The sequence below is a fragment of the Anoplopoma fimbria genome, chromosome 16 (assembly GCF_027596085.1).
Source record: "Anoplopoma fimbria isolate UVic2021 breed Golden Eagle Sablefish chromosome 16, Afim_UVic_2022, whole genome shotgun sequence".
Classification (NCBI taxonomy): Eukaryota; Metazoa; Chordata; class Actinopteri; order Perciformes; family Anoplopomatidae; genus Anoplopoma; species Anoplopoma fimbria.
Genome location: NC_072464.1, coordinates 10,553,587 through 10,808,132, shown reverse-complemented (window position 1 = coordinate 10,808,132; position 254,546 = coordinate 10,553,587). Strand labels below are relative to the sequence as shown.

The following is a 254,546-nucleotide window of genomic DNA, read 5'->3' as shown; positions in this document are numbered from 1 at the left end:
TGGCCAAAGTAGACACTGCTCTTTTGTGAGGGGTCACAAACCTAAGATGGGATCCACTGGTTGAATATTTAACATTTATTGTATTTTATAAACTTATCCATGCTTCTATGTGAAATCTTCCTGTGAAATGAAAAAGAAAAACTGTCAATAAACAAAGCGCAGTAAAAACTACAACATTTCTCTTCAATTCAGTGGACAAAAAAAAGATACAAAATGTTAATGATATAGTTCCTTTTTTTCTGTTCCTTTGGTTCTCCTCCAGCTCCTGAACTCTTTTCCTCTGTGGGTTTGTCGCCCTCTGTCTGTCCTTCCAGGCTCTTCTGCCTCTTCCTCTCACTCTGCTCTCCACTTTCTGTCTCCTTTCGTCGCCATGCCCAGTCTTCTGCAGCATTTGTTGCTAAAACGCCAGAGCTATCTGCCCTATTACCCTCTCTTTTTCATTTTTTTTATCAAAGGCCAATCCACTGCACTGACCGACAGTAGTTAAAATGTTAAAGGATCTCCTGAGTAAAATCTCTGGCTAACATATCGCTAGAATATACAAGTATCAATAAAATGTTATAAAACATAAATATGATTAGATATGGATAAAATATTCCCATTCTGACAGTCAATGTTGCAGCCTGTTTGTGTGCAGACTCATGTGCTAAGAGTTACGCACAGAGGAAGGCCACTTTTCATTTTTATAGTTCAACATTCTCTAAACGCTCACCCTGTTTGTTTAACGCTCAGTGTACCTGCAGCTCCAGCAACATGAAATAAATCTTGTAAAGGGTCTTTGTGGAAACAAGAATCTTTTCAAGTTATAACCAGAAACTGAATACATTTTTTTGTCATGGTGACACTAATCAACCCTTTTGACAGCATCCATTTTGACTTGTCAAAGCAGGAAAAGCACAGGGGGAAATAACAGCATGATTGATGGCTGCATTCCATTTAGGTAAGCCAGCTCCTGAGCTCTGCATATGTGTGTGTGTTAACTCACAAACATGACCTACTGGGCCACTTAAGGGAATAGAGCTATCCTTAATGTTAGTAACACCTTTCCATTTCCTGCTTTGACAAGTCAAAATGGCTGCTGTGAAAAAGTTTCTGCAACAATCCATCAAATTCATTCATAACCTTTTTATTAACTAGAAAGAAGATCATACAGTGTTAGACAAATTCAGTGAACGATACAGAAATGTCTAACGAGGTAACTGTCACACTTCAGTCACACGAACACCACAGATGGGGGAGGTGGAGGAAGTCATTGATTAAGACAGATTAAGAAATAGCTTCATCTGAACTGTTTCAAAATAAAGCCTAATACAGTCGATGAATAAAGAGCATACAAGAGGCTACTTTTGTAATGATAATTACTACTACTACAACTACTACAATTGCCACACACAGCACTAGATGAAAAGTATTACTTACCTGTAGAGACAGACAGCTGGAGTGATGCAAACATAGAAGAAATCCAATAACAGCTGGGAGTACGTATAGAAAGAACCACAATGGACTGAATTCTGAACAAAATCAAATGTGAATTAGTTTAGTTACAGTTTCAGCTTTGAAATGCACTGTGTCGGGTGTAGAAATGAAAAGCCCTGTTTTGTGCTCTACCTACCTTTGGGTTCCCCAGACACCGTTAAATTCCACTGAATAGCCCTTTCACCTTTAAGTCATTTAAATAACATCTGTAGGGTCCTGCATCGTCATGCTGAACGTTAAAAATGTTCATCGTTGAAGGTAAGTTCTTGTCTATTCTCAGTCTATGAGAGGTGAAATTTGAAAAAGTAAGATTCATTGAGATTGTAAACACAAAAACAAATCCTTCTTTGGTCCATCTGATTTGCGTTGCGTTTGTCTTGGATATGTTGCAGGTGAAGGTGACGGAGTCTCCTCTGGACACAAGTACATTCCTGTACTCAACTGGATCAATCTCTAACATTGGAGGAAACAAACAATCAATACAAATATAATATATAATTAAATGTACAGAATTAGCAATGCATCACAAACACAAATGTCCACTGTACCTGCAAAGACTCGGCACATAGTTAAAAGCTGAATGGAGAGAAGAGCTGCTTGGTCTCTGTTGAACATGATGACCCTCAGACAGAGAAAGACTGACTGAAGTTAAGCATCACCTCTGAAATGCTTTTGTGGAGGAGGCACTGACAAAGAAAAGGAAGTCGTTAGTTCCTGGTTAGTTAGCTGGTTTGGCCTCTCAAAACTTAGCTACGTGTTGTAGGTTTGAGGAGTAAAGACAAATTAAGTCAGATGGGAATAATACAAATGGAATATTAATAATTGAAACTCTAATAAATATACTGTATCATAAGTAATCACTTTTCCTTTCATTTTCCTCAGTCATGTCATAAACAGAAATATAAGATGCACAAATGTTCAATGTTCAACTGCAGGAAAACCACTTCTGCATTCTGCAGAAGACATCTTAGCCACATTTGTAAATCCTAAACTGTTGAGTGCATTTTTAAAAGTGATTGGTGGTAAAAGTAACCATAACAAGGCCTTGATTATGTGAATTTTATGGTGAACAATGTGATATAAAAGAACAAATATTGTACCACTGTATCATGGGTGTGAAAACCTCAGGTCTCAGGCATGAATAGACCTTCACACAGAGAATATCACAGAAGACATTTTGATATGCCACAGTATGATAAGTACAGCTGTAAATGAGAAAATGAATGTTGGCTGATTGAGTTTCAGGTTCATGTGTGTGTGTGTGTGTGTGTGTGTGTGTGTGTGTGTGTGTGTGTATATATATATATATACACACACACACAAACAAACACTATCTATATAGGAATCTATATTTTTGTACGATATATATTATACATACGTATATATATTTAAATATTTGCAGAAGAGGCACAGAGTAAAAGGAACTGGTTAGTTTGCTCTTTCTTTGATGATCTTAAGAGCAACATGAAATTAAGTCTTGTGAGAGTCCAATATACAATAACTTACTTCAAAATAGAATCTTGAGAATTGAAGCTAGCGACTTCTTGATAATAACACTTAAAAATGTATTTATTATCAAAATGCACATAATCCACATGTTCAAGTGCAGGAAAACCACCTCTGTATAATGCTGGACACCTTTCAGCCACATCAGGTGACCCTACTGCTGAGTGAACTTTCACTGCATGTTGAATACTTTTTGATACTTATAAGAAGAAGAATAACCATAATATATGAAAGTCAACAGCTTCTTCTTTAGAATACTTCATTGTTTTGATCACAGAACACTTTTACAAGAACCACATCTGTTACTTCACAATAACAGGATATCATATCTCTCTGCAGAGATCCTCAGCATGTATCCCCTTGTTGGCATATAGCACCTAACCCTAATAAAGACACTATGAAGAAATGCTAACGATCTCATTGTAAACTCTTTTGTGTGCCAGCATAATATGACTATGAGTCGTTTCAGCAACACACACTCAGAGATACCACTGAAATGATCAGAAATAAAATTGTCTGGACTGTAATTTCTGAATGTGTTTTATTTTTAATAAGAAGACCCTGTGTAATTCTCTCATAACACACTAGAGGGCACAGACCCCCATTTGGAGGCTGTAAATTTGACATTTTGCCATTACAGCCAATATTGTAAAGAGCTTTCCTGGGTGAACTCGTGGTGCACAACAAAAATGGAAACATGCAACACATCATACAAATGATAAAACCATAAGAAACACAAGAATATATTAGAACACAAAGAGAAGCATGAATAGTGAAGTGAAAACAAAGTCCTTAAAGTGACTGCACTGGTTTTAATGTAATGTAATAATGTACAAAGGCATTCTCTTGTTTAACATTCATTCAAACGTCTTGTCAGCTCAGTAGAGGCTATAGATTGAATTGAGCCTGTCTGTGTACTGACTGCTGCAATTGTCATTTGTCGCACTGTGTGTGACACCCTGTGGTGGAGGGAGGGTCACCTATAGAGACAGAAAGTGAAAATTAAAGTTCAACGCTGTAACAGGGAAAGACAAAGGAAAGAAGTTGAAAAAAGTTCTTCTGACCTCTCCTACTGAGTGGAGATGAAACTGGTCCTGGACTGGACTCTGGTCTGGTGTCCTGGCCCTGAGTTTTCGGAAAAGATAAAGTTCAAAAGTGAAACATTGTCTTGTAATGACACTTCATTTCCAAACAGTTGCGGAAGGACTAGTCAAATCCTTCACTTACAAATACAAATACAGAAATATTGAAATGCTCTGTAAAAGTACGTAAATACTTTCAGCAAAATGTTCTTAAAGCAAAACTTCAAAAGTAACAGTACTCATTCTTATAAATTAGCCCCTGTGAGTGATATATTATTATATTCAGCATGACATTGTTAGATTGCACAAAACACAAACAGGCTACTGTTACAGGTAACACTGTGTTTCATACCATACTGTGTTCCTTAGCAGAATTACACACTTTAACCAGACTATCAATGAAAATTCAAGCTAAGGCAAATTATTTCCTTTTTTAGTGGAGACAAACCGTGTAAATTACATTATCTTTTTTATATTATGTACTGTAGTGATTCAAATTATAGGGTTATATTTACCAACATTTTGTTATGTTTGATTGTGACAATAATGCTTTGGCTTAAACATTTTAAGTCATGCAAAAAATGTCTATAAAGCGTGCACATCCAGACAATAAATACTGGATGCTGGACAGAAGACTGTAAAACACAAGGCCTGGTCACCTACAATATATTTGATGAAGACCTATTGGCCAAACTTTCAGTTAAGCAACAGTTTGTTGAAACCCATTGCATCAACTGTCGAGCCTTTGTAGTTATTCTGTTTGCGTGACTTTTTAGGAACATCAAAGCGTTTACTTTCTCCGTGCATGCAGCTACACTAGCTATCTGAATCAACCCATGTGACTGCAGTGTGGTTTAAGCTCTGCAGCAGCCACAGTCAGGATTATATGTCTTGAGTTACTCTACCTCTTACAGTAGCCTCCTTGAAAAAAGCTCCTGAGCTCTGGTATATTGTGCTTGTTAGCTCACAAACTTGACGTACTGGGCCACTTGAGGGAATAGAGCTATCTTTAATGTTAGTTACACCTTTCCATTTCCTGCTTTGACAAGTCAAAATGGCTGCTGTGAAAAAGGTTTCTGCAACAATCCATCGAATTCATTTAAAATCTCCATGTGACAATGGAAAGTTTTTTTTTAACTAGAAAGAAGATTAACAATATCATACAGTGTGAAACAAATTCAGTGAACGTATACAGAAATGTCTAACGAGGTAACTGTCACACTTCAGTCCCACGAACACCACAGATGGGGGGAGGTGGAGGAAGTCATTGTCCGCAAAGATTAAAAAATAGCTTTACCTGAACTGTTTCAAAATAAAGCCTTATACAGTCTATGAATAAGTTACTTTTGTAATGATAATTACTACTACAACTACTACAATTTCCACACACAGCACTAGATGAAAAGTATTACTTACCTGTAGAGACAGACAGCTGGAGTGATGCAACATAGAAGAAATCCAATAACAGCTGGGAGTACGTATAGAAAGAACCACAATGGACTGAATTCTGAACAAAATCAGATGTGAATTAGTTTAGGTACAGTTTCAGCTTTGAAATGCACTGTGTCGGGTGTAGAAATGAAAAGCCCTGTTTTGTGCTCTACCTACCTTTGGGTTCCCCAGACACCGTTAAATTCCACTCAATAGCCCTTTCGCCGTATAAGTCATATAAACAACATCTGTAGGGTCCTGCATCGTCATGCTGAACGTTAAAAATGTTCACCTTTGAAGGTAAGTTCTTGTCTATTCTCAGTCTATGAGAGGTGAAATTTGAAAAAGTAAGATTCATTGAGATTGTAAACGCAAAAACAAATCCTTCTTTGGTCCATCTGATTTGCGTTACGTTTGTCTTGGATATGTTGCAGGTGAAGGTGACGGAGTCTCCTCTGGACACAAGTTTATTCCTGTACTCAACTGGAACAATCTCTAACATTGGAGGAAACAACCAATCAATACAATGTAATCTATAATTAAATAAACAGAATTAGCATGCATCACAAACACAAATATCCACTGTACCTGCAAAGATTTGGCACATAGTTAAAAGCTGAATGGAGAGAAGAGCTGCTTGGTCTCTGTTGAACATGATGACCCTCAGACAGAGAAAGACTGACTGAAGTTAAGCATGACCTCTGAAATGCTTTTGTGGAGGAGGCACTGACAAAAGGAAGTGGTTAGTTCATGGTTATTTAGCTGGTTAGTTAGCTGGTTTTGCTGGTTTTGCTTCTCAGAACTTATCTACGTGTTGTAGGTTTGAGGAGCAAAAAAACAATAATGAAGTCAGATGGGAATCTACAATTGGAATATTAATAATTAAAACTCTAATAAATATATAATTAGTAATCACTTTACTCATTTTATTTTACTCATGTCATAAACAGCAATATAAGAAGCACACATGTTCAATGTTCAACTGCAGGAAAGCCACTTCTGCCTTTCTCTGGGTTCTGCAGCTTCCTCCTACAGTACAAAGACATGCAGCTTAGGTTGATCAACTAATGAATCTGAATTGCCAATAGGTGTGAATTTGAGCATGAATGTTATCTGTCTCTATGTGTTAGCCTTGTGACAGCCTGATGATCTGTCCAGGGTGTACCGGCCTTCGCCCCATTTCAGCTGGGATTGGCTCCCCTGCAACCCTGAAAATGATAAGAGGTCACAGATAATGGATGGATGAATGGTTATACTTTAAAATACTGTAAGCTGTAAAAGTAAAAACATCTGTAGGGTGCTGCATCATCATGCTCAAAGTTAAAAATATTAATCTTGAAAGGTAAAATGTTTTCTGTTCTCATTTGATGAGAGGTGACATTTGAAACAACCAAGAGGAAACAACCAATCAGTACAAATATAATCTAAAATTAAATGTACAGAATTAGCATGCATCACAAACACATGTGTCCACTGTACCTGCAAAGACTTGGCAGACAGTTAAAAGTTAAATGGAGGGAAGAGCGGCTTGGTTCAGGCTGTACATGGTGAACATCAGATAAAGACATCAGTTTTTAAACATTTGCAGAAGAGGCACAAAGTAAAGGAACTTTGCTCTTTCTTTGTATCTTAAGAGCAACATGAAATTAAGTCTTGTGAGAGTCCAATATACAAGAGCTTACTTCAAAATAGAATCTTGAGAATTGAATTCCACCCAAAACCCCATAGACCCTATAAACCCTAAGTGTGGGGCGGCTGTGGCGTAGTGGAGAGCAAGGTAGTTCTCCAATCAGAAGGTCAGTGGTTCGACACCCGGCTTCAGCAGTCAATGTGTCCTTGGGCAAGACACTTAACCCCAAGTTGCTCCCGAAGGCTTGCCATCGGTGTGGACTGGATGTTGCATGAATGTTAGTTAGAGTCTGATGGTGCATGGTAGCCTGTCATCAGTGTGTGAATGGGTGAATGATATGTAATATACTACTGATTGTCAGTCGCTTTGGATAAAAGCATCTGCTAAATAACTGTAATGTAATGTAATGTATAGAGACTGTGTCTGCCCCCACGGCCACTTCAATTATTTAAAGTCAACAGAAGAGGATTTATACAAAACAACTTAATAAAAGTTAAGGCAACCAACGCAACAGTGCATCAAAACAGGACAATTAAATGTGGACTCTTAAATATTAGATCTCTGTCATCTAAGGGTGTACTTGTAAATGATTTAATATCAGATAATCATATTGATTTATTTTGTCTTACTGAAACCTGGCTGTGTCATGAAGAGTACGTTAGCCTTAATGAATCAACTCCTCCAAGTTATATTAATACTCATATTCCTCGAGGCACAGGCCGAGGAGGTGGAGTAGCAGCTATCTTTGACTCAAGCCTATTAATAAACCCTAAACCTAAATTAAATTACAACTCATTTGAAAGCTTTGTTCTTAGTCTTTCAAACCCGAGCGGGAAAGCATTAAAGTCAATTTTATTTGTTATAGTGTATCGTGCACCAGGTGCGTATTCTGAATTCCTATCTGAATTCTCAGAGTTTTTATCTAGTTTAGTCCTTAAGACAGATAAAGTTATTATTGTAGGGGATTTTAATATTCATGTGGATGTGTATAATGATAGCCTTAGTACTGTGTTTAGTTCATTATTAGATTCTATTGGCTTCTGTCAGTGTGTATATAAACCGACTCACTGTTTTAACCATACCCTCGACCTTGTTCTGGTATATGGTATTGAAATAGAAAATGTAATTGTCTCTCAACAGAACTCTCTTTTATCGGACCATTATCTAATAACCTTTGAATTTTTTCTACCAGAGTGTACGCCATTAGGCAAAAGTTTCTACACTAGATGTCTATCTGATAATGCTGTAGCTAAATTTAAAGAAGCGATTTCTACAGGGTTTTATTCAGTACCATTGCTCAATATAACAGAGGACTCCTACGCTAGCTTTAGTCCGTCTCAGATTGACCATCTTGTTGATAGTGCTGCATGCTCACTGCGAATGACACTGGACTCTATAGCTCCTCTAAAAAAGAAGCTAACAAAAGAAAGGAGGTTTGCTCCATGGTATAATCCTCAAACCCGCGATTTAAAGCAAATATCGCGAAAACTTGAAAGGATATGGCGTTCCACCAATGTGGATGAAGCGCGTTAGTCTGGCGAGACAGTCTTAAAATATATAAGAAGGCACTCCGTAATGCTAGAGCAGCCTATTACTCAGCATTAATAGAGAAAAATAAGAACAACCCTAGGGTTCTCTTCAGCACTGTAGCCAGGCTGACAGAGAGTCACAGCTCTGTTGAGCCGTGTATTCCTATAAACCTCAGTAGTAGTGACTTCATGAACTTCTTTAATGATAAGATTCTAACTATTAGAGAAAAAACTTATAATCTACTGCCCTCAACCAGTACCGATCGATCCATAGCTGTAGAACCTGAAATATATTTAGATGGCTTTTCTCCCATCGACCTTCAACAATTGACTTTAACTATTTCTAAGTCTAAACCTTCCACCTGTCTCTTAGACCCGATTCCGACTAGGCTGCTTAAGGAAGTTTTACCTTTAATTAGCAATTCTTTATTAGAAATTATCAATCTGTCTTTACTAACGGGCCATGTACCACAGGCCTTCAAACTAGCTGTAATTAAACCTCTTCTTAAGAAACCTACTCTTGATCCAGAGGTGTTGGCTAACTATAGACCTATATCTAACCTTCCGTTCCTCTCTAAGATCCTTGAGAAAGCAGTAGCAAATCAGCTCTGTGACTTTATGCATAACAATAGTTTATTTGAGGATTTTCAGTCAGGATTTAGAGTGAATCATAGCACAGAGACGGCACTGGTGAAAATTACCAATGACCTTCTAATAGCTTCAGACAAAGGACTTGTCTCTGTACTTGTATTGCTAGACCTTAGTGCTGCATTTGATACCATTGATCACCAAATCCTATTACAGAGATTGGAGCATCTTATAGGCATTAAAGGAACCGCACTTAGCTGGTTTAAGTCGTATTTATCAGACCGATCTCAGTTTGTATATGTAAACAATGAAAGCTCGATGAAAACCAGGGTTAGTCACGGAGTTCCACAGGGTCTGTTCTTGGACCTATTTTATTTACCTTATATATGCTTCCCTTGGGGAATATTATCAGAAAACACTCAGTAAACTTTCATTGTTATGCAGATGATACCCAGTTATATCTATCAATTAAGCCAGACGAAACTAACCAGTTCTCTAAACTTCAAGCATGTCTTACGGACATAAAAACCTGGATGACCTGTAACTTTTTAATGTTAAACTCTGAAAAAACAGAAGTTATCCTACTAGGCCCAGATCACCTTCGAATTCAATTATCTAACGATATAGTTTCTCTAGATGGCATTGCTCTAGCATCCAGCACTACCGTTAAGAACCTTGGAGTTATCTTTGACCAGGATCTGTCTTTTAACTCTTATATAAAACAGATCTCAAGGACAGCCTTTTTTCATTTACGTAACATTGCGAAAATCAGGCAAATCCTGTCTCAAAGCGATGCAGAAAAACTAGTTCATGCATTTGTTACCTCTAGACTAGATTACTGTAACTCCTTATTATCAGGCTGCTCTAATAGGTCTCTTAGATCTTTACAGTTGATCCAGAATGCTGCAGCACGTGTTCTAACAAAAACTAAGAAAAGAGATCATATTACTCCAGTATTAGCTTCTCTGCACTGGCTCCCTGTTAAATCAAGAATAGAATTTAAAATTATTTTACTTACCTACAAAGCTCTAACTGGCCAGGCACCGTCTTATCTTAAGGAACTTAGGGCTGGTTCATATTGCCTTGGTCCAGCCCCTAGATATGCTGCTCATATGCCTAGACAGCCTTTTTTAGCGCTTAGGGGACTACCTAGGATACAAAAGCTGAGGAGCCTCTCTTATCTTCTCTCCCTCCATCTTTATGTATTAATCTCCTATTTATGCACATTACTGATTTTGCTTCTTCCCGGAGTTCTTGTGCTTCTCGACCTTCGCAGGTTCCCAGGAATCAGGGTTATATTTGGACTGTCATCGTGCCACCTACTGAGGCCCTGCTGACACCCCTACTACTACCACTATCATTATTAGTCACATTACTATTATTATTGCCTGTACTATTACACTATTGACTTGCTTGTACCCTGGAGTCTTTGTGCTCCCTCCATCTTCAGGCTTCTATAAATCGTGGCTGTACCTGGACCATACGTGCATCCTGCTACGGCCCTGCTGACACCGACTGCTACCACCATTATTATTACTAGTCACATTACTATTACTATTACCTGTACCATTAAGCATTTTAGCTTTACTTCCACCCTGAAGCCCTTTTGCTTTCTCGTTCTGCAGGTTTCCATGAATCGTTGTGGTACCTGGACCGTAGTCGTGCCTCCTGCTGTGAGCCGACTGACACCCACTGCTACTTCAATTATTATTATTAATCACATTACTATCCCTATTTTCATAACTATAATTCTACTGTAATAATTGCTGCTGTTATTATAAGTAGTCTTATTATATGAATCATTTATGCCATATACATTGAATGTGTTGTATCTCTGTTATGCTGTTCATTCTGTACACATGACATCTATTGCATTCTGTCCATCCTGGGAGAAGGATCCCTCCTCTGTCGTTCTCCCATAGGTTTCTTCCTTTTTTCTCCCTGTTAAAGGGTTTTTTTTAGGGGAGTTTTTCCTGTGCCGATGTGAGGGAAGGACAGAGGATGTCGCATGTGCACAGATTGTAAAGCCCTCTGAGGCAAATTTGTAATTTGTGATTCTGGGCTATACAAAATAAACTGAATTGAATTGAATTGAAGCTAGCGAATTCTTGATAATAACACTTAAAAAATGATTTACTATCAAAATGCACATAATCCACATGTTCAAGTGCAGGAAAACCACCTCTGTATAATGCTGGACACCTTTCAGCCACATCAGGTGACCCTACTGCTGAGTGAACTTTCACTGCATGTTGAATACTTTGTGATGCTTACAAGAAGAAGAATAACCATAATATATGAAAGTCAACAGCTCCTACTTTAGAATACTTCATTTTTTTTAATCACAAAACAATTTTACAAGAATCACATCTGTTACCTCACAATAACAGGATATCATATCTCTCTGCAGAGATCCTCAGCATGTATCCCCTTGTTGGCATATAGCATCTTACCCTAATAAAGACACTATGAAGAAATGCTAACAATCTCATTGTATACTCTTTTGTGTGCCAGCATAATAAGACTATAAGTCGTTTCAGCAACACACACTCAGAGATGCCACGGAAATGATCAGAAATAAAACTGTACTTGACTGTAATTTCTGAACTTGAGACCCTGTGTAATTCTCTCATAAAACACTAGAGGGCACAGACTCCCATTTGGAGGCTGTAAATTTGACATTTTGCCATTACAGCCAATATTGTAAAGAGCTTTCCTGGGTGAACTTGTGGTGCACAGCAAACATGGAAACATGCAACACATCATACAAATGATAAAACCATAAGAAACACAAGAATATATTAGAACACAAAGAGAAGCATGAATAGTGAAGTGAAAACAAAGTCCTTAAAGTGACTGCACTGGTTTTAATGTAATGTAATAATGTACAAAGGCATTCTCTTGTTTAACATTCATTCAAATGTCTTGTCAGCTCAGTAGAGGCTATAGATTGAATTGAGCCTGTCTGTGTACTGACTGCTGCGATTGTTATTTGTCCCACTGTGTGTGCCACCCTGTGGTGGAGGGAGGGTCACCTATAGAGACAGAAAGTGAAAATTAAAGTTCAATGCTGTAACAGGGAAAGACAAAGGAAAGAAGTTGAAAAAAGTTCTTCTGACCTCTCCTACTGAGTGGAGATGAAACTGGTCCTGGACTGGACTCTGGTCTGGTGTCCTGGCCCTGAGTTTTCGGAAAAGATAAAGTTCAAAAGTTAAACATTGTCTTGTAATGACAATTCATTCCCAAACAGTTGCGGAAGGACTAGTCAAATCCTTCACTTACAAGTAGTAATACTGCAATCTTGAAATGCTCTGTAAAAGTACGTAAATACTTTCAGCAAAATGTTCTTAAAGCAAAACTTCAAAAGTAACAGTACTCATTCTTATAAATTAGCCCCTGTGAGTGATATATTATTATATACAGCATGACATTGTTAGATTGCACAAAACACAAACAGGCTACTGTTACAGGTAACACTGTGTTTCATACCATACTGTGTTCCTTAGCAGAATTACACACTTTAACCAGACTATCAATGAAAATTCAAGCTAAGTCAAATGATTTCCTTTTTTAGTGGAGACAAATCGGCAAGTCTTTATTTTGCAACAAAGACCCACAGAAGTATTGTCATGTGCCGTGTAAATTACATTATCTTTTTTTATATTATGTACTGTAGTGATTCAAATTATAGGGTTACATTCACCAAAATCTGGCCAATTTGATTGTGACAATAATGCTTTGGCTGGAATATTTTAAGTTATGCGAAACAATTCTATGAAAACATGCACATCCAGACAATGAATACTGGATGCTGGACAGAAGACTGCGTAAAACACAAGGCCAGGTCACCTGACAGGTCACCTGGTCCAAATCATTCATACAATATATTTGATGAAGACCTATTGGCCAAACTTTCAGTTAAGCAACAGTTTGTCGAAACCCATTGCATCAACTGTCGAGCCTTTGTAGTTATTCTGTTTGCGTGACTTTTAAGGAACATCAAAGCGTTTACTTTCTCCGTGCATGCAGCTACACTTTAGCTATCTGAATCAACCCATGTGACTGCAGTGTGGTTTAAGCTCTGCAGCAGCCACAGTCAGGATTATATGTCTTGAGTTACTCTACCTCTTACAGTAGCCTCCTTGTGCTTTGTGCAATCTGATAATGTTATAATGTATACTAAATCACTCACAGGGGGTCATTCTCAAAAATGAGTTCTGTTACTTTTTACATTTTGCTCATAATACTTCAGTACTATTGCTTTAGCTATTTAATGGCTTCTACTACTGCAATGGATTATTTCATCATTGTGGTATTGAGCATCCACCAAAGCAAAAACTAAGGTATTCAAATTGTCTTTAGTTTTCAGATTCTCTTTTTTCTTCTCTTTTGCTCATCTAAATTCATATTTTATGTTGATAATGTTGTCTGTACATTTTATTTTGCAACATTAATTTCTAAATATTTCAAAGTCTTCAACTCTACCAGCTATAAAGTTATTGTTCTTTGCTATTTCATATTTTGGGGGGCCAAAAAGTGTTTTTTAAGTATATTGAGTTCAAAGATACTTGAGTCGGCATGCAAAAATGCCCCCCAAAAAAGAAATGCTAACGACATGAGATCAGTGTCCCAAAATGAAGCTACGACCCTGAGCTCATATGTATTACTGTGTGCAGTTCCTCCTATCTGAATTGACAATCAATTTGTTCTTAATGACTTCATATAATTGTTCTCTGTTACTTGGTGCTTTTTAAAAATACTACATTAGTGGGGTCCTGGGCAACCCCATTCATTTCCTTCCCCTTTTCCACAACGCCCTACAGTAATATGCTGCCATAGCTACTGTGAAGTCACAGTATACTGATGCTACTTATTGCACTGGCTACCAATGCAATAAGTAGCCAGTAAATTACTGTGAATTTACAGTCAAATCATTTACAATGTACCTCTATCTACTGGTACCTATGTGAATATATCGTTAATCATAATGATGAAAAGTAGCAGATTAATCACACTACCTTGAGGCGTACCATTACCAATATGATTTGACAAGTCCCAATCCTTACTTAAGTTTTCTTCCAAACAGAAAATCCTTATGAACTCTCTCACCAATACTCTTCTTGTACTGCTTAATCTAACTCAGTCTTATCACTGAGACCATGGTATCCCTTCCTTTTCTAGCTCTTATGAAAACCTCCCTTTTTTTCATTCTTTGTGCACAATGTTTGATGACAGAGAATTTCTTTTTAAAAAACAAGACATTGCTTTATTTAGTTTTTTCCTCAAAAGGCTACCATTAAATGGGGGAAATTGCTAACAAAGGTATCATAAAATATATCACTTTAATACTTGCAATAATCCTTCAGAAAGCATGACTCAATAGTTTTGGCATGAATTTCAAATTATAGGTTTTGGTTTGCCAGAACAGTAACTCCAATACTTCTTACTTTTTAGATTTGTTAGTAACACCTACATGAATCCAAATTGTAATGAAAAGCTTTATTGATCATATACACATTGTTACATATATACAAAAATGTGCCTTCTGCATTTAACCCATCCCTGAGGAGCAGTGCCTTTGCCAAAACATAATTCTAACTGAAAACCTTTTTTAGTTATATGATGACACTGATGATATAAAAAATAGAAATTGAAATAGTAAAAAAAAAAAATATATACATATATCAAGCTCATTAACCACAACTTCCCTAACACCAGTGACTGGTGTTTAACAGAAAAGCATTAACCAAGTGCAAACTGTTTAAAATGTACAATGAGTGCATTTCCCCATAATTCTGCCTCCCCGGGACAGGTGGGACACCATAATCTGGGATACAAGAATGTCTTTTAATTGAAACATTTGCTGCCTAAATTTGAACACCTTTTCTATTGAGAAAAAGTAACAAAAAATGTAACTGTACACTGTAGATTTCAAACTTTGAATAAAAAATCGGAAGGTCTCCACTTTGAGGTTGAAAATGAAAGGGTGCGGCTGAGTATGAATTCTTCATTGTTCAGATTATGTGAACTACACATTGTCCGAGGGGGGGGGTGTGTCCTTGAAGGACAGTTTGTTTCTGCCTGACACTGAATGAGGGGAAACTGACTGACCTGCAATTTTAGGCTCATGTCTTTCCATTTTTTTTGCTTTATTTCTATCTTATTTGTTTTTTTAAGGTTTTAAGGTTTAATTATAAGTGGCAGTTAGGTATTTAAAGCCCTTTCTCATGTTTCTTTGATTCCACATGGTTAAACAATACAAAACAAATGACAAGGTTGGTGAAATGTTTCTCATAGGGATGAACTGAGGGAATTTGACTCATAACCTCTGAATTTCCAAACTGTATCATACAGTTGACATTTTGTGTGGATGAAATGTGTCTCGTTTTCCTACATTTCTTGTTTCCTATTCAGCTTTGCACTGAACTTCACGCTTAACAGGCCAGAGATTGAATTGAGCCTCTTGAAGTCCCGACTTTGTCCTGCTTGTGATTGGTCCTGTATTCTGCACAACTGTGGGGTTGGGGGGGAGCCACCTGTAGGGACAGAAAGTTGGAATAAACCGACTATAACTCCAAGAAACAAAAGAGCAGATGGGGAGAAAATAGGAGAGATTGCGTAGAAATGTTTTTTGAGACATTAGAACGTAATAGTTTGAGTAATGAAAGTACTTCTGACCTCTTTTCCCAACTGAACACGAAACTGGGCATAACTCAGGGTCTCGCTTTCCTGGTCCTGGTTTGGGTTCTCAGTCCAGCTTCTTTATGTCGAAAAAAAATTGAGACCAGTGATGAGAACCCACTGCAGCTTCCAGTTGTTTCAGACACATTATTATATGGGACAGAGTTGATACTAAGAATGGTTTTTTAGGATTGGAGATTAAAGGATCTTATTCATGAAAGTATAGCTACCAATACCACAGTATATGCTCCATGTCATGCATTTAAAAACCTACCTGAGTAAAAGTACATCAGCTCAATGCAGTACTTTAAATATGAAAAATAAAATAAATAGTAAAATAAAAAGTAAATAAAACTAAGACTAATGATTATTTTCATTATTGATTTATCTGACAATTATTTTGAACACTATTTTAATCTATAAAATCAGAAAATATGAAAAAAACTAAAAATGCAGAAAATCCCTACAATTGAAAAGTTGGTTACAATTACTTAATGGATGCGAAGGATTAATGGATTATTAATTTCTAGTAGTTGACTGCTTGTTTCATCCACTAACCATTTCAGCTCTGATTCATACTGATGCATCAATGTACATTTTACTGTTGTAGCTGGTGAAGGTGAAGATAATTGGACTACTTTAAAGTCGTAGTTTAGTCCAGTGGTTCCCAAGCTAGAACCTCAAGCCCCTCCTAAATCCAAGGTTTGGTGAGATGATTATTGGAGTATAGGACAAAACAAGAATACCTTCTGATGCAAAAATCTATTCAAAATCATCTTTTGGACTTTTTACATGTGACAAGTTGGCCAAAGTAGACACTGCTCTTTTGTGAGGGGTCACAAACCTAAGAGGTTGGGATCCACTGGTTGAATATTTAACATTTATTGTATTTTATAAACTTATCCATGCTTCTATGTGAAATCTTCCTGTGAAATGAAAAAGAAAAACTGTCACATAAACAAAGCGCAGTAAAAACTACAACATTTCTCTTCAATTCAGTGGACTAAAATTATATAGTAGCGGTAAGGGGAAAAACAAAAAAAAGATACATTTTAACAGTGCAAGTTAATGATAACCATCAGTTCCTTTTTTCTGTTCCTCTCTGATTTTGTCTCATCTCTCTCCTTCTATTCTTCATCCCTCACATTTGGTTCTTCTCCAGCTCCTGAACTCTTTTCCTCTGTGGGTTTGTCGCCCTCTGTCTGTCCTTCCAGGCTCTTCTGCCTCTTCCTCTCACTCTGCTCTCCACTTTCTGTCTCCTTCTCGTCGCCATGCCCAGTCTTCTGCAGCATTTGTTGCTAAAACGCCAGAGCTATCTGCCCTATTACCCTCTCTTTTTCATTTTTTTTTGACAGTAGTTAAAATGTTAAAGGATCTCCTGAGTAAAATCTCCGGCTAAAATATCGCTAAAATATATACAAGTATCAATAAAATGTTATAAAACATAAATATTATTAGATATGGATAAAATATTCCCATTCTGACAGTCAATGTTGCAGCCTGTTTGTGTGCAGACTCATGTGCTAAGAGTTACGCACAGAGGAAGGCCACTCTTTCATTTTTGTAGTTCAACATTCTCTAAACGCTCACCCTGTTTGTTTAACGCTCAGTGTACCTGCAGCTCCAGCAACATGAAATAAGTCTTGTAAAGGGTCTTTGTTGAAACGAGAATCTTTTCAAGTTATAACCAGAAACTGAATACATTTTTTTGTCATGGTGACACTAATCAACCCTTTTGACAGCATCCATTTTGACTTGTCAAAGCAGGAAAAGCACAGGGTGAAATAACAGCATGATTGATGGCTGCATTCCATTTAGGTAAGCCAGCTCCTGAGCTCTGGTATATTGTGTGTGTGTTAACTCACAAACATGACCTACTGGGCCACTTGAGGGAATAGAGCTATCTTTAATGTTAGTTACACCTTTCCATTTCTTGCTTTGACAAGTCAAAATGGCTGCTGTGAAAAAAGTTTCTCCAACAATCCATCAAATTCATTCATAACCTATTAACAATATCATACAGTGTTAGACAAATTCAGTGAACGTATACAGAAATGTCTAACGAGGTAACTGTCATACTTCAGTCACACGAACACCACAGATGGGGGGAGGTGGAGGAAGTCATTGATTAAGACAGATTAAGAAATAGCTTCATCTGAACTGTTTCAAAATAAAGCCTAATACAGTCGATGAATAAAGAGCATACAAGAGGCTACTTTTGTAATGATAATTACTACTACTACAACTACTACAATTGCCACACACAGCACTAGATGAAAAGTATTACTTACCTGTAGAGACAGACAGCTGGAGTGATGCAACATAGAAGAAATCCAATAACAGCTGGGAGTACGTATAGAAAGAACCACAATGGACTGAATTCTGAACAAAATCAGATGTGAATTAGTTTAGTTACAGTTTCAGCTTTGAAATGCACTGTGTCGGGTGTAGAAATGAAAAGCCCTGTTTTGTGCTCTACCTACCTTTGGGTTCCCCAGACACCGTTAAATTCCACTGAATAGCCCTTTCACCTTTTAAGTCATTTAAATAACATCTGTAGGGTCCTGCATCGTCATGCTGAATGTTAAAAATGTTCATCGTTGAAGGTAAGTTCTTGTCTATTCTCAGTCTATGAGAGGTGAAATTTGAAAAAGTAAGATTCATTGAGATTGTAAACACAAAAACAAATCCTTCTTTGGTCCATCTGATTTGCGTTGCGTTTGTCTTGGATATGTTGCAGGTGAAGGTGACGGAGTCTCCTCTGGACACAAGTACATTCCTGTACTCAACTGGATCAATCTCTAACATTGGAGGAAACAAACAATCAATACAAATATAATTTATAATTAAATGTACAGAATTAGCAATGCATCACAAACACAAATGTCCACTGTACCTGCAAAGACTTGGCACATAGTTAAAAGCTGAATGGAGAGAAGAGCTGCTTGGTCTCTGTTGAACATGATGACCCTCAGACAGAGAAAGACTGATAGTTCACCAACATCACCTCTGAAATGCTTTTGTGGAGGAGGCACTGAGAAAGAAAAGGAAGTCATTAGTTCCTGGTTAGTTAGCTGGTTTGGCCTTCAAAATTTAGCTACGTGTCATAGGTTTGAAGAGTAAATAATAATTAACTCACATGGGAATAATACAAATGGAATATTAATAATTGAAACTCCAATAAATATACTGTATCATTAGTAATCACTTTTCCTTTTATTTTCCTCAGTCATGTCATAAACAGAAATATAAGATGCACAAATGTTCAATGTTCAACTGCAGGAAAAACACTTATGCATTCTGCAGAAGACATCTTAGCCACATTTGTAAATCCTAAACTGTTGAGTGCATTTTTAAAAGTGATTGGTGGTAAAAGTAACCATAACAAGGTCTTGATTATGTGCATTTTATGGTGAACAATGTGATATAAAAGAACAAATATTGTACCACTGTATCATGGGTGTGAAAACCTCAGGTCTCAGGCATAAATAGACCTTCACACAGAGAATATCACAGAAGACATTTTGATATGCCACAGTATGATAAGTACAGCTGTAAATGAGAAAATGAATGTTGGCTGATTGAGTTTCAGGTGTGTGTATGTGTGTGTGTGTGTGTGTGTGTGTGTGTGTGTGTGTATATATATATATATATATACACACACACAAACACTATCTATATTGGAATCTATATTTTTGTACTATATATATTATACATACGTATATATATTTAAATATTTGCAGAAGAGGCACAGAGTAAAGGAACTGGTTAGTTGCTCTTTCTTTGTATCTTAAGAACAACATGAAATTAAGTCTTGTGAGAGTCCAATATACAATAACTTACTTCAAAATAGAATCTTGAGAATTGAAGCTAGCGACTTCTTGATAATAACACTTAAAAATGTATTTATTATCAAAATGCACATAATCCACATGTTCAAGTGCAGGAAAACCACCTCTGTATAATGCTGGACACCTTTCAGCCACATCAGGTGACCCTACTGCTGAGTGAACTTTCACTGCATGTTGAATACTTTGTGATGCTTACAAGAATAATAATAACCATAAAATATCATCTTTAAAGTCAACAGCTTCTACTTTAGAATACTTCATTGTTTTGATCACAGAACACTTTTACAAGAACCACATCTGTTACTTCACAATAACAGGATATCATACCTCTCTGCAGAGATCCTCACCTTGTTGGCATATAGCACCTAACCCTAATAAAGACACTATGAAGAAATGCTAACGATCTCATTGTAAACTCTTTTGTGTGCCAGCATAATATGACTATAAGTCGTTTCAGCAACACACACTCAGAGATACCACTGAAATGATCAGAAATAAAATTGTCTGGACTGTAATTTCTGAATGTGTTTTATTTTTAATAAGAAGACCCTGTGTAATTCTTGCATAACACACTAGAGGGCACAGACCCCATTTGGAGGCTGTAAATTTGACATTTTGACATTACAGCCAATATTGTAAAGAGCTTTCCTGGGTGAACTCGTGGTGCACAGCAAACATGGAAACATGCAACACATCATACAAATGATAAAACCATAAGAAACACAAGAATATATTAGAACACAAAGAGAAGCATGAATAGTGAAGTGAAAACAAAGTCCTTAAAGTGACTGCACTGGTTTTAATGTAATGTAATAATGTACAAAGGCATTCTCTTGTTTAACATTCATTCAAATGTCTTGTCAGCTCAGTAGAGGCTATAGATTGAATTGAGCCTGTCTGTGTACTGACTGCTGCGATTGTTATTTGTCCCACTGTGTGTGCCACCCTGTGGTGGAGGGAGGGTCACCTATAGAGACAGAAAGTGAAAATTAAAGTTCAACGCTGTAACAGGGAAAGACAAAGGAAAGAAGATTGAAAAAGTTCTTCTGACCTCTCCTACTGAGTGGAGATGAAACTGGTCCTGGACTGGACTCTGGTCTGGTGTCCTGGCCCTGAGTCTTTTGAAAAGATAAAGTTCAAAAGTTAATAGTCTTGTTATGACAATTAATTTGCAAACAGTTGCGGAAGGACTAGTCAAATCCTTCACTTACAAATACAAATACAGAAATATTGAAATACTCTGTAAAAGTACGTAAATACTTTCAGCAAAATGTTCTTAAAGCAAAACTTCAAAAGTAACAGTACTCATTCTTATAAATTAGCCCCTGTGAGTGATATATTATTATATTCAGCATGACATTTTTAGATTGCACAAAACACAAACAGGCTACTGTTACAGGTAACACTGTGTTTCATACCATACTGTGTTCCTTAGCAGAATTACACACTTTAACCAGACTATCAATGAAAATTCAAGCTAAGGCAAATTATTTCCTTTTTTAGTGGAGACAAACCGTGTAAATTACATTATCTTTTTTATATTATGTACTGTAGTGATTCAAATTATAGGGTTATATTTACCAACATTTTGTTATGTTTGATTGTGACAATAATGCTTTGGCTTAAACCTTTTCAAGTCATGCAAAAAATGTCTATAAAAGCGTGCACATCCAGACAATGAATACTGGATCACCTGACAGGTCACCTGACAGGTCACCTGGTCCAAATCATACGTACAATATATTTGATGAAGACCTATTGGCCAAACTTTCAGTTAAGCAACAGTTTGTTGAAACCCATTGCATCAACTGTCGAGCCTTTGTAGTTATTCTGTTTGCGTGACTTTTTAGGAACATCAAAGCGTTTACTTTCTCCGTGCATGCAGCTACACTTTAGCTATCTGAATCAACCCATGTGACTGCAGTGTGGTTTAAGCTCTGCAGCAGCCACAGTCAGGATTATATGTCTTGAGTTACTCTACCTCTTACAGTAGCCTCCTTGAAAAAAGCTCCTGAGCTCTGGTATATTATACTTGTTAGCTCACAAACTTGACGTACTGGGCCACTTGAGGGAATAGAGCTATCCTTAATGTTAGTTACACCTTTCCATTTCCTGCTTTGACAAGTGAAAATGGCTGCTGTGAAAAAGGTTTCTGCAACAATCCATCGAATTCATTTAAAATCTCCATGAAACAATGGAAACGTTTTTTTTTTAACTAGAAAGAAGATTAACAATATCATACAGTGTTAGACAAATTCAGTGAACGTATACAGAAATGTCTAACGAGGTAACTGTCACACTTCAGTCCCACGAAGACCACAGATGGGGGGGAGGTGGAGGAAGTCATTGTCCGCAAAGATTAAGAAATAGCTTTACCTGAACTGTTTCAAAATAAAGCCTTATACAGTCTATGAATAAAGAACATAAAAGATGTTACTTTTGTAATGATAATTACTACTACAACTACTACAATTTCCACACACAGCACTAGATGAAAAGTATTACTTACCTGTAGAGACAGACAGCTGGAGTGATGCAACATAGAAGAAATCCAATAACAGCTGGGAGTACGTATAGAAAGAACCACAATGGACTGAATTCTGAACAAAATCAGATGTGAATTAGTTTAGTTACAGTTTCAGCTTTGAAATGCACTGTGTCGGGTGTAGAAATGAAAAGCCCTGTTTTGTGCTCTACCTACCTTTGGGTTCCCCAGACACATTTAAGTTCCACTCAACAGCCCTTTCGCCGTATAAGTCATATAAACAACATCTGTAGGGTCCTGCATCGTCATGCTGAACGTTAAAAATGTTCACCTTTGAAGGTAAGTTCTTGTCTATTCTCAGTCTATGAGAGGTGAAATTTGAAAAAGTAAGATTCATTGAGATTGTAAACGCAAAAACAAATCCTTCTTTGGTCCATCTGATTTGCGTTACGTTTGTCTTGGATATGTTGCAGGTGAAGGTGACGGAGTCTCCTCTGGACACAAGTACATTCCTGTACTCAACTGGAACAATCTCTAACATTGTAGGAAACAACCAATCAATACAATGTAATCTATAATTAAATGAACAGAATTAGCATGCATCACAAACACAAATGTCCACTGTACCTGCAAAGATTTGGCACATAGTTAAAAGCTGAATGGAGAGAAGAGCTGCTTGGTCTCTGTTGAACATGATGACCCTCAGACAGAGAAAGACTGACTGAAGTTAAGCATGACCTCTGAAATGCTTTTGTGGAGGAGGCACTGACAAAAGGAAGTGGTTAGTTCATGGTTATTTAGCTGGTTAGTTAGCTGGTTTTGCTTCTCAGAACTTATCTACGTGTTGTAGGTTTGAGGAGCAAAAAAAACAATAATGAAGTCAGATGGGAATCTACAATTGGAATATTAATAATTAAAACTCTAATAAATATATCATTAGTAATCACTTATCTCGTTTTATTTGCCTTACTCATGTCATAAACAGAAATATAAGATGCACACATGTTCAATGTTCAACTGCAGGAAAACCACTTCTGCCTTTCTCTGGGTTCTGCAGCTTCCTCCTACAGTACAAAGACATGCAGCTTAGGTTGATCAACTAATGAATCTGAATTGCCAATAGGTGTGAATTTGAGCATGAATGTTATCTGTCTCTATGTGTTAGCCCTGTGACAGCCTGACGATCTGTCCAGGGTGTACCGGCCTTCGCCCCATTTCAGCTGGGATTGGCTCCCCTGCAACCCTGAAAATGATAAGAGGTCACAGATAATGGATGGATGAATGGTTATACTTTAAAATACTGTAAGCTGTAAAAGTAAAAACATCTGTAGGGTGCTGCATCATCATGCTCAAAGTTAAAAATATTAATCTTGAAAGGTAAAATGTTTTCTGTTCTCATTTGATGAGAGGTGACATTTGAAACAACCAAGAGGAAACAACCAATCAGTACAAATATAATCTAAAATTAAATGTACAGAATTAGCATGCATCACAAACACATGTGTCCACTGTACCTGCAAAGACTTGGCAGACAGTTAAAAGTTAAATGGAGAGAAGAGCGGCTTGGTTCAGGCTGTACATGGTAAACATCAGATAAAGACATCAGTTTTTAAACATTTGCAGAAGAGGCACAAAGTAAAGGAACTGGTTAGTTGCTCTTTCTTTGTATCTTAAGAGCAACATGAAATTAAGTCTTGTGAGAGTCCAATATACAAGAGCTTACTTCAAAATAGAATCTTGAGAATTGAATTCCACCCAAAACCCCATAGACCCTATAAACCCTAAGTGTGGGGCGGCTGTGGCGTAGTGGAGAGCAAGGTAGTTCTCCAATCAGAAGGTCAGTGGTTCGACACCCGGCTTCAGCAGTCAATGTGTCCTTGGGCAAGACACTTAACCCCAAGTTGCTCCCAAAGGCTTGCCATCAGTGTGGACTGGATGTTGCATGAATGTTAGTTAGTCTGATGGTCTGCATGGTAGCCTGTCATCAGTGTGTGAATGGGTGAATGATATGTAATATACTACTGACTGTAAGTCGATTTGGATAAAAGCGTCTGCTAAATGACTGTAATGTAATGTAATGTATAGAGACTGTGTCTGCCCCCACGGCCACTTCAATTATTTAAAGTCAACAGAAGAGGATTTATACAAAACAACTTAATAAAAGTTAAGGCAACCAACGCAACAGTGCATCAAAACAGGACAATTAAATGTGGACTCTTAAATATTAGATCTCTGTCATCTAAGGGTGTACTTGTAAATGATTTAATATCAGATAATCATATTGATTTATTTTGTCTTACTGAAACCTGGCTGTGTCATGAAGAGTACGTTAGCCTTAATGAATCAACTCCTCCAAGTTATATTAATACTCATATTCCTCGAGGCACAGGCCGAGGAGGTGGAGTAGCAGCTATCTTTGACTCAAGCCTATTAATAAACCCTAAACCTAAATTAAATTACAACTCATTTGAAAGCTTTGTTCTTAGTCTTTCAAACCCGAGCGGGAAAGCATTAAAGTCAATTTTATTTGTTATAGTGTATCGTGCACCAGGTGCGTATTCTGAATTCCTATCTGAATTCTCAGAGTTTTTATCTAGTTTAGTCCTTAAGACAGATAAAGTTATTATTGTAGGGGATTTTAATATTCATGTGGATGTGTATAATGATAGCCTTAGTACTGTGTTTAGTTCATTATTAGATTCTATTGGCTTCTGTCAGTGTGTATATAAACCGACTCACTGTTTTAACCATACCCTCGACCTTGTTCTGGTATATGGTATTGAAATAGAAAATGTAATTGTCTCTCAACAGAACTCTCTTTTATCGGACCATTATCTAATAACCTTTGAATTTTTTCTACCAGAGTGTACGCCATTAGGCAAAAGTTTCTACACTAGATGTCTATCTGATAATGCTGTAGCTAAATTTAAAGAAGCGATTTCTACAGGGTTTTATTCAGTACCATTGCTCAATATAACAGAGGACTCCTACGCTAGCTTTAGTCCGTCTCAGATTGACCATCTTGTTGATAGTGCTGCATGCTCACTGCGAATGACACTGGACTCTATAGCTCCTCTAAAAAAGAAGCTAACAAAAGAAAGGAGGTTTGCTCCATGGTATAATCCTCAAACCCGCGATTTAAAGCAAATATCGCGAAAACTTGAAAGGATATGGCGTTCCACCAATGTGGATGAAGCGCGTTAGTCTGGCGAGACAGTCTTAAAATATATAAGAAGGCACTCCGTAATGCTAGAGCAGCCTATTACTCAGCATTAATAGAGAAAAATAAGAACAACCCTAGGGTTTCTTCAGCACTGTAGCCAGGCTGACAGAGAGTCACAGCTCTGTTGAGCCGTGTATTCCTATAAACCTCAGTAGTAGTGACTTCATGAACTTCTTTAATGATAAGATTCTAACTATTAGAGAAAAAACTTATAATCTACTGCCCTCAACCAGTACCGATCGATCCATAGCTGTAGAACCTGAAATATATTTAGATGGCTTTTCTCCCATCGACCTTCAACAATTGACTTTAACTATTTCTAAGTCTAAACCTTCCACCTGTCTCTTAGACCCGATTCCGACTAGGCTGCTTAAGGAAGTTTTACCTTTAATTAGCAATTCTTTATTAGAAATTATCAATCTGTCTTTACTAACGGGCCATGTACCACAGGCCTTCAAACTAGCTGTAATTAAACCTCTTCTTAAGAAACCTACTCTTGATCCAGAGGTGTTGGCTAACTATAGACCTATATCTAACCTTCCGTTGCTCTCCAAGATCCTTGAGAAAGCAGTAGCAAATCAGCTCTGTGACTTTATGCATAACAATAGTTTATTTGAGGATTTTCAGTCAGGATTTAGTGCTGCATTTGATACCATTGATCACCAAATCCTATTACAGAGATTGGAGCATTTATAGGCATTAAAGGAACCGCACTTAGCTGGTTTAAGTCGTATTTATCAGACCGATCTCAGTTTGTATATGTAAACAATGAAAGCTCGATGAAAACCAGGGTTAGTCACGGAGTTCCACAGGGGTCTGTTCTTGGACCTATTTTATTTACCTTATATATGCTTCCCTTGGGGAATATTATCAGAAAACACTCAGTAAACTTTCATTGTTATGCAGATGATACCCAGTTATATCTATCAATTAAGCCAGACGAAACTAACCAGTTCTCTAAACTTCAAGCATGTCTTACGGACATAAAAACCTGGATGACCTGTAACTTTTTAATGTTAAACTCTGAAAAAACAGAAGTTATCCTACTAGGCCCAGATCACCTTCGAATTCAATTATCTAACGATATAGTTTCTCTAGATGGCATTGCTCTAGCATCCAGCACTACCGTTAAGAACCTTGGAGTTATCTTTGACCAGGATCTGTCTTTTAACTCTTATATAAAACAGATCTCAAGGACAGCCTTTTTTCATTTACGTAACATTGCGAAAATCAGGCAAATCCTGTCTCAAAGCGATGCAGAAAAACTAGTTCATGCATTTGTTACCTCTAGACTAGATTACTGTAACTCCTTATTATCAGGCTGCTCTAATAGGTCTCTTAGATCTTTACAGTTGATCCAGAATGCTGCAGCACGTGTTCTAACAAAAACTAAGAAAAGAGATCATATTACTCCAGTATTAGCTTCTCTGCACTGGCTCCCTGTTAAATCAAGAATAGAATTTAAAATTATTTTACTTACCTACAAAGCTCTAACTGGCCAGGCACCGTCTTATCTTAAGGAACTTAAGGGCTGGTTCAGGTTTGCCTTGGTCCAGCCCCTAGATATGCTGCTATATGCCTAGACAGCCGGGGGACTACCTAGGATACGCTGAGCTCCTCTCTCCTCTTCTCTCCCTCCATCTTTATGTATTAATCTCCTATTTATGCACATTACTGATTTTGCTTCTTCCCCGGAGTTCTTGTGCTTTCTCGCCTCGCAGGTTCCCAGGAATCAGGGTTATATTTGGACTGTCATCGTGCCACCTACTGAGGCCCTGCTGACACCCACTACTACTACCACTATCATTATTAGTCACATTACTATTATTATTGCCTGTACTATTACGCTTATTGACTTGCTTGTACCCTGGAGTCTTTGTGCTTTCTCGCTTCGCAGGCTTCTATAAATCGTGGCTGTACCTGGACCATGGTCGTGCATCCTGCTACGACCCTGCTGACACCGACTGCTACCACCATTAGTATTACTAGTCACATTACTATTACTATTACCTGTACCATTAAGCATTTTAGCTTTACTTCCACCCTGAAGCCCTTTTGCTTTCTCGTTCTGCAGGTTTCCATGAATTGTTGTGGTACCTGGACCGTAGTCGTGCCTCCTGCTGTGAGCCGACTGACACCCACTGCTACTTCAATTATTATTATTAATCACATTACTATCCCTATTTTCATAACTATAATTCTACTGTAATAATTGCTGCTGTTATTATAAGTAGTCTTATTATATGAATCATTTATGCCATATACATTGAATGTGTTGTATCTCTGTTATGCTGTTCATTCTGTACACATGACATCTATTGCATTCTGTCCATCCTGGGAGAAGGATCCCTCCTCTGTCGTTCTCCCATAGGTTTCTTCCTTTTTTCTCCCTGTTAAAGGGGTTTTTTAGGGGAGTTTTTCCTGTGCCGATGTGAGGGAAGGACAGAGGATGTCGCATGTGCACAGATTGTAAAGCCCTCTGAGGCAAATTTGTAATTTGTGATTCTGGGCTATACAAAATAAACTGAATTGAATTGAATTGAAGCTAGCGAATTCTTGATAATAACACTTAAAAAATGATTTACTATCAAAATGCACATAATCCACATGTTCAAGTGCAGGAAAACCACCTCTGTATAATGCTGGACACCTTTCAGCCACATCGGGTGACCCTACTGCTGAGTGAACTTTCACTGCATGTTGAATACTTTGTGATGCTTACAAGAAGAAGAATAACCATAATATATGAAAGTCAACAGCTCCTACTTTAGAATACTTCATTTTTTTTAAATCACAAAACAATTTTACAAGAATCACATCTGTTACCTCACAATAACAGGATATCATATCTCTCTGCAGAGATCCTCAGCATGTATCCCCTTGTTGGCATATAGCATCTTACCCTAATAAAGACACTATGAAGAAATGCTAACAATCTCATTGTATACTCTTTTGTGTGCCAGCATAATAAGACTATAAGTCGTTTCAGCAACACACACTCAGAGATGCCACGGAAATGATCAGAAATAAAACTGTACTTGACTGTAATTTCTGCACTTGAGACCCTGTGTAATTCTCTCATAAAACACTAGAGGGCACAGACTCCCATTTGAAGGCTGTAAATTTGACATTTTGCCATTACAGCCAATATTGTAAAGAGCTTTCCTGGGTGAACTCGTGGTGCACAGCAAACATGGAAACATGCAACACATCATACAAATGATAAAACCATAAGAAACACAAGAATATATTAGAACACAAAGAGAAGCATGAATAGTGAAGTGAAAACAAAGTCCTTAAAGTGACTGCACTGGTTTTAATGTAATGTAATAATGTACAAAGGCATTCTCTTGTTTAACATTCATTCAAATGTCTTGTCAGCTCAGTAGAGGCCATAGATTGAATTGAGCGTCTCTGTGTACTGACTGCTGCGATTGATATTTGTCCCACTGTGTGTGCCACCCTGTGATGGAGGGAGGGTCACCTATAGAGACAGAAAGTGAAAATTAAAGTTCAACGCTGTAACAGGGAAAGACAAAGGAAAGAAGTTGAAAAAAGTTCTTCTGACCTCTCCTACTGAGTGGAGATGAAACTGGTCCTGGACTGGACTCTGGTCTGGTGTCCTGGCCCTGAGTTTTCGGAAAAGATAAAGTTCAAAAGTTAAACATTGTCTTGTAATGACAATTCATTCCCAAACAGTTGCGGAAGGACTAGTCAAATCCTTCACTTACAAGTAGTAATACTGCAATCTTGAAATGCTCTGTAAAAGTACGTAAATACTTTCATCAAAATGTTCTTAAAACAAAACTTCAAAAGTAACAGTACTCATTCTTATAAATTAGCCCCTGTGAGTGATATATTATTATATACAGCATGACATTGTTAGATTGCACAAAACACAAACAGGCTACTGTTACAGGTAACACTGTGTTTCATACCATACTGTGTTCCTTAGCAGAATTACACACTTTAACCAGACTATCAATGAAAATTCAAGCTAAGTCAAATGATTTCCTTTTTTAGTGGAGACAAATCGGCAAGTCTTTATTTTGCAACAAAGACCCACAGAAGTATTGTCATGTGCCGTGTAAATTACATTATCTTTTTTTATATTATGTACTGTAGTGATTCAAATTATAGGGTTACATTCACCAAAATCTGGCCAATTTGATTGTGACAATAATGCTTTGGCTGGAATATTTTAAGTTATGCGAAACAATTCTATGAAAACATGCACATCCAGACAATGAATACTGGATGCTGGACAGAAGACGTAAAACACAAGGCCAGGTCACCTGACAGGTCACCTGGTCCAAATCATTCATACAATATATTTGATGAAGACCTATTGGCCAAACTTTCAGTTAAGCAACAGTTTGTTGAAACCCATTGCATCAACTGTCGAGCCTTTGTAGTTATTCTGTTTGCGTGACTTTTAAGGAACATCAAAGCGTTTACTTTCTCCGTGCATGCAGCTACACTTTAGCTATCTGAATCAACCCATGTGACTGCAGTGTGGTTTAAGCTCTGCAGCAGCCACAGTCAGGATTATATGTCTTGAGTTACTCTACCTCTTACAGTAGCCTCCTTGTGCTTTGTGCAATCTGATAATGTTATAATGTATACTAAATCACTCACAGGGGGTCATTCTCAAAAATGAGTTCTGTTACTTTTTACATTTTGCTCATAATACTTCAGTACTATTGCTTTATCTATTTAATGGCTTCTACTACTGCAATGGATTATTTCATCATTGTGGTATTGAGCATCCACCAAAGCAAAAACTAAGGTATTCAAATTGTCTTTAGTTTTCAGATTCTCTTTTTTCTTCTCTTTTGCTCATCTAAATTCATATTTTATGTTGATAATGTTGTCTGTACATTTTATTTTGCAACATTAATTTCTAAATATTTCAAAGTCTTCAACTCTACCAGCTATAAAGTTATTGTTCTTTGCTATTTCATATTTTGGGGGGGCTAAAAAGTGTTTTTTAAGTATATTGAGTTCAAAGATACTTGAGTCGGCATGCAAAAATGCCCCCCAAAAAAGAAATGCTCAGGACATGAGATCAGTGTCCCAAAATGAAGCTACGACCCTGAGCTCATATTTATTACTGTGTGCAGTTCCTCCTATCTGAATTGACAATCAATTTGTCCTTAATGACTTCATATAATTGTTCTCTGTTATTTGGTGCTTTTTAAAAATACTACATTAGTGGGGTCCTGGGCAACCCCATTCATTTCCTTCCCCTTTTCCACAACGCCCCACAGTAATATGCTGCCATCGCTACTGTGAAGTCACAGTATACTGATGCTACTTATTGCACTGGCTACCAATGCAATAAGTAGCCAGTAAATTACTGTGAATTTACAGTCAAATCATTTACAATGTACCTCTATCTACTGGTACCTATGTGAATATATCGTTAATCATAATGATGAAAAGTAGCGGATTAATCACACTACCTTGAGGCGTACCATTACCAATATGATTTGACAAGTCCCAATCCTTACTTAAGTTTTCTTCCAAACAGAAAATCCTTATGAACTCTCTCACCAATACTCTTCTTGTACTGCTTAATTCAGTCTCTAACCTTATCACTGAGACCATGGTATCCCTTCCTTTTCTAGCTCTTATGAAAACCTCCCTTTTTTTCATTCTTTGTGCACAATGTTTGATGACAGAGAATTTCTTTTTAAAAAACAAGACATTGCTTTATTTAGTTTTTTCCTCAAAAGGCTACCATTAAATGGGGGAAATTGCTAACAAAGGTATCATAAAATATATCACTTTATTACTTGCAATAATCCTTCAGAAAGCATGACTCAATAGTTTTGGCATGAATTTCAAATGATAGGTTTTGGTTTGACAGAACAGTAACTCCAATACTTCTTACTTTTTAGATTTGTTAGTAACACCTACATGAATCCAAATTGTAATGAAAAGCTTTATTGATCAAATACACATTGTTACATATATACACAAAATGTGCCTTCTGCATTTAACCCATCCCTGAGGAGCAGTGCCTGCTTTTTTAGTTATATGATGACACTGATGATATAAAAAATAGAAATTGAAATAGTAAAAAAAAATATATACATATATCAAGCTCATTAACCACAACTTCCCTAACACCAGTGACTGGTGTTTAACAGAAAAGCATTAACCAAGTGCAAACTGTTTAAAATGTACAATGAGTGCATTTCCCCATAATTCTGCCTCCCCGGGACAGGTGGGACACCATAATCTGGGATACAAGAATGTCTTTTAATTGAAACATTTGCTGCTTAAATTTGAACACCTTCTATTTACAATGTCACCTTTTCACAGATTTCCTTTGAGAAAAAGTAACAACAAATGTAACTGTACTGGGGAATGAGGGGAAACTGACTGACCTGCAATTTTAGGCTCATGTGTTTCCATTTTTTTGCTTTATTTCTATCTTATTTGTTTTTTTAAGGTTGTAAGGTTTAATTATAAGTGGCAGTTAGGTATTTAAAGCCCTTTCTCATGTTTCTTTGATTCCTCATGGTTAAACAATACAAAACAAATGACAAGGTTGGTGAAACGTTTCTCATAGGGATGAACTCATAACCTCTGAATTTCCAAACTGTATCATACAGTTGACATTTTGTGTGGATGAAATGTGTCTCGTTTTCCTACATTTCTTGATTCCTATTCAGCTTTGTACTGAACTTCACGCTTAACAGGCCAGATATTGAATTGAGCCTCTTGAAGTCCCGACTTTGTCCTGCTTGTGATTGGTCCTGTATTCTGCACAACTGTGGGGTTGGGGGGGGAGCCACCTGTAGGGACAGAAAGTTGGAATAAACCGACTATAACTCCAAGAAACAAATGAGCAGACGGGGAGAAAATAGGAGAGATTGCGTAGAAATGTTTTTTGAGACATTAGAACGTAATAGTTTGAGTAATGAAAGTACTTCTGACCTCTTTTCCCAACTGAACACGAAACTGGGCATAACTCAGGGTCTCGCTTTCCTGGTCCTGGTTTGGGTTCTCAGTCCAGCTTCTTTATGCCGAAAAAAAATTGAGACCAGTGATGAGAACCCACTGCAGCTTCCAGTTGTTTCAGACACATTATTATATGAGACAGAGTTGATACTAAGAATGGTTCCTTAGGATTGGAGATTAAAGGATCTTATTCATGAAAGTATAGCTACCAATACCACAGTATATGCTCCATGTCATGCATTTAAAAACCTACCTGAGTAAAAGTACATGAGCTCAATGCAGTACTTTAAATATGAAAAATAAAATTAAAAGTAAAATTAAAAGTAAATAAAACTAAGACTAATGATTATTTTCATTATTGATTAATCGGACAATTATTTTGAACACTATTTTAATCTATAAAATCAGAAAATATCAAAAAACCCACTAAAAATGCAGAAAATCCCTACAATTGAAAAGTTGGTTACAATTACTTAATGGATGCGAAGGATTAATGGATTATTAATTTCTAGTAGTTGACTGCTTGTTTCATCCACTAACCATTTCAGCTCTGATTCATACTGATGCATCAATGTACATTTTACTGTTGTAGCTGGTGAAGGTGAAGATAATTTGGACTACTTTAAAGTCGTAGTTTAGTCCAGTGGTTCCCAAGCTAGAACCTCAAGCCCCTCCTAAATCCAAGGTTTTGTGAGATGATTATTGGAGTATAGGACAAAACAAGAATACCTTCTGATGCAAAAATCTATTCAAAATCATCTTTTGGACTTTTTACATGTGACAAGTTGGCTAAAGTAGACACTGCTCTTTTGTGAGGGGTCACAAACCTAAGAGGTTGGGATCCACTGGTTGAATATTTAACTTTTCATTGTATTTTATAAACTTATCCATGCTTCTATGTGAAATCTTCCTGTGAAATGAAAAAGAAAAACTGTCACATAAACAAAGCGCAGTAAAAACTACAACATTTCTCTTCAATTCAGTGGACTAAAATTATATAGTAGCGGTAAGGGGAAAAACAAAAAAAAGATACATTTTAACAGTGCAAGTTAATGATAACCATCAGTTCCTTTTTTCTGTTCCTCTCTCTGATTTCGTCTCATCTTTCTCCTATTCTTCATCCTCACATTTGGTTCTTCTCCAGCTCCTGAACTCTTTTCCTCTGTGGGTTTGTCGCCCTCTGTCTGTCCTTCCAGGCTCTTCTGCCTCTTCCTCTCACTCTGCTCTCCACTTTCTGTCTCCTTCTCGTCGCCATGCCCAGTCTTCTGCAGCATTTGTTGCTAAAACGCCAGAGCTATCTGCCCTATTACCCTCTCTTTTTCATTTTTTTTTTATCAAAGGCCAATCCACTGCACTGACCGACAGTAGTTAAAATGTTAAAGGATCTCCTGAGTAAAATCTCCAGCTAAAATATCGCTAGAATATATACAAGTATCAATAAAATGTTATAAAACATAAATGTGATGAGATATGGATAAAATATTCCCATTCTGACAGTCAATGTTGCAGCCTGTTTGTGTGCAGACCCATGTGCTAAGAGTTACGCACAGAGGAAGGCCACTCTTTCATTTTTGTAGTTCAACATTCTCTAAACGCTCACCCTGTTTGTTTAACGCTCAGTGTACCTGCAGCTCCAGCAACATGAAATAAGTCTTGTAAAGGGTCTTTGTTGAAACGAGAATCTTTTCAAGTTATAACCAGAAACTGAATACATTTTTTTGTCATGGTGACACTAATCAACCCTTTTGACAGCATCCATTTTGACTTGTCAAAGCAGGAAAAGCACAGGGTGAAATAACAGCATGATTGATGGCTGCATTCCATTTAGGTAAACCAGCTCCTGAGCTCTGGTATATTGTGTGTGTGTTAACTCACAAACATGACCTACTGGGCCACTTGAGGGAATAGAGCTATCTTTAATGTTAGTTACACCTTTCCATTTCCTGCTTTGACAAGTCAAAATGGCTGCTGTGAAAAAAGTTTCTGCAACAATCCATCAAATTCATTTATAACCTATTAACAATATCATACAGTGTTAGACAAATTCAGTGAACGTATACAGAAATGTCTAACGAGGTAACTGTCATACTTCAGTCACACGAACACCACAGATGGGGGAGGTGGAGGAAGTCATTGATTAAGACAGATTAAGAAATAGCTTCATCTGAACTGTTTCAAAATAAAGCCTAATACAGTCGATGAATAAAGAGCATACAAGAGGCTACTTTTGTAATGATAATTACTACTACTACAACTACTACAATTGCCACACACAGCACTAGATGAAAAGTATTACTTACCTGTAGAGACAGACAGCTGGAGTGATGCAACATAGAAGAAATCCAATAACAGCTGGGAGTACGTATAGAAAGAACCACAATGGACTGAATTCTGAACAAAATCAGATGTGAATTAGTTTAGTTACAGTTTCAGCTTTGAAATGCACTGTGTCGGGTGTAGAAATGAAAAGCCCTGTTTTGTGCTCTACCTACCTTTGGGTTCCCCAGACACCGTTAAATTCCACTGAATAGCCCTTTCACCTTTTAAGTCATTTAAATAACATCTGTAGGGTCCTGCATCGTCATGCTGAACTTTAAAAATCGTCATCGTTGAAGGTAAGTTCTTGTCTATTCTCAGTCTCTCAGAGGTGAAATTTGAAAAAGTAAGATTCATTGAGATTGTAAACACAAAAACAAATCCTTCTTTGGTCCATCTGATTTGCGTTGCGTTTGTCTTGGATATGTTGCAGGTGAAGGTGACGGAGTCTCCTCTGGACACAAGTTTATTCCTGTGCTCAACTGGATCAATCTCTAACATTGGAGGAAACAAACAATCAATACAAATATAATATATAATTAAATGTACAGAATTAGCATGCATCACAAACACAAATGTCCACTGTACCTGCAAAGATTTGGCACATAGTTAAAAGCTGAATGGAGAGAAGAGCTGCTTGGTCTCTGTTGAACATGATGACCCTCAGACAGAGAAAGACTGATAGTTCACCAACATCACCTCTGAAATGCTTTTGTGGAGGAGGCACTGAGAAAGAAAAGGAAGTCATTAGTTCCTGGTTAGTTAGCTGGTTTGGCCTTTCAAAATTTAGCTACGTGTCATAGGTTTGAAGAGTAAATACAAATTAAGTCAGATGGGAATAATACAAATGGAATATTAATAATTGAAACTCTAATAAATACACTGTATCATTAGTAATCACTATCCTTTTATTTCCCTCAGTCATGTCATAAACAGAAATATAAGATGCACAAATGTTCAATGTTCAACTGCAGGAAAACCACTTCTTCATTCTGCGGAAGACATTTTAGCCACATTTGTAAACCCTAAACTGTTGAGTGCATTTTTAAAAGTGATTGGTGGTAAAAGTAACCATAACAAGGTCTTGATTATGTGACTTTTATGGTGAACAATGTGATATCAAAGAACAAATATTGTACCACTGTATCATGGGTGTGAAAACCTCAGGTCTCAGGCATAAATAGACCTTCACACAGAGAATATCACAGAAGACATTTTGATATGCCACAATATGATAAGTACAGCTGTAAATGAGAAAATGAATGTTGGCTGATTGAGTTTCAGGTTCAGGTGTGTGTGTGTGTGTGTGTGTGTGTGTGTATATATATATACACACACACACACTATCTATATAGGAATCTATATTTTTGTACGATATATATTATACATACGTATATATATTTAAATATTTGCAGAAGAGGCACAGAGTAAAGGAACTGGTTAGTTGCTGTTTCTTTGTATCTTAAGAGCAACATGAAATTAAGTCTTGTGAGAGTCCAATATACAATAACTTACTTCAAAATAGAATCTTGAGAATTGAAGCTAGCGACTTCTTGATAATAACACTTAAAAATGTATTTATTATCAAAATGCACATAATCCACATGTTCAAGTGCAGGAAAACCACCTCTGTATAATGCTGGACACCTTTCAGCCACATCAGGTGACCCTACTGCTGAGTGAACTTTCACTGCATGTTGAATACTTTGTGATGCTTACAAGAATAATAATAACCATAACATATGCGAGTCAACAGCTTCTACTTTAGAATACTTCATTGTTTTGATCACAGAACACTTTTACAAGAACCACATCTGTTACTTCACAATAACAGGATATCATATCTCTCTGCAGAGATCCTCATGTACCTTGTTGGCATATAGCACCTAACCCTAATAAAGACACTATGAAGAAATGCTAACGATCTCATTGTAAACTCTTTTGTGTGCCAGCATAATATGACTATAAGTCGTTTCAGCAACACACACTCAGAGATACCACTGAAATGATCAGAAATAAAATTGTCTGGACTGTAATTTCTGAATGTGTTTTATTTTTAATAAGAAGACCCTGTGTAATTCTTGCATAACACACTAGAGGGCACAGACCCCCATTTGAAGGCTGTAAATTTGACATTTTGCCATTACAGCCAATATTATAAAGAGCTTTCCTGGGTGAACTCGTGGTGCACAGCAAAAATGGAAACATGCAACACATCATACAAATGATAAAACCATAAGAAACACAAGAATATATTAGAACACAAAGAGAAGCATGAATAGTGAAGTGAAAACAAAGTCCTTAAAGTGACTGCACTGGTTTTAATGTAATAATGTACAAAAATGTAATAAGTTGTGTGACAAAGGTTTGCATTCTCTTGTTAAACATTCATTCAAACGTCTTGTCAGCTCAGTAGATGCCATAGATTGAATTGAGCGTCTCTGTGTACTGACTGCTGCGATTGTTATTTGTCCCACTGTGTGTGCCACCCTGTGGTGGAGGGAGGGTCACCTATAGAGACAGAAAGTGTAAATTAAAGTTCAATGCTGTAACAGGGAAAGACAAAGGAAAGAAGATTGAAAAAGTTCTTCTGACCTCTCCTGCTGAGTGGAGATGAAACTGGTCCTGGACTGGACTCTGGTCTGGTGTCCTGGCCCTGAGTTTTCGGAAAAGATAAAGTTCAAAAGTTAATAGTCTTGTTATGACACTTAATTTCTAAACAGTTGCGGAAGGACTAGTCAAATCCTTCACTTACAAATACAAATACAGAAATATTGAAATACTCTGTAAAAGTACGTAAATACTTTCAGCAAAATGTTCTTAAAGCAAAACTTCAAAAGTAACAGTACTCATTCTTATAAATTAGCCCCTGTGAGTGATATATTATTATATTCAGCATGACATTGTTAGATTGCACAAAACACAAACAGGCTACTGTTACAGGTAACACTGTGTTTCATACCATACTGTGTTCCTTAGTAGAATTTCACACTTTAACCAGACTATCAATGAAAATTCAAGCTAAGGCAAATTATTTCCTTTTTTAGTGGAGACAAACCGTGTAAATTACATTATCTTTTTTATATTATGTACTGTAGTGATTCAAATTATAGGGTTACATTTACCTAAATGTTGATATGTTTGATTGTGACAATAATGCTTTGGCTGGAAAATTTTAAGTTATGCAAAAAATGTCTATCAAAGCATGCACATCCAGACAATAAATACTGGATGCTGGACAGAAGACTGTAAAACACAAGGCCAGGTCACCTGACAGGTCACCTGACAGGTCACCTGGTCCAAATCATATGTACAATATATTTGATGAAGACCTATTGGCCAAACTTTCAGTTAAGCAGCAGTTTGTTGAAACCCATTGCATCAACTGTCGAGCCTTTGTAGTTATTCTGTTTGCGTGACTTTTAAGGAACATCAAAGCGTTTACTTTCTCCGTGCATGCAGCTACACTTTAGCTATCTGAATCAACCCATGTGACTGCAGTGTGGTTTAAGCTCTGCAGCAGCCGCAGTCAGGATTATATGTCTTGAGTTACTCTACCTCTTACAGTAGCCTCCTTGAAAAAAGCTCCTGAGCTCTGGTATATTGTGCTTGTTAGCTCACAAACTTGACCTACTGGGCCACTTGAGGGAATAGAGATATCTTTAATGTTAGTTACACCTTTCCATTTCTTGCTTTGACAAGTGAAAATGGCTGCTGTGAAAAAGGTTTCTGGAACAATCCATCAAATTCATTTAAAATTTCCATGAGTAAATGGAAACTTTTTTTAAAAAATAGAAAGAAGATTAACAATATCATACAGTGTGAAACAAATTCAGTGAACGTATACAGAAATGTCTAACGAGGTAACTGTCACACTTCAGTCACACGAACACCACAGATGGGGGGAGGTGGAGGAAGTCATTGTCCGCAAAGATTAAGAAATAGCTTCATCTGAACTGTTTCAAAATAAAGCCTTATACAGTCTATGAATAAAGAACATAAAATATGTTACTTTTGTAATGATAATTACTACTACTACAACTACTACAATTGCCACACACAGCACTAGATGAAAAGTATTACTTACCTGTAGAGACAGACAGCTGGAGTGATGCAACATAGAAGAAATCCAATAACAGCTGGGAGTACGTATAGAAAGAACCACAATGGACTGAATTCTGAACAAAATCAGATGTGAATTAGTTTAGTTACAGTTTCAGCTTTGAAATGCACTGTGTCGGGTGTAGAAATGAAAAGCCCTGTTTTGTGCTCTACCTACCTTTGGGTTCCCCAGACACATTTAAGTTCCACTCAACAGCCCTTTTGCCGTTTAAGTCATTTAAATAACATCTGTAGAGTCCTGCATCGTCATGCTGAACGTTAAAAATGTTCACCTTTGAAGGTAAGTTCTTGTCTATTCTCAGTCTATGAGAGGTGAAATTTGAAAAAGTAAGATTCATTGGGATTGTAAACACAAAAACAAATCCTTCTTTGGTCCATCTGATTTGCGTTACATTTGTCTTGGATATGTTGCAGGTGAAGGTGACGGAGTCTCCTCTGGACACAAGTACATTCCTGTACTCAACTGGATCATTCTCTAACATTGTAGGAAACAACCAATCAATACAATGTAATCTATAATTAAATGAACAGAATTAGCAATGCATCACAAACACAAATGTCCACTGTACCTGCAAAGACTTGGCACATAGTTAAAAGCTGAATGGAGAGAAGAGCTGCTTGGTCTCGGTTGAACATGATGACCCTCAGACAGAGAAAGACTGACTGAAGTTAAGCATGACCTCTGAAATGCTTTTGTGGAGGAGGCACTGAAAAAGGAAGTGGTTAGTTCCTGGTTATTTATCTGGTTAGTTCCTGGTTAGTTAGCTGGTTTGGCTTCTCAGAACTTAGCTACGTGTTGTAGGTTTGAGGAGCAAAAAAAATTAAGTCAGATGGTAATCTCCAACTGGAATATTAATGATTAAAACTCTAATAAATATATCATTAGTAATCACTTCTCTCCTTTTATTTGCGTTAGTCATGTCACAAATAGAAATATAAGATGCACACATGTTCAATGTTCACTTTCTCTGGGTTCTGCAGCTTCCTCCTACAGTACAAAGACATGCAGCTTAGGTTGATCAACTAATGAATCTGAATTGCCAATTGATGTGAATGTGAGTGTGAATGGTTATCTGTCTCTATGTGTTAGCCCTGTGACAGCCTGACGATCTGTCCAGGGTGTACCGGCCTTCGCCCCATTTCAGCTGGGATTGGCTCCCCTGCAACCCTGAAAATGATAAGAGGTCACAGATAATGGATGGATGAATGGTTATACTTTAGAATACTGTAAGCTGTAAAAGTAAAAACATCTGTAGGGTGCTGCATCATCATGCTCAAAGTTAAAAATATTCATCTTTAAAGGTACATTTTTTTCTATTCTCAGTCTATGCGAGGTGATATTTGAAACACAAATGAGGAAACAACCCATCAGGTCAAATATAATCTAAAATTAAATGTACAGAATTAGCATGCATCACGAACACATATGTCCACTGTACCTGCAAAGACTTGGCAGACAGTTAAAAGTTAAATGGAGAGAAGAGCTGCTTGGTTTAGGCTGTACATGGTGAACATCAGATAAAGACATCAGTTTTTAAATATTTGCAGAAGAGGCACAGAGTAAGGAAACTGGAAACATGAAATGAAGTCTTGTGAGAGTCCAATATAGAAGAACTTACGTCAAATTAGAATCTTGAGAATTGAAGTTAGCGACTTCTTGATAATCACACTTAAAAAAAATTTTACTATCAAAATGCACATAATCCACATGTTCAAGTGCTGGAAAACCACCACAACTTCCCTAACACCAGTGACTGGTGTTTAACAGAAAAGCAAGTGGAAACAGTTTTAAATGTACAATGAGTGCATTTCCCCATAATTCTGCCTCCCGGGACAGGTGGGACACCATAATCTGGGATACAAGAATGTCTTTTAATTGAAACATTTGCTGCCTAAATTTGAACACCTTCTATTTACAATGTCACCTTTTCACAGATTTCCTTTGAGAAAAAGTAACAAAAAATGTAACTGTACACTGTAGATTTCCAAACTTTGAATAAAAAAGGTCGGAAGGTCTCCACTTTGAGGTTGAAAATGAAGAGGGTGCAGCTGAGTATGAATTCTTCATTGTTCAGATTATGTGAACTACACATTGTCCGAGGGGAGGGGGGTGTGTCCTTGAAGGACAGTTTGTTTCTGCCTCACACTGAATGAGGGGAAACTGACTGACCTGCAATTTTAGGCTCATGTGTTTACATTTGTTTGCTTTATTTCTATCTTATTAGTTTTTTTAAGGTTTTAAGGTTTAATTATAAGTGGCAGTTAGGTATTTAAAGCCCTTTCTCATGTTTCTTTGATTCCACATGGTTAAACAATACAAAACAAATGACAAGGTTGGTGAAACGTTTCTCATAGGGATGAACTGAGGGAATTTGACTCATAACCTCTGAATTTCCAAACTGTATCATACAGTTGACATTTTGTGTGGATGAAAAGTGTCTCGTTTTCCTACATTTCTTGTTTCCTATTCAGCTTTGCACTGAACTTCACGCTTAACAGGGCAGATATTGAATTGAGCCTCTTAAAGTCCCAACTTTGTCCTGCTTGTGATTGGTCCTGTATTCTGCACAACTGTGGGGTTGGGGGGAGCCACCTGTAGGGACAGAAAGTTGGAATAAACCGACTATAACTCCAAGAAACAAATGAGCAGAAGGGGAAAAAATAGGAGAGATTGCGTATAATTTTTTTTGAGACATTAGAACGTAATAGTTTGACTAATGAAAGTACTTCTGACCTCTTTTCCCAACTGAACACGAAACTGGGCATAACTCAGGGTCTCGCTTTCCTGGTCCTGGTTTGGGTTCTCTTGGTGTAAATTACATTATCTTTTTTATATTATATACTGTAGTGATTCAAATTATAGGGTTACATTTACCAACATTTTGTTATGTATGATAGTGACAATAATGCTTTGGCTTAAACATTTTCAAGTTATGCAAAAAATGTCTATAAAAGCATGCACATCCAGACAATAAATACTGGATGCTGGACAGAAGACTGCATAAAACACAAGGCCAGGTCACCTGACAGGTCACCTGGTCCAAATCATACGTACAATATATTTGATGAAGACCTATTGGCCAAACTTTCAGTTAAGCAACAGTTTGTTGAAACCCATTGCATCAACTGTCGAGACTTTGTAGTTATTCTGTTTGCGTGACTTTTAAGGAACATCAAAGCGTTTACTTTCTCCGTGCATGCAGCTACACTAGCTATCTGAATCAACCCATGTGACTGCAGTGTGGTTTAAGCTCTGCAGCAGCCGCAGTCAGGATTATATGTCTTGAGTTACTCTACCTCTTACAGTAGCCTCCTTGAAAAAAGCTCCTGAGCTCTGGTATATTATACTTGTTAACTCACAAAGATGACCTACTGGGCCACTTGAGGGAATAGAGCTATCTTTAATGTTAGTTACACCTTTCCATTTCCTGCTTTGACAAGTCAAAATGGCTGCTGTGAAAAAGGTTTCTGGAACAATCCATCAAATTCATTTAAAATCTCCATGAAACAATGGAAACTTTTTTTTAAAAATAGAAAGAAGATTAACAATATCATACAGTGTGAAACAAATTCAGTGAACGTATACAGAAATGTCTAACGAGGTAACTGTCACACTTCAGTCCCACGAAGACCACAGATGGGGGGAGGTGGAGGAAGTCATTGTCCGCAAAGATTAAGAAATAGCTTCATTTGAACTGTTTCAAAATAAAGCCTTATACAGTCGATGATTAAAGAACATAAAAGATGTTACCTTTGTAATGATAATTACTACTACAACTACTACAATTGCCACACACAGCACTAGATGAAAAGTATTACTTACCTGTAGAGACAGACAGCTGGAGTGATGCAACATAGAAGAAATCCAATAACAGCTGGGAGTACGTATAGAAAGAACCACAATGGACTGAATTCTGAACAAAATCAGATGTGAATTAGTGCAGTTACAGTTTCAGCTTTGAAATGCACTGTGTCGGGTGTAGAAATGAAAAGCCCTGTTTTGTGCTCTACCTACCTTTGGGTTCCCCACACACCGTTAAATTCCACTCAACAGCCCTTTCGCCGTATAAGTCATTTAAATAACATCTGTAGGTTCCTGCATCGTCATGCTGAACGTTAAAAATGTTCATCTTTGAAGGTAAGTTCTTGTCTATTCTCAGTCTATGAGAGGTGAAATTTGAAAAAGTAAGATTCATTGAGATTGAAAACACAAAAACAAATCCTTCTTTGGTCCATCTGATTTGCGTTGCGTTTGTCTTGGATATGTTGCAGGTGAAGGTGACGGAGTCTCCTCTGGACACAAGTACATTCCTGTACTCAACTGGATCAATCTCTAACATTGGAGGAAACAAACAATCAATACAAATATAATTTATAATTAGCATGCATCACAAACACAAATATCCACTGTACCTGCAAAGATTTGGCACATAGTTAAAAGCTGAATGGAGAGAAGAGCTGCTTGGTCTCTGTTGAACATGATGACCCTTAGACAGAGAAAGACTGACTGAAGTTAAGCATGACCTCTGAAATGCTTTTGTGGAGGAGGCACTGAAAAAAGGAAGTGGTTAGTTCCTGGTTATTTATCTGGTTAGTTCCTGGTTAGTTAGCTGGTTTGGCTTCTCAGAACTTAGCTACGTGTTGTAGGTTTGAGGAGCAAAAAAAAATTAAGTCAGATGTTAATCTCCAACTGGAATATTAATAATTAAAACTCTAATAAATATATCATTAGTACGCACTTCTCTCCTTTTATTTGCCTTAGTCATGTCACAAATAGAAATATAAGATGCACACATGTTCAATGATCAATTGCAGGAAAACCACTTCTGCCTTTCTTTATGTGTTAGCCCTGTGACAGCCTGACGATCTGTCCAGGGTGTACCCGACCTTTGCCCCATTTAAGCTGGGATTGGCTCCCCTGCAACCCTCTAAAGTAAAAACATCTGAAGGGTCCTGTATCATCATGCTCAAAGTTAAAAATATTCATCTTTAAAGGTATCATCTTTTTTTCTATTCTCAGTCTATGCGAGGTGACATTTGAAACAAAAATGAGGAAACAACCCATCAGGTCAAATATAATCTAAAATTAAATGTACAGAATTAGCATGCATCACAAACACATATGTCCACTGTACCTGCAAAGACTTGTCACATAGTTAAAAGTTAAATGGAGAGAAGAGCTGCTTGGTTTAGGCTGTCTTTTAATTGAAACATTTGCTGCCTAAATTTGAACACCTTCTATTTACAATGTCACCTTTTCACAGATTTCCTTTGAGAAAAAGTAACAAAAAATGTAACTGTACACTGTAGACTTCCAAACTTTGAATAAAAAAGGTCGGAAGGTCTCCACTTTGAGGTTGAAAATGAAGAGGGTGCAGCTGAGTATGAATTCTTCATTGTTCAGATTATGTGAACTACACATTGTCCGAGGGGAGGGGGGTGTGTCCTTGAAGGACAGTTTGTTTCTGCCTCACACTGAATGAGGGGAAACTGACTGACCTGCAATTTTAGACTCATATGTTTCCCTTTTTTGCTTTATTTCTGTCATATTTGTTATTTTAAGGTGTTAAGGTTTAATTATAAGTGGCAGTTAGGTATTTAAAGCCCTTTCTCATGTTTCTTTGATTCCACATGGTAAAATTATACAAAACAAACAACAAGGTTGGTGAAATGTTTCTCATAGGGATGAACTGAGGGAATTTGACTCATAACCTCTGAATTTCCAAACTGTATCATACAGTTGACATTTTGTGTGGATGAAATGTGTCTCGTTTTCCTACATTTCTTGATTCCTATTCAGCTTTGCACTGAACTTCACGATTAACAGGGCAGATATTGAATTGAGCCTCTTGAAGTCCCGACTTTGTCCTGCTTGTGATTGGTCCTGTATTCTGCACAACTGTGGGGTTGGGGGGGAGCCACCTGTAGGGACAGAAAGTTGGAATAAACCGACTATAACTCCAAGAAACAAAAGAGCAGACGGGGAGAAAATAGGAGGGATTGTGTAGAATTTTTTTGAGACATTAGAACGTAATAGTTTGAGTAATGAAAGTACTTCTGACCTCTTTTCCCAACTGAACACGAAACTGGGCATAACTCAGGGTCTCACTTTCCTGGTCCTGGTTTGGGTTCTCAGTCCAGCTTCTTTATGTCGAAAAAAATTGAGACCAGTGATGAGAACCCACTGCAGCTTCCAGTTGTTTCAGACACATTATTATATGGGACAGAGTTGATACTAAGAATGGTTCCTAGGATTGGAGTTAAGTAAAGGATCTTATCCATAAAAGTATAGCTACCAATACCACAGTATATGCTCCATGTCATGCATTTAAAAACCTACCTGAGTAAAAGTACATGAGCTCAATGCAGTACTTTAAATATGAAAAATAAAATTAAAAGTAAAATTAAAAGTAAATAAAACTAAGACTAATGATTATTTTCATTATTGATTAATCTGACAATTATTTTGAACACTATTTTAATCTATAAACTATCAGAAAATATGAAAAGAAACACTAAAAATGCAGAAAATCCCCACAATTGAAAAGTTGGTTACAATGACTTAATGGATGCGAAGGATTAATGGATTATTCATTTCTAGTAGTTGACTGCTTGTTTCATCCAGTAACCATTTCAGCTCTGATTCATACTGATGCATCAATGTACATTTTACTGTTGTAGCTGGTGAAGGTGAAGATAATTTGGACTACTTTAAAGTCGTAGTTTAGTCCAGTGGTTCCCAAGCTAGGCCCCTCAAGCCCCTCCTAAATCCAAGGTTTGGTGAGATGATTATTGGAGTATAGGACAAAACAAGAATACCTTCTGCAAAAATCTGTTTGGACTTTTTACATGTGACAAGTTGGCCAAAGTAGACACTGCTCTTTTGTGAGGGGTCACAAACCTAAGAGGTTGAGGTTGGGATCCACTGGTTGAATATTTAACATTTCATTGTATTTTATAAACTTATCCATGCTTCTATGTGAAATATGATATGATATGATATGATATGAACTTTATTCGTCAGCTGGTGCTGAAATTTGTCTTGCGACCCAGCAGCCGTTGCATGTTTAAACAGAAAACATGAATTACACACATTGACATGACACATTGAAACACAACAAATTTACATACATGGGTACAGATAGTCGAGAGCACATTGTCCACCATGCCTATCTCCGGTTTAGCATCAAAGTCGATTGATGGACAAAAGACTTCCTGTGAAATGTAAGAAAAACTGTCAGATAAAAAAAGGCGCAGTAAAAACTACAACATTTCTCTTTCAAATTCAGTGGACTAAAATTATATAGTAGCGGTAAGGGAAAAAAACAAAAAAAAGATCCATTTTAACAGTGCAAGTTAATGATAACTATAAGTATAGCTAAAGTCCCTACCTTTTCCCATCAGTTCCTTTTTTCTGTTGCTCCCTCTGATTTTGTCTCATCTTTCTCCTTCTATTCTTCATCCTCACATTTGGTTCTTCTCTAATCTCTTGATCTCTTCTCCACTGTGGGTTTGTCGCCCTCTGTCTATCCTTCCAGGCTCTTCTGCCTCTTCCTCTCACTCTGATTTGTGTTACATCTGTCTTGGATATGTTGCAGGTGAAGGTGACGGAGTCTCCTCTGGACACAAGTTTATTCCTGTGCTCAACTGGATCAATCTCTAACATTGGAGGAAACAACAAATCAATGAAATAGAATTTATAATTAAATGTACAGAATAAGCATGCATCACAAACACAAATGTCCACTGTACCTGCAAAGACTTGGCACATAGTTAAAAGCTGAATGGAGAGAAGAGCTGCTTGGTCTCTGTTGAACATGATGACCCTCAGACAGAGAAAGACTGACTGAAGTGAAGCATCACCTCTGAAATGCTTTAGTGGAGGAGGCACTGAGAAGGAAAAGGAAGTCGTTAGTTCCTGGTTAGTTAGCTGGTTTGGCCTCTCAAAATTTAGCTACGTGTTGTAGGTTTGAGGAGTAAAGACAAATTAAGTCAGATGGGAATAATACAAATGGAATACTAATAATTGAAACTCTAATAAATATACTATATCATAAGTAATCACTTTTCCTTTCATTTTCCTCAGTCATGTCATAAACAGAAATATAAGATGCACAAATGTTCAATGTTCAACTGCAGGAAAACCACTTCTTCATTCTGCGGAAGACATCTTAGCCACATTTGTAAACCCTAAACTGTTGAGTGCATTTTTAAAAGTGATTGGTGGTAAAAGTAACCATAACAAGGTCTTGATTATGTGACTTTTATGGTGTACGATGTGATATAAAACAACAAATATTGTACCACTGTATCATGGGTGTGAAAACCTCAGGTCTCAGGCATGAATAGACCTTCACACAGAGAATATCACAGAAGACATTTTGATATGCCACAGTATGATAAGTACAGCTGTAAATGAGAAAATGAATGTTGGCTGATTGAGTTTCAGGTTCATGTGTGTGTGTGTGTGTGTGTGTGTATATATATATACACACACACACAAACACTATCTATATTGGAATCTATATTTTTGTACTATATATATTATACATACGTATATATATTTAAATATTAGCAGAAGAGGCACAGAGTAAAGGAACTGGTTAGTTGCTCTTTCTTTGTATCTTAAGAACAACATGAAATTAAGTCTTGTGAGAGTCCAATATACAAGAACTTACTTCAAAATAGAATCTTGAGAATTGAAGCTAGCGACTTCTTGATAATAACACTTAAACATGTATTTATTATCAAAATGCACATAATCCACATGTTCAAGTGCAGGAAAACCACCTCTGTATAATGCTGGACACCTTTCAGCCACATCAGGTGACCCTACTGCTGAGTGAACTTTCACTGCATGTTGAATACTTTTTGATACTTATAAGAAGAAGAATAACCATAATATATGAAAGTCAACAGCTCCTACTTTAGTATACTTCATTGTTTTGATCACAAAACACTTTTACAAGAACCACATCTGTTACCTCACAATAACAGGATATCATACCTCTCTGCAGAGATCCTCAGCATGTATCCCCTTGTTGGCATATAGCACCTAACCCTAATAAAGACACTATGAAGAAATGCTAACGATCTCATTGTATACTCTTTTGTGTGCCAGCATAATATGACTTTCAGCAACACACACTCAGAGATGCCACTGAAATGATCAGAAATAAAACTGTACTGGACTGTAATTTCTGAACTTGAGACCCTGTGTAATTCTCTCATAACACACTAGAGGGCACAGACTCCCATTTGGAGGCTGTAAATTTGACATTTTGACATTACAGCCAATATTGTAAAGAGCTTTCCTGGGTGAACTCGTGGTGCACAACAAACATAGAAACATGCAACACATCATACAAATGATAAAGCCATAAGAAACACAAGAATATATTAGAACACAAAGAGAAGCATGAATAGTGAAGTGAAAACAAAGTCCTTAAAGTGACTGCACTGGTTTTAATGTAATAATGTACAAAGGCATCAGTGATACAGTTGTCCTCTCTGTGATTGCCTTCCCTTGAAGCACCGGGTTTGTAAATTTCTCTTGTTTAACATTCATTCAAACGTCTTGTCAGCTCAGTAGAGGCCATAGATTGAATTGAGCGTCTCTGTGTACTGACTCCTGCGATTGTTATTTGTCCCACTGTGTGTGACACCCTGTGATGGAGGGAGGGTCACCTATAGAGACAGAAAGTGTAAATTAAAGTTCAACGCTGTAACAGGGAAAGACAAAGGAAAGAAGATGAAAAAAGTTCTTCTGACCTCTCCTACTGAGTTGAGATGAAACTGGTCCTGGACTGGACTCTGGTCTGGTGTCCTGGCCCTGAGTTTTCTGAAAAGATAAAGTTCAAAAGTTAAACATTGTCTTGTAATGACAATTCATTTGCAAACAGTTGCGGAAGGACTAGTCAAATCCTTCACTTACAAGTAGTAATAGTGCAATCTTGAAATGCTCTGTAAAAGTACGTAAATACTTTCAGCAAAATGTTCTCAAAACAAAACTTCAAAAGTAACAGTACTCATTCTTATAAATTAGCCCCTGTGAGTGATATATTATTATATACAGCATGACATTGTTAGATTGCACAAAACACAAACAGGCTACTGTTACAGGTAACACTGTGTTTCATACCATACTGTGTTCCATAGCAGAATTACACACTTTAACCAGACTATCAATGAAAATTCAAGCTAAGGCAAATGATTTCCCTTTTTTAGTGGAGACAAATCGGCCGGTCTTTATTTTGCAACAATGAGCCACAGAAGTATTGTCATGTGCCGTGTAAATTACATTATCTTTTTTATATTATGTCCTGTAGTGATTCAAATTATAGGGTTACATTCACCAAAATTTGGTTATATTTGACAATAATGCTTTGGCTGGGAACATTTTAAGTTATGCGAAAAATTTCTATAAAAGCGTGCACATCCAGACAATGAATACTGGATGCTGGACAGAAGACCGTGTAAAACACAAGGCCAGGTCACCTGACAGGTCACCTGACAGGTCACCTGGTCCAAATCATACGTACAATATATTTGATGAAGACCTATTGGCCAAACTTTCAGTTAAGCAACAGTTTGTTGAAACCCATTGCATCAACTGTCGAGCCTTTGTAGTTATTCCGTTTGCGTGACTTTTAAGGAACATCAAAGCGTTTACTTTCTCCGTGCATGCAGCTACACTTTAGCTATCTGAATCAACCCATGTGACCGCAGTGTGGTTTAAGCTCTGCAGCAGCCACAGTCAGGATTATATGTCTTGAGTTACTCTACCTCTTACAGTAGCCTCCTTGTGCTTTGTGCAATCTAATAATGTTATAATGTATACTAAATCACTCACAGGGGGTCATTCTCAAAAATGAGTACCGTTACTTTTTACATTTTGCTAAATTCATATTTTATGTTGATAATGTTGTCTGTACATTTTATTTCCCATCATTAAGGTCTAAATATTTCAAAGTCTTCAACTCTACCAGCTATAAAAGTTATGGTGGAGAAATGCTGAAAATGACAGGGCTGGGTATCAAACTTTAAACTTTAATACTTGAGCAAAATGTAACAGTAGTTCAGAAAAGTTTCAGGTAATCAAACATTTTTATTTATTTTTTACTTTTATTAGATATTTCCCAAGTTATTTCAGGAAACATTTCTAAATTCAGAGTAAATTGTATGAGGGAAAAAGCTTTTATTAAATGTTAAAGACTATGCACTGAGCAGTTTGATATATTTTGTGAAATAAAATAAATAGGTCAAAACATGTGTATATTCCCTATGGTAAGGTATTACTTGTACTTATATCAATAATCAATTGCTATTTCGTATTTTTTGGGGCTAAAAAGTGTTTTTTAAGTATATTGAGTTTAAAGATACTTGAGTCGGCATGCAAAAATGCCCCCCAAAAAAAGAAATGCTCAGGACATGAGTTGAGTGTCCCAAATGGAAGCTACGACCCTGAGCTCATGTGTATCACTGTGTGCAGTTCCTCCTATCTGAATTGACAATCAATTTGTTCTTAATGACTTCATATAATTGTTCTCTGTTACTTGGTGCTTTTTAAAAATACTAATGTAGTGGGGTCCTGGGCAACCCCATTCAAAAGGACAAAATTCTGCCAGTTTGAATGGAACCATTTATCCAGTTTGCAGAGGGCATGATTGCAACAGCTCCTAATTTAAAGTACCACACACTGACAGTGGGCTAGGGACACTCAGTCAGTCATTTTGAAGGAGACAGACAGAAGACACATATTTCCTTTATGTGCACTGTCTTTACAATATCCAAATCAGCTATAACTTCCTTAAGATAATGATGATCTGGTTTTTTTCTTCGAATGACAAGAATCACATAACTAAAAAAAAATTGAGGAAAAAATAAGTTAACCCTTTGGCTGTTTTTTAAAGTAGGTTATTTTTATGGTCCTAGTCGGTAGTCCTTGTATGTCAAATGTGTTGGTAGGATGACGGTTAAAGAAGAGCATAACAGCTACTGGGTGAGATTGTATTATTGTTAACTGCAGTATCCACGGTCAACAAGGAAACAATGCTCAGAAATCGAAATCAGCCATAGTACCCAGTAAAGATGACTGCTCTGCACCAGAGCAGAGAAGAGTTAAATTAATTTGTTCATACTTGTAAATCTTAAAGCTAAACAGGTATTACTCACCTACAGAGACAGACAGCTGGGGTGATGCAGCATAGAAGAAATCCAATAACAGCTGGGAGTACGTATCGAGGACTGATTTCTGCACAAAATCAGATGTGAATTAGTTTAGTTACAGTTTCAGCTTTGAAATGCACTGTGTCGGGTGTAGAAATGAAAAGCCCTGTTTTGTGCTCTACCTACCTTTAGGTTCCCCAGACACCGTTAAATTCCACTGAATAGCCCTTTCACCTTTTAAGTCATTTAAATAACATCTGTAGGGTCCTGCATCGTCATGCTGAACGTTAAAAATGTTCATCTTTGAAGGTAAGTTCTTGTCTATTCTCAGTCTCTCAGAGGTGAAATTTGAAAAAGTAAGATTCATTGAGATTGTAAACACAAAAACAAATCCTTCTTTGGTCCATCTGATTTGCGTTGCGTTTGTCTTGGATATGTTGCAGGTGAAGGTGACGGAGTCTCCTCTGGACACAAGTACATTCCTGTACTCAACTGGATCAATCTCTAACATTGGAGGAAACAACAAATCAATGAAATAGAATTTATAATTAAATGTACAGAATAAGCATGCATCACAAACACAAATGTCCACTGTACCTGCAAAGATTTGGCACATAGTTAAAAGCTGAATGGAGAGAAGAGCTGCTTGGTCTCGGTTGAACATGATGACCCTCAGACAGAGAAAGACTGACTGAAGTTAAGCATCACCTCTGAAATGCTTTTGTGGAGGAGGCACTGAGAAAAAGGAAGTGGTTAGTTCCTGGTTAGTTAGCTGGTTTGAGAAAGTTCTGTATATATTTAAAAACTTTAATTTTCTATCTATCTATCTATCTATCTATCTATCTATCTATCTATCTATCTATCTATCTATCTATATATATATATGTATATATATACATATATACATATATATACACATTATATATATACATATATATGCACAGAATATATATACATATATATACACAGTATATATATATATATATATATATAGAGAGAGGGGGGGGGATGAAAGCCATTTTAAACAGTGCTAGAGCCTTTGAGTGGGTGGGTGGTGCATATATGCATGGGCATGGTTAATATCTGCGAAGCTACAGCCTCCTGCAACATCATCAGCTAGATATGTCCTGATGAATCATTGTTCAATCATGCTGGAATAAGTCATATATATATATATGTGTATATAAATGCACCAGGTGCTAGAACTAGCAAATAGATGGAAGCCAAGGATAAGACTTAAACAGACGATGATGACAAGCATTAATTTCAGCCTTTGTTGTAGATTCTTTGTCTGTGCACAATGGCTGTGGAACATGAGCCGAGCAGGTACTCTCCTCCACTTCACCTTGAAGAGAGAAGTTTAAGAAAACTTTATATCACTCATCTGTGTTTACTTATTCCAGCATGATTGAACAAAGAACAAATAACAATAACATATAACCTAATTGCCTTGAAATTCCATGCCTGTTAACCTGCAGACCTCATCAGGATTCATCAGTTTAATAAGGATATATCTAGCTGATGACGTTGCAGGAGGCTGTAGCTTCGCTGACGTGCAATATTAACCATACCCCTGTGTATATGCACCACCCACACACTCAAAGACTGTTTAAAATGGCTTTCATTTCCTTTAGTTCTGCCCTCTTACAGACTCCACAGAATGACGAACAGGAAGAGGAAACTCATACTTCACAAAGGTGTTAGAGGTAGACAGGTGTCAAATGACTGACAATACACTTCAAATAGATACATCACTCATGCGATTCATTCAGACTCTGGATAGATCACAAATAAATCACAAGCATTTCATTCATGCACTCAGGCTTTTTATCAGGTTTGGCCTTCGATACAGATTGTCATTTTGATTGACCGGATGTGCTACTTTAAACATGATAAAGACCAGGCCATGCATTTCCCAAAAATGTTCAAAGTAGAGTTGATTATGTATGGGGAGAGGGAAACAGTGGTGGTAGTGGTGAATAAAGAGTAAAAAACCGAGGAGGGTTTGAAGCAGTAAATGGTGAGGAAGTGCTTTAGTTGTACTATGCACCAGCAGAGGCTGCTGTAAACATCTCTTTCCGACTTCCTACTACTCCTCACATCAGCAAAGCAGAAGGACAGCATGCAAAGAAAGTGTGTGTGTGTGTGTGTGTGTGTGTGTGTGTGTGTGTGTGTGTGTGTGTGTGTGTGTGTGTGTGTGTGTGTATACCTGCAAGGCACAAACATTCTCATATGGTGTCTAATAGTATCTCCTTTCCTCTGAAATGCCTGATTGTTCCCCACATTTTTGTTTACTTTCATTGTACCTACATTTAAAAAGTAGTATTTTTTTACCACTTTATTACAATGAATCCAATTAACTGTACAGTACAATGTGAATTGATACAATGAAATTAGACTGTAATTCTTTGGTTATGTTATAAAATGTAACAGTGTTAGCTCTCTCTCTCTCTCTCTCTCTCTCTCTCTCTCTCTCTCTCTCTCTCTCTCACACTCTGTCTATCTCTCTCTTAATGCAGGGCTGACGGAGCAGAATTTGATCATAGGCTGAAGGTCTATTTAAAGGGCACAGGTCGACAAAAGGTCTGCAGAGGGCTGGGAGAAGAAAAAAAGTAAGCGTCTATTTGATGTTTGCAGAACAACCTTCTAAATGTGTGACATAAACTGTATTTTCTGTGTGTGAAGGGATGTCACACGTCTGATGTAGTAGCTTATGCTGGTTTTCAGACTTGTCCCTTTGCTCTCTGTTGACTTACCCTGTTTGTTGTTACAGTATGTGTTTGTATGTGCAAACGTGTGTACACACACGCGCTGACAGATTGTTTTGTGTCCAAATGCCAGGTTAATGAATGAGGTCTTCAGTAATGGCAGACAGCAGGTGCCCTTGTCTATATATTTCACAGGAAACTGCCTGAGAAATGGCCAGGCCAACAAGAAGAAAGGAGAACATTGCATCTCAACAATGAATCCCTTCAGCGGCATCTGTTTCCATTAACGTAACTCTCAGAACCGTCTGTCTTGACATAACCATGATTACCAATGATTAGCTGCTTTGATTGCGTCATTGGGTTCTTAAGCATGACCATATTATCATATTCTGCATGGCTCTCCCACACAAAAATGCACGTACTACAGGAAGCCTCAAGAATACATTTCTTTTCAAGACTAGGAGCCCTTGAAGGGGCACGCACACAGGATGCCTCTGAATCACACTTCTTCTGTCGGCCACAGAGAAAGAGATGAACAGAAAGAAATGTGATTAAAGAAAACTCCAGGAGCAAAAAATAAACTAATTGAATGTGTATGCGTGTGCATGTGTGTGTGTGTGTGTGTGTGTGTGTGTGTGTGTGTGTGTGTGTGTGTGTGTGTGTGTGTGTGTGTGTGTGTGTGTGTGTGTGTGTGTGTGTGTGTGTGTGTGAGACCGTAGCTGGTCTTTGACCCTTTCAGGCACTGATGGATGTCTGAGAATATTTTAGATGCCTCTCGGAAAACCCCCTTGCAGAACAAAGAGAGACATCAGAAGAGCTAAAACCTCTGTTCTCTATCCTGTTGTATGTACGTGCACAGTGCATGGATTTAAATCAGTGGTAGCAGAGACGGCTTGGAGAGGGAGTATGTATTGTTTGTCTGGCGTTGCAGCAAGAGGAGAGATTATCAAACAGTTTGTTTGATTAAGTATTCATCGTCTCCTGGCTGCATGCAGAACATGGTGAAAACAAATCTGCAGTAAATGTGTGTTCTTTTCTGAGTCGGTGTTTAATATTTCACACAGATCTGTATGTGCTTGAGTGTGTGTCTGTGTGCATATTTTCACAAGAAAAGAAAAAAGAGGAGAGCAACCGTTGGCAAAAATGGACAGAGCAGATGACAGGATGACCCATCTATCAGCTTTGCATTGCATATCAATCAAGCTGCTGTGAGAAATATTCTGTCCTCAAATTTTTCTATTGTTTTTTTTTAGGAGGTGGACATGAATAGGAAGAAAGTGTAATAACACGTATGTTAGAGGGTTAGGAACAGATAAATCTACTGTTGATATCAGCTGATCTCAATTCAAATTCATATAATTATTTTTTTTGTGGTGCTTATTTCGCAACCCTGCTTTGTAGGCCGTATGTTTATTTCTTCTGACAAATACGTTTTGATGGACACGTACAAAGCGCAGGACTCCAGAGACGGGCTAGCATCGTGAGTGCGCATGTGGTTACCTTTAAGCAAGATTGTGGTTTAAGTTAAATGTTAATGAAACCACTTTCTCATGCTTCAACTCACTTTTAACTTGATGTAAGATGTAGCGAAGACGACAACCTGGCCCTGTTGGTTTTTAGTATCTAAACCAAACCCCTTGCAAGAGTGGAGGTTGGAGGGAAATGAACAGTGTCACTGAATATTTGCAAATATGTTAGAAGAGACTTAGCAATATCCTTCTGTAACATTGTTGGACTCATGATGGACAAAATTAAAATCGATGCAGAGGCATTGTCAACAAATTAACCTTCCTTGAAAAAACATGGCTCCTACATTACCCACAATGACACTTCAGGGTTTCCAAGCATCCTGGAAAACAGTTGACCAATTTTCCAATCATTGAAAACACATTGAAAATGAAAGAACAAGTGCATTGTCTTCGAAAACCTTGACTTAGCGTCCTAGACTTCAATACAATCAGGCTTCTTTTTGCATTTAGAGGAGTCAACCACTGTTGGACATTAGAAAGAATGCAAGTTTAGGGCACTTCCACATTGGCTTCACTTTCAAATGAATAACATTGACATTTGATAGGGTTACGTAATGTTCAGGATCATAAAAATGTTCAGATGGTAGTTTATGGACCAGTGTATTTTGAATTGGCACCTCACCCTTATGTTGGGGAAATTCCCTGAACACAACCCCAAGTCACGTCACTTGCTTGTGGGCTTGCTAGTAGACTTTGAGATTTCCCTTTAAGAATGAACATTTTGCATCTGGAATGAGACAACAGTTTAGTCATCACATCAACACGCTAAATTTAGTTGGTGACTGTTTCACAGTGGAAGTTTTGTTTTGCAACTCCCAATGGATAGAGCAAAAAAACTTTTCTTCTCCTTTAACACAATGTCCTGCATGCCGGCCAAACAGGGAGACAAACAAAGGGCATAGAATGATTGAAATTAGACAAAAGAGCAGACAATTATATGATGAGACCATTTTTAACAACAGAAAACTACTTTCAACTTGTTTTACACTGCTTGTTATTCAACATCAATGGAGGTAGAATGAAAAACAACACACTGACTTTACTACACACATTGATTCAAAAAGTCACGGGGTGTAAAATAATCACAGCATCTATTTAAACAGGTAGACTTCCTCAGAGGGGATGAAGTTATATATAATTGATGGCTTGCAGTGGGAAAAGATTCATTCATCCTCTTCATTCTATTCAGATTTCAATGTGTTCACTGCCTCAGACTGCCATTCATAATCACTCCTAAATTACTCCCCGCTGGAGCAGGCAAACACATGTTGGTTTGTAACCCTGAAATACTTAAATCATAAGAACCTATGGACATGAATGTTTAATGGGGGGGGGATTATATAGATGTAGGATTTGCTGGAAAGGGACTCATGCTTGAATTGCGTTGTGGATCAACCATGTAAGAGCTTAAAAATATGATATCACACAAAAATAATACGAAACACGAGTAAACACAAATGGAGGGCCTACAAATTAAAATAAAGATATAACCCTGATACTCCTGACCTTTAAAAATAATTGTTTTTCACTTTGTTTGCTAAATGGGCCGTGGGCAAGTAACAAACAATTACAGATTATGTATTTATTATAGCATCCAAATGTATCTGTTTAAGTCAGAAGCTATAGCAGTGTCACAGCAGGAATCGTCTTGATTATATTCAGGCAACAATTCATTGTTTGGTGTTTTGCTTTGTCAGCAATATGATACATTACACATTTTTAACTCAATTAAACCTTCTAGTGTATCCACTCAAAAAAATTGCATTAGCATTATTTTCGCTAGTGTTGCCCATATTAAAAAGTCACAATGTTTAGGGATCTCAATATGTACATACGAATTTAAAAAAAGCTTATTTATAAACCATATTGTATCTAAAAAAAACAAACAAAAAACGAGTTAAGACAGCAAGGTGAGTAATTTTATTTGACTAAGTAATTTCTAATGGCAGAAAACATGAATCCTATTTCATCTGGCTGAATAACGGTCTGGCAATTTCAGTTAGCGTCAGTTTCAAACATTGTAACTTCCAAGAGACAATTACATTAACAAATTGTCTTTATAAGGACTTCAACACAAAATTGACATGTGTTATTTGGATAGGGTACTGCAAAAGAAGAAAACACATTTCAAATTTAGCAGGTGTGAACTTGGCCTTTGTTTTGTTTGCTCTTTCATTGTCTCAACCCCAATTTCAAACAACAACTCTGAGCAACTCTGAGCAATTTTCAGAGAATAAAAATCATCCTATCATGCCCAAATATAATGGAAATCTAATCTTGCACGATATCTGCTGGTTGTATATAAACATTTTTACTTGCCCATTACAATGTTTTAAGAGTGTGAATCTGTCAAGAAGGTATGGAGTTACTCTGCCCCCTAGTGACCAAAATAAACTAATACAGCTTTAACTAACTGGTGAAACCCACCAGACCAATGGGTAACTATCATGTAACAAATTTAAAAAACATAACTGCATGATGATTTGATAATTGCTTCTCCTTTAGGGCTTATAATAGAAACAAGTGGAATACCGGAGGCATGTGATACTGTTCTAAAATGATCTTCATCAGGGTGGATGATAAACAGACTACAGTAGGGCACAAAGGAGGTCTGAGGAAGATCTTACAGATCAAAACGTTGCCTTAAAAAGAGAAAAGGAATCATAAAGTATGTATTTATCTGTGTGACATGCCGTTAAGTATTGTTGTTATGCCTTGTGTATCTTTGGCTGGATGTGCGCACACTTGGTCCCTCTTGTGAAGTAATGATGTCTACGCACACACGCACACACACACACACACACGCACACTTAGCTCGGCCCCTCCCCCTCCTCTTCTCTTGTATAAACGTCGTCGGAAGACTCCAGACGTTTTGATTGGCCGCGGCGGTGAGAGAGGAGGAGGAGAGACTGACGGACTGGCACGAATTCCTCAGCGCTCCTCAGATTTCTTTTAATCATACGGACCTTCTGCTCGCCTCCGCCCAGACAAACATCCAGACCAGCTCCTCTCCTCCTCCTCCGAGCACATATCCGAGCAGAGCTGCTTCTACACAAAATGGTAACGTAGTCAATCTAAAGTATATTTGGTTGTCCTGAAGTTTCCTTGTAATCTGTAGAAACGGATGGACAATGTTAAACTCTTACTTTTCTTTTCTTTTTCTCGTGTCCAGATGTTGCGAAGTGTCGCTGCGCTCCTTCTGCTGGCTTCCGTGGCTGCCTCTAAATCTGAGGTAAGTTTAAAGCTAAAACGGCTTTCTCTTTTACTCTTAAACCATGACAATTTCTTCATAGGGTTGAAATGGGAACCGTTTGCTGCATTACATCTGTATTCAACGTTTTGCGCACGGAACTGCCCCTCTGGAGTAACATTAGCGCATCAGCTTTGTTCACAAAGCTCGACGAGTTAGAAAACATCTGGAAAAGGGTCTGAGTGAGTCCATTATCCGACACAACACGGTCCTGTGGTGAAAATCTGGCATTTGCAGCTGACTGTGCTGCGCCTATAGCTTGTTATAGTATTTATCTTATTAAATAGAACCAATTATGCCGTAATTGTAGCCACTCATGCGCAATGATGAGCTCCATTGTGGAGACAAACAGGCTCACAGTTAAACTAAATTGCCAATGGGACAGTTTCTCTCAGTAGGGACACAATTCTTAATCCTGAATATGACTGTGCATGTTTTGCAGTTTGAGTTTGAGCGTTAGTATTTTCTGGCTGTTACTTGAAACAAACACTCAAACACATTTTGCTTTCTGTTGGACCACACACAGAAAAAAAAACCTCCTACTAGTGTTATTTCTTTGTGTGTGTGTGTGTGTGTGTGTGTGTGTGTGTGTGTGTGTGTGTGTGTGTGTGTGTGTGTGTGTGTGTGTGTGTGTGTAGGTTTTCAGTTCACACAGCAAAAGCTGCCATAAGAGGACATGAGAGTGACAGACAGCTGTGAAAAGAAAAAAAGGGAGGGCTAGTGTTTGTGTGTATATATCTTACCAGCCCTGCTTGCTTTGGGGTTTGATGGCCCTCATCATCAATATTGTAGGATGCTTTGGTGCTAAACACTCTACTGACCGGCAGCTGCTCTAATGGCATTCAAACACCGTGTTTGGGTGGCCAGCGAGAGACCATGTGTTTGTTTGTCTGTGTACACTCTGGGGAACGAGTGTGCTCAAGAGTTGTGAGAATACTCACCTCATGGGTCTCACACTGCAGCGCCAAGTAGTTCTACCTCTGAGTAAAAAAAAAAAAAAAACAGAGATAATGTGCTGTTAGATTATCTGGCCTGATTGCACAGAGGGGATGAACACCTCGATCTTTCACTCTCAGTGAGAGAGTCGATGAGCATATCCCCCAAAAATGTCAAAGTATTGTGTCAAGAAATAGTAACCCACACACACACACACCAGGTGGTGGTTGATGGGCTTAACTTCACCAGACACAGCTGTTGAACACCTGGCTTTGTGTTGACTCCTCTGTTGACCTGCACAACAGTTGCATGCCGGGGAGACAAACATGGGGGGGAAAGCTGTGGCCTAATTAGAGGATTGTGTCTTTTCAAGCAGCTTCGCCAAGTGTGAGACACAAGATAAACCAATTGTCCGCTGCCTAGCCTATCTTTATAGCTTCGCGCAGATGGCCATTAGTGTCACAACGGCCATGACATCACTCATAGCCTGACGTGCAACCCCCCCCTTTCGCTGACCTTCCACTGCTTATCCTACCTTTGCCTCTCTAGTTGGAAAATTTGCCGTTTTGTGCGACTTTATTGGATTTGCAGACGTGATCTGTGAGGTATGGCATGGTGAAGACAGAGCACACAGCGGAGTCTGTTGAGTGTACCCACAAAGTTAATGGGGAGGCATTAGAAAGCCATCTATTCTCCAAAGGTAATTACCCTGATAATATATGGCCTGTTGACTGGCCGTGGGAAGGGCCTGAACTGGAATTCCAGTGTCCCGTCTAAAGGAGGTCAACAAGTCGGAGCAAAGCTGTATCTGATGAGCCTGCAGGGTGTGTATTAAGGTTATGTATAGATGAGGGGGGATGTGTGTTAGATATACTGCATTAAAGAACAGGAAAGACTGATGAAAACAGGATTATAGCAAAGAGAATGCCAGTGTGCTTCCTGAGATGAGAAATTGCAGCGTCTATTGACAAGCAGCTCCAAGATGTAGTGCGGCTGGAGTCGGGGTCGGCTCTGTGTGGAAAACTGTGTTTGTGTGTGTGTGTTTGTGCAGGCAGGAAACGAGATATGTATCTTTTGAATAAAATGTTGATGTTTTACTCAAACACACTGGGAGGTTGATATGCAAAGGAGGTTGAGATGCAGGCGCAGTGAAAGTCTTTAGAGGTTGCAGCCTTGGGGGACATGAGAGCAAACACTTGCATAAAAACAGAGATGATTGTTTATATTTCTGTTTTCATGGCATGCAGTGTTATTGTTTCATCCTCCATCATCCGCTGTGGCAGGGTGGAATGACACAGTGGTTAATTTAGTTATCTGCAGCGGTGCTATATTCTGAAAAACAAGAACAACAGGAAGTCTGCCCAACAAGGCAGCCAGACGAGCTCTTCTCTTTTAGACGGTCCGAGAGTTGAGAGGATTAATATGACAAGTTGAAGAGAAGAAGTAGAATATTCTGGTTCTATTGTTGAGGCCCCAGATCTTTAGCTGTCTCTGATTGAGCCACAGCCTCTCTTGCACCTCGCCATGTTGCCATGTTGATGCCTGTTTCCCTCATTCAAGGTGGGCTAAAAATATCTGCCCAGGTGGAGGGAGCATGAGCATGAGGGGGACGCTGTGTCCTCTGTCTGTATCAGCCTGCTCTAATTACTGTAGCCCAACATCCAGTCATGGACCCTGCGCAGGGATTGTTGAGGGCAGTGAGATAGAGTGATGTAAAACAGAAAGGAGACGGAGCCACAGTCATGCAATTATAGCAGGGGAGATTGAGGGTGAGGTAAGACTTTATGTAGTGAGACAAAAAAGAGGGGGGTTGTACTGTGTTTCATGTCCCTGCGGTGTGCTCTCTTCACTCTTGGCTTGGCTTAAAAGGAGTCCTCATTTAGCTTACCAACTGTACTAGTTTCTTATCATTACCGGCACTCTGCACTCAGAGGCACCACGCACAGAAATTATCACTCACTGAAATGACAATGAGCAGCACGAAAGTCTTCTCAAGGGGTTTGTGAGTGAGACATAATGAATACTTTATACATACTAAAATGTAAACATACGTATAGGTGGCAAGGCTTGAATCAGTTCAGTCACTCAGGAAAAGAGGACTCCTAAATGCAGGGTATAAAGGGTGACACATTGTTTTCCTCTTTGTTGCTCGCAGTCAAATCCAATAAATTAACATTAGTGTGACAATTTAAATTAATTGACACACCGTTTTACTTCAGTTCAAAATTGCCTAAGCAGTTTTCTGATACGATAATTGGTCCAAAAAAAAAGTACACATTTGCTTTCACCAGAGATGGCTCTGTATCCAGCGGCCTTTGTAGAGGATGCACCTTGAGATCAAGCCTTGCATCTGAAATGCAGTTTGCTTGGTGAAAACAGGGTCACTGTGGGATGAGTAATTAACTGGCTGGCATTGTTCTTTCAAAATGTCTCAGCTCAAATGTTCTACCATCAACCAGAAAGCCTTGACAACTGCTACAGCTTAAAAGCGGCTCATCTACAGTTTTCAGTTTTAACTGTGGTTCAGTAAATGTCAAAAAACGGTGTAGAATGCCCAATATTTCCATCTTCCAAATGTGGCATCTGTAGTCCACAACTTAAATGTATTCAATTAACTCTTATGGATGACAAAAAAAGCAACAACCCAGGTTTTCTATGAACTATGGGTAAAAATATGATTTGAATAGTTGGATATTATGAGACCTGGTCTTTGTCCCAGATTAAGTTGTATGGCTGTGTCATCCCCCGTCTAAGGTTAAGATCTTATAACAGATTTTAATTTTGAATGGCCGCACACACTGACTTCCATCCTGCAGTCTGTAAACTGGCCTCTTCCTTCTACAAACATTTTCCAGCCGTTAGCCCCAATACTGGCCTCAAAGAAGGAGCAGAGAAGAGGGCAGGGAATCTACTGATTCCCTTGGCTTAAGCCTAGCATGAGCCCTCCCTTCCTCTCTCCATTCCTGGCAGTGGAAAAAATGTCCAGAACAGAGCAGGGGTGGGAGGGAGGGGAGGGGAGGGGAAGGTGACAAAGTGGATGGAGAGAAAAAGTTTGCAAAAGGACTTGGGGAAAATTAGGTTTGCACCAAGTATAAGAGTAACACGGAAGAGAATGAACAAAAAAACAAAATCGGTGCTTCATGAAGAAAGCGATGACATGATAGAAAGGTTGATGTTTAGAGGATTGGATGGGTAAAGGTGAGATAGTTCTAAATGGGATTGATGCGGGTCAGGTGGTCGAGAAAGGGAACATTTTTGTCCCAGCAGTGAGTCAACAGGGTGCACAGGGGAGGGGAGGCTGGGGGTGGTGCTGTGTTCATAGCATTTTATGTTCTCCGCTGACGTTTTAACTGCTAACAGATGTGGCTCTGCCCAGAACATGACTTATTTCCTGCCTTTCTTTCGACTCTCTCTTTCTCTCACTTTTTCTATGTTTTCTGTTTCTCTCCTTTCTTTCTGTCTCTCTCTGTCTCTCTCTGTGTATCGTTCTTCCTTTCGTTTCTGCTTATTATTTGTTTCAGGGTGTAGCTGTAAATTTCAGCTCTTGAACAACGGGGCCTCTGGGTGTAAAATAAGAGACTGCAGACTAGGGTGACATCATCCTGTCCGTTGGTGCATTCCTTTCACAGTGAATAAGAAACAGGGCGAAGAATAACAGGCCAATCAGTGTAAACTGGTCGTTTCCAAAGGTCCCTTTGTTTCTGCAGGTTTAATCTCAGACCTGGCCCCACTAAGGCTGCATCCATACTAATACGTTTTCATTTAAAACCGGGTTTTTAAAACGATCTCGATTCGTTTCAGCATTTTTTTCTAAATGATTTCTAGCACGGCTGAAAACGAATATCACATGACAATTCACGTACACTGGGCATGCGGGTCCAAGGGTAAACAGTAAGTAGATTGGCTGCTTAGTCACGGAGAATATGACTATGGTGAGTATTATAGTACTCTTTAATAATAAAAGGTTGTTCTTGATACTTAAGATCTTCCTCTAAAAACTTCCTCTCTAAACTAAAACAGACATATTTTGGGGTTTTATTTAGTTTTATTTATCAAACTTAGTTACAAGGTTGCAGGGCCTGCTCTCTCTCTCTCTCTCACACACATCAGATTTACTTTAAAAAGAACACTTACAAATCAAAGTTGTACTAGATTACGCATCAATAAATTTGATCAACAGACATTTCTCACTCGTTTCCTTGGTCTCATTGTTGTCTGTTGTCACACTTGTAGTCCCTGTTGCACTTGAGAGCATTTATGCTTTTGGTCCTTTACAGTTTCTTTGCGGACTTCACAATAATTGTGCAGAACAAAATAGGCATTAATATGAAAAGGAAAGTCGTCCGTTTTGCCGTCTCCCTCCTTAAAGCAATCAGGTAGCGAAGGCGGGTGTCTATTTCATCGTTTTAAAACTGTTTTAAAACTGTTTTAAAACTGTCCACACTACGAGGTAACCCCAGAGTTTTTAAACTTACCCGGCTTTGGTAGCGTTTTTAAACTCCTCCGTTTCCAGGGCCCTGAAACTTCGAAGTAATGTGGACGCACAGTGTAAACGTAGCAAAAGATATACGTTTTTAAATGGAAACTTGTGTGAACATGGCCTGAGAAGTGTGGATGAAGCCTAAGAGTGTTTGAGACCTCCTGTAGAGCTCATAAAAAGAGCTCGTATCTTTATTTCACACCCAAATTAGTCCTACCTTGGCCTCATTATTCCAAGGACACAGCCAGTTCCAGTTTCAGCGCATTGATATATAAATCCATGAAATACTAAGCATGCATCACAGCTCAGAGGAACCATGTAGATAAAGGTTTTTGTATCCCTGATCTCAAGAGGCTGTCAAGTACAGAAGAAATGAGACTGAATCTGATTTGATATGTGCAAAGATATAGTTGAATAGATTCCGAAGGAAGAAATGTTGGAGATTTGAGAATGGAGGCACTTTAATTATTGAGTGTAAATGCTAGTTTCTGTGATGATTCAAAAGCGGAGCCGATGGTAGTCTGTTATGTTTCTCCACTGTGCGATGGATTGAGCCACAAGTTCGTATACACTCAAACTGTTTCAGAGCCAGCGTAAAGTGTCAGAGTGAGAGTGGTCTTCATTTTATTTTAAATGTGCTCCACTTCTCTTGTCGTAAGGCCTGGTTAGAGGGAAAGAGGAGTGAGTCCTCTCATCGCTTCTGGCATAAACCCACATCTCACGGAGCTGACGAGCGTTCGACAGTCTAGGGCTGGAGAGACAACACAGGGAGAAAGCGGGGAAATGCTGGAGAGGGGGGGAGAGCAGGGGCACCTCTCTGACCTAGATACTGAGGAGATTTTGGCTCAAGACGAAGTCTGTCGGACCCCGGCTGAGGGCTAACAAAGCCCAGGAATGTGCACCCCCTACCCCCTGATTCTGTCTCTCATCTATGTCCTTCACCTTCATTCTTCTTTTTTCCAACTCCTTGTAATTTGAAAACTTGCTTTCAAACAGCAGGTTGCATTGTAAGGCTGTTAGTGAGAAGTCGCCTTGCTGTGCGTGCATTTGTCTGTCCATCTGTCAGTCCTAGACTTCCTGTTGTGATAATGAAGTACACGATGTAGAGAACAGAGTCATTGTAGGTAAGAAACAAACACTATATTTACTTTCTGTCACATTAAGTTTCACAGTCTAAGCTCTTTAAAAATCTTTTTACATGTAAAACTGCACACAACTTAAAGGACTAGTTTCTTTAACAACAACTCAACTTCTTTATTCTTTAGTTTTTGTATGATACCATTAAACATATACTTTGTACAGAGCCATGCTAGCTGATTCCCCCAGTTTCCAGTCTTTATGCTAAACTAAGCTAAGCTAATCTGCTGCTAGCTGGAGCTTCATATTTCCTGCATGAGAGCGAAATCGATCTACTCTTTGCTCCATACAAGGAAGTGAGTAATTGTCACCTAATATTCTCCCAATAGCTGAACTATTACTTTCATGTTTTCAAATGAACATAATAACATAAAATGTTAATTATTATAAGTTAAACATTTTGCTGATTATAAATGCCAGCTAATACAATATCTAAATTGAGACAGATCGATACCTTCAGGGCACAGTTGGGGGCTTTAACGCCTGCTTTGACTTGACTCCCTCATCTGCTCATGCCAGCATCACTGTTTTAACCTCCTGATGAGTTCTAAAATATAATTTCCTTAATAATTAACTGTCAGTTTAATTGTTAAACTTTTTTTTATGATTCTGGCAGCATTTCTTTCCAGTAGTATACAATTTAAAATGTTGTGAAAATTGTTTATCCAGATTTCCGGACGATTACAAACCTGAGGGAGAATCAGGTCTGAGAATAAAAAACGACAGTCTTAGGTTAACATATTAGAGACCAGAATGAATGGAAACTGGATTAGTCATCCATATTCTTGCATCCTTCTGAGATGATTTCTTTTTTCAATTTCAAGTTGTCAAATAGCATAATATTTTATTCATTTAACACTCACCAGACCTTACGGGAAAAAGGAAATGTTTTTGTGAAATATTTTTATCTTTTAAACTAAGGCACCAGTTTACTAGATGCATCTAGCTAATCCAATAAATGCATCTAGCTAATCCAATAAATGTATCTAGCTAATCCAATAAATGTTGAAATTCTGTCATAGAGAGGCTGATGAAACTCAAGCTGAAACACCTTTCACTTTTTGGCTATGCAGTACAATTCAACAGCACCAAAAAGTACAACCTCCACAATGAGCATAGCGCTGAATCAAAATCTCTCTAAGCAGTCTCGAGAAAAGCTCAATATGAACAGGATTTACTGCTGGGCTGTTGTATTGGATTGCATTAAATTAAACTCTGTGTGCCCAATAAACCGATCAAGCTGATTAAACTGATCATGATGGCTATAGAAAGTCATATTGCTGTATGATTCATTTACAGAAAGGTTTAATGCAGTATTCAATGCATTTATTTTTAAAGTAAAGTCCATTATGCTCTTTGTCACTGTAGGCATACCAATGGCAAGGTGTTTACAGTGGGTAAAATCAATGTTTTCTATGTTAATGAGGGGCAGGGTGCATTGTGGGAATAGATTCACAGTGGCTCTAAAGTGACACCCACAGGAGAGAGGCATTGATCTGCCTGCTAAATCAATGGAGCATCATCGAGATGCACAAGCATATACACAAACACGTGCAGAAAACATGCAGTTATGGTCAGATAGGCTCCATTAATCATACTCTTGTGTGTATGGGGAGATGCAGATAGATGTTCTAATGTGTTTCTCATGTGATAGTGGTTGCAGATTTAGCCTTGCTGCTGTAGTGCTGCCTGTACCCTTATCAGCAGTGGAAATGGAAAAGGCTTTTTAATTTTTTATCTGAAGCGAGAATACATTGCCCTTTAACTCCATTCTGTCTCAGCATGGAGCCATTCAACACGTGGCAGGGGAGAGATTGCCTTCAGAGAGCGCACAACCGCCAGCTCATTCCTTTTCTCTTCCCCATTTACCTGCTTCTTAATAGTCAGACTCCCTGCACATCTTCCTCGTCTTCTATTTCCTCTCTCTGCTCACCTATACTCCTCCTCTGACTTCCATCTCGCTCTGCAGAGCTAGTCTCGGATCACTGACATGTCTCTTGCAGCCGTAGAAGGGCATGGCACTGAGAATAAGATGACAAGACAGAGAGAATCACAGCAGAGGAGAAATACAAGTACACTAGACTTGAATTGAGAGGCGCAATGCAGAGATGGGATGATTTAATTAAGTGTTTTTAATAAATATCATGCAAATATTTTAATCACCTTAAAACCTCTAGATAATTTTAACCACCTGACAGAAAAAAAAATGGAAGTAAAAGGGCAGGAGTCGAGGAAAATGAGCTGTGAAATCTGTATATATGCAATCCGTTTTGTGCTCGAGGCAGCTTTCTGTATGAACGCCTCTGCTTAATCTGTTATGATTCACCAGTCACTTATCAGAGCTCAGGCTCCTGTGATCGGTTTTTAAATGATAGAGAAGGAAAACGTGCCATCATTTGTTGGCTGTAATGAAAAATTGATGTGATTTAAGTAGGACACCCACAGTGGGTTTGTTTGTTTTTGTTTGTGCTGAGTTTGACAATTTTTTATAATATCTGCTCTGATGGTGATTAGTGTGTTGACATGGACTCCAGCATCCCAGTCACTGCAGGGTTTTTGTAGGATCCTGGTTATCTTTTTGCATGTAAAACATCACCGTCATCTTCTGGATTTCTGAAACCTGAATAAACTCATATCTAGTTACTACTTGGATAAAATTGGGATTCTGAAGTGTTTAACACCTTAACCAGTTATGATCACTGTGTGCAGGACTGCTCTCAACTTCCAAACTCTCAATTCTTAAACTGGTAATATTAAAGGAAGACTTTGACATTTTCCGTAAATTCAAGTGATTCGCCAAGAATTAGATGAGAAGATTGATACCACTCATGACTGTATACGTAATATGAAGCTACACCAGTAGCTTAGCTTAGCTTAGCATAAAGACTAAAGACTAAACTCTTAAATCACTGGCTGTGTCTGAAATCACTCACTACTCACTATATTAAATATTTATATTACTCACATAGAGCTACTTAGTCTAGCTTATGTGTACGCTAGATACATTTTCTTTATGGTTCCATGGATCACGAATAACGATCAAAAACAGATACCCTGTCTATGTAACTGTTTTAAATGAAGATGCATGTCTGCACGCTCATGGTCATGGCAACAATCAAAGCTCCATGAAAGCATGATTTATGACCACATAAGGCAGTCTCTCCCTTCCCTGGTTTGTTGAAGGTTGGTTGGATGACATTACAGTCGCTTTGTCCGCTGTTTTGTACAGTCTGTGTCAATCATACATTCTGAACAACACGCACCGCTGTGATCTCATTATGGGGCTTGATTCCATTTGCCTCTTTTGATTGACACCTCTGTGATCTTGCCACAACAGGAGCCTGTACATGCTCTCACCATAGCAACAATCCACTTGAATCCGCTGAAAAAGAAAAAAGAGCCTTGTGCTTCTCTGTTCATCAGCTAAATGTCAGGGATGCTCTGCTGCTTGTAGTCGGAGAGAGATGGACTGACAGAGCTCTACATTTATACCAGATTCATCTAAGCATTCCATCCATTATTCATGTTGTCATCTGAGGTTTCTGCAGGTTTCAACAGGCTTCTAGCACATCTGTGTCTAACAAACTGAATTGTCCAACATGCTCAAAGCAACAGGGATTGCTTTGAAGATTTTCCGTGACCTCAACCTTGGAGTGCAAGTGTGTGCGTGTCTTTAAAAGATGCATAAAAATTAACCAAAACCCTACAATCCCTCTCCTCTCAACACTTTGGGGTTAAAGCTGCTACACCGCAACGCTTGCATGTGACTAGCTCCCCTCTCACTACATGCATCTTGTTATATCATTAGTGAGCTTATGAGAGTTCGGTCACAAGAATCCAGTCTCAGTTTAACCTACATACCAGACTTTGGACTCAAAAACAGACGCAGCTTGGAAGCCGGCTCACGTGCACTCACACACAGAGGGCCAACTTTCTGTCTCGCTCATACAGGAAACAGCAGCTTAAGGAGGAGAAGGAGGAGAAGGAGGAGGAGGGGGAGTCTAGAGAAACAGGGAGGAGTGAAGATTTAAAAGAGCATGGGAATGGACCCAAAAAAAACCCACAGCTTAGACTCCAGATGTGGAAACACCATGCACACATGCGAACACAAACCCCACGCACACACTTATACAAAGACACACAGATAGGAAAAGGAGGAGGTAATGAGGGTCATAAAGCAGCTCTTGGAGCTCCGCTTGGCGTGTTGTGATTGGTTGGTTTATAGCAGCAGTGAAGTCATTTTTTGGCGTTTCAAGTCTTCAGGCGAAATTCTTCAAAAAACAAAGACAAACTAACAAAGGCAAATGTCAACCAGAGAAAATGAGACTGACTTAATGTTCTAGAAAATAATTGGTTAACTGGCACTGAAATACTAGAAACATTAGATTTTTTCTTTTGGTTTGTTTTGAGCCAACAGTTTGGTTGTAGTTATTTTTGCCTGCATGCTTCACATTCTGTCTTCAGTCTTTGTTTCCCTTCCACTCACACAGAAGACTGTTGTCAACTCCCCAGCTGTTTTAATTTGCAGCATTGCCTGGTGTTATGTACGCTAAAGACATCAGCTTTACTTAGTAGAGTAAGGTCAGCGCCTGGACATCGTTGACATGGCAACTACTGGCAAACATACCTGGGTCACAAGACACCAAAAAGGCAACACTAAAGTATGAACAGGGATAAGACCATTACCAGGAAGCATAAGGTTCTCAACGTGTTAATTTAAGAATAGAGATGTTTAGATTTTAAACAAAATCTTAATCAAAATTCACAATCACAGGTAATCCTGCCGATTGACAGATTGCAGTCATTATTTTTCAGGGTATCTGAATCATGCATAACAAAGTTATTATGGCCATTTTAATTTTTTAATTTCAGGTAGAGTCATCAAGAGGGGGAATGCCATTAAACTTTGCAGGATGGCTCAGTGTTGATATGAGCAGCGTGTTTTAAATTTGTCTGAAATTAAACAATGTAACCAGTTTTTGTTAAACAGGCCACACGTACAGTTGGATCTTATGTAATTTGCAAAATTTGGTGGCAATTAGATAAATGTAAAAGTGTAATTCTTAGGATTCGAATCCAATTCCAAATGTGTGTTTGGTTTGTGTTTTAAAATGTGGTCTGCACCTTCTCAGTGCCTCTAAATGGGTCTGTTAGAGTAATAGGGTAACAGCGCCGCCCTGTGGGTGAAATCTGTAGAAACCAGTGTTATTTCTGTAGTGCTAACAATATGTTTCTTTACTTTCAGGAGCTGCAGAGCAAGAGCAAAGTGTGTGCCAATGTGTTCTGTGGGGCCGGAAGAGAGTGTACCGTTACAGAGAAAGGGGAGCCCAGCTGTCTGTGTATAGAGGTGAGTGTTAGGTGAGCGGCTCTGCAGCTCTGCAGAGACCAAGGTACATCACTTCCATCCAAGAAAGGAGTGGGATTGTAGAGAATAAAAAAATAATAATACTGAATTGACTTAGATTGATTTTTTCTTCCTCTCCCTTTCCAGAGCTGTAAGCCCCACAAGAGGTCAGTGTGTGGCAGCAATGGTAAGACTTACAGGAATCACTGTGAGCTCCACAGGGATGCTTGTCTGACTGGCTTGAAGATCCAGGTGGCCCACGATGGACACTGCCACGGTACGAGCAGCAGAAGCACAAAACACCATAACACAAAATGTAAAAGTCTCACCACAGGGTTCACTAGAAGCTGTTGCGGAGCTTCTCATTGTATCACACAATATTCCCCAGCAGATGGAGTTGGCCAAGTACTCATGGAATTTTAGATGTTACAATGTCTTTTTTTAGAGCATTTTAAAAAATTAAACAGTTTAGATTGAAAGTTCATTTTTTACCTTGGTTATTCAACTGTTGTTCCCAGGGTCACTTTTACAAATCTACTAAGTGACACCCCCACGTGTGGTTAAGACCATAATCATGCCATAAATGAATAATAATAAAAATAAACTTATCAAGAGATTAAGTGTTCTTATAGTCAGGAATACTTTTCTGGAAGAGCAGCCAAATCAGGATAAAAGAGCAGAGGGGCCCCTCCTAGAAACCATATTCCTACAATTCCACGTGGGTATTTTAGACATGTTTTAAACTTGATCCTTGAAGAACTTTGGCTTTTGATGTAGTGGTTAAAAATAACCTATACCATTTTTAGTGCTACTGCAGCCACACTTTATTGGTAAGCTTATATGAGTGTTGCTGACCAGGGATGCAGTGATCCAAGTTTTTCTCTCCTGGTGATCTGCTGCTACCAAGCAATGCCAGTGCTCTCCTTTTTCACAATTGCATACACTGCACTGCATAGAGTGCCTTTTCTGTAAGATGATATGAGACCAGAATTTGTGTCACTAAAAACTGAGGTGGAGGCCTGCCATGACTGAATTAATTAAATTAATTAAACAGGCAGTGGAAACATTTTTTAATGCTATTTACCAAAGAACTGCATTTATTGCAGATCAGTCAGAGTATTAATGTCAGTATTGACACCAACACCAATATGGCATGTCAGATCGGTGCATTCCTCTTCCTCAGTGTTCTGTTGTCAGTTGTCGTGTTTCAAATGCAGGCCCCAATGTGGATAGTAAGCCCTCAAGTTTATTACCCCTAAACGGCTTTCTTCTGGCCGGCAACAATGATGCAACCATATTTTATCACACATTATAACACATTTGGCTCAGCTGTCAGATGATACACCGTCTGATAACACTGAATAAAGTTATTAGAACTGATAAGTATATGATCCCTGCACTAGTCCATCATGAAACTGATATGTGAGGTGAACGGGTTGATAGTCAAGCCATATGAGGCCACCCACACGTCACTGCACACTCCTGGCCTTGACTTATCTATTAATGCATCTAATATAAGCATCTTATCTGGAGTGAACTTTCACAGCTCACACTTGGTGATGCCGTACTGTGTCTCTGTCCCCGCTGAACTGAACATTGATCAGTGCTGTGGCAGAAACAGGGGGAAAGTTATGTCATACTCTCCTCTTTGCAGACCTTTGGCCAAGTGCTCAGTGACAGTTTATCTCCATTTATCTGAATCAAGTTAATGCTGTTCAATCGATTGTCGTTTTTTGCTTCAAATGTAATATTCTTTCTCTCTTGTTTAATAATTTTTAGAGAAGAAAACAGAACAAGCAGCTGCCAGCCCAGGTGAGTTTTTATGTATGATAAATATATAATATTATGATATTTATGGTCTGATGGAAAGGAATTGATGAACATAGAAATACTTCACATGCACAAAAAGACAGGAATCAATTGTGATATAGCTTACAAGATACAGTTTACCCTTTGTATTATTTATTAATGCTGTTGACCTACAGAAATGCTTTCACCCCTGCAGTGGTTTGCTATGCGGCTGACCGTAACGAGCTGAGGGGCCGTGTGATCCAGTGGCTGCAGACTGAGGTCGTCCCAGACGGCTGGTTTGTCAAGGGATCCAACTTCTCTGACATCCTGCTCAAGTACTTTAAGGTCGGCTTCTTTTCTAAGGACAGAACTGAATGGACCCTGGTCTCAATTACTGCACACACTTGCTCGTAGACATTCTTTTTACAGAGTACCCAGGGTTAGTTTTCTGTTATGGGCCTCTTTCAACCCCCCTGATCCTTAAAGCCACCCCAGACTGTGTCTAATTATCCATGTGTCAAACCTTTCATGCTTGTCAGCTGATGGTTATAATTCAGTTGTAATGAGTAATGAGGATCTCTTTCCTGCAGATGAGGACCCCTGCCACTATATAGGCTTACATGGGTGACATTAAAGCATAAGAGCAGATAATCATTTGAAAAATTTGTGATAATAGCAGTTTTTATTTGTCTGGTCTTTCCAACCAAAGACAATTGTTGCATATTTTGAGAGTATACTTACTGCTAACTTTGTATAGCATCTAATGGTCTCAAGGACCACCGCTATTACCGTTGAACTATTTTAAATCTTTTTTTATGTTGCCCTGCAGGGATAGTAATTCACTGTCTTTAGGTTAATGAGCAATTTGAACAATTGCAGGCATGTAAAAAAGTACAGGGCGGCATGGTTGTGCAGTGGTTAGCACTGTCGCCACATAGCTAACACACTGGCTGGTTTGGGCCTTTCTGTGTGGATTTTGCATGTTCTCCCAGAGTTAGCATTTGTTTTTCTCCAGGTTCTCCAGCAGGTCAGATTAATTGTTGACTCTGAATTACCTGGAGATTCCAATTTCTTTATTTGGAAAGGGACAGTGCGCATTGATCAGTATTCAAAGAAATTTACAATACCCGAAAAAGCTGAAAGACTAGTTTTCATCATCAGTCTCTTTGCCTGGTGTTATAAGGCGTCCTAGAATTATACAAATAATAAAATATGTAAAAACATACAATGTTGTGGTGTGAATGGTTGTCTGGTTCTATACGTCAGCTCTGAGATAATCTGGCGACCTGTCCAGGGTGTACCACTCGCCTAATGCGAGCTGGGATTGGCCCCAGCCACCCCGCAACACAGTAAAAGGATGAGCGGGTACAGATAATGTACTGATGAATGAAGACGCATGCCAGAAATTACTATATGAATCGAATATTTCATGCTCCATTGCTGCTCCAGCCCCATTTTGAAATATTACAACAGAAGTACAGGCTGTAAGTAGAGGCAGTACTTGAAGCAAAACTGATTTCACTTTATGGGATGGGATGATTGTCTTGGCAACTGGTGTGCTCTAGGTATATGTTGTGGCAGTGATGGCAAATTTACTGGTAGCCTAGATTTACCTGTCTATCAGATACACCAATGAGTATTTTTTTCATTGTTCACACATGACATAGATCGATCCCAATATAGAGTGACCCCTGAAGATATACTGTTTGTATAAGGCAGTCTAAAAGTTATGAAATTTCTTTTTGTTCATAAGAGTTAACTGTGCCTCTACCGTTTCTCTGTGATTCTGCAGTCGTACGACAATGGTGACTCTCAGCTGGACTCCTCAGAACTGCTCAAATTCATCCAGCAAAATGATTCCGTTGTGGAGTTGCAGTCCTACGCGGACAAGGAGAGCAACAAGCTGCTCAGGTCAGTGTGTTTGTTTATCAGTTTGCATGCTTATATGACCTTCTATGAGGACAGGATGGAGGGAAAAAGTCAGCTACCTTTTGCATTCTTCCCTTCAAACTCTGTCAACATTCGCTTCTGTGGTAATGCTTGCACACACAGATACACATCTTTTTGCCGATATGCTATTTTAAGATTTGCAGCCAAAAGTCATTGAACTATATCTAGCCTGTGCAAACTTTACCTGAAGCCACTTGTGGGAGGCTGAACTGGCATAAACACCTGTTCTGTAATGGATAAAACACTAAACGTATTATTATGTATTATTATAACGTGGCGGCTGTGGCACATGAGGTAGAGCGCTTGTCCCGTAACCACAAGGTTGGTGGTTCAAACCCATCTGTTTACCGGCAACATTTTAAGGTGTCCCTGAGCAAGAACCCCAAGTTGCTCCCAAACTTCAAAGCCCACTGCTCCTCCGGGATGGGTTAAATGCAGAGAAATAATTTCCCCATTGTGGGATAATAAAGGATTGATTATTATTATTATTATTATTTCTTCATTATTTTTGATGCAATGTTCTGTTGCCACTGTATGAGGCAATAATGTTTATTAATTGTTTGCATGTATATCTGTCCTTTCCAGGAGCCTGTGTGTTGATGCCCTCATTGAACTCTCTGATGAGAACGCTGACTGGAAGCTGAGCTTTGATGAGTTCCTCAACTGCCTGAAGCCTGGCTTCAATCCACCAGAGAAAAGTGAGCTTAAAGTGACAGTTTGTATACTTTGACATATTTACACTTCAGTAGATATAGTGCATGGATGAAATGACATAAACTCAGTCAGGCAGTCCCGACACCCATCAAACTGTTGAAATGAGGCTCAAATTGCTTTTCTGAATCGTTTGAGATACAGTCAGAGTTTTCAGATAGTCACAGCAGTCTGTCCGGTCATGTGAGGCCAGTATTTCTGGGATAAAGTTCACAGGAAGCAGATCCACGGACATAAAAAAAATGTTCCAACAGAGCACTGAACCCTGGAGCTTCAACAGACTCAAGGACACACACAAATATTTGAATGACTTTGTATGTTTGTATTTAGAAATTCCAGGGTTACCACGGATATGAGGTTTCTTGTGAAATCATGATGTTCAAGCCTGAAATAGAATGATACACATCTTAAATGTTTTACAAATGTCTTTTTTGGTGCTGCAGCCAAAAAAAATTTCAGAGTGCTCTGACTTTTTTTGTGCCACCAAACACTTTATGGACACTCAGCTTAAGTTGCTTGATATGGCTGTAGGCAGATTTGCTGACTTTTGTTTAGTAAGCTAAAACTTGCCAAAGGCATGTAAAATGCAGCTACTGTGGCATTTTGAAATGCTGACAAGCCTTGGTCATGGAAATTGATTACAGTGTAATTCTGTTTCTCTTATCATTCTTCTACAGTCCATTATCTGGGGTTTTAGCTGAATAGTTTTCCCTGTCTCTTCCTGCAGAATGTGCCTTGGAGGATGAAACATATGAGGACGGAGCAGAGACCCAGGTAGAGTGTAACCGCTGTGTGTGTGCATGCGGCAACTGGGTCTGCACCGCTATGACCTGCACTGGTGAGTTGAAATACTGAAGATTATCTTTAAGCAATTTTTTCTTTTGATCTCACTCAGAAACTAAGACCAATGCCCCGGGGCCATTTTTGACTTTTTTGTTATCTGTCCAGACAAAACGGCAGCTTTGGAGACAGCAGATGCTGGAGCAGAGATGACCGAGGAGGAGTGGAACCTCCGTGTGGCCGAGCTCAACAAGCACCAGGTCTGTCTTTGCAATCTGAAAACCCCTGTGAACAAGCAAAACATGTGATCTACTCATATTAATGTCAACTTAATTCAGAATCAGAAATGCATCTCAGAAATGCCCCACAGACCGGGACAAATCACCTGGCCAACTTTTAAAGTGTATCCCAAAGCTACTTCTCACTGCCCTCTGCTCATAGAGCTCCACCCGGTTATACGGCCCCTGTAATACCACTGACATGAGCCAAGTGTCGGCTTTTAGATTCCTTCAGGATATAACCGTCATTACTTGCAGTGTGTTTCTGGACAAAGAGCATTCGAGTGAAACTGCTCAACCAGCACAAAACAATACACAGAGGAATTGGTAGGTGTAAACTTTTTATATGACTGTGTACAAACCTAAAATATCTCAGTGATCCAGGGCATGAGCAGCTTTATGACTCCTGGCTCGAAAAGGGAAACAGTAAATCAACAGCTGGCAAATAAAGGAATGTTTTCTAAATAAGGTCAATAAAACTATGAAATATGCTATGGATATAAAATGAAAGGCAGATGGCAGCAAAAAATGATCACCAACATTATCCTTTTTATTAAAGACTGTAGAAGGGTTTGTGCGGATGATTCAGAATCATAAAGGTTATACAGTCAGTTGTTCCTTAAATTTCATTATGTATTGCTGGAATTAGGAACATCAGCATTTTCTAGCAGTCTTAAAGGGGAACTCCGCCAACTTTGCACAATCTCTATCCAGGCTTTGGGGAGTACCCTACCACTGAGTATGTGAAATCCGACCAAGATCTCTGAAGACTTCAAGATGTAAAATTAAAAAAATCTGTGGATGGGGAGTTTTACCAGACCTCTCTGGCCCGCTTCTCATTTCTGTTTATAGCCAGTGGCTCAAAACTAGATTAGCCACTACCAGTTTACCACACCTGAATCTCAGACTGAACTGACGGTGGTCGAGACGAGTTGAATTGTGGGTAATATAGTCACCAGGTCTTTACAAGTAAGAATATAGGGGGGAAAAGACGATATGTCTCTGGTTTAGCTGTATCGATATTTATAGGCATTTTTAACTGTCCATTGTCAGTCTTTATATTATAGGAGTGCAATGCTACATTTGTGATGTACAAATTAATTAACTGCCTAGCCTATTCTGGGGAAGAACAATGATAGAAACACTTGGCTACAGAAATGCCTAAAAAAGGAACTTGCTATTAGAACACAATAGAATAATGCTGCCATTGTTAAGGAAACAGACAAACAGCAACAAAAGAAGAAGTTCTGGAACCTTCCCAGACAACAAATAAAGATGGTGGTTGTTCTAGTACCTCTCTAGACAAAGAACAGTGATCTAGAACCACTCCAGCCCAAGAGTGAAGCTCTAGAACTGAGTTCTAAAACCTGTCCTAAAAAAAAAGACACCTTTCTGGAACCTCTGTATTCAGACTATTTTTATGGCATGTCTACTCTTGTGTGTATGTGCTTGCTTATATGTGTGTGAATGAGAGCATGAGGTTCACAAGGTAGGACTAGGGCTCTGGCTTGAGGCCATGGCTGAGTCAGCAAGGTCATGTACTCTGTACTCCAGAAGGGCAGCTTATAATGCCATTGTAAACAAAATGTGGCTCGGTGGGTACAAGTTTGGTGTGACTTTGCTTCCTTGCTTCCTTGCTTTAGTCTATGAAGTATTCAAGGGATATGCATTTTTCCAAAATGTTAATCAACAAAACAAAAAAAAGCTTATAGATATATGTACTCACATCTTTATATATTCAGTGTTTAAATTATACACTCTTTTCTGTCAACTTTTTTCATTGTTTGAAATACAGGAAACGGTTGAGAAGATGAAGGCCAGCACAAAGGAGGCTCAATAAGGACGCAATAAACCAGAGAGGATGCACGTCATCACCCTTCCTCCATACTTGATTTACCGTGCGGCCATGTGTTGTTAATCGACTGACTTTTTTTCCCATGTTTCTCTGCTATGTTAATTATTATACATTTTCTACAATGTTTATGTGTTTGTGTTGATGTTTTTTTTAGATTCAGGGGCTATCAAAGAGTATCATAGGATTCCCTTGTGTTCAGTACTGTCATATTTGATTGTATTACTGCGCCTCTACACTAGCCCTGGGGCTATTTTTACTACAACCTTTATATTTTTTACAGTTATTATGAAACAAAACCTGTCAAGGTGTCACTGTTTTGGAATATGGAAGTCATTGTTTGAGAAGGTAGCGAGGTAAGGAGCTGGGAGAATCCACCTGTTGAAGTTAGGGAGCTGTCGGAGTACAGAAATAGCTGACTACTTGACACCTGGTGCAGCTTGTTTCTCCACAGCCCCATATGTGCCTTATAGGCACATCAGCTTGGTTAAAGAAGCTGGGACGAGAGGGTAAAGCTACTGGTGATTTTGATTTTGATGCCATTTAGAACTGCCACAGTGGGCCACTACTTGACCAATGCACTTCTCTTTCTTTCCTTCTATAGTTTATTAGGCTTAAGTTTAGCACAAGCCTGATTTTTGCTTGTATTTTAGTAATAATTTTGCTGCAATATAGTTTGCTTCATTGTAAAGTATGTTATAGGCTTGAGTTGGAACTCATCATGTTTTCATGTTATGCTCAGGCAAGTCTCTCTGGTGCTTTTTCAGTTAAACATGTGTCTTACATTTCTGAGACAAAGACATAGTGGAGAGACTTGATCTTTGAATATAGCATGATGAAAAACTGAAACCAAAGTCTTGATGAAGTGTTTGAATAATGAACAAAATTCTCCAGGTAAAGCATTACTCTGGACCCAGCAACAACACTATACCTGTGCTTTCAAAATCAGTCTAAACAGAAGGACTAGCCTCACTGTCAGCTAAAGTAGTGTAGACGCATCAATAGCTGGGTGCATATAAGTTATGTGTGCTTGTGCGTGAATGTGTGTGTGGTATTAAAGTTTGATGCTGAGAGTAGTTTGGTTTGTTGAATGTGTTTATTTGTTCAAATCCTGTATCTTATTTGGGAGGATTGACAATAAAAATCAGTGCCTTAGACCTGCAAAAAGGATAGGTCTCTACCTTTGCCTGCACGTAGGCTTTAAATGCCACGTGGCATTAAAAGAGTGAATGTGCTTCGCTGAAGTTTAGCAGTAAACTAGTGCTTGGGGACTGTTACCCTGATATTTGTCTGAGTGAAAGTTGCATTACTAGGTTCAAGCATAAATCTTTATATTCCACTAAAAGTGCAGTGACTGTAAGGAATATGTATGTATGCCAATAAAGCCCGTACACCACAACGCAGCTTTGTCACTTTGTATGTGTATGTGGTCAAATTACAACTTTATATATCGAAGTGAAAGCAGAAGTATATACTTCCCTTGGAGTATAATAAACAACTGACTGAGATAGCAGTTGAATTAGAAACTATGCATTAAGTTACTCTTTCCCCCATTAGACTCCCTTTGGACTGCAGGGTAGTTTAGAACGAGATTGTATTGGTATTACCTATAAACATGATTAAGCAGAGCTGTGACAGTCTTATGGATAGATCCGAATACAGTGGGGGGAACCAAATTATCCTGTACGTTTTTTCTGATTCTATGCACATCAGCAGTGTATTACATAATGTAATAGAGGAGGGGTGTTGCGTAATGGCAGACTGCACCGGGCAGTTGGCATGATGGATGATCGGACTCCATTCTTCCGTTGTTGCAAGATTGAAAAAGAACGCAACTACACACAACAACGTAGTAATGTGCAAATATAATACAAGTCAAAACTGCAATAAACCTGTTACAAATCCCTTGATGGACACTTCTGCAATATGACAGATCGGGAAACTGACCAATCAGCGACTGCGTGGGCGGAGTCTAATTTAAGAATCAGCCAATCACCAAACGCTGAAGCAAATGAGTCTCGTCAAAGAACGGCTACATTGTGGGACAGCGATACCACATCCAATGTGGCTCCGTGTAATGTCAGCTGCAACAGCTCGTTCTCAGTATCAACCCTGTGACCCACATTCATACCAGAGATGTGGGTACGTGCTACGAGCGGGCGTGTAGAAATATTTCCCTTCTTCATGTCAAGAACAGACAAGTCCTGGAGCTAACTCGCTGTTAACGCGGGGGAGGAGGAGGAGGAGGAGGTGTTGGTGGTGTGTGTGTGTGGTGTGTGTGTGTGTGTGTGTGTGGTGGGGGGGCGTTCATCAAAAAAAAAATTCTGAAAGGACTATTTTTTTATTTTTTTTACAGAGTTTAAATCCACTTTTTTTTTTTTTTTTTTTTAAAACAAACAAAAAAACGCCATAATGGAGTTTCCCGAAGTGGCAGCGGCGACGTCTGGAGACAGCGTGCTCGACTATTCCCGTCTGAGCCTGAACTCGTTCAGCGTTGACGGTGTCAGCGACGAGAGGAAGAGGGACACCAGGCAGCTCTACTTGAGCTACAACCGGCTCGCCTCGCTGCCCTCGTCGGTCAGCCTGTTCTGCAACCTGGAGTTTTTGGACATCAGCAACAACGGACTGTCGGCCATCTGCGACGGCGTCACGCGGCTGACCCGGCTGAGGACGCTGATCGCCAAAAACAACCGCCTGGACGAGCTCTCGCTGCCCAAAGACTTCGGCTCCCTGCAGCTGGAGGTGTTGAACTTCAGTGGGAACCGCTTTGAGGAGATCCCGCTGCAGTGCATGAAGCTGACCCGGCTGCAGTCGCTTTCTCTCGGCGGAAACCGACTGAAAAGTATACCCGCAGAAATAGAGAACCTAACCAGGTATGGTATGGAGGGTGAAAACAGATGCATTAATGGTTAATAATGGATAACTTACACCAATGTTAAGAGCACGAGCGAGGACAGGTTGCCCAGCAAAGGGGACACTGTCTTTGTAGATTCTCCATAATAAGATCATTGATAAATCCACATATTTGACAATATTCTTCAATATTAGTGTATTATCAAATGTATCCTAATGTCAATTAACGTCACAGTAAAACAGGTTATTTCTATGCAATTCAGCTGGTGGTTCCTCTAACTGGTATTCTGGTGTATTATGAATTATACTGTGTGACGTCCCAACTGGTTTTCAACTTCACTGGTTTCCGCACCGTTGTGTTTACCTGACATCAGCAAATGTGGTGACCCCCGTCGCCAGATTCGTCACACATTCATAAACACGATATTAGACCATCTTATTGGACCATTAACTGGGCAGCTGAAGTAAGTGGAATAATTGGGGGGAAAAAGAAAATCAGCAAAAAGTGAATGGCTTTCATCGTTTTGTTTGTTAGGACCTTTTTTTTTTTTTTTTTTTTTTTTTTTAGAATATAAGCAATTTAAAAAGATCCCCCTGATTGGTTTTCAGGTTATTGTGATTGGCATCTTTCACAAATATCTGATAGTTAATAGACTAAATGATTAATCAAATAATTAAGAAATGAATCCGCATATTCATTTCCAGTTCAAGATAATCGTTAGTTTCAGCCTTACATCAACCACAATATAGTTGCAGTAAAAAGTTGAGGCCATAATGAGAGATGAAATTGCTTATTCTGCGCATCAGCACTCATTCAATGTTATTTCCCCCAGCACTTGGCTCTGTAGCCAAACAATAATCACTGTTCAGAACATGCTGACATTTAAAATGTTTGGTGCTTTCTTGGTTCGCTTTGCCAGAGTCGACCTCTATTTGTATGCTGCGTGTGTGCCCCTAAAGGAAAGCTTTGAACTCCCTTTCATCAGTTGTGTTGTAGGAAGTACTGTAAACTCTCTTTAGTCACACTTCACCTGCTACTTTGCACGAATCAGAGGAGTTGACCCACATATTTTAACAAGGCAACAAAATACCTGTTTACGTTTTCCATTACAAAGTCAAGAGTTTTTGAAAAGGTAACCTAAACATGGTCAGTTCTTCTCTCTTTTTTTCGGTTTAATGGTGTTTACTACTTCACTTTCCCCTTTTACGTCAATCTGTATGTGTCATGATAACTTCCAGGCAGTTCATCTTGTAAACAACAAGATTCCCTAGTTGCGGGAAGTTCCCTTGCACTGCTCCAGTAATAACCCTGAAGTAGTTCTGGACAGATATACATAGTATTTCCTAATGACAGGAAAGTTGTGCCATAGAATATTTTTGACATATTCATTATTATAGTAAAATGTATTTAAAGTGATTAAACAAGCACGGACAGAAATAAAGCAGGGGACACTGCTATGATTACCCATGGCCTAACAGTAGTATTCTGTAAAGAAAATGCAGGATATGGAGAAAGAATATGACTCATGAGACGATAAACAAGACAAAGGACCCTAACTTCAAAACAACACACAACATATGAGCAGCAGTGAGTTTAAAGCTTTCAGAAGTTGTTTGCCGTTTTCTGTTAGAGTGGAAGACATTGACGGAAAAGGAGGCCAGCCATTAGATCCCTTCTATCTTATCATTTCCCGAGTTTAACAGTAGCATGTCACGGTGACCCACTGTCGGGTCAAAGATCAAACATGCAAGGCTCTTCACTTTATCACACACACAAACACACACACAGTAATAAAGTGAGTATGTGGCAGAGATATAATGAGATGTAGCCAGCCCTTATTAGTTTGATGATATCTTGATCATTTACATTCCTTGCCCTACTGGCTTGAATTTTTAATAAAAAAGATTTTTGGGCTATTTAAATTTCCTAAAGTTTTATTTACACTAAACATGAGACCTTCTGTCACAATGTTATGTGTCAAATTATTTATTAGCTTTGTTTCACTCAGAATAATAAAGAAGCTTTTTCTGTCAGAGTGCTGCAGAGACTAGTCTTAAAAACCCCTGAAATGAGCATTTATTTTTCCCTCGACTCAAAGTCGATGGGCTTTGTTAATTGTTTTTTAGTCTTAAATAAGATCTGTGGTCAACACAAAGTTAAGAGATTTTAACGTTTTGTACTACCATATATAAAATATGTCAGGAAAGACCCCTCTCTTTAATTTTGAACCTTTTACGTGTCTCAAAAATGCGATAGCTAACAAGTGACTGAATGAGACTACAAAACGTCATCATGCCGACTAGTCTGACTCTACAGCCTTGTTGTGTTTATACTCGAGCTCAAGCCGTTACATTAACGCTTCAAAAACCATAAAAGTTGTCTTCATTTGTGAAGAATATTGTTGAACAACTTTTTGTCAAGGGAACCAGTGCAATGCTAACTTCCGGGGTGAGCCTACAAAGATACATCCTTACGTTGGCTGGAATAATGTGTAATGAAAATCTCCCGGCTTCATCCTTTTTCCTCCTTTTCCAATTTGATAAGTCAAAATATCTTTGAACAAGATCTATTTGTATGTATTTACGATACATTTTTAGAGATTGTTTTCACTTTCTCTCGGCCACTTAAACACTAAAACATACAGCCTTAGCATGTGTGAATACTACATAACTGTCTAGCATCTACATCAACCTCGGCCCAGTGTTTCTGGGGTGGAATGGCCTAGAAAAAGGCAGCAATTTTGCTAAATTTTGAAAATTGTGAGCTGACCATAGCTAATCATTCTCAATCTCTGGTAGCTGATTTATGTCACTGCTCGTCGAGGGCAGTGACACAAATCAATGGGCAGCTCGTCGAGGGCAGTGAGCAGACCCTGAATGTCTCAGTACCCGTCACAGAGGGGGATTGCTCAGTGCTCAGCCACCAAGGACAGTATAATGGCTTCCTGTGTCGCAGTCGCTGTCGCTGTGTCATCAGTTCCAGCAGGCAGATGGCCTGACGGCTTACTTTTGCTGACCAGCTATCCATTTCTCTCTCGCTATCTCTCTGTTTGACTCCCAATTACCCCCATGTGTACTTCCTATCTCCTTTAACCTACTAGAGTCCTTTAATATCTCCATACGACAATCATGTACATATCAGTTTAGCTTACTATTAAACCTGGAAGCAGATTCTTTCTTATCATCACATGTGTAATAATTAAGTTAACACAGATGTACATTTATTCCATAAATTATATTTGCATACTTGCACTTTTTATGTGATTAGATGATGTATAAATGTGTGAACTGCACACAATCTGTAGCCTCAGATCATTTTGAACTCAACATCTGTTTCATCTGTCTTTTTTATGATGAAACAGATTTAAACACATAGAGGAAGCACATGCACACAAGCTCTTCAACATGTAGCCATGCATCTTTAGCTCCCCCTTGTGGTATGTATTAGTGTTGACCTGGGGTCACTCAGTTGGCCTTTTTTGCGTAAATATGGCTACCCTGACATTGACAATGCAGCATTTTTCATTACAAACTGTAAATGTTGATACTGAACTTCTAAAAACAATGCACTGGTAAAGTCAGTCAAAAAATACTTTTTTGTGATGTGGGACCCCTGGCCTTCATGCTCAAGGTTTTGGTAATGACATTTTGTGTTTGTAGTTAGTTGATAACTATTTTTATTTTTGGGTAATCATAAGAGCAATAACAAAAAACTAAAATAGTGTTCAAATCTGTTTTGCTGGACTGTGTGACCTTAATAAGTACTTGGGTTAAACATCACACTCTCTCTTTCTCTCTTTTTTCTGTTAGTCTGGAGCTGTTGTATCTGGGTGGAAACCTCATTACAGCCATTCCTCCAGAAGTGGCTAACCTGCCCTGGCTCAGCTACCTGGTCCTATGTGACAACCGCATCCAGAGTGTGCCGCCACAGCTCACCAGGTAACTACTCACACATACAGCGCACATATCTTACCAGTGTAACCTGAAGTAAACAATATCCAGATTACATAAAAGCCAGATATGTATGTGCAATAACCCCGCTTGTATCTGATTACTGCACGTTCCTATAGGCATGTTTTGTAATTGTAAACATTCCCCTGTCTCACTCCAGGCTCCACTCGCTGCGATCTTTAAGTCTCCACAACAACCTGCTCACTTACCTGCCGAGGGAGATCCTCTGCCTGGTGCACCTGCAAGAGCTCAGTCTCCGTGGCAACCCACTGGTGGTGCGCTTTGTCAAGGAGATGACCTACGACCCCCCGTCCCTGCTAGAGTTGGCGGGACGTACCGTCAAGAGCCGAAATATACCCTACTACCCCTGCGACATGCCCTCAAACCTTCTGCACTACCTAGACTTGGCCAGCAAGTGCCCCAACCCCAAGTGTGCCGGTAAGACGCTTTCCACAGAATTTGAAGAAAATGCTTACCGTATTTTCCGCACTATAGGGCGCACAGGATTATAAGGCGCACTGTCAATGAATGGTCTATTTTCGATCTTTTTTCATATATAAGGCGCACCGGACTATAAGGCGCATTAAGACAGACTGTTTAACAAAACAGTCAGTCAGTCAAACTTCCTCCACTTCCGTACCATTGATTCATTAATGTTGAATTCTCTCGCAGCTGCTCTATTCCCATGTTCTACTGCGTGACTGATAGCCTTGAGTTTGAAGTCCGCGTCGTAAGCGTGTCTCTTGACAGGAGCCATGTTGGGTCCTTATACACACACACTGTAATATGATGGTGAAGCACAGTGTGTATTACTCCTGACGCTCCTGACTACGGTAGCCGTGATGCTGCTGCGGTGCGGCTTTGTAGTTTACTAAGTCTACTAAAACATTTTGACAGAGCGCCGTGTACCACACAAAATCGCTTCGAGGTCAGTAAGCACAACCAGAGTTAATCCATATATAAAGCGCTCCGGATTATAAGGCGCACTGTCGTTTTTTGAGAAAATTAAAGGCTTTTAAGTGCGCCTTATAGTGCGGAAAATACGGTACATTGATGTCTGCCAAATGTGACCAATTCAAACAAAAACAGATTTTTTTTCCAACCTTGTTTTATTGAAATACTTTTAGAAACCTAAAGAAGTAATCAATATACAGTAGTTTACCAAAAAAATCTAAGTTTGGGAAAAAATTTAACAAAAATAAGCACAAGTTTGTCTAGCATGAATGTATCAATTTTGTTGATCATCTGGAAGCCCCTTCATTTTGTCGAGAACCACTTTGATGTCATTTACTTTTTGTTTTTCAGTTGACTGTTTCTTGCCTTGTTGTAGGATTTTGCTCAAATCTGAGTTCTTGACAACGATGCAACATATGAATCTACTATAATTGATGCGTTCATACATTTACATACTTACCGTTTTTCTCTGTCACTCTCTGCTTTCTCCAGGCGTCTACTTTGATTCATGGGTGCGGCAGATCAAGTTTGTGGACTTCTGTGGAAAGTACCGGCTGCCCCTCATGCACTACCTGTGCTCCCCGGAGTGCACCTCTCCCTGCAGCTCCAACCCCCAGAGCGACGCGGAGTCGGAGGAGGAGAGCAGCGTACCCGCATACCGCCTGCAGAGGGTGCTTCTGGGATAGTGCACCATGGTGGAGCCTCTGACCCTCTGGATGGGCCCAGCCCTGTCAGTCTATCACTGTGTTCAACATTTATACAGCGATGAACTCGGCTGTAAGACCTGACTGAACATAAACGCGCATACAAACACACACACTGTATTACACCCTATGCGGCTGTATGAAGACAGAATACCACCTGAGGAAAACACGTTGACTCAATTTAAAGGAACTCTTTAGAAAGGAATCCGTTCCCGCTCTCTCCACACATCACCTTACATAACATGAGCAAAGGAGCCGTGTAAAGCCACAGTCTGTCAGTCACGACTCCATCAAAGTGCTGGTCTCATGGTCCAGCGTTAGAGCGGCAGGGTTATTTTCCATTCAGGGCAGCAAACTTTATCTTTCACACAACACTTGGTGCTTTTTTTTGTAGAAACAGCGAATTATTCTGCATTTTCTGCAAGTTTGGATATGAACAATTGATTTTGTCCAGCTACTGGTGACACACAGCCTGCTTTCATTTAAATGTATCTCACTTGGTGAGCACCAAAGCTGCTATGCCAACTGGGAAAAAAAGTCTGGGATTTTCTAAGTATATCTGCTGAAACTTTGACCACAGTTTAACTACAGTGTTCTAAATTGATTGAGTATGATGTGTGAGACGACCTTATTTACACTGTATATGTGGTCCTGCTGGACAACGGTTTCATGCAGTTAGATTCTCTCTCACAATATTAAAAGATCCAGGTTAATCTGGGTTTTTTTTACAGCAACGTGGTCATTATCATACAGGTGTGATACTTTTTGCAATAAGGGCATAGTTGTCTTAAATTAATCCAGAATATGGGTTGTGTGAGTATGTTTAGGAAAGCTTGTCCATGCTTACTCACAGGAAGTGGATGTGGGTTGGACCAGGGAAAACCATTCAGTGTGTTAGCACAGAAACAATAGCTATTGAGCAAAACACAGTGGCAGCCTTCATGCTTGTGTTCAGGGCTGTTAGTTTTCTCTGCAATATAGATGTGTGTGTGTGTGTGTGTGAGTGGGGGTGTGTGTGAGAGTGGATGGAGTGTGTGTGTGTGTGTGTGTGTGTGTGTGTGTGTGTGTGTGTGTGTGTGTGTGTGTGTGTGTGTGTGTGTGTGTGTGTGTGTGTGTGTGTGTGTGTGTGTGTGTGTGTGGAGACAAAAGTCTGATATTTTTTATTGTTTATGGGAAATCAATCATTTTTGAGACATAACCCTTTATTTCTGAATGGAAATGTCTATTTCTGTTCCTGGTTACATCTGGGCTTTGTCTTATTACTTGTATGGAAAGCTGGACATTGTTATTGCCTCCCAGACAGCTTGTGTCCACGAGTGAGGAAAAAAAAAAACTCCCGCCGGCTTCACAGTAGACCTTAATGTTTAGAAAATAGAAGAATGCTCCTCTATGTTACAGTAGCACTTAAACTAGAACATTAAAGGGCTTTACTAATAGTGACTTCTACCACAGTGAAACTGTATGAAGAAATGTGATACAGGCCTATGCACCCTGAAATGTGACAAGATTAACATTATGATTATTAAGTCCTTTTTTTGAGTGATTTTTCTATTCATCATCTTAACAACAGTACAAGAAACTTTTTTTTTTATAACCATATGAAATGCTTTTATAGAAATCCTTTTCTCAAATGTTAAATACTAAATATTTACATGACAAGCAGAATAGATGGCACTTGAACAGAATATATATTAAGATATATTAATTGTATTTACTTGTACCCCATTCAGATAATGTAAGTAGACTGTACAGAACATAATGCCAATAATAAAGACTGATTGTAATAACTTTAAACTGTCTTTGTAGAAAGAAGTTTCATTTTATTGTTTCACTTTTTTTAAGTTTTCATCACATGAGAAGTTTTTAATGCCTGTTGCTACGGTAAGATAACTATTTGTTTGAAGTGTGCATGTTTACATGAACCAATCAAACCATTTTGTAGATTGAATGCGTCCAGGCTCATTTGCATATGAAGGTGAGTTCATTCTGGAGGCTGAATACTGGGAGAACCGAGAGATGCCAAGGCGAGTTCATTCTGCAACGCACAATCTGCTAATCCTTTAACATCACCCACCAAGAGCCATTAACTGCTTTGTTTCCTCTTCTCTCGTCTCTTTTCACACTTTTCTGTTCCTATCTCAGCATCTAATTTAATTCCTTTCCACCTCACTGTTTCTTTCAGCCTGGCTGGCAAGAATGATGCTTTGAGTTTAACATATTTTGTTTCTTTTGAATGGAACAGCTTGGTTCCAGTGTTTTTGCAGTGTTTCTTTTTCCCCTATCTTTCAAACACATGGGATCCGTATACCAACAGCAGGCACCTAGGAAACTCTCTAGCACATTGTGTGGAGTTATGTTACGCCTAAGGCTTGTACACATATGGGCTCACACTCTGCATGAATTGTATGTTTGCCAGGAGGGTGCTGTCACAAATGCAACTCTGATCCAACCATGACGACCTGGAAGCAATGAGTTGTGACGGGCCGATGAGGTCTCACAGAAGGAAGATGCTGTCTCTGTTGTAGCGCTCTGCAAACCTATAAGGTAAATGCACCTGTGTGTGGTCATATTTCTTATGTTTTGTTGGCATCTGTCGTAATTAAGGATTATTATGATTTTGGTTCCTGAATAATATTGGGGTATCCTACTCTTTACATTCAAATGAAAGTGAACATAACATTCAGTATTGCAGGTGGTCAAAGAGCAAAGTACTTTGGTATATGAGGCGTTTGATTCTCTAAGCCTCTTACCGCCCTCAGTGAGTGGCATACCAGCTCATATAGGCACACAGTATTGCCACTGTGTATTAACATTCGCACCAGACGTCACACGTGACGAGTTTCAAACTTAAACTGCGCTGAGCCTTTGCACAAGACAGACACGCACACTGCAGACACCCTTACAACAATCAGATGCTGTCTTCAGAAGTTATACAGCTAATCCTTCAAAGAGAAAGTCTGGTGAGAGCCCACAGCGAGGAGGAGGTGGTCGGTGGATTCAAGGGGCGAGAAAAGAAGTGGTGGGCGGATAATCGTCTACCGCTGTGTTAACAGTGTTTGATTGCCTCGGTGAATCACTTGAAACTTGAAAAATGTGTCCTGTCACGGTCACTTTTGACCCAACATCATTCCCTCTTTGTGGTAAATGACAATGTAATAACATCACAATGTAAGAAAATGTTCCTCCAGCTGAGCAATACTTTTTTTACACACTGATATAGGCAGACACAAATGGGGTTGAGTGAATTAAGTTAATTTTTGAGTTTTCTTGAGCTTTTAATTCCAATCTTCCTCAGTTTTTTCTTGAACTTTAATTGCGTCTATTTGCTCATCTTGGAGATTAGAAATATAACTGAAGAAAGCTGAGAAATGTGATTGAAAGCTATGCAAAAAACTAGTAAGACTACTTTGATTTAAGACTTTTTTTTTTGTCAAAGAACTGTTTATCGAGCACTTTTAAAGGAACCTACTCCAACATTATTATTAATTTAATTCAATTCAGTTTATTTTGTATAGCCCAGAATCACAAATTACAAATTTGCCTCAGAGGGCTTTACAATCTGTGCACATGCGACATCCTCTGTCCTTCCCTCACATCGGCACAGGAAAAACTCCCCTAAAAAACCCCTTTAACAGGGAGAAAAAAGGAAGAAACCTATGGGAGAACGACAGAGGAGGGATCCTTCTCCCAGGATGGACAGAATGCAATAGATGTCATGTGTACAGAATGAACAGCATAACAGAGATACAACACATTCAATGTATATGGCATAAATGATTCATATAATAAGACTACTTATAATAACAGCAGCAATTATTACAGTAGAATTATAGTTATGAAAATAGGGATAGTAATGTGATTAATAATAATAATTGAAGTAGCAGTGGGTGTCAGTCGGCTCACAGCAGGAGGCACGACTACGGTCCAGGTACCACAACGATTCGTGGAAACCTGCAGAACGAGAAAGCAAAAGGGCTTCAGGGTGGAAGTAAAGCTAAAATGCTTAATGGTACAGGTAATAGTAATAGTAATGTGACTAGTAATAATAATGGTGGTAGCAGTCGGTGTCAGCAGGGCCGTAGCAGGAAGCACGACCACGGTCCAGGTACAGCCACGATTTATAGAAGCCTGCGAAGCGAGAAAGCACAAAGACTCCAGGGTACAAGCAAGTCAATAAGCGTAATAGTACAGGCAATAATAATAGTAATGTGACTAATAATGATAGTGGTAGTAGTAGTGGGTGTCAGCAGGGCCTCAGTAGGTGGCACGATGACAGTCCAAATATAACCCCGATTCCTGGGAACCTGCGAGGCGAGAAAGCACAAGAACTCCGGGGAAGAAGCAAAATCAGTAATGTGCATAAATAGGAGATTAATACATAAAGATGGAGGGAGAGAAGAGGAGAGAGGAGCTCAGCGTATCCTAGGTAGTCCCCCGGCTGTCTAGGCATATAGCAGCATATCTAGGGGCTGGACCAAGGCGAACCTGAACCAGCCCTAACTATAAGCGCTATCAAAAAGGAAGGTCTTAAGCCTGCTCTTGAAAGTGGTGAGTGTGTCTGCCCCCGGACTGAAACTGGAACCTGGTTCCACAGAAGAGGAGCCTGATAACTGAAGGCTCTGGCTCCCATCCTACTTTTATATACTCTAGGAACCACAAGTAACCTTGCATTGATTGAGCGCAGCTCTCTAGTTGGGTAATATGGAACTATAAGTTCCTTAAGATAAGACGGTGCCTGGCCAGTTAGAGCTTTGTAGGTAAGTAAAATAATTTTAAATTCTATTCTTGATTTAACAGGGAGCCAGTGCAGAGAAGCTAATACTGGAGTAATATGATCTATTTTCTTAGTTTTTGTTAGAACACGTGCTGCAGCATTCTGGATCAACTGTAAAGATCTAAGAGACCTATTAGAGCAGCCTGATAATAAGGAGTTACAGTAATCTAGTCTAGAGGTAACAAATGCATGAACTAGTTTTTCTGCATCACTTTGAGACAGGATTTGCCTGATTTTCGCAATGTTACGTAAATGAAAAAAGGCTGTCCTTGAGATCTGTTTTATATAAGAGTTAAAAGACAGATCCTGGTCAAAGATAACTCCAAGGTTCTTAACGGTAGTGCTGGATGCTAGAGCAATGCCATCTAGAGAAACTATATCGTTAGATAATTGAATTCGAAGGTGATCTGGGCCTAGTAGGATAACTTCTGTTTTTTCAGAGTTTAACATTAAAAAGTTACAGGTCATCCAGGTTTTTATGTCCGTAAGACATGCTTGAAGTTTAGAGAACTGGTTAGTTTCGTCTGGCTTAATTGATAGATATAACTGGGTATCATCTGCATAACAATGAAAGTTTACTGAGTGTTTTCTGATAATATTCCCCAAGGGAAGCATATATAAGGTAAATAAAATAGGTCCAAGAACAGACCCCTGTGGAACTCCGTGACTAACCCTGGTTTTCATCGAGCTTTCATTGTTTACATATACAAACTGAGATCGGTCTGATAAATACGACTTAAACCAGCTAAGTGCGGTTCCTTTAATGCCTATAAGATGCTCCAATCTCTGTAATAGGATTTGGTGATCAATGGTATCAAATGCAGCACTAAATCCTGACTGAAAATCCTCAAATAAACTATTGTTATGCATAAAGTCACAGAGCTGATTTGCTACTGCTTTCTCAAGGATCTTGGAGAGCAACGGAAGGTTAGATATAGGTCTATAGTTAGCCAACACCTCTGGATCAAGAGTAGGTTTCTTAAGAAGAGGTTTAATTACAGCTAGTTTGAAGGCCTGTGGTACATGGCCCGTCAGTAAAGACAGATTGATAATTTCTAATAAAGAATTGCTAATTAAAGGTAAAACTTCCTTAAGCAGCCTAGTCGGAATCGGGTCTAAGAGACAGGTGGAAGGTTTAGACTTAGAAATAGTTAAAGTCAATTGTTGAAGGTCGATGGGAGAAAAGCCATCTAAATATATTTCAGGTTCTACAGCTATGGATCAATCGGTACTGGTTGAGGGCAGTAGATTATAAGTTTTTTCTCTAATAGTTAGAATCTTATCATTAAAGAAGTTCATGAAGTCACTACTACTGAGGTTTATAGGAATACACGGCTCAACAGAGCTGTGACTCTCTGTCAGCCTGGCTACAGTGCTGAAGAGAACCCTAGGGTTGTTCTTATTTTTCTAAGTAATAGGCTGCTCTAGCATTACGGAGTGCCTTCTTATATATTTTAAGACTGTCTCGCCAGACTAACGCGCTTCATCCACATTGGTGGAATGCCATATCCTTTCAAGTTTTCGCGATATTTGCTTTAAATCGCGGGTTTGAGGATTATACCATGGAGCAAACCTCCTTTCTTTTATTAGCTTCTTTTTTAGAGGAGCTATAGAGTCTAGTGTCATTCGCAGTGAGCATGCAGCACTATCAACAAGATGGTCAATCTGAGACGGACTAAAGTTAGCGTAGGAGTCCTCTGTTATATTGAGCAATGGTACTGAATAAAACCCTGAAGAAATCGCTTCTTTAAATTTAGCTACAGCATTATCAGATAGACATCTAGTGTAGAAACTTTTGCCTAATGGCGTACATTCTGGTAGAAAAAATTCAAAGGTTATTAGATAATGGTCCGATAAAAGAGAGTTCTGTTGAGAGACAATTACATTTTCTATTTCAATACCATATACCAGAACAAGGTCGAGGGTATGGTTAAAACAGTGAGTCGGTTTATGTACACACTGACAGAAGCCAATAGAATCTAATAATGAACTAAACGCAGTACTAAGGCTATCATTATACACATCCACATGAATATTAAAATCCCCTACAATAATAACTTTATCTGTCTTAAGGACTAAACTAGATAAAAACTCTGAGAATTCAGATAGGAATTCAGAATACGCACCTGGTGCACGATACACTATAACAAATAAAATTGACTTTAATACTTTCCCACTCGTGTTTGAAAGACTAAGAACAAGGCTTTCAAATGAGTTGTAATTTAATTTAGGTTTAGGGTTTATTAATAGGCTTGAGTCAAAGATAGCTGCTACTCCACCTCCTCGGCCTGTGCCTCGAGGAATATGAGTATTAATATAACTTGGAGGAGTTGATTCATTAAGGCTAACGTACTCTTCATGACACAGCCAGGTTTCAGTAAGACAAAATGAATCAATATGATTATCTGATATTAAATCATTTACAAGTACACCCTTAGATGACAGAGTCCACATTTAATTGTCCTGTTTTGATGCACTGTTGCATTGGTTGCCTTAACTTTTATTAAGTTATTTTGTATAACTCCTCTTCTGTTGACTTTAAATAATTGAAGTGGCCGTGGGGCAGACACAGTCTCTATAGGGTTTTGGGTGGGTAAATGGCATTGTTTCTACAACTTCAATTTAAATACGTCAAAGCTGTTTTAATTGATATTCTCACATTTTTAATGGATCAAATTATCAATATAATCCACTGCAAGATAGCTGTCCAACATCCAACAGCAGACAGATAAAAATTGCAACTAGCTACTGAACATAGTGAAACATTTAGCAGCTTAAGGGCCAATATTTCCCCTCAGATGTTGGTGGAACAAACATAGCTAAGATGAGAGTGAAAGGTTGTGCAAACACACAACTCCAAATAAATACTAATGTTGCTCTTTATATGTTGAGTGTGAATAGTGACTTTTTGCATTTATAAAGTCAGTATGTTGTGTCTATAGCTTGTTGCAATGCCTTCAAGTGGCCAAAAAAACCAAACAGTTCAGATTTAACTGCATAATTATTATATGTTATTCATTCTGGTATAATTATCTAAACTGCTTATGAGCTTATTTCGACATCAACGGTTTTAACTTATTCACAGGTTCAGCTATCATCGATATCTATCTATTAGCTACTGCATCATCGGTTGCTATGCTGCTTTTTCACCACTTAAACTCTAAAATCAATTTTAAAAATAGTGTGACTAGACTGAGGCTTCCACCTACGTTTATCGTCCTCACTGCCAACAGTAGAAACACAAGGACTGGAGCCTGCGGGGGAGCCTTGATCTGGTGGTGCAAATTCAGGTCCATAGCAACACTGCAGGAGAAGCCGTAGCCTTCCATAGAGGGATTTGTCTTTGGGTATGTTAGTGGGCAAACCTGGGCATGTCCTAGGGGAGCGTCCAGGCTCTGGCAAGGACAGCTTAGGGCTGGAGGGGGTTGATGATGCCTCACTCAAAAACTGAACAATGTGTTTACACCCACACAGCTTCAAACACAGAATGGTGGAACTGGCTGACACTGTGGTCAGATGTTGAAACACAACTGCAGATGCTTCCACGTCAGGAAGCATTGGGATGGTTCAACAGGAAATGGTGTGTCACTGGCTTAAAAGCTTTGCTTGTTATTTATTTTGGTTGGTGGACTTCCAGCTGATACATGTGTGGCAGTCCAGGAAAAAAAGATGGCGACTCTTTGTGACACCTGCATTTGTTAATTAAAACATCTTAAGGTAAGAATTGATCCCCGGTAACCTCAGTAGCAAGACATGTGTCCTGTTTCATCCTTTTCGCCCCGGCTTTTCCAGCTTCTCCTCTTTGACTTCTGCTTTGCCAGCAACAGACGTGTGTCTGCAGATGAAATATTCAAGATCCTGGTAATCTGAGGATCGGTGCAGTCCACCTGCCGCTGGTACAGTCAATGTTGAACCTGATCTTGAGGGAAACCTGAGAGTGGTTGCCACGCTTTGGGTGTAACAGAGCTGATAACTGTGTTTCAGACCCACAATGGGGAGGCTCACGTGGTGTCATTTGATCTGAAAGAACAAGCAAAAAATGTTGAGTTTTTTCTTCTAGAGTTCACCGTTTCTGTCCCACAGAGTTTTTTTCATCTTTTATAAGCTGACTGATTAGTTAAGTATTTTTGAGTGATTTCTGTTTAATCTTTTACCATATAACACGACTGTAGTAGCATATTATCAGAAGACCCAACTAGTTACAGTACCAGCATTAGTTAACAGAGAATTCTGTTGTCAGGCATAGAATAGCACTTAACAGTGAATATAAGAGTTTTGCCTATATTCTATTGACCGTCAATGCTAAGCCTGATTGCATGATCTGCCTAATGCTTACATGTTTACAGCTCTTTTGATTTTTCAACTAAACAGTATTCTTATAATGTAAAATCTTGCATAAGTCTGTAAATATTATCTGTCTGTAAATATTATATTTCAGTTATTGTTGTTTTTCTACTGTTTCTATTGCTTATTTATAATACTTGTTTTTTTTTTATTTTTTTTTTTTTTTTTTATCTTGTCTTTCTTTACTATGTCTCTTGTGTGCACTTTACTCTATGCTGCTGTAAGCCTGCAAATGTCCCCGCTGCGGGACTAATAAAGGATTATCTTATCTTATAAGGCTATACTTTATCAGCTTCAGTTTTGTAAAACTTATTTTGTATTCTAGAGTCACTGAGATTAAACACAATTTGGTCTGTATGATATAGACATTGGAACACATTGATAAATCTTCTTTAGCTAACAGGATTGTAAGACATATTTTCCCCTCCAGTGATGAAAAGAGCGTCAAAAACCCTGAATGTATTTGCAAAAATTGGAATATCTGCAAAAATCCATCCTGATAGAAATCATGACATCATAAGTGATCCTTGTGGTTGGCTTAATGTGAAATAAAAAATGTATCATAGCGTTTAAATGCCTGAAGGATTTTGGGTTTACACCCAGGGAAATTTTACAAAACCAAACATTTGAAACAGAGAGTATGAATGAATGGTGAGGTGGATGACTGGGTAAATGAAGATTTGCCTAATCCCTTCTTTCATTTTTTTTGTGTTTCTGCTTCCCACCAACAGCTCCTGTCAGTGGCGGTGACACTCCCTCATCAGGAATGACCCTGTGTGTATGCTCACACTATAAATCTCCATGACGTCTTAATAACACCTCTATGCCTCTTATGGCTGGCTGAACGACTGCAGAAATATTTCTGCTGGCTGAACGACTGCAGAAACATTTCTGCTGGCTCACTGCTCTTAGACAGAAGCTCTTTTTTTTTTCTTTTTTTTTTTTTATGTGTTTTACTGGCAGACCAGTTATTTTGACAATCTCTGTCATCCTTAATGGAGGGCTGCTTTCGGAAAACATAATAGAGATGGTGTGTGTGTGTGTGTGTGTGTGTGTGTGTGTGTGTGTGTGTGTGTGTGTGTGTGTGTGTGTGTGTGTGTGTGTGTGTGTGTGTGTGTGTGTGTTTGTCTTTCCATTAAAAATAAAGTGCTGTTATTCACTATATATATTTGTTTCTCTCTGTGAACACTGAGTGTACCGCCCTGTCCCATATGCCACCCAGTCCCCCGAGGCTCCTGCTGCACCCACACTGTCACAGCCCTCCATCACCACATGGGTCACAATCTGAAACCCATTTACTGGGCAGTTTGAGCTGGAAACCCCTTGAGAGAGAGAGAAAAGAGAGAGACAGAGAGAGAGAGAGAGAGAGAGAGAGAGAGAGAGAGAGATTACACATGCATACACACCTCCTGTCCCTGACACACACACACACACACACACACACACACACACACACACACACACACACACACACACACACACACACGTACACACACGCACACTCCTCCCTCCCTCAAAGCTCAAATGAAAACTCCGGCAGTCTGGTGAACTTTTCCTGAGTGACAGGATCTTCTCGGCTGTAGGACTGACAGTTTGACGGACATATTGGGTCTTTAGAAGTCTGCAGTAATGGAACCTTTGTAGCAATGTTAGATAACATATTATTCTGTCATTTATTTCTGATTAATAATAAGTTTCTCAGCCTTGCGCGATGGAGCCTGAAGCGGGACGAGACGATGGGATCCTCCGCGCGCTCTGGAGACCGAGGTTTGCTTCTTTTTTGATTTTTTTTTTTCCTTTTTGGTTTCTTTTCTTTTCTTTCCTCCTTCACTCGTCTACGTCTTAATTTCCTCTCAAGCGATTTGATTGACAAGTTTGATAGTTTACCGTGCAGCTGCATCGATGCAGCAATGGGTGAACACATGTCTTTACGCATTTGCTTCACTAAATATGATCGCTTGAATAAATAGTTAATAATTGATCCGCTGTTGATGGTGATCACACATTAGGCCTAGATAATGCATTAGTACAATTTAATGCTCCATAACGTTATCATTAGTATAATTATACGACTGTAATATAAATTAATGATTCATAACATAGCTACTGCTATTATTATTATTATTATTATTATTATTATGATTGCTATGCTTAATTGTATTCTTATAATCGTATTATTATTACTACAACAAGCCATAGTCTATAGTTTCACATATAATGCGTCCGTGAACTAATATGCTTACTAATATTTAATTTACACCAAAAGTTACATCCCTACTGTGACGCATTTCCTCTGGTGTTTCACTTGAAATGGTCACGTGGTCTCATACCTCACCTGTGCAGACTCACCAGTTCAGATCAAAGATCACTTCTGATGGATTTTGACTATTTGTGGTGACTGATACAAAGCCATGCTGTAAAATGCAACATGTGCCCAGAAATGGTGTGTGTGCCGGGCCTGAGGCGGGTTTTCAGTGGCAGTAATTGCATTCTAACTCAGCTTAAAGAATACATTTATAAACGGATTACGAACTGAGGAGGAATGTTTCAATATTGGCCCCTTAACCCGGCTTTACCTCTGGCAGCGCCCGTGGTTACAATCTTAAAAGAGAAACAGTGAGACTGACAGGACGACGAATGGGCTTTACTCCATTCAGTATATTAAAAGTTTTGCAAAAGCCATGTAAAACTTAATTCTGTCTGAGCGCAGAGGTTTGTCACAAATGAGTGAAATAGTGCAGATAGTTAAATAAGTTAAAACAAAACAAAATTCTTAAAGAGAGACCAAGGGCAAGATAACAAGTGAAAGCAAAGTTGCACACTTTAGGCCCTCCCTACATTTAAGCAGGGAATACACAGATACCTGAGAAACTTGTGGTTTAGCCTTCAGGACTTCAAAAGACACTCCTAAAGACTATTCTGAACTGTAAAAACATGTCCGTAAAACCTAACTCAGTGTGGGGAAGGGCTCCGTTGACCTTTGTTGATCTCTGCAGGGTGGCGGTTTTCTCCCAAACTGAAAGCTACAGAGGCAGGATTTTGAAAAAACAGCGGAAATGCCTCTCTCGGCTGTCTTTCCCTGCGGAAAGCAGCAGAACTGTGATCTAAACTTGGAAAGGTGACGACAGGACATGAACAGGAACTCCAGACGTTTCCCAGATATGCTGGCCAGTGGGCTTCATTGTTCTGTTGACACCATTCATTTCTGTTAAATGTGGGCTTCACTCAAAAACATACACCGAGGGAATCTTTCAAATAGAACATCTCCATGTCATGTCGGGTGGATTAACATATAGCTTCCGTCCAATACTGAAATACAAGTCAATGATTTCCCACACGGCTCTGTTTTGATTGAACCTCATAATCCAACTATCCCAGAGTGATTTGGTTATCTTAGTCATTCTCCAGACAATGACTAGATGTGTGATGCCTAATAACAGACACACACTTGTATCGATACATGGTCTGGACAACATGCAGCTGAGTCACTGCAGCGTATACATCAGACTCTTAGTCTGTGTTATAGCTCAAAGTATCGGGTGATACCATGCTGCATAATTAAATCAGCAACATGTCAGTGCAGCACGGGTAGCCTCATAAAAATGCCTGTGGCAAGAGTGACAAACAGTTGTTTAGTGATACTCTCCAAAGTGTATGCCTTTGGTCTCAGATGCCTTAAACAACCTGGTAAACTGCAGATCATGTGGTCTTCAGTGAAACTGCAATTGTGGGCTTTTGGTTCTTTCGCTCACCCTTTGCGTTGTGCACAAATGTTTATCACAGCAGAGAGCGTTCCTGTGTTGACTGGTTCACCTCAGTAAATGACGTAGTGCTAATGGAAATCGACGATAAGCAGAATCTCACAGGCTTCCTGTCACACAGGCCGAGTCCTGGCTCCTCGGTTTGTTCTGGGGTCGTAAATAATTTACACTTTATTTAAGCGTTTCCATTTTAACCCTAATTTCATCCTAAACTTAATGTCTTTTTGGTTTATTTGTGTTTATAATCTCAAGCTTTTTCCTTGGTGTAATATCAATGAAGTGCAAAATCACCTCCATGCTTGAATAAATCCTCCTCTCAGAGGTTTCTGTTATAGCACCACACTGTGGTGGCTACAAGTCTTGCAACTATTTAGTGAGACCATAAAATAAAAGCAGGACTCCACATATAATGTGTGTCTCTGGGATCCAGTGCCTGCTGTTTTGCAGCTCAGTGAGCACTCTCATTTTTAAAATATATAAAGGTGCAGTGAAAATGTTTTTACCAATCCAGGTATAAAGAATGTATTCATTTTCCCCCTGTCATCATGTCCGTCGTATCATCTGCTTGTTCCTCAGGATGTGTTTGTGAAAGTGGACGGACTGGGGTCAGTCATGAAGCCTGAGCTGAACTGCAGCTCCCAGTGTGATTCCCCACTCTGCTTCATCCAGTTGGGAGTCAACAGGCAGGAGGGCCTTGACATTCTGCAGAGACTATGCAGTCTCAGCACGGTAATCACACACACACACACACACACACACACACACACACACACACACACACACACACACACACACACACACACACACACACACACACACACACACACACACACACACACACACACACACCCCACATAGCAGACATAGCTTTCTTAAATCCAACAGAATATTTTTGGCCCTCCAAAAGGTTAAAGTTTAAAAACATGTACACATATACAGTGGATATAAAAAGCCTACACACCCCTGTTAAAATGCCAGGTTTTTTGTGATGTAAAAAAACGAGACAAAGTCCATGTCTGAACTTTTTCCACCTTTAATGTGACCTATAACATGAACAATTCAATTGAAAAACAAACTGAAATCTTTTAGGGGGAAAAATAAAAAAAATAAAAAACTTACAATAACCTGGTTGCATAAATATGAACACCCTTCAACTAATACTTTGTTGAAGCACCTTTTGATTTTATTACAGCACTCAGTTTTTTTGGGTAGGAGTCTATTAGCATGGCACATCTTGATATTTATATATTTGCCCACTCTTCTTTGCAAAAGAGCTCCAAATCTGTCAGATTGCGAGGGCATCTCCTGTTCACAGCCCTCTGCAGATCACCCCACAGATGTTCAGTTGGATTCAGGTCTGGGCTCTGGCTGGGCCATTCCAAAACTTTAATCTTCTTCTGGTGAAGCCATGCTTTTGTTGATTAGGGTGTATGCTTTGGGTCATTGTTGTGCTGAAAGGTGAAATTCCTCTTCATCTTCAGCTTTCTAACGGAAGCCTGAAGGTTTTGTGCCAAAATTGACTGGTATTTGGAACTGTTCATAATTCCCTCCACCCTGACTAAGGCCCTGGTTCCAGCTGAAGAAAAGCAGCCCCGAAGCATGATGCTGCCACCACCATGCTTCACTGTGGGTATGGTGTTCTTTGGGTGATGTGCAGTGTTGTTTTTGCGCCAAACATACCTTTTGGAATTATGGCCAAAAAGTTCAACCTTGGTTTCATCAGACCATAGCACATTTTCCCATATGCTTTTGGGAGACTTCATGTAAGTTTTGGCAAAATTTAGCCGGGCTTGGATGTTTTTCTTGGTAAGAAAAGGCTTCCGTCTTGCCACCCTACCCCATAGCCCAAACATATGAAGAATACGGGAGATTGTTGTCACATGTAGTACACAGCCAGTACTTGCCAGAAATTCCTGCAGCTCCTTTAATGTTGCTGTAGGCCTCTTGGAAGCCTCCCTGACCAGTTTTCTTCTCGTCTTTTCATCAATTTTGGAGGGACGTCCAGTTCTTGGTAATGTCACTGTCGTGCCATATTTTCTCCACTTGATGATGACTGTCTTCACTGTGTTCCATGGTATATCTAATGCCTTGGAAATTATTTTGTACCCTTCTCCTGACTGATACCTTTCAACAATGAGGTACCTCTGATGCTTTGGAAGCTCTCTGCGGACCATGGCTTTTGCTGTAAGATGCAACTAAGAAAATGTCAGGAAAATCCTACTGGAACAGCTGAACTTTATTTGGGATTAATCAGAGTCACTTTAAATTATGGCAGGTGTGTACTGACTACTATTTAACATGAGTTTGAATGTGATTGGTTAATTCTGAACACATCCCCAGTTATAAGAGGGTGTGCACACTTATGCAACCACATTATTTTACTTTTTTATTTTTTATTTTTCCCCCTAAAAGATTTCAGTTTGTTTTTCAATTGAATTGTTCATGTTATAGGTCACATTAATGGTGGAAAAAGTTCTGACATGATTTAACTTGGTCTCATTTATTTACATCAGAAAAACATGGCATTTTAACAGGGGTGTGTAGACTTTTTATATCCACTGTACATACATATGTTGTCTATAATTGTAACAGTGATTGTAAGAAATCAATCACATTATTCACACAATAATGGATTACATAAATGCAACATACATTTTTAACTTATGTTTAGTTATGAGTTGCAGTTTTTGTCAAAACATCCACTGCTGTTGATGAACTTGGACCTTGGGCTTAAAATGTGGGGAATTTCCATCCTACATCACAAAAACAACCCACAGAAACGAAATGCATCGAATAAAAACCTACTAGAAATGTGTTATTTACCGCATGAGCAGTCAGTTCAATAGTAGAGATCTAGAAATGCAACGCCATTGGACTAGTGAAGCTATGTTTAGTATCATCATAGCTGTCGGTGCCTTTAAGAGAAGGGCAACATGAGGCGGGCACAAGAGAGTCTAATGTGACGTTCTAAATTGAAACTAAAGCAGAAGAGCCACTGTGTCAGGGAACACAAACACTCTCGGGTAAACTCCTTCCTCTCCGTGCTACGCCGCATAAAAGCGAGGTAAGTTATCTCTTTGATTTCTTTCATGCTTTATGATGTTAATTTATGCATTTGTCAGTCTCAACCGCCTCAAAGGGGAAAGGAACACTATGCTGCATTGTGTTTGCTTTATGGTAATTATGTGACAGGAGAGTATTTTAATGTACTGTTTTATTTAATTTTAATGTCCTAACAATATCTTTTTATTAGTTTCTGTAGAACACAGCTCACATAAATTGTTCAGCTGTAAGCAAATATCCTGTGACGAAATATAACACCATGCATTTGTTACTATTCCTGGACATAGACAGCTCACCAGGCACAGCTGTTTCTAAACCTAATAGTATAATGGAAAAATAATAACAAATACAAGGGCCAGAGCCAACAATTTCTTCAAAAAATCACCTGCTTTTTTTTCTGTATGTGTTTCCAGATATGGCTGCTGCTGGCAGTGTGCTGACTGAGGAGCAGCTTCTCTGCCCCATTTGTCTGGATTTGTTCAACCAACCAGTCTCCACTCCTTGTGGGCACAACTTCTGCAAGGACTGCATACAAGGATACTGGCAGAGCGCTAATCTGTCGCAGTGCCCCATGTGCAAGCAGAAGTTCCACAGGAGGCCTGAGCTCAAAGTTAACACCTTCATATCTGAGGTCGCTTCCCAGTTCAGGAACTCATTGGAAAAGAAAAACGAAGATGAAGCCAGTAACCTGGACCAGTATTCAAGCCATAAAGGAGAAGTTTCATGTGATGTGTGCGTTGGAAAAGGCATCAAGGCTCTTAAATCATGCCTGGACTGTTTGGCCTCCTTCTGTGAGACTCACCTGGAGCCCCATCATGTTCTAGGCACCTTCAAGAAACACCACCTGATCAACCCCATAATGAACGTGCAAGACAGAGTGTGTAAGAAGCATGCAAAACTGCTGGACCTGTTCTGTAACACTGACCAGACTTATGTGTGCCAGATGTGTATTAAGAGAGACCACAGTGCTCATCACACTGTACCGATAGAGGATGAGAGCAGTGATAGGAGAGCTCAAATCGGAAGGATAAATGCAAAAGTGGAAGAAATGATTCATGGCCGACTTGAGAGAATCAGCGACATCAATCAAAATGTTCAGCTTAGCAGAGGAAACACAGAAATAGAGATTGAAGAGAGTATACAAGTCTTCAACAAACTGCTCCGCCTTGTCCAGATAGGTCAAGCTGAGGTGGTGGAGGTGATTGGGGCAAAGCAGAGGCAAATGGAAGGCAGGGCCAGAGGACTCATCAAGGAGCTGGAGCAGGAGATCGATGATCTGAGGCGGCGAAACGCTGAGCTGGAGCAGCTCTCACACACCAAAGACGACTTCTTTCTTATCCACAGCTTTCCAGCTTCCTCCACACTGCCAGCCACCAAAGACTGGTCTGCTACAAGCGTGGAGAGCGCTTTGTATGTGGGCACGATCAGGAGAGCGGTAAGGAGAGTAGCCTGTCAGCTAGAGGAGACAGTAAAGTCTGAGGTCAAGAGGCTATGTGAAATAGAATTTCAGAGGGCGAAGCAATGTGCTGTGGGTGTGACTCTGGACCCTGATACAGCTCATCCCAAACTGGTGCTGTCCGAAAACAAGAAACAGGTCTTTCACGGTGACGTAACGCTGAGCCTCCCGGACAACCCAGAGAGATTTTACCCTGGTGTCAGCGTTTTGGGAAAGGAGGGCTTCTCCTCAGGCAGGTTGTACTATGAAGTGCAGGTGAAAGGCAAGACAGAGTGGGATGTTGGAGTTGGGCTTCAGTCCGTCAACAGAAAAGGAGGGAATGTACTTAACCCTGAGACAGGCTACTGGGCCCTGGGGATGAGGAAGGACAAGAGCTACTGGGCCCTCAGCAGTACTCCTATCCGTGTGCCGCTGGTTGGGAGGCCCCAGAGAGTCGGGGTGTATGTGGATCTGGAGTGGGGGCAGGTTTCTTTTTACAACGCGGAATGTGCTTCTCATATCTACTCATTCAATGGATACTCATTCAATGAAAGACTTTTCCCTTACTTTAACCCTCGACGTAATCATGGCGGAGTCAACTCTGCTCCTCTGATCATCTCGCCTGTCAACGTCTGAAATCTGACATTTCATCTCTTCATGCTTCTTGAATGCCTTCAACTGTTTGTTTTTTTCTATCATCTCTCATTTTCTAATGAAAGTTAGCAAAGGTTCAGCATGTTAATTGCTGCTCTGTTTGCCATAATAAAGTTTGTTAATTCATTTGAATCCTGAGTACTTCTTTTTGTTGCTTTTACGTCATATAATTTACAAAATGGAGGGTTCAGAACATATAAAAACAGTAATCAAATAATGCACATGTATATGGGCTACACCTGTAAAAACTCTGGACTGGATTTTGAGGTGTTTGCATTTGCATGTGTGTGTGTGCAGATGGCCGTGGAGCTCCCGAGGCGGTCTCTCTCCCCAGTGTTGAGCGCTGTGGTGTGGACGCTGCTCTCCTGTGGCATCCTGCTGGCTTTCTGCTTCCTGCTCTTCACCCTGCGCTTCAAAAACAACAGGTAGTCTACAAAGTGAAACACTTCTATAAACATTAAAGAGATATTTACTGAATTAACTGATAAATTGTGTGTGCGTTTGCACATATTTGTATTATCAGGATAGTGAAGATGTCCAGTCCCAACCTGAATGTCCTGACTCTCTTTGGAAGTGTCCTCACCTACAGCAGCGGCTTTCTGTTTGCCGTTGGGGAGCGATCACAAGGTGAACCATCCGCAGCTGTGCAACAAGTAAGGCCTGCAGTCTCCCTCAATCCTTCATTATCTTGTTGGATAGATCATTGTTGGATATTCATGCAGTGCTCTTTCCTCCAGGCTCGGATGTGGACTCTTTGTGTCGGCAGTACCCTGGTGTTTGGCCCAATTTTGGGGAAGACGTGGAGACTGTACAGAGTGTTCACCCAGCGAGTGCCTGACAAGAGAGTGGTAGGCATGCTCCCCCAGCCTCCCGGTGGCCATATTTGTTTCCAGCATTCATTACCTTGTAATGTCTTTAGTTTGTTGTCCAGTTGCTCTAGGATGCATTAATTACATCCTAAAAGATTTTTTTCAGAGGCTAGTTTTTATTATGGACAGTCTTGTTCTAAGAAGGGTAAGGTTTGAATAAAAGCAGCAGAAGATGATGCATGACAGACATTTCAGGCCAAGGGATCCACCAATTACATCTTTTCTTATTTCCTGCTGCTGATGAATAATTTCTAAATGAAATGTTCTACTTATTATATACTTATATTTGTGGTCTTGCTTGTTTGTGTGTGTGTCTTGAATAGTTAGCAGGATATCTAGAAATAATGTCAGGAGATATCTCATAAAACGATCAGTTGGCTCCAGTCCTTTCTTTTCCCTTGGAAGTTCCAATATATTTTATTTTTATGCAAAACTGGATCCACATTAAAATGATTTTTGGAGGATTTACAGATTTAGAGGATTTCTAATTCCTGGTACATACTCTATTGTATTTTTTCTATAACTTTCTTTTATGTATCACTTCCCAAAAAGTTCTTCTTGACAGTGTTACCTTACTTGGGTCTACCAGAATGTTAGAAAATGTTAGTTTACATTTGTTGTATGACATTGAAGTGATTGGTGACTTTACTCTCTGCCTCAGATCATCCGAGACATCCAGCTGATGGGCATGGTGGCTCTGTTGATCTTGGTGGACATTCTGGTTCTCACTGCCTGGAACCTCACAGACCCGATCAGGTGTTCACGATCTGTCGGAGCTGTTGTCAAGGTAGAATTCAATGGTGATTTTCTGTGGGGCTGAAAAGAAAGTTGTAGAAAAAGTTAAGGATGTTTTGTTTGATTACAGAACAGGTCGAAGATTACGACACAGAAATGAATTGCCAACACATTTTTTGTTTATTGATGTCAAATAACAATTGTTTGATTTATTATGAAATTACAAGACATTTTTACTTTGTGACTGCAAAATCACACACTCCCTAATTCTTGTACATTAATGTGATTAATTATAAACGTGTTGGTGGTTGCAACTCACTGATACTATACATTTTTTCCTGATCTAGGTGGGAGAGAGAGACATTTCCTACTCTTTGTCTCAGCTGGACACCTGCTCCTCTGTATACTCTGATCTGTGGGTTGTCATTATTGCTGTTCAGAAGGTATGTAATCTCTATTCTGCAATTATACATTGCATTTCAATAAAATTGAGATCCCTACGATGTTATGGTGATATGATTTATTGATTTACATTTTCTGTGGCCTTTGTCTTTACTTTTTCCCCACTTTTCTCCTTAGGGTTGTCTTCTCCTCTATGGGACTTATCTAGCCGGGTTGACCAGCAACGTCAGCCACCCTCCTGTCAACCAGTCTCCCACCATCATGACAGCCGTCATTTTGGTCACCCTCTTTTCGGCTGTGGCCGTCCCAGTGTCCATCTTCCTGCAGGCCTGGCCCAACCTGGTCTATAGCACTGTGGCTGGAGCCATTTTCATCTGCACCATGGCCACCAACTGCATGCTGTTTGTGCCTCAGGTAAGAAAAATCAGCTCAAGATACACACAAGAATGAAAGAAAAAACAAAAACATTTCTTGTGGCAAGCTATGAAGAAAGTGCAGGATTTCTCCTTAATCCTCTGACAGCTCCTTGTTTCTTGTGATCACACTGACACTTCTTGATTATCTCTAAAGCAGAAACCGCTCGGAAGGAAGATTTAATTTTCAAGCAGTCATCTAATCATAGGATACTATGTCTGGAAACCAGCTGTCAATTCGACAGGCAGAAACTCCAGATAGACACATGAATGACAGATGTATGACTTTCTCTCTTTGTCTTGTCAAAACAAGACAAAGAGAGAAAGTGCGGTTCCCACACCTCTATTCGCAATATGCGTATCAATTTTCCATGCCTGTCAGTAAAGTGTGACTCACACAGGAGGTGTGAATGAGTCAAAACTTCGTAGGAAATTGCTAACAGTTTTATGACTCTCTTAGTGTCTGGCAAGTGGGTTATGTCACATTTAAGGAATGCATAGTCAGTGGAAAGGAAGGAAATATTTGAAAAGTGAGTAATACGCTCAAACACACCTGATGAAAAAGACTTGCATCAAATGGTGAGATTCACTACTGATGTGTTTGATGTTTCTATAGCTGAAAGTAAGCGTGACACACTGTTTCATCAACATGCAGCTGACCCAGTGGCGGCAGTTTGAAGAGGACCAGAACAACCCAAGTCAGATGGCCAAGTATTTCAGCAGCCCCAGTAAGAGCCAGCCCTCTGTGTACAGCCAGGATGAGATGTACTACCTGCTGGGGGAGAACAACTCCATGAAAAAAATTCTGAATGAGGTACTGTGGTTTATATTTGTTGTTTTATTACAACATCTACCAATTACTATGAATATCAAATGATTTATGAGCTGGTCTTATGGACCTAGGTCTTGAATTATCTTATAATGTGACACTTACAATTTTTTATTAAATACAAAACACAACCTTAATGTTTTTGGGGTTTTCTTGTGTTGTTATATGTTGGACGACCACAGTATAAATAAGACTTCTAGGCTTTCTTGTGTTTTAAACCTTAATTATTTTAAATACTGCTCAGCAGAGTTTAATCATCAAATAAGTTTGGTCAGTTAATTTCCCCAGACATAAGCTAGAAAATTCATTGGACATGATGAGTGAAGTCAGCAGTGGTCTCAAACTGGCAACAATCACTCAAAAACATGTTGCCGGACTGATTATACTTTAATACTTTAACCACACAGTGGAAATTGGTTGACAAGATCCTTTAATGCTATATGTGTCGGAGGGTTCAAGCTTTTTTTTTTTTGTTACAATTTCCAGAAGAACGCTGTGATTGACAGTCTGCAGGAGCAGGTGAACAACGCTAAGGATAAACTCCTGCGACTCATGTCAGCCAGCCAGCCACCCGAGGACCAGGACCTGGAGTCTTCCAACACCAACCTCAACTCCAACTCCACTCAGACCACAGAGCTTCAGTCTGACGGCCCCTCTTCTTCTTCTCTACCTCAGAGAGACACTAAATCCCAACTCTCGCCACCATATCTCTATTCTAACCTCACTGCTGCTGCTGTTACGCCGTCCAATGAGCCTCCCTCTGCTCCAAGATCCTCAGCCCCCATTGCTGCTTCCTCTCTTGTCCCTGATGATATTAATGATAGTGAAAACCAGAGAGGTGTCTCTAATTGTAAGGCCAGCGGTAGAGACACCTCTTTGGCTGGGAGGGGCACAGGGGAAGATCTCAAACAACCCTTCTCTCTCAGGTCCCCCGGCTCACTCAGGACAGCAGAAGAGACAGTTGAATTTGTCACTTCCTTACAATCCCGTATAGGGTTAAACCCCTCTCAGTTGGAAACTTTAAACAATCAGAGTGGCCTAACATCCCAGCCGGGACCAAAAGCCAGACCAACTGGTTTTGTTAGCAGCGAGCAGTTGCAGGAGATCCTCAAGGAGCTGAGTGTGGATGCAGTCATGGAAATTGCACTTCGATCACCCGGTCAGACATCCAGAACGCCGTCTCAGCTAAGATTTACCGAAGCGTCTGCTCTTTCCCCTCTCTCCCTCCGCACACTGCGCTCCCCTCATCCACCTCTTATGTTCCGCTACCCCAGCATCTCCCCCTATGCGATGAGGAAACGTCGGCCGCCCTTCAACTCCTGCAGAAAAGGGTTGTCCCCTCCCTGCTTCTATGCAGGGTCAGAGGCTGCTGGTGGCAAAAAGATAAGGGACAACTGTGAACTCCAAAATCCAGGCAAGCACCCTGACGGGGTCACCGTGGATGGTACCCTCCTCCAGGTTCACAACACTGACCTCGAGCTGGAGGAGAAGGAGGAAGATGAGGAAGGGAATGAAGCGATTAGGAAAGGTCGGAGGCATATTTCAAGGTCCCGCCGATGCCCAGTCTTGCCCTGCGCAGATAACACAGCTCCACCTGATATGGAGGCGGGTGGTGACAATGAGCAGCACCACAGACGCATCAGAGACTCCTGTGGCTACTGGGACTCTGACTCCAGCAGCTCAACAGACTACGGTTACTACCACCGTCCCTACTGTGACTCCTGCCTGCAGCGAGGCTCTCTCCTGTCATCGGACAGTTACTCAGACTCCTCCGACAGCGAGTACGAAGGCTACACCGGCCTGTACCGCTCGCCACACCCTGTGGTATTCAAAGAAGACATTAAACCCACCTTTGTATGAGAACAGGTTTACCGCACTTTACACGTTCATCCATTTCCACCACTTGAATTCATCTCCTAAGAAGCGTCATACAAAATGAGCATTTAGGATAAAGCAGGCACAAAGTTCATTGTGCATTATGCTAATGTGCATCTGTAATGGGAGATCACCTGACTGTAGCTTTCAGTAGGAATGTGTTTGGAATTATGTATGAAAGAGCAATAGTAGTTCTTGAATCTTGCATTGTGGGACAGAGTGGATCTTTTATTAGATTTATGAACACTTTTGTAGCTCACAAGCACACAAAGCTGTTTACTTTGTAATATTACTTATTATGTGTATATTTGTGCTGTCAGATGAAATCCCTTACATTCAAAAAATCTAATTCAAAAATGTGCACTGTATTAGCTATTGTGTATATGCTGTATTTATTGTAATATTTATAATAAGATGTTTTGGTGTATACAGGATTCTTCTCTGTACCCTTTTATATTGTTTTACATTATCTACACATTCCTTAAAGTGTATGTCATTTTATCGTATGGTCTGTATTTTGTTGTCTAAGTTTTGCTTTTTTCTCCTACATTGCCTATACAATGCTCTACATTTGTGTTCAGATGCTTCCAATCTACAGCATAGCTGGTTTTTCGGGACACCACGCCCCCACACCGTCAGAGCAACTGGAGAAAACGTGTCACTGCTATTGCTTTGACACACTTATCTTATTATCCCAGTATAATAGTCCTGACTCATTAAGAGTATTTAAGGTGCAAATGTCGCAGTTATGTGGAGAGTGTGTGTCTCATGTGTGTGTGCTGGACATAATCAAGCCCTGTTATTTTCAAAAGAAACTTCACACCACTTCCTTCTGCATCTTCTCCTGTTTTATACAGTGGAGAACTGTATGCCCGGATTAACCAGCGAGGGGGCCATAGGGCAAAAACAAGTCCTTATTAAGCCCCCACACTCACATTCCCTCAACCCAGTTTGCTCAGAGTCCAGCAAACCAATCTGTATTTCTATGCTGTAACACTACCCAGCCACAGGTTTGTTGTTAGTTTGGAAGGTTTAATAATATTCCTTCAACGTAGAGAAAAACAGAGCATTACTCCCCTTCTTTTTTACATCTCTTTTCCCTGTCTTGGCCTCTCTCTCTCACCCTCTCCCACTATCTCCTCTCAGTCTCTATGTACTTTTTTTCTTCTGCTAATGGGACGATGTGTGTTTGCCTGAGGAGGTGTTGCCATGAAGGGAAAACAGCGTCTTGCGTTACTTCTGCTCTGCTGCCTTTTTTTTGAGACGCTACTGCTCCCTATTCTGCTAATGAACCATTGAAGGGCAACCTGGGAGAAAGTCCCTTTGATATAGAGCACAACAGAGTATAAATAACCCACACAAAAGACAGACTACCAGCATCAATGTGCAGAAGGAAAGAATTTCCAGCCAAGTGACCCTCATTCTGTTCAAGATGGGGATAACTGATGTATTGCCGAATTGATTTAAATAGTTGTCAATCACATTTCTTTTTCAAAATAACACAATAGTCCATAGCTGTCCTCTACCTCCTTGAACGTTTATTAATGGTTATTATATTATTAACTAATGCTCTTTTGTTCAGTTAAAAGCCATTACAGTAATACAAAATGAGTTACCATATTGTAAGAAATCCCTTTGACTAATTGAACTATACGACAACTTCACTTGCAAAATGGGTTTCAATGGATCGGGATCAAAGTTGATTTATTAACAACTTTATTATTACCAACAATATTTTCAGTATTAATGACTTACCAACATTTAACACAATACACCAAATAGAAAAAAGAAACACCAATCAAAATATTTTTTCACAACCTGGCAACCTCAAATGTTTTCTCATTAACAGCTGATCTACTGGGTGGGTAAAGGTTCAAGGTTCAGCTCTTTTGCAATAAGGCAATGGAGGAAGGAGTGATGCGGTTTTAACCCCCTCCATGCTACACACAGATGAAATGTAGGCTACAAATAAGGCAAAGATATTATTAAAAATACAAAACATTGATTTATTAATAAAATAGAATAAAAAGCCGTAATAGTAGCACTGAAAAAAGAAACTGCACTTTATTTACGATGGAAAATATACAGTTATGCCTATTTACAAAGTGTAAAAAAATCACTTTAACATTTTGCTCTAAGTTGTGTTGCAAAGAGTTGAGGTAGGCATGTTCGTGTGAGTGGGGGTAGTGCAAAGGGATTGATATAGTGATATGATAAAGGATTTACCATTAATATAGCAATTATTTCCAAATGATAACCCCTTATAAAGGTCACTCAATTAGAAAGTATAGGTTACCTACCCCATTAAAGATAAAGATGTAGGGTTGAAAATAACCTGGATAAAGGGTTGTAGTGACAAGTCAGCCATGCACATATGCACACACACATTATTAAAATGACTAAGCACTATGACACTAATTAAATGGATTTGCCAGAGGGGTGTGTGTATGAACAAAATGTGGAAGAATAGAGGTTGAAGACAGTCTTCTGTGACTAACATAGCAACAGTGCTGCATGGCCACCGGTGCTCTGTGACAGCTGGGTCCAGTTGAACTGACAGTGTGGTTTTGGAGCTCCATTGGTTGACAAAGTTATCAATCCCGGGAGCAGATCCGCCCATTGTCCCTGGCGCGGCATGGGAAAGAACCCCTTTGAAGTCGAGAGGGCGGTGCCAAGAAATGTTGCCATGTGGTGCTGAAGAGCGGCGTTCTCATTGGTTCACAGGAACACGGTCAACGCCCATTTCTGAAGGATATCCCATCTGATTGGCTAAATCGGCCACCCCAGATTCGCCGTTTTGCGCGTTCACAGTTTTCCTATTCTCCATCGACGGCTACGTCAACAGCGTGAACCTCCGTCAACGACGGCGGAGCGGTCCCGGTAACCTTTTACGGAAACGGCGCAACTAACGTGCGTGGCGACAAAGACAGCGAGCCCGAACCTATGGGGAAGGAAAAAAAAAAAAAAAAAAAAGAAAAAGGAAATTCGGTATCGTCGCACTGTGTGCCTAAAGACCATCATTTTCTGAAGAGGTCGCTGCCCCGGAGCATCGGTGAGGACACCGACATTTGACGGCAACGAGGGCGGTCTCCGATCCGGCGCAGAGCCTTTGAATCCGTTGAGGAAAACTGTGGCAACTAGCAGGTTTTTCCGTCGGTCTGTAGGCTAGGGTGTATAGCGAGGCAGCCGCCATGGCAGTCGGATCACTGAGCCTCCACATCGGGATATAAAGAGGAACTACATGTGTCCCTGATCGTCCAGAAAACACCGCATTCACCGCAGACCCGCACCGGACCGGCTCTCCTCTCTGCTCTCCTCTCGACCCTTGTCCTCTTTGTCAAACTGATTCCGCATCAAGAAAGAAATCTCGACTGGTTTTAATCGAGGGGGGGCCACAGGGAGAGGCCAGATTCATGCCTATTTTAGTCGGGGACGTGTCTTCAAAAGGACCGCTGAAGGGAAACCTGGAATATAAGGAGGACATGCTGCTCTGATTGTCTGGCCGGTGGGCAGGGACAGGGTAGTTTATTAGCTGATAAGAACCAACGTGAGGCTGAAGGATAAAGGGATTTTTCTTTCTGCCTTTCCTGTCAATTATAGTGTTATTCATTCACTGTGTTTTTTTGGATGAGAAGATCCGGCGGATCGATCAGCCCCGTTTAGAGAGCCACAGTCTCCCGAGAGAGAGAGAGAGAGAGAGAGAAGCAGAGGGGATCGGATCATGTCGGGTCGGCCCAGGACCACATCCTTCGCGGAGAGCTGCAAGCCAGTGCCGCAGCCCTCTGCTTTCGGCAGCATGAAAGTCAGCAGTAAGTACAGCCTGTAATCCTAGAGGAGCCTCCTCCTCCTCCTCCTCCTCCTCCTCCTCCTCTGCTGCATGCTCCGGGCCCGCAGTACGGTGCAGACCCCCGACAAGCCTCCTCCTCGCTGCCTCGGCTGAGGATGTATCAAGCGAGCATGACGTTAGCTCCAGATAGCCTAGCTTAGCCCTGTCATATATCTGTGTCACTGAGATTGGCGTGCACACACACACACACACACACACACACACACGCAGACACACATACACACGCACACACACAAATCATACACGCACACACACATGCATACTGCTCGCCACACACCACTGCCCTCTGACGCGCGGCCCCGAGGCCGGTCAGCCCCTGGCCAGGGTTAGCAGGCCGCGGCGCGCCGTGAAGGGCCGGGCCAGCAGCAGCAGCAGAAGAAGAAGGTACGCTTGGCACTAACCCAGGTCAAAAGAAATCAAGCCCCCTCTCTCTCTCTCTCTCCCTCTCTGTCTGTCTCTCTCTCTCTGCACTGCAGATCCGGTGTGATTATTGTCCACTCGGATGCAGATGAGATCTCTCGGCGGTGTCACCACATAGCACCAACCCTATGCGTAATTGCGTTAAAGCGATAGGGCCGGTGTATTGCGCAACCTGTCTGCGCGGAAGGTGCGCCCGGCCCGTGGTTGACGTGATCGCGGAGAGGGCAGGATGGTTGATCCCGTGGGCCGTGTCGAAATCCGACGTCGCGACGACTGGAGGGAGGGAGGGAGGGAGGGGAGCGTGACACCCGGTATCCTGTGCAATGAAGCCACATAGTGACACCGTGCACTAAGGCTGGTTTTAGACCGGCTGCAGAGACGGATTCGGGGCCCATACGCGTATCTCTATTGATATCTGCTTTATATCATATCTGCTGCTATTTCTAGGCATGTCCAACTCACTCACTTTTTCCACCGCCTGTTAAATGTCTACTGTCCTCTGTTTAAAAAAAAAAAAAAAAAACTGGCTCCTTAAAGCATTTTTTTTTTATCAAACTGCATGTGTGTTATAGATTGCTGATGGTTCAAGTATTCAAGTCTGGACCATATAAGATAGTGTTATCAGACTCTATGTGGGGTTTATCATAAAATAATATAGCTCTAATGAGCATTCCATTTATTTTACAAAAGAGTTGTTGAGTGTGTTCTGGCTTGGTGAAATGACTCACTGGTGATCACATCCACATTTGTAATGACTGTCCTGGTGGGAGACATCTACTGTACCTACCCTTTCTCATCTTGCATGCAGGCATATAACTGATTGTGTATGTGTGAGGGTAAAAGAAAATTAGGCTGTTGAGGAATGTTGGTGATGCTTCCAGGGCTGTGATGTGATTATAATGTGTGTTAGTGGGGTGAGGCTTCAGGCTGAGGCACTCCTCTGGGCCTTGGCACTGGAAATCACTCTAGGACTAGGACACACACACACACACACACACACACACACACACACACACACACACACACACACACACACACACACACACACACATATGTACACACACACACAGGAAGATGCACACCCATCCCAAATCTTAATACATATCTTGCCCCAGATATGGGTGTTGAAGCACGGCTCTGTTCCTGTCAGTGTGTAATGCTCTCGGTTATGTTCAAAAAGGAGAATGCACTGCAGTTTAAAAAGTGTAGTGCCAATCAATAAGTCAGCCAAATGTGCTGGAGGACTCTGAGTCTATGGCTTAATTGATGTTCAGATGTAAGCTACTGAATTAGCGCCAAATGCGAGTCTGACCTTGTGGACTTAACATTACTTGAGCTTTACATAAGTTTTTTTTACTGTCGTTTTCTCACCCCCTTAAACGTTCTTCTCCAAGAGACTCATCTGGTTAAGCCAATGCATCATTATCAGCAATTAAAGGCTGAAGCTAGAGTCATCCAATTAATTGTGTTTTAATATTTTTTATTTCTGCTAGCAGGTGGTGTTCAGCCCCCAAGAGGGAATAATTTGATTGCATTGATGTCCCCTGTGATAATCAGTCGATACACGAAGCAGCAATGATCTGCTTAAACTGTATTTTAATTGGAAATAATATGATAACTAGAAATTTCAAAGGACAGTCTGCTAACATTCAACCGTTGCTTTCTATTTAGGCTTTTTGGCATCACAATAATTGCTTGTGGTCAAAGAGTTTATACCTAGGGCTCTTGACATTGGCGGTTTCCATTAGGTGGAGCAATTAGGTCCAATAAAAAGGAATAGTCGGGTTAACTATTTTTGTGACATTTACGTCTGTGGAGTTAGCAAGACTTAAACCAGTTGATCCAGAGAAGACCCTGAGCCCAAACCTCTTTGATAAGACCTGAAAAATGAAAGTCGAGCCTACACCATTATAAATTATCATTCAAGACAATGGATAGCATCAAATCTTCACTTTGTTTTAACCAAAATACTGTTTGAAGAATAATTTGAATGATTAATTGACTATGAAAATGAATGACGGTCAAATGACTAATCAATGCGCTAATTGTTTCAGCTCTACTCAAATGAAGTGTAGGGATTGCTTTTGTTATAATAATAGTTTTCCTTTCAACAAGTGAATGCAGAAACTTATATAGACTTAAAAAAGAGAAACCCAATTTGCAATTTTAGCCGTGTCATGATTGTACTTTGGGCTAAATTCGTATGACGCCATGTCACCTTGTTATTATCTACCTAGACTGGTTTTCTCTTCCAGTGTGTCATCTACCATTACCCACACACACACACACACACACACACACACACACACACACACACACACACACACACACACACACACACACACACACACACACACACACACACACACACACACACACAAGTCATATGTGTGCTTGAATAACTTGGCTGATTATCTCAAGCAGCTGTAGTCAGTGTGTATGATCCTGGAGAGAACACTCTTACCCCTCCTACGCAGGAAGACAAGAACAACACACACGCACACACATACATACATATACATGCATCCGTTTGCACACCCACGTGAGCTCTCTTTGGTTTTGTTTTTTGGGGTGAGGCAGCTGGCCAAGAACAATGAGCGGCCTGTTTAGCATTTCAAAGCTGCAGCCTCTCTTTCTCACTCTCCCCCTTTCCCTATTTTCTCCCCCTTCCTCTCCGTCCCTCATTCTCGTTTTGCAAGTGATGATGGGAACAAAATGAACCAATTATACTCTTTGATTTCCGAGTAAAACAGAAAGCAATTTGCAGACAACATATGAAGCAACATAATCACTCACAGCTTTTAAAAGACAGCTGAGTTTTGATGGATGGTGACACGAGTAGATGATCAATCTGTGGGCGGTCTGTTGGGTGTAGTCTGTGGGGTAGCAGGGACTGGGCAGCCATGACTCTGCAGGCTGCACACCACTGTGGTATCTTAAATCTATCCACCCGCATGGTGTCTGGTCAGAAACCACAGATACCTTGATGTCTTGATCCAAGCTTTACTTAGCCAAATATCTGTCTGTGTCAGCGGTGACATTTCTGCGACTGGATGTTCCAGTAATGTGGAGAATTATCTCATCAGCCTTGTAGTAGTGCTGGAACACTTTGCACTTTGCGTGTGCGTGCACGTGTGCGTGCGTGCCTGCACACATTTACACAGAGCGTCCTTTGCTCTGTTTTGTTGTCCAGGAATTAAGCAAATCTCTTAATACATTCCTCACAAACGTCCCTTTGTCCTGCAGTCCAGTGAGTTAGATTGTGTGCATTTTGTCATCTAAAAAGCTTTTAATATGTTCAGCATATTAACGTGGTCTTAACCCAAGTAGGTAAGTGCATTTTGAAATGATTGGTAGTGATATGATAATAATCAGCCTTGGTGCTAATGTGTGATATCATTTAAATGTGAATGTCAAACAGTTAATACAAGCTGTATAAAGGATTGTATGCGTTTGCCAAAATTTACAAGAGGAATGAACACATCGACAGTTTGGCAGGTGCACAATCTGTGACGTTCACACGTAGTGATTCGACATGAATGGTGTGAAAATTATCCCCTCATGCAGTAAATATATGAATAATGTCACCACTGCAACCTGTTAGTGTCTCATAGATTAACATTGCAAATTATTCCCCCTATAGTACCTCGAAAGTGAGTGACTCCTGTAAGAGGATTCAAGTATTAAATCGTTGATTTATTTGTTTTGTCTCCTACGTCAGAGAAAATACAAAAGTGTGTGTGTGTATATGTATGTATATGTATATATATATATATATATATATATATATATATATATATATATATATATATATATATATATATATATATATATATATATATATATATATATATATATATATATATATATGCTCCGAAAGGGGGAAAAATGCACCAATACAATTTAATGTTCCTCTGAATTGAATTCAAAAGTGTTCTCTTGTTCAGATTGCAGAGTATCTGACTTTGAGTTGCTGCAAATGGTTAAAGATCCTTTTATATCAGCTGGGTGTCAAACTCAAGGCAGTTTTTTTTTAAACATACAGTATATATATATATTTTTTTTTTTTAACACTTCTTGGGCATATATCTTGGAAGGTGGGCACACTATGCATACCAAAAAGTCTTCTACCTCTAGGAGCAAAAGATGCATGGGCTCAAATACGGCCCAATAAAATCTTAAGCTTCTACAATGATGTGCAGAAGTTATTTCAAAGCCTGTGATTGTGTATGACACTGGTGAACCCTTGAAATTGTTTTGCCCATGTGTAGAAAAGATTTGTAGTTGGTATTTGGTCAAATTAATTCTGTGTCCAGAAAGTACACCCACTTTTAACCACCAATAATTGTGTTCCAACATTTGGTCTTTTATACTTTTACTTTCAATCACAGTGATTTATTCCGACATGGTGGTCATTTCATTTAAGGCTGTCTGTATTTAGACAAACACAGATTCATCCGGTAACTTTGAATGTTACCCAAGCCCACACGTGTCCTGCAATGGCTCAACAGTGGTGTTTTTCCGGCCCTCGTTGAGTACACATGTTGTGGCCTGAGCTAGTCCGGTGACCTGAATTGGCTATTGATGCTAAAAGTTGCAGCAACTGTCTCTCCTGTGTGACTTTGTAGCTGAGTGATGCATCACATGAACGTGAATTCCTACACTGTTTATTGTCACAGTAATTATTTTCTCTTGGCAGGCTAATTGACAAAGTAATTATGGGTCTAATGCAACACATGTTGCAAGGTGTTTGTCATTTTCTCTGTAGAGGCTGTCAGTTACATTTTTGTTTCATTATAATCGGGGCAAATCTGTATTTTTTAGCAATTCCGTTTACCGATTGTTCATTTAGGCATATTTCAGTTAAATGAAAAGGGGCTTCTAGGTTTAAACAAGTAGAATTTCATTTCACATTTCAAATAAAAAAAAATGACAGTTTTTAAAACCGTTAGTGTATGAAAGTTTTTGCTTCACACAGGCTTCCAATGGGTGATGTAAAAATGCAGGAAAATCAATTGCAATCTGATTTGCTTGGTCATTCCTTGTTTGCATCAGTGTTAGATCTCACTGTGAGCTGTATTTGTGTGTGTGTGTCGGCACATTATGTTTGTGAGTGTGCACAGACATTTCTCCCGGTTTGCGGAAGTGCAGAGGCGTCATAGAAATGGCCCTGCTGGAATACCGTGGGCCGAGTCATATTCCTCTCTCTTTCTCACTCACACACCCACACGCTCTCTTGGAAATCTATTTCTGTCGTTACAGAAATTACAGAATCAGTTTCTCTTTCTAACCTTCCTGGAGAGTGACGGCCTCTTGGTTTCTCAGACCCCTTGCCTCCCAACCCCCAAAAAGTCAGCATGGTCACCACCTCCTCATATGGACAGGACGCTGTGGCCTGCCAGTGTCCTCCACGTGGAGCTGGTCTGCCACCCCAGTATTCTATTCTAGTATTCGAGTTTCTATTAAATAACACTATGATCTGGAACAGTCACGGTTATTAGGCAGCACTAATCCACCCAGCAACATGATGTTGTACCCACTGCGAGCTGTTCACAAATGTGGCAGACTGTCTCGGCAAGTCAAAAATCTAAATTTACACACATTTGACAAAAAATATTATTTTAAGTGCTTTGGTGTTATGGCTCAAATGCAACCTTTCTGTGCTGCCGCTGGTGTGAAAGAGGAATATGCTAATAAGACTAGTAAGTTGATTTAGAGGGTGGAGCAGGTGTTTCGGTAGGATTTGGTCGCGTAGCTTGCGCAGAAGTTTTGCGCTTCATTTGAGAGCTTGTCGGATAGAGAAGCCGGCACGCGACTCACACTCTTGCCTGGTTGTCCTTTAACTGCTAGCTGCTAATGTGAATTTTGCTCCTTCACACTTCTGTGGGGCGGGTAAGGGGGAGGCAGAGGGAGGGAGCCACTTAACCAGGAAAAAGGCCTCCACGTCGTGATCTCAGGGGAGCAGAGCTGTTCCAGACTGACGAGAGGAATGCATAAAAGGGGAGGAGGGGCATGTGAAAGCAGATTCCAATCTAGAGTGCATTAGCATCATATACAGTCTTATTAGCTTATGACTTTTCACTGAGAATTATCCTGGGAAATGCATTGTTCGGTCTGTACACGGTGGTCGGTGAGTCCGTCCAAGGAGTCTTATCCAGTAGGAATAGTCTCTGAAAGCTCGGACTACTTTATGCCAATCCCTAGTTGATGCATTGATTTGGTTAAAAGCATCTATGCATCCTGATGTAAAAATAAAAGAAAGTGTCTGTCTGTAGGTAAGAGGGTAGGATAGCAGTCATGTAGGTGTGATTGTTTCCTCCTACATATTTTGTCTTTAATGTTTTACTACTCAAAGTACATCTAAACACTTCAAACAAATTTCACTTTCAATGGACATTCTTTTGAACTTGGGATCTGTTTAGAGCTCAGCGATGATTCACACTCAGTCAGTCAGTCAGCCAGCCAGCCGGGAGCTGATCAGTACAAGCACAGCTGTTGACCACAAGATAGTACTGCTGGAACAAATAAAACAAAAAACTGGCTGTGGCTAAAGAAGGAGGCTGTTTCTCTCAGCCAAGAAATGTGTCAGCAGGAATTCAACCTGTGAGAGCAAATTCCTCTGCTACAAGCAATTTAAAAATATCCCATTGGAAATTGTAATGGCCTTTTTTTACTTAAACACTTATCCTAGATGTACAGTGCAGAATTTGTGCATATCACCACTTGTTGTGAGCATCCGCATTTCATCTCTCTTTTCATCTCTCTTTTAAGGAGACAAAGATGGCAGCAAGGTAACAACAGTCGTGGCCACCCCAGGCCAAGGCCCCGACCGGCCACAGGAGGTGAGCTACACAGACACTAAGGTCATCGGCAACGGCTCGTTTGGCGTCGTCTACCAGGCTAAACTCTGCGACTCCGGAGAGATGGTGGCCATCAAGAAAGTCCTGCAAGACAAGAGGTTCAAGGTAAAAACTCACACAGAAACACAAACACAATGTATCTTATCATCTTACGAAAAGCAAGACTCATAAGGACAGATAAAAGCATAATTTATAAATGGGCATGCCCTCGTACTCTCTTTTCTCCTAGTTCTCCTTTTGCCACTGAGTAACTGTGAAAGACACATGAATGGAGTGATCCTTCACAAGAACAGTGAGATCAGCGAAGCTGCAAACAAAGAGAAAACCAAGGCAAAACTTCTTAGCGTTTTTTTTTCTATTTGACAAATCCTCGCTTTAATGCGTGTATTTTCTTGCAGGAAGTGTGTGCGTGTGGTAGGGGATGGGAGGGTCTTTTTTAAAAATAATTTTCCCACAAACAAACTTGAACCCATTGACACTCATCAGTCATCTCATAACAGTCATCCGTCGAGTTTAGTTCAGTCGCCACTCTGGAAATGTCATATTTCCGTCCATGCAGCGCTCTGCTGGAATTCCTGCTGGGCTTTGAATAGATTTGACTGATGGCTTGTTGTTCCTCGGCTACTCTTGGCTGGGGGGGCCTCAGTGTCCCTGCTGCTAGCTTCCAGCTCGCAGATAAAAGACCTGAGACTGCCAAGCCTGCGAGACAGCTGTTTAGATTCTCATTACGTTGATGGTCTTCATAGCTGAGGGTAATGGCTGCACAGTGCCTGCAACAGTCATGTTGTGTTATTTTTTGTGCTCAACACGTTATTAAACTGGTGACCAGTTTGTATAGGGAGGTTTCAAGGAATAAGTAATAAAAAGCAAGGACAAAGATGTTTGTGAATGTTATGTCAAGGGTCATGTTGATCCCTTCTAAACACGCAACCCTTTAGTGTGTTGTGTCTATATACCACATTCCCTGGTGTTCACAGACCAAGGCACAGCATGTAACGCCAAAGTACACAGTTAAGATGATGCAATACAATGTGTGACTATAATGTTTTCCATATGGGTGCTGTAAAACCTACACACTGTGGCTGGGTTATTTAAACATCTTGTAGTTCCAATCGGTAAGATGCACCTTTTTATTAAAGGATGTGTTTGATAGTTTGGGAAAGTAGGCTTTCTCACTTTTTTACCGAGAGTTAGATAAGAGAATCGATACCACTCTCATGTGTGTACAGTACTTATGAAGCTGCAGCCACTAGCTTAGCTTAGCTTAGCTTAGCTTAGCACAAAGACAGGGAACAGAGGGAAAAAGCTAGCTCGGTCCATATGGAACAAAATTCCCCTACCAGCAACTACTAGTGCCCAGTCGTTGTGCTAAGCTAATCTAACCGGCTACTGGTGGTTGCCTTACATTTACTGTATCTCAATTATCAGTCCTTTTTACGTGACCTCTGTGAACAGGGCCCTGGTTAGTATGCTGGTGTTCACTTTGATGTTGGTAGATTTTTCCCAGATGTACAAGCGAATGAGATCAACCTTCTGATTCTGAAGTCTGTGTGCACAGATTTTACTTACCGAAGGACAAGCCTGTGTTCTGCTGTGATAGTCATTTTCCTAATCAGTGTGTGAGTTATAAAAGGGCTAAATAAGGAACAGGCCTACCTAATTGCTGTTATATGTGGCATTTGTCCATGTGACATATTTGTCCCTATTGAGATACTCATTGGATAATACAGTAATTTAGGTATAAAATGTGTGTTACATTTTTTTTAATTGGGTATCTTGATTTTAATTGGTAATACAGAGCTAGTCTATTGATTCACCAGCCCAGCTCATGATTTTAGATCTAATGCGTTTCTCTCAGGAGAATCAGGGTGTGTTACAGGAGAGGACAAGAACAGGGAAAGCAGGACAAGCTTTTATGTCTCCCTGGTTGTTTCCTGGACTGCCAACCTCCAGCTCCATGTCCCGTGAGAGTCAATAAAGTTTAGTCAAAGTTGAGTCAGATGTGTTTCACCGGGGGACTGTTTAGTTGAGCAAACCGGTTCAGCTAAATATTTCAGCAGCTCAGTGCCCCAGGTTTAACCTTTTTATGGAGGAGCAGCACAGTTTCTTCAGCAGGTGCTAGTCCTTCGCCATCCAAAACCTGACAAGATAAATTATGTCCTTTTTTTTAAAGGTGTCGCTCATCTGTCACAAAATCCACATTTGTGACTCTGCAGGCTGGCCATGATAAAGTCTTATCCTGCTTTTCCTGTTAACCTGTGGTTAGCATGACACGCTAGCAAATTTGCATCTTCAGACAATGTTCAGCTGAAGATCAGCCCCTCTACCTCCGCCGTCTTTGGCTCTGTATGCCCCCTTTTTTCTGTCTCATTGCTTCTACTCGCCAGGCCGGTCCTTCACTGTGAACAGCTTGTTATGAAAAATGAAGCAAAAAAATCACGCTAAGACTCCTCACATGACTGCCAAGCACGCGCCAGTAAGTGTGTGTGTAAACCCCCACCACACACACACACACACACACACACACACACACACACACACACACACACACACACACACACACACACACACACACACAAACATACCCAAACACCTGCGTTCTATTTTCTTCTTTTTCCTTCGCCTCTTCAAAAGTCCTCTCTCTCTCTACACTCTGATGTGGTGTTCATCTGTGAAGTGAGCCTGGGTTAACAGAACCACGTCAGTCCGACATGTGTGAATGCTTTATTTTCTCTCACTAGCACGCACGTACACACATGCATACACACGAGTCAAACAGGGTAATCATGTGAATAGGCTTCGTGTTAGGATGTAGATGATGAATGTGTGAGGCAATCCTGGTGGGCTTACAATATGCTCCTGGTGCATTATGGGATAGGTCCTCCTCCACTCCCATTAGAGGGATCCTATATCATCCTATTGGAAAATGGATTTCCTCAGAGCATGAGCAGAGAATGTCAGCTGGTAATGGCACGTACACAACATTGTTAAAGGATGAATCTGGTGATTTTTTTTGGATTTTTTTTTTTTCTGTCTTTTCATTGTGTTCGTAACTAACAAGTATTGTTTTGGCAGTCACAACCTGCAATAGCTTATCCCCCCTCGTCAAATTTTCTCCAAAAACGAAACAAATCATTAAGCCACATTGTTTCTACGCGCTGACGTGTTTCATTACAATGAAGATGGACACAATCCCACATAGTACACCACCCTGCTACTGAGATTACTCATAGGAGACACAAATGTGTGTATAAATGCACAATTTACATTTGTGTTAGTAACTTTTGCTAAATTCCGTATTCGTGATCCCTTTTTCAAAAGATTTATGAGATTTACCACAGACAGGGTAGGGAAATTATACTGTTTAGAGACAGACTTAAGGGTTGGTTGACAGGACTGACTTATTAACTAGTTTATAAGCTGTGTCTCTGCATACAGTTTCAGTTAAGTTTCATTTAACCTTAACTGTTATGAGTACAAACTACACATACAGTAGTTCACCAAATATATCTGAGCTGACCATTACTGCATTACCAAGCTGCCTGAATAATAGTTTTTTTGTGGAGTAAAAAGGGCTTGAGACATTGTTTTGTGTTTTTCTGGGATTTTGAAAAAATATAGAATAATACTGGCCTCATCCTTTAAGTTTGATCCACTATTAAATTTCATCCATAAGCTGGTACCAAAGCAGAACAGTAAAACTGTGAATGTGCATCTGTGTCTCTTCGTGTAGGTGTCGTGCGATTCCTCACTGCTCTTAATCCTTTTAGAAAATGAATGTGGTTTTGTCTGACAGTAAACATCAGCACCACCAAGGTGTAGCACCTCTAGCAACCCTTAAATTGAGGTATTCTCTCTCTTTTTCTCTGTCTGCTGGCTGGTGCTGCTGACACACTGGAGGATGACAGGTCAGCAGGAATGACTGCAGTATAACTGGAGCTGGGCAGGGCTACTCAACAGCCTGTCTGCTCCTCTTCCATATGGTACCATCTTTCTCACATACAAATCAGGCACACACACACACACACACACACACACACACACACACACACACACACACACACACACACACACACACACACACACACACAGCACACACACACACACACACACACACACACACACACACACACACAACACACACACACTCTTAAGCTCTCCCACTAAAGCCACTGCAAGAAGACGAGGGCGTTGCCTGCAGAGCACGATGCCTTCGATGGCTGGTCCTTGACCCACGCGCTATGATGTCACTTTAGTGTGTGTGTGTGTGTGTGTGTGTGTGTGTGTGTGTGTGTGTGTGTGTGTGTGTGTGTGTGTGTGTGTGTGTGTGTGTGTGTGTGTGTGTGTGTGTGTGTGTGTGTGTGTGTGTGTGTGTGTGTGTGTGTGTGTGTGTGTGTGTGTGTGGGTACTTGTGTAAAGGGAAAAAAGCATGGGGAGGGGACTGTGGGAACCATTTGTGTCTGCCTCTAAGTGAATTAGACTGGGCTGATTGTCTATACCAGGACATTGAGCTATAGAGATGCTGCTGCTGAGATGATGAGGTTTTACTTCAGTGGACAGACGACTCGCTCCGCTCTGTTAAAAAATTAATGAGAGGGGATTAAATCCTCATAAAGTGGCATAAAAGTGTGGAAGGACAGCAGCGTATCTCCCTGTGCCAGTCAGCTTGGCCCGGACCCAAATATCAGTCGATCTCATCGTACCCAGTCAGCTAGCACAGTTTTTCACTATTTCTTTTTTTTTTTTTTTGTCGCCCTTATTCAGACAATTAGCTAGCAGGCTCATCAGGCAGCTTTTCAATCTACTGTATGTCTCAAAGCTGTAGAGCGGAAACATTCATCCAATTAATTGATTAGTTATGATATTATTTAAAAGTACTTGTGTTATTTTAAAGAGAAAAAACACAAATATACTTCTCAAATGTGGATATTTGCTGGTTTTCTTCTCTTTGGTTATGACTATCTTTGGGATTTATACTGTAAGATAGTAAAAGCCCCTTGGACTCTGGTAACTTGTGATGACATTTACTTTATATCTTAAAATGTTATTATTATTATTATTATTATTATTATTATTTTAGGGTCCCAACTATCCATAAAGTTTTTTTTTTTATCTTTAATTGTTCCATTGACAAAATGCCAGATAGTGGTGCAGAATTTACTAAAGCCTAAGCTGGCACTTAAATGTAAAAAAAAAAACAGTCAAACAGTTAACTATCAAATAAGACCAAAAAAAGTCACTTCACTAGAGGCTGGAACTAGGTCTGAAAAATTCAAACAATGAACTGATTATCAAAAGGGACGATCATTTCAGCTCTAAATTATGAATCAATATATGAAATAATTGTTTGCTACAGCACCACATAACTATTGGTACTGATTCTAGAAATGTTTTGCACTTTGACCCAAAGCTAAAAGCAGTGTTCCCGATGAGCAGCTGATTCCCGATGATTTGTGACATAATTTATCTTGTCTGGTTTTGGATAGCAAAGGACTAGCACCTGTGGAAAATGTGTGCTGATCTTTAAAAAGATTAAACCCGGGGTAGTGAACTGCTGAAGTATTTAGCTGAACCGGTTGGCTCAACTCGACAGTCTCAGTGTGGAAACGCTACAGGAAAACACATCTGACTCAGCTTTGACCAAACTTAATTTTCCACTTCCTTAAGTATTTATTAATGCACAAGCAGAATAAATCAACAGAAATGAAAACACAAGGAATTTGTCCTGTGTTTTTTTATTTTTTTTATTATTCATTTCAGGCTTAGAGGTTGGTCAGTCACCTCATTGGCTTCTCATTCAGTTATGGGTTTACAGTCAGTCAAGACAGCATATGAGCTGCTCTACTTTTACACCAAAGTCCTATGTTGAACACATGTTCCCCGGTACAGGGCCGCGACCTGTGTGCTATTCTTTTACACCAAACCTGAAGCCTGTGTTTACACAAAAAGAGGGTCAGACAGTGTATCAGGTCACTGCCAGCTCTGGGGTCAGCAAGTTAATCGCACATCCCGTAAGAGCACCGTCGACCCTTGTCCACCCAGAAACCCCCCACATTGGCCCTTGTTTGTTGCATTGTTTTGTCAACCAATTGGCTCGATATTGATTTTTTCAACCAGTGAAATAGTCGGCAAGCTACTGGTTAGTCACTCTGTCAGTTTAATTGTACAACTGAAGTTTCTCAATCGATGTCGGCTGTAAGCTGATTACTTTTTGGTATATTATTTGTTTTCTGCACTCCATTGAGTTCCTACATGTGACAAATATTGTGGCTATGTAGAGAAATGGATAATCCAAGATACCAATTATGAAACGCCTGGAAATGATGGTTCCAATACAGATTTTCCATTTATGCAAACAAAAGATTCATTTGATGTAAATCCCAATCCTGACATTCTTGCTGTCATAATCTCATATTTATAATACTAATATGAATTTCATTGCAGTTAGTGTGTGTGTGTGCCTCATACAGTTTAAGTACCACAATCAATAGTACAAAACCCCCCATTCTACTATTCAAGCTGCTCATGACGTCAAAAAAACAAAAGCCAAACTGTTATGTAGTGACTGCGTTATTCGGACAAAATCTGCATTTCACTTTTGTCCCTGCATTCTGCTTTCTTTTTTTCCTCTGCCTTCTGACGATTCTCCATTCACTTTCTGCAGTGGAGTCCAAATGTTCCACAAGCACTTTAGATAAGGTCAATGCAAAGCACTCTAATAAAGAGAGGAGGGGGGGGGAGAAATGGAGACGGGGAGAAAATCTGAACTATAATGAAGCCGTTAAAGCTTTATGTAATGCTTGAATTCCTGCCCTCCCTTGATAATGTTGAATTCCATATGTACAACCATTTTCTGCATGGACACACTGTATATGGATACAGACGGAGTGCTCTACCACGGTTCAATGCTGACATCTTGTTCTAGTGGCCCTGTGAGAGCCGGTAACTCGTCATCACGCTACAGGCCCCAAGGCAACTGTTACTTTAATTTTACTTTATTTATTCGTCCCATCTTTCTCTCAGAAGAGTTCTGCTCTGGGTCTGTGTCGTGAACTCCTTTTGCTTTCGAGGGGCTATTTCTCCTTAATTGTTGCTTCCGTTGATGAGAACAGGAAACATGCAATACATAATTGCGTCATCATGTTTCAGCCCTTGGGATTTATTCAACCATTTTAATTTTTTTTCTATTTATCAGCTTTCTTTTGCTGCTACCACAACAAATTTTCTTAAATCCTGATTCCGGACAAGGTGGCACATTGAGCTTGTGACAGTGACGTGGCTGACAACGAGATAGTTGTTTCAAAAATGCTTGGTGTTAAATGTGTTTTCTCTCATAAGACACAGCGAGGTGACATTTTTTTAAGCACTACTCTGTATGGCCGTAATGCGGCCATTGCCATAACGGTGACATGTAATGTATAACTCTTAGTCAAGTAAATAACACTTTGAACTGTCCCTAACTGTGCTGTGGGTCCAATGGAAGGTGTTCAGGGTCCCCTAAAGGACCACAGACTCACTTCTAGAACAATGAGCCTGAATCTTGCATGTAATATGAAAAATGTAACGTGTCATTCATGTTTTTATTCTGTGCAGAACCGCGAGCTGCAGATCATGAGGAAGTTGGACCACTGCAACATAGTCCGTTTGCGCTACTTCTTCTACTCCAGTGGAGACAAGGTCAGTTGGTTGAGTGTGTCTGACGTTTGTCTTTGGACTGCATTATTAATTATGTTTAATACCACTCTGCAAATCAAGCGTCAATGAATGGAATATTTCATTTAAGTACTCATTTTTCATCTTCAAGCACACCATAAGCTTGCCTGGACTCACTGAGTGTTTAAATGACTAAACACTTGGCTTCAATTAGAGTTATGAAATAATTAAGCTTTCTCCCATGTTTCAATAATCACAGTAATGAGTAATACTAGCATTTATGCCATCACTTTTCAGCCATAGTCTTTTCTTTTCCTTGGAATTTTCTTCTTCTTTTAGACTTTAGTTTTACATTTTACACATCAATGTCTTGCTGTGTTGGCTTTTGAACCCTCTTCCTGTCAGCTGCACCATTTTAAGCCTTCCTCCTGGCCTCAATAGGGAAGACCCTCTCTCTGCCTCTCTCTGTCGACCATTGGAGGTCTCCTGGCGACAACTAGGCTGGACTATGTCATTCAACCAGGCAGATGTCCATGTGACATATATAGACACAAACCTGGCAGACAAGCTGTTGGGACTATACCCATGACTCTGCATTTAGGAATGCCCCCATGTTGCACACCTACGAGGCCAAGGAAAGCTGTGGGGGATTAAAGAAGGGAGGTGATGATGTGGGTAGCTGGGTGGGAGGTAGAGGCCACTGAGAGATGGGAAGGGAGCATCTATTCACCAGACCAGAGGGCGTCGGCTTATTATAGACCCACCCTCCCCTCCCCTCTGTGCTCTAAGCTCCTCCCACATCCCCACCCCTCGCCTCATGCCATGTGGTCACTGACCTCTGGGAATCTCAGTTAGTTTCTTGGTACACTGCTAGCGCTGACTTGTCTCAGAAGTGACCCGGCAGATCCCAAACATGACTTTCGCAATCACAGAATGAGCTATTTTTATAATCCACAACTTTCATATGTATCTTTTATTACTTTAACCTTTACACCTTTTAAATCCCCCAATCCTGCGTGTCCTCCTTTCATGTATCCATTTCTCCCCCCTCCCCCCCCAAAACCATATCGCCACAGGCTAATTATGGAGGCTGGCACTGTGTTGTTGGTATGGGGATTTACCACCCGTAGAGCCTCGACTTAGAAAAGAGAGGGTAGAGGGGGGCCAGAAGTAGGCTAAAGGTAAACCACCTGGATAGGGCGCTTAGCCGATGTGTAGAGAGTTGCAGACAAGTTAATGGATGAGTGTCAGATGTTGGCAGAGGGTGAGGCAGAGATAAGACGTGGTCAGGTTTGTATGAGGGTGCTGTTGGTGTCCTGATGGGAGGGTTCATGCTGGGTGCAGCTGGGAGCCGGTCTATGGTGCGGCTGGGGCGGCTGTGGCGTAGTGGAGAGCAAGGTAGTTCTCCAATCAGAGGGTCGGTGGTTCGATACCCGGCTTCGGCAGTCGATGTGTCCTTGGGCAAGACACTTAACCCCAAGTTGCTCCCGAAGGCTTGCCATCGGTGTGGACTGGATGTGAATGAATGTTAGTTAGAGTCTGATGGTGGCACCTTGCATGGTAGCCTGTCATCAGTGTGTGAATGGGTGAATGATATGTAATATACTACTGATTGTAAGTCGCTTTGGATAAAAGTGTCTGCTAAATGACTGTACTGTAATGTAATGTAATGTAATATGGGACTGCTGCTACTGTAGCTGCCAGCATGTGCACAGGTAGTCTTATGTAACTGCTGGCATGTGGCGTGCTTGACACACACAGTGTGCTTTTGCTTTTACCCTTTAACCGCTTGTATAATACTGTTCAAACAGAAGGCCACAGGTCCAAACAGCGTGGGCAGGTAGGCAAATAGCGGTTTGACTTTAAAATAAACAGTCGCAAAGATTGTGTCAGCTTAATGTGTTACATGCACTGAGTTACTCCCCGCTTTCGTTAAAATCCCATCTGTGTACACATACAAAAAGGCACAATTCCTTTGAATATCTTTTCTTGACTCTGACATACAAACATACATATCAGCATTCTTGTCTGCACGTTCTGAAGCTACGGGTTTCAGTTGTAGCAGCCTAAAAAAAAAAATCAGTTCATGGTCAAGTTTTGTTGCGTTTACTACATTGACATAAATTGCAAATCCAATCCTGAGCGGAGGGACGAACTGCCTGAGCGGTTTTCTGTGCTTTCTGAGTTTGTCAGCTTTGAGCCAATCTGACACATCTTTGTATTTCAGTGTTTGATCCAAAGAGCTCTCATCTTTAGGATGAATAGACAACCAGGCACTTCCCCAAGGCCCAAAAACCTCAGGGTTCACCAGATTCACTGTGTGGCGATTACTTTGTGTTAATGTAGGGCCCTTCCTCAAAATATTTGGTAAAATCTAGTTTCAAATCCCTTCAGTTTCTATTGTTTATTACATGCTGCATACTTTTAAAATAAAGTATTTAAACTCAAAGTACCTCACATTATATTACGCAGAATATTTCGATAATAGTTGTACTGGTTGGTTCCTAGGCTTAGGGCAAAAATACTGAAGCAGCAGTGTGTAGTCTGTTGCCTGTTGCACCTAACATGATGGTCACTTGAAGATGACTGTTACACACGGTGCACAGAGTGGAGGGGGAGAAATGGTTGGGTGAGCCCACAGCTTAGTCTTTACCCTGGGGCCCACTAGCAGGTCAATGTGACCCTCACCATCCCGATGTTGCTCTCTAGTGGCCAGGTTTTTTTTTTTTTTAACATATATTGGTTGAACAGCATTGCTTCTAGGTAATAAGCCAGCTCTGGTGTGTAGTCAGCAGAGCTACAGGATGTGTCTAGGGAGAGTTTATGGCAATGCCAATGCCAAACATACAGTTTATATGTGGCTCTGACCACTTTAATATTACATCTGTATTCCGAAGTTGCAATTATCTTCATTAGTGTGTGTCAAAATAAGAAGAATTTACACACCTTATGCCCCTCTTCTTATTTCTGCGCCTCTGTCTGAGTTCCTTGAACCAGGCATCAGCTTTTGGTTGAGTCTGAGTCAGTTGAATCAATTTGCACATTCATTTGTAATGTTGACTGGCTGTAAAAACATTTTTTATCCCAGATTCAAACAAGTTAAGTTGCCCGAACATTGTCTCTAAAACTGATTCCTGTGTGAACGCGAGTAAACACCCCAACACATATGCAGCGTTGTCATGTACAGGGTTGTCTGGATTCAGCTTCTGTACTGTAACAGCAATATTTCAATATCACTAATGCAACAAATAGTACAAAAATATTCATTTTGCGGTGCATGTTTTGCTGCTTGCTGTCCCTATTTTTTTATATGCTAAAAAGAAGTTGCCACTGATGGCAACCATAAGCCAATTTCTCAAAGTTGTGACCAATGGTTACCTGGCAACTGTAACTGTAGAGTCTTGCTGTAGTGTAATTCTATTTAATCATATGTATGTATTTATTCATTAGGATGGGCTGATTCATGTTGTGTTTCACACATGTCAATCACACTCTAAGTATATCATCAGAAAGCCCACATGCTAATATAAGCTACACTTGTGGAAACTGACCCATAAACTGTACATTTCTACACAGATTCCATAAATCCGCTTCTCTTTCACAACATAGCATCAAAATGATTGTCGTTGATGGATATCTGAGACAGTTGCTCAGGTGCAAGCAGTTTTTCTCAGCAAATTAGATGCTGAATTATTTAGCCGGGGGTGAACAAGGAGCCAATGAACCCCCCCCCCGGCTAACCATCTGGGAACAAGCCAAGGAAGTGGCTTTGTAGTGAGGCAGGAAGTGAGTCATCGCTGTTGCTAGGCTAAATATAGCTTTGACGGCGCTAGCAGGAGGCGGAGCGGGCCTTCTTGTCGTCACAAATGTTGTCAATGGGAGATTTCTAGTGGGTGCACTGCACACACACACACACACACACACACACACACACACACACACACACACACACACACACACACACACACACACACACACACACACACACACACACACACGGCATTGATAGAGACACACACAGAGAGAGTGTTAGGGGGGAGGATGATGCCAGTGACAGATGAGTGTGTGTAAATGAAGCTCCCCATGTTTGAGAGCTGTTTGGGAAATGCTGCTCATCATCACTGATATCCACAACCGTTTGTTTTAGCCTGTCTCCATGTCCTCCTGACCCGGTATTTCATTCAGTCACCATATATATGCGTCTAATTGTCTGAGTGGGAGTATTAGAGATCAGTCAGTACAAAGCAGGGCATTGAGCGGACAGAAGTGTACCACACAGTCTGTCTGGGAGCTCTTCACGGGACCAGCTCGGTCATCGCGCTTTGCAGAGCTGCAGGGAGCCAGCTCTGTCTACTAACACATAAAAACGCTAAAAAATGAGATTGGACACAGAGCTCCAGACCTAAATAGTAGGGGGAGAATAAAGCATTGTCATATTACCTCAAGGCAGTATGTCTCACAGGTTTAACACTGGTCAACAGGGCAGGGTTGGGGTTACTTCTCCGCTGGTGATGTAAAACAAATGAACACTCCTGGCTACAGTGTCGTGATTCATAAGGGTGTGAACAAATGTTTTTTTTAAATCCACCGCTGACGTAGTCCCCCACAAAGGCACTGTTAACATTCAAACACTACATTGCTAAGCTGTTTCAGGAATTTACTGAGCATGTTTTAAAATAACTAAACTATGTTTTTGTGAGTACTCAGTAGAAACCAATAGACTCTGGGCTAAGTGTCACAGGCAGAGGAGCGAGGTCAGAAGATATTGAGAGAACCATTGATGGTTTTGGTGTTGAAATGGGATTATTATGCCAGAATTGATCTGTGAAGGAAACGTATAAAGGCACTCATTCTGGTGAATAAACCAGCCCATACACCTGTCCATCGATTCAGCCTGTTTCTGGTAGCTTTTGTATTCATCCTATCAACCAGCCCTTAGTCAAGACAAAGTGTGTCAATTTAAGGTTTGACTGCTCCACCTGACCATCAGTTCCTTTTTTAATTTCTAAAAATAGTGTTTTTCTTTTGTATCTAAAAATATTAAGACAGTTTCATTTCCGTACAAGCTGTGAGTGTGATTTGACTTTAAGGTCTCAAACAATGGACTCACAAGAAACACCAAATGACTCAGTGCTGACGAACTCTGGTCAGAATCAAAGGAGAAGGGAAGTTGTTAAAATAATTGGGTGGAGAAGCTTCAGATGCAGCATCCTTTCAGGGTCAGTGCGCTCCAGAGTTTAACGTGCACAACCCCGCCCTCCGACATAGGCCCCCCTCCAACCAGGAAATGATATCATTGTCTGCGGCCACTGGTGGAGCGCAGGCCGTTATGACGCATGGTTGTGTGTTTCCTGCCCTCGGGGAAAGAGTCCTTTACAATGGATCCACAGTTAGTCTATGAAAAAAGAATTTGTTACATCAGTTCAGCAGGGAAAGACGTATCAAAACTGCAGACAGAGAGGGAAAAGGATGGGAAGAAAACATTTGCCAAATAAATTAACATATTTAGCAGCTGACATGTGGGCATTAAATGTGATGAATGCTATTTTTTGTTTTATTTGCATTGTTTGTAGTCACACTCAGTGTAAAGGTAATTGTTTTGCTTGAATTTGCAACTTAAAGTAGATTAAAAAATATATATATTTTATCCTAAGCTCCTGTGTTTGCATTTTTTGCTCCTCTCCAACAGAAAGATGAAGTGTATCTGAACTTGGTTCTGGATTACGTTCCTGAGACGGTCTACAGAGTGGCCAGACACTACAGCCGAGCCAAGCAGACTCTGCCCATGGTTTATGTCAAGGTGTGTGTGTGTGTGTGTGTGTGTGTGTGTGTGTGTGTGTGTGTGTGTGTGTGTGTGTGTGTGTGTGTGTGTGTGTGTGTGTGTGTGTGTGTGTGTGTGTGTGTGTGTGTGTGTGTGTGTGTGTGTGTGTGTGTGTGTGTGTGTGTGTAATATCTTATAGCATCATTACTGTCTCAGTAGAGTACAGTTTATTATATCCAAAGTATGTAATAAACCAAAGGGTGTCTTTTCTGCTTCGTTGTGTTACTAAAAAATATGTGCTTAAACTTTCATTTATTTTAAAGACTTGAACCTAAGGCATCCATAAACCTACTAAACATTCCTACTATGTTTGTTTTCTAAATTTAAATCTGCCCTACACCCTCAAACTAATTTCCACTGAGACATGCTATAAGCTTTTATTTGCTAACAAGCTGTTTTAACTATTCCGAGTGAGAATTTCAGTTCAACACCTGCACATAAGAGACTAAATGAGTTATAAGCAGCATGATCTGGGATTAAACGTTTCTAACTGACACCATTTACCCCTGTTGACACAAAGATTTGATGTCTTTTTACACTGTTTTTCACAAGAGTTTCCTTAACTCTGTAAAAATTTAAAAATAAATGTGAAACTGAAATGTCACTATATCATTATTTGCACAACAAAATATGCAGAAAGTGAAGGGCTGAGCAGACCTTTTCACCGCATTGTATATTACCGTATAGTTTGCTTGCATGCCCTTATTTGTCACTTTCTGAGTATTTCTGATTGTGACAGATATGTGAGGTGAATGTGAGACTGATCTGTAAAGGCAAAAAAGTAATTACACATCATCTGTCACTTCAGTCTGACTCATTTTCAGTGAAATCATTGAAAAAACACCAACAGTTTATTAGTCCCACGATGCGGAGGAAGCACTCACGGTTACCTTTTTAACTAAACGCACCAATATGAATATTAATCGGTATAGAAAAAAATGGGGGATAAGAAGAGCTTGCACATACAGTATTACCACAAAGAAGCATTGTTTTATCTCACAAGAAAATAAAGCCCTTCATTTAGACATTCAGAATAAGTGAATTTGGTAAAGATCTATGAAAAGCTTTTTTCTAGATGTTGTTTTTGTTTAAAAGAGGTAATTGAAAGCTAAACATGTTTTGCATTGCGGACATAAGAATCTGTTTTGTATACATATATCCCCAATTGCCAAAATCAAAAAAACTGAGCTTGCCGATTTGTGTATGCGTAACCTTTGTGCGTTTCTGTGTGTAGTTGTACATGTACCAGCTGTTCAGGAGCCTGGCCTACATCCATTCTTTTGGGATCTGTCATCGGGACATCAAGCCCCAGAATCTGCTGCTGGATCCAGAGACCGCTGTGCTCAAGCTCTGCGACTTCGGCAGGTGAGACTCAGTGAATGTGTTATGTTGAGTCAACAGTGGTCAGATTTTTTTCCTGTTGTTTAAAGGAATAGTTTGACATTCTGAGAGATGCCCTTATTTGCTTTCTTGCAGAGAATATGAAGCCACAGCCAGCAGCCGGCTGGCTTAACTTGGCATAAAGACTGGAAACGTTTATAAACTAACTGAAACCAAATTAAATCTGCCTACTAGCACTTCTAAAGCTCACTATTTAGCATGTAAGACAGTATCTTGTTCTTCCTGGAGTCTCTGCTGGTTGCCTAGCAACCTCACAGTGACGACAAGACCCCAGGAAGTCACTGCACCCAGACAAAAAAAATCTGGTACATAACCTCCCGTAACACTGCTACATGTTGTTTTTGGACGGTAAAACAAACAAGACATGTATTTATTTGTGTCTTTTATAGGTGCTGATAGGTGAATTTATTTACCTTTGCATAGAAACAAGCAGTTTCTCTCTGTTTTCAGTCTTGATGCCAAGCTAAGCTAATTGTCTGATGCTAGTTGCTTCATATTTAGAGAAAATGTCAAACTACTCATTTTTAAGAATTTGGCCTTGGGCTGAGCAAAATTATTGCTGTTAGGTGTTCACTGAAGTGTTTGAATGTGGCAAAATGTTCCTTCACAATTTAAACAATTGACTGAAAACATCACCAAGTGAAGTTTATAATAAACAATTCTTTTTTATTTCACTGACAAACTCACTCTTCTGTGTAAAACCTAATCACAAGGCTTTTCTTTAGGTCCATATCTGCAGCAGAATATGGTGATGATGATGATGATGATTATGTGCTTTGACTTTGTGTGCAGTGCTAAGCAGCTGGTCCGTGGGGAGCCTAATGTGTCCTACATCTGCTCACGCTACTATCGAGCCCCTGAGCTCATCTTTGGTGCCACTGACTACACTTCCAGCATAGGTAGGCTGACTCCAGCTGTCACAGTCAACGCTTTAACCCTTAAGCCACTTAATAAGCTTCACCTCAGCACATAAAGGATATTGTATGATACACATGATTAGATAAAGATAAACACATACTGACTAAGAGAATATGATATTATCAGGTATTCTTCTGTATTATTTGTTGCTCATGCAGACTCATCCAGAGGATTAAGGTCCTCTCTGCCCTTCTTTTGCTCGTATCTGACATTCTTTTTTTTTTGTCTTTTCCCTTTTTAGATGTGTGGTCAGCTGGCTGTGTTCTGGCAGAGCTGTTGCTAGGACAACCAATCTTCCCTGGTGACAGTGGAGTGGATCAATTGGTTGAAATTATCAAGGTAATGACTGGTGGTGACCCACAGGGTGAAGAAGTCTTCATATATGATACTAAAAGTTTCTTTTTCACAACTGATGAGAAATTCCATTTATAGTCATAATGCTCTTGTTCCTCTTCTTCTCTGCCTTGTTTCCACCAGGTTCTCGGGACTCCAACCCGAGAGCAGATCCGTGAGATGAACCCCAACTACACTGAGTTCAAATTCCCCCAGATTAAGGCACATCCATGGACTAAGGTGAGTCAACAGGTACAGGAGCCCTTTTACTTCTCTATGATCCACCGCTGCTTCATATCTTGTCTCCATGCTTGTTTTTCAAACATACCCGCATGCCGCTCCGCATCCATCCAACTTCATCACATCCACCCAACAGAGCTGCATAAGGCCCAAATAGCCCCGAGCTTTTTAGATCCCATGAGGAACGACTGATAAAACACAGGCTCTAGACTCATTCACTTGCCGTAAAACTCTTTTTTTGTATTTAAATTTTTTTCTGTTGCATGTGAAGAGTTCTTAGCCTCCTATGAAATAATCTTAGGAGTGCCGGCCCATACAATATTGTATTCTTGTTTTGCTCCTTATTGACTAGCTTTGAGAAAGGTAGAAACTGTCACATGTACATTGTTGACTCAGGGGGGGAAAAGTTCGTCCTTAGTTCTTGACAATTTGTCGCTCAAGGTTTTCCCCTCTCGACAGTAGCATGCGATGGGAATTTTTCTTCACATTTCAGAATGAGTTGAAACGCAGCTATGGGTAAATACATTACATTACTTTACATTCATTTGGCTGATGCTTCTGACTGGCTGTTGAACATGTTTTTTAGCTTTGGGTTGAGTATGTTGAACCTGTGTTGTCTCAGTTACAACACTGTGTGATGAACCACCAAGAGCCCATCCTGCTCAGTCAGTCCTTATTTTGCTCTGCTTTATCTGTCAGTTTATTAAAGACAGGTTGGCCTTTGATATCAGATACAAACGTTCTCCACTTCATGCTGTTATCTTGGTGCATTACAAGTCGTGGGGAAATACAACAGGTGGGGAAACAGTAAAGAGACATTTTCTCTTCCTGGCTTTCCCTCAGCAGTCCCAACCACAGCTCTTCCATTGGATAACAGAGTCCTCCAATAAGCAGGCTGCAGGTTTCCTTTTGCCCTCTCAGAGGCCCTGCAGTGGTCGCTCTCTGCAACTGCGTTCAGTCAGTACTGCTGTTCACTGCTGCAGCAATCAAAGCCAGTCATTCATTGATTTTTTTTTTTTTTACCCCTAAATATAAACCTATTACATTTGACTGAGTACAGTAGGCTTCATAAAACACACTGCAGATATTTTTTTCTCATTTTCAAGCTCATTTTGTGTGCGTTTGTGTTTACATCATTGAAAATTCCTCTTCTGTCGGATAACTCTTGAGAATAGACTTCATGTGGTCCCTGCTGACATCGTTGTTTGTGTCCAACTGTCGTTCAGGTGTTCCGGCCGCGTACACCTCCGGAGGCCATCGCCCTGTGCTCTCGCCTGCTGGAGTACACGCCCACGGCCCGCCTCACCCCTCTAGAGGCCTGCGCACACTCCTTCTTTGACGAGCTGCGCGACCCCAACGTCAAACTGCCCAACGGGAGAGAGAAGCCCTCTCTCTTCAACTTCACCACCCAGGGTGGGCACACTCAAAGATGTTCATTTTTAATAGTTTATTGGACTGAAGTAGAAAAATATATACATGTTGAACTAAAACTGAAGCTGTTATAAGAACGTTTAGAAAAAAAGTAAATTCATAGATTATCAAAATATTTGCTGATGATTTTTATTCAACTAACCGTTTAATGGACTTGCTGTTTCTCTTTCAGAGTTATCCAGTAATCCCTCTTTGGCCTCCATACTCCTCCCTGCTCACGCCCGCAGCCAGGCCGCCGCCTCTACCCCAACCAACACCTCTGCCACCACAGGTTCGACCCGCACTTCCCTCAACAGGCCCTTTTTTATGCTGCTTGGAGGCTCTATTTCTCTGTTATAAGTACTAGTTGTGACTTCTATTGCTGCTAACTTGAATAACAGTTTTAAGCTCTAGTGGTCAATGTATTTCATTTTAACTTGTGTTAAAGGTGGTAATAAAAAGCACTGTGGGCGCTCAACTCTGCTATGCAAGTTGCTTTGACCAGAGAGTTGAATGCATTGCAAAATACATTCTTTCACACATTTATACCTTGGACTGCCTGAAACAACCATTAACCGTTGGTCACTGAGCAGTGTGGTGTTATAGATCATTACAAAAGGAATTTGGACTCCTGAAGTTGCTTTTTTCTTTCCCTGCATATATTTTCCCAATTAACTATGTGGGTGCTGTAAAGGGAGACCCATTACACTTTTTGTGTCTGTGTCAATTTTGCTTTCCCTTACTCACCGATCTCCTCAAATATACGTAATTGTTTGAATGATCATCTACTGTTCCTGTCCGCAGATGGCAGCAGCACAGAGCGAGGCCCCAGCAACACCACCGCCTCTGCCTCGGCCTCCAACTCCACCTCCTGAGCCCACAGGTGACCCGCCCCGACCCCGGTCTCAGCCCCAGCCCACGCGCCTCTCCATTGCCCTGGCCAGGGGGTGAGCTCCGCTCCGCTCCGCTCCGCTCCGCTCAGCTCTGCCCTGCTCTCCTCCCTGACAGCAGCGGAGCGATGCTGATGCTATCCGGGTTCAACAGCTAGCCCACAGCCCCCATGCCACCACCACAAAGAAAAAACATCCCTAACCCGCCTCTTTTATCCCTGACTGGCCCTTCATCCAGCTGTTCGAACTCTACTCCATCCTCCATCAAAGACGTCTCTCCGTGCCCTCTCAACAGGGAAGGAAAGCGCAGGGCCAGAGCTGTTGTCGACTGTACTATTGATAAAAGTACACTGTACATGTATACACAATGCTAGCCTGCTAATGTTTGTAAGAGGACAATCTGTAGAAAAAGTCCTAAGCTGTTTCCCTTGGCCCTCTCCCTATCTGGCCTCCCCCCTTGTCCTCATCCACATTGTCCCATTTTTTCTGCATCCTTTGACCTCTGACCTCATGTGTCCCCTGGCCGATCCCACCTATGGTTCCTCCTGTAGTGCATGGCCTGAGTATGGTTAGGATCACCCGGGGGGGTCACCCGCCCTCTCACATCTCACCTCCACTTCAACAGACAAGGCATGAGGCTCACGCACGGGTACACAGACATACACACTCATAAAACACACACACACACACACACACACACACACACACACACACACACACACACACACACACACACACGCGCACATCCTCATACACATGGGTGCATGATGATCCTGATGTATGTGGGAAGAAGCAGCCCACTTGTGGGGGTAATGTTTGGACAGTTTTTTTTGTTTTGTTTTCTTTGCCCGGGTTGTTTTTAAAATGGTCAGAAAAGCTGTTTTACACGACCTTGTTTTTAATTTTTTGTTTTGTACTCCTGGGCAGATGTTTTTGGATTGCCATGTGCAATGGATGTGACATGTATCTGGTCCTGTGTGCTTGTATAATATATACATACAATACAAAAAAAAAAAAACATGCATACATACACAGTTTATATATTACTTTTCCTTATGTATAAAAAGTATATATAGATATATGTATATTAACTACAATGGTTCCGAAATCATTTATGGTGAGCTCATATCTGGCAGAGCCGTGGCAATATTTGCTGCTGCCTAAGGACAATAGATTTAGACATGGTGGTGTTTTTGTTTTCTTTGCTGGAGTGTGGTTAGATTCCAGCAGTCTCTTCCTCGTTCTCCTGTGTTGTCTCTATTAAGGCTGTAGATGGATTTAGGGCATTGCTCTATTCCCCGTCTCTGTACCGACTCTGTCTGTAAACAGTGTTCCTGTCGCAGTGCAGTGTCTAGACAAACACCTTTCCCCGTGTCGCTCTTCCTCTCTCTCCGTCCCTGTGAAGAATTCAAGGTGTTTCTTAACACTTTTCTTTCCTCGACTCCTTGAGAAGTCTCGGGCGGTGATCCCCCGGCTCATCTCCGGCCGCCTCATGTGTCGTGACCACTGACTGAAGTGTTAGCCTAGCGTTCTTTCTCCTCCCACCTGCCGCACATAGAGCCACTAGGTACAGTCTGTCGAAGCGTCTTATTTACAGAGAATACTCACTACATTTAAAAAGGAAAAAAAAAAGAAGAAAAGAAAAGAAAAAAAGAAAAGAAAAATTTGTATATACAGTATAAATGCTCCTCACCAAAATTCTGACATGTATGACTTGTATGTTGTTGTTTTTTTATGTTGTTATGTTGATTTATTTTTTCCATGTTGTGTTCAAGGTATGTATATATGCAGACCCATGTACTGTTTATGAGCAAAAACAAAGACGACAAAGGGTATGGAAAGACATGAAAAAAAAAAGATTAAAAAACAAAACAAAACAATCAGGGCAAAACTGATGTTGTTTGTGGATATTGTGATGATGATTATGATGATGATCAGCTTTATCCAGCCATATGTTCAATCTTACCTGTACAGTACAGTAGATGACAGCTGTATTATTGTAACAAGAACTAGTCATGTATAGTGTAACTATAGTTTGGAGTGCCTTTGCTTTCATACACCTTCGCCTTGTTTCCCTCCCTCACCCAGCCCCCGCCGTCACCCCCACCCCTGATTGTGACTCTCCCTTTGGTGCTGTTGAATGTCCTGCTATCCCGCCACACACACACACACACACACACACACACACACACACACACACACACACACACACACACACACACACACACTGTCCCACTTGATTTTCAGTCCCCTCCACTCGCACCTCCTTCCGTTGCACACTTATTGTAATATACAGACATTGTTCCTTTACTGAGAAGTAGATGAGTGTTTATTTTAATTATTGTTTATCTTGGACACACATGCACGCACAAAAACATGTATACCACAGCTCTGGCACGGGCTCCGGAGCATGAAGTGAGGGGAGGGGGTCCTCCTATACTGTGTGTGTGTGTGTGTGTGTGTGTGTATATATATATATATATATATATATATATATACACACACACACACACACACAAAATACAGCACAGTTTCTGTGTTAATCACAGTGTTGGTTCTGTTACCAAAGCCAAACTAAGATGTAGTTGTGATGAGCCATCCTCAGAGGCAGTGATGTATTCTGTCTCTCTTCTTCTCTCTCTGAATATTTAGTTGTTCCTCTGTCCTCTTGCTTGTTCTCCTTCCTGTCCACATACTTGGAGGGTGGGAGGGATTCAGTAGCACCTAAGGTCGAGTCATGTAGCCTCTCTCCCGTCTCCTGCTTGCTGTAATTTCGCATTCATGGACGTGTTGCTAACCACCACACAAAAGTTTGACCACCTCACCCTACCCCTGACCCTAGTTCAATAAAAACACCACAAAGGTTACCAAAACAGAAGACGAGCAAGTATACATGCTAGTATAATATATTATACTAGCATATACACTTTGCTCACTGGGGTTAAAGAAAAGAAAATCATAGAAAATACTACAAAAACATCCTGTATAACAGTACTACTACTTGAATGCCACTGTTTGTGACTGAAATTTTTATTTCTTTTCTTTTTTTTTTTTTTTTTTTTCTTTTGTTCTGTGAAGGTAAGCTAAATGTGCACCTCTGTAAATATTCCCTCTGCGTGCTCTGAGGAATAGTTCCCTGGTACTGTAATTTGCATTAAATAAAGAGTAGGATAGCCTGGAAATGATCAAACTCTTTGTCTGTTCCATCTTCTTTTAGTGCGAGTGCAAAATGGACGTCAGAGTCGGTATGTATTAATCCTGTTCAGAGTATTTTGGTCTTAAATACATCAAAGAAAAGTGTGATGCACCAATGTTCCAAAGACTTAGCAGCTACACATTTAACATACTTTGTAAAATGTGTGAGTTAGTTAATAAATGTTACTCTCGCTATACTTTCCCAACAAATACACAAGATGTTGGCTCCAGCATAATTAAATATATGGAAAAGGCAGAGGAACAGCAAAATGAGTAAGCTCCATCCTCTGGGTAACATAAATATCTGTAGAATAAAAAGTGAAATAATGATTGTATTAGTTAAGTTGTGAAATATAAGAACTTTGTTGAGTTAGAAAGATGATATATGAAAAAAACACAGAAACAACTAAATAAAATGTAACTTGCCAGAACACTTTTTATGGAAATGTAAAAAAATGTAGGTTGTGCCCTATGATCTACTTGGCAGTGTTATCCTTTGAATGTCTATGTCCACAGTGGGGCAGTGTTTGTCTTATTACGCTGTTAATCGAGTAGAGGCACCATCACACACTTTAATCTGGAGAGCAGTTTTATTTACATCGTGTAGATCATTTTTGTTCCACATGATGGCACCAAAAACCCTAAACAACAACCTGAGGTAACAAGTATAAAATGCAAAGATTGTCTTTGCAACCAAAGCTCTTTCATTCTCTGAGAAAATGCATACTTCGTGGTCTGAAAATTCTGTGTGCGACATTAAGAAACACATTCAACCTCAAAATGTAACGTAAACATTAATTGATAGAGACAATGTGAACAACACATAAATGTCAAATCCACCATAATCCACCGGTATGTAACCACTAAATAAAACAAACTTTGTAAAACCCAATGCTGCCTTAGCCCTGGCTTCTTTGACGTGTGGGTAGTGTGCAGAGAACAGACGATAGTTTACAGCTTACAGTAGATTCCCCCATTACAAGTCATTACAGGGGTTTTTACTGACCATCTCCATTACGAGAGGCGAGATAATGTCTGGCTGGATGTCCTGGATCTGCAGAACCTGTTTGCTGTGCTCCTCATTCATTGTTCTCATCTCTGTGAGACAGGCCATCACTTTGGGATACAGCAAGCTGAAGGCACAGAGGAAACAAAGGAGGTTCAATCTGTGAAAGGTCTCAGAGTGAGTGAACTGAGAGTATTTCACTCACTGTTTTTCTTGTCCTGTCCTCTGGAGGTCAATCCAGGTTTTTAGTGTCAGTGCCATGTTTTCATGAAGCGCATCAATCACACTGTGTTGCTGCACACCAGGACGGTCTGATAGATCAAATAAAAACCACATACATTTTTATGTTTGGCTAGTTACAAATGCACATTGTTTCTGGGGTTCAAATATTAAGCAATATCAGCAAGGTGATGAAGTGCTGCTACCTGGAGAAAACAGGGACATGGCTTGCATGAGAACATACTCTTCTTCCTGCAGGCCCAGTTTGCGCAGCGTGTGGTGAAATCTGAGCAGAGGCTCCAGCAGGAGCAGCTGGAAACCCGCTACAAAACGACACGACAGAGATGGCAAGCCAATTATAGACCATGAGACAAGTGAAAACAGGGAAATAAACTAATTAAAAAAGGATCACAATCCATGCAGTGGAACCAGAGATGGTGTCTTGTCAAAACACAGTGCCTACATGACCCACAATGCAACTCAACCACTGACAGTTTGGTTCCAGATTCAGGTCAGTATGAATGAAGCCTTGAGCTGCTAGCCTCAAGCAGAGAAGAGGAGCGACCTCCAGGAGTCTGGTAATCTCCCTTTTTTTCTAACTCCGTACCAAAATTCGAGATTTTTATTTGTTTATTTCTATCCGGCAAGGCTTTTACTGTGGAAGATCTTTAGTGAATTTGGAATTGTTTCATTATTACAAAAACAGTGGAATAAATTTTGAATTAATCAGTTAGTGTGAACAGCATTTCTGATATGACAGTGTTTTCTGACTGAAGAAAATAACTTAATTAGCTTAATGTGCATTATGCAAAACTTACCACGGCAGCCATTACAACTATTATTTTCTCAGAACCAACCTGTATATTTTCAAGAAATCTGCAGCCTCAGCTTGTATATGAATGTAAACTTTAAATTGAATTTTTGGGTTTTATAAGTATTTACTGTAAGATAATTGCATATATAGACACACTTATTATTAGGATAATTTTCCCAACATACTTTTCTGTTTCCTTAAGATCAATATTTCCAAAAGTATTAAAGATCACAAGCTAAGAAGTTTAAGTTTCCATGTAATGCAATGAATACAGGTGCATAGGAAGATGAAAGCATGTGAACGATAAGGTTGAATTTTGGCACACTGTCATCAAAGATGACAGACCAGTTTGACAACATTCTGGCGAGCTTTACTTTACGGGTCATGTTACACCTCTGTGAACCCCGACGGGTGAGAGAAGTGCACACCCTCACAGATAAAAAAGTGCTACTCCTAAACTACCACTTTGCAACTTCACATACAAAGACGCAATGCTCATTGACACCGAAACAAGTGAATTGAGAAACGTATGCCCCATTTACCCCTTCATCAAATCAAAAAAACATTTTTGGCAAAAGCTCATGCTGGAATCGAAATGTCACTGTGCAGACAATGTTTTTTTTATCAAATGTTCTGCATCTGTGAATCGAAGGTACTTGTCTTGTCTGAGGCTGCTTTTCTGTTGATTGCTTTGAAACAATGTCACTTACAACCTAGATTCCTCACACACCTTATCTAATCAAATCCAGTGCTTTTGTATTTCCAATACATGCTAGTCAAGCTGCAACCTTTACTGATGGTATTTTGTATTAATTAAGTACAGTACTGTACTCAGCCTCCATATGATTCTGCCTCTTACCTTAAAGCTGCTATATTCAATATTTTAAAATAGACAATGACTACTTGCATTTGAAGTTAGTTGCTCGTTGGGGGTGATGAACCCACAGATATTATCTGTAGTTCCTCTAATCAAGCAAGTGAAATATAAAAACCCACGCTATACTTCCTCCTTCATCAAACAGCAGACAGAACCAGCTGGTGAACATAACGGCGCATTTAGCAACTAAAGAAACCTTTTTATTTCCTGTAGGAGCTGGTGGAGACCAAAACAGAGCTTAAAGGAGGGTGGATATTGGACTTACAGAAACACTTGATCTGTGCGTGTTGGATGTGTTTGTACGTAATTGCACCAGCACATTCGCCGTATCAACTTTACGAGGTGATAATACATAAATGTCTTGCTATTGTTTAAAACTTGTTCTGCTGCCCGCACGTTACAATTTTTTTATTATTATTACACTGCGATTCGTAATGTCAAAGTATATTTTCACACTGCACAGTGGATACAGCCAAGCCCACTCTTTATAAATATGTAAAATAATGCATTGGCTTTTGCTTGGTCGTCTCACCTCGTACAGCGTCATCTATGCAGTATGTGATATGGCCGCATTCCCAGGTGCCTGTATTTGCATTGAACACCATGTTGAAGCGGATCTGCATAATTTCAAATGTGGCTCCCTTCAACAGAGCAATTTGGTCCTCCATGTTGAGAGACCTGTAAGACACACACACGTAACAGGGGGTAAGTTCGCCAAATAGCCATCAGTTTAAAAAAAACCATATTGAATATGCATTGAGGCAAGCATTTACCGGAAGTCCCTTAGACTTTTGGCAAAACTAATTATGTCCTGAATCATGTAAGCGGCGAGGTCAGTCAGGTGTGGAAGAGCCGAGAAAACACTGGCTTTTCTGACCTCTTCGTCTTCATGTTTCTCTTGTGTTTCAAAGGAACCAGAGAAACTGGAGATGGAGGACGAGTTGGAGGAGGAGGAGACGAAGCAGAGGGAGCTTTCAGACCAGTTGTAGTTACTCGCAGGAAGGACGTTTCTATCCATGGGCTGAAGAAAAAAGCGTCACTCAGACATGTTAAAACAATAATAAAGACAACGCCTCAAACACGCTGCCAGTCATTAACACACCCTGAAGCCACTGAAGCGGTAAAACGCTGAGTCAAATGTATTGCGGTGGCCACAGAGTAGCTCCTGAATGGTTTCCTGTTGTTGGGATGAAAGCTGTGATGGTGCGTCAAGCATCTTCTTCGACTGGATTCGGTTCCTCCGCTCCATTACCTCCTTCTCAGACATGACCACTACAAGGACACAAAAACATACCTGTTCGTATAGAAATCTGATTCAAAAACAGTTTCACAAATACATTATTATTATTATATTATATTATAAGTTCTAATGCTGAATGGTGTTGAACATTTTTTTTTTCTCAAAGCAAATATAGATATAACATAAAATACTAATGCCATATTAATATGCACATTTAATTATATATAACTAGCACTCCAGCATATAAATGATGAACTCCTCACATCAGATACTTCTAACTGTCTTAATGTAAATATATACTGTAAAGATTTTAGATGGGATCATATGTTGTATCTTGATGTTACTTACTTTCTGGGCGCATGCCTATGGCTTGGCATTTACGGAAGCGGCAGGCTTGACACGACCGTCGGTTGTTCTTGTTTATATTGCAGACATACAGGAACCTACAGCGGAGCTGCGTTGACCTCTTTATGGCACGTCTGAATTTATTTAAAAATCCTATAAGTAACAGCTTAGAAACATCAGTTTGATGTTAGAAATCTAATGCATGAAAACACACATTATATTACAGTTTTACAGTGTGCGGTGTATGTGTGTAATGACAATTGACCGGCCAGGAAATAATAAAGGAGACTACCAAGTGGAAAAGAGAGAATTAAGGAATAAAACACATTCATCAGAATCATCACACTGTTTTGACAGCTAATAACAAAAGCTTTAATATACATTTATGTAAAAGAGACTATTTGTAGTGACAAACCAAACTTAGCAGTTCTATAGGGACTTTTAGCCTCTTTCAGCACATCAATTTTATTTCACGGCCGACAAATTTACATGTCTCACCGCTCTCATTCTTTGTTTCCAGCAGGAGCAATCATTTTTTGTTGAAAAAAAAGAACCCAAAGTATGCCAACAGCACCAAACGGCAGACTAAATTATCAACTAGCTGGTGAGCATTTAGCAGCTTAAAAAACAACAAGCTAAAAGGAGAGTGAATATTTGACTCATACAGTATAATCCAAGTGTCATTCATCCAGATCTATGCTCACTTCTTCCAAAACACATGCATATGTACCTAAAACCTTACTATTTCTTTCACAGGTGCGCTACTCGTCTGGATGAGACCAAAGTATTTCAGATAGTATGGTTTTAGCAAGGATGCACGTGTTTGGGAACAACGGAGCATGCGACTGGATAAATGAGTTGAATTGTGTGAGAGTATTAATGTATGATAAAGTTTTGTTGGGCCCCATTTTCTTCAATTCATCAAGCCTTTTCTCTGTTTTTGAGAGTTTTCTTCAAGAATTAAAGGTTACCAGGTAGAGTAATTTATCTACAAATGGTAATTTTGTTGCTGAAGTAGTCCCTTAACCTTACAACATTTTGAATCTTACAACCTATTTTTTACTCCTACCTATTGTGTGTGTATCTGTTGATCTGGGTGACAAGCTGCTGCATAAATCCTATGCAGAGGGTTTTGCTGGACAGATAAAACGTGGCCTATTAATACTTAAGAAAAGTGAGGCACACTTTGTCACCTGTCTCCTATATCACAGATGTCCCTGTTGGTTGTTATAAATAACGGCACAACCAGGAAGCAGAAACACAGACTAGGATGAGGGATAAGCTGCAGCATGTGTAATATGTAGAAAAAGAATGAGTGAAACAACCTCACCTGAAGAAGCCCTTGCAGCCTTCACACGTCAAGGCATTGAAGTGGTAACCCTTGGCCAGATCTCCACACACACCGCAGGCTCGGGGCTCCTCATCTTCTGTCACCTTTCCATCCTCATCCAACCCTTCATTGTGCCTTGTCAGCGCTTCTCGGATGCTCTGCACTCCAGTGTCCGTCTTACTCATTCTCCCCTGTGAGGATGATGATTAGATCATTCTGGCATTGGTTAATTCTTAGTGATTAACTTCAAAGTCCCAACAAATGTACTTAAGACATAAGACCTGCAATACTTTGCTGTGACGCTCTTACCTACACAAGTTAAAACAACAATATTGTGGCTGAATTAATTCGACAAATCATCATTTCTTTCTATTATATCTTTGAATGAAGGTGCAGCGGAGCATGCGTTTTTAATGAAGGCTCAGTTGAGATATCTAAGTCTATTAAAAGCCTTTTATTGTAATCTACTCACTGAGGCCATTTCCAACTCCATCAAAGAGCATTAAATAGCACCATGTACTCTGAAGTGCCTTAAATGCAGCAGTGCAAAACCGTGAATAGTGCACATGCTTTCAACAGAACCACTTCATTACTTCCAATGACACTTTTGAAGTTGCTTGATCTGTCACAGTGATCATGCTTTTATCCAACACTGAAATCAAGCGGGCTAGGTGAGACAAATGTGCAAATGGTTAAATATAGGTAATGTTAATAACTTTGTATGAATGTATTTTTGTTTTAAATCTTCAATGCAACTGAACTGACAGACCGAGAGGGACAGACCTGGAGAAGGTGTATTTTTTCAATCTCAATTACGTATATTCAGAGTCAGTAAATGCACTACTGTCAATCATTAATCCACTATATGACATTATTAACCGCAGTCATAATGTGTATTTAATGTAAGCCTACTTAGGTCTTAACCCAGTGTGATGTGTCTTTTAACCATGCACAACCAGAACGAGTAAACCTTTTTACTTTCGTTTACACAGCAGTGTGACTGGCAGTGATTGGGAAATAAGTATGAATTACTGACCCCACCGCGACAACACGTCTTTTGTTTGGGCGACGCACCTCCGTCGTCATTCTGTCGACTTGGTGGGCAGCAATAACTGTCTGACATTTTTTTAATAAGTCCAAACAAAACAAAACAAAAAAAGTTAAGGGACTCTATGTCAACCTTTACACAATCTGCAATAAATAGAGTTGTCCTACATCTCCTTTTGCCTGGTTAAAGGTCGAGTATTAATCAAACAGAGATCTAGATCAGTCCACTCACTGATTGGTGATTCCAGATGTCCAAACAGCTGTCAGTAGCCCACTGGTTTTCGGTAGCCTCGGTTCTCCAGTACAATCAACAGGTGAGAACGAGTATCGCGGTAGCTTTTCCTGCTGGCCGGGTTGTCTGATGTTTCATACTCGTCTCTACAAGTATTCTTGGCTGCAGTTCGCGGGACGGGCCTGCCAGCAGAGAGAGGGAGTGTGTGTGTGTGTGTGTGTGTGTGTGTGTGTGTGTGTGTGTGTGTGTGTGTGTGTGCGGTGGCTGTGGTGGTGTTTGTGTGTGCATACATCTAAACAGTTAATGTGTTGCAATGTATTTTGATTTTGGAGGAGGCTTTCTCCTCAGTGTTCTCCTAAACTCTACAGTTAAATGATTGCGAGTATTAAAGTTGCCTTAGCACCATTGTGACCTCAGTTACTTAAAAAAAAAAAAAAAGATGTAGGTAATGCTGAGGTCATATGGGGATAATTTGAGTTATGGATTCTGTGTTGACACATTTTTAGGCCTGAAAATCCAGCAGTGTCTCTGACAACTGCTAACGGTAAGACTTTTTTCTATATTGCATTAGATTGAGAGCTAAATTGCTGCCAGTCATCATTGGGCAGTTCATGCCGCAATAGGATAGAAGTTCACTTTTACATCAAGAGTCTTTCTTTAACTTCCTATATCACTTTAAAGCAAATGTATTTCTGTCAACAAGTCACTGCATGAATCAATCAGTCTCTCTGTAAAATGTGTCCCCGAAACTACTTCAGATATCTATTAAGTCACTTTCTTTCAAATTAAAATGAGAATTGCTTCGGTGTTGTAGAGGAAAGGAATCAACTGATTAAGGTGAAGAGCAGGTGCACCAAAAGATAGAAATGGAGCTTGTACTTGGACCCTGTCAGAGAAAGGTGGTAATAAACTGCACATTCTAGATAAATTAGTAATATTCTAAAGGCTATAAACAACCCATAAACCCACAATGATGAATATGTCACTTTAATAATATGAATGAACAACAAATGTAGACATCAGACTGCATTTCAACACACTATATTTTTAGTCCTCTCTTTCTTCAGTTTGAATTGGGTGCTGCTTTGTTTTCTTCCCCTTCTCCTGCTCCACTTGGCTGCTCATCTCCTCCAGGCCCCGGTTGGACGCTCTTTCCCAGGAGTGCTAGGAAGGATCCCAGAATCCCCAGGAGTTCCTTGAATGATGCTCGCAGCTGCTTGCAAGTGTCTATGCTGCCTCTGGTGCACTGGGAGAGAGAAATCACACGGTTAGACCAGTGGGCAAAGCATCTATCATTTAACTTTATCAATCAACTGTCATTTATTGTTTGTTTCTATGAAGTGAAAAGGTCTTAAAATGTGGGGCCTTTTCATGCGTTTCTAATTGTTGGTACAAATACCATCTTCTCGCAATTTTCAATCGTTTTGATATTGTTTTCTATGATAATGTGTTAACACAGTGAAAACCGAAAAATCTCCCAAACCTCTTTGCCTGACGGTGATCTTCTCGACCTCTGGGATAAGGAAACTGTACACCAACTCAGACACAATCTCCTCCGACTGAAGATTGTTTCGGCTGCTCACAAACACAAATAATTTTTTGTCCATTATTGCTGCTTCAAAACTTCTAAATATAAAACATTAGCAGACATGATGAGGTATCCATTACCTTTCCTCCATGGCATAAGCAATGTCGTTGACCTCCTTTGCCCTCCTGTGGATCTCCTCTCTGGCCTGCTTGTCAGCTGTCCGCTCCAAGGTCCCTAGGATGATGTCCTCAAAATACAAATCCACAGTTTCCTGGTGCACCTGAACCACCTGTGACACACACATGTGAAGCCTTAAAACCTGTGCATCACACACACATACATATGTATTATTATACTAAATATATTATATATTATATAATAATATATATTATTATACTTTGCACACTAATAGCTAACAAACGACACAAGTACACACTTGTCTGAAGATCTCATCCTCTTCTCTGCGTCTGCGCTCCTCCATCTGTCTCCTCCCACTCTCCTCAGCCTCTCGTAGCCTACGGTCTCTCTCAGCCACTAGTGTGAAGGCATGGATCCTACGCTCTTCCTGGAGATGAATCAGCTCCTTGGACAAGGTGTCGAATAGGTATTCAAGCTCAGCACCTGCCACTCTGGCCTGAGAAGCTTCCTCTTGAGAGGTCTGGGAGGGGAGAGAGAAGGTGCAATGAGATTTTTTGGAGTCTGTAAAAGTTTGTATGTGGATGACAATGTTTTTCACCTTGTGTCTATGCTTGTCTCTCTGCTTTTTAAGGGTCATTACGAGCCCTTTGTCAGCTTTCTGTAGCTCTTGCTCCTCCCCCTGCAGGGCGTGGGTAGTCCTCAGTTCCCGAATGAGCTCCAGATGGTTCTCCTTGCCCTTAAACATCTGTAGAACAACACAGACAGAAGTGAATAGACAACTTAGGAACATGCAAACACGTCTGTAGGCACTTTAGCCATAAAATAATAACGGAGATGCAGGTAGACATGCACACACACATGCATGTGCATGCAGACATGTTCAGACCTTGTATTGAATACTTCTTCCTCTCAGTAGTTTCTGCAAGTGGATGACTCCGAGCTCTCTCTCCTCATCCCCCTGTAGAGGGACACAAACATGAATTAACATTATAATGAAACATGTAGGATGAGCAAGGTCAATGTCAGTTAGAGTCAGAGGCATTTGCTGACCTCTGGTGGCTCCTCCACCTTGGGACTGACAGGACGAGGAACAGGCTTCTCCCTCTTGACAAGAAAACGCAAAGACTTCTTTGCTACTTGCCCATTGTCCTCCTCTCTCAGGGCCTGTGGAGCAAGAATACATGTGTAATACATGTGTATGTAGAACGTAAGTGATATGCTTGCCTGATAAACATGTCTTTCTGCTTTACCTTGTATTTTTTCATCAGTTCTACTGCTCTGTTTACAGGTGGACGGATGACATTCTTGATGACTTTGGGCTTATGTCTTTTCCCCCATGGCTTGAGGACTGAGGCAGAGAGTCCTGCCTCTATCTCCAGCAAACCTATGATGACAAAAAATTTAAAAGAAAAATGGATAATGTTGTCTCTGAGATGCTGGTATGGAGATGATCCACACTTCTACTTGTCCAAAAACATGAAGATTCAGACCCTCATATGTGTTCAAGTAGTGGCTTTCCAACTCATTTTTGCAGGTTTTCCTGTTGGTAAATGTATCCCCGTGGCTCCGAGGGCCACATGTCTCAAAATCTGTAAATGTTTTGGCAATGCCAAATCGCTGTAGCTCCCCCTCCACATTTCTCCTCTTAGCTTCCAGTTTCCTCAGTGCTACACACAAAACAGCCATGAAAAAAGAAGAGATACATGAAAAGGAATGTTACAAAGCCTTGAATAATACATTCATGATAAAGTTATTGTGTTAGAGCAGAGCAAGCGGTTGTCTTACACCTGATGTAGTCATTGTGAATCTTTTGTAGCTTGGTCTCTTTGTCTTTTTGGTGCTTAGAATATATCTGGTTGAGTCTGTCACTTGTGACACCTTTCTGGGCCTCATCTCTTTGCCTCAAGAGGTCCTTCAGCACGGCAAGACGAGCCTCTTGCAACCTGAAAAACAGAAAAACAAAGAGCATGGCAGAAGGGCAGGTCTTGCATGTTGAAGACAGCAGGAACATCAAGGGGAAGGAGTAGATGACTTAATAAGCCTACATATTATTCTTGGTTAGACATATATGCGCCCCAAGTACTATGTATTTGAAGCATTTTGATGAGAGAACCTTTTACCTTTAATATGCCATCTCAAGTACACTTGTGATGGCAGAAGTACTACTTGGCAAAGAGGTAAATGCTAACAGGTGGCTCAGATCTGTGCCAAACTGCACTAACGGCATTTTAGGTTTACTTATATATTCATGTCTTTTCCAGTTAGATATAAAAAGTCAAATAACAGTGGTTGTGGTGCAGCACCACTCACTTCTGGATTTCTCCTTCTCTAAAAGCCCACTCTTTAACTTCCATTTCCTCCATCATACGTCTCCTTTTTTCCAGCTGACTAAGGTCATCCAATGGAGGAAGGGTGGCCCCCCAAGCTCGTTTGGCACGTGCCCGCTCTATCATTTCCACTTCTGCCAGGCCTGCAGGCAGACCACGACCTAAGGGAAATTGTCATCAGGGAGGGTTTAGTGAGATGTATAAGCTTATTATAAGACACTAAAGGTACAACTAGAGTAATAACCTGTCAGGTACCTGATGCAGGTAGACTATTCAGATCCCCACCAGTGGGACAGCTGAATATGTATTGTTTTAGCAAGGTAATTAAACATTATAGTCTTTAACTGATGAAGATTTGAACAGTTGATCGTGTACCCCAAGTCAAAGCTGCCAGTTGCAGGAGTTCTGAGGGAGTTGTCCCAGGTTGCACCACATACTCAGGGCTGTACGGGTCCGTCTGTGTTTCGCTTTCCCTGTAGTCTGTCTGGACCCCGACAGTGAAGTGGGTGGGCTGTTGAGAATGCTCAGCATTCTTTCCCCCAGAAGATACAAAGTCTTCTCTGATGAGACAAAATGAGAGGATGCACCCTCGAACAGCATAATGGCACAACAGATTTGGCTGTAAAATAAAGAAGCGAGATGAACCATTGTTGTACTTACCTAGGCAAAGCAAAAATTGCATCCGGGGGAACCTGCTGTGCAAAGGGAATCAGAGGGCTACAGGAAACAGAATGGAACATCTGGTCAGAGACAAGGTCAATATCTAAAGTGGAAACTGTGGGATTATGGCAGTTATCTTTTGTAAACTGTCATGATATCAGGTTGAGGGAACTGCTGCACAATGGTAGTTAGAATGGTAGTGTAAAAAAGCTTATCAAACCGTTTAAAGTATTTCCAGCGATCGGCTCCGGTCACATGGCACTCCTCCCTCTTCAACCATAAATGAGCATTTGGAATAACCCTGTCAGGAAGATAATGCCAAAGGACCCGGTGAGTAATTGTAATGAGTAACAAAGTGAACCTTGAATTAAAACTCGGTAACTGCTGCTGCTCATTACAAATGGTGTCTGTTAATGTTACCCAGCCAGCTGCTGCAATGCCTCTATACGCTGTTGTGTGTGGCCTCGCCAGCGACGATCAACAGAGGCTGGGATTGGGTCTGCTGGGTCCAGCTGAACAGTATACCGCGGGTGGTGGGACAGGTCACTGAACATAGACCCAAACTCAGTCACTCTCCTCTGATAAAGGCAGAAAGAAATATAGTCAGTGAATGCATTTCACGTTCAGTCTGTTTCTTTTTTCTAAATATTGGCCATGGGTCCTAGTTGAGGAGGAAAGGTAAACAGAGAGTGGGTGAATTGTGACTCTTTTTGAAGCTCCCTGTTCATGGTGAGAAATAAAACATTATGAATTTAACTTAGTTAAACACAGTATGATATTACAGTACAAACTTACTTTGTATGCTCTTATCTATTACAAATATCTATCAGCTTAAAACCAACACTATTCTGATAATAAACTGGTAACGTTCTAGATGGGTTTACAGCGCATGTGTAAACATCTCAGGACAATACTGTCATTTTTAACAAATCTATGAGCAATACAACTTAAACAACATAAAACCTATGGTAATAACTTCAACAATACAGTTTGACCCCAAAATATGTCTTAGGTTTAAGAATTACCCAAAATGAGTGCTGCCTTTAACTTAGTACTTGGGCAAAAATGAATAAGAGTTAAAGCACATTCCTGTGATTGTTAGTAAACATAATGTGAAGATATAACCTGTTATCAACAATACTAATATCTTGCTGTAGGACAAATGTCAACACAACTTACTATTCGGTCCTGAGACGTAAACACCTTGAGACTGGACCTGGCATGGTCAACTTCCGATGACACAGTGTAAACAGGATCTGTGGCAAAACAGTAACGCTGACGTCACCCCAACCAGTTAGCTTACCTAGTTAGCCACCTGCTAGCACATGTGTGAATGGAAGCGCTGGCTATATGAGTATACTTACCATACAGGTGGTCATAAGCCCGTTGCCGTCTCACAACTTTAGAGGCAGCAGTCTGCTTAGTATTTGTGCGAGTGACAGATACGCTCATGTTGTCGTGCTTTTATCAATGGACGTCTCACTGAGCTCTGCGGCGTTTAGCAGGTAACCATGGAGACGGTAAACTCAAAGGGTTTCAGAGGGGGCGGGGTTAGTTCATTTTCTGCACAGAGCACCGTGTCGTTGACAGTGAGGGTAAAACGACAGGGTGGTGCACTAGAATGGATCTGTTTAGTTTTATTAAAACAAAAAAAAAGTCAATGTAGCGAACGTGAAGTTCAAATGAAGTTAATTTGAACTTCCAAGGATCATTTCTGCAACAACCACACGCAGAGCAGAAGCGAAACTTAACTTCTCTACACGACAAGAAGAGGAGATTATTCAAACTAGTGGTCATAAAATAAAACATAAAACAGCCTAACATAGTCTACGAGACTCCTGTGTTTAAATGTTTCGCTAAATAAACTTCCATAAAAGGACACATCATACTCCCGGAAAAAGCGATTCCCCCCATGGATGTTTCATCCCCATTCGCCTTGCTTTTTCCCCTGCTGCAGAGAGATGATACATGTACAACTTTGCATTATAAGGATGTAATTAAAACCCTAGTGATGTAAAACAATATGTAATTTGTGTCATGTTATATGTGTACATCTTTTATATATGAAATATATATATAATGAAACTTTGCATTATAAGGATGTAATTAAAACCCTAGTGATGTAAAACAATATGTAATTTGTGTCATGTTATATGTGTACATCTTTATATATATATATATATATGAAACTTTGCATTATAAGGATGTAATTAAAACCCTAGTGATGTATATAATGTGTCATATATATATATACATCTTTATATATATATATATATATATATATATGTGAAACTTTGCATTATAAGGATGTAATTAAAACCCTAGTGATGTAAAAGAAAGTGCATGTCATTTGTTTCATGTTATATATTAAATCTACTTTATATATAGTCACAACATTTTAGTACAGTGGTCAAGTTGATTAACTAGTCCTACAAATTCAGAAATATTTAGCCTTATTTGATTTAAGCTAGACCATGAGTAAGAATAGTATTCTCTATGTTAATGTGGAAATAAATTGTATTTTCTTTGAACTAGCCTGCAAGGGTGTTTGAATAGTGAGATGACATTTATTTGATTTACTTTCACAAGAGTTCATCAGTCACTTCTTACTTGAGGAAGGAAAACCTCACTAGGTACTAATTTACATCAGTAACTTATTTTGGCTATAATTCATTTTCAGAATACATATTCATTGTTTCACTTCAACATCTCTTTTTTTTCTTTACCTCTCAGAGCATTTGGTTAGCCAAAAAAGGTTCATTTTGACATCAACAGGAAGTCAGTTTTATCAAAGGAAACAGACAAAGCCACACAGACACACACACACAAACAGACACACACACACACACACACACACACACACACACACACACACACACACACACACACACACACACACACACACACACACACACACACACACACACACATACACACACAGCATGTGGCACAGAGAGCTCTTTCTCTTCCTTAAAGTTTTTTTTGTTTTGTTTTGGATTTGAGGAAAACAGCTGACCAAAGTTAGATTTCTGTTCATTGGAAAAGCTAGTTTTACTGCCAAGAGTGCCAGCTCACAGTCAGCTGAACATCTGTTATTTTTGTCGAATAAACACTGTCTAATATTAGATCTTGAAAAAAAAGAGAACCACTTTGTGCATGGTAAAAACACGGATTACTGCAAATATCACTCCCTCACATTGTGAATTCCTAAAACTATCATTTTTTGAGAACATGCAAATAAGTGCTAGCCGAGCTGATTTAGAGTTTAACCATAAGATTTTATGTAGGTGTACGTTTCAGAAATTGTATATCTGCATTGAATGATCATTACCACAGTTATGGGCAGAGTGCGTGTACACTCAACAGAGGAAACGTTGAGTTTTTATTGTTCATCAGCTCAATCAGATTTTAGATGGGGCAACTAATATCGAGATGTCTTATTGCCTGATGTACTCTTGAACCACAAACTCCACATTGAGCTTGAAGATCATAACCACGTGCACACCATAACTACCTCATGCGTTGTTGTCAGTTAATCTCTGATCTGCAAACTGAGGATGGTGTCAGCACCTTTGCATTGGGTAACAAGATATAGAACAAGATGTTCACCAGCATATGTAAAACCACAAACAAATTACACTTACTCAGCACAAAAAAGATTTCTTCTACATGATAACGCTACATTCAGTGACCGGGTTATTAACTGAAACCTAGCTAAAAGTCATACAACAAACTTCCAATAAATAAATAAATTTGTAATGTTTTTAGAAAAGCGTTGATTTAACTGTATGGTAACTTTGGAGGCTATATAGATTGTGCTGTTGTTACATTTGATTGTGTTATAGTGAGAAGTGTTTCTGATATTTAAATGATATATTTTAAATCAATGAGGATAGACTACACCTCTCAGTATAATGCAAGAGAGTTTAACAGCAGCATCTCCAAAAGGCCTTAGTTTGAATACAATCTTAACAATTTAACTTTAACGAAGGTTGGATTTATTGCAAGGCTATTGTATAACACTGTATTAGATGTACCGGCATTCATGTAGTAATGCAGTCTTAAGCCCTCTTGGATTTAATTAATGGTATAATACAAATACAAACTGTGACTGTGTCTTATGTATCTGCTTTGCAACGTTGTCTTGCTCGGAGTGTTCACACATACTGCTTTGAAAGAGGGTGATTATGAGACTAGCAAGAAAGGAAACCGGTGTCTTGTCAGACGTCATCCTGTGTGGGAGAACAAGGCAGATGTTTGGGTGGAAAGCGGTTTGGAGAGGGGGGAAGAGAAAGATGGAGGGAGGGATTAGTGAGTCACATGTCCTCTTTATTTCTTTATCATCAGGCTTTTCAAGGAGGTTCAGTTTGTCTGGATGTGGTGGAGAACTCGCACTACTCAAATTGTGAGCTCATTGGGCATAAATAGAGAAAGAGAAAAAAATAATTGATAAACTAGGGTAAATGGTAGTCCGGGCAAAACCAGGGAACTTAGTTTGACGTTACTGTAGACAGAGTTCAGGACCGAGGATTTAGTTAAAGACTTGATTTGTTTCTGACTGGCGCCACAGGTTGCCAGTTTAAAGAGGAACCTGAAGACAACTGAAGATGAGGAACATGATTTGGATTTATGCTGTGGTTATCTTCTTGTTGTCTGAAGCATGGAGCATGGATACAGGTTTGAACATTAACTCATTTTACACACAAGTGTTTTTTTTTAGCACTTATAGCACTACATTATTTAGCCTCTGTAAGATACAGCTTTTAGATACAGACACTGTTTTTTAGAGGTGCACAAAACCTCCACAAAGAAGACCTCGTAAGAGTTGGTTCTGATAATTAGCAGCATGGTACATGTTATTATAACTATCGATTGATAGTTTATATACTTTTTGAATGTGTCATTTGTGCTACTTTATAGGCTACTATAGATATGTTATTTGAGTGTATTTCCCATAATATGCAATGTCACTCAAATATCATACAGCCAGGATAATATAGTTCATTATTGTATATTCTGTGGCATGTTAGTAATATTTGGATGAATAGTAAACTGTAAGTGGTTTGACGCGCTGCGTTTTCTGTGAAGTTGTCTGTGGTGTGACTCACAGTGACAGTCAGTGGAAACGGCATGCTAGGATGTGGGGTAATACAGAAGCAGAAGGAGGAAAATCCGCCATAACACAAGTTACCCCATATTTTCTGAATGAACAAGCAGCACGCTGCCACTTCTTAGTGGAAATCTTGGTTTTAGATCAGGGTAGCACTATGATGCACATTTTCCCCCACTGTGTGGTCTCTGAGAGTTGGAGGAGACACTTCTGTTTAAAATCTGTGGTTTTGCCATCCCACTTCATGCATGCCTGTTTGCTAACACCTGTCAGAAGTAAACAAATATTATACCCCCATAACACTGCCCATAAAAGTAAATCATTGAGTTCTGAATTTATCAATGAATTTCATTGAAATAGCAATGCTGATGTCACAAGCTTCTTCTACAGTGTAGACAGGCACACTGGGGGAGGTTATAAAGAGATTAAATGAAACTACTTTTAAAAAAGTTTTTTTACTGTTCAAAAGTTTTTTCCTCCAGCAATTATTTTACGTATTACAAAATATCAAAGTAGTGCAGTATCTTGTCACAACTGTGTTTGATTTAGCCCTGATGAAGTTGGTCATGTCAGACCAGTTTTAATCGAATTGCTTCAACACCTTACTAACTACCTAACTGATGAACCATGCTGATTGTTTCTTTGCTGATAGAACATTTCAGAACAAATCACTAACTGCTGCTTTCTGACTGACATATCTGTGTTTACTAACCCTTTCCTCACATCCACCTCCATCTTTCTCAGGAACTAATCAAACCACCCCTACGAACGCCACCACAGTTTATGGTAAACAAATTTTCCCCTTTTCGTGCCAGCTTTTTTTAAAGTATGAGTAAAATATTAGTTAAGACTATAAATATTAATAATTAAAGACTAATGGCAAAGGAAGGTGAACATCCAACCTGTCCAATTCATTATTCCAAAAATATAGTGCTTTTGTTAGTTGAAATAAATTGAAATAATTAATGTTAATTAAATGTTCTGACAGAACTAATATCTGAGGAAGAAAGCTAGGGTTAGTCATCCTTTTTATTTTATTTGGGAACGCAATTTTGAAATATAAAGGGGCTATACCAAATGTTTGCCCACTTTGAAAAAGGAGGCAAATTACATTTTTTTTCTCTTCAGTAGCTCTTTGAATACATGTTTATATTTTATCCTGCAATGTTAAAAATGTATTTTGAAGAAAACAGTTTAAATTTATTTCAAATTAAATTTTAATATCATAATTTTAGTCTAATAGTTATCAAATGTTTAATCTAAAATAATTGCTAAGAAGGTTTCCTCATAACTATTTTGTAATGTTTCATTGTCAGTAAAAGAAATAAAGAACAAAAAATATGATAATTCTTTTCCACTGTTTTCATCTTGTGTAATGCTTCATGCCTAAAGTTTTATCGGAGTTACATGTTATTTATAGTTTGTTTTGTTAATTATTTTTGTTGGATTTTGCAGGTCTGTGTCCAATAAGAATTAAAAGTGTGTTTTATTCTTGTTTACATGTTTTTTTTGCGTATATTAGGAAATACACACTGTGTATAGAATAAACCCAGACCATTTAATCAGCACAGTCACTGAACCACTATGTATCTACATTAAATAATGCAACTCTTTTTTCCTCTTTTCAGTTGTCAGACATGAAACTTTCTTCCCGGGGAGTGAAGTTCAGCTGACATGCAGCAATAAGACATGGGATACAATGCTGTTTGTTGTTTGGAAAATAAAATTGAAAGACAAAAATGACTGTATGATAGCTTTTAAAAACGGTGGAGAAAGCGACGATTCCTGTAATGATGGCAAATCACTCCGAAACAAGTCCAACGCCCTGTCCTACCTTAACATCCCAAACATCTCAGATACTGACGAGGGGCTCTACAAGTGTGAGTCGGTTTACTCAGGAGGAGTCAACCATTATGCCATCAATGTGGCTATCGTAGGTAGGACTTTTGTTCTCATAAAGATCAGTTATTTCAAGAGCCATGTAATCAATAATGTTAACTTCTTAAAGGATCAGTTCACCCAAATCACTGTGACAAAAATAAAAAAACATACATTTCTGTTTTACTGGCCAAATGTTTTTGTAATTTGATTGAACTACATCGAACTTAAGTAGGTTTATTCGCTGAGTGTTCTGTTTTGTCTTTCCTGGCCCAGTTTCTCCCAGTATATCAGCCTGGTTAGACCATAAAGACAACAAGATGTTTGCAGTGTGCAAGGCTGAAAGAGGAAAACCTGCTGCCAACATCAGCTGGAGTAATATGGGAAACGCATCTTCTGTGGAGACCGGCTCAGATGGATTTTTTACTGTAGAAAGTCGCCTGGAGCTCGTCGAGGGAATGGACATAGAAAACCTGAGCTGTGCTATCAGGCACCCAAACTGGAAAGGGGAAAAGTTTTTGGTACCAAAACACGAAAAAGGTCAGGCTTTCAGTGGTTAATAGATGTTATGTGCTGTATTGATGTACTGCAGATTACTAACAATAATTTTATATTCTCTCTTTCACTACAGGTTATTTCCCTTGGCTGTATGTCCTTATTGTTGTTGTAATCATCGTGCTTTTAGCAGGAATTTCATTCTTCGCAATAAAGAAAATAATAACATTGAGGTAAACATTTTCAGTTAGTGAAAAAATGACATACAATGACTACTTATAAGCTTTTTATGTTGAATCACTGAGCCAGTTTGTTTATTCACATTTTGCTAGGCAATGCCAGCAGCGATGCCAGACCTCACCATCCAAATATCCACCGGTAAGAAATCCTCTATGTCTGCAGTTTATAGTTCTACGTGTTTCACTGCACATTGCTGAGCTTTGTCTGTGACACCTCTCTCATTATTACAGGCAGAAGATGTGGAGGAAGTGGAACCCTACGCCAGCTATGTTCAACGTGTGAACTCTATCTATAACTCTTCCATAGATTTGTTCAGATAAAACCCTGCACATACATCACACTCACACATCACGCTCACAAAATGGAAGGCACATGGCTCTTTGTGAGAAACTGGAGGCTGTGAAACTGAGAAATGGTTAAATAGAGGACAGTGAGATGAGAGACTTTGATAAGGGAGGGAAGTCTCTCAGTTTGAAGTCTGCCTCAACTAAACTCTTGACTGATGGAACAGGGGATGTATCTGATGTTACACACTTATTGCACTGCACATGCAGCCCACTACTCTCTGTGTGTGGGTGTCATGGAGGACATTAATAATAACTGTAGTTACAAATGCTAGGAATTGCTGAGTTGGAAAGAATACCGCCTTCAGTCAGACTCAGTATGCCAAGACTACAGAACTTTTGACGTTATCATGAAATACATGGGCTACGATTATATGATCATTATTATCATTATTATTATTATTATTATAACACATACAGTATTTATAGATAAACTGTAAAGAGATGCTCACCTTTTAACTGATTATTGCTTTGGTCAACCTAGTAAACTCCCAATTAGAGAACACAGGTGTAAAATTGCCTCGAGATAATGTGGAATATATTATGTGAGGTATTCATGTAATGTATAATCATGTAATTGTGTGTGTTAAACACATGTCCGAATAGACCACTAGCTAAGCTCTAAAAGATTAAAGAGAACACTAAAAAATAGTAAAAGTAAACGACTGCAGGATGTACGTTTTTGCTTTTTTCCCCACTGTGGTTAATATTTGAAAAAGGTTAAATGTCGACTTTAATATCCTTTGCTGCAAACTGATTCTTGCTTTAACTCCAACCTTGTGTCAGCCATTTGATGATTATGAGCATCAGACAATCCGAATAAATGGTGAGTTTTGGAATTCGGTTCAATACTCTCATGATGAGTGTAAACCCATTTCTGAAAAATTTATTTAGAGGAAATGGAAATGGAAAAAGGACTGTTCTGCCATCTGCTGGTGGAGATCAGAACATAGTCTCTGTTTGAATTTTGCTTTTTAATTGTAGTCTACAGCAACTATAATGTTACTCAAATTCACACTGAATATTTAGTTGAACAGAAAAGAGGAAGCTGTCAAATGCATTTCTTCCCACAGAACATGAAACACTTAGACTTTTTGTTTTTTACTCGTCTATTTCTGGTGAACACATTCACACGATTTCCTTTGTGAAATGTAACCAAGAACCTTATCTAAGGTTTTGCTTTAAAATAGATTATTGCCATGATTTCTGGAATCACAATTCCAAATGATTTCAGTGATTCAATTGATTAATACAACCGAATAATTAACCAATGTGGTAAAAGGGGTTTTAATCACTAAAAATATAAATAAAACCACAAAGAAACAAATGCAATTTGCAGTAATCTACACCACTTTACTTTTCCATATGCATCCAGTCAAATATCTAGTTTTTATTATATCGGGTGCGCAGTTGTTCTATAGAGCAATGTTTCTAAAAATAAGCACAAATTCCACAAAGCAGTTCAAGATGTTTGTTGTTGGCATATTAACATTGCAGTCTTCCATCATGGATTAGATAATGTGGCAACGGCCACAACTGCACACACAATTCTGCCATTATGTTATACAAACATTTGAGCTACATGTTAGTCTGGGCATATACACGTTGTTAGTGAAGTCTGGTTTTAGGCATTTTGACGTAGGGTTAAGTTTCTGCAACTGTTTGCTTTAAGGTGAAGATAAAACTTTTATCTGCATAGAAAATAATAGTGACAGCAGATGTGCTATATTAACTATTTTGACTATAAATCACGTTGCATAAGTGTTTTCTGATACAGGGTTTTTATAGCCGCCATTCTTTTCCTTTCATGGTGGAAAACAGCTCTCCTGCACATACACCCCTTGCAAGGGAAAAAACATTTGAAAGACAAATGTTTCTACAAACAAAAACAAATAAAATGTTTTTTAAAGTTCAACACAAAGTGGCTTTAAGATTACGATTGAGATTCTCAGTCATCAGGTTGTGTTGTAGCTAACAGTGACTCTGTTTGCTGTTTTGGAGACATTGCTGTGTTTTGGAGATGTTCAAAATAGATATAAACTCTTGCATCAGTCATCAATATGTTCAAGCACAAACACCAAAGCTATGTCCAAAAATGATACTACTAACAGTACGTATTGCATAGTAGTAGTGCACACACCAACTACACCAATTTGTTGACAATTATTTTATGCTATAATATAAAAGCTTGACATGTGTTTGACAAATGCGATGCAAGTTTGTGTTCTTGAGGAAGGAACACAACAGTTTTCTCAATAGCTGATCAAAACGTGTTGGGGATTGACGTTTCCTGCAACCAACTGCTGTTGACTGTGGATGTCTCTTTCGTCACGTTTCTTCATTGAAGATCAAGATTTGATTAAGAGACACTTTCTCCTGTTTTACATATCTACAAGTCCTGCATCTTGCAATAATCCAAATGAACTTCCCCTTGTTTCTGTTCATCCCATGAGCACATAATCGTCTGCACCTTCGTCTTTAGATGAGCACTCAGACTGCGGTTCGGGTTGAAGTGCTTCTGGGACATGAACTGTTGCATAGTCACAGTCATCATCAGCGGTGTCTCTAATTCTACTTGATCCTTTGGCAGTGCCGTGGTCAATAGAGGCATACGTTACATCCTCGTTAGGCTGTCATGAGATAATACAAAGAGTGAGATGTAATTCCAGAACAGATTTTATTTAAAAACATAATTAATTATACTTTTTTCACACAGCGCTACTGCAACCAGCAGGTTTTATTTTTGATGTGGGTAGTGGTTATGACTTCCTGCTGATGAAATAATCAGCCTCACAGTTTCTTTTAAAATAGAGGCCTCACATTAATGTTCAACCAGTATGCAAATCTAACGAGGCAGAACCTCTGACTGAGCTATCATGAAAGCACAGGAACACCCTTATGTCCCATGAAAAGCTGGATCTAATAACTATGAAGATTTATACTCAACAAAAAATAGAGTCGACATTGATGTGGGCAGGTTTACCTTAGTATGTGTGCTGCTGTTTTCATCTGTTGCATATTCACCTGGAAGAGAAAATGCAAATATATAACATCTTGCAAAACTGTATAAAGTCTGTATGCTATGTATTATAAATATAATTTTAAATGTACTGTTACCTCGCCTTTTCTTCTTCATCCTGACAGTAGAACATATGATGAGCAGCACAATAAAGACACAATCATCCGGAGCATTAAACAGAAGTATAAATACCATTAGTGTGGGATAAATAAAATGACTGAAAATGTTTAACTTCAACTGAACTGGTAGTAATTTATTTTACACCATAAAACATAGTATCAAACACCATATCATTTTCTACAACAGCTTTTTAGAGGCATAGGTTTTACACCACAGCAGTAGTTCCTTGACAGTTTAAAAGATGACGTGTGATGCAACAGGAAACACAAAAAATATGCGATCCACATCTTTCTATGACCATCTGTCTATGCCAGCGACTAACAGCACAGGTTGTGGAACTTTCCATGCCTCTAGGTCAACATCAACATGTTATAACGATACAAACTGCACTTATATGTACTCTCAATTCTTTAAGTTTGACACTGAGCCTGTTCTTATCACCACTATTTCCTCATTGAAGCAAATGCAGAAGCTGCTTGACACAGGACCAAAAGGCAACAATGTTTAATTTAAAAACGTGAAGTGATCCTGCACACAGTTTCTTTTATTCTTATCAGTCTTGTTTTAAAGTCGTCAATATACACAGCACCTCCAGGAAAGCTGTAGAGAGTCATTACTACCTGCTGAAAAATGCCTGTGAGGCTACTATGTGCCTCTAAGGATGATCACCTACCTTGGAGTGCAATTCCCCATGATGTGCCCACAGAGTCTGGATGTTCACACTCTATTTGTCAAAAGGTGGCAGGTTGGTTGCTGTTGCAAACCTAAGCTTGACCCAGTTATAGACACTGATATCTCCCTGATCGCTCTGCTGCACATGGGGTGGAGAGAGAGAGAGAGAGAGAGAGAGAGAGAGAGAGAGAGAGAGAGAGGGAGGAAGATACCATACAACAGCCTTTTGTGTTCCAACATATGCACACACAAACACACACACATAAAATACACACACAGCCTTGTCCAGCAACTTTTACATAATGAATTGTCCCAATAAAAACTGTTGGAGTTGATGCCTTTGGAGTTTTGTTTTGTATCACTTTGATTCTAGAAATATCTTACTTTTCCAAGTCTTAGCAGCAGATATCTCAAAATATCTGCAAGTATAATCAAAACTCTCTGCTTAGCAAGTTACATAGTGGATAAGCAAATCCAGGTCTTATTGCTGTACACTCTTTTGCATGATGGTGCAAATTTCCTTGATGACGAATATGAGGAAGTCACTGACATTTCTTTCATGTTCAGTGGAAACTCAGTCCAGTTTACTTTACAAACTGCGTCTTTGTTAAGAGTAACAGACCTTTATTGATGTCATGATGATCATTCGGGGAAATTTCTTTAACATGCAAAATGCCGTAAAAGTAGTTTTGGAAAGCCTAAAAAAAGCAACTCAGAATGATGACGTTCACAACTTAAAGTTTTGATAATTTCTTCTGTCAAACATCAGATGTTTGAGATTAGGGAGACTTTAATAAAAGGTAAACTGTATATTTACAAATTCCATGTATGTATGTGCTTCTCAAACCACTGAGCAGGAACATGACCACATTGTACTAGGCTATAGAGAGGTAAATTGTCATCTGGTTGCATAAAAAAAAAAGCTAGAAATATAAAACACTGTACAGTGCCATCAATGCAATACATTCACATCCACCAATTTTCCACACCTGTGATGAAAACAAATACTTGTCATATATATTTCATTTTTTTCATCAAAGGCTCCTGAGTCACTTAAGGGACAAAGTATGAGTTTTGTTGGTTGAAATGATGAATCTGTGGTGATCAAAAAGGAGATCCCCTGTTCCCTGACGAGAAGTGTTAAGCCAACTCAATAACCAAAATCTGTTTATATAAGTATTTCTGTAAACCTGTATTGCATAATCAAATTGCAAAGATAATACACATTAGCAACTTTCACTTGTGTGCACAGCATCAACTGTGTTTTGCCTTGACATATTGAAAAATACACATGCAGGGTGGTCTTAGAAACTATGTGGGAGGACAGGAAGTGGTAAACATGTCACAAGTGAAATGAGCCCAAGCAGTAGCTACAGTTTTAGATTATCTGTTAAGTGTCAGGTAATGAACACGTCAAGTCTGATGGATAGACTGCCATACACATATCTGCTGACATTATGCTGTTTTACATTTGTCTGCATCCATGGAAAAGGTCAAGGTAAGCCTTAATACTCTCTTATGTTGTGATATGACTTTCAAGAGGGCATGAGGAAACATTTTGAATAGATTGGAGGCTTTAAGTAAGAAAACAGTTAGGCTTTAGATTGCAGCCCATAAATTACAGTGTGATTATTTAGTATATAGGTAACGATACAATTATTTGGATACTATGTAAGTACAAGGGAAGAAGACGGCAGGATGAATGAGGGGTTAGAGACTTTGTGTTTCATGGGGATGAAAAAAAATAAAAAAGGGGTAGCAGTGTTGCAATTACAATTATAAGGTAATAATAACAGTCTTTAGATTAGTTCTGGTGTATTTAGAAATGTAACTAAATTTATTGTTTAGGAGAACAAATCAAACATACTGTAGATGTATTTGTGAGAATTTAATTTATGAGACACTTTTCTATAATGATGATGAACAGCTTTGAGGCAAAACAAAGATGTTTGATCTAATATTAATGATTTAATATTTTTAGATGCGTTTCCTTGTGAAGTTGAGCTGATGGTCTCGAAAGGCACGACATGGAAAACTGCCCCACAAAAACCTCTGACAGTCAGGTGTCTTGTCATACACTGTGGAATATCACTAAACGTCACCTGGTGTAAACTGCTCGACACAAACACATGTGTACGCATTAATTACACGGAAAACGTAGAAATAAGACAGAACGACAAACGTGTTAAGGATGAACTGATCTCATATTTGACCTTCACACGGATTTCCATTCATGACAACGGCCTGTACAGATGTACTGTAAAAGCACCCAAATATCAGTTGATCAGTCACTACATCAACATCTCAGTTTCAGGTAGGCAGGTTTTGCTCCCTCAGTGCCAAAATATAGATTTATAAGATGTCTAAATTCAGGTATAAATTCTAAATATTTTCTATTATTTGACAGATTTAAACCAGGGGTTAGAAATCTCTGACTATAATGCAGGTAAGAAGCTTTATTTGCTAAATTAATTGCATACATTTTAACGGATAAAGACTGGGACTACTGATGTGGTTCTTCTTCTGTAGATGGGCTACCAAGCACTGCTGGTGATGAGGATGTGCCCTTGCTGCCCTACTTTTCCATCTGTCTTGGCGTAGCTCTTCTGGTTTTCATACTGACAGTGTTAACCCACCTGGGTTTTTATGGCTGGAAACGTAAGAACATTAATATGTGCTCACAATCAATTACTGCAACATTTCTAGATTTCAGCAGATTACGATCGAGCATTTGTTTTTATGTCTTCTGCACAGGACAACTGAACCACAGAGAGGGCCCGGCAATGCAGGTAATGCATTTTGCCAAATAAGTTTTACTTTTGTCTGAGAGTTAGATGAGAAGATTGACACCACTCTCTTTCTTTACGCTAATATGAAGCTACAGACAGTAGCCAGTTAGCTTAGTTTAGCTTAGCATCTCTAAAGTACCATAATTAACATTACCTATCTTATTGATATAATGAAGTTGTCAACTACAGTAGTGGCAACTCCAGGAAGTTACTCGCCTGGCATAGAAGAAGTCCAGCATCATGTAAAATCATTTGTTGTTTTAATATTTTTTGTTGTTGTTGTTTTGATTAAACAAACAATACACAGTCTAGTGTGTTAACCCTCAAATGCATATCTCATTTAGCAACTCAGGACTATAAAACACTTCATTATAACTCCACTGATAGGCAATTTGTTACCTTTGGACACAGCAAGGCTAGCCGTTTTCCATTTCTTGTGCTAAGCTAAGCTAACCGGCATCTGGATTTTAGCGTCATTTAGCCTACAAAGGTTGAAAGAAGAGTGGTATTGATCTTTATTTAACCCTTGGCAAGACAGGAGAATATAACAAAAATGTCAAACCAGTACTGATACCATTACTTTACACTTATTAGCATTATCTATTTATAATCAATTTTGTATGAATTGTGTAAAACACTCTTGAAGAAGGTCCAGAGTGACAGAAACATTATTACGATCAATAGATTTGGATGCTGAGCAAGAGCAGTGTGGGGGATATTCCATTCTCAAAAACTATACATTCAACCTATAATGGTGTCAAGTAAGAGTATTTTATTTAATCGTCTTCTGTGTTTTGGTGTCATAGGAAAAATCCACTCACATGATACCTGACCTCCCCAAAGGTAGTGCTCCTTCTACTCTTACGCTGCATTACACCTACTCTCCAAGTACTGCAGAAAGACCACCATCACAACCTCCCCTGATGACCAATGGAAACAAGCCTGCTGTCACAAACACAGCAGAGGAAAGTCAAGTGTCAGACCGTGTATTGTATGCTGTTGTCAACCACAGACGGTCTGAGATACCGGTCACGGAACAGCATGCTGCGACTAAACCAAATAAAAATGCAGTATATGCTGCCATCAACGTTTCCTGAACATTTTGTATCTGTCACATTTGTCACATGCAAATGAAAACATGGATGGAAAAATGTTCACAAGTACGTGCTTGTGTCAAGGAACATGGGCCAAGAAGTTAAGCGATCAACCACACTGCAGAGGTGAACGGAGGAGGATTGTGGTCACGCAGATGCACAGTACATTCATCGACTTAACCAGGCTAGACCAGAAGCAGCTTTGAAATTATTCTCTCACCCTCAGATTTTTTCCAGGCAAAGCTGCTTTTTATTTTTAATTTCTTGTTATTTTTGCTTTTTTTAAATTCCCAACAGTCATTTTATTTACATGAGCTGGAGGGCTTTATTGACTTGTTTAACTTTGTTGTCTAAAGCTTTGGTTGGTTGTTTCACGTATAGATTTGTCATATACAGAGTCACTGAATACTTCTTCTCTTCTCTTACGCATTTTTCTGTCTGATTTGGAATGAGGACTGAAGTGTGGGAGGCATCTATATCTTGTTAAATAAATTCCAGTGTTGCAATACAATTCTTGTCTAATCTGTGACTGTGGAATCATTTTCTTTTCTTTGAAAGGTCCTGAATGTGGTTTCCTTGGTATTTATTTTTGCATTCCTCTCAGTTGAGATGCCTATTTGAATATTTTAATGAAAGAATTGTTTGGCCAGCTCATCCTATAGTTCGATGTGGAAGAATACTACTATAATACTCTCAGAGACTGAGAGATGACATTATGAGCAAACTTACTTTCTTCATGAATCCAGTACTTTATCTCACACATTATCTCTCCCACACAGCCCTCAGTGTTTTAAACTGCCACCAGCGGAAATGCACTGCCTGGCCCGTCGACCACGCCGGTGTGGTCTAGTTAAAAGTTTGCAGGAAGTCAACGATTGAAAGACTTCTTGACATCTTTTGTGGCGGCGTATGTCCCACCTCTGCTCAACCACATAAGATTTACACCCTGAGTCTCTGTAGTTCGAGCAGTGGTCTTATCATTATGGTGGTCACAAGTTGAATAACATGCAAGACATAGGAGAGGATGGAGAAGAACAAATAAATTGCTCAAACCAATTTATCTTAAAAAATATATATGAAAGACAGTGATATATCACAGTTAGACCATGGGTTTGTGGTCCCCAACCTTTTTGTCTTGTTATCCCCCCAAAAAATCAATATCTAACTGTGAACTGATGTTACATGTTATGGCCCTATTGATGACATTGTGAGTAGTTTGACTGCAGAGTGATTTCCCTCTCAGATTGTTCAATTTGAATATTAAGAGACAGAAAGAGGTGAGAGTATCTAGTGTTTCAGTAAAAAAAAAACTTTACAGAAAGAAACGTGACATAAATATATTTTTTTCTTTCTTAGACACTTAATCATCTTGTGACCCCTTCAGATTTATCTTAGGACCCCTTAGAGGGTCTCAACCTGTATGTTGGGAACCCTACAGATGATCTAATAATTTTTGTCAAGGAACCTGTACTCAATACACTCCTTTCACGAATCAACAAGTCTATTGTGGGAAATCAAAGACATATTTAATGTGTAGATGGGCCAATTGCACTTGTTTGCCTTATGGAAACTGATTTTGAAGTTATAAATGGCACTAAAGCACTTCATTCACTGTCCAGTAACACATTATTTATTGATATAAAACCTATATAACCATTCCTAGGCTGGTCTCCAGCAACAATAAAAAAACAACTGATGAAAGTTTAAATGCATTGGTTTGCTCTGTGGTAAGTGAAATGTATCATGTCAAGCTTCAATTATTAAAAATAAGTTGTTTTCTTCCATGATTTACCAACGTTTGCTGTGAAATTTTGCTCACATTTTTTGGGGAAAGCTGGAAAACTAAGCCGCAAGTTTACATTTTGAGTAACTGATTAGATTACTAACTAATAAATCGGAAAAACCATCATAATTATTTCCTATTGGGTGAGTCTCTTTTTCAAGTCAAATTATTTCTGCATTTTACACAAAAAAAATGTTGCGATCTGAAAGGACAGAATCAGAAAATCAGGGATTAGCCTAGCTCACCTTATAAGACCTCAAATCACTCATCACTGCCCATCATGCTGATAACAAACATACGTGCTGATGATTCAGTTTCCTTTAGATGTTGTCCAGTGGAGCACAGTGTTCCATGTGTTGTAATCAATTTACAGATGCTAACAAGAGGTCCTTTGACTAAGAGATGGCATGTGGTCATGAAATGCTTCTAAATAATGTGACCTGACTTCCATGTTATTTACATTTAACACTCACTGGAATGCATACTCAGGAGAGAAAGGTGAAAAGTTGAATGTAGTCTACATTCTGTACGTGAGTCCTGAACATCATGTGAAATGACTCAGTGAACAACGGTGTCTGGTAGTTAAAGCCCACACACAAGTTCTGTTCCTATGGGTTTTCTCTCTCACACACACTCTCACACACACACACTGTTAATTGCATATTTTCTCTGGTGGACAAAGCCCCGTATTGGGCAGTGGAGAGTTTGAGAGCGTGGGGGCTTGTGCGACAGCAGCGTTTGAGATTTTGCCTGATTAGATCGAGCCTGAGGTCACTTAGAGAGTGTGTGGACTCTGTCAGACTTTGAAAATCTTAAGAAATCATCTGATAAAGTGTAGAGGAGTGCCTAATGCTTGTGATCATACCTCAAAATCCACCCCAATGCCACAAATGCGCCCTCTTGGATGCCCTCAACGTACATTAAACTTAATGCCCCCTAAAATGCCCTTTAAGGGAGGAAACGTGACAAAGCGCCTTCTGGGGAGCCCTTCTAGTAAGTTATTAAATAAGTGGATCAGTTTATGATAAAAATCCGAAAAATATCAAATTAATGAACAGTGAGTTAGTAATGTGAAGGGAAATGACAATTTTAGCTTTAATGTAATATTTTAGATTCCACTTTGATCAGTAGCAACAGATGGTAAGCATGCAGGATTTTCGGGTTTCCTTCTAGGACCCTTTAAAGAAGTAGAGTGGCTCACTTGGAGGTTTAACCTGCAGCCCCAAGAAACAAGAGCATTTGTTTAAATGTATTATTAGCGGGTCCTGTAATTCACACTCACAATTCCACTGACCAAAACATCTCAACTCCTCAATCAAAGCGTTGTATTTTAAAGGAATAGATTTCAAACTCTCTGAGTGTGGAATTTAACTTCTGAAACTCATGCAGACACACCCACCCACACACAAACATATTATGTCACACCACATACAAAGATGTGATTTGATTGAGTGTGTGGTCTGCAGCACTGCAGCTTAGCTACACCTTCCAAGCAGGAGTGCCAAATATATGTGGATTTGTTCCAAACTGTGCTCTTATGATGTTTTTATTTTAATAACTAACTAAATGATACTGGTAGCTGATTGAGTTTTGAGTCCTGTTTTGTCCTGTGCTGAGTGAACCCAGAGTGTATGAATACACCAGAACAGAACTGGCTGGCAGAAATGTGCTGCAGGCTCACTGAGTGAATATGTATGCTCAACATGTGTGTGCGTGTGTTTTTCTGCTCTGCATAGTCCATCATAATCCATCTGGCTTGGGATAAAAAAGGCCCCCAAAAATGAGCATCTGGCTGCAAGGTTCAGCACATCAGGAAGGAATTTCATGTTTTTCTTAGATGTATGAATCTGAGCTGAAAAAGAGAGTGGCTAAGTGGATAAAGCTTCAAAAAAGTATAATTTTTAAATATTTGTATTTTTCTATTTATGCATACATTACATAAACTTTACGTAGTGGTTCATAATGCATAATTCATATTTTCTTCTTTTACATGACTGTAGTTGCTCTGCTACAGGGCCAGATACTAACATTTCAATTAATTTTCAACAAATCTTCTGAAACCACATTTCATAATTATTCCAATGTAAGCTCTGATTTTATAATCAGTGTCGTATGCATTTAGTGAAACAATACTGACGGAGGAATGCTGTCTCGTCTAATGGTGAGGAATGTGATACCACAATTGAAGCAATACCTTTAGAATCTGGTAACCAGCATGACATTCTGCTCCTAACTGACAGATTCATATGCTTTGGTATACAGGAATATTTCAGCATAAAGCTTACATTGCACTGTACAGATGCAAACATAATACAACCAAAAAGCTTCATTATATTTTTGCCACTTTGATCCAGAGCAACGTACAAATGAGCATTTTGGCTTTTAACCATTAACAAACCCTTAAGCCAACTCTCCACAGCCCGATCAGTATACTCTCACTCACATCTTCACACACATGAACTTTCCTTTCTCTACGATGTAGACAGGCAGTAAGACATGCATTCCTTTTAGGGGCACCAAATGGGTTCCAGTGTTTCTTCCTCAGGGAATTGATTCAAGCTTCCTGTCTGTGGAATTTAACCCCTAACCAATAAGCACACACATACACACGCAGTCTTTGAAACATGTAGAAAAGTTTGCAATAGATATTACACAAACAAGACATAAGTATGCAGCCCTCTTGGTTGAACAAGTGAAGACCTCACCCAGCTTTAACAATATACAGAAGTCGTGGAGGCCTTCGGCTGAGGTACAAGAAGTAAAAACCTAAAGGTGAGCACAGAGTTTCAATTAGCTTTGTTATTTAAAGGATAAAGCTCAACATATTCTTTTATTTTACCTATTGAAAAAAAAAAATACAGAAAAAAGTGTCCTCCACAATACTGGTTTGGCTGGGGAATTACTGTGACTAAGATGTGAGTCTAAACAGTTGTGCACTGTAGTTTTTAGCAATTATTAATGAAACTTAGGTCAACAGGACAGTTGTTGGGGACTATTTCAGTCGTATAATAAATGACAGTGCCCATGTTATAGTCACCGGTGCGTCAAGTAGCTCAAAATGAGTTTTTGTAAACAGTTTTCAGACAACAATGCAGGGCCATGCTATATCAGACGGTGGCTATACAGACAATGGTTGTTACTAGAATCAGTTCATTGTTGGTTTTAGTCTTTTCATGGGATTTGTTGAATAAGAAGAATATAATATCTCCAGACTTATCCTTTCAGGACTAGGTCAAAGACGGAGAAAAACAGAGGGAAGTATTTAAAGGACAATATTTGACTTTAATTTGCCATACAGTGAGTCTGCAGTGTGTTGTAGAGAGTGTGACCATCGACTCAATCAGTTAAAGAGCTGGAGAGAAAATGTTTCCTTATTGACTTCATGTCAGGACAGCTTCGAGGTTATATAAGAGTCAGGAGCAAGAGAAAGAAGAGATAAATGTCGTTGTACAGTTGGCGTTCATAAATGGGATTGTATTTGTCATCCTATAGATGAGTGTCAGAACATCTTCCCTTTGTACCAAGATGGGACACATCTAGTCTCTTTTCAGCCTCTGGTCTCATCTGAAAGATTAATCAGCTGAAACGAAAAACATGGAGAGTAATGACACAAATGGTAGAATGCATTATACATTTTTTTCTTAAAGTTATTATTATTATTTTTTTCTTGAGAATATATTCTCATACATTTTCAGGAAGAAAATTAAGATTTCAAATCCAACTTGGTGCACCTATGACAGCATGACAACGCTAATAATGAGGATCGTCAAACCATTTTAATTCAGATCCAGAAATGAACCCGTTTGACTGCTCGGAAAAGAAACATACTGAAACATCACAGCTGCACGTTCAGTAGCTATAAATACTGGTAAGGAAAACTATTGTGTTTTAGGTGTAGGATTATACAAAGCAACAACTGTATTGTGATAGTAACATTATCTGGGCTAATACAATACATGATCTGGAGTGATGAGGTCTGGATCACACAGTTAGTGTTAAAGCATTTGATCAAATGACGTTTCAACATAAAGCCTTCACTGGAGTAAGAGGAGGTAGTGGGAGAAAGGCAGACCTCACATATGGGGAACTTCTCCTGTGTAAAAGTCTGCTGTAAGTAAAATAGAAATCAAGAAAGCCACACCAAGACGTTATAAATACGTTTGTAATTAACATTTGCATGTGTGAAAAAAAAATAGAACAGTAATATAGTAGAAACCAATTTAATTCCAACAACAACGTCAGTTAGCTAATGTGCTGTTAGAGACTAGATGTGCACCAGAGCTCATCACTCAAGATCCTGTATCAGTTGTCCTGTCTATTTAAGCACCAGATTGAGCTCTGCTGAAGCTGATGTGCTGCCTGTGAACAGTATTTCCTCATCTGTATTGCACTATTAGTAATACTCTACAGATCCATGGATATTTTCCTTCTTGCGGGCAGAAAACATTGATTGGACATGCGAATAAAGTGCAGACGGAGTGCAGGTGGCAAAAAAATGAAGTTAAAAAGGCATGATGTTCTCAGGAGACGATATAAACACGATGTCATGTGAATGAGGAGCAGTGTTGTTAGCTCCAGCTGGCTTGAATAACCACAGAAAAATGCTGTGTCTTAAATGCTGCACAAAAGCTAGTGGCCAATTTTGTCTGTCTGTTATTTGGTTTATCACAGCTTTGGTTTTGTTCAAACCAGAAACTTGTTGCAGCTAAAAGAGACTAAAAGGCTCTGTAGAGCTGAGGGGCACTGTTAATATTTTAAATATTGATTAGTGCAGCTATAACGTTTAGTTCATGCTAATATTACCGCAAATTTCCCAACGTCTCCTTTAACACATCAGCAAATATTAGCATTGTGAGAATCCCATTGAATAATTGTCACTACTCTAATAACAAAAAATACAGCATTGGAACAGGTTACAGAGCCTCTCTAAACAGTAGAAGTCATGTAGCTTGCTTTATATGGTAAGATAAGGACGCTAGTTTTTGAAAACAGATCTAATAATTGCTGCAGTGGATGGGGTTTTGTCTGAAGTAAACACCAGGACCACACTTAATTTTTTCAGAAAGATAGATATACTGAATACTCTGTGTCACAAAAGAAAGATGAACAGAGGCCATTCTGTCAGTGTTGCAGCACATCCCAAAGGGCCACTGTTCCCTGTAGACACTCAATAAAATGTTATTGACCATATCCATGATATAAGTCTGCGGTTGGCCATTAGCAAGTGGCTGATTATAGATAACAAATTGATCGCTGGTGGTTTTTGGTTTAGATGTAATCTATTAATCTCTCCCTCATTCTCCTCCTCCTAATCTCTGAATGCAGTATAGTCTGTGTGGAGGCCAACAGCAAGGACTGTAACAGATTCTCCATATTTTTGATATTGACATGAGTTATCTCCCAACTTTCATCTGCACATTTCTATCTAAGAGGCCCAAAGGATGTTTAGACACCAGCTGTAAAGGAGTATCATGCTTGGCTAGATCTTTTGTTCATGACAAATATGATCTCACCTTCTTTGCGCAAGAAACACTTCCAAAGGCAGAAGCAGAGGGACATGACCAACAGGGCAGCCACCGTAGTGACAGAGATCAAGATGGTGAGTGCCGTCCCAACTAGGAGGGAGAAAAACAGTGAAATGATCAGCAGTTTTATTATCTTCCATATTACTGTAGACTGCAGTGTGTACATCCTAGCCCTGTAGAAGAAGAGCCAGGATACCTGCTGGTACTGTAAGGCCTCTGCTAGTCTGGACACTACTTCCCTTTTATCGACCATGATTAGATTTGATATTTCATTTACAGTGTTACCATCTAACCTCTCTGATGTGTGCACTCCTGACACATGAAATCAAGGTCAACTAACAGTTATCAGCAAACTAAAGCCATTGATCTGCTGCACTACCTATTGCCCACCATTAGCTGAAATAAAACTAATTCAGATTTTTGTTTTAGTTAAACAACTTAAAATGCATTATTGTTACATGGGAAATTGCACATTCCTTATAGTCTGAAGGCAAAAGTCAGACTACAGTCCTAATAGCTTAATTTAACAAAACAACGTTTTGATCAAATGGAGATCTTCGTCAGCTCCCAAATAAACATCACAGACATAAACATCACTCGGTCTACATGACTAAGAGTCAATTTACTCTCAGACTGGAAAAATCACTGCGGAGCTAGATTACACAGTCTGATACTCCCATATATGTGACAAAGCATGCCTCTATGGAAAGGGCCAAAGTAGAAAACCAAAACATTGCAAAAAAAGCTAAGATTCAGTATGATCTCAAACAATGAAATACATTACACTCTAGCTTTGTGGTGTTTATTTGACATTTCTCTGGTCAATGGTGCTCTGTTAAATTGAATTTACTGAGAGCTAGTTTTTTTCGGATGTGCATGCTCTATGTGCTCTTTGTGTCATTTACATTCTCCAACAATCTCTGCTTTCTTTCGTATTCTTAGTAAGCTTCTTTTTCCAAACAAATCTCAAGTGATGATGGCTTCAAAAGCTTGGAGAATGCCAGGAAAAATAAAGACACAATGCCTTATTGAGGTAAAGTATTCCACTGAAACAAAGGTTTACTGAGACCAACCTACTTTTAGTGTTCATGGATACAGCAATCGGTGACTCGAGCCCTTTGTGGTGCACCAAGCATTTGATGGACACATCTTTCAGCAGCCCTGATCGGACAGTCAGCGTACTGATGACCAGAGTGGTCCCATCGCCCTGTGGGAGCTGTGTCGTCACAGGGGGGCCCATGGTGCGGTTATCCCTCTCCACGTTCCACACTATCTCTGCTGGGGGCCGCGACACCGAGGTGCAGTTGGCTTCGATCACACCGGGAGAGGTGGTCTTGTAGCTCACCTGAGGTTTGGGCAGCACTGGGAGAAAATATACAGAAAAAGGTAGAATTATCAGAACACACTGGCACACGCTCACACAGACAAGCTCATACTGTGGTAGATGTATGTGGCACATATAAAATGCACTGTGCCAATAATGTATTCTTCCTGATTGTTTGTGCTGTGTGTGAAATACACAAGCCAGAAAACTCTGGAAATAGTATCACATAGGAGGACTGGTACATGAAAACTGTTATTAAGTATCTTTGGGTATTGCGAAGATGATACCTGAGAAAAACCTTGAAGCCTTTGGATCAGGTAGGAATGTGAATTCCTCCACTCTTAAGTTCCATAAGTAAATCTCTGGCTGTTTTCAATTCTCTGTTCTTGAGTCTGAGCGAGGAATGTGATGCACTGGAACCGAGAACATTTATGTTGGCAAGAACCGTTCAGCCACAGATATTCAGCACTCATAGTTTCAGCGTCTTCACAGAGTTCTAGTTGGTGAGCTTCCCCCACCATCGGTCTGGATTGTATCAGATTTCCACAACAGGAAATAATATTTACAACAATCCAAACCATAATGAACTGTGGGTAAGCACAACGCAGGTGTGAAAGTTGGCCACATATTTTCCTCCCTATAATTCTCAGTATAAAGATCATTAAGGCTGAGGGTAGCTGCATATTCGGGTGATCATTTTCTGCAAGTTCTGTTTCATTTTTGTAACTTGCTCCAGATGTAAATGCCTTTGTGTGTTTATCTATCACTGTTTGTGGACAGCATGTGTGAGAGTGGATGTAAAGTAGGGGGCATCACATCATCCCGTGTGGGATGAGGGGGAAAAAGACTGTTGTCAGCAGTACACAGCAAGAACAAAAAAATTAACATTAATGCTAACCATGCTTCACTACTGTAAACACCTACTGTACTGTACAGTTCAATTTCAAACAAAGGCAATTCTGTTTGTTGAGATAACTGTGAGAGAAAGGGAGCAGGAGAAAATGAGCAAAGAGAAAGAGAGACAAAGCACAGAGGAAATCTCTGTTTGCTGCAAACACTGACACAGTCAGGCATCAGGACCTCACTCCCTGCCTCCATCATTCTTTCGAATGGTCCATTCTTCACATGGACACAGCGTTCTGTGTTTGTGTGTTAACAAATCAGCCGACAGCTTAGCCTTGCGATATCATGAAAACATTCAGCAGCTACAATCAGGAAGAAAAAAATAACATTCCTGTATAAATCCCAGGGGTACCTGTTTTTCCTGCAGACACAAAGTCACAAAGTCCTGTCTCCCCCTATTTCCAGTCTTTATGCTAAGCAAAGCTAACCGGCTGCTAGCAGTTGCCTCATATTAACCGCACAAACATGAGAGTGGTATCAAATTTTGTTCTTTAACTCCCTACAAGAAAGTAAAACAATTCCCAAAATGTCAAACTATTCTTTTAAAATGTAATTTCAGACACGTATCCTTTAAACCAGGCTTCTGATTTTATTCCTGCACAATACAGTAAACAGAAATGTCTCTCTCTGTCGCTCTTCCCTTCAGTTTTCATCACATATTCTGTTTCTGTGTGGACCATACTTTTTTAAACTGTAATATAAGATAATCATCAGTAATGAGGAGCTGGGAACAAAGTAGTTTACCATAGGTGGCGAGGCAAACTGTGGAAGTCTTGGGCCCGTCCAGATGTGTGTTGTACAGGCAGGTGTAGCATCCCTCGTCCTGGATAGTGACAGGCTGGATGGTGAGCTGACTATCTGACAGGGAGGAACTCAGCCAGACTCTTCCCTGGAACGATGGCTCTATCATGGGGTCGCTTCGCTTTGCAAAGGAGGCCACCTCTGTGGAGTCTCCTTGTGCAGACGTGTGCTTCCAGATGACCTGTTGAACCTTCTCTGGCAAACCGTAGGAGCACGATAGGGAGGCCTTCTTGCCACTGACCGCTGTCTTGTTGCTTTCAGAGGTGATTTGAGCTGGGAGTGAAAAAAGAGCCCACCATCCAGTGAAAGAATGATGGATGAGAAGGAAAGACATAACAAAAACAACAGGGGTACATTGGGTGAATAACAGGACTATGCTAATATCAGAAATATGAGGAGCCCAAACAGAAACCAGTCATCGGAATCTGCAACAGCTGTTTCTGCTTAGAAAAATGAGCCCTACCTCTCCCACTGCTCCACTGCTCTTTATTAATATAGACTATAGAATATAGACTGACTGAGCCTCTGAGCCTCGCCAGGCTCATCAACTTGTGTTCAGAGGTTAGGGGTGGTTAGGGACTTCTGTGTTCACATATTTTCTCAGTAAATCCCCACAGCAGATTGATATCGAGGTTGTAGGGAGGAGTAGCTGTCTCTGGAATCTACTGGAGAATTGGTTTTGTTTCATTTTAAAGGGCGGGTGCAAAGGGCAGTCTTCCAATATCAGCTATTCAATGTTCACATAATATTGTTTAAAACGTATATAAGAGCAGCAGAGCGGGAAAAATTGTTTGCGTCAACCTCCAATTTGTAATTCACACCCACACTGACGAAACCTTAAATAGAGCTGTCAACAAGCTGTTGGCAAAGTGGCTGAAAATCTATATTACTAACACTTATACAATAGATGCAGCTGATTTAAAATAAATATAATTCCTCAAACTCAAAAAACTGATGGATGTGAATGATACTGACGCCTAGCAAACAGAGGACGGATCACATTCAGGTGTCCAATTCTGAATAATTGAGCTACTCAGTTTATCTGTACGGCTGAGATCAGTCTCCCTTCAGTGTGTCACCATGATCATTACTAAACCTGGCCTCACGTGGATGCTTCTCCCACCTGGTTTCAAGACCTTCATAACTTTATCACAACAGCAGAGACACTTCCTGGATCATGGGCCAAATAATACTAATATCAAGGTTGAATATATGTCAGAGACCCACATGTTGTTTTTGCTTCATCCCTGCATTTCTAGCTCTCTAACAGGCCAGCATGTCGTAACAGTCCATGGATTTGACCCTTGGTGCCGGAGAACCAAGAACCATTCGACTGATACCTATTTTTTTAATTACTCTCCATATAGGCACCAACTAGATAAGACATCCATCTCGTCTAAACTGTAACTAATTGCTGTTGTTATATTTGTACAGAACTGCATACTTGTTCAGAAAATCAAAGTTGTGCTCATTACAGGACTTACTCACAGGTAACAGTGAGACACGTCTGTCCCTGCTTTGAACCAGAAGGATGCATGTCAAAGATGCAGGTGTAGCAGCCTTCGTCACGGAAACCCACCCTGCGGATGGTGATAGCCGAGGAGTCTTTCGGGGAGGGGGCGAGCTCCACATACTGCTGTCCGCTCACACTGTCTTTGTTGTTGGGTTGGTAACTCAGCAGGGTTTGGTTTTGGACATCCAGCCAACGCACCTGCTTCAGAGACTCACCTCGTTCCCTCGAGACAGTGCAAGTGAGAGTGAAGGACTTCTCCACTGGAGCTTCCAGACGCTCTGGTGCTGTGACCCTGCCTGAAACACCGACCAAAATAAAATAAAAACATTATAATATGTATGAAAAAACATTATGATATGAATATAATTTGGTTTGACATGAGTTCTCCTTATCAGTTGTCTTTTTAGCATGGCAGACTCACCCTGTAGTCGTCCCACCATCAGGAGGAGTAAACACACCTGCAGACCTTTCCTACAGGAGGCCATCATCATCATCTTCTTCATCACTCATTAAACAGGGAGGAGAAAGAGCGGTACTGAGAATTTCATAAGTTACAGTGAGCCAAACATGAACTCAAACTCCCCTTTAATTCATATAACTGGTGGTACAGTTATATGAATTAAAACTTTGAAGAGTCTCATTTGTACCTCATCCCAGAGAAAGAATTCAGCTCATGTGTACACTAGATGCTGTCCAACACATGTATTGCATACAAACATCTAGAAAATGATTCAATGGGATGCAAAGCAATGCAATGCAAAAAAATAAAACAAATCCTCAAGTGCTATAACAGTATAATATATTTCAATATTCAATATATGAAACTATTCATATGAGAAATAGATCGAAATAAATTATCCATGGGTCTCAAAGTTATCAGAGCTCTTTAAAAAAAGTTAAACTTGAAATTGACATAAAAGCATTTGCCGTCAAATAACACCACAGATACACAGCAATTACATAAAAGTTCCACTATTTTTTGATTTAGGCTATTTTTATATATTCCCTGTGTCATATAAACTATGACATAAACAATGACACTCACCTCTATCTGTCCTAAAGCAAAAGGTAAAAGCCAACAGTTGAAGATGTTCTACCTCTGCAACATCTTGCACATCCTTAAAGCCCAGCAGTCTTTCGAAACATCACTCCAGACCGAGGGAGAACTATTTCTACTCCTCCGTGTGTTTTCTATTCTGCGCTCCTGCAGCACAATGAACACCAGCCGGCGGCAGCTCCAAACTTCAGCTCTCTGGATGCAGCGGCGCAATGTGTGCGGGCAAAACGCCACAGCGCATGTCTGATAAACAGCGCCCCCGGTGTCACTTCGGGTATTGTTTCTTGAGACAGGTGCCGATGTCAACTATTAAAAGTTTCGACGCTTTAGAAAGTTGCCGTTGAGTAATTGCTCTGTTGATTATCATTTCCTTATGGGCCATCTTGCAGTATGCGATGACAGGAATAGTTTACCATAGGAGGAAAAAAAAGTGAATTAGCCCTGCAACTTTCATTTCCAACTCATCTAGATTTTCCAGGGGACATGAAGATGAATCATTAAAAAAAACACGTTATAAAAACGTTTAGTTTATATGCATCCAAAATGCATTTATGTAAAACTTTCAAAGTAGAGTATTTGCAGTAGCCCAGTTTATAGATTCAAGTATCAAATAGTACTGGCTGTGAAGAGTGCACTGTCTAGAAGATTACGGATAAAGCAATTATTACAGAAACAATTATCACGTGAAGTAACCAAACCACAACTGTTCTAACTTTGGCAGAAAATGTTGTGTTCATGAGGGACTCTAACCCACAACTATAGAGGTGGATTGAGAAAGTACTATAACTTTTCAGGACTTTTACAGACCAAAATAAGTATTATCATTGTTATTCTAAATATTACTATTATTATTATTAGCAGTAGCCTGTTCTTGGTGGTGGCGAAATGTAGCAGTTTGTATTTTGTTGCCCTCTGCAGGCAAACATGGTAATTACAAGGGCCTCATAGAAATCCTCACAACGTTAATGAAAGTAACCTTAACCTTAAATAAGTTCATGATTAACTATGAATCAAAAACGCCTTTAAAACTGTTTCATAGTCCATTCAATCATCGTACAGTCTATGTGAATCGTGCGATTTGCGTTTCTTTTTTTTTTGAAACGTCACAGATTTGCGACGGAAGTGTCTTTTGTCGGACTCATTTTGATGACGTAACAACATGGGCTACCGTATTCATTTGACAGCTGAACAACAAATGCTCTTAAAATGAGCTCATTAGTTACATAAACGTTTTAAGCACGACTTTTTTTTAAAATATTAGCATGAGCAGAAACTATCCTCTACCCAGCTACACCTGAACGGTCAGTTTCTTTTGCGGATTTAAGGCTGTTTTCACCAACAACACCATGTCGTTCGTGGTGGACTCAGTCATCATGTTCACCTCACAGGTAACGTTCATAATGAGTTGGTAAAGTAGACACTTATCTACGTAATGTTAGCTTTGACAGAGACCATCTTGAACTACAGCTTCCTGTAGTGTTAAGGTGATTACACCCTTTACTCAATACTGAGATCAAAATCTTCACAGTAGTTTATGTGATTCAACTGTGAATAACTTTTTATTGTCTTTACTCATGGACCACGTCTGTCCAAATTAATTCAGTCTATTACTTAAACTCAGACGCCAGCAACACTCTGTGTATTTCCAGTTCTGTTGGCACATGTTTGAACACAATTTTAGAAATGATGACTACTAATTATGACTCTAAATGTAAATGTTAACTAACATACACAATATCACGTAAGACATACATTATCTATGTCATTTTGCTCCACACAGACCAGATTACTCATGTACTGTAAATATGAACATAGTTGTTATTTGGATTATTGTTACAGATGGCAATAGTCAGGGTTTACTAGCATTATTGTGTATTTGTATGAATTGGTAGCTATCCTATACATCTATGTATCGAATGGGTTTCATCTTTGTGCATTTTGTAAACACTCAACATGAAAATAAGCAACAAACACTGTTAAACATTGAAGCACATTGCATCATTTCTGATATAATTCTATCAGGTTGCCAATTTCAAGTAAAGATTTATAGAAGGGCTTGTCTTTCTTTGAACTGTAATGTTGAATTATATAAAAAAAAACATTTCAAAGACAATAGTGAGACATATTGTAATGCCATCTGTGGTTAATACTTTTTAGGTCATTGTATAATATCTTTTTATTATGAGTGAAAACATATTAATGTTCATGTTTGTTACAGTAGAATGAGTTAATTCTGACAAATGTATTTAGTGCTTGGTTGCATGAGTGTATTTTGGTTGTGGGATTAACTGTTGTGCTGAGCTTCAAGTTGTTAAAGATAACTGTGTTTAAGGGAGTTTTGAAAGGGTGATCTCAGCATTCAGAAATGGATGAAACTAGTAAGATTTTTATCCCACACCACACGTTTTATCTTGTCACTGCAGGAAAATCTTGTTACTTATAACGTTTATGATGGTTCTTTACTATTAAAGTGCCCCTGTAAACCATGCCAGTGTCCTGAAACTGAAGCATTTTTTTTATTTAAACCTGTGCTTTCCCTTACTGTGACATCTTTTAATGTCTTTGCATGAAAAATATCTAGAAAAAAGTTTTAATTAATAGACTTGATATTTCAGATAAAATTCCACTGCCAATTTGGTTTCCAAATTTACTGTTAGCTTCATAAAACTCCGGACAAGACTAGTTTTTGTAATGAGCATTTCATAATTGAAAAAAAATGTTACAATGTTATCTCTCCCCTCTCTTCTTTCTCCAAATAATTCCAATTCATTCCAACACAGGTGCTGTTCTTTGGATTTGGCTGGCTATTCTTTATGCGACAGCTGTTTAAAGATTATGAGGTACAGTGTTATTGCAAAACATTTATTTACAAGAACATAATAATTATTCCAATGAGAAAAAAAGCATTAGTGCATTTTCACATGGTCATCCCTAAAAGAGCTGTAAGCCTCATCAATCACTGGAAGTCCTCTCTGCTAACAGTCTTGACTGGTTTTGTATTTGTCGACAGGTGCGACAGTATATTGTCCAGGTGGTTTTCTCCATCACTTTTGCTTTTTCATGTACGATGTTTGAGCTCATCATCTTTGAGATCTTGGGTGCCTTAAGTAGCAAGTGAGTACATAATCTGTTGACCATCATTTTTGTTTTATTGCTGCTTCTTACGGATGAAGAAGTTTAACCCACATATCTTTGCCACAGCTCTAGGTATTTTCACTGGAAGCTGAATCTGTATGTGATTCTGCTGGTCTTAATCTTTGTGGTGCCTTTCTACATTGGATACTTTGTTGTCAGCAACATACGCCTGTGTAAGTATATCTGATTAGCTGGGTATTGAAAATAAAATACTGTTACTAAACGTTAATTATGCTTTTGACGGTTGGAATTTTGTATGTCACGTCACATAAATCTGCTTTCTTTGTGTCTGTTTGTAGTGCAGAGACAGAAGCTTCTGTTTGCTTGTATGGTGTGGTTTACCTTCATGTATTTCTTCTGGAAGTTGGGAGACCCTTTTCCCATCCTGAGTCCAAAACATGGTAAGTGAGCATCCCTCTCCGCTCTGGGCACTTTTATGCCTCGCTTGTGCCATTTTTTTCTCATAATGGGAGAGTTGTGAAGGTTGTTGATGGCAGGTGAACCACTGATGTCACTGTTGTTGTCTTATATTAAGGCATCCTGTCCATTGAGCAGCTCATCAGTCGTGTTGGTGTGATCGGAGTCACCCTCATGGCTTTGTTGTCTGGGTTTGGTGCGGTCAACTGTCCCTACACATACATGTCTTATTTCCTCAGGTAAGCTCAGCTGTGGGTTTTTCTCATGTTACCTTCAACAGACATATAACACATTATGTTTATCAGACTCTGCTTATGCATTATTATCTGAAATTGCATCCCTGTTTTCATGACACATGCTGCCTTTGATGCTTCCTGCTTGGTTATTTTTTCGAAGGAATGTAACAGACAGTGACATCCTTGCTCTGGAGAGGCGGCTGCTCCAGACTATGGACATGATTGTGAGTAAGAAGAAACGGTGAGTAAGAAAAAAAGTTTATCTTCTTCTTTTTTTCTTTTCTTCATAAATTAAATAAATAAATGATTGTGCTACTACAATTTGTTCTGTGTTTGTGTAGAATTGCCATGACACGGAGGCAGATGTACCAGCGTGGGGAAGACCAGAACAAACAGACGGGATTCTGGGGCATGATCAAGAGTGTTACCTCTACGCAAACAGGCAGTGAAAGTATCCTTTATACTTATGTTGACTATGACTGCAAGAAGACGTCATTTTTAGCTTACCAGATAACTATGACTAATTGTTTACAGTATTTGAAGTAGATGTCAGCCTTCACTTAATCCTTCCAGACCTATCTCTGATCCAGCAGGAGGTTGATGCTCTAGAGGAGCTGAGTCGGCAACTCTTTCTTGAGACTGTGGATCTGCAAGCCACTAAGGTAGATACAGACACAGAGACACACAAGCGCTCCACCTGAATGAGTGAATAAAAAAGACAACACGGAAGAATATGATGGCTATATTAAAGTTATGTAGTTGGAAATAATAAAAAACATGACTTACTCCCTCCAAGTTAAGATTGGATCAAGTAAGCATTCCTAGCATATACCATGGAATGCCTAGGATTTAAAAGTAATGATTTATTGTCAGGTTAGCAACACCCCAATGCCTAACAGAGCTGTATCAAGTTCAGCTCATTGTCTAGCAGTCCGGCATGCAACTTTACTGTGGTTCAGAAACAACGTACACTACCTGCTTGGCATCAAACAGCAGACAGACACAGTTAGCGACTTGCTAGTGAATATTATAAAGCATTTTTTATAATATTTTTGGTAGGGACCAAAAACTGAGTTAAAAGGAGAGGGAATACTGGACTAACATTCATCAGCTGGACACAAACAGGACTCCATATGAATAATAATGTTGCTCCATAACTGCTGGATGTGTAAATAAGAAACTCTTTGCGAACACGTTTGCCATATCGAGCGGTGATGATATATCAATATTGTGTTGTCCCAACTCTCAGGTATTCAAAAACACAAGTTTAAGCATACTTTACTTGTTTCTTGTGTCTTGACTTGTTGGTAGCACTGAGTATTTTATGACTCTGTGAACTAAAGGCTCAGTTAAAGTATAATCTGCGCTGCTGTTTCTTTGACGACCAAGGACCATCATCAAAGGCCCATCTCTCTCAAAAACAAATTCTTAATATCTGGATGCTATCAGTTTGGAGCCTTTTCGGCTGTTAACCTGTCTACAGATGTGGATGCTTGTTTGTGTTTCCCCAGTTGTTATGCACCTCTTGTTTTCATAGCTGTCTGCTCCCCCCATCCCCTCAGTTGATTATTAAGGCAGTGTGGTCAGTGCTGCTGAGGGAGGCATGGGCCTGTCAAAGATTACAGAGCTAGTTATGATAAAAGCAAAGAGGACATTACTGACGCACACTTAAGTCCTTTCTTCATGACAGAGTTGAGCAATGTCTAGTTATTTCTACATTATCCACCCAACTTTACAGATGCCTTTAGATGCACCTACTGATAAAGTTGTAATGGCTACGTGTTTAGCTTACAATTGAGTATTATCACACCCATAAAACACAAATCAATCATAATGTCTCATTGGAGTATTAGTTCTGTGCACCTGATGAATGTTGGTCCATTATTTACCGTACTTAGAGTTAATTAGAGTGGCTTAGACTCAATCATACAGTAAAAGTGCTATAAAACAATTAGCTTAAACGGGCCAAGAAGTTCAGTTGCTCTACAATCCTAATTGTCTCTCATTCTAGTACCATGAGGGAACTTTGTGTTCAGAGTCATTTGATTCAATGCTAAAATCTTAAAATAGATTTCTGTTCATTAAACCACTCTAAACCTACTTAACTAACTTTGGAATCTCTGGGAAAAAAATAAAAATGTAACTTGTCAAGGGTCAGGTTTATTACCACTATGTATCATCACATGGATCACAGTACCTTATAAAAAGATAACAATATAAATGAAAGATAAACTTTTGTTAGCAAACTGCAAAGTCTGCTCTTGACTAATCACATGGTTTAGAAAGATCAGATAAAAAAAGGTCTTGTGCAGCTGCCCACATTTGAACTGAAATCTAGACTGGGAAGCCAGTCACACTCAGTTTTCTGTACACACTACGCCCATTTTGATGATCTCCTTTGCCTACATGTGATAAATGATTAGCTAATTCTTTACCACCACCTTTCCCTATCTTTAGGAGCGAATTGAGTACTCAAAGACATTCCAGGGGAAATACTTCAATTTCCTCGGCTATTTCTTTTCCATCTATTGTGTTTGGAAAATCTTCATGGTGAGAACATTCACAATTATATTCTGGCATTGTGTCTTTCCCCCCAAACTCACTCATAGATATTCTGAGTGCTACAGCCTGAATAGATAATGTGATGATTTTTTAAATGTTTTATATGCAGATAAAAAAAAGTACCCTTTATTTATTTGTAAAATGCCTCTTCTTTCCACCATAGGCAACAATAAACATTGTGTTTGATCGAGTTGGAAAGACAGATCCAGTGACGAGGGGCATTGAAATTACAGTGAACTACTTGGGCATCCAGTTTGATGTAAGACACACGCACACAAACACATACATGCAAAAATAGTCACATGTCACACTGCATGACCTCCTGTAAAGATAATTCCCAGCTCATTATCATCGCTCTGCCTGCTTTCTCTCCTACGAACATCTCATAATAACCTCTCATAATATGGCAGTATGTTTAAATTTAAATATATAAATGATGAATGCAGATTGACAGTTGTCATCTTCAGTCCCTATTCCTAATTTCCTTTTTTTATTGCTTGGTTTTTTTATTCTCTGTCTCCCCTTCTCAGGTAAAGTTTTGGTCCCAACACATCTCTTTCATCTTGGTGGGGATAATAATCGTCACATCCATCCGTGGCTTACTCATCACCCTCACTAAGGTAAAACTATCACATGATACATGGTGAAATGGCTACAGATCTTGGGGCCAATTTTTTTAAATGATTCTGTTTAACCAACAATTTAATGCTCCTTGGTTTTTAGTTCTTCTATGCAATATCAAGCAGCAAGTCCTCAAACGTCATCGTGCTTGTCCTCGCTCAGATCATGGTGAGTGTGTTGCTTTATAGTTATCTTGTAACACAGAGCACAGCCTACAAAAAAAACAGATAAACCAAAACTTTCTCCATTTGTCTCACTCCACCAGGGAATGTATTTTGTATCATCCGTATTGCTGATGCGTATGAGCATGCCGCTGGAGTATCGCTCCATCGTGACAGAGGTTCTGGGAGAGCTGCAGTTCAACTTCTACCACCGTTGGTTTGACGTCATCTTCCTGGTCAGCGCCTTGTCCAGCATCCTCTTCCTTTATCTTGCCCACAAGCAGGCGCCAGAGAAACAAATGGCCCTCTGATCCCCTACATCTCTTCCCCCCTGGATTTGAACCCTGACCCGTGGGTGACTTTGAATATGGAATTTAGAGATATCCAGAAATCTTTTTTTTTTTTTTTTTTTTATATGTGGGACATATATCTCTCAGCTGCCTGTTCCTGAATCAGGAATGGTTGACTGTTGGATGCAAGAGATGGAGAACTGTTGGAGCACATTGGGAAACAACTTTGAAAGAGGACTTTCTTGAATTAAAATATTTGCAGAACAGATATTACTATTAGTAATTTAATTTTGCCTGCAAATGCAAACACTTAAATTCTCATTAAATCGGCCGATCTTATCCTTTCTTTTGTCTGAACACACTGGAGCTGTACTGTTCAAAGCAAACCTTTGCTTTACTCCTGTTGAAGTGTAATTGGACTATATATGTATATATAAAAAATGACTGTAATGTATATGAGGAAAATATCAATATGTCATTCATGATCTCCACCCTAAAGCAAAATATGTCAGTAAATTGGGAATAAAAAGAAATAAAGTAAGCATAATTCAGATAATACTTTTTTTTTATTATTTCTTTTTTTTTTTTTTAGAACTAAAACAATACTTTTAATTTCAAGAACATTAAATGAAGGCAGTCTTTGCATAGAGAAAAGAAAAATACATGAAAGGCCACAGTATTTACTGGTAACAATAATAGTGTTAGCTTAAGCTTTTAAGTTTTGTGAGATATTACACATTAGTCAGATCATTGCTCATATACAAGTACATCTACTTATTGCATCAAAGGAAGACAAACGTATTCATGAAAAAGTATTCTCCACCCTTTAATCATGCAGATATCCTGCCAGAGTTAAGATATTGTCAGTGAATTTCAAAAGGCTTGACTGTATTTTTTTTCTGCATCTCTTTGTCTCCTGCGACATCAAGTGCAAGTGTGAAGCCATTGAAGCTGATTGTTTAGAAAATGATGGATCAACATTAGATTGACAAAGACCAAGTCGGAGAGTGTGTCTTTCGGTGATTTTTTAGAGTCTCTCATCCAGACTGTCTAGAGATGCAGATGATTTTGCCTAGAAGAGAGGGAAAACAAAGTAACAATTATTTTAGACTTTGAACATTTTTCTCTATGAAGACTTTTAGTTAAGAAGATATAAAAAGAAAGACATGACACATGCGAAGATTCCAGCCCTTCATAAAGATGCAGCATGCACACGGCCACCTATAAACAAGACTAAGACTACACAGCCTTGCTAGTGGCTCTGTGAGACTGTTCTTGTGACACACAGTAGTGCTTGAAGCTGAACTTTAGCATGCTAACATTACCGTCTTAGCTTATTGTTCTACTGGCATGAACCAAAGCACTGCTTAGAGTCGTTGGGGTCTCATATGTTTTGCAGGTATTTGGGTTTTAAATCAATGTACTGAACCGATTCAATGTATGACCTGAAGATGGCGCTTAAGAAATGTCTAAGAATCACCAAAGTTGTTCCAATTCATATTTAGGGGAACGTACGTTTTGTGGCAATAGTTCAAAACCACAAATGACCTCATGATGGTGCTGATGATAAAGTTATTAGGATTCATTGTTTGGGGAACATAAATGGCAGACAAAATGTCATGGCAATCCATCCAATAGTAGTTATTTCAGTTTGGACCACAGAGGTGGACCAACCATTTAACCAACACAGCTGGTGAACATATTACCGGTGAGGCTTTTAAAAAGCACCACTCACCCTCTCTCTTTCTGGTGCAGGTGGGGTTTCAGGTCTGATCTCCTCATATTGCTCTTCCTCCTCTGGAGTGTCTGCAGTGTGAACCTGAGCATAAGATGTTTCCCCGAGGAGCAGGCGGGTAATGGTCACTCCTTTAGCTTTGAGTTGCTCATAGGTGCTTTTATCAGCCACCAGCATCTCCAGATAGTTGCCACTGCTGCGGATCACCGCCACCGCCTCTTCGTGGCTGCTCTGCTCCACATTTACCCCGTTGACCTCCACCACAATGTCGTCATCCTCCAGTCCCGCCCTGTCAGCCACTCCAGACTTCACCACCTGAAACAAAGAGTTTGTCATTGCTTTGATTTGACAATTATGAAATGCTGGAGATTGCTGTAATTCTTACCTCCTGGATGTAATGTCCAGACACCCCCTGGATGCCATCTAGGTGAAAGCCATAGCCAGCTAAGGCCTTTTCCATCTTACACAGTTTTGGCTTGAGCTCCTCCTTCCTACTCTGAACAGGTGTGGATGGTCGGACAGGAGCAGGTAAATTGAGGGCCTCTGTGTAACTGGGCGGCGAGTTGGAATCCTTTATCTCCTCAAAGGAGACCATGGGAGACACTTTGCCCTGTGAGGGACACAACGATGACATTTAGATTGTCTGCAGTCTATATTGAAGTTTGACAGTGGCACCCTGACTCACCTGCTTGTATATTTGGTCCGTGACTTTGTCCACCACTAGGAAGCAGCATTTGTTTCCACTCTGCCTGATCTTGTTGACCACCTGCTCATGGCTGCAGCTGTCCACCTCCTTACCGTCCACAGCTACTAGTCTGTCCATTTCCTTCAGACCTGCTCTTTCTGCTGGGCTGCCTATGTCTATGTCCTTGAAGAAGTGGCCTGCGTGAGGTCAACAAGCAAACTGTTAAAACACAGCCATCTCTCAGCATTAAAATACTGTTTGTTTGTAATATTTACATATGGCCTTACCTGTTTGGTTCTTCTCCTCCCTGAGCAGGAAGCCATAGCCATCGGGTCCTTTGGTTATGTTGATGATGTGTGGCTTGTGTGGGAGATACTTGGCTGTGGCTAACCATGCTCCTATCTTCATATGCTTGTTCTTGTAGTGCCTGTCTGTTTCCTCGTCAACCAGCAGGAACATGAGGCTGCTGCCAGCCAGTTTGATCTTGTCCACTACTTGATCGTGTGTGGCGTCCTCTAAGTCCTCCCCGTTGAGCTCCAGCAGGCGGTCGTTGACACTGACCCCCGCCCTGTCAGCCACACCTCCTATGATCACCTCGGTCATGAACAAACCCTTCTCACCTAGAAAACATGTCATAGGAGATATGAAAAAAAGCTAAAATATGCAAATATGAACCAGTTCTCTTCAGTATGATACAAATAGTGGTAATAGTATAAACTTCATAGATTAGTAATAAGCCATTAGTAAGAACTTTATTTGGTCCTCAGTTTATGCAAATCCCTTTGAATTGTCTTCATCCCCCGTCAATATGTCACTTGCTTTGCCTTTAATGTTGCTCCAACGGAAAGTCTGAGATCCGAAATTCTGGAGAAGAGCGGCAAAATAATTGATCCAAAATACTAAAATAATACTTAACATTCAAAAAATCTAGAGGCCTTGAGTTACAAAGAAGTGATCCTACCAGATCTCTTAAGTCTGCTCCTTATAGAAGCTAGCAACTCAAGGGTACATTAGCCGCTACTAGGATAGCACACCTTAATCTCTGACCAACCTGTTTGCAGTTGAGTTGCATTGTGGGGTATTTAGGCGCCAGGTTTCGACAAGGAAGAAGAATGAGTGGAATAAAACTAAAGATCACTCTTTTTTTCTGCATGCAGTGTTTATAATCTAAGGACATAATCTAACCAATTTCAGATTTCACAATCTGGCAAACCAAATAGTTGTTGTAATTACTGACTTGTTCCTGATCTGTAAAGAATTAGAAAATGTTTTTTTTAACCATTAAAAAGGCCAATGCAGTAGTTATAATATATACTCCTAAATGTTCTCATCCAGCTCCACCCACGTGGGTAGATAAATTAGACAGGTTTATTTGTATATCGTTATTTAGTGCTTTTTAAACCAATCTTTCATTTTCTCATTATGTTTATCATATGCCCTAAATTGTCACCCCCTAAACATGTCTCTTCATCTCACCATTGACTGAGCGAATGGAAAACCCATAGCCTGAGCTGGACTTGACCAGGTAGCAGAGTTTGGCTTTCGGAGCCAGTTTGTCCACACCGTTGGCAACCGGTGTGGCCAAACACAGGCTGGTCTGAGGTTCAGACAGGTTCACTCCTGTTGCTTTGGCTTGGTTGTAGGAAGCTTCATCCAGGATGTGAAATGTGACTGATGCTCCACTGTTTCTGACCATGTCCACCACCTGTCCCGAGGGAACACATACAAAGCAGAAGTCTTCTAATAAAGATGCCTGTAACAGTACAATGCCATCATTCTATGAAGCCTTGAAACTGACAAACATATAACAGAATACACAAAACACCCATGCATAATACTTTTTAATGAGTAAAGCAGAAATATAAAGCTTTTTACTATTTTGATGACCTCTAATAAGTTAGTTGAAAAAACAGTGTTTAACTCTTTTTCATTTACCACCAATTAGTTGATGAATTGATTAAGACTTGTCTTCTATCTATATTTAGGTTATTTTTTTACTCACTCCTAATTCATTTTGAGTCTTGACACACATTTAATTATTTATGTATTCTATATTCTCCGCACGCAACATTTACGATATTCCTCACCACTCTCACAGTAACTAAAACATCTTAGCAACGGCAATGTAATGCTAATGCAACTTCCAAATTGAAAGACACCATGCTTCTATCTTCATAGCATCATCTGCAAGTACAAGCTGCTAAAATGGGTATTACCATGTCATTATCAAATTAGCAGCAGTGAATTAGAAATGGCGTAATAGCGTCAATCAATCACACTGTATTTTTATAGCACCTTTCATACATCTTAGTACATTTCAAAGTGCTTCACAGATGACTTACAAAAGTGTTACATTTCTTATTACACTCCATGTAACCGATAAGCTTCTACTACATTTTGTCATCTTCGGGGCTCCATATACATCTCAGAGTTCCTATTGATTTGATTAATGCACTGCAGTTTTTCCACATCCTACTTACCTCTGAATGAGGCAGTCCATCAACAAATGTTCCATTGACCCGCAGGACACGGTCTCCGTCTTTCATGCCAGCCAGTTCAGCTGGACCTCCCATTTCCAGGCAGCGGATCAGGTGACCCTCCGCACCATACTCCACCCTCAAGTAGAAGCCAAATGAATGACCCGGCCTCTTGGTTAGAGAAATCACCTTCGGCTTGTACCCGGCCATGTCCTAACATGGAGGAGAGGGTAAATAACATACACACACAACCAAAAATGATATATTTAAATGCCCTTTATGACACAAGTTGCTGTCTCCTGTCACTGAATTTATCTCCTAAATATTACCAAAATCAGAGTGATGATAAAAAAAAGACATTTTGAGACTGTGATATAAAAAGTAAAACACGGGATATACAAACATACAAGTGCTATTTTCAAGTAATTAATCTAACCCTTCAGTAAAGGAGTATCTCCAGTTATTTATAACCTTAATAAATGTGTCATCTGTCTCAACATTTTTCCTGCACTGCTGTCACCCTTTAAACAGTAATTTAATAGCAGATAACCCTGGACCTAAAGAAGCCGTAGAAGTGCTGATAGCGTCAGATGAAAAGTTAATCTTCCATTTCAGCACTCAAGTGGCAGTTAATTGTTAACAGCAGGCACAGCTGAATCTGGTGACGACTCTCCTTTATAAAGACAGCCTGGACTTTGAATGCACAGTGATAATTGTCCCTGTACCCCTTTTCATTACACTGTAATTTCCATATTGGAAGGTTGTAAAGGATGGTTGTGTTAGTATGTGGACAAGAGTGTGTGCCCACTGGCTTACATGGTTACAGTAGGATAGTGTATGTTCTGTTAGAGTCACACAGCGCTTCCTGTGTTGTAACCACCGTGTACTGACAGGCAAACTGACCTAGCAAACAAGTTGTGATTTGGAGTCATTGTGCAGTTAATTTTATAATTGGTGCCATTTTCCAAGAGCCTTGAACTTCCATGTGATGTGCAGCATAATGACAAAATCACGCTCCAAATACAGTTCACTCTATTTTATCAGATCTTGAATCCTTAACTCCTTAAATAAAAACAAACAAACATTGCCCTAATATACAGAACAATCTTTGAAAACGTCAGAATCTCCACTGGAAAGTCCACTTATCTATTATTTTTATATGGAAGAAAAATGTATATTGTACTGCATGTTTGTGGTTTCAAATATTTTTGGCTTGTGTGACCCCTTAAAACAAAGCGTTGTCTACGTGTGACCCCTTATCACATTTGTGACTAGCTCAATAAAAAACTGAACTTTCACTGAACTTTCACTTAGTTTTAGAAGCCTAAAGTAGTACAATTATTCAGTAAATTAAAAAAATGATTTGTACGATCAACAGAAAAAAAATAAAAATAAGCCATAACTCTTCAGATTTGGATTAAGATCAGGAATTGGCCTTTAAATATATTTTGCTATATGATAAATAATGCGATCATAAATTCCAGTTATACAGTATGGTAGAGGGTTTTAAATTAAACTCACCAGCTCGTCTCTGCTCAGTGTCCCAGTCCAAAGGAGGAGCTCACCTGTCACTGCTCGGTTATTCAATGTGTCTTCAACCTGTTCTCCTTCTCCGCCTCCCCCCCGTCCCTCTCTCTGCAGGGACTTTGACGTGCCAAAGGTGAGCCTAAAGGGTGAGTTATTTAACAGTGTCTCGTGTCAGGAATGTCTCAGGACTCAATGGCCCTGTGCAATCAGCGCTCAGAAATGAAGATGGAAACCACGAAGCAGTCATCTGTTTGGTGGTCAAAGGTTCAAGACGCAGATGGCAATAAGCAATGTTAGGAATCATTATGGTATGTATACATTACAGTCAGCACTACATTAAGGGAACTGCATCATGTGTACCCATTTGCATTAATCGTATTTCTATACATCTGATTTTTTCTTTTGTGGAACAAAAATCTGTTTAAATATTCTGCATATCTTGGCAGTATAGCATTAATCTAAGCTACTTAAAAACAAGAAAACAATGTAATTTGGGTGTTCTTGGTGTCCCAACAAGCATACTTTATTAGCATAAAATCTAAAAGTAAAACTTACTTTAATTTTTTTTTTTTAAATATGGTATCGAAAAAAAGAGATGTAATCTGTGTAAGGTTCTGTCTCCTTTTAACCTCTATATATCTTTCATTAATCTTTCATTTCCTACTATATGTATGTATATATATTTTGACACCTGTAATCAGTTGTCAATCTTTTAGGTACCCCTAGGTAAATCTGAGACTAATTCAACAGCCCTGCAAAAACTCATGAAGGTTATAATGATCAGGTTTTGCTCAACTGTTTTAGGGAGGTGGTGATTCAGTTTTAGGTCAATTAAGAGTCTGTAGTTTATGGTTCTGTTCAATTAAATTATGTTATACTGTATATTTCAATTCACTATATTAAATCTTAATTGTCACTTTGGGCATTATACAGTATTTGCAGCAAGGTATAAACTAAAACAACTCAAATACAACTCAACAGCCACAACAACAAAAGCTGTAAAAACACTTCTGACTCTGTTCTGCATGATTTTGTTTCTACTTAAACATAAAAAGTAAGACATCATGTACTGACAAAACATCACTGACACTCAACTGATGTAAAAGCCTTGATAAACTTGACAAAGTTCAGGGAGTTTGTTAAATTAGCCTTATTATGTCTCTCTAGGAAGCAGCTCCAAGATTTGCACAATAATGTCATCACAGGTTAAAGTTTTACCTACTGCCCTCCTGGATCTCTTAATGAGTTCATTTTCAATGTCAATACCATACAACAGTAAGAATATAAGCCTACTTGATCAACCCTCTACTTGAAGGGACTAAATGGACATTTATTTTCTGAAAAATACCCACAACATTCACAAAGTTCAGTGTAGTTCTTTTTTCCAGTTTTATGGTTGCTGTGGTCGGTAACTATGGGCGAGTCCTTTGGTTATAAAGGCTTATTACGTTGCTGCTATCCTTGAGACGGGACAAAGGTGACAAAAGCTCAAGCTCAACCGAAGCCGAGCAAAACAAATCAGCAAACTGTAAAAGTGTATTCATTACTGTGCAAGACTTGTTTGTAGCATGGCTCTGTTAAATAATTGTATTTAGAATTAAATTAAGAGGATTCTGATATTATCCTTTTCACAGCCTTAATGGAGACTGTTAAATTCCGTTGAGGTAAAGCGATTGATTTACACTGTGATATCAACACTTTATGTTATACTCAGTCTTCAGCAGTTCTTCTCCTTTCATTTTTGAAAGGAAATATATTTTAAACATTTAATTTACATTTTCAAAATAAAGATAGGCCTGCTGTGCACTGAGAAACCCACAAGACGGCGATCTGTTGGAGTCTTGTAGCCTGTCTTGCTGCTTAAAATTGCATTTTTGCCATCTACTGTTGGCATGAAGATTATTTCTGGCCATTTTCCAACAATGGAGAAATATGTAATTGTGTCTGAGAGGTTCAATTTATTTACTTTACATACACTAATGCAACACATATTTGTGTGTGTTGATGCATGTATTTTTTCCGTCGTGTGTTTAGGGTGTTTGACAGCTGTGTTATTGAACATCTGTGCACATTAAGACTTTTTACAGTGAGTATGTCATGGAAGTTTGTGCTGTGCAGGAGGCAAAGGGCTCAACTCTATTGCTGAAGTGAAAGTAGCTACAGTACATGCCAATACTATACAAAGAGGATTACATACTGTATTTAAGGTACACAAGTACAGGCAGTAATGTTACCTCAGTCCCAAATAAGATTATCCTGAACCTCTGTACCTTTTACTCCCTGCTAGGTGCTGGTCACACAGAGGGAAGCCGAACATCAGTAATTTGCAAATACCACCCACATAGAGAAGAGGAAGTCCCGCCCCTTCCAGTGGACCACCATTGGACCTTATTTCAAAACTACCAGTATGAGTCAAATATTTTTTGATGCTGTTAAATTGTGCCATGAATTTCACATAGATGAGGAACTTTTCAGTATGTTATTATTATTTTTCACACAAGTAAAAGATCCATGTACTCTACCACTAAGTACCTTGAAATTGTACTTAAAGGATCTTTTGTGGTTTTATTTGATATTTTAGCATTTCTCATAAAACTAATTCTGAGTATCTCTGAGACCAACCCAACATTTCCTTTCTCATAAAGCACTTGCAAAGCCTTTTAATCGATGCGTTGAAACCTGCATTAGTTGCACTTCAATGTTATCCTTCTCTTTTTGGCACACTGCTATCTTTCACAGCGAATTACCGCCACAAACAGTAATGCATATCGACAGATATGCATTACTGTTGGTGGAAAGATTTCCCGGACATATATTGCCATCATCACCTGTAAAGGGGATATGGGGAACTTGTTAGAACACCATTAGCAGACACTGACCAACATTATCATTCATTTGGAGTCCTGTTTTTAGCCACACTTTTTTGCTCTGTTTGGCTCTTTACATGCTAAATATTCTGCTATCTTATCCAACTTGTTGCTAACTGTTTCTGTGTATGTTTCTGTGTTGAGCAGGTTGTGTTCAGGGTTTTTTCAGAGATTATTTGCTAAAAGCAGCTGCCTTCTGCATCTGGACTATACACTATAAGAGCAGTGAACCATAACAACTAAGTTGTGGGCCTGACAGCCTGACAATGAGCTGAAACTCACTACGAACCTCCGTAAGGCCGAGGGGAGCTTCAGATACAGGTGATAAATATTTTTGTTTCATCAGTCTTCCGCTTAAAGGAAAGAGCAAATTGAGTAAATGCATTACTGTCCACCTCTAGTTCAATGTTTTTTTATTTCACAAACAGCACTTAGATGAAAAAACATGATGGCGGAGGACTGTTTGCCTCAAATTGAGAAGAAAAGCAGGAAATAGCAGAATCTGTGCAGGATCGAGGGGCGTCAGTCTCCACGCTGGTACACAGAGACACTTACGCACAAGTGAGTGTTTCCTCCAAACCTGAGCTCCCCCACGATAACACACATACACACACAAGCCTCTAACCCTGCAACCACGCACTCACTACCGTCCTGGAGCTGTTTGAACAATCGATCCCACGGGTCCAGGAGCTACAGCCAAAGGACAGATGAAGTGAGTGGAAGGAGACAGAAATTGTCTTCAGCTCGGCTTAGCACTGATGCATTCACTATCCATTACCCTCAGTCATCACCTTGTGTTTGCCAGAAGAAAAAAAAAAAAGAGCTTCATGTATTTCCATGACACCTACTGCCTGGATTAGTGAATCCTCCAGGGCTGCAGTTGTTTATTTGATCTGAAAGCTCATTTTAGGGGTGTTTACAGTAACGGCAGTAAAGTATGCATATACAGCACCAGAGGATAAAGACATGAGCTGTAACGTCTTACCCCAGAAGTGATTATCTACAACCTGTCTTCATCTGCGGTGGAATCTCAGTAATCAACACACTATGCCAGTTTGTGATTACAGCACTCAACTGGGAGCACTAGTCTCTCTCTTCATCTTGATTGGCATCCTCACATGGCTTGTTTATCTGGGGTAAGTGGCCCTGCACATGACCTGCCAGAGATGACTAATTAGACCAGGAGAAATATTAGAGATGCGCCGCTTCAAATAATGACCCCTTCTTTCTTTTTTTTTTTCTCTGGGAGTCATTTGAGAATCAGTAGGCCAAGCAGCCGGTCCCCGCTCTCCACAGCAATAACATGCCTCAGAAAGCAGCGACATTTCAACCTCCCAAATGTACAGGTGTCACGGAAGAGACAGTCCATGCTCATCTCCAGCTGAATACAGCACAATGGTTCAGCCTTATCTTTAAACCTTGATGAAAGTATTGATGATGACGGCTTTACAATAGGATTTTTCTAATCATAACTATAATTTACACTCATCAATAATCAGATCATTTCTGAGCGTATTGGTGTTTAATGCTCATTCAGAACATGAAGCACAGTGACATCTATCACTGCTGCCATACCATAAATGAAACAGAAGTAGATGGAGTTCAAGGAAATTTCTTGCATTTATTTTTTTATCATTATAATAAAATTGGACTGATTTAAGTGAGAAACTTTAGTTAGTTGTATGCCAGTGGAGATTATAACTAAATGCCTTGTTTGCCACAGTACCAGAAGTATCAGAAATATCTGAAAAAACAGCCTCATGTAACAAAACCGTCAAAAGCAATGATAGTCCAAAATATGTGAATTATTACTATTGTTCACAGTCGACCAAAAGATCATTACATTTAAACAAAACATGGTAAAAAAAACAAAAAAAAACACAGAACAAGGATGTGACATTTAATATAATAGCCTATTTATTTCTTCTAGAGGATGGGTTGATTGGGTAACGATGGTGATTTTAATTATGATAAACAAGATGTATTGAGGAGGATTACCTTATCAGACTGTGACTTAGAAGAACAATTATTCCAATTGTACGTGTATGCTCTTGCAAAAGACGGAGACAAGAATGTAACATGTGAGCATGTAGATCATTCACCAAAATGATGGAAGTGCACTCACCCACCACACGAGGGCGACGGTGCGCATGTAAAAACCGCCACCGGCGCAATTAGTCGTCTGTCCATATACGCGTATGTCCTTGAGAGTCTCTGGGAGGCTGGAGCCAATTTCTCACACACATTAACACCTATGCATGGGCAACTTATAGCCGCTAATTAAACTGACCTGCAATTTTTTTCTTTACACAAATGTTGGCTCTGAATTCTCCCCAATCTAATTCATTTAAATTGCAAGGTAGTTTTATTATAGATTTAAGACTTTTTTTGTCTTTTTAAAATTTATTTTTATTGCAGATATAAGGCCGGTCATGATAGTTGGGGATGACATGTGACGGATAGTGTTGGGGATGATTTAAAAAAAAAAAAAAAAACAACACAAAAAACAATGCATTATTATTTGTTAACACGGTGTTCTGCACACTAACTGCTTCCAGCTCACTAAGAGTTACTAACAGAGCTTTTAATTTGATTGATTTTTATCGAGCTTTATTCTTATCGAGAAGAAAAATAAAGCAAGGCTGTTTTAAATCTCTGCCAAATTGGTGGTATTGTTTAATGTGCCCAACATTTATGACGAGGGTCCACAAACTGACCAATGGCCTCACACACAAACACACACACACACACACACACACACACACACACACACACACACACAACACACACACACACACACACACACACACAACACACACACACACACACACTATATGACAGTCTCCCACTCCAATCTGCGTCTCTCACTCCAATCTGCGCTCTCTCTCTCTCTCTCTCTCTCTCTCTCTCCATGCGGTTCACTTGGCGAAGGCGCAGCAGAGCGCCGCGGTCTTCCCTCTCCTGGAGCTCCGGTCCTTGATTAACGCGTAAGTGAGAGACATATCTACAGGAAAGGTGAATAATTAAAAAAAAAAAAGAAAAAGAAAAAAGTAAATTGCAGTTTTTTCTTTGTTTTAGAGTTTGTAAAACGACAACTTGCCTCAGTCTCACCTGTGAAGGACTATATATGCAGTCTAGTTAGTTGACCACTTGACCGTCTGAAACGAACTTTTTGTAAACTTGGAGACACAATTGGAGTCCAGACATGGATTCTTATGTGCGCAATGAGACATTAACGTCTCCTGCGTGCCTCGGAGCGCAGACCGATGCGCTGCAGACCGGAGCCGGTAACGGGAGTCTGGGCACATCAAACACCACCTGCGGCAACGTCTCCACACTCCTCACACCTAAGCTGGTGAGGCACAAAGGTGAGCGGACACACAGATTACTCAACATTATCACGTTGAGGTTAATTAATAAGTGCATCTGTGATCACATTTTGTATTGAATTGTCTATAAGGTGCTATATTGACCTGACTTAATATTCCAGCTGGTGATCACATGGAGACTTTTGGGCTACAAGAAAAATTGTTTTTAGCTTTCCTTTAAAATAGCCTACCCCCAGTTTCCGTAACGTTAGGTTGTTAATGGAGTTTTATTGAGACATGATAGGATGAAAGGGCAGATGATCTCTGAATTAAGCTGACCTGCTGATTTTTTCAAATATCTTCATAAAAAAATAAAATAATTGTGTGGCTCATAATTATTTCAACTTTAAAAAGAGATGGTTAATTTAACATTTTAGTCATCATTCAATCTCAATTTACTGGGATATAATATTCTAATGTGACACATTATATATTAAATATTATAGCAGAATTGTTTGGTGCTATTTTGATTTACTTTGAGGGAACATTGATGGAAATAAGTTAAGATAAGACAAGATGAACCTTTATTTGTCCCCAGAGTGAACATTCGGTGTGTACAGTGAAATAGAAATCAGAGAGCAGTGAGAGAGAAAGTGTGTCACATGGATCAAATCCTGGCCACACAGGGATTTATTCATAAAAAAGTCACATGGCTTCTCTATCTGGACTGTGCCTCATGGTCGTGCTGCTGCTTCCTGTTGTTTTTATATCTAATATTTGTTTCTGTTTTGTAAATAACATTAACATTTCCAAGCATGTTATTCAAACTGAGGGTATAAAGATGTCGTATGTTGTAGATATTTTAAAACCCTCTGAGGTGAATGTGTAATAGGAACTATATTGATAGAACTATAAGAAAGTGCGTCATCACTCTTGCAATTTCCTCTCAGACCTGCAATCTTATCAATCAACGCTTGCTATTTTCACCTGCTTAACAGTTGTTTCTCAACGCTTACTTGTGTTGATGATGTGTTTGCGTAGACTATGTGTGTGTAGAAGACTGATTGTGCATATTTATTATGCTATTAATAATATGAGTGCTGACAGCCCAACGTCACAAGTGTGAGATATAAGTTTCTTAACTGAATGAGTTCACTCGACTCCGCCATTTATGTCACATTTTCACGACCTGCCAGGGATGAGTTATTTCTAGCACCCCTGAGTGTGACCCATTATACTGAGCAAAATCCCTACAATGAAAATTACAAACTGAGGACACCTGTGTCAAGTACAGATCAAGACTGCTGTGTCTGGTGCAGCAGCATGGTTTAATTGGGAGCTTAATCCACTTGTACTATTATGTAATTTCGCCCACACAGATAATCACTTCTCTGCAGTTTGGGTTTTTGCTGCCTTATTTCTCTCTATTTAGCATTCCCATCTTCCAACAAGACCACACTGCCATATTCTAGAGAAGAAAAATGTTGAAAAAAAGATGTCTGACCCTGTACAGCTGATGTCACCATCATCACTCACTCTGTCACCCCAGAGTTTGATTACTTCTCCACCATGTTCGGTCATCTCCTCCCATCTCCTTTCTCGGTCCACTACTCTGACCCCCTGTGTTTATGGAGCAAATTGAATGTCACCATCAGATTCTCAGTAGGTTGCCCTGTAGACCAGGGATGTCACAGCATGTGCCATGGACCACTAATTAGAAAAAGTTGTCTTAGCAAAGTTTTTGGTGAAATCTCTGGAAGAATGAAAATAATGAAAGAAGATTAAAAACCTGCAGCCTATAATGTGGGAAGACTTTAAGTGGTTCATGGCACATGCTTTGACATCCCTGGTCTGTAGGGTGACGAGTCATGTTAAGACTTCCTGAAACAAACTACCTCCAAAACAAACAAATCAGACCTACAAAGTTTTGTAACTGGCCTTTTTAACGATTCATGGGAGTGTTTTCTGATCTGACGTCATAATTTAACTGTGCCCTCCAAAATGGTTTCTTATAATATCTCTTGAAAAATATGGGTTATTGATATCTCTATGTAACATTTCACTATTTAAATACGTCACTGCTTTGTAAGATTTTCACCATGGTTACTGGCTTGCACCCCTGACACAGCCACCAAACGGTCGCAAACACATCTCAAAGTGAGAAAATCCTTGCCCGTTGCTGGGAAATAAACATATTGCTCTACCTCACCTATCAAATTTTTTTACACATTGGATGAAGATCAGGTGTTAGTTTTTGATTTGGAACAAAAACCTGGAGATTCCCAAAGTGTTTAGTTTGATATCGCTGCTACAGGCTTGATACACAATATAGTGGTTTTAAAGCACGCCTGTGACAATACACAGGTGAATGACATGAAAACATATATTTTTTTAGAATCAATAACAAGTTAATAAGGGCACCAGCTGATTGCAGTGCAACTCATCTAATTACATTAGGGGGTCATTACTTTGGAAGTGATGATGACGGCAACAAGGGGGGTTATCAGTCATTGGAATACGTTTTCAATACCTGAACACAAAGCAGTGTATCGATCAAAAAACCCTCTCATCTCACTGCCTGTTGAGAGCTGAGATGTTTAATACATGGCTGCATTACAACAAATTATAACCAACATGTTGTTTTGTAGTGCGACTGCAGTGACCAGGGCCTCTGCGGCTCTGCGGCTCGCGCGTTGTAGTCCGTCACTCAACAGTAAGTGGTTTCACTCGGTGCCTCCAACAACTGTTCCAGGGTGCAGTCGGCTTAGTGACAAGGCTCAGATGACATTTACTATGCTGGATTAGCTACTAGCTGTGACATTTACCAATACCTTGGTCTACAAGACCAGAATCGGCTTTTCCCTGATAGGTACAGCGACACAAAGGCCATGTGGAATAGAAAGTGATGCAGGCTGCATATGTATTAGACAGAATATAATGTCTGACATACTGAATAAGAGAATCAGATGAAACCTTAAATATTCATGGTTGGAATACAAACCCCATTATTAATTCATTGTATCACTGAATATCTAACAATAGACTCTGCCACTACAGTCAACTTTCCCCTTGAATTATTCTAATGTTAAGGTTAGCAGGAAATCGTTTCACCAGCCTTTCACATCCAACACTTAAATTAATGATAAATTAACATGATAAATTAACATGATAAATTAACAGCAATGATGCGATCAAATTGAGGTTACACAAAAGGTGGAAAATGCTTTAATGGAGTTTGCATTTATACAAGTGAACTAAACTGTTTGAAATGTATAACACGCATGTACACACGGGTGTTCAATGTAGCAGACATGCTGTGTGCATGTGATCAAACCAAATAGAAATACATTAGTGAGATGTGCAGGTAAAGAGGTAAAGCACTCTACAATAAGATATACAGCGGGTAAAATAAGTATTGAACACGTCACCATTTTTCTCAGTAAATATATTTCTAAAGGTGCTATTGATATGACATTTTCACCAGATGTCGGTAACAACCCAAGTAATCCATACATACAAAGAAAGCCAAACAAATAAGTTCAGAAATTAAGTTATGTGTAATAAAATGGAATGACACAGGGAAAAAGTATTGAACACATGAAGAAAGGGAGGTGCAAAAAGGCATGGAAAGCCAAGACACAAGCTGAAATCGATCAGTAATTAGAAAGCAATCCTGCCCCTTGTCAGTGCAAATGAATATCAGCTGGTTCAGTCCCAACTGATGGCCTATAAAAAGGTATCTCATTACCAAGGTGTCACACAAGAAACATCTCATGATGGGTAAAAGCAAAGAGCTCTGGAATTAGCAAGTACAATTGTTTCAAAGAAAACAATAAGTAATGCACTCAACCGCTGTGGCCTGTATGCACGCTCACCACGCAAGACTCCATTGCTGAAGAAAAAGCATGTTGAAGCTCGTTTAAAGTTTGCTGCACAACATTTACACAAGCCTGTGAAATACTGGGAGAATATAGTCTGGTCAGATGAGACCAAAATTGATTATTTGGATGCCATAATACACACCATGTTTGGAGGTCAAATGGCACTGCACATCACCCCAAAAACACCATACCAACAGTGAAGTTTGGAGGTGGGAACATCATGGTGTGGGGCTGTTTTTCAGCACTGGCAAACTTCATATAATTGAAGGAAGGATGAATGGAAAAATGTACTGAGACATTCTTGATAAAAATCTGCTGCCATCTACCAGGATGATGAGGGTGGACATTTCAGCGGTTTCAGAGAAAGGAAATAAAGCTGCTAGAATGGCCCAGCCAATCACCTGACTTGAATCCAATAGAAAATCTATGGAAAGAACTAAAGATCAGAGTTCATAGAAGAGGCCCACGGAACTGTTTGTGTAAAAGAATGGGCCAAAATCACACCTGAGCAACTCATGCGACTAGTTTCTCCATACAGGAGGCGTCTTGAAGCTGTCATTACCAACAAAGGCTTTTGTATGAAGTATTAAATAAATTTCAGTAAGCGTGTTCAATACTTTTTCCCTGTCATTTCATTTTATTACACATAACTTAATTTCTGAACCTATTTGTTTTGTTTTCTTTGTATGTATGGATTACTTTGGTTGTTACCGACATCTGGTGAAAATTATCAATAGCACCTTTAGAAATATATTTACTGAGAAAAATGGTGACGTGTTCAATACTTATTTTACCCGCTGTATATGGCAGAATGATGGAAGCAGTATTCTCAGACATAGCATGATATTTGTCTTGTAATTGCAAGTAGGAAACCTTGCAACAAAGTAACCGTGCTCACAGTGCCGCTAGTCTTTAAACAGAGAGCAGACTGTGTGCCAGAGCTGATGGTCAGACACGGTTGATGGGCACTGCACACACACACTCATGAAACCAGCTCCCCACACCTCGAGAGCTGCAGGCTTCCCTTCTGTCATTTGGCTCTTTAAACTGAAAACAGTTCTGCAAATAATTGGTGGAGCAGAGGGGAAACTAAACATTACAAATTGTACTGTCTTGGTTTCTGTAATGTCTTGAATTTTCCTGTAAAGTTGTAGTAGTATAGTAGCTTCAGTGTTTAGTCTTTAGTGTCAGTATGTTCATCTCTAGAAGCTCTCCAGATATAACAGGGGTTGGTCTGCCAGTTGTCTTTCACAGGTGGTGAAATGCTAAAAACTGGTTGAATATTCATTATACACCCACACCAGGAGCACCACATGCAGCACAGCTGTGCAGAACAGCGCAAACAGGAGATTCAGAGCCAGAGTGAAAACACTTAACCTGAGGGAAATATGTAGCTCTTTAGCTGTTCCACTGTGTTTACCAGCTATATATATATATATATATATATATATATATATATATATATATATATATATATATGTTTGTTTGTCTTTTTCTAAAATATCCCTTTCCTCCAGCGAAACAGAGTGCCTTTGTTGGGAGGCTTGGCCCCATGGATGGGTCCCTACACCTTTTGCATGCATGTAAAAGCACTGGAACCCAAATGAAGACTGCGTCATTTTTTGTTTCTAGGATTGGTTTGTTGCACCTCAGGTAAATAAGGTGTAGCATCCCCTGGGCCCCTTTCACTTGCAACTTTATATGATTAAGTGTTATGGATATGGTATTAGATTTGTGGCAAGGCCTTTAAGCAAAAAACTACTAAAGAAGCCCTTTTATTCCCTGATTTCAGTCATTTTAATTTGGCTATTGATATCCCTTACTCCCCAGCAGGTACAGTCCTTGTCTGTTTGGTTATTTTAATTATATTTTTAAAACCTGACTGTTCCAGTAACCAGTTTGTCGGCCTTAACAATTTCCATATTTAAGGGCCTTGAAACCCCCCCGGTACAATACATGCTGGATGATGAAAATGTGTGCTTGGTGTGAATTGGCTTCTTAACAGTAGTTACTTCATAATAAGAGTGCTTGACTTCATATAGCTAAATATTAATTTGACCGCTGTTGGTGAGGAAGGTGATTAACATAAATGCTTCCGCTCTATGAGCAGCTTTTGGAAATGTTGGCCTGAAGGAAATGGTGCTGAGGGAGTTATCAGTGTTTCCCGCACAGCTAGCGAGCACACAGGAAAGCTAATTGGCTGCAATTAGGCAGAGGCCAGTGTAACATATTTCATTAGGAAAGAGAGAGAGAGATAAAGGAGGGTTTTGGTTCGTCTTTCTTACCAATCATCTGTCTGCATATTTTCATTTTGCTCCTGTAGATTTATGTGCAGGTAGTGTATGTAAACACTTTTAGTTGCTGACATTTAGGAGCCTGTTGTGGTTCAGAAACCCTGATGTACTGTCAGCAGAAGAGTACCCACTACTCACAATATTAGAGGTTCCTGCTTTTTTTTTTTTTGCATAAAAGTGTGTGAGACAGATGGTGAAGCCTCATGTAATTAGATGGGAAGACTGTAAGTGTGTGTTTCTGAGAAATAGATGAGAGCAAGAGAGAGGAGACTGACTTTTGCTGACCAAGCTGAGTCTGAATAAAGGAATATCTAGCTGAATCCATCGCTAAGCCTGCAAGTTAAACAAACACATATCAGGGCGTCTGGTTGCAGCAAAGATCATTAAATCAATGACATGCCATCATCCTACTTTCATATACAGTAGTTTAGTTTAGTTTAGTTTATTTGCACAATTGAAAAATATAAAAAACATAACATAGATAAATAATATTACAGTGCAGGAAGAGGCAGAAAGCCCACTGGGCTTATTTGAAGCCTCCACCTATATAATATTTAAAAAATCACAATACTAAAACGAATACAAAAAGAATATACATATGGTATGAAATATTGTTGAAAAGGCATTTTTACAAGTTATGATTTATAATAACAATACATTATAAACAACAAGAAAACAAAGAAAAGTCAAGATGTGAATTAGCATGAGTGTGTTTGTAAGTTCATATGTGTGCATTTATGTGAGTGTGAGAATAAGCCGGGTTTGATTTTGATTAAGGGGATTTGGGTTTGTACCCCTGCATTTACTCCTACACAAAAGTAAGTCCCTATGAATGCAACAACTACAGATTAAAAATACAAACTGAAACATGGAATACATATAATACATAAGGAAATGAATTACAAAACAGGGGTAAGGTTGTCTTTTAAGCATCTTTTGAAACTTTTTATAGACGAACATTTTTTTGTTAAGTGTGAAAAGCCATTCCATAATTTGGTTCCCCTAAATCTTATAGAAAATTGACCTCTAGAAGTAAATAATTTAGGAGGATGAAGATCTAAAGATTGACAAGTTGAATAAGAATTAACCTGTGAATTTGCTTTGAAGAAGGTCTTGAAATGTTCAGGAATATTTCCTTCACCTAAAAGAATCTTATAAATAAAAAAGTACTAGCCCGCACTACGTTACAGTATGAAAGATATGGATAAATCATACTGTAATAAAGAATAAGGAGACAGTTTGCATCGACAAGATTGCTAACCCTCCTAATTATTCCAGTAGATTTATTTATTTTCCTACTAACCCAGTCAATATGTTCACTCCAACTCAAACTCCCATCAACAATAATTCCCAGGAATTTTGAAGATGACACTTGAAGCATCTTAACAGACTCAATTTTAATTTTAGTTAAATCCTTAGAGTATGATTTTTTGCCACTGAAAATAATAAAGTTAGATTTTTTAATATTCAAAGATAATTTATTTAAACTAAACCATGTAGCATAGGCAATTAAACCAGCATTAGCTTCCATAATTAGTGAGTTTTAGAACTAGGGTTGTGTCATCTGCAAACATTATCGGAGAAAGGCTTTTTGAGACATTAGACAAATCATTAATATACAGTAGATGAGGAACAATAATGGTCCAAGAATGGACCCCTGTGGAACCCCACATATTAGTCTTGCTTGGTTGGAATAGCAACCCTTAACACAAACAAACTGTCTTCTGTTGGACACATAATTTTTTTAACCATTTGTATGTAATATCATTGAAACCATATTTATACAACTTTTCCATTAAAATATTATGATTTACTGTATCAAAGGTCTATGAAAATTCATTATTGTCAAGTGCAGAGATAACTTTATCAACAAGGTAAAGTAAAGCCATATAAGTGGAATGACTTTTCCTGAAACCATACTGGTGTTTGTAAAGAATCCTTTTGTATATCATTTTTTCTAGTATTTTTGAAAAGCATGGCAAAATAGCTGGTCTTTTCCTCAGGCATTTTAGAAAAAAAATGTTTTCAGGTATGAGTCATGTAGCTGTGTGGCTGACTTTGCTTTGTTTCTGTATTTCTTTGAAAGCCTACTTTTAATTGAGAGCAGAAGGAGAAGGAATGGACCAAGAAATAAAATAAATAATGCAAACTGCAAAAATATCCTGAGATGTAAAAAGGGTAAAGATCAAGGAGAGACGCCTGTAAGATTACAATGTGCTTTGAAAAATAGCCTCAGAGAAATGGGAGTGCAATAAGTGAAAATAAAAGATGGAGATAGCAATACATTTTGGTTGGTGTTTTGCGTGCACTCTTTTTAGATGTGTTGCAGATTTTATGATGTAATTTATCAGTGCCTTTGAGGAGCTGTTTGAGTTTGGTTGCTCATGCCTCTACAACTGTGTCAATGAAGTTGTGGTTTATGCATGGGATGTTTTTTCTGTCCTGCGGATGTGGTGCACATGGGTGCTTCTAATCCCCAGGATATAGTAGGTAACCAGATAAAACGTGTGGTGTCTAAGCAGGGCAGAAGGTGAAAATAACTGAGAAAGCCGACAATATGTACTTCACTGTATAACATCCAGAGACGCTGCCAATGGCTGAGGGAGCAGACAGTATTTTGTACTTAACAGTATTTTTTAAGGTGGAATATATTAATGTTGGTAACCAAATTTGATACACAGCATGGTACTTGGCTGTAATAGGCTGCTCAGTATGAAAAACTACACATGCATACAAAATGATAATTGTGCTGAATTAATTATCTTTTATAACGATTAGACAGGTACTGGCTTTGATATTTTTTGTTAGCCAAACCTGGCAACACTGGTTGCAGCTAATTGGTGACCTGCCATGCCAGCAGAAATATGAATGCAACAATAGCTATCACAAACAAAACAAGCTTACCAGGCTCATTTTTGTCCCATGCTGGTGGCAGAAATCTAAAAATAAGCAGCAGGTAGAAGCTTGTCAATTACGTAAATATGTTTATAATTGTGTTCTATGTCTTAATGTCATAATGATGGAATATGTACCGTTGTCCACCCAACTTCAACCAGATGAACTCAACCAACTTATCCTCATACATCAATTTGAATATGATATCTTACGTAAAAGAAGTTTCTCCTCATTTTTTGTGCACTTTCCTACGAAAATCAAGCAACACAAGTCAGTTTCTGCTTGTTACATGAATACAGTCTTTTCAAAATTAACTTTGGTCTTCACAGGAAACAACTTGTTAAGGCTTATGCAACAAAACTACTTGTTTAGGTTAAGGTTAAGATTGTGGTTTGGGTTAAATTAACTATGGAAGTGGCATTACTTAAGTACGGCAGTTAAGTGACAAATAAATCTTTGTTGACTTCTCGTTTCACATGCGGCTCAAAGAACTGTCTCCTGTGTGAAAGACCTGTTTTTTTTTTTACCAATCCAGCACCCCTCTGGCTTGCTCTGTGTGAGTTTTTGTAGTCATTAAAATTTCAATTATTTTTTTTATGTCTACAAATTACATCACATTCATTTTTGTAGGTACAGCTATGAACGCTGTACTAGAACAGCCTGACTCAACACAATAACTTTTTCTTATTTTACTGTATTTAGCATTGAGGTATAAAGAGTGGTTTAAGAAGTCTGAGGCATTGCTAATAAGCTAGTGTTTAAAAAAAACTTTTAGAACTTATGGCTATTCAGTGCCGCTAAAGAAGAAGAATTTGCACAATTGGCTCGAGGCTGTCTGGATCAATAAAGACAGCTTTAACGTATTGATCATCATGTAAAACAGGACTGGTAGTTTGGTGCTGCAACCATGTTCACACTCTGACATATCCTCCCCTCCTGTCTTCCTCTGTACCAGATGATGACCACACACTGCGGATCCTGCTCTACTCAATCATCTTCTTCCTGAGTGTGTTTGGCAACCTGCTGATCATCGTGGTGCTGACGGTCAATAAGCGCATGCGCACCGTGACCAACACTTTCCTGCTGTCGCTCGCCGTCAGTGACTTGATGATGGCCGTCTTCTGCATACCCTTCACCCTCATCCCCAGCATCCTCAAGGACTTCATCTTTGGAGCCGCCATGTGCAAGATAGTGTCCTACCTCATGGGTGAGAGAAGGGGGAGTCGTGAGGCAAATATTCAGACTTTTTATCTGTATATTTGCCATCATTCTCTAGATTCAGAATAATAACATATATGTGTCCTAAGTCACGTCCTTGTTCACTTATTCACTTTTGCCTATATGCTTTAGACAGTCTGTAGTTCACTCCATAGTGAGCAGTAAATTGAGATTTTGGATAAGTATCCTTGTAAGACTGATAATCCATTATGACTTCTTAATTGAAACATTTGCATTAATATTCACATTCATAAACAAAGCCACACAAGATTGCAGCTGGTAAATATATATATGGTATATATTATGGCGAGCTACAAGGTAACGTTAATTTCAAAATCTTTGTGTTTTGGCCTATTGGTTGGATACAATAAGTTCTTTGTTCATAACAGTTATGGCTATTTTTTCCTTTTTTTCATAGACTTAAAGATTAGCTCACTCAATCATTCGATAAACAACCAACAGATCAAATTTTAATAAAAACATTGTTAGTTGCAGCCTAACTTATCTTATTGTTATGTATCAACACTATCAATGCTATCAAGTATTTAAGGTTGATAGGAGGCATTGTGTAAATCAGCAACCCACCATTTTCTCAAATATCTTCCATGGATTTGTTATAAAAAAAACTCCTCATTTTAGTTATTTTGTCATTGTTGGGAACCAACCAACTGTAGAATTCTCAAGAAAAAAAAAAATTCACAGCTGGTACACACAAAACTTCCTGGCAAACTAAGACACCGTGTATCTTTCACAGCTTTGGTGAATCAAAATAGCACTGTAAATGTTTCTTTTTTATTACTTTCATAAATTTTCAATACAAAATCCAAGTAAGCCTATAGCAAACCTGACCTGACCTGAATTGCTGGCTACATCTTAAATTTTGTTATGTGATTTAGATGGAAAGAAAATTACATTTTAGCCTGATTATCGGGATAATCCCATATAACCTTGACAACCGGCTGACTGGCAGCAAATTGAAAAAGAAAAGGGGGCTATATGGTGGCCAGTAGGATTTTTGCAGCTTTTTGTTTTACTGCTGAAATAAAACATTAGGATGCAGCTCCTGTATTGATTTATTTTACTTGTGAATGTAAATTGCAACAACCACTGAAAGAAGCAGCATTCAGGAAGTTAACAAGATCTCTGACCTCCTGTCCATCACTTTACAAAAGGTATAGATTACCGTTGAACAGTATCATAGACCATTTTCATTATCTTCACCATTTGTCGGAGGTTCATTGGTGAGTTTAAGAATGGTCAAAGAGTAATTCACCTATTCACATCAAGGGAAATACTCCTTCCTCTAGGTAATGAGTTCTCTTCTCTCAGCTTCAGTATCTACATTATCTGTCAACAAAAGGCTTAAGAATCTTGCTTTACTTACTTCCCTGCTTTCCACTCTTTAAGCTAAGCTAAACTAACCTGCTGTAGCTTCATATTAACCTTGCAGACATGAGAATGGTAATGATCTTCTAATCTAACTTTCTGTAAAAAAACATATTTCCCAAAATGTTGAATTTTTCATTTATGTATAAGTACTATAATTACAATTACACACCTACACAACCTCTACAAGAATCTGTTCATGAGTTTTTAAAGGGGCAAGGACCAAGGATCAAGTGTAGTGCTACCCCACACCATTCAGACCAATGATGCCTCCCACAATGAGTTTAGCCATGGTACGTGTATTCATTTAGAAGTTATGCACCTTTTTTTTTGTTATTGGCCACACACCCTTTTTGCCAACTGGCATGACCACAAACACACACCTTCACATTCAAACACTTGACTTTCATGCCAAATTTCAGCCTCTTTTAGGGTGATCACTCATCTATGAGAAAGAACAAAAGAAAATATGAAATTGAAGCACAAACACAAAGACGGAGAGGTGAGTAAATAAATGAGATTCTCCATGAAGTCAGGGACAGAGAGAATGGGCCGCCCTCATTGTTACAGACACAACATAGTGCACCCATGGGTCCTGACTCAAACACACACACACACACACACACACACACACACACACACACACACACACACACACACACACACACACACACACACACACACGCACAGTATGTATTCTGGATTTTCTCGTTGAGGACATGGATAAGAGAGGTAAAGAGTAATTTCCCGTCTTGCCCTGGAGATGAAAGATAACATCAGTGACCAAGGCTGCATGATTTTTTCTGCCAAGACTCAGATAACCATCCCTTCTAAGTTATGATTGCAGATATTATGTGCGCATCAACAAACATGTTTTTGTTACCTTTTTATTACTGGCCCACACTCTATTCTGAGCATGAAGCTGTAATAACTCTACATTCATCAAAAGAAAAGATAGCATGTGTGTTTACTTCCCTTTTGAAAATAACAATATTAAATCCGTTTTATTTTGCTACAGGAATATCAGTGAGCATATCCACATTTAGCCTGGTTGCCATAGCGATCGAGCGCTACAGCGCCATCTGTAATCCCCTGAAGTCGCGGGCGTGGCAGACCCGTTCCCATGCCTATCGGGTGATTGCTGCTACGTGGGTACTAGCCTTCGTCATCATGATCCCTTACCCAATCATCAGTCACTTGGAGTCTTTTCATCGTCCTGACAACATCACTGCTCACAAGTGTCGCCACATGTGGCCCCTCGCGACAGCAGAGCAGGCCTGGTGAGTATTCAGGTTGTACAGTAGATGGTGGGTCCTTTGAGCTATTCCAATTCTTTAAGACAGTTTCAGAATGACTGAGTTAACCAAGCAACAATGTGAAAAAAATCGTAGCTAGAAACGTTAACTAGCATGAGCCACCACAAACTACAGGACATAGACCAAATATGGGTATTATAGCACCAAACACCTTGTATTGGCGGCTGTGGCGTAGTGGAGAGCAAGGTAGTTCTCCATTCAGAGGGTCAGTGGTTCAATACCCGGCTTCGGCAGTCGATGTGTCCTTGGGCAAGACACTTAACCCCAAGTTGCTCCCGAAGGCTTGCCATCGGTGTGGACTGGATGTTGCATGAATGTTAGTTAGAGTCTGATGGTGGCACCTTGCATGGTAGCCTGTCATCAGTGTGTGAATGGGTGAATGATATGTAATATACTACTGATTGTAAGTCGCTTTGGATAAAAGCGTCTGCTAAATGACTGTAATGTAATTCATCCTTTTTTTTAAGTTACATAGTCTCAACTTTAGTGTTATGTCCGTTTTCTCTATGAATGTTAAGATTTAAAAAAATATATCCTTTACCTAAAATATACTATTATATAAAAGAGATGAGGACAAAGATTCATTGAGGAAACACACAAAACGCATGAAACATTTTGTTTTAGTTTCATTTCAGGTTTTAAATTGAGACATTGTGAGATTTTGCATAACAGACAATAGAGTATCAAGTATGTAAACACTATGTTGAATATAAACATTGAATTTTCTCCGCAGAAAGAAACATCGCCTCTTAGAGGCAGCATCATTTGGTACTGATCCAGTGGAAGGGCATAAGGCTGTGTGTATAGATAGTCCTACCCCAGGATTAAGGTTTTCATTGAAGGTTACTTTCAATCACTACACGGTGATCTCACCTCAAGGTTAATTTTGTTGAATTTAAAAGAGTGAAGGAATATTTTTAGTTATAAAGTGTTGTAAATTTATTTTTAGAGTTATACACTAGCTATTTTTCCTTCAGCATCATCAGTTACATTTCCGGAGTAAGCGAGCACAGAACAGATATTCGCAGATAAATTAAACTTGACATAAAACTTGCACTCAGATTGGCCATCTGGACAATGTTCTGTTTTGTATCAAAAAAAGTTCAGATGACCTGCGTCCGAGATGTGTGTGCGAGTGTGTGTGTACTGTCAAACATTTCATTTACTTCCATGATTGAAAGCCTCTCTGTTGGTTGTTTTCTTATGGAAACATTAGGGCACATGCAGGAAAAAGACATATATTTCAGTGTGTTTTTGTTTTGGACTTGGAATGGAACAGGCTTTTGGGTAATTTCAGTGAACTCTATATAGATCTGTTTGTATTTGTGCAGAGTTGAAAGTTGTTATTTTATTTGTGTGTTTTTTAGAGCTTTTGTGTTTGAGTCTTTGTCTGACTGCAAACCTGCTTGTGGGTGTATAAATCTGTGCATGTGCATCACGTTTGTGTCTCTAGTGTATTACTGTTTGAGATTGATACACAGAGAAAGTGTTGTTTTTATCAGAAACATTTTTTTAAAATACAAAAGGTCATTTTCCAACTTTTATAGCTGTTATGAAGGTTTTTCCAGATTCCCCAAATACATTATTTTTGGTGCATTTTATGTCTTTATTAGAATGACATAGTGGAGGTAAACCTTTGTTGGCCAAATCTTATTTCTATCCAGGACACTTGAAATTACATTTCGTACAACACAATGAAAATATCAACATGCTCTTTGTATGGCAATCAAAAATATAAATATAAATTTGTTCTTTTGGTAGACATCACATAAGCTGAGTAAGGAAATATGTCATTGCTGGTTGAGATTTTAGTTTTGAATTAGGAAGGAATTGCCACTCTGGAAATTGTTTAAAAATCTGTTTTATCATGCAACAGAAGTCATCAAGACTGTTTGAAAAGTCTTTTAAGATTCTGGAAATATCCTCAGAACAACAGTACATTTGGCTTTATGACATTCTTACAGTTCTTTATTCTGAAAAACAAAACAAAAACAATGCTTAGCTATGTGACTTAAATGTAAAAGTAATGTTAATACATTAGATTTACAAACGTGGGTCACATGAATGGCTGAATTCATGGACAGTGAGATCTTTACCCTCTCTTATGTCTCTTATAGGTACATTTTGCTGCTGCTTATGCTGTTTGCAATCCCGGGGTTGGTGATGATCGTGGCCTATGGACTGATCTCCAGGGAACTTTATAGAGGCATCCAGTTTGAGATGGGCCACAAAAAAGACTCTACAGGTGAGGTCATGTACATTGCATGTGGAGAAAAAACAGAAAGTAGTAAGGTTAATGTTCCAGAGAGGAATTTTGCTCACAGACACCAGCCAATTAATAAAGAAATAAAAGTAAAGCAAGGAGTAAAAAACGCTAACGATAGGAACTTTCTACATGTAGACAGACGGGAAGGAGGAAGACATTTTATTTAAAGTTACATTAGTTAGTTTACATGCATGGATTCACAATTTTGGAGAAGGTTTTTGTTTCTCAAACTGAGATTACCAAACCAGCATTTTCAACAGATGTAGGCTGAATAGAACAGGAAGAATTTTCAAATTTTAGGAAAATAAGACTTGGAGTTCATCAATATGTGCGAGTGGCTCATGCAGATACTGTACACATGAATGCCAAATAGCTTACATAGGATTATTCAATAACTGTGTTAATCTCCAGAGGGGTGTTCTGTGGCTCATGCACCGTGACAAATAACAAATGAGACGCAAATCAGACAGGTCACAGATCATATGAAAGACACACTTCCACAACAACAGCAGTACCACTAACACACAAACTAAGACATGCTCTAGGATGACATTAATGTGTTTTAGAAGCCTGCCTAGCCACTAATCAAAATAAACAATGTATTTAATACGACCTATCAATTAACAAAAAAAGCTGACAATAAGTCATGCACCGGTAAAGCAAGCCAATAAAAACAGGCACTAAACATGAAATGAAGCCCCAAAAAATTATTGTAAAAACAATGTGAAACCTTACAAATGATGTCAAAAGCACAACCTATGTCACTGGAAACAAGCAACTATCACAGGCATGGACACAAATGACCATCTAAGGGGCTAAACACACTGAGACCAGTGCTTTTCTTTACCCTGCACTGTGCTCCTCCTTGCTTTTTGTCATATACAGTATATGACATGAAATAAGGAAAATAATAATGGTCCCCTTTAAGTTTACAGATGGAAGTATTCACTCTCTGACTTTAATTATGTTTTGATTGCAATGTCATTTAATTGTAAGTCAAAAACCAAATTTCAACCAAAATTCATCAGTTGACTTTTTATGTTGACTACACTTAACTTTCACGAGCGCTACTTTAGCAATGTGTTTAACATTGCTTCTGTTTGTCCATATATGACGGTTATTGTTGACAACATACAGTACCAGTCAAAAGTTTGGACACACCTTCACATTCAATGTTGTTGTTTTTTTTGTTTTTTTTCTACATTGTAGATTAATATTGAAGACATCCAAACTCTGAAGGAACACATATGGAATTATGTGGTAAACAAACAAATGCTCAACAAACCAGAATATGTTTTATATTTTAGATTCTTCAAAGTAGTTGAATGAGAAGGTGTGTCCAAACTTTTGACTGGTACTTTATATACGTAACTTAATTTACATAACCCTAAACATACTTATTTTCCCCCCCAACTATAATCGTTTTCTGAAACTAACCAAGTAGTTTTGTTCCCTAAAGATTGTTCAAAACTGCAAAATGCATGCTCCTCCTTCCCTCGAGATCAGATTGTGTTAAACTGTATCTCTTGAATGTCATCACACTATCCAGCACCTACCAACCAGACTCTAATGTCGGCATTTATGTGAATGATGAGGAATTTAATTTCAATCACAACGGTTTCATTAGCGCTACAATCATTGTAATGTGTGCAGGTTAAGTGGAGCACAACCTTTTGTGGGCATGTGAGAGTGTGTCTAGGATGATAGCAGCGTGGAGTGTATTTGCCGGTGCTCCATTAGAGGATGGAATTGGCTGGCAGCTGCAGGCCTGGACATCACCATCTGTTTGGTCTCAGAGAGAAAGAGGTTTTCCAAAATAAAACAAGGTCGAGAGACCAAGAGCCTGGGTTAAAAACACTGGAATAAAGGATAAAGAACTTCTAAAATAGTATTTTGGGAAATATGTTTGATTCAAAAGTCCAGGAGTTGTTTACTCCCTTTCCAAATCCTGTTTGTATTTGCTTGACTAAAAGCTCTTATTGTATTTTAACTGTAATTAAATGTTATCAATAAATTGCAATATCCCTTGATGGGTGATTCCTGCGGTTCAGAAAGAATTGTAAGTCAATCTTCTCTCCATCAAGGTGAGCTGCTGCTCTTTAAAGAGATATGATTCACGCAAATAATTGAATGCATGTGTTATCGCAGAGCTGTGATACTTTGGCTTATTTGTTCATTTCAGTTTTCCTGAAATTAACTGGATGTAGGACAGCTCATGATTTCCCTGTTCTGTTAAATTTGAATCCAGCGGCAGCCAGAGGTAATTTAAGAGTTTTTTATACACTACATTTGTTTCAGAGTAATATATTTTTTTACCTCTGCTCTCCCACACAGATGTAAAGAATGGACTCACCTCCACTGTGTCTACTGGCAGTGATGATGGAGATGGTTGCTACGTTAACGCTGTCCCGCGGCCACACTCGATGGAGATGTCCACCATGGCAGCATCCAACAGGGTGGTCAAGGCAGAAAGACCACGCAGCAACACATCTGAGGCCAAGCTGGAAGCCAAGAAGCGGGTTATCCGCATGCTGGTGGTCATTGTTGTCCTGTTCTTTATCTGCTGGATGCCACTGTACTGTGCCAACACCTGGCGGGCTTTCGATGACATCTCTGCCAAACGCGCCCTCTCAGGGACACCCATCGCTTTCATCCATTTGTTGTGCTACACCTCTGCCTGCGTCAACCCAATCATTTACTGCTTCATGAATATGCGTTTCCGCAAAGCTCTGCTGGCCACGTTCGCGTGCTGTGCTGCCCCTTGCCGCCGCCGCCGTCGTAGCGTGCTACGGGACAACGAGGAGGACGCCATGGCAACGGGGGCGTCCATGTCCAAGTTCAGTTACACTACAGTCAGCACCATGGGAACCTGCTGAGGCAGATGGATGCAGGCAAATTCCAGAAGAGACAGTTAATATGGCAACACAGCACCCCACATCCTTTGTCTTTAGGCCAATTCTGTACTCATAGGGACAGTAATGTGAAGTGGAAAAACAGGCCAAATATTGTAGCAGGATAGAAGCATCAACCATGACTGTGAGTAAAGTTATGTAGGGAATACTTAATGAAACCCAGTCCTACAGTGTAAATACCTCCATAGCTATAATTGAAAAAAGCAGATTATACAGTTATCTGTTGTCACAGTGGAGCGAGGCAAATTGTCTGCTGAGATGTTTACGATGGGGCATGTGTGTCCGTAGTGGTGGGTTGTAAGATATGTGAGGGAGGCAGTTAAATCATTTAGTAGTCATTATGTAGCTTTAAAAATAGGAAGACTGTTTGCTATGTAACTTTAAAATCTTTTTTTCTTTTTTTAAATCTGTGTTAATGATAGTGATGTAATTGCCTTGTTTACTAAGTGCCTGGTTCTAAATACTATGTTATATGTATCTACTGTTGATAACTCATCAGGGGCACCATTATCACAGGCAAATTGTAGCCCGAAGGTTCCGGAAATAGAGTTTAAAGACTAACAAGTTATTCTAAACAAACTGAAATCCTCCTCAGAAGATAGGATATTTCATTCTGAGACCAGATGAATGAGCAGATTATCAGTGCTCCTTGGCTCTGGGTTTTTAGAAAACACTTCAGTGGTATAAACAGCTTAGACGGGCAGTGGTGATGACTTGTGTTGTGGTTTTATACTGTAGTGCTGGCCACCTTCATGTTTTTGAGTTTTAAGAGATAGATTTCTCTGTGTGTGTTGCAAAGTTTGTATTGTGTCCTTGTAGGTGAACACAGTAGCAAATATGAGAAGGATGACTTCACACTTGAATTTTGGTCCTTTCTCATGGATGTGGTTTATTTAAGAGACTATTTAACAGTTCCTATATTATTTAATTCCTTACTATATTTGAAAAACAACCCCAGAGTACAGCAGAAGGTTCTGTATAATGAAATAGCTCTAACAAAAAATGTAATAAATGTTGATGAAGTCACTAGTAGTAAGCTAATAGCTGACACAAATATGTTATATTTGTCACCATATACGTACCATATGGCAACATGAAAGGGTGATTTTTTAAGTTAACTGCAGCCTTATGCTTTAAGGAAGAAAAGTTCACTTGGTTCAGTGATCGTTCAGTGACTTGCAGTCCCTGTTAAACTCACCTGCGGGCTACAAAAAGTGACAGCCAGGTTTCAGAGGTCTCTGTTGGTCAGGCCCTGTCAAGCGTGCCTGACTCCGGCTCCCCTGCTCACTTCGCACTAATTGTGTTACAACCTCAACCCTGCCAGGCTGAACAGATGAGCATATTTCACTGAGTGCACCAAAGCACAATGCTGTCAGCCTCTCAACTAATAGATGTATGGCCTAACTTTGTGAGCATTCTTTTAGAGGATTCTAGACTGGCAGCCTGCAGCTTTTGTGGTTTATTGTGTGCACCGTTCCTTTTGTATTATAAATATGAATCAGTGAAGCCTTAATATGAGAATAAACCACAGTAAAACAGATAATTCGATCATCTGAAAACCTCAATCCACGTTTCGGAAATAAAGCAAATAGCAATCTTGTAGACACACCAAGACTAGGTCCACAAAATCCTACACTTACATGCTAATCACTTAATATCTCCCGTTCCTTTTTTTCTACATGGGAAAATAATCTTTGCGAGTGTCCGGGGTCCAGTTCATGTCTAGCGCAAAGCACAAGACAAAGTGACAGCCAGACCATTACACTGACCTTCCCCTTGTATCGCTGTACAGACAGACCCCATCATCTTTGAAACGCAAGAGTCACACATTCATATAGCTGCTGACATTTTCTCTGGGCTTAATGGCCCTGTGCCGATTACAGGGGCATCAAGTCTTTGTATGCACGCCTCTGATACTAAATGAGTTAATGCAGTGAAACCAAAGTGAGATCATGTGTGTTCTCCGGCCATCTGATCTCAAAATCTTGTTGTCAAACCTCAGAAAAGCAGACATTTCTTAAAGTGAAAAGGTTCTCATATAGAGTCCTGTCTAGACAAATACTAAAACGGAGTATTGTTTATGAGTAAAACTTGGAAGGTGTTTTGTTTTTTTACAGTGAGCTGTGAGAGGCTGATTTCCCTGCGGTGTCATAGAGGCCGTTTGACATTCTGATTTGCTGCCCAATCCAAACCACCTCATTCAGTAACCACAAATACAGGGTACTCAGCTTTAACTCGTTATATATTTAATCACGCACTTGCTCACAAACAAACTACAGACGGATGCTAAGTATAAAATAACTGTAATGACAAGTATGCAGTTGGTAGTGGTTGGATCCCTAATGGACATCTTCCACTTATATGTAAATACACTTCTTTGTCAACAGAAGTACAACGGGTTACTGTAAATACCGCCTTCATTCTTTTGTTTAAAAGTCACGTTGGTGGTCATATTCACAAGCTTCATATTTAATGTAACTCTGTCCTGCCAAATATCTACAGATGGTGTTGCTCTGTTCAGAGCTGCACATATAATATTTTTTTGGTATTAACAATGGATCAAACTACTATGTGTAATGTCAAATGGGTCACCCATCTCTGCAGTTACCCTCAGCTCCAAAGTGTTTTATTTATTTTAGATCATATTTTTGGTGTTCCAGCCCATAATTCCACTCTCATCCCCAAACTGCAGCAGGCAGCTGTTTTCAGCAATTAATCCAACTTTAAACAGCAGACAGACAGAGTTATTGACTATTTGGTGAACATAGAGGACTATCTAGCTGCCAAGATAGACCAAGATAATTCCCTCAGGAGTAGGTAGAGGCCAAAACAGTGAACATTAGCCTTAAATTAATTGGGTGAACACAAAAATAACTGAAATAATGTATTTAACTGAATGAATAAATAGGCATCTGTCTGCTAACACGTTAACAATAACAACAAAGGATAATGTGTCAAGCCTGTTCCACTGAACCCAAGAGGTATAAAAATAAACTACTGAAGCTTCAAGGTTAGTTTTGAAATACAGCATCTGAGCTATCTGCAGAAAGGAAGAGGTGTTATTGAGAGAATGTGTGGGTGTTTTATTATTGTTGGTTGATCTAAATTATAAACACTGTCCATACAAACTGAGCATGTCAATCTTGCAGACAGTTTGGTTCGACAAATGAGACCCTCTTAGTTTAGGTAAGATAATATGTTATTTTAAATGTCTGCTATTATAATTCATACTTGTTGTGTAAATATACAACACATTGCTTGAGGGATAAAAGTGTTACTCATTACTGGAAGGTATCCTTAATCAATCATGTTCAGTCAAGACACAGAGGTGGCCTTTACAGACTGACAAGTCCTCACTCACTCTTGATTGGTATTCCTCTCCTGCTCCTCTCCTCTCCTCTCCTCTCCTCTCCTCTCCTCTCCACAAAGACCACACAAAGCTGGTACTGGCTGTGGTGATTGATTTTTCCCTCCCCCACCATGGTCTCCACAAGGTTAAGCACCTTTTTACCATGTTAGACGATGGCATCTCCCACCTTTAGCGTTATGTTTTACCCATATCTCAGTGATATGTCTGTTGGGCTCTTGGGGTCTTTATTGTATTCTCAGCTGGATCTCTCACTGCTGCAGAGCCCCCTCATGAGCAAAGCCTGTTCCTCCAAATAAAAGTGTAACCGTTTCTTATAATAGAAGTTCATAAATTCTTTGACACAAGTGTCACTGACTAAAGGTGCGGCTGTGCTCAGGGGGAGTTCTGCTAGTGCATGATAAGGACACTGTCCACAGATGCAGCGGAGGGGGTCTCTGGGGCTCAGGTGTTGGCAGGGTCCTAATTGTTTAACGTGAGCAAAGCTGATATTTGATGAGCAAAATTGCATGACTGGACTACAAAGCCAGGTGAATTCAGGACTAATCCTCTCAACAGTGGTAAAAAGATACAAAAAGAGGCTTAATTATCTGAATTGCAAACAAAAGTCCTTCCCAGTATGCCCTGGCAATGTAACTGAACTGTTACGGTTGGTATTCAGTGGTTAGTATTCATTTCAGTTTGCCATGTAGGAGAAGGTAGTTAATAATGAATTACTTTTAAGGTAAGAGATATATTATTATCTTGAAATATTAATTACAATCCTACATTGTCCCTTTTACTGTAAATGTTTGATTAATTTGTTAGGGGGAATTTTTAACGAATCCTTCAAAATAAACGTCCCAATACGTTGCCCGTTAATAAAGAATTACAGACTGATCTGACGCCCTTCTCGGCGGGACATTTGTAAATCTGTTTAATAATACAACCATGCAATGGTTAAGGGTTGTTTAGGCTTGGTTTAAGTGATGAAAGCTTCTAAAATTGAGTTAATTTACTATTTCATTTAGGTTAGAGGGAACATGGTTAAATTAACTACAATGTCAGCTAGAGGACTTTGTCACAAGAACATGAATATATGATGTTTTGGTGCACTTCCTAGAACGGTGCTGTTTTTCTTCTTCTCCAGGCCTCTCTGCAAAACATTCGCTCTTGGGCCCCTAGTGACCCCCACATGTTGTATAATATGTCATAAAGTTCCAGTTATGAACAGTGGCCCAGGGCTAGAATCAATCCTTAAAATGCTGTTTGAGTTTGGTAATTTGATTAAAAACTATTTTATGAGATATGAGATATATAAAAAATAAAATAAGACAGCACTTAAGTTAGATTTCTACAAGAGGGCAACAATATTAGCTTATAATGTGAGTCATACCTTTGTTGGTGAATTTGCAACTAATCAAATTACCACAGCCAACCTGTGTATTTAGGGCTTTTGGGGCCCCTAGAGGTCTGGAGCCCCAGGATAGTTTCCAGCTCTGCCTGGATGGTAATCCAGCCTTCCTCTTTTAATTACTTGTACACATTTACTCATAAAATGAGAATCTAATTTCTGGCACAGCAAAGGTTTAATGGTCCCTTGAGATAAAAAAGAAAAAAAACACACAATCCAGCCTTTTTTTGAAGGCTGTTTTTTGTTAAGTCTATGTGATGACAGATCTCCTGCCCATGCGCAGCAACTTGCTATGTTATGTTTTAATATAGTCTTCAGGATTGTATCATAATAAATATGTATTAGCCACTTCAGCCATCATATCAATATGATCCATGCAGAGTGAGAGTAGGAATAATTTTGTGGAACATAATGACGAGGATTAAAGAGCAAGCTGCTGGATATTGTTTCATTAGTGTTGATGTTCACCATCTCTGGGGCGGATTTTTGATTAGTGCAGCCATCTTCCCGTGACTGTCAGCGACAATACAATATGTGGAGACACAAGCCTTCTTTAACAACATGCAAATATAAATTGTATCCGCTCCATATCAGCGCCCATACCTGCTCACCTGCATCATTGTAAATATACACACTGCTATCTGAATTGTATGTAAATCAGGTGTTTACAATATGAAATATGAATAAGAAGTATTCTCTTGTATATAGTGATGTTCGTGAAGGAAAGAGCTGATCTTGTGTTTCTGTGATCTGTAGTAGTGTTCCATGTTTCTAAGCGGCTTGTTCAGGCCGCAGGCTCATATATGGGATGAACAGAGTTGAAGGGTTACAGAAGCATACAGGGGCACATTCAGATCTACTCAAACGGTCACAGCTGCCAGGCCACCATTGCCTTAAGTGTATTGAGTCTACAGTATCTGTATGTCTTTGTGTGTGTGTGTGTGTGTGTGTGTGTGTGTGTGTGTATGTGTCCCTCATGCATTTACTATGTGTATACTTGATCCACTTTTGTTTGAGGCAAAACAAGAGCTGGAGATGAAAGCATTTGGCAGCCTTCTTTCTGCATCCATGGAAAAGACATGGATAGAGCTTTCTGTGACTCTTGTCCTTTCTGAGACAGGGACAACTTTGAGAAAACAATCTGTGAAAAATGGTTGATGTGGTTTTCTTGGCTGCCTTCCACGCTGTTATCTTGACAAGTATGTTTGTGCTGCTATGACGCTATAAGGCCTTAGGTGTTAACTTGTGGTGTGGAATGTGTAGTTTTCCGTTCTGGTTTATGCTCATGGAGGAGTTTCAACAGGTCTACCTCCCTTACGACAGGGCAGATTCATTGCTATTATGATTGTCATTACAGACACTATTCGTTGTTCCTGACTTGGCAGACCTGAGGGTTGTGCTATCTGTCAGCATGAGGATCATCTGGATAACATTTGTGTATTTTAAGTATTAAAAGTGTGTGTATGTGTGTGTGTGAGTGTAAGTGTGTCAGAGAAGAATCCAGCATTATAAAAAGGAGGCAGATCTTGTGCCATTTGTTTGGTGTGATCTTTAAGATTTTAGGTGGGCTGCTGTGGCTCACTCAGTTGGTTTTCCTCATGTCTGACAGATACGCATTTTGTGTTTTGCTGTCTGTCTCTGTGTCTCCATCACTCTCTCTCTCACACACACACAGTTATAAATGTGCAAGTCGTGTGACAAAACCGCTGGTTGTACTTTGCTTTTTTTGTGCAATGTTTAATTCTAATAAAGTCTATAAGTCAAATTATACCTCTCCTCGTTTATTCTTTGACATTCTACTGCAAATATAAGTGATTTTTTATTACTGTCTTTTGGATGGTTTTCATGAATTTGAATCTTATTCACTGACCATTTAAGTCTAAACAGAAGAGCAACACATTTATCGAGCCTCATCTTTCCATTTCAGCTCCTGTGAGCACTTTAAGCACAACACAAGGCGATGCTGAAACTCTAGAAGGTAAAGTGCACAGGCGATGCCACTAACTCATTCTCTTGCTTACTTGGTATTTTTGCTTGGAGTGGTCTTAATGTAATAAAAAAATAATTTAATGTTGGCTTAAAGCTACTCTTTACATTGCTCCTGTATTTTCTCTCAAAACACTAATAGCACATACAATGTAAATAAATCAATATCCTTAATTACTAAAATAACCACTTGGCCTGAATGGACAGTAAAACACACAAAAACTGCAACAAGAGTATTCCATCACATGAGGTAATGAAAGACTTCATGCATGAGAGCTAAGCAGAGATGTGCTGATTTAGCACCGTTAGCTTGCTCTTGAAACACAATTCCCTTCCAGTCGGCAGCAGTCCAATGTAATGAATAACAGTTTGTGGATGAAAAGGAACTCACTAAAAACCAAAATAAATAAATAAGGTTATGTTTACTGGAGGATTATTGATGAATGATGTACACGCTATCAATACGGAGACTCTGATAAGGATTAGAACTGCATGCTAATTAATGAATGAGAGCATTGCCGCCCTGATAAATCATGAATGGATGATAATTTAGCCAAAAAATCGAGGTGAACTTAAAAGGATTTCATCATTTGTCAATAATGACAGAAATCCTTTCACCCCAAGTGATTAAAATGACATTTATCTTGCCTGCTGCGGTCATTGAGACACATTTTGGCTTGTAAAATAACAAATCACTCAGACCAAAACTTCCTACGAGTTAGCTACTATCCTCATCTCAAAAGATAATAAAAAACTCTACGGAACAAAATCTGAAAAATGTATTCTTTACCTACTGGTAGCCAATGTAAAGACATTAAAAATTGAGTAGTATGAGTTATACTTAAAGTTCTTTGGTTTTGTTAGTAGTGTGCTGCATTCTGCTTTATATGTTAAAACACAACCTCTGACCACCATCAGCATCGAGCTGTATAACAATGGAACAGCCCCTCCAAGTTGCATCCATCAGCCAGCCTTCAGAAATATCACTTTCACCTCATTGTGCAGATTGCTTCAGAAATCGATGCATTTACTGCAGATGATTTGCTTTGTCAAATCAAATCAGGCTCAGCCTGTTGTACTAACAATACACCCCAATTTATGTGAAAACACAGCAATGATTTGGCTTTACCTGACACAGATGTGTTGTAACAACATGTGTAAATGATCTCCCCCGAGTGTCAGCGTTTACAAGGGTGGTAGAAACATGAAATGTAGGTCTGTGCTGCTCTGATTTTCTGTAGTTGAGGGCTAACTCCTAAGACCTGAATGCAACAGAATACAGTATGAGCAGATCAATACTGCTGATGTTTCGCGCATTAAATGTTCTCATCACACAAAAAAAGAAGCCAACAGTACTGCCTCAAAGGAGTATAATGCAGTGATCTTGTATCTTCTGAGCTTTTCACTTTGCATTTTATTATATTATCCTTTGGCAAAATGCCCACACCAAGACTCCTGCATTGACCTTGTCAAAGGGGCTATTGTTGGTCTGGACAAGGCCTTAGTTCAGTTATTTGAATATAGAAGAGCTCAACTGTCCATTATTCTGACTGAAAGGGTCTGATGAGCAATCGTGTACCTCTCTGACCTTGACAGGAACAATCACTCCCCCTAACCTTCCTTGTACTCTGGACATATTGCATACTGTGAATTGAATAGGGATTCAGCTTTTGCCACCCTGGAAAGAAGAAAACCTTCAGTGACATGATGAACTCAACACCTGGGCAGTAAAGATTTTGACTGTAGTGACTGAAATAATTGTTCCCTGTACTGATTCAGAAAGCTGGAAAAGAACACCGCAGAATATGGTTTAAGTTTGCGTTCTTAGAAAATTGTCAGGAGCCTTGTTTACAGAACCAATAATTGTAATAATGCAAGTAAGTAGCAGACATAATAGCTACTGTGCGGCCTGTTGGGACTTTGTGACCCTGGACACCTCTGATCAACTACTTTGTTGACTGAGGTAATAAAATGAATCACTCATTTTGACTTCTATCTCATCATCTACCCGACTGGCCCTTGGTTGACAATATTTTGTTCATCACATTTCTATTCTATTTATTAAAAGCTCCTTATGAGAATGAAGGCAAGGAAATGATAAATTATATAAAATCTAATATTATATTTTGGTGTATTAAAGGTTAATAGTAATAGTTTGTGCCAGTTTATATTTAAACAATTAGTAGTGTTGAAATTGACCACTAGAGTTTGAACAACGGGTTGGTTAAAGTCTATATGAGATACAAGCAGGCAAACAGTCATAGGGTCTGACAGGCATTGTAGTCATGCTGAAGGACACAGTAACATGCTATCAGGCAGGAATGCAGTAAGACATACATGCAGAGCAACATAATGACTCACATCACTGCAACACAGCAGCCAGCAGTACACAGAGGAAGGATAACAAGACCCACAGAGAACAAATAAAAGAATGAGAAACACAAAGCATATTTGTCTTTCAGTAGACTTGTTTTTTGAATGGAACATTTCATCAGTCAATTTCAGTAACTTAGCAACTAACTCTGTGATAAGAAAAGAGAGAAAATAGATCTTTTGTTCGTGTCACTGGGATGCAAATATAGAAAATGATTTGGCAGCTTGGACAAATAATAGCACATTTCTATTACTGATGCTATTCATTTCAAAGTGAAAGGATATATATATAAGATCAATTATAATTCATTTAATTGATTTTTTTCCCTATATGTGTCCTAATTGCAGTGAAAACAGTGTTGGTAGAGTTGGCCTGTCTTGGAGAAGTTCCTTGACATTTCAACCAGCACAGTACCAGTTTGTGCCACTATTTCCACCATACACCTTACTGGTGTAACAGGTTAATATTTTACCTGTTTGGTAGACCTTAGTTCCACTTTTCTCTACAAGAAGCATTACCACAGCTTATGTCTCAGCCCCTAATTTTAGCTCCATTCACAGCTATAATGTTTGATCTGAATAGCCATTGCAGACATGTGGCAGAAAATTACTTTTCAGAGGAGGTTTAGAAATGGTAAGACTAAATGTATGAACATTTACATTGCAAAACAATATGACTTAAATTGGAAGTGATTTTAATGCTTGTATATTATTGTCTCCCATGAGTGTTTTTCTGATCCTTTTAGTTTCATCTATACTCAGGCTTGTGACAAAGAAACTAACATGTCCATCCTTATTAAATTCAGGTGAGAGAGAGGAGAAGCTGACCATATAAAACCAACAAAAAAGGGCCTGCATAGATGGAAAAAGTAAAAAGTGGATAAAGGGGGTATTGGTTAGTGACTCTTCCATCTCCTCTTACCTAAATGACACATTAAAGACAGGATGGAAAAATATCGAGAATGCTCCAGAGAGCTGTGTAAATACAGACAATAGTGAGTTTTAATGCAGGGTACAGCAATTCTATAGACCTGATGGAGTTCAGTGAAGATATTACTTACCACATGGCTAAAAGCCTACGTAGGAGATGACCAAGCTATCTTATTTTCCAAACCTACTACTTTAAAATCCATTACAGAGCCATTGCATTTCCTGCCTAGAATATAAACATACTCCAATGATGATAGTTCATTTACAAAATTAGGCTGTTTGAGGAATTTGACAACATCTCTTCTAAAATGAGTGCTTGGAAAAATGCAAAGTGACTCAGTAACGCAATGTTATTGTAATCAAACCTCAAATTGACTCTTGGATTAAGATTTTTAATTCTTAAGCTCAAGGAAATAAATGAATCACTTATTTGGTCTGGTTTTGAAGAAATAGACATACCACATGAGGACTATCTGAACTTAATGACCCAAAGAGGTACAATACTCAAATAGAGATAAGGGCACAACCCTCCTCTCACTCTAAAATAGAGGCGCTAACATCGTCTCATTTTAGGAGTGGCAGCTGAAGCAGATTGGAGGAGTAGGTTGAAAGGAGGTTCAGGGATGGGAGGGCTGTACGTAGACCTCCCAGTGAGACAGACGGATGACCTTTAGATTGTTTCACCATGCTAACAGGATATCTCCACAGGGTAAAGTGCAAAGTGAATTAGTTTAAAGATTTGATGTCATGGAAAGGCTGATTATTGGGACATTCAATACATTTTGGGCCACTTTAAGGTCACCAGGTAAATGGATGGTGACACTGTAACAAAGAACAGTGTTACTGTGAATAAATTATAAATTACCCATTAAACAAATAATGTTATAGTCTGTTTAACTTGCAATTTAATTCTTAAAATCTATATCTTTAATATGAATTTATTTGACTTAATAATTTAAATGGTAATGCTGCAGTATTATTTTCGGAAGCCATGAGAGAGAAATTAATTCCCAAATTTTCTACAGAAAAAATATACTACTCAGTTAATGTGTCAGTTAAGCCTGCACAACCTTTTTGTGGATGCTTTACGGTATATGTCAATTATAACATGTGTAGCCTTATTTTAAAGTACAATACATGATCTATTCTTACTTGGAAAACAATTATATTTAGCAGTTTGTGGGCTATAGTTTCCTTGCCCATTACAGATGGTATCATAGTTTATTTTCTTTCACCTATACCAAATACCCAGATATATTAGAAGCAGCTTCTTTTGTGTTCGAACTGTTTTTAAAAAAAAATAATTTCTGTATTTATACGTATTTTTTGTTGTATTTGCTGGTGGTAAAGATGTTTTTTCGTTCATTCACACATGCTTTCAATGCATTGAAGTCCGTTGGCTACTTATATCCTCACAAGCTATAGAAACACATTCAGACCATCAGACTTAATGCTACAACAAAATGTGCTAGGTCCTTTGTGAATTTTGTCTGTAATTAAGTGAGTTGTGCCTTCACACTCCCAGCAGTGCCTTTGTATTTTTTTTCTAAATTTCAGATGAAATGGATCAACCAACATTGTATCTAATTTTCTTCTAGTAAGGAAAAACTTCGTAGAGATATAAAAAACGTCTGGCTTATTGAACGCAAACATTTCCTATGTGGAATAAGGCATATTAACTTTGCTTTGAATCTTCAATAGCTCAAACAACATTGGGCTGAGCAGATTCATTTTTGTATTTAATTTCCTCTTTCAGTGTTGTATCTCTTAAGACGGGGTTAAGCCCCTTATTGAATAAGCCAGACTGTAAGGTTAAAAGATGATACAAATTTAACTTTGACCCTCCATCTAGATTCTAGATGATTTGATATAGCGAATACCAGCCAGTTAAACTGACATTGAATTAATTACTGTCCAGAAAGGCACACACACCAAAATGGCTAAATGATTGTGTGTGCTTACGTGCAGAAACACACACACAGAAATGCTAATTTTAGTAGGAAATTCATCTCATCAAAATAGTTCAAGGTAATTACTGATGACACCTGTACTCAATTTCCTAATGATGACTGATGTAGTCTGAAGTAGGGTATGAAAGAAAGAGGGAGAAATGAGCAATATGGCTGCTGCATGTGTTCAGCATCCTCTCTGTCAGTCTGGGATGCCGGTAAATGGCAACAACAGAGCTGAATTCTAAAATGTTAATCAAAGAGTGAGACTGTTTCTACCAAAGGGAAATCAGTGGTTAATCTAGCACTGAGCATAAAATGCACAGACCATATAAACTCAGGTAATACACAGGAAGGCGCTCTGGAATGCATTCATACAGACAGAGAACTTCTGCAAACACTCTTAGATTTTTCTATTACCGTACCTGGTGTCAGAAAAATGATCCAAACTCTGTTTCATGATAAAGACTTTGCAGTTCCAAATATCATTCAGTAAATGAGTCCAAAAGGTTGTTTCAATGCAATAATAAGCGGCTAATAAGGCTTTATGAACTAGCCTGATAAATGAACTCAGTCTGCAGCGACAGCAAATACCAGCCATGAATATCACAGGCAAGAGGGCAGAGTCATGGTATCTTGTTTTATTAAATATCAATATGTGCTTTCCCTCAGGCATGAATGATCTCATCAACCTTCAATTAACCTTGCCGCCCCTTATCTCCTCTGCCCCTTTCCTCTTGGTCTGAGAAGTGTGGATGACCAGAGGCTGTTTGTACAGTGTCAGGATGACAACTCAGGTAATCAAATCTATCCTCACTAATTGCTGGCTTCCCTTCAATGCTTCACACTGGAGGTAGAATAAATCAGTGCTAGAATAAAACAGAGCACTCACTAAAAAGCAGCAAGGATGATGCCCCCAGTTAAGATGAAGAAAGAGTCTTTGTTTTTCATCTGTCTGCCTCCCCTTTGTTTCTTTGGAGTCAACATTTTCCATTCTGACCCATTTGACCTCACTTCCTGCTTCTCCTTCGTCTTCAACCTGTCTGCCTACTCACTTGATGTTATAATCGGGCTATTTTAATATTTTTTTTTAGGTTATTTGTGGTTTTGACAGAACTAAAAACTGACAACATCTAGAATAAAGGTGGTGTTTTTTTAGGTATCGCTGATGCTTATTTATCTAAACCTTAACTTCAATGATAGTACAAATACATTAGGCCACTAAAAGGTTTCTTGCTGTCTCCGTCTGTCATATGACCCTTCACCTTGCACGACGTAGCGGTCGCTCGAGACTCTTATTTTTTCCATCTATCCTTTTTACTTTTACTCAATCACAGAGGGCAGGTTGTTGTATGTTAGGTTAAGGGCGGCACGTGGTGTAGTAATTAGCACTGTTGCCTCGTAGCAAGAGTGCTCTGGGTTCTAACCTGCTGGCCGCCCCCTCTTTGTGGAATTGGATGTTATCCACGCATCAGAGCTGATTATCTCTGGGGTTCTTGGCTTCCTCCCATTGTCCAAAGACATGCAGTTAGGTTAATTGTTGACACTAAATTGGACGTAGGTGTGAATGTGAGCGTGAATGTTTGTCCGTCTCTATGTGTCAACCATGACTGCATGGCATCCTATTTTCTTTAGTTCTATTTCACATCTTTATTGAATTGTTTGGCGTAAGTGATAGTGGTTTCACAAACAGTGGGTATTTGAGCCTTGTGATGAGAGTATAAATCGATCCTGTGAACTGACCACATTTTTCTTGTTCTCTGTGTTCCTGCTAATGTTGTATTCTTGGGAGAAATCCTTGTCACTATTTGATATTGAATGCCAATTGCATCATTATTGAATCTGTTGGGTCTAAATATGTTTGTTTACTTTTTAAAATTGGTAGATTGAGTTTACAAGGACGTTGATATTTGGGGTTTCCCAGGTGATCTAGACACATGCCATGGAGACTTACCGTAACACTGCCTCTGCCTTCTGTTGACCACCCATCACATAACAATAGCCTGACCTTGGGACCTCTCATCTGCCTCTCTGATGTGAAACACTGATGGTAACACTGCAGACTCGATGTGATAAGTACTGGATAAGTGCTAAAGTTTCATTATATCCAGTGGAAAAGTGGAGGACATAGACAAAACTCGCCCTTGAGGGGTAAGCATCCACCCACAGCAGCTTATCTGACTTGGATCTCCTGTTGACGCACTGATCTGGGAGGGCTTAACCGGTGGCTCAATACAGCAAGCAGAAGAAATAGGAACACGTCCAGGAGGCTTTACCCACTGTGTCCTTTGGATTACATTCACAATCACACACATCACACTTTGTGTGCTCATACGCACACAAATTCGAAGTCCACAAATGAGCAGAGAGAGAGACTGACATAGAGACTGAAGAGCAGAAGATGAACAAGTGCATCTAATAATAATAAACAAAAGAGTGAATAACAGAGAGCAAGGGAGACAGTTAATTATCTTATTATCATAAAGGATGATTGAGGTCCTCAGAAGCTGAATGGAAATTCATCAGCCAGGGATTACGAAAGGTCGTCTTGACCTTAACACCTAGATTTCTGACGTGCTTTGATGAGATTTAACTGACTGGCAAATAAAGCAATTGATACTTGCAAAATCATTCACAATTTTTCCATGCTCTTTTTTGGGCTCTCTTTGCAGAAAAGACACATTACATTACATAACAGCTTGGAAATAACATGGTGATAATAATAAAAAGTAATAACCAGGTAATAGCTAGGTAATATTAATGGGTATATCTGGGTAAAATTAGACTGAATATTTATGAATATTTATGTAACAGATTAATAAGTGGCCAAAAACAAATGGGAATAATGGGGAGACACAAATCTCAAATATAGCAACAAGGCAAAACTGTTTAGTAGCAGTTTGGGGCCTCTGTGGCTCAGTGGTAGAGCAGGTTGTCCTTCAATTAGAGGACCGGCTGTTCGATCCCCTCGAGCCTCCTTAGGTTTATGAATGGGTGTGAATGTTAGTTTGTTCTGACGGGCAGGTGGTACCTTTCATGGCATTCCCAGCGATCAGTGTATGATTGGGTATAATGCTGAAATTCATCCTCCCTTATGTCCCAAACGTTCCCTTTTGTTTGATGGTAATACCGTACAAATGATCTGTTACATGTTTCCTGCAACACTTTTTCTGTGTAATAACCATGTATGAGAGCTGCAAAATGCTATGTTAGGTTAACAATAGTGAATATCCAAATATAGATACATATTCATAGAAGGCATTCTTTCAAAGTTTATTATGTAAAATATATACAAGGAATCAACAGTATGATATGTTTATTTGAGAGTAATGAGAAATTAATAGAAACAGGTAGCATAGGTGAACATTAAGCATCCCTCATCCAAATATCGCACTGACATATCCATTTTGTTGTTAGCAGAATACCATATTATTACCAAAATATTACTTTGCTATTGCCTCGTTGATATCGTTAAATGTTTCTGTTAGTCTTTATTTGTTGGCCCCTTTTTACCCAGTCAGATACTTTGCAGTGTAATACCACCCATATATATATACGTAATTAATACCAAGCTATTACCTGGTTATTACTTTAGCGACAACATGATATTACTTAATTATTACCTTTTTATTATAAAACTTCAACTCACTACTACCATGTTATCAAAAAGCTTTAATGTAAAGTGCCACCAAAACATGAAAAAATCTATCCGGCTAAAACATGTAGGTTGTTTAGATTGATTTGGGGTTTTTTTTAGCAGGCAGATTTTAAAGCAGGTATTACATGTATCAAATAAAAATCTAAAATCAAGCTTTGGAGTAACAAACTGAATGGTTGATGCTATGGGAAAACTTTTTTCTGCAAATGAAAACAGTGAGGAGAGAGCCAAACTGTGTTGCATGGACTGTTATTTAGAAGGTCTGGGACAGGGAGCACTACAATTTGAGCACAGTAGGGATCATAGCAAACACAAACGTTGCTATTTTTACTCACCAAGCCGCTTACAAGTATTTCATAACATCAGTTCATATTTTTACACTCTGAGCAAACATCTGTCATTCTCCTTTTTAATTCTATTGGTTCTAAGGATTAACTTTTTCTTGTCTGCCAAAATGTTTCTCTAATTTTTTTGTATTTGCATGTTATTAATTTGAACTGTCTATGTTTGGGTAGAATTACAAAAACATGAAAATATAAATATGTAATACAGCCATTATGAAATGAGTTACACCAACATATTGATGTATCAAGACCACACACACTAAGATAATCTGCAGACATTTTTTAGCATATACTGTATATACATAAGTTTATGTATTGGAATTGGTATTGGGAAGGAAAAATGGTATGAGAACATCTCTATTATTGGATGTACATTTATAATGCATATTGGCTTTACCACACAATACATTTATTTAGCTGACACTTTCATCCAAAACAGTGTACTATAAGTGCATTGAAGCATGTGGGTACAACCCAAAAAGTTTAAAAAGCATTAATTTACTACATCAACTTCATCATATGCTGATTCAATTCAGGTGCTACATTTGGAGACAATAGGAGATAGAAAAAGCTTTTTTTTTTAATAGGTCAAGGTGGATTCTGAACAGATGCATTCAGTCTACGATGAAAGATGTGTAAAGTTTCTGCTGTCTTGTTGTTAATGAAGAGTTTGATCCACCATTGTTCAGTATTTTTAGTGGACGGGCTGGGGTGTATGTTTTGACCATGTTGTGGATGCAGGATGGGCCTGAGCTTCCCTCAGAATTATCTCATCACCCCTTCACACTCCTGTTCAGACAATATAGACAAAGACAGATGTGAAAACTTGTCAGAGAGTTTTGGTTCGGACTCAAGTCAGTGCATTGCAGATTGACTGGTATAATTATAAAATAATATCATTTTTTGAGTAAACCATATCTTCATCATCGCCTGCAAACGTTTTCTCGATATTGCAATCACAGAGCTGTTTGATATATCAAAAGAGCTAAACTATAAAACAAGTTAGCCTTTATTTAATCAAGAGCTGAATGACTATCAGTAATTAACACACAGGTGTTTTCAGTTACTCTGTCTGACTGGACCTTTGCTCAGGCTGTGCGGGGCTTTGCTGGAAGTATGTAAGTGCACCAAATTCAATAAACTACAAATAACAAAGGCGACAAGTGACAACAAAACTAAGAAGAGGGCCAGAGAGATGATCAAGGACTTTGTGTGCATACCCACACAGTCCTCAGAAGAACTCTGATCAGATTTTTTTAAATGGCGTACCCTCACAGTTGTTAATGTTACGCACATTACCATCCTGTCTGTTTAAAAAACTGTAGACCTTTTCAATGCCATTTTGTTGCTAGGGAAACAGCTTTGAACCAAGCTTACTTCATGTCAGCTGCACGAACAAACATCTGACAGGAAACACGAAGGAGACCAATTTAGAACGTTTATGTTGTGAAGTTTGAAAAGGTCTATCGCTCTTCCTTTTAAAAATAGATATTTATGTTGCACAATACTTGCCTTTTCTTTTTTCTGTTTATTTTGGCAGTTATACAAAAATAAATGGGCTTTTTGGTATTGTTTCACACTGTGTGTGAATGATGGCTACATGGGCACACATAGGCACTTACATACATACATAAAGGTTTGTTCTCTGCTCCACTGAAAGTTAATGTATGCTATGTTTACAGAGTGCATTAGCTTTCAGTGGTGTGCTTTGAACTGTATTTCACTAATGCTACTTCACTTAGTGTGGATTCTTACCTCGCTGACTTAGTTGGGGGCTGCTGGTGTAAAGTAGCATTTTTTACAGCACCTGTGTGCAGAGCTGGTTTCATGTAAGATGTAACATCATGCACTGCATGTAAACGATGAGAAACCTTGGCCTTTAATCAATGAGCCAAAAATGTAGACTCACTGATTAAAACTATGTAATTGCCATAAGGCAATGCCAGTATAATGATAATAGAAGGGGAAAAAGCATCAACCATTTCAGTCTGCTAAGGTGATGTAAGGGAATACAAACAAAAAAAACATCAAGCTGATTGAACCAATCGTGAGGGCTTTTTTTATGCTCCCGAATTCAGGGCGTCCTCTGCTTTCTCTGTATTAGATTTCCTTTGCATTAATAAAACACTAATGCTTTACTACCATTCCACTTGACTTTAGTGGAACAAGTGAAGCAGAATAACTAAGTTTGCGATATCTATCCCCCTGTTTAATTTCATTTTGTTTTTGTGTGTCTATGCATTATTCTGCCAGCAGCAGTTATTTTCAGGTTAAACATTCTGTTGTTGCCACAGACTATATATAAGAAGTTGACGTAGTCATTGGGACGTCACCCATTGGTTTGAGGACTGCTGTTTTGAAGCCTCAATCTGGCAAAAAAGTGGAAAAATATATTTTAAAATATATCTTTGGTTGGCATGCATCATACCAGCAATCCTTCATGCTCCTTGTTAACTGTATTGGCATGCAGGAAAAATAGTGATGATGCATCACAAATTATGCTCCCTAATGTCCACTGAGGCCATGTCCTATTGATTGACTCGGCAGCAGGTGGTATATGGAAAAACAAATGGGTAATGGATGGATATGAGAAAACAAAAAATTGATTGAATGTCCAACTGATCATTCACTAAGCTCCTCAAATGTAGTTGTTTCGAAATATTTTTCCCTTATAAAAGAAAGTTCACAAAAGGTAAAACCCCAAGTTGGACAAATTTAAAGATAAAATTAAGAAATTAAGAAATTGTTTTTTTTTTGTTGCTTTTATGTTTTCCACACAAATAGATTAAACTAACCAGGGTATCGTATTACTTTGTTTCATCTCTTTTGTAGATATGGTGATAAAATATTGGCCGTAATTTTGCTGTAGCATCATCAGCATGATTTGAGCGGTGTCAAAACTCACAAGAATATGGTGCTAAATGAAATTACTACATGAACATTCTTTTTCTGGCACAAATAAACATAACTAGTTGTGTTTTTAGCTTTGTCTTCTGTAGCATAGTTATGAGCTAAAACACAAAGATAATGTTGACCAAAGCAGCACATTTTCATCCTCTTATAAACAGTACCTATTTGTCATATAAAGTATTTTTCAAGCTCGATTATCATGTGATATATTTTTGGATGACACCCTACCAGAGTATAGACTTCATGAGTAGGTACATGGAAATAATCAGAACTTTAGATGTACAGAAGGGACTTTCTAGGTTTTCTTTGCTGTACATAATGTGTCTTTTATTCTAAGTCACGCTCCCGCTTTCCTCAATACCTTTCATGACTCAATTTAAGGTGAAGGTTCAATCTTTACTAATGAGTTAATCAGGATCAGACATGTCACCCCATATGATAAGGTTATTATCCTGTCATCAACTCTGTGAAGTCTGAAAAGTGTTTATGTGTACTGTATGTGTGAAGGTTTTTGGGGTGGATGGTTACGCTGAAAGGAAGTCATAGACAGATAAAAGATAAACGTCATCATGCTAAACCTTCATGACTGAGCAGCCAATACTTGCAGGAGGATTCTTTTTTTATTTGATGGTTACCAACACTCTTGGTGTGTTATTAACAGTATGGGATTTTTAGTTTGAACCATTTCCACTGAGGCCCCAGTAGCTGATTACTTCTGAGCCAGCTGTCCCTTAGGTGTTTCACTGGGCAGACATATTGTACAGCCTGCACAATATGCCTAATGAATACCAGCATTTAATCAAGCTCTCTGCTATTCAAATTCACGTCTGCTGAGTATGTTTTTAAAAAAATTATTTGAGAAACTACTATGACCATATTAAGGCTGTTCAAACTAGCCAAGTGATGCAGTCAGATGAGGAAGTGAATAAGTCCATTTTTAGACCATAAATCACACTGAAACAACCAAGGGAGTCCCTTGATGTGAGTGTTGCTACAAGAAACATAGTTGTCCTTGAGTAACGTGCAAGGTGCTTAAGATCAAGTTTCTTCTTCATATTAATATTTGGTAGTCTTTTAGTAGGTAGAGAATTAAATACAAACTTGAAAGTTAAGCTTGGTGGATGCAAAAGGACACTGCACTGTGGTTTATTATATATGATTTACCATCTTGCAGCTTGCAAGTTGTCAAGATCACAACCTTTAGTAGTTTCGTATCGTGATTTAACAAAAAGATAACAAATGTACATTCATATTATTCTGCACTGAGGAAACAACATTATGCAAGTCTCACCGTGAATGCTCCTAGCCTATTTATTGTAGACACAGTCAGTCAGACAGCCGGCTGATGTCTGTGGCAGATGGCATTAGAAACAGATGCTATCAGTCAGGGTTCAGCTCCATTTGGGTTTAATAACTGATGCTCTATGTGACCTGTGTATGCGTGCGCATGCGGTAATGTGCGCATACATTTGTGTGTGTAAGAGAGATTGAGACAGTTGAGTTTGTGTGTCAGTGAATTTAATCCCTCGTCTCCATTTGAGACAACTAAAAACTGCTTATTACATCGGCATGGTGATGTGTGTCTGTTTGTCTGCTCGTAAACATGCATGTGTTTGTGTGTTTGTACGGGATTAGACTATTATAAAACTAGCCCTCCAGCAGCAGAGAGCTAGACAGGCGACGTTATTTTACCCTATTACCCACTAATGTTTAAATCTTTTGTCCCTCCCATCTGTGTGGCCTGTGACCTCGCCAGTGACTGTGATACGGCGTGCACACAAATTAACTACAGCTGGACTTCAATGTTTAAACATCATTCATTGATGAGCACCATAGCAAGGAAAAGTAAAGACACACTTCAAAGAGCACCACAGAATTTGATTCAGCGGTCTTGCATTATCATTTTTCACATGTTGATGCATTTGTGACCCCAAGAAGACACAAAGTAAGAAAATGAGAGATTGAAATAGGTGGATCAATAACATCTCTGTAATTGGACAGAGCTTAGAGGATCTTAAATCTCTTGAGGCGCATAGTATTATTGGGTAGAATAATTTGATTGCACCTGGCTCCTTCTCTCCATTATGCCACAATGATGTGAAGACTTTTGTAATGACAGCATTAACACTCCAGAGGGCAATGTTAAAATCAAAGTATGCCATAAAGAGACTATTGGCAATACATGGAGAAGGGCAATTTCTGTACTCTTGGTTGAAACTTGTTTCAGTTACAATACATATTCTCTGATGCATTAAATATCTGTTACTGCTGATTTATTCCTGCACAATCCATCTATCCATCCATACATTCATCCAATCAGCCATCCATTTCTGAGACCTAATCTCACTTCAGAGTTGCAGCGCATAGAAACTACATATATGTTGATAATGTGTCAGTGTTTGTGTGTCCCAATTTCAAGACGGGTCTGCAAGAATGGCACATTATATGGCTTAAGAGAAGCTCTTTGAAGTGCTACCATGGTGATGGGATGATCAGAATGAGGAATGGCACCCAGATTGCACTGTGTCTGTGTGTGTGTATGTATGTGTGTGTGTGTGTGTGTGTGTGTGTGTGTGTGTGTGTGTGTGTGTGTGTGTGTGTGTGTGTGTGTGTGTGTGTGTGTGTGTGTGTGTGTGTGTATGTATGTGTGTGTGTGTGTGTGTTGAGTGACAGAGATCCCATCATTAAATTGTCTTTCACACATCCTAAAACAGTATCAATGGTGCTGAAGAACTGTGTGTCCCTCCACATTATGTCTGCTTATTAGAACATTTCCAATAGCATTTTCATGTCATTTTGCAAGAATGTTTTTTATTTCATTCTATTTTTATCTTGTCTTTCTTTTACTATGTCTCTTGTGTGCACTTAATCCTATGCTGCTGTAATCCTGCAAATGTCCCCGCTGCGGGACTAATAAAGGATTATCTTATTTTATCTTATCTTATTTTGTACATATGTAGGTTATAGGGAGAAATTGTCTTTGTGCAAATTTGTGCATAAAGACATTTAGATATTTGCAGGAAAACATGTGTTGAGAATATGCACCTCCCATAAAAAAGTATGTACATACTGAGTCCTTACCCCTGAGTTCCTTACACTAGGCCCACAGGTATGATATATGCCTAAACTATTCATCAGTACATTTCATCAAATTACATGTTGGCTTATTAATCATGTTACTGCCTCTCGTTGGCTCTATTACATCCTTTGATAATCCCATCATATCAACTGAACTATCCAGTTTTGAAACCGATTTTCAGCCCTTAGCCAGTTGTTGTCTGATGATAAATAGGACAGAACTGTAAGCTGTTTATAGTGGGGTTTTCCCGATGTGTGTATCCGGTTGTGGCAGATGTGAAGTAGGAGAATTTATACAAGAGATACAACTCAAGGTACCTTTGACACAGCTAGGACAACTGTTTCCTCCTGCTGTAAAAAATTCTGACAAGTTTTGCTTGCACATCCTTGATCTCTGTAATACAATTAATCAGTAAGATGGGTAAGACAGTAAATAAGCATGTTTACCAATATGATGTTGTGTGTCATGATATTTGCCACACATTGTAAATGGATTTGTTCTATAAATCTAATATCCTGAAAATATCAGCAAACCTTGCTTGCGTACCAAAACAGCCATATTCTAATATACTCATTAACTGTACAAAGAAACAGATTGAGTGTCAAACAGTGCTTTTGAGCACGGGATACATCTTTGTTGACTGAGGTGAGCCAAGTTATTTTGCAGTTGTAATGTGTTTTATTATGTTTTGAGTTATGGCTTTCCTGTTCTTTCTGTTTACTGCATGATTTATTTCTGACTAAGCTATGCCAAAAACACCGACATTTTTTGGGGGGACAAACCAATCACTTTCTTGCCTACACATCTTATCTGGCAATATACATGTGCCAGTTACTGTCTCTACAAAGGCTTATTTTCTCTTTGAAGGCCTATCAGTTTGATAATGTCAGGTTTGATTTATCCACTGGACTCAGATTAAAGATGTTTCACAATGAATCAAACAGGCTTCATCATTTCTGGCTGGTGAGGAGTCCCTGGCATCCGAAGCACTGAGTGTCATTTACATCATGAGTTCACATGATTTTGGTTGAAGTCACATACTCAAGTAAAAAACACAAGGAGCTGTGTCGGTTGCTTCAGACTGGTGAGACAAAGAATACGATCCAGGAAGTGAAGATGGAGTACAGCATTCACAAATTTGCGGGCCTTTCCAGAAGACATAACATTGAACAGCTGTTTACAATAGTGTGAGACAGGATTTCACAACTCTGGATAGTTATCAGCAACCATCTTTAACCTTTACTGACGTGAATTGGGGAATCCAGCAATATAAGCCTGCGTGTGTTTGGTAAAAGCACCATATTGTCTGATGGCATCACTTTGACTTGCAGAAAAAGGTAAAGATTAAACTTTTTGCCCGAAGACCCTGCATTTTTCACCTGAGCCCTGGTTTCAATGCTGTCAAAGTCTCATGTAACTAAACAGCTGCACTGAAGAAGCCTGAAGCTAAATCTCAATGGCACGAGCAGAAGCTTGAAAGGCCTCAGGCTGGTCCTCTGGTGGTAACGTTCTCTGTCTCAGTTCAGTCTTGCCGTTAACCCATTGAGTAGAGGGCACAACACACATAAAGCACACAATATGAAAACACACATCACAACCATCCATGCAGGCATCCTCTTTAAGGTCTAAAGCTTGTGACAAATGTAGTCCGGTTGAATTGTGCATTATATGATAAACATGTGGATGTCCATACAGGATGCCTGCTCCATCCAGGTAGGTGGTTCTAACGAGCAGTGTTTTAATGAAGCTGGTGTTGTTCACTTGAATAACATCAACATTTGGGGTACTATCTGTTCCTCCCTACCAAGCAGTTACCATTATGTCATTCAGCAATGCCGAGTAGACTTCACCTCAGGACACAGATCCTCGTCCAAAACCTCATTGTTCTCTCCTTATTTCTTTGGCACTAGCGTTGCTGCTTTTATACCATGAATTTGAAGGCACCTTAAAAGCTTTGATGTGACTGACGGGCTGTGACTGCACTGATCTCATGCAGATCAAAGAACGAGTGCAAACTCATGGATGGGAATGAGAGTCAGAGGGAGAACGCCAGAAATCCAGAGTGAGGCGGCATTAAAAGCTCTTACAGGTTTTTCTAATTACTTCTTCGCATATTCCAATGTTGATGTGCATTGAGTGGCGGTGTGACTGGGAGAGTGGACTTCTGGCGACCATATACATCCACTCTGGATTTGAAGGCTTTGGAATGTATGTTTGCAGTATTTTCATCCCAGAATTACCCTGTTATCATTCTTTGTCCCAAGACCTGCTGGTATCAAAGGTGCCACTGTTGTATTGCACAATAGTGAGTGATGCTGCTGTTAACTAGCAGAAGACCCATTTAAAACTGTAGGGCTGTCATTGACCAAAGAAATTCTTAGGGGACTAACAGTCATACGACTTTCTCAACAAATAGATTCATTGATTTAATTTACAGATCTGTAAACTGAAATCATGTACATTGAAATCTTTGTCTTCTTTTTACCAGAGATGTATTAATAAATCTATTGGAAATAAGTAATAAAGCATAAAAAAAGGCCAAAACACAACTATTGAGACCAAAATGATCGATTAGAGGGGGCAGCCATAGACAACTTTAGTCTGCATTTGTTGTGCCTATCCATCTAAATGCATTTAGGTCTTTTCGCTTCATTATATAAATGCATTTCATAGAGACAATGGGCTGGTGAAATGAATGGCAATGATTCTCCTTCGACTAACCCGTTTATTGATGTCATTACGTTAAGATGCTAGTGTTGGTTTCCTCTCCTGCTTTAGTTAAATCCAGGGAGACCTACAGATGATGCACCTCATCAGTAACCGAGGACAATAAGAAACAATTAATTTGTAATTGGGCTTCTCTGGCTGTGACTGACACTTGCCACAATGTCACTCAAGCTGTCGTAAGCAACATTTATAACCCAGCGCACAACTCTGCTCATCTAATCAACCAAGCATCTGTTTGATTATGCCTCATCCATTAAGCTCTTAACAGTGACCAAAGCTGAAGGTGGTGGGTCAGAAACAGTGTAGCACAATCAATAGCCTCATTTTGATGTGAGTGACACTGCTGTGTTTGAATTTCCACTGAGGCAGTTCATCTTCTTAAATCTCCTAATGTTGCTTTCCTCCCCTCCCTGTTGTTATAAAACCTGAACACACACATAATACACACTCGGCTGGAAAAAGCAAGTAAAAAAAAAAAACAGGAGGATGCGCCAGAGACTTGGCTTAAAATCTGTTACGAGGGACCGTTACGTAAGGACTTCAGAAGCTTTAACTTTGTGTATTATTATACCAGGCTCATCTCAACTCTTCTCACAAGCCTACACAACAAACATATAAGTAGCAACACCTCCATGAGAGACAAAGTAAAACAAGTGGTGGTGTAAAAGTGATTTGAAGCTTGTCTGAAATGTTTAATAATTCCTGTTTTTTGTCACATTTAAAAAGTGCTCAGCAGAACTGACAAATGGCTGTTCTGAAGGATTAGCTGACAACCAATCAGCAGCACCAAGGCTGGTGGGAAGATGGGGAAAAAGACATGTTACAGTTCAGCCAAGCTCACTTGGATCAGCTCAACTTGGTTCAGTCGTGTATCCCCGCCACCCAGCCCAGTATCTGCTTTTTGATTAAAAAAGCCTAAAAGCACGTATATAGGCTTTCTTTTAGTTATGGAGTTGGCAATTCTGCATTACTTTTTGTTTTTGTCTTAAAGGGCTATATTAACAGAAAAATAAATTTCCTCTTTAATAACTGAGACCAATCTAAAGCTCTAAGGGATGTTACATTTGCTTTACTGCTTGCTTGCTGACCTCTGTTGGTGGGTATATGTCGGCACAGAGTTGAATAACTGCTTTCAAGATCTTCTCAAATGAAATACTGATAAACCCATTTTTTAAAGTAGAAATATCTAAAAGGATTGCTGTTATTTTTAAAATCAGCATCCGTGACCTATAACTCTTTATTCTGCTGTTACTAGTCTATCAGTACTACATGCCAATATCCTTTAAAAAATACACAGCCTGTCATTAGCACACTCACACAGTCTGTCGTCTGAATGACAGGCGGAAAAATGTGATGCTGACTATTGGCGGGCTAGTTGAGGATTAGTCGGATGAGCTCATCCCCCCCAACAAGCTAAAATAGAAATGAGGGCTTTAATCCGAAAGTGGAAGGGCTACTGGCACAGAGTGGAATATATGAAATTTGGTATTGTTCCCCTGTTTTGTAATCCACCATTACAATAGGACCGAGTTTTGAGCCTGTCCATATTCAAAATGGCCTACCAGTGAAACATAAAGCTCAGGCAGCAGCTCACTGACCCACAATAATTGAATCCTTGCAGGGTAACACAGTTAATGGGCCACAAAAAAAGTATGGCTTCATGCAAACTCAGGAGAGTCAGTGACTCACTCCATAATGTCAGTGATGCTCAATAAACAGCTAAATAAATGTCTGTGCAGTGTCATTACATTTTGAAAAGTGAGTTTGTATGCAATTGACCCGACTGGCCTCTGCAGGTTTTGGTCAGCAGTTTCACAATGTATGATTGGAAGATACATACATATTTAAAGAGTGTGGTATATATTTATTGAAGTAATAGATGCCCAGTGGATATTGCACAAACTAATCCCTCTGCTGATGTGAAAATGTATCGAGTTCAGCACAAAATTGAGTCAATAAATGCCCATAGAGCATTCATTCATGATCCCTGTGGTTACCCTCACTACATTTTTTTCATGGTCTATTTTTGTACTCTTGGAATAATTCAGCACACACACTTTATTATATGCTGATACTGCCATGTTGTGGATTTAATTGGAACTGAAGAAGTACTACCCTGAGGTAGCACTTATTGCGTATTAGTTGTTGCACTTACTGTATTTGTATCAGTTCGCTGCACTTATTGAATTTGTATTTGTTTACTGCACTTATCCTATTCGTAGTAGTTTGTAGCACTTACTATATTCGGATTAGTCTGTTGCAATTATTGTTTTCGTAGTAACTTGCCTCTGCACTATACTTTTGCTCTGGCTTATGCTTTAAGATGCTTGTTTAAGAAAGGAGATGCACTTATGACTTCTGGTGACTAGTAGTTCTCTTGAATACCTATGTTGAATACACTTCCTGTAAGTCGCTTTGGATAAAAGCGTCTGCTAATGACTGTAATGTAATGTAATGTAATGTAACTGCATGCTTTGTATGCGCTACAGCCTTTCTCTTATTGATACAAGACATGTAGAATTTGTTAAGGATCTTATGGAATATCATAATGAACAGAAGCTTAAAAGGTGATCACTATCATTGAGTGATTCAGAGTTTAGTTTGGCCTTCTAAATTTGATTTAATTCAATGTCTTCTGTGGAGAGATGTTTCTAAAGTCTGTGAAAATCCCCCTAGTTATGTCAACACTGTTACCTCAGTGCTTGGAGACTGCACATTTCTGACAGGAAGCCTGCATTAGAAACAAAGTTCATGGAGTCTTACCGGCATTGGCATGGGCATTTACCAGACCTTGGGCGTCCAAAGATGAAATGTTATAAAGGTGCATTATGTAGGATCCAGCTATGGTTTTTGTGAAGCTTGAAAACAAACTAGCAACAAGAGTTATGTTTCTTTATTTTACTATTTAGTTTTACAATTGATTTCATCATTTATTGGTTTTAAAAGCTGAGGTTGCATGAAGCACTTTGTAAACTGAGTTTTTAAAAGTGTTGTTATTATTATTTTTTTCATATTGTAAGAGTAAAAATACTGACAGGTGGGTGGTTCACATAAAAGTAGTTTATTTATTTATGTTTTTCTTATCTTCTTGTGCCTGGGCATCTGACAATCACCTTGTTGAACATGACATTCATGTTGTGCACCAGCAGAGAGAATTGTTAGGGATTATTAGCTGTTGTCAGCACCAGCACCTCTGTAGAAAATAACATTTGCTCTTTGTGTCATCATCATGGGTTGTTGAGAGGTTGATTCAGTTACTCTTTTATATGTTAACCACCGTTGTCAGGCTCACCCTCGTCTTTTTGACACTAGTTCAACCATTTCTTCAAGGTAAAAACTTCCAACCTTCCATCATTAGTTTATGAAAGCCTGTTAGGGGGTTAGAGAAAGAGAGAAGAACCATGGTCCTTGAGGCAGAGGAGCAAAGGAACCTTGCAAACAATATTTTGACTAGATAGTAAAATAAAATAACAAAAGCTTCTTCATCTGGAACAAATACAACACATATTGATCCAGGGCAATAAGCCTGATGTCAGTATACTTTGGCTTTTAGGTATACATGTCAGCAACAGGCTGCACGGTGGTGTAGTGGTTAGCACTGTCGCCTCACAGCAAGAGGGTCCCGGGTTCAATTCCCGGGCTAGACGGGCTGTGTGGAGTTTGCATGTTCTCCCCGTGTCAGCGTGGGTTCTCTCCGGGTTCTCCGGCTTCCTCCCACAGTCCAAAGACATGCAGCTTAGGTTAATTGATGACTCTGAAATTGCCCGTAGGTGTGAATGTGAGCGTGAGTGGTTGTCTGTCTCTATATGTCTGCCCTGTGATAGGCTGGCGACCTGTCCAGGGTGAACCCTGCCTTCGCCCATTGACAGCTGGGATCGGCTCCAGCACCCCTGCGACCCTTAACTGGATAAGCGGTTACGGAAGATGGATGGATGTCAGCAACAGACTCTCACACCAACTGGCTCATGGGGTAGAGCGCTCTTTCTGCAATTGCAAGGTGGCTGGTTCAAATCCTGGCCTCGACAGGGGTTAAGTGTCCTTGAGCAAGACAGTTAACCCCAAGTTGCTCCCCAGGCTGCTTCTTAGCAGCGCACTGCTCCTCAGGGATGGGTTAAATGTGGAAAGGAAATTGCATCTTAATTGAGACACGTCACATAATACAAAAACACAACAGAGGAACAGATTATATGTCTGTATTTATTTTAATCAGAACACAATTTTAATCATTGTAGCAGTAGTTTTCATACTTTTCGAAAAGATCATGACTTGTGAGACTGTTTTATAAATCATTTCATCAAAGTTGTTTGTAAAAAAATTAAAGAAGTTACTTGAACTAAAGCATCTATAATATTACAATATACTGGTATTATAATAGTAATCATAATAATCATAATCGCAATGATACTTCTATATGACTTTGAACCTTTTTCATTCCTATAATCATAAATCTTTCGCTTTCACACACAGAACCACAACCTTTCACAATCAGGTTGCGATGCTGAGGACGAGTCTATTGGTTAAACCTCAACACATTCTCTTTTAACATCAATGATTTCAGACGCTCGAAATAAAAGAAAAAGAATTAGAAGAAGAAGAAGAAAGTAACAGCATGACATCAACTTAAAATACACAAGGAAACCTGGACGCAAAGACATACATTGTTCAGCATACTAGGGAACGTATTTACAACCAAAAAAGGAATGGGCTTCTGCATAGATCCACAGGATAGAGAACGGAACTATTGTGAAAACAGAGAGAGGCTGAGAGGGAGTGAAAGAGGGGCAATAAATGTGTACATTTGGTGGTGGGTGCACTGGGGGTTAGGGGCAAGAGGCATACATAGTCTATATGTGCAGGGGAAAAACATTAAATTAGTTTTTGTAGGTTGGTTTGTTATTGAACGTGACAGACCACAGCTTACAACTGCTACAGACCACTGAATTGGATCTAGACTGAGTCTATAGGACCCTACACAATTTCTTCTCAGTATAATGCAGTAAAAGGTGACAAACCAAAACACTTAAAAAATAGAATATCACAGCAGAGGAACCTGTTGTGTGCATGCCTGCATTACCAACAAAAGTCAAAATCAGAGAATTACATCGGGCAAATCTAATTCTATTATATTCTGGAAGAAACCTTGCACACAAGGTGCGTTCTTGGTGCTAACATGTCTGCAGAGGCATGGAGGACTACACATATGCACAGCATTCGCACCCATGCAACCACAGTGAGGATGCATGTCCGCGCGTGGAGCAGACATGGTCTGTTGTGCATGTCGAACAGTTAGTTTGTGATGGCTGTTGCATCACAGAATGAACTGCTGACATGGCAGGCAAAATGAAATCACATGTACGTCTTGAAGAGATCCCCTAGGCCAACATGTGTTCATAGCGAGGGTTGTCTGAGGCTTATGAGATGGAATCTGTATGTTGCTGACATGGCACATGTTTTCCTCCTGTTACCAATTACGTGTGATCTAAAAAGCAGGTTAATTTTACTCAATACAAGGTATGCTTTGGCACCAGTTTCAGCTCGTTTTCTCCCTGACCTTCTGTGCACCATCGTATTACAGACAAGGGTATAGGTAATATATTTAATCAGGCAAGTGCAGGGGGAAACAAATAGATCTACCCCTACCGTTGTCTGATTTGGGGTTCCGGGGCAATGACAGTTATTACACATTGTACAGTACAATGGTTTTATACTACAGTCCATGCAGCTTTAAGGCTGCAGTGAATAATGAGACAACTAATCCAGCAGGTCCCCGTGGGTCTAAAAACAGAGGTGGTTTGCCACACCTGTCCTGCAGGCCCCAAGGTCATAGCAACAGTAATGAGCTCTCCAGAGAACATACAGCAATTAGCAACAGACGCACACGCACACACACACACACACATGCACACATCAGCATACTTGCATACTCATTTTACCCATGGGCCCCATTACTTTCTCCTCCAGAGCTCAGCCTTTCCGACTCATCTGTATATGACAGTCCTTGTGTGATAGGTCCTCAGCAGTCGCAGTATAAAAGAATAAAAATATCTCCATCTACTGGTGACCAATAGAATAGCAGCATTTTTCTATCACTGACTGCGGTCATCCAAGATGGGCATGGGTGTACTGTGCTGAATGACAATGAGTAGTTATGTATTTCATGCAAGCAGGAATGGTCACGTCTAGAATGGGGGCGGGTACCAAACGAAATATGTGTCAAAATAAGCCAATATACTGGTTAAATAGACATGGTGTGAATAATGATGAATTATTTAAATCCTCATATAAGCTGTATAATAAAATTCTTGACATCAGATATCTTATTGGACATCTCGTTTAAGTAATCAACATACTTGAGAGTGGGAAAAAAAAAATGCATTCAACAACATCTGTTTATCTTCAAATACCTGATCTCACAGCCTTGTTCATCATGAATAGACAAAGGACAACGTAGAAACCAAAGAAGAAGTCAGCCCTTAAGGTCACACCATTCCTTTCTGTTCACACGCTGGTCAACATAGATAGACTAAACATAAGTGTCAGCTGACTTGGACGATTATCAGGTTATGCCATTAGTGCTTACACAAACAGTGAAATGCTCCTCTCTCTGGGTTTGTTTCTGTTCCTGCTCTCTAGCAACTGCCAGTGGAATGCCTCAGTACTGCAGGCACACGAGTTTGGAGCTAAACAGATGAGCAATGTTCTTACCCTTTACTGTCGGCTAACGTTTTGGATGTGCATGTTGTTAAGTGTATCTGACTGTGTTGATGGTAATGTTTGTACTGTGTATCTTGATAAGCCCTTTACTTAATGAGACATTAGTTTGATGTTTTGAGGAGAAAAGTACAAGACTGAGGGCGTGCTACAGGAGCTGATTTGGGATCAGAAGTGGAGTGCGGAGTGAGGCTGAGGACGAATAACAAAAGAGGCTGTCATGACCTTGCAGAAAGCCTCCACATGCAGTTCATGAAACTTGATTACACATTGTGGTGTTGGTGATATGTAGAGTGTCATTCTATATGTACTGTTTGGCCAGGGAGCAGGGTAATTCTCTAAAACACCTATTTGTGGACAAGGAGATTTTCCTTCAAGCTACTGCAAGTAGCATGCTAACTTTCCTAGTGATACTTAAAGTCCTTTGAAGTCCTTAAAGGTAACATCCAGTCATCATGTTTCCTGTGAATAAAAAGGCCTGAGGTTTAAATGACTCTACTGATAAAGACATTTATCCAGACAGTACTGGTTCAAGGGCACACTGTAAATTGATTTTTTCTTTTTCAAGAAGTGATGACGGATAAAATGATTTACTTCAACAGCAGGGAGAGGGAAAAGAGCCAAGGTCCTTGAGGCAGAGGAGACAAAGGATCCTTGCGGACATTATTTTGACTGGATCGTACCTTTAGAATCTGAAATAGCAAAAGGTTTTTCATCTGAAACAAAAATAACATATATTGATTCAAGGCAATAATCCTGATGTCAGTTAACTTTGCTGAGCATTGTTGCTAAATATGAGCACAATCTCAATTTCGGTGAAAAGGCCTGAAATATAATCTTTGTTTAAGAAAAGCTTAACACAGTTTCATGTTTTGTTCTATGAGATAAAATTATCTTATCTGTGCTTTCTTCAAATTCCTGTGCAGTGATTAACAACGTTGCTTATATGTGGCTTACTCTTAAAGAACTGAACAACAGAATATCCGTTGCAAAATGGCCATGTTATTGCCTGGCAGCTCTTCCAGGATGATATTTTATTATATTTAGAGGGCAATAAACCAGATCAGCACATTATATGCTGCCTTGTTAGGGAATCCAGATGGCAGGGAAATATTATTTTTATTTTAACTTTTTTGAATTTTGAAATAATGTTATTATAATATGTTATTATGAATAATTACTCTGATAAGATTTTGTTCATTTGGCTCAGCCCTATGGTGGAGTTTGTCTCAAACATAAATGGTCATTCAGGTTTAATACAGCTTGGGTCTTACTTTTATAGTTTTGGCCATTAGTTTTATTGATTATGATAACATTTTACTCAACAAAGTAACTGCTGAGATCAGGCAAAGCGTCAACATCACTACAATGAAAACCAATGGTAAAGGGTAATCAAGCGGTCAGATGACACAAATGATCATTTTTAGCCATCCAGATCAACTAAATCAAAATGAAAGTGAGTGCACCCAAAATGTGAGGAATAACAGTCCAAACTATGAAAAAATGTCCCAAGTTGTAATAAAATTGAGATACCAATGTTGGTGATATTGGAGGAATGCTTCCTGTTTGTTCCTGTTTCGTTTCACAGTTTAGCCAGGTGTAAGGTTTTTACTGATGCTAATTACAGACATGTTTTGATCATTTAAAAACAGTGTTAATAGATATATTATCTCACAAAACAAAGTGTTGGGAAAACCCTAAACCTGTGTTAAACACAGTGCTTATTAGGGATATCAGAACCACATTCAAAACCCAGTGAAGTTTTAATGGAGAGTGTTGCCAACTAACCAGCATGGCAGTGCTAAGTGACATCTGGGGGGGGGGGGGGCATAAAACATCATTGCTGCACCTGCAGATCAGCTAGACTTTAAGGGTATGTATCTCAACAGACACTCAACCTCTCATACACACACATACACACGTGTCAAGACACGCATACAAGCACACGCCCACACATGCTCGCACACATACAGTTAATCTAGAAACACAAACCATCGCTCACACACACACACACACACACACACACACACACACACACACAATCTTGCAGCTAACTTTTTTTACACATTATCCGTCTTGTTTAGTGAGAA

General features: G+C 39.3%; 14 protein-coding genes and 2 long non-coding RNA genes across 24 annotated transcripts; 9 read left to right on the top strand and 7 right to left on the bottom strand.

Annotated features, from left to right (window-relative positions):
* Window positions 1–42,719: 42,719 nt before the first annotated feature.
* On the bottom strand, window positions 42,720–51,742 carry LOC129105070 (uncharacterized). The gene is made up of 3 exons (XR_008531808.1): window positions 51,658–51,742; window positions 51,247–51,564; window positions 42,720–42,806 (listed from the first exon to the last, which is right to left on the bottom strand). It is a non-coding gene; the product is annotated as an uncharacterized LOC129105070 (long non-coding RNA).
* On the bottom strand, window positions 48,215–51,135 carry LOC129105071 (uncharacterized). Its single transcript, XR_008531809.1, has 3 exons — window positions 51,067–51,135; window positions 48,664–48,733; window positions 48,215–48,579 (listed from the first exon to the last, which is right to left on the bottom strand). It is a non-coding gene; the product is annotated as an uncharacterized LOC129105071 (long non-coding RNA).
* A 6,448-nt stretch (window positions 51,743–58,190) lies between the features above and the next one.
* On the top strand, window positions 58,191–79,205 carry LOC129104445 (follistatin-related protein 1-like). The gene is made up of 11 exons (XM_054615129.1): window positions 58,191–58,357; window positions 58,470–58,529; window positions 70,346–70,447; window positions 70,592–70,721; window positions 72,224–72,256; window positions 72,450–72,580; window positions 74,028–74,146; window positions 74,771–74,883; window positions 75,624–75,734; window positions 75,845–75,936; window positions 77,750–79,205. Exons 1-11 carry the CDS (start codon window positions 58,355–58,357, stop codon window positions 77,792–77,794), a joined length of 939 nt encoding a protein of 312 aa, XP_054471104.1. The 5' UTR covers window positions 58,191–58,354; the 3' UTR covers window positions 77,795–79,205.
* Window positions 79,206–79,853: 648 nt separating this feature from the next.
* On the top strand, window positions 79,854–88,056 carry LOC129104491 (leucine-rich repeat-containing protein 58-like). Its single transcript, XM_054615198.1, has 4 exons — window positions 79,854–80,679; window positions 84,470–84,598; window positions 84,771–85,048; window positions 86,057–88,056. Exons 1-4 carry the CDS (start codon window positions 80,219–80,221, stop codon window positions 86,248–86,250), a joined length of 1,062 nt encoding a protein of 353 aa, XP_054471173.1. The 5' UTR covers window positions 79,854–80,218; the 3' UTR covers window positions 86,251–88,056.
* An 8,885-nt stretch (window positions 88,057–96,941) lies between these two features.
* On the top strand, window positions 96,942–109,907 carry gpr156 (G protein-coupled receptor 156). 2 transcript variants are annotated; one of them, XM_054615275.1, is made up of 10 exons: window positions 96,942–97,153; window positions 99,724–99,876; window positions 104,597–104,724; window positions 104,823–104,952; window positions 105,037–105,147; window positions 105,830–105,955; window positions 106,251–106,346; window positions 106,483–106,719; window positions 107,374–107,532; window positions 108,034–109,907. In XM_054615275.1, the coding sequence occupies exons 2-10, from the start codon at window positions 99,760–99,762 to the stop codon at window positions 109,405–109,407; spliced, it is 2,478 nt and encodes an 825-aa protein (XP_054471250.1). In that variant the 5' UTR covers window positions 96,942–97,153; window positions 99,724–99,759; the 3' UTR covers window positions 109,408–109,907. The 2 variants fall into 2 exon arrangements, with proteins under 2 accessions (XP_054471250.1, XP_054471251.1); XM_054615276.1 differs by lacking the exon at window positions 96,942–97,153 and adding an exon at window positions 98,444–98,504.
* LOC129104554 (E3 ubiquitin-protein ligase TRIM39-like) lies at window positions 102,449–104,283 on the top strand. Its single transcript, XM_054615277.1, has one exon. It carries the CDS (start codon window positions 102,626–102,628, stop codon window positions 104,279–104,281), a length of 1,656 nt encoding a protein of 551 aa, XP_054471252.1. The 5' UTR covers window positions 102,449–102,625; the 3' UTR covers window positions 104,282–104,283.
* A 1,643-nt stretch (window positions 109,908–111,550) lies between the features above and the next one.
* On the top strand, window positions 111,551–227,262 carry gsk3ba (glycogen synthase kinase 3 beta, genome duplicate a). 3 transcript variants are annotated; one of them, XR_008531800.1, is made up of 12 exons: window positions 111,551–113,231; window positions 120,461–120,654; window positions 128,143–128,226; window positions 133,892–134,002; window positions 135,258–135,388; window positions 136,217–136,323; window positions 136,584–136,681; window positions 136,820–136,927; window positions 138,142–138,328; window positions 138,519–138,617; window positions 139,130–141,668; window positions 227,246–227,262. XR_008531800.1 is itself a non-coding variant. In XM_054615038.1 (11 exons), exons 1-11 carry the CDS (start codon window positions 113,144–113,146, stop codon window positions 139,198–139,200), a joined length of 1,266 nt encoding a protein of 421 aa, XP_054471013.1. In that variant the 5' UTR covers window positions 111,551–113,143; the 3' UTR covers window positions 139,201–142,405. The 3 variants fall into 3 exon arrangements, 2 of the variants coding, with proteins under 2 accessions (XP_054471013.1, XP_054471012.1); XM_054615038.1 differs by lacking the exon at window positions 227,246–227,262 and having other exon boundaries at window positions 136,820–136,915; window positions 139,130–142,405; XM_054615037.1 differs by lacking the exon at window positions 227,246–227,262 and having other exon boundaries at window positions 139,130–142,405.
* Window positions 142,975–149,662, bottom strand: nr1i2 (nuclear receptor subfamily 1, group I, member 2). 3 transcript variants are annotated; one of them, XM_054615035.1, is made up of 10 exons: window positions 149,521–149,662; window positions 149,278–149,357; window positions 148,242–148,432; window positions 146,915–147,045; window positions 146,429–146,598; window positions 146,100–146,347; window positions 145,859–146,004; window positions 143,842–143,958; window positions 143,622–143,727; window positions 142,975–143,543 (listed from the first exon to the last, which is right to left on the bottom strand). In XM_054615035.1, exons 3-10 carry the CDS (start codon window positions 148,424–148,426, stop codon window positions 143,387–143,389), a joined length of 1,260 nt encoding a protein of 419 aa, XP_054471010.1. In that variant the 5' UTR covers window positions 148,427–148,432; window positions 149,278–149,357; window positions 149,521–149,662; the 3' UTR covers window positions 142,975–143,386. The 3 variants fall into 3 exon arrangements, with proteins under 3 accessions (XP_054471010.1, XP_054471011.1, XP_054471009.1); XM_054615036.1 differs by lacking the exon at window positions 149,278–149,357; XM_054615034.1 differs by lacking the exon at window positions 149,521–149,662 and having other exon boundaries at window positions 149,278–149,419.
* cfap91 (cilia and flagella associated protein 91) lies at window positions 150,498–155,650 on the bottom strand. Its single transcript, XM_054615030.1, has 17 exons — window positions 155,538–155,650; window positions 155,353–155,429; window positions 154,594–154,751; window positions 154,394–154,474; window positions 154,174–154,230; window positions 153,889–154,073; window positions 153,497–153,674; window positions 152,972–153,129; window positions 152,677–152,853; window positions 152,437–152,570; window positions 152,237–152,350; window positions 152,073–152,144; window positions 151,785–151,931; window positions 151,485–151,706; window positions 151,189–151,337; window positions 151,004–151,095; window positions 150,498–150,766 (listed from the first exon to the last, which is right to left on the bottom strand). The coding sequence occupies exons 1-17, from the start codon at window positions 155,623–155,625 to the stop codon at window positions 150,642–150,644; spliced, it is 2,214 nt and encodes a 737-aa protein (XP_054471005.1). The 5' UTR covers window positions 155,626–155,650; the 3' UTR covers window positions 150,498–150,641.
* On the top strand, window positions 158,535–164,300 carry si:ch211-214p13.9 (cell surface glycoprotein CD200 receptor 1). 2 transcript variants are annotated; one of them, XM_054615041.1, is made up of 7 exons: window positions 158,535–158,850; window positions 160,028–160,069; window positions 160,912–161,220; window positions 161,438–161,701; window positions 161,793–161,889; window positions 161,989–162,034; window positions 162,127–164,300. In XM_054615041.1, the coding sequence occupies exons 1-7, from the start codon at window positions 158,781–158,783 to the stop codon at window positions 162,214–162,216; spliced, it is 918 nt and encodes a 305-aa protein (XP_054471016.1). In that variant the 5' UTR covers window positions 158,535–158,780; the 3' UTR covers window positions 162,217–164,300. The 2 variants fall into 2 exon arrangements, with proteins under 2 accessions (XP_054471016.1, XP_054471017.1); XM_054615042.1 differs by lacking the exon at window positions 160,028–160,069.
* Window positions 164,393–166,195, bottom strand: si:ch211-214p13.7 (uncharacterized). 2 transcript variants are annotated; one of them, XM_054615047.1, is made up of 4 exons: window positions 166,053–166,195; window positions 165,358–165,377; window positions 165,224–165,264; window positions 164,393–164,870 (listed from the first exon to the last, which is right to left on the bottom strand). In XM_054615047.1, the coding sequence occupies exons 1-4, from the start codon at window positions 166,070–166,072 to the stop codon at window positions 164,682–164,684; spliced, it is 270 nt and encodes an 89-aa protein (XP_054471022.1). In that variant the 5' UTR covers window positions 166,073–166,195; the 3' UTR covers window positions 164,393–164,681. The 2 variants fall into 2 exon arrangements, with proteins under 2 accessions (XP_054471022.1, XP_054471021.1); XM_054615046.1 differs by lacking the exon at window positions 166,053–166,195 and having other exon boundaries at window positions 165,358–166,046.
* Window positions 167,460–170,426, top strand: si:ch211-214p13.8 (uncharacterized). 2 transcript variants are annotated; one of them, XM_054615045.1, is made up of 6 exons: window positions 167,460–167,543; window positions 168,033–168,365; window positions 168,459–168,497; window positions 168,581–168,709; window positions 168,806–168,840; window positions 169,647–170,426. In XM_054615045.1, exons 1-6 carry the CDS (start codon window positions 167,474–167,476, stop codon window positions 169,935–169,937), a joined length of 897 nt encoding a protein of 298 aa, XP_054471020.1. In that variant the 5' UTR covers window positions 167,460–167,473; the 3' UTR covers window positions 169,938–170,426. The 2 variants fall into 2 exon arrangements, with proteins under 2 accessions (XP_054471020.1, XP_054471018.1); XM_054615043.1 differs by having other exon boundaries at window positions 167,460–167,549.
* Window positions 173,719–182,277, bottom strand: zgc:113337 (uncharacterized protein LOC503741 homolog). The gene is made up of 6 exons (XM_054615040.1): window positions 182,205–182,277; window positions 181,759–182,079; window positions 180,214–180,543; window positions 178,320–178,604; window positions 177,231–177,332; window positions 173,719–175,297 (listed from the first exon to the last, which is right to left on the bottom strand). Exons 1-6 carry the CDS (start codon window positions 182,275–182,277, stop codon window positions 175,290–175,292), a joined length of 1,119 nt encoding a protein of 372 aa, XP_054471015.1. The 3' UTR covers window positions 173,719–175,289.
* On the top strand, window positions 183,998–190,800 carry si:ch73-390b10.2 (Golgi pH regulator). Its single transcript, XM_054615033.1, has 14 exons — window positions 183,998–184,228; window positions 185,621–185,680; window positions 185,851–185,954; window positions 186,042–186,148; window positions 186,275–186,376; window positions 186,511–186,631; window positions 186,789–186,869; window positions 186,970–187,079; window positions 187,202–187,290; window positions 189,086–189,178; window positions 189,354–189,449; window positions 189,721–189,810; window positions 189,914–189,979; window positions 190,077–190,800. The coding sequence occupies exons 1-14, from the start codon at window positions 184,187–184,189 to the stop codon at window positions 190,281–190,283; spliced, it is 1,368 nt and encodes a 455-aa protein (XP_054471008.1). The 5' UTR covers window positions 183,998–184,186; the 3' UTR covers window positions 190,284–190,800.
* Window positions 190,855–196,741, bottom strand: pdzk1 (PDZ domain containing 1). Its single transcript, XM_054615031.1, has 8 exons — window positions 196,681–196,741; window positions 195,163–195,372; window positions 194,159–194,387; window positions 192,970–193,302; window positions 192,683–192,879; window positions 192,383–192,607; window positions 191,998–192,312; window positions 190,855–191,334 (listed from the first exon to the last, which is right to left on the bottom strand). Exons 2-8 carry the CDS (start codon window positions 195,367–195,369, stop codon window positions 191,290–191,292), a joined length of 1,551 nt encoding a protein of 516 aa, XP_054471006.1. The 5' UTR covers window positions 195,370–195,372; window positions 196,681–196,741; the 3' UTR covers window positions 190,855–191,289.
* On the top strand, window positions 202,759–220,993 carry LOC129104376 (cholecystokinin receptor). Its single transcript, XM_054615039.1, has 5 exons — window positions 202,759–202,921; window positions 212,887–213,138; window positions 215,554–215,815; window positions 217,969–218,096; window positions 220,452–220,993. Exons 1-5 carry the CDS (start codon window positions 202,759–202,761, stop codon window positions 220,991–220,993), a joined length of 1,347 nt encoding a protein of 448 aa, XP_054471014.1.
* Window positions 227,263–254,546: the final 27,284 nt, after the last annotated feature.

Coding starts and splice junctions, on each gene's coding strand:
- LOC129104445 (XM_054615129.1), top strand. Junction 74,147..74,770: donor GAGAGCAACAAGCTGCTCAG/GTCAGTGTGTTT, acceptor TGTCCTTTCCAG/GAGCCTGTGTGTTGATGCCC. Junction 74,884..75,623: donor CTTCAATCCACCAGAGAAAA/GTGAGCTTAAAG, acceptor CTCTTCCTGCAG/AATGTGCCTTGGAGGATGAA.
- LOC129104491 (XM_054615198.1), top strand. CDS start 80,219: ATGGAGTTTCCCGAAGTGGCAGCGGCGACGTCTGGAGACAGCGTGCTC. Junction 84,599..84,770: donor GTGCCGCCACAGCTCACCAG/GTAACTACTCAC, acceptor GTCTCACTCCAG/GCTCCACTCGCTGCGATCTT. Junction 85,049..86,056: donor CCCCAACCCCAAGTGTGCCG/GTAAGACGCTTT, acceptor TGCTTTCTCCAG/GCGTCTACTTTGATTCATGG.
- gpr156 (XM_054615275.1), top strand. CDS start 99,760: ATGAAGCCTGAGCTGAACTGCAGCTCCCAGTGTGATTCCCCACTCTGC. Junction 104,725..104,822: donor CTGCGCTTCAAAAACAACAG/GTAGTCTACAAA, acceptor TTGTATTATCAG/GATAGTGAAGATGTCCAGTC. Junction 105,148..105,829: donor GAGTGCCTGACAAGAGAGTG/GTAGGCATGCTC, acceptor TCTCTGCCTCAG/ATCATCCGAGACATCCAGCT.
- LOC129104554 (XM_054615277.1), top strand. CDS start 102,626: ATGGCTGCTGCTGGCAGTGTGCTGACTGAGGAGCAGCTTCTCTGCCCC.
- gsk3ba (XM_054615037.1), top strand. CDS start 113,144: ATGTCGGGTCGGCCCAGGACCACATCCTTCGCGGAGAGCTGCAAGCCA. Junction 134,003..135,257: donor TGCCCATGGTTTATGTCAAG/GTGTGTGTGTGT, acceptor TTCTGTGTGTAG/TTGTACATGTACCAGCTGTT. Junction 136,324..136,583: donor TGACTACACTTCCAGCATAG/GTAGGCTGACTC, acceptor TTCCCTTTTTAG/ATGTGTGGTCAGCTGGCTGT.
- nr1i2 (XM_054615034.1), bottom strand. CDS start 149,364: ATGTCAGACAGTTATTGCTGCCCACCAAGTCGACAGAATGACGACGGA. Junction 148,433..149,277: donor AGACGTGTTGTCGCGGTGGG/GTCAGTAATTCA, acceptor TCATCCTCACAG/GGGAGAATGAGTAAGACGGA. Junction 143,728..143,841: donor CATGTCCCTGTTTTCTCCAG/GTAGCAGCACTT, acceptor TTGATCTATCAG/ACCGTCCTGGTGTGCAGCAA.
- cfap91 (XM_054615030.1), bottom strand. CDS start 155,625: ATGAGCGTATCTGTCACTCGCACAAATACTAAGCAGACTGCTGCCTCT. Junction 152,854..152,971: donor TCACAATGACTACATCAGGT/GTAAGACAACCG, acceptor TTTTGTGTGTAG/CACTGAGGAAACTGGAAGCT. Junction 152,351..152,436: donor AACTGATGAAAAAATACAAG/GTAAAGCAGAAA, acceptor CTTGCTCCACAG/GCCCTGAGAGAGGAGGACAA.
- si:ch211-214p13.9 (XM_054615041.1), top strand. CDS start 158,781: ATGAGGAACATGATTTGGATTTATGCTGTGGTTATCTTCTTGTTGTCT. Junction 158,851..160,027: donor AGCATGGAGCATGGATACAG/GTTTGAACATTA, acceptor CATCTTTCTCAG/GAACTAATCAAACCACCCCT. Junction 162,035..162,126: donor CACCATCCAAATATCCACCG/GTAAGAAATCCT, acceptor TCATTATTACAG/GCAGAAGATGTGGAGGAAGT.
- si:ch211-214p13.7 (XM_054615046.1), bottom strand. CDS start 165,454: ATGGTATTTATACTTCTGTTTAATGCTCCGGATGATTGTGTCTTTATT. Junction 165,265..165,357: donor GATGAAGAAGAAAAGGCGAG/GTAACAGTACAT, acceptor TTTCTCTTCCAG/GTGAATATGCAACAGATGAA. Junction 164,871..165,223: donor ACAGCAGCACACATACTAAG/GTAAACCTGCCC, acceptor ATCTCATGACAG/CCTAACGAGGATGTAACGTA.
- si:ch211-214p13.8 (XM_054615043.1), top strand. CDS start 167,474: ATGGATAGACTGCCATACACATATCTGCTGACATTATGCTGTTTTACA. Junction 168,498..168,580: donor AATCTCTGACTATAATGCAG/GTAAGAAGCTTT, acceptor CTTCTTCTGTAG/ATGGGCTACCAAGCACTGCT. Junction 168,841..169,646: donor GAGAGGGCCCGGCAATGCAG/GTAATGCATTTT, acceptor TTGGTGTCATAG/GAAAAATCCACTCACATGAT.
- zgc:113337 (XM_054615040.1), bottom strand. CDS start 182,277: ATGATGATGATGGCCTCCTGTAGGAAAGGTCTGCAGGTGTGTTTACTC. Junction 182,080..182,204: donor GATGGTGGGACGACTACAGG/GTGAGTCTGCCA, acceptor TCGGTGTTTCAG/GCAGGGTCACAGCACCAGAG. Junction 180,544..181,758: donor GACGTGTCTCACTGTTACCT/GTGAGTAAGTCC, acceptor TTTCACTCCCAG/CTCAAATCACCTCTGAAAGC.
- si:ch73-390b10.2 (XM_054615033.1), top strand. CDS start 184,187: ATGTCGTTCGTGGTGGACTCAGTCATCATGTTCACCTCACAG. Junction 186,632..186,788: donor TACATGTCTTATTTCCTCAG/GTAAGCTCAGCT, acceptor ATTTTTTCGAAG/GAATGTAACAGACAGTGACA. Junction 187,291..189,085: donor TGGATCTGCAAGCCACTAAG/GTAGATACAGAC, acceptor CCCTATCTTTAG/GAGCGAATTGAGTACTCAAA.
- pdzk1 (XM_054615031.1), bottom strand. CDS start 195,369: ATGGCCGGGTACAAGCCGAAGGTGATTTCTCTAACCAAGAGGCCGGGT. Junction 193,303..194,158: donor TTCCATTCGCTCAGTCAATG/GTGAGATGAAGA, acceptor CATGTTTTCTAG/GTGAGAAGGGTTTGTTCATG. Junction 192,313..192,382: donor CTGGACATTACATCCAGGAG/GTAAGAATTACA, acceptor TCTTTGTTTCAG/GTGGTGAAGTCTGGAGTGGC.
- LOC129104376 (XM_054615039.1), top strand. CDS start 202,759: ATGGATTCTTATGTGCGCAATGAGACATTAACGTCTCCTGCGTGCCTC. Junction 215,816..217,968: donor GCGACAGCAGAGCAGGCCTG/GTGAGTATTCAG, acceptor TGTCTCTTATAG/GTACATTTTGCTGCTGCTTA. Junction 218,097..220,451: donor CCACAAAAAAGACTCTACAG/GTGAGGTCATGT, acceptor TCTCCCACACAG/ATGTAAAGAATGGACTCACC.